At 32.0% G+C, this 288,358-nt stretch overlaps 12 protein-coding genes and 2 long non-coding RNA genes across 21 annotated transcripts in view; 8 read left to right on the top strand and 6 right to left on the bottom strand.

Moving 5' to 3' along the window:
* Window positions 1-3,727, top strand: part of LOC139492573 (uncharacterized) — an 8,323-nt gene extending 4,596 nt beyond the window's left edge. Inside the window, exons 8-12 of the mRNA XM_071280726.1 lie at window positions 130-222; window positions 1,722-1,930; window positions 2,440-2,640; window positions 2,989-3,163; window positions 3,576-3,727. Coding sequence (XP_071136827.1) covers window positions 130-222; window positions 1,722-1,930; window positions 2,440-2,640; window positions 2,989-3,163; window positions 3,576-3,727 — 830 coding nt within the window. The remainder of the gene's footprint in view (window positions 1-129; window positions 223-1,721; window positions 1,931-2,439; window positions 2,641-2,988; window positions 3,164-3,575) is intronic.
* Window positions 3,728-25,410: 21,683 nt separating this feature from the next.
* LOC139492572 (uncharacterized) lies at window positions 25,411-41,393 on the top strand. The gene is made up of 3 exons (XM_071280725.1): window positions 25,411-25,457; window positions 26,114-26,233; window positions 37,176-41,393. Exons 1-3 carry the CDS (start codon window positions 25,411-25,413, stop codon window positions 39,946-39,948), a joined length of 2,940 nt encoding a protein of 979 aa, XP_071136826.1. The 3' UTR covers window positions 39,949-41,393.
* An 8,171-nt stretch (window positions 41,394-49,564) lies between these two features.
* On the top strand, window positions 49,565-51,789 carry LOC139493361 (uncharacterized). Its single transcript, XM_071281708.1, has 2 exons — window positions 49,565-49,696; window positions 50,065-51,789. The coding sequence occupies exon 2, from the start codon at window positions 50,067-50,069 to the stop codon at window positions 51,759-51,761; it is 1,695 nt and encodes a 564-aa protein (XP_071137809.1). The 5' UTR covers window positions 49,565-49,696; window positions 50,065-50,066; the 3' UTR covers window positions 51,762-51,789.
* Window positions 51,790-54,298: 2,509 nt separating this feature from the next.
* Window positions 54,299-124,213, bottom strand: LOC139493389 (spermatogenesis-associated serine-rich protein 1-like). Of its 6 annotated transcripts, none has more exons than XM_071281759.1 (7): window positions 123,882-124,187; window positions 64,684-64,834; window positions 63,858-63,970; window positions 62,541-62,690; window positions 61,818-61,941; window positions 58,248-58,313; window positions 54,299-56,718 (listed from the first exon to the last, which is right to left on the bottom strand). In XM_071281759.1, exons 1-7 carry the CDS (start codon window positions 123,931-123,933, stop codon window positions 56,577-56,579), a joined length of 798 nt encoding a protein of 265 aa, XP_071137860.1. In that variant the 5' UTR covers window positions 123,934-124,187; the 3' UTR covers window positions 54,299-56,576. The 6 variants fall into 6 exon arrangements, with proteins under 6 accessions (XP_071137860.1, XP_071137861.1, XP_071137862.1 ...); XM_071281760.1 differs by lacking the exon at window positions 123,882-124,187 and adding an exon at window positions 66,610-66,841; XM_071281761.1 differs by lacking the exon at window positions 58,248-58,313 and having other exon boundaries at window positions 123,882-124,213.
* Window positions 69,235-82,670, top strand: LOC139492101 (slit homolog 2 protein-like). The gene is made up of 3 exons (XM_071280243.1): window positions 69,235-70,470; window positions 71,749-72,714; window positions 81,307-82,670. Exons 1-3 carry the CDS (start codon window positions 69,241-69,243, stop codon window positions 82,540-82,542), a joined length of 3,432 nt encoding a protein of 1,143 aa, XP_071136344.1. The 5' UTR covers window positions 69,235-69,240; the 3' UTR covers window positions 82,543-82,670.
* LOC139493387 (carboxypeptidase N subunit 2-like) lies at window positions 73,457-79,612 on the top strand. Of its 2 annotated transcripts, none has more exons than XM_071281757.1 (2): window positions 73,457-73,627; window positions 75,326-76,612. In XM_071281757.1, exon 2 carries the CDS (start codon window positions 75,353-75,355, stop codon window positions 76,556-76,558), a length of 1,206 nt encoding a protein of 401 aa, XP_071137858.1. In that variant the 5' UTR covers window positions 73,457-73,627; window positions 75,326-75,352; the 3' UTR covers window positions 76,559-76,612. The 2 variants fall into 2 exon arrangements, with proteins under 2 accessions (XP_071137858.1, XP_071137857.1); XM_071281756.1 differs by lacking the exon at window positions 75,326-76,612 and adding an exon at window positions 78,231-79,612 and having other exon boundaries at window positions 73,507-73,627.
* LOC139493388 (PHD finger protein 24-like) lies at window positions 92,710-123,737 on the top strand. The gene is made up of 7 exons (XM_071281758.1): window positions 92,710-93,850; window positions 113,890-114,075; window positions 114,601-114,679; window positions 117,578-117,777; window positions 119,735-119,898; window positions 121,824-121,919; window positions 122,644-123,737. Exons 1-7 carry the CDS (start codon window positions 93,524-93,526, stop codon window positions 122,798-122,800), a joined length of 1,209 nt encoding a protein of 402 aa, XP_071137859.1. The 5' UTR covers window positions 92,710-93,523; the 3' UTR covers window positions 122,801-123,737.
* A 16,937-nt stretch (window positions 124,214-141,150) lies between the features above and the next one.
* LOC139493386 (serine/threonine-protein kinase MARK2-like) lies at window positions 141,151-239,799 on the top strand. Its single transcript, XM_071281755.1, has 8 exons — window positions 141,151-142,840; window positions 147,289-147,491; window positions 148,618-148,707; window positions 151,354-151,409; window positions 224,865-224,991; window positions 235,560-235,684; window positions 236,635-237,834; window positions 238,586-239,799. Exons 1-8 carry the CDS (start codon window positions 142,694-142,696, stop codon window positions 238,879-238,881), a joined length of 2,244 nt encoding a protein of 747 aa, XP_071137856.1. The 5' UTR covers window positions 141,151-142,693; the 3' UTR covers window positions 238,882-239,799.
* LOC139493360 (uncharacterized) lies at window positions 155,804-158,169 on the bottom strand. Its single transcript, XR_011656987.1, has 2 exons — window positions 156,941-158,169; window positions 155,804-156,626 (listed from the first exon to the last, which is right to left on the bottom strand). It is a non-coding gene; the product is annotated as an uncharacterized lncRNA (long non-coding RNA).
* Window positions 170,869-177,466, bottom strand: LOC139493359 (uncharacterized). Its single transcript, XR_011656986.1, has 2 exons — window positions 177,005-177,466; window positions 170,869-175,525 (listed from the first exon to the last, which is right to left on the bottom strand). It is a non-coding gene; the product is annotated as an uncharacterized lncRNA (long non-coding RNA).
* Window positions 180,267-183,230, bottom strand: LOC139493358 (uncharacterized). The gene is made up of 2 exons (XM_071281706.1): window positions 183,090-183,230; window positions 180,267-182,705 (listed from the first exon to the last, which is right to left on the bottom strand). The coding sequence occupies exon 2, from the start codon at window positions 182,669-182,671 to the stop codon at window positions 181,514-181,516; it is 1,158 nt and encodes a 385-aa protein (XP_071137807.1). The 5' UTR covers window positions 182,672-182,705; window positions 183,090-183,230; the 3' UTR covers window positions 180,267-181,513.
* On the bottom strand, window positions 186,742-192,962 carry LOC139493357 (uncharacterized). Of its 2 annotated transcripts, none has more exons than XM_071281704.1 (2): window positions 192,713-192,962; window positions 186,742-189,161 (listed from the first exon to the last, which is right to left on the bottom strand). In XM_071281704.1, exons 1-2 carry the CDS (start codon window positions 192,861-192,863, stop codon window positions 188,176-188,178), a joined length of 1,137 nt encoding a protein of 378 aa, XP_071137805.1. In that variant the 5' UTR covers window positions 192,864-192,962; the 3' UTR covers window positions 186,742-188,175. The 2 variants fall into 2 exon arrangements, with proteins under 2 accessions (XP_071137805.1, XP_071137806.1); XM_071281705.1 differs by having other exon boundaries at window positions 186,742-189,155.
* A 5,406-nt stretch (window positions 239,800-245,205) lies between the features above and the next one.
* LOC139493356 (splicing factor YJU2-like) lies at window positions 245,206-257,837 on the top strand. Its single transcript, XM_071281703.1, has 7 exons — window positions 245,206-245,329; window positions 246,846-246,946; window positions 248,851-248,995; window positions 254,382-254,516; window positions 255,123-255,304; window positions 256,253-256,376; window positions 257,379-257,837. Exons 1-7 carry the CDS (start codon window positions 245,306-245,308, stop codon window positions 257,763-257,765), a joined length of 1,098 nt encoding a protein of 365 aa, XP_071137804.1. The 5' UTR covers window positions 245,206-245,305; the 3' UTR covers window positions 257,766-257,837.
* A 14,743-nt stretch (window positions 257,838-272,580) lies between these two features.
* On the bottom strand, window positions 272,581-275,131 carry LOC139493355 (uncharacterized). Its single transcript, XM_071281702.1, has one exon. It carries the CDS (start codon window positions 274,625-274,627, stop codon window positions 273,686-273,688), a length of 942 nt encoding a protein of 313 aa, XP_071137803.1. The 5' UTR covers window positions 274,628-275,131; the 3' UTR covers window positions 272,581-273,685.
* Window positions 275,132-288,358: the final 13,227 nt, after the last annotated feature.

Here is a 288,358-nt window from a genome sequence, read left to right as displayed (position 1 = left end):
AATGCTTTATTCTATATGTGGCCTATTAATATATTTGATTCCAGCTTCACTTATGATTCTTTGATGGCATACATCATCTAAGCCTGGTATATTAGACGACTTTTTTTGTATCAACACTTTTCATTACAGGACTAGAATTAGAAAGTGAAGATAATGACAGGAGGTCGATGGAACTTCCAGTGAATCAGTCTCAAATTGTTAAAGACGCAATTCAATTTTCTGGTAATTAAATAGGATTAATGTTATAAAAAATGTCTTCATATCTCACAAAGCTAAGGGAAATGAATGTTGTATTCCACTGCCTTTTATTTTTTGTTACTTCTGAATATAAAATTTACATAATTGTTTTCTTATCCGTTTAGTTTTATAACTTAACACAACATACACAATGATAATCAGTACCGATTCAAAGTTAATTACTTATCAATTCTTTTCTAATTGTTTTTAGATTTGAAATAATTTTTAAAACAAACCGTATTAAAATGTTTTATTTAAACATTAACCGTGGGTAACGTCGCACAAGACAATCCCGACGTTCAGCTGGAAATGTGATACTCAGAGGTGAACATGAAGGTATGTTCGACGTCACGTGTGATAGGTCCAACCAATCAAATATTGATTTCGCTATCAAAATCATCATGCAGTGTAATACTAACCTTTATTTAATATGTGACAAGCCATAGAAAACAAACCAACACATTTTCAGCACAAACACCATTGAACATTTCCCGACAAAAGCCAAGGATACAATGACATATCTTTGACACTGTTTTTAATATTCGTTTTGATATTGGCGGTTGCTTTTGTTGAAGTTAATTGTTTCTTTGTTCAATTGTTTTACACTTATAGTTGATGTGTTTTCCTCGGTTTTAATTTGTTACCCGAATTTGTTTTAGCCTAATCGAATTATGAGTATTGAAAAGCGGTATACTACTGTTAGCTTTATTTATAACCGAAGTTGAATTTGAAATTAGCACAACATATAATATCAAAGATGTGCTGACAAAAAATGACATGAAAAGTTTTGTACGGATGATTACAGACGCACGTCAAAGGTTATGTGTGTTAAAGATGCATTCAGCGTATGAAGTTGTAGAGTCCGCTTACATCAGATGAAATTTGAGTACCATACTAAATTTCCTGGTGTCCTACCTCGGTTAATTCTAATTCATTCTAATAAGTTTGTATTGTACACGGAAATATACCAAAATCTGCAAGTTAAACGTTTATTTTTATTTTATCTGAAAGTTCGTGTCTGTGTGTGTTGCATTGTCGTTTGTTTGTTGTTGCACATCAGTGTTTCTGTTGATTCGTTTTTTCCCTCTTATAGTTGATGCGTTTCCCTCAGTTTTAGTTTGTAACCCGAATTTGTTATATTATAGTTCGTTTCTGTGTGTGTTACATTTTAATGTTGTGTTTCTGTTGTGTCGTTGTTCTTCTCTTATATTTAATGCGTTTCCCTCAGTTTTAATTTGTAACCCGAATTTGTTTTTTCTCTCAACCGATTTATAAGTTTCGAACAGCGTTATACTACTGTTGCCTTTGTTTATCCATCGGTTCTGTTTTCTCTCAATCGATTTATGACTTTCGAACAGCGGTATACTACTGTTGCCTTTATTTACAATGAATTATTATTGAAAACTAAGAAAAATACATACTAGTACTTTATATTTATTTTAGAGTTAATCTAGATTAAGACTTTGAACTTTTATTTTTCTTAGGATCTACACCAATTATACTTTTGTTATTCAATGCTGGACCCTTAAATATAACTTGGATGGATGAACATCCGCGTATATGTTCCATTATGGAATGCTTTTTTCCTGCTCAAGCAACTGGTGAGGCCATTACGCAGGTGTTAACTAACAGTGGAAACAACTCCAATCCTGCTGGAAGGCTGCCATTTACGTGGTATCAGTATAGGAATCAGGTTATTAACATAATAAAACGTTCAAAAACAGATATTTACATCGTCCAAGATAATTATTAATTGATAAACATCAATTTTATATTTCAAATTTGTGGCCATCAATAGTGGCCAAGTTACTGTTTAAAAACAAAAAAAGTTTGATAGAAGGAAACAAAAAGTATTTTACTGCTAGTTATTTTCATTATTGATTTAAACCTGTTTTTACAATTCTATAAAGAACATGAAATGGTACAGTACCCTTGGAAACCCTTAGAAACCCTGTGAAATCACTTGAACGACAAACATTTATCATGATAACACATCCTAGGTATTTTCTCTCTATGTTTACATTGATGTAAATAAAATTACAAGGAATTATGAGGGAGCAAGCAAAGATGTCGAGAAACCAAGTTAAAGGTAGTGGTTTTGAAGCATTAATTGCATATATTTTCATACCTTTGTTTATAAGTACATGCTCATGAAGTTCACAACACTCAAATTATTGAATCCATGCAAATATAACATTGCAGATTCCATCAATGACAGATTATTCCATGGCCCAGAGAACCTACCGATATTTTACAGGAAAACCACTATACCCGTTCGGTTATGGATTATCATATTCCAAATTCTATTATTATAACGCATGGATGAATCCATCTATCAAAGCTGGAACTAAACAGGGAATCAGAATTGAAGTAGGAAATAGTGGCCATTATGCCGGCGATGAGGTATACATAATTATAATATACGTGTAGTATATATATTCTAAGACTTGTACTAATCCAATAGGAACATGCTCAACTAACTATATGATGATATTCTTTTTATGTTTTTCACTATAATACGTTGTTTGTTTGACTGTTTTTCCCCGGAAGAATCGAATGTTTATCCCTTTACATTTTACACCATCGTTGAAAATGTATGCAAATACAATTAGTATATCATAAAAAGACGTTAAAACAGATCAATCGTGAAATTGCAAACGCTCTTAGAAAAACTATTGAAAACCACTAGATTTATATTTCACTAGACACAACGAACAGATGTTTTCATTGATATGAGTCTTTTTGTTACAGATAGTACAGATTTACCTTAAATGGACAAACATTACACAAGAGATGCCAAATGTTCAGTTAGTGTCTTTCAAGAGAGTTCACCTGGAAGCACAACAGGTGTTGAACTTCTTGTTATTTATATCACCTGAATCTATGGCGGTGTGGGATGACAAGGAAGGATTTGTTATTGAACCAGGTAATTCTTAATTTTGATTGCTAAAGCTAAAGAAATAAAAGCAAATATTAAGATGTCGTATGCGTTTTTCATGTTCAAACAGGTGTATTAAAAGGATGTTTATTAATTTGATGCCCTTTTTATTTTACTTTCCTAATGGCACTATACTCAGATCAGAAATATATTTTTTCAGCAAACTTACGTGTCCAAAAGAAAATATGTCAAACCCTTTATGAACTGTGTTTTCTTCTGTTTTACATTTGCATATTTTCAAAACATAAATTAAACACAATGTTAGGCTGTTGACAATGTTATTCCGTTTTTTTCTCTTGAGGAAATATTTTCGAGTAGTTATGATCAATAGGTATAGGTTCAGATTATGAATATAAACATAGAAACGAGTGTTAGAGAAAATGTTTCATTTCTTTTTTAGGAAAAATACAATTATTCATAGGTGGACAGCAACCTGGACAATCGAGAGTTACATCTTCAAATATGCTTATCAGGCAGTTCACTATAGTAGACCGAAAAGTCCTCAATAAATACAGTGGGATGAAAAAGCATTCTGAGCGTATTCATTTGTGAACCAACACTTTTTTTTATAGAATATATCTTGATTTTCATAGATCTAAAAAAAAAAGCTGATAGAAATGTGGTGGCATCCTTTTTTATTTGGCTTATATGATAAACACCATTTGTGTTTTATTGGAGCTGTGTTTTTTACCTGTCATTCAATGTTCCTTTTTTATTATTGAAATGTTTTGGCTAAAACTGGGTTCAACCGATGACATCCACTTATTGTTTTTTGTTGTTGTATACAATATACTAGTATCACAACATTTTATTGGTCCATGAATAAACTCATAATCAGAAACTTCTGATACTGTGAAAACAAAGATCCATCTGATTAAAATACAGATCCTTTGTTCACGATTCCACAGTGTTGAGATCAACCCGCTTATGATTGGGTTCATATTGCTTATCTTTAGTTAGGAATAGTTTTTATAGACTCTAGTTTGACTTTTCGTCGTTTTTCCTTTTCCACTTTTTTGGTCTCTTTTCGACATATTCGGTTTATGAATAGAACTATGGTATCTTTTGACTCTTTTGTAAAAAAGAGACGAAAGATACCAGAGCGACAGTCAAACTCATAGATTGAAAATATACTGACAACGGCATTGCTAAAAATAAAAAGACAAACAGACAAATAATAGTACAGAAGACAAAACATAGAAAACTAAAGACTAAGCAACACGAACCCCACCAAAACTGGTGGTGATCTCAGGTGCTCCGGAAGGGTAAGCAAATTCTGCTCCACATGTGGCACCCATCGTGTTGGTTATGCTATTACAAATCCGATAAAAAGTCTTATTCGGATACGACATAAGGAACATATCCGATATCATCTATGAAACGGTTATTCCATAACGGTCAATCTTCCTAACACAATAAATTAATCATCATGCCTCTGTGTCCTATAGGTGATATGCATTGCCGCATTTGTCATCCGTTATGTGATTATTCAGACGGAATTATTGTGGGAGAAAGACGAAAAAAGGCGTCCGGATATTGCTTCCGTCATAAGACCGACTTCTAGTCATAGATAAGACTTCCGGTTTTAAAACTTCACATATTTTCATACTCGGAAAGAGGCCAATTATTATCGCGTTTATCTACATGTATACTATGATTATACTACTATAGTATATACAGACTTTCTATGTAATTATAGCAGTGATCGGCGTTGAAAAGAAACTTGGAATTGGTAGATAATAGCAGAGTCGGACTTAGAGGGGTTTTCAGGGGGCTCGCCCCCCTTTTTGTGGAAAAAATTGTTGATTATATAGGAAATCACTGAAGCATGACCGGAGCGGCCCCCTCTTAGGCACTCAGTGGACCCCCATTATGAATATTTCAAGATCCGCCACTGTGTTAATAGTATACAGAAGTCTTCAGACCATAATTAATTCCCGTTGTTCATGGTCTTGGAATATAGTTCCTAATAATTTTATGGGTTCATGCTTCCTAAGTATTATGTCTTCTGTTTTCTTTGAAATGCTTACTAATTAAGGGAGCATATCAGTTGCATATATATTGAAATAAGTAAAACTTGTGGAAAAAACTATTGTTGAAAGTGAAAGTGATTTGGCCAAAATGAAAGGAGTGTAGAAATTAGCCTTAGTTATTCAACAAGATTCAAATCCTACCATTGGCACGTTAATAGGGCTCTCAAAAGAACAAAAGCATTGATGGATTGTCCTAGAAGCATTTTTTTAAATAATAATAATGCCATTAATGGTCTGTATGCAGTTACATTTATTTCATGTTTGGAGTGGTGCAAAGTTTTAGATTTAATTTGATTTTTACTAACAAATGCATTGTAGCATAGGGGAGTATAATTGTTGTCTGAGGCTGGTAACGCGAAAATAATGGAATTTAACAGAAAGAAAACAAATAACTGACTTTGGAAAAAAGGTGGAGGCCTCTCGATACCTTTTCTGAAATTCTCCAGACATAAAATATTTTACAAAAGTACATCCTACAACAGTTAACAAGCTGTAAATGCCCGCGATTTCGCGCGCGTGTTCTAGTTTTCGTTTAAGTTTCAATGAAGAAAAAAAAGATTGCTGCAAGGTAGATCAAATTAATATTAAGAAATAAAAGTCTTGTCGTTTAAAAACCTGCTTTGGTCAGGTTAAAAGTATTAAGTCCTTGTTATACATTCTAAGAATGGTATATCACTATTCGTCTTTCCTTCCTTTCGTTTGTTCAACCTTCAACAGATCGTGCGTTAACTCATTTAATTTAAACACAATAATCGATTGAAAGAAGAAAGTTTCCTTCCGATTTTAATTTTTTTTGGCTTTTGTATTTCCGAGTTACGGGATTTAATCCATTTCAAATAGGTAATTTTTACCTATTGTCCGAAGTCCCACGTTAATGGACACAATGTGACTATTGTGCCGATAAAGGAAAAGCGTGCATTCTATTATTTTCTTTTTGCATTGACTCATTAACCCCATTCTCTCATCTCCTGTAAAAATCAGTCATCAAAGCTTTTTTAAAATCAATTAATGTTAGTTTGCGGATTGCAATTATTATTTGAAATGAGCATTCTAAGTCTTTCTGGTATCTTTCGTCCCTCATCTATGAGAAGAAGCATGGTGTCTACAGTAAAAAGTCAGGTTTTTGTCTAAATTAAATAAAAAGAACACAAAAAACACGTACAACGAAGGATATAACTATTCTCACCGTGTAGCATGAAATATCGCATATATTCCTACTATTGTTTGTCTGTTTTTCCTTTTCATTTCTAGCCATGGCGTTGTCAGTTTATTTTCGATTTATGAGTTTGACTGTCCCTCTGGTATCTGTCGTCCTTCTTTCCTAGTTATATATATAAAATCATATGTAAGAAAACAATAAGGTCTTTCCTCACGTAGAGGAAAGACCTTAATAAAGTTAAATGCAATCACCTTTCAAGTATTTCAACAGATGGAAAATTTTACCGTATGTACATATCGTAATTTGTTTACATAATTCATTGCATTTCTCATATGAAATATATTCTGGAGAAACTTTCAGGATAAGTTATCGATAACTGGTATTCTCTTTTAAAAAGTGTAAATGGGTTGTAGATATAGGAAGATGTGGTGTGAGTGCCAATGAGACAACTCTCCATACAAATAACAATTTAAAAAGTAAACCATTATAGGTTAAAGTACGGCCTTCAACACGGAGCCTTAGCTCACACCGAACAACAAGCTATAAAGGGCCCCAAAATTACTAGTGTAAAACCATTCAAACGGGAAAACCAACGGTCTAATCTATATAAACAAAACGAGAAACGAGAAACACGTATATATTACATAAACAAACGACAACTACTGTACATCAGATTCCTGACTTAGGACAGGTGCAAACATTTGCAGCGGGATTAAACGTTTTAATGGATCCAAACCTTCTCCCTTTTTCTGAAACAATAGCATAACATCACAACAAAGAAAAACATACGATAAAATATCAATTGGCAGACTTAACTCAAAAAAAAATGTGCATATTTTAGTTTGTAACCGGGATTTGTTTTCTCCTAATCAATTTATAACTTTTGAACATCGGCATACTACTGTTGCCTTTATCTACAATGGTTTTGGCAAAAAAACGCGTTGATTTAACAGCAATTTCTACAATTATTGACAATTTTAGATGGGTCCTCATCTGTACTCAGATAATGATATATGAAAGCAGGCAAACAAGTTATACGTTTGATTTAGGAAGTAGGTTTTTATTATATCCTATCAACATAGGTTTACCAATTTATTTTATTATCAATGACGACTCAAAGTGTCATTTTTATTCCTTCATCATGTTAATTGATGAACATCAAATTTATCACAGGTCAATGTCTGTGCAATTCATAGACCTCTCTTCGTGCATAATATCTTGAATAGAGCTAGGCGAAATATAGATAGAGCTACTATCTGGACGAATGCGTGGATTTGTTTTAGTCTTTGATGGTCAATTGATTAAGGTTTATGACCCCTTCTGTAGCCATTTTTGTACGAACTTTTCAAACTTGAATAGTATCAAAACTACAGATAAAATGAATAATAAAGATAGGCCATTTTGTACAAATACCAAGGGGAAACTTGATGCAAATCATTATTATTTACTGTTTCATTGCATTTAAAAGAAATAGAGGACTTTGCGGCAAATAAACCAAGATTTTTATAGAAAATCCACAGCCTTTAATACAGAGATTTCTGTTATAAAATTTGACACATAGACTACTCACTTGATTTTCTATGATGTTTATTGTTTACAAAAAGTTCTAAGCAACCTGTAAATTCCAAAACACCTCGTGCTGAGTCACTAAAGTCGAGCGCACCCTAAAAGGTGTACTTGCTTTGGTCCATATTTATATTTATATTTGTTTTAACCAATAACTACATCAATAAACTTGATTTAAGAAAATCAATGCTAGCACTGCATGCAATAATTCTATATCTACCAGTCACCAAATTACCAAATATGAGAGTACAAGGATAAAGGCTGTGGATTTTCTATAAAATTCCCATATGTTTAGCATTGAATCAACACATGGGTACATAATTCTTAAGCAAATATTTTGATGTGTTTAGAAAATTGTAGAATTTGATAAAGTTATGAATGACTGCACGTTTGTTTATATTCTTTAAATGCGGGGTTTCCTTCGCTGTAATAAGATTTAAAATCTAAATTTTAAATCAGTTATCGGTTGTGATCATGCCACCATGTCCGTTTTACTACTTCGTTAGTTATTAATAATATTTGGTGTTTAGTTGGATTATCGATCTTCACAAGTGATTGATTTACCTATAATCCTTTTGACGTCGACATTTGGCTTTAGCAGACGCTCTTTTTAGACCAGAAAATATCTGCAGCAATCTACACAAATCTGACACATAAGTTGTTAAAAACGTTAATTATTTTTAAAATGTTTCAAACAATATTGATCAGAGATTTGATTATATTTTATTTTGACTCGATTGTTACAATTGTCGAAGCGCCGGGGCGAAACAAAATTGTTATGCAGCAGACGGCATGGCATGGTCAGGCTTTTTCTGCGTTCTGAGAGAAATAGTTTATTTCTAAAAATTGTTTTTTGATTTTTGACATTTTGAATTAGTTTATATCTAGCAGTAGTTTATTTATTTTAATTTTTAACATTATATTGGATAAACACAGTGAACGCATCAAATATTGGAGATAGCAGAATTCCAATACTGTTTGTTTAAGGTGGATGCAAATCTAATTTCATTCCTCATCGTGCTTGAGACTCGATCGGCCACAACAGAATCGGGCAAATTATTGTGTTTCTTTTACATTGTGTTAAATCATATATGATCTGACATATATAATCAAATATTTACATAAGTTATCATAGTGTGTCTTTTTCAGTTTAAAATGTTTAGAGCTTCTAAAAGGAAAAGATTGGCGCCCAAGGGAAGAGGAGATAGCGTGGCACCGGCCGCTAAGAGAAGTGTCTTGCGTCGGAAAGTTGGAAATGTCCATGATATCAGATCAACAGAGAGTCCAGTGGTAACCAATACACTAGATACAGAAGTTATGACTATGGCTCCGGTACCCGCAACCGCTACTGGATCCATGACGCATTGAGGTAAGTGTCCTGTATTTGAAACCCCTTCTTCCTGCATTAAGACCAGTGATGACCTGGCTAGAAATATCCCTGTAAGCTTTAGACAAAAAATTATTGCTGGAGAGTATATTGACCTGGCCTTACTGTTAGTCATTTCACAAGCCTCTGCAGGGGATAAACAGAAAGTAGTTATTTCGCAGGAAGAAATTTTGATACAACCACGGCAGCAACAACAAAAAATTGACTCCATAGATACCTGGACAGACGCATATTTAGTGTATATAAGTATTTATTGTACTGCTCACCCGCATGTATTTCAAGAATTACTAAAATACATGCATAGTATTCGGTTAGGTGCTAAGCGGTGCGCACTAGGGTGGAAATCGTATGACGAACAATTTCGCATCAGAATGTCGCAGGATCCAGCTGGTTCTTGGGCCGTTGTTGACCCTGAGCTATGGCTGCTTTATATGTATCCTCCGTCTTCTAATAATACTGCACCAGTAAGCACAGGGCGCTTTAAATGTTACGCATTCAATTACCAGGGCAAATGTGTTAATCAATCATGACCCATTTTTGTTTAAGATGTTCTGATCAGCACCCACTTTTCGGTACTTATACATCTTCGGATTTCAAATGTTTGGCTTTGAGCGTTCCTGATGAAGGTAAATCCAGAAAAGCGCTTCGGACGCAATAAATTATTAAACGTGTTGTTTTATATATTTATACAGTGCCCAAGACAAAATGTTTTTTCCTAATAGGGTAGGCGGAAATGCAAGATTGCAGCATCCTAGGCCTCAATTTAGTCCGAGATTTCAGGGACGTGGTGGCAACCCAGTGCAGTATCCCATCAATACGAAATCGTATTCTGGTCAATATAGGAAGTGATTCTTTAGCAGAGTGCAGTTAAAGTTGTGGCACAATTATTTTTTTATGTTTCTATCTTAAAGAGATGTGTAAGAATTTATGACATTGTTCATATTGTTAATTTTGTATATAATTAAGATTGCATTACTTTCAGAGTCCAAACTATTGCGCCACCTATGGGATAAAGGGTTTACTCCAATAAACATAATTTAATTAAAAAAGTATCTTGGTGATTATGCAAATAGGGTGGATGCTCAGCTCCTGCTTGAGGGGTTAACTTTTGGATTAAGGTTACAATATGAAGGTCCACGTATTTCTGCTACCGCAAAAAAAAAAATTGGTGTCTGCAGAAATACACAAGTCCTAAACATTAGCAAAGTTGCACGACGAGGTCAAACTTTTTTTTAGGATTTTGGGTCCATTTTCTGAAAAATCCTATATCGACACTGCGAATTTCTCCAATTGGACTTGTTCAGAAACCAGATAATGGCTGGCGTCTCATATCTCATTTGTCTTATCCAAGTGGTGGTAGTATTAATGATTTTATACCCGAAGATTATTGTAGTGTGAAATACTCATCATTTGACAATGTTTTAAATATGATTGCAGCTCTCGGAGAGCGTAAGACAATCGGAAACATCGATATTCGCCAAGCATTTAGGCTTTTAATCATAAATCCTGCAGATTTTGATCTTATGGGTATCAAATTTCAGGATAAGTTTTACATCAATAAATGTCTACCCTTAGGAATATGTAGCTCATGTCAGCTTTTTGAACGATTTTCGACCTTTTTACACTGTGTTGTTCAGTCAAAGTCTGGTCTGGACACTTTGGATCATAATTTGGATGATTTTATATTTGCTGGACACGAGTCAAATAATAATTGTGAGTTGTTAATGGACACTTTTATTAAAGTTTGTAAGGATTTATGTGTGCCATTGGCAGACAACAAAACAGTTGGTCCTACAACAACCTTGACATGTCTTGGTCTCGAAATTGATACTTTTACTTATGTTGGTAAAAATGCCGGAAAACAAGGTAATTAAGTTAAGGACTGGTAATCAATACATGGTTGGTCTGAAAAAGATAAAATTGAAGGAACTAGAGTCAATCATTGGGCTTATATCATTTTGCTCACGTGCTATTCCGTCATCAAGGGCTTTTACTGGAAGGTTTTATGATGTAATTTCAAACCTTAAACACAGAAAGTCGTATTATTATGTAAAAATTAATCAAGAGCTGAGATCTGATGATTTAGTCTGGTTAGAGTTTTTAGAAAATTTTAATCGCGAATGTTACATTTCGGAAAGTCTCTGGTTATTAAGTGATACGCTTGAGCTGTTTACTGATAGTTCTGGAGTGCTGCTCTTGGTTGTGGGGCTTATTTGACAAGCAATGGACTCCGTTTCGATGGCCTGTCGAGTGGAGGGATAAGGAGTTCATGTCCGATATATCTTTTTTTAGAGCTGGTGCCTATATTATTGGCCATGTTAATTTGGTCCCCTCAATTTAGCAACAAGAAAATGTTATTAGGAATAGATAACCAAGCACTAGTTTTGATAATTAACAAGCGAACATCAAAATCGAAGTACGTAATGAAGTTAATTCGTCCTCTAGTATTGTTATTTATGAGAAAAAATATCCAGGTACGAGCGTTGCATATTCCAGGCGAAAGTTATGCAATTGCAGATTCTCTGTCTCGTTTCCAGGTGATCCGTTTCCGTACATTGGCCCCGGAAGCAGATCAAATTCCATCAGACGTTCCTGTGGAGTTCCACATGGTCATTTCGGAACTGAAGTAGATTTTTTAATAAACAATTCGGTAGCTCCTAGTACAGCAAAGTTGTACGCCAGGGCTTTAATTTTTTTTTAACAGTTTCAGGAAAGATATCGGTCTTGCTAATGTATGACCCGTGTCTCTGCACGACATTGTTGCTTTTATTGCATATATGTATAAATCTGGATTCGCTCATTCCACAATTAATTCGTACACATCAGGCCTAAGTTTCTACAACAAGCTAAATGATTATAAAGACTATACACAAAAGTTTATCGTCAGGAAAATGATCGATGGTGTAAAGCGTACAAGGTCGCCTCAGATGGACACTAGACTGCCTATTTCAACAGAGTTATTGGGTCGTATTTTGTCAATATCATCATGTATCTGCAGTTCTGCAGGCTATTCAAGGCGTTTTTTTCCTTGGCCTTTCATGGTCTTTTTAGGGTTGGGGAGTTGACAGTTCAAACTATGAGTGATACATGTTATTCAAATCATGCTTTAAACATGAATGATGTCGAAATTTACAAAAAATATTTAGAAATTTGGTTTCATCTAAGACCGATCAGTTTGGTAGAGGTGTAACCATACACATTCCGGAGCAATTAGACAAATGTATTTGTCCGGTGGTTTTATTGACTTGTTATTTGCGAGACAGACCAGTAGTAGAGATGCACCGCTATTTTGTCATTTTGACGGTAAACCGTTGACTAAATACCAGTTTTCTGCAATACTCAAAAAGTCAATACATGCTTTAGGTATTGATAATACTCGTTGGTCGTCTCACTCTTTCAGAATAGGTATGGCTACAGCCTGTGCCATTGAAGGGTTATCCGACAAAAAGATTAAAAGTTTAGGTCGTTGGAAATCAGGTGCATATTTGCGTTACATACGAATTCCCGTTTAATTGTTTATGTATATTGCTGTTAGTTTCAAATTCTCCTATAAGGGTTTGGATTGTTAGGTCGTCCATTATTAAGAAACCGTTTGTGGAATCAAGGCAGCACCCGGGAGGAGCTAATTTGACTTTGAATAGGTTGGGATTAAATATTTGTTGGCAAGGAACCGGTGGACTAACTCTCTCTAAGATGAAAAATCGCATTAGAATAATACTGAGATTTGAAGATCCTCCCAGCTATATTATATTGCATATTGTGGGAAATGATATAAGTAATATCAAACTAAAATTAAAATTGAGAATGGAAATGGGGAATGTGTCAAAGAGACAACAACCCGACCAAATAAAAAACAACAGCAGAAGGTCACCAACAGGTCTTCAATGTAGCGAGAAATTCCCGCACCTGGAGGCGTCCTTCAGCTGGCCCCTAAACAAATATATATACTAGTTCAGTGATAATGAACGCCGATAGGTTACTTAAATTACCAGCTTGTTAAATTTATGTCATGGTTATCAAATAAATTGCCTGAAACGACATTAATTTGGTCGCAAGTATTACCAAGATTGCAGTTGATGTATTCTACCGATGGGAATTGTATGGAGAAGTGCAGGCGTCGGTTAAACAGCTCCATTGGTGTCCACATGACAAAGCATGGAGGCTGTTACATTCGGTATCCTGACATAAAAGCTACACATGAGTTCCTAGCAGGTGATGGGGTGCATTTAACTAAGATAGGAAATGATTTTTTTCTGAATATCATCCAGGGAGCACTAGAAACAATTAGTTCTAGTAAGACGGGTGGCATTACTTTTCCAGACGACTATTATACACTTTGAATTTTGATAGTTGACTCGTTGTAAATATTATATCTGCTCATATTATGAACTTTGTAATTAGTTTAGATGAAACGTCAGCGTTACTGATTCTGTTTTATGTATAATGTAAGTAATTTCTTTCTTGTTCCTCTGTTCATTTATTAGAAATTGTTTCATTTACATTCCCTTGAAATGGCACAGCTACGCGCAGCTCCCTCCAATTTTATTGGCGGTTGACGATTCTACGAAACTTTTATCTGAGGGCTAAAATTGTCGCAGCACCGTCAATTTGAATGATTTCGCTGCGCTTAAAGAACATATTTGCAGTTTACAGACTTATTTAAATCGTATGATAGCATTAGCCTCTGATTTCTCGGGTTAATAGCTTAACTTGAACTTGCCCCTTTTCATATATGGTCTGCCACCTCGAACATATTCGGCGAGCATCATACAACATTTTCAAAGAAACATATGCATTTCTATCACTGAATTTTAGTTCATATCATATCACAAATTGCATTTCATATAATAGTACATATATCATATTTGTTAATAAATGCTGTGGCCATTTCCTACCAACTCTTATTTGTTATTTTTTATGAGCATCTAAGATAATAAAACAATTCAATAACATTTCTGTTTCTGAACATTTTGATAAGTTATTTAAATAACCCACCCATACGTTCTTCATATTACACCTTAGCCAGTGAAGTATATACGAGTATCAAATGACATAATTCGCTCTGTTGACCACAGCTGACAATGAATGAAGTATGACACCAAGGTAAAGTATTTTTTATTTGTATAAATATTCATATTCAGAGACAACCATGATAACTACACTTTTAACAACGAGTTGATTATGAAATTATCAGATACAGAAATTAAACTATAATCGTATCGAAACCCTACTTGGTTGAGATTAAAAGACAACTTCCTGTACGCAAATCTTGTGTGTAGTTTGAAAATTATATGTGATGTACGTAAAACTTTAACAAAAAGGTAAGGCAATTGACGTCTGCTTTTATTGCTATGTCAAAACTAATTAAATAATCTCATTATCATATATGATATTGTAAGCAATGCAGATGTAACATGATAAACCGAAAATAAATGCAAGTAAATAAACTCATTAAGATGAGAAAACTTATGAAGAAACGAGATACTTGTTAATTTCTGCTTTCAAACTAAAAATCAACAAGTCAAGTTTAAATTTTTTTATTAACGTCAATAATACATATGAATGAGACCATTAGGCTAAGGCCGTGTTCACACCAAACTCTGTGTACAGTAAACTTGTTTACAATTAGTTTAATGGACTGGACATTGGTTTCACATTAAATTTGTTCACATCTATACACCTTGTTAAATTACCTGTACATAAGATTTGTTCACATTTTTAAACTCTATGTCATTTAAATGTTCATTACGTAGAATCGAATGAAACGTTTTCGGACAACTTTTCTAGCAGTAAGGGAACGACCATTAGACTCTAAATAGGGGATAGAAATATTCCGAACCCCAGTTGGATAAAGAAAACCATTCTGGATCAACAGATTATAAAAAATATTCTGAATCCAGAGTTTCCCCATAACATTATAATATAGTGTTAACAGTTGAAGAAAAAAAAAATTGATTACCAGCATCGAAAAAAAAACCGGAACAAAACGTTTGCGCGGAAAAAATTCTGATTCAGATAAATAAACAAAATACCCCCCCCCCTTTTTTTAAGTTAAGTGGTTGCTTCTTAATGAAAGCCATTTTGATGATTTGCAGTAGTTTAAAGATACTAAAGATGTCTCGATTAAGCATTAGAAAACGTAGGCTGCAACAACGTGCTTACAGACGAAGAAGAAGGATTGATATATAAGGGATCACTATATTTCTATCTTTTCTGTTTATTCAAATAATATTTCTTTTTCAAGAAGTATTTGGCAAAAAGAGGGGGTAATGTTTTTTTTTTTTTTACTTTTTAAGTGTAATTTCACGGATCCGAGATACTAGACAAACAATACATTTACCTCACACTTTTTAAGTAATGCATTTATGAGTGAATCGTTGTTTGAGTAAAGACCAGTGGCAAATATTTCTGTGTAAGTCAAGTCGATTCGGAAAGACCTTAATTTTCAAATGAATTATGTGTTCGGCAATGATGCTGCTTTGAGTCTTGATAAGGGCTTACTAAAACTACGTTAAATTTTATTTCTAAGCAAAACAAATAAATATATCAAGTTTAGACAAATATTTCTGTAAAGAACTTTATAAATAATTGCTATAAATATCAATTATATTCAAAAATCGTTTCTTCCTTAAATATGCACGGTGAAACTAATGTTTTAAATGCCTAGTTGTGTGTACACTTAATCTACACAAGGATTACATCGAGTATCGACTGCATGTAGACAAAACATGATTTACACTACATGTAAACATTGAATTTTATCAATGGGAACGTAATTTTGTTTAGTTTGCGTGTGAGTTACACTTACACAACACCGAGTTTAGGTCAATGTGAACACGGCCTAAGTCTTAAATCTTTGTTTTTTAATGCTAGTCAACAGATATGTTTTGTATTTTGAATTCAAATACTATTACAATGGAGTTAAATATACACAAGATATAAAAGTATTCGATATCGAAAGTAAAAAGTCATGTAGCGTATCAGCAATGTGAATTATAATAGGTAAAGGTTTGAGTCATAATCCTGTCAATTTTGTTTATAATTTTACATCAAAATCATTCATGGGATTTTTTAAAACTCTAGTAAGTAGGAAAGATCATTGGTGTCCGCATACATTACTCTGTAAACATTTCATATGATTAGCATAACATGTGACGTGTTCAGCAATATAAGTACAAAGATCTCATTAAAATGGCAAGACAAGAAATAAATAAAAGGAAAGTGAAAAAATTATAAAAGTGAATAAATAAAGTAAAAAAGAGAATAAACAAAACTGATGTGTATCACTGTTTCCGTTTCGCTGTTCATATCCATGTTCAGATTTGATTGAGGTTTAACTTAAAGTATTTAAATTCACGTATCGCACACATTAAGATGGGAATCATATATCCTCTTGGTGTATAAAACAAAGTTGTCTAGATGTTCGACAAAACGGACTTCTACATTTTCCATGAATCTTATTATAGTTGTTTCTTATGAGATGGTAAAACGATCTATATACTTTTTGGTGAAAATGAAATTAAAACATTTTAAAGTACGGGACTTTTGAACTAACAGGTGTGTGTTTGTTTCACATGTCGCGCCGTATCTTAGAAACGATTGATGAGTATTGCTTAAAACTCAACATTAAATATTCTAAAGTCCTACTTCAAAACATGCTGTGACCACGTAAAACGTTTGCAATTATATTTAAACTGTTGATTTTTTCTACGTTCTACACTTAAATTTCCTATTCTGAATTGTATGATGTCTTTTATATACTCATTTAACCGTTCTTTCCTAAAAAGGAATTCATTAATACCAATTGCTTTTGATTATGTCATGGGAAAACTTATCATGTCAAGAATCAATTGCATCTGAACCAACCAAAACACATAAAATGATATCATCACATTTTGACCATTTTCATTAACAACATATTTGGATTGAGATTTTGACAAGCAGTCGGTATTCGAAATATGCATCCCTATTGGCCGAATTGTTTTATATTAAAGAATAAAAGAATTCATTTCGAATCTTCTGAAAGACAAAGAAAGTTTATCAACTAGATTTTCAGAAAGAGTAACTCTGTCTGATATATTCAAGTACATTTGCAACTGATGTTTAGTGTGCAATCGACACCAAATAGTCTGCTTCATATCTTAATAGTGTCCTTGATATTGACACAAATGGACGCTTAAAATGGAAGCCAAGAATTGTCAAAGATAATTAATATAAACAAAATTCTAGCGTACAAATAAAATAAGCGTTATGGTAAACAAAAAATAAAAAAGAAAACAACAAAAAAGATGAACAAAAGTTTATAGATACACTCATAATAGATACCAGGCTTGAAATTTTGTATTTGCGCCAGACGAGCGTTTCGTCTACTCGTCTACAAAAACTCATCAGTGACGCTCGAATATAAAAAGTAAAAAAGTCAAGATCAAGTACGAAATTTACAGCTAGGGCAACCATTCTTGAGATAGAGAAGACTAAGTATTTAACAAATTCAAAGTTTTGTCAACAGTTAATTTATAATCATGACCACATCACTGATAATTCATGTCAGCATAGAAATGCTGAATTTTGGGCTGGTGTTAATCTCGGGGAATAAAAAACTCCACCAGCAGTGGCATCGACCCAGTGGATGTAAATAAACTCATCATAGATATCAAGATTGTTTTTTTTATTTTCGCTAGACGAGCGTTTCTTCTACAAAAGACTCGTCAGTGACACTCGAGTAAAAAAAGTTAAAAAGGCCAAATAAAGTACGAAGTTGAAAAGCATTAAGCACCATGAATTTCTAAAAGTTTCGCCGAAAGCAAAACATTAGTCTCTAATAAAATTCATTGTTTTGTAAACAGTTTTAAAATTTTTCGCAACATAGAAAACCAAACACTAATCAAAACGAAGCCTTCCAAACTGATTGTGATACCAGGTGCCTGGGTCATATTAGAAGATCCTGCTCCACACCCGTCATATTACTTAAATAACATACATTGATAAGCTATATCAAATGATTTGGGAGCAGGCATTAGTATATTGTGTGTTGACTCTAATCTTGCCATAAGTCCTCACCAAATTCGTTAACCATCAGGTATGATAATTTTTTTTAACCATAACGCTTGACCAAATAGGATTTTTGAAACATCTTTTAATTACAAATGATAAACAACGCCTTAACTGTGTATACTAAATAAAGGCACCAGTAGTATACCGCTGTTCAAACTCATAAATCCATGGACAAAAAACAAAAATCGGGGTAACAAACTAAAACTGAGGGAAACGCATAAATATAAGAGGAGAACAACGACACAACACTACAATGTAACTAACAAAAACAGAAACGGACCAAGCATCAGACAAAATCCCACGAGAATAACAAATATAACATCAAAACCAAATACATGAATTTGGGATAGACAAGTACCGTGACACGTCTTATCGCAATGTCAATTTACACTCAAAAATAAGAGAAAACAAACGACGCAACGTTAAATTGTAACACACACAGAAACGAACTATAATATAACAATGGCCATATTCCTGACTTGGTACAGGACATTTTTAAAGGAAAACATGGTGGGTTGAACCTGGTTTTGTGGCATGCCAAACCTCGCACTTTAATGGCAATGTTAAATATAACATAGAAATGACAACATAATATTACAGGACTATAATACAAATGAATAGGAAAACGTATTAGACAAAGAAACACATGATTAATGAATAACAAAAAGCATCAGGTTTAAAATTTAATACGCCCAAAACGCGCCTCGTCCACACAAGACTCACCAGTGACGTCCAGATATAAAAGACCGAAAGCGAAAAAAAGTACAAAGTTGTACAGCACTGAAGATCAAAAGTTGAAAAAGGTTGTGTCAAATACGGCTAAGTTTTTATGCTTGGGATAAGAACATCCTTATTATTTAGAACAATTAATGCTATTGCAAACAGTAAATTTTATCAAATGAATATAACAGATATACATAATGAAACTGAAGTATTAACTCATTACATAAAACAAACACGAATACATAATGAATGACCAACACAGAATAGACACACCCGACTCAGTCCAGGCCTCAACGCAGTAAATTATGAAAATGACGTCACATACCATGGTGAAAAGGCATTACAAATTAGTCACATACGATGGTTAAAAGGCATTAAAAATTACGTCACATTTGAATATATGAAATTTCTGAAACAGCAGAAAAATTACGTCACATATGAAAAACTATATTGCAAAAGTAAGATAGAATTAGGATTGATTAAAGATTAAAATAGAACTAAATACTGATATTGCATTTAAACACAATGCATATTGCAATACTTATTAATAGCAATTAACTATAATATATATATGTGCAGTTTGTTATGAATCCAACTTCAAACGTAAATTAGCGTACAAATTATGTTGACCGAAATTAAATCTAATAAATGACGGCGGTGATTAATTTTTGTTTCCATAACACATAAATATAATAGAAAAGACGTCAACACATTTGACAAAATCCGATGAGAATTACAAATATAACATTAAACATTTAAACTAAATACATGATTTTGGAATAGACAAGTACCGTAACACGTCTTATAGTAATGCGAATTCACACTCAGCAAAACAGTCACAATCGGGAATAAGTCACGTTTGGTAATTAAAAGATTAGACGACATAATGACAAACCACAATCTAACATGTGGTAAAAATGTCCTTAGCTAATTTGGTTAAACACACATCGTATGGATCCACCAATTCGTGATGGTTTCCATAAAATTTACGAAGTGTCAATTTTAATCTGTCCTCCTCATAACTTTGTTGGAGAAGTTTCTGCGTAAGTAGCACACTCCTGTATATGAAGTCCGTATAGTGTGAACAAGCACGTGAATAACGTATCAATTCTGATATGTAAACACCATACGAAGGGGCAGATGGTATGTTACTGCTGAGAAATGGGAAATTGATAATTGGGAAGTTGAAATCGTCCCGTTTGTCATAGATTTTCGTGTGAAGTTGTCCATCTACGTCAATATTGAGGAAAAGATCAAGGTATGAAGCAGTCCTTCTAGTAATACATTACAACAGTGAAAAACAAAAGGGCATTTTTGTTTGTAACTGTGAAGGGTATATGATTACAATTTGACGCGGCCTTGAATGCAGATAAATTTATGTTTTCACTCTTGATAACTTTCTTGTTGTATTAGTATCATACGAGTCGGATTGTCGTCGATAAGGAAAAAAGTATAACAAAACTACCGACAAATAAGAAAGGTTAATTGAATAAAAACTGACAACATCAAACACTATGACTAAATGGAACAAGCTTTGACCGGCAATGATTTATGAAAGATTTTTACTTTAAGTTTTTATATCCGATTTAAAGCCCAGAAAACACAAACAATAGATTGGAATTGTCGGGTATTGTTTTCCAAGACCGCCTTGTAAGCAGCATTAGTTCAGCTCAGATGAATAAAAGGCTGACATAACATGATTATTTCCTTTTTCTTGTTTTCTTATTTTGTTATTTTGTTATCCTTTTATCTTATTTTCCTTCCTCTGTCTTCTTTTTTATATCAATTATAGATAGGTTCCATATTTTGTAGGGTTATCTGTGGAATTATTATGTTTTGTGTGTTTCTACCAGAAGAATTTATCATTTGCCAGGACTGACAGTTCAACTGGGATATAAACGTACCAAACGGTATCTGACAAGTGAGTATCTGTAACCAATCATCTTCTTATATTTTATTCCTTGTGCATTTTTGTATAAAACTTTATACGTGTATACAAAATGATACTGAATCAGTGTAGCCGTAACTAAAAACAATGTATATAAGATACCTAAACATGTGAGGTATGCACATAAAAACATATCCTAGTATATTAGTATGATAATGATACAGAATGTTGGCTTTTTGTAATATGGTTCCACTTTGTTTGTTTCTGATCAAATTTAATTGTCTTAGTAGATAAAAAATAGTTGATATGAATGAAAAATAAGCTTCGCTCCTAAATTGAATGCCTGCCAAAGATCTAGAGCTTACACCGTCTAATTTTTTTTGTTTCTACATTTTATCATTTTATAATAGTTTGTCTATGTGTTCCCAATTTAAAGCATTGTATGTATGATATGGGTAGGGGAAAAATAAATTATCCTAGTTATTTTTCCATTTATTTTTATTAAGGTTATAAAAGCTTATGTTGAATGTGTAATTCAATTTTGTGTCAAGTTCATTGTGTTTTAATAGAATTATTTCATTGTTAACCATGTAGTTTTCTGTATTTCTTACATACATTACCAGTAGTTTTAAATATATTTGTCTGGTGCTTCATTATGGCGTACTATTCTGTTCTTTTGTCTTATATAGAATCTATGTACACATTATTGCCCTAAATTCATGTTTAAAGAACAGATATTTCAGATTGTCTTTCACAAGACAGTTTCCCCATAATTATAGTTGTTTTTTATTAGAGATGTTGTCGATGTATGTTCTTCTCTTACATATTTATAAGTAATTGGTAGGGTTTACTGACCTGAGTATGATTTGATTGACCGTTGTGGAATATCGGTGTTAAAGATGACAAAAAGTAAAATAACAAAAATACTACACTCCGAGGAAAATTCAAGATAGAAATCCCTAATCATATGACAAATTCAAATGATAAAACACATCAAACAATTGGACAATAACTGTCATATCCCTAACTTGGTAAAGGCATTCTCAAATGTAGAAAATGGTGGTTTGAACCTGGTTTAATGGCACTGAACTTCTCACTTGTATGACAGTCGCATCAAATTCCGTAATATTTATAACTATGCGTGAACAAAACAGACATAAAAGGTAAAACTGTCAAAATAGGGATACAACCATCATCACCATGTCACAATCTCAATCAGAACAAAAACAAACAAATACATTACAAAGATGACCAAAAAAGGAAATATAAAATTTAACAACCACATTTTTCCTTGTTGTAACAGCATTTTTGTCCTCTTTCCTTGATTATTACATTACCAAAAACATAAGTTACTTGTCATTTGAATTTTCCTAAACTAAACAACACGACGACCCATATGTGTAACAAACATTGATTAGCTTTCCGGAACAGCTGTGTCTCACACTAGGTTTTGTGGGATTCTTGTTGCTCAAGCCTTTGTTTTAGGTAAAATTGTTGTTATTGTTATTTTTGTTTGACTTATCACGGTTTGACTTTTTTTGGAGTGTTTTTGTCTGAATGTTATTGAACTTCTGATTTTTTGACATATAGGGATCTACCTCATTTTTTAGAGGGCAAATAGTCAATAGCTTATATATACTTATATGATAACATGCATAGATATAATGCTTTTGAGATTAAGCTTAATAGCTGAATTACAGTCAGACTGTGCTTTAATTTATTACTCAGTATGAAATATAAATTAAGAGCAACGTACTTGACACAAACAAAATCTTCTACAACAAATCCATCACAATTGCAATTCGATAATTAATCAACAGTGCTGAACTATATTGGAAGGAGTTTATTGAATATTGAGATAATTATTTGTTTTCACATTTAATTTATGTGGACAGCAGCCATTGTGCAATATACGTGTTGACTTTATCATGGTCATCCACATTTGTAGAAACAACAAACTGAATTTCTTTTTTCCTAGTTGACAGTGAGCATGCATTTTTATCACTATGGAGTTAAAATCTGAATGGACCTCCCCTTTAATCATTCCTGCTTTAAATCCTTGAGTGTCTCGGTCTGACTATAGCAGCCCTGTTTAAATCATAGTACCCTTGAAAATGTCTTGGTATGAAATTAGCAGAATAATATTTAGCAAGAGAATTTCACATGTCACTAATAATTACTACGTTCCTCTTAGTAAATAACATTTAAATTTTTCTTTATATACACATGGAAAAATATATATTTCAAAACCCAACATGCGGCACTCAATATGCTAGAAAATCTGACAATAAATAGTGATTATATTAGAGGTATACGACGTATGTTATAGTGCGTGTTATGGTCCATAATACTTTGGGATAGAGATATTCAATAAAATGACATACGTATATAACTATATAAAAACACATAATGAGACTGGGGAATCTCTGTAAACATTAAAGAAGCACAATCCTACTTTAGTTTGCATAAAAACAAATCATCGGAAAGATGCAAATTAAAACTACAAATGATACACGAATCAATATAGATCTTTGCCGCATGTTCAAGTTGGAACTTTCCTTAAAGAAATTCTCACCAATATTCAATATGAGTAAGTCTTGCACACCTTTTAAAACAAAAAGTTTATTGATTAAACCGTATAGACAATATACACTAAATAATACGTATGTTATCTCGAACCAGCTATATATTTTCTGACTACTATTCGATATAGAAGCTTTTAATTTAACATAATTTGAAGGATTTGTGATATGGGTCAAGCGAAATGTGAAAAGATTTAGAAAACTAGTAACAGTCTTAAATGAAGTTATATCAATTTGAAAAGTTACTTCGTCTATTACCCCTTCCTTCATACTTTAATGCACTAGACCAATCAACGTCCAATAATGTCATAATTAGATATGTCTGCCTTGAAAGTTTCAGTTGCATTAGGCAATTTGTTTATTGATTAATGCCCCTACCCTAAATCGGTAATTTTAAGGAAATTTTGCATTTTTTGTTATTGTTTTGAATATTATAATAAATAAAGATAAACTGTAAACAGAAAAATTATTCAGCAAAGTTGGATCTTCAAATAAGTCAACATGACCAAAATGGTCAATTGACCCCTTAAAGAGCTATTGCCCTTTAAAGTCCATTTCACAATTTAAAAAAATTTTAAAAAATGTATCCGATTAAAAGCTTATCAACCAAGATTGCACCCATTGCTAAAATAAGAACATTGGGTCACATGCTGTTTATGCTTATATCTCTAAAACTACAGCGTTAACATTCAATCTAACAATATAAAAATGTTCATCAGGTTAAGACCTATCCCCCCTGGAAATTTCAGACGCATCAGAAAATCTGTTGATGAGTTGCTGATTGGTAATTTTAAGGAAGTTTTGCAGTTTTGGGTTATCTTGAATATTATGATAGATAGATATAAACTGTAAACAGCAAAAATGTTCAGAAAAGATAGATCGACAAATAAGTCAAATGACTTAAATGTTAAATTGACCCCTTTAGGAGTTACTGCCCTTCATAGCCAATTTTTAACAATTTTTCTTAAATTTTTGTTAACTTTTACAAAAATCTTCTCCTCTACAACTACTGTGACAATTTTAACCAAACTTGACCACAATCATCACAAGTATTTGTTTAACAAAATATGTCAGATGACCCCGCCTACCAACCAATATGGCTGACATGGCTAACATCATTTTTAAAAGAGAATATTTATGTCATGCATGATATGATTTCAATCATAATAGATAAATAAATAATTTCTATCACAAAAATAATCAGTAAGGCAAGATCTATTTATAATTCAAAGAAACTAAACAGACTAAAAGATCAACAATACAAGATAAAAAATGAGATTTCTGTATAATGTTGGAGAGTGAACTTAATGTTTGATAGACCTATGTGAGCGACACAGGCTCTTAAGAGGCTCTAGTTAAGATCTTTGACCATATTTTGTTTGTGTCAGAAACCTATTTTATGTCAAAAGTTTGATCATAATCCAAATTCAGACAGTGTCAATTTTATTACCCTAATACATTTAGAACAGTTATAAGAGTTGCAGTATATAAAGAATAACCATACATTGTCTCGAAATGAACATTTTATTTGCACTGGGCTCAAAACAGGATAGTAATGCACGCCAAGCCTCACTTTCTAATTGTTGCTAAGAGTAGTACACATACATTTTATATTTCGAGACAATATATTGTTATTTTAAATTTATATTAAAACATACTTAATTTGGTTAAACACCGACACACATAATATAATTGAGCTAAAAGATACAATGCATCATTTCAATTAAAGACAATAAATTAAAAACAACAGATTTTTAACTCGCTCAAGACAAATATCGTAGAATGCGAGGCATAGGTTTTACTCTCTGAGGACAGATGCGGCGAAAATATAGATCAGTGAACAATGCTATGCGGAGGCCAAGTTTGTATCCTTGATGCAATTAGCAATAGGTAAACTATATTAGGTATATGGAATATTTTCTTTGTGGTTTACATGCCTGTCTGACAGGGTTTATATGATATTGAACTCATTTTCATGGTTCATTGTTCGATCTTTATCTTTCATGTTTATGTCGGAGGAACATAAAATTCGTCTAGCATAGAATTAGGTATGCTTGTTCTGGTGACAATGTCGGCCAAGTCAACTATTTGTGGGAGTTGTAATAAGGTATGTTCAAGAGAAAAATGGCCCAATTGATCTGAATAATTTTGACTTGTATCTATTTACTGAACATGGTATATATATTTATGATTGATGAGTGATTAGAAAAATTCCTGTTTGATGCGAACTTTGAAAAAAATTAAACGGAATATATATAAGTAATAGTGTGCATCATATCCAATTTTACAAATGATATTAAGAGCTACATTTTCTTTTGGAGCTAAAAACCCTATTTGGAAAAAGGTGATCATTAATTTTGTTGGTATTTACAATTGCAGAGGACAGCCACGTCAACCGATAAAAAAAATCAACTGTAGCTCATTAATGATTTTTCTGCAAAACAGTTAAGACATCACTAAGTCCTTCAAAAATGAATCATTTGATATCAAACATGATTATAAAATGAATGATACTTATGTTATTTGTCTAATACTCTTCTTTTCAGAATGTTTCCGGGCTTTCCTCCAATCGATTTACAGATTAGTCACGTGAGAGCCACTGTAACGAGAAGTAGAAGAGAAGTAAAGGGAGGCGCTGATATTTCTGACGATCAAAACGATGAAAAGTAACTTAAAAAGAATTTTTACGTTTCGTTTCTATGCCCCATTTATGGGCATTATGTTTTCTGGTCTGTGCGTCCGTTCGGCTGTACGTTCGTTTTACCGTTCGTTCGTCCGTTCGTTCATCCGTCTGTCCCGACAGGTTAAAGTTTTGGTTAAATTTTTTGGTCTAGGTAGTTTTTGTTGAAGTTGAAGTCCAATGAACTTAAGACTTAGTACACATGTTCCCTATGATATGATCTTTCTAATTCTGATGTCAAAGAAGAGATTTTTCCCCCATTTTCACAGTCCACTGAACATAGGAAATGAAAATGCGGATGGGGCATCGGTGTACTTGGAACACATTCTTGTTAATGATATTTTAACTACATATTTTTCGAAAGGTTAACTATGTTTTACGGCTATTTTCGACCAATGTGTAGTGTAGTGTTACGACATACGGTCAAGATCGTTCATAGGAACAGTAATGTGAAGTGTAAAAAAAAACACTTTTGTGTCTGACTTCTAAAATTTAGTTATCTGAACTATGTGATGATCGTTGGCGTTTGGCTTAGCCTGCCTGTGAGGTGATAAATTATTTCAACAAAAATTTCAAAAATCGTCAACTAATAATGAAAATATTAGATATTTTTTAGATTCAAACAAGGTTGGGATTTTTCTCTAAAGAATTATTTATATGAAATAATTGCCTGTTTGACAATAATACTAATTACCATACTAATGAACAGTCAATCTTCATGAACTTGATAAGCCAACATCTTCTATTGATTTTGTATTGCTTACATAAATATGGTAACTTTAGATAAAACTTTGTAATTGTTTGAAATTGGTTGCATTTAATTGTGCTTGCTTGTGAACATTCTGAGCTACACATAGGTGTTAATACCTGTGAAATTATATATCTCTAAGAAAATCCATGTTCGATATATACAGGAGGCGTCAAGTCATTTTACCAAAATAAACAAAATCGATTGAAAGGTACGGGCGCATAAGCTAGACAACCCCGATCTAACAATCTTCATGAAATAAAAACAAAGCAAGTTATTAATGATAATAGATAATGTACCTGATCAACTTCCCAACATTCATAGTTACATTTTTTGGCAATTTGTGTGTTCACCCAACATCAGTTATTTTCATATTTGTTTGATATGGTCTGATTATGATTTATGTATTTTTCTATTTTGGAATGGTTTAAAAACAATTAAACGTTCAGTGTTTTCCCAGTTTCTAACGATTTTTAATGATTTTTTTTTATATTTTTACCCAAGATCATCATTTACCCCTTAATTGATTGAAAAAATAAACATATTTAATCCATAATTTTCCACGTAAGAAAATGTCTGTACCAAGTCAGGAATATGACTTTCCGTTTTTGAGTTTTACTCGGAGTTCATTATTTTTGTGATTTTTCTTACTAAGTATGGATTGCTGTAAATTACTATATGAATGAATGAATGAATGAATGAATGAATGAATAAATAGTTTATTAGAGTGCAACCTGAATATTTAGAAACGTCTCACGCTACTGGTGTTACTTTGGTAAAATCACGGACAAGACACATTCATCTTAATAATTTTTAAACATAAAAATTGATATCATAAAGTGTTGTATATCATTTTAAAGCTTTTAAACTTTTCTTTCAGATTATTGCAATTTTTTATATGTAACAGACTATTTTCATTAATTAAAACTCAATAAAACCTTTATTTTGCAATATGATTTCCTTGTCCCGCGTTACACTTTTAGTTTTGTGAAATTCTGAATACCGTAAAAAACATATAAATGGTATTACCAAACGATATAAAAGTTTGTCTAGAACAAGCAATTCATAATTGGGCGATGACGTAATGTCGATTTTTTTCTGTCGAAAAGACGGAAATATAAAAAAAGGGATCAAGATGATACAAATTATGTGTCCCATGCACGAAAGGTTGCCGTAATTTTTGTTAAATTGTCCCAAAAAAAAGGGAATTTCAGAGCAATCCCCATGTCGAATGTAATTCTTATACTAGTATTTTGTACAAAGATCACACTTTTGCCTCACGTAATAATCAGGAATTTTAAAAATAAATTCTTATTATTCGAGTCGAATAGCAATGTCCGACATTTTGTCCTCTTCAAAGCAAATTAAACGTAGGGTTACGTTTTCTGTTTTTTCATGATGTTCATTTAAGGTGTAATACCACCAAATCATGGTACGTCACATCCGTTTGTATACGAAAGTAGATCGAAAAAAATATTTCCTTGAATTTGACAGTTGTAGGTAATTAATCCTACATTTTATTGCAGTAAAACCATTTCTGTGTCATAAACATATGTCTTGGGTATTTCAAAACACCATTATTTTTTATTTGGGATTTCTATAGAAAATTTTGTTATCTTGAGGTTACATGGTGACTAAACCTTGTACACAGATAAAATAAGGGGAGAAATTTGATTGGTTAACTTCCAATGATGGTTATTTTCTTATATGAAATGAAATGTTATGTGAATTTTTTTCTATAGAACTGGACAGGATAAAACTTTACTCATGCCAAGTATTTCTTTATTTGAATCAAGGATAAATTCTGCACATTTTTTTGAAAAGTGCAAATTTAACAAAGACTAATAGGTGAAGGTCAATGGTGGTATTACACCTTAATACAGTGCCATTCGCTACATAAAAAAATTATAATGGATAAAAATACAAAACATTATCTCTATTTTGATATTAAATTCCCATAAATTAAATCTAATATCCGAGATATCAGATAAAACTAAAATGTCCGATACAATGTCCCAACATACGATTTTGACGTTATTTAATAAAATATACTTCTAACGTTCCGTCTAATTGTCATTATTACGGTTTTCACAGACGATTTGGAATACGGCTATTTTATTTTGTTGCTTAATAAGAAAACTTTAAAATTAATGTTTTATGTTGAAGCTCTACCGATTCATAGAGAGGTTGGGAGATATTTTCTCGGCGAACTGAAGTGTTTTCCGGACTATAATAGTCGGATCCGCTATAATACAAATTAATAGAAAAAAAACCAGCAATAATAATTGTTCCCGCTAATTCCCTTGTGCAGAACTGACATGCTATGTATGCCATAGTCCTTTCGCCTTGACATTCTGGAGTGCAAAGATTAGTGCATTTGCAGTGCATAGTTTATCCATAAAAAAGTAATCGATTGCCTTTATAATTAAAATGTATATAAAACAAATGGTTTCAATTCAAGTTACTTTTTTTATTTTTTATTTGTTAATAAAACTTAAGCTTAACATCTTTTATCTAAGAAAAAACAATTAATCCTTTACAATTTATTGTAAAAAGTCATCTGAACAACATGCATTCCAACGTTTTTATTTTGGCTTACGTCTTTGAGTGTGTAACGTTAGATGACACCAGTATCTTGCGACGTTTCATACAATATAATGTACATTGAGTATTGACATAATGATTCAGCCAGCCAAATAGGCTTATGATGCACAATATGTTTAAACTTTAAAAATTAGATCAAATAAACTTCTATTACCATTTTTATATTTTTCCTGTATGTTTTGGTGATCAATTCACGTTTTGTGAATCGCAAATTTCAACATGATGTTTTTATTTTGGAGTAGGTTCAGTAACAGCCCTTTTTGGCCCCATAATATAGCAGTTTTACAAAAATTAATATTGTTAAAATGTAATTTTTTTAATTATTTTTTGGAAAGTAGAATACTTCTTTACACAAATATAGGCTGTTTATGACAACACAATGCACATTTATCGGGTACTAGCAGCATTAAGTCATGCTAAACTACTGAAATCTTCCCAATTTTAGCATTTGAGTTAATTTGTAGACGGTTTCCGTCTTAAATGGATGTGGCCGCATGTGTGATCATTCTTAGTATTTAAATGTAAGTTGTACCAAGATGATAATACATAACATATATAAAGGTTGAGGATGAACATAGATGCGGCCACCTTCATTTTTGACATAAACTATCTGAAAAGTAACATATTAATGCATATTTGATAGATTTTTTTTATATTGAAGCTTTAATGACTAAATCCGTTTGAATCTTTCACATAACTTATTTGGATCTACCAAAGTGACACTGGGGTGTTTAAAAAATATCCAAAATCTTTCATCAAATGAACAAAATCGGTCCTTACCTACTCCTTTCGTGTTTTTAAAGAAAAACAAAAAAATTATTATTTCATTTCATAAGCGCTGAATTAACTGTTGTAAAACTCTTGGTTTGAAGGCTTATCTTCCAAAATACATGTTTTACAATCTTTCCCGAGTTCATGTAGTTTTCCCACTATTTTTGACACATTTTGATATGTTTCATCCAAAAGGCTAAGGCATCGTGGTAGACTTCTAGTATTTGCAAAGAAAGCCTTTTGGAATTCAATTGCAACTTTTTTCAAGTTAGCCAAATTGTTCATCTATTTTTACTAGACTACTGTTTAGAGGAATGTGTAGACACTTTTTGCCGTCATAATGTTCAGAGGGATCATATCTCCACTTTGATATTTCAAATATGTTCAAAAGACTACTGTTTACTCATGTGTGTTTTTGTACTTCATACTTAAATTTTATTTTTGAATTCACATGCATACTTGTACCTTTTACAGTATCTAGCAAAGCATTCCAGTTTTTAATCCATTAAAATGAGATTTTGAACATAAAAGTTGTAGGCAGTTTTTCTAGTGTTCCTATTCCAGGAAGTTCTTGAAAAACCATCTTCAAGTATTGTAGACATTTGTCGTGAAAATCATCAAAAGAATGATTAAGTTGTTTAACTCTGTTACAAACATTAAACAATCCCTTGTTTACATTCATTCACATTGATTCGGAAGATATAGTATAAACCGTAGAACTTTATTTAATAACACAACGATTGTCTTTTTGTTTCTTGGATAGGCCTGACTAGCCTTTTTCATACTATTATCAACAATCTGTTCATCAGATAAATATTTGTTAAGAACGATACCTAAAAATTTAACATATGATTTACTCTCAATTTTAATGTAACCACATTTATTCGGAAATTCATTGATATTAAAATTATAAAGTTTTCTCTTTTGTCATAATAAAATGGTTTCCTTGAAGAAAAAAGTAAAATGACAAAAATACTGAACTCCGAGGAAAATTCAAAACGGAAAGTCCCTAATCAAATGGCAAAATCAATAATAAAACACATCAAACGAATGTCAAAACAACTGTCATATTCCTGACTTGGTACTGGCATTTTCAAATGTAGGAAAACGGCTGGATTGAACCTGGTTTTATAGCGCTAAAACTCTCCCTTGTATGACAGTCGCATCAAATGCCATTATATTTATATGAAGAGACAGTGTATTATCAACAAGCCCATCTTGTCTGTTATACTAATGCTAACAAGTTGCAGGATTGCCTGCTTTGTTTGTATTAATGTTTGCTAAAGCATTATAATTAAGATTGATATCTGCAAACAATACAAGTATGTAGAGATAATGTTCAAACAGTATTTAAAACTGGTGGAATAACATTAACTATATATAAATGAAAAACAAAGAAACACAGCTTTATGTTAATAAAAACTATCTAAAAATATTTGGTTGCAGTACAAAAGTATCCGGTTAGTACCTTTGATGTTTTAAGTCTTTGCATAGATATTTACACTAGTGAAGTGATGTCTCCAAAAGATTTGATATTTTAAAATTGTACAGGGGTATTTATCAGCCTAACCTGTTCTTTAAATTGCCATGCAATTTAGCGCAGAGTAAGTAATTATGATAATGCAGGTCCCATTGACACGAATTTTTTGAAATCTTTTGTTTTCAAAATTTTGTTATTAAATAACACACATGCAGCAACGATATTATTTAACTGTTTCGGCAGTTAAAGCTAGGGATGATAATTCTAAGATTCCTTACTCTAATATGATCAAGTATAGATAATATTCATAAATAACATTTTTTTTTACCTATTTACACTAAGACAGAGAAGTTTGTCGATGCTATGTTAAGACATAGTATATTTCAAATAAAGAAAGAAATTTCAAGTTGTGTGCAAAAAGAGGGACGAAAGATACCAAAGGGACAGTCAAACTCATAAATCTAAAACAAACTGACAACGCCATGGCTAAAAATAAAAAAGACAAACAGAAAAACAATAGTACACATCACACAACATAGAAAACTAAAGAATAAACAACACGAACCCCACCAAAAACTAGGGGTGATCTCAGGTGCTCCGGAAGGGTAAGCAGATCCTGCTCCACATGTGGCACCCGTCGTGTTGCTTAAGTGATTACAAATCCGGTAAATAGTCTAATTCGGTAGGTCATATTCATGAAAGGGAAGGGGATTGTAGTTACGACGTAAGGAACATATCCGATATCATTTGTGAAACGGTTATTCCATAACGGTCAACCAACTCGTGATGGCGTCCGTAAAATTTACGAAGGGATGATTTCAACTTCACCATTTGGAACTCTTGGTTTAATAGCTTCCTTGTGAGCAGCAAACCTCTATCAAGAAAATCATGATAGGAAATGCAAGCACGGGAATATCGTATCAATTGGGAGATATATACCCCGTATGCAGGTGCTGCTGGAATGTTGCTACTTAGAAATGGAAAGTTCACAATTGGAAAGCTGAAATCATCTCTTTTGTCGTAAAGTTTTGTTTTCAACCGACCCTCATTGTCAATTTCTAGATGTAAGTCAAGATATGAAGCCGACTTAACTGTATCTGTAGTATCCTTTATCTCTAGTTCGATTGGATAGATGCGTTCCACATAGTCACCAAATTTTGAATTGTTTAGTGAAAGAACATCATCTATATAGCGGAAAGTAGAGTTAAAGGATATTGCTAACTTCTTATCTTTCTTCCTAAGAAGTTCCTGCATGAAGTCAGCCTCATAATAATAAAGAAACAAGTCGGCGAGTAGAGGGGCACAGTTTGTTCCCATTGGAATGCCGACAGTCTGTTGAAAAACACGTCCTCCGAACGTAACAAATATGTTGTCAATCAAGAAATCAAGCATCTTGATAATATCAGTTTCAGAGAATTTTTTGTTTGAATCAGAGTGATTCTTTACAAAGTAGGATTTATCCCTCCCTAAGACAAGATACTTGTATCTACGTTGGCCATTCTTTTTTATGAAGCAAAGTAATATCAACTCTTTCAATTTGTCTTTTAGTTTGGAATGTGGAATACTTGTGTACAGGGTAGAAAAGTCAAATGTTTTATGCAAGTGTATTGATCTCAATGAAATTTTAGTACAAGTTTTTATTTCACAATAAGAGGATTTGGATTGATTTTACAGAACATTGTCGTAGTTTTTTAGTAACTTGGACTCCAAAAGGGACCAAAAATGAAGCATTTCTTGGTTTGCAGACAATAACTTGAGTATTCTTATATGACGTGCTTCTTTCGCTTTGTAAACAACACCGTGATAAAATTCTCGATATATCTATACTTAGCGCAGACTCCAAGATGTACACAAATGGCTGTTTAAATATGCCTCCCACGTAAATCCATATGTAACGTAACCTATGTGTAAACGGTTGTGGATTTCGCTGTGTTAACAATTACAATTGAATAAAACCCTACAGAACATTTATTCTAATTCTGATGCATAACAAAAAGAATTTACACATAAGAGAACGGAAAAATGGACACAAAAAAAAAATTAAAGTTCCGCGAAATTCCAGTAATGATTTTTGCGCATTAACGTCATTTCAAAACATGACGTCATACGAATGAAAACGTCATACGAATGAAAACGTCAAAGCTGAAGGTTTTTCTATTGCGTTTACCTTCTAAACTCGGATACAATTGCCTTAAAATAAAGTATTGAGGTAGGTGTTGCTTGTTTTCTGTTGTATTGCATTATTCGCACATTTACCGATTTCAGCAAGTCAACATGGCGGCTCCTTTGTTACAACATGTCAACAGTGAATTTGACGGTAGCTTACGATAAAAAATGTAAATTAAGAATTGCAAATGTTGGGTTTACTGAGAAGTAAAAAAAGTAATCACATTTTTTTTCTAGCCGTTAGTTAAGAAATCATTCATGCAGGTTTATTAGATTTGTTTTACATTTATCGAACAGTGGGTAAAATAGAACAGCCACACACACGGTATTCCCATCGTCCTATTAGAATCGAAATAATTCATGGAAGCCATAGATTTGTTGTAAATTTACACATGGCCTGGCCATGGCTAACGCTCAGGATAAAATTCGAATATCACGGCCCAGGCCATGTGTAAATTTACAACAAATCTATGGCTTCCATGAATTATTTCTTAATTAGTATATGGATATCTATGAAATTGTAGCACAGTGTTCCATTTCACATGTTGAAGGTTGGTATTAATTTTAGGGGCTATTGACGCAACTTCTAAGAAATGAAGGGTAAACAAGGGGCCAATACAATTATTTTCATTGTTTCATGATTGTGCATAAGAGTATTGATCTATATGACATTAAACCCACCTTTGATAACGTAAGAAATTGTCTGTACTATGTCAGGAATATGACAGCTGTTATGCATTCGTTTGATGTGTTGAGGATTGCCGTTTTATTTACGAAATTTTCGTTTCCATTTTTTCTCTGATTTTTTTTTGTTGGTTATTTTACTCTTTGAAATTTTACAACAAGGTTTCATGCATTAAAAGGCATGTTGGGCGTATTTTCAAATTGTTTAAAAGTGTCAATAATTAACTTTCTTTAATTTTGTATATTTTTTCTTTGACACAGTATTCTAGTTGGTTAAAATTGTTTGATTTCAACAAAAATTGAAAAAAATGGGATTCTTTCATATGCTGAATATAATATTTTATTTAGAATGAGGGTCCTGTTATCAAATTAGTCCACATTAAGGTCTAAAGGGTCCAAACTTTATTATTTTCTGGCTTCGTTAAAATGCTGTTTTCAACAATGTATTTAGAATTAGAATAATGCAGCATTAAATACATAGGCCCCATTCATCCTGGGTCAGAAACTGTGTTTTATCAAAGTCTAAATTCTGAGATGCATTTCACAAGAAAAGAAATATGAAATGGAATCATAGTTGAAAATAGGTACACCATCGTAAATAATTTTAGAGATAAATTTTTTATTGATATAGTTTGAATTTCAGTGTATATTTTTAGACATTTTGAATAATAAGCAGAGGTAAGTTTAATTGGGTTTTTTTTAAAGCATGAATGCATATTTTTGAATTTGTCTTTAATTCAATTATTTTATTCCAAAACAACGTTTTTGTGTTTAAACATTTTATTACGTTATCAGTGTCACCAGCGTAGTTGAATTTAAATCTGTTTATGTTTTGTTTATACGACGACTATTTTTACTGATTGTGTTTGATTGTTAATCGGGTAGTCAAAATAAAAATCGGTTATTGATTTTGGGGATGTACGGCCGCCTGGGCGGGCTTGCGGCTGCCAAACAGTGTCCATTCATTAACATGAAAACGCTTTGGCGTATTTTCATATTTAATTATGTTGTTTTCTATAACTAAATTAAGGCAAAGTTTAATTTACACGATTTAAATTGGTCTAGTTTTTGAATGTAGAGATGTCAGAAGCAAATTGATTTTTATAATATGAATTTTACTTATTTCCCTTTAAACTGAATTGTCTATGTCATCTGGACTCTTGTTTATATTGCATTATTTCCCTTTGAACAGAAATTACAATTTTGATTTTCGGCACCATTTTGAAATACATCCATATTAATGTGTGAAAGGTCTCTTGACAAAATTAAATTTAGGTTGAGTTCATCAAACATATTTATTTTTCTTAGATATGCTTAATCTAACTGAGTAGTATTTTTATTTTCATTTCAGGCATAATATTCAAGCTAATTCGAATTGGGTTCCAAAATTACCCTTTTTTCTATTTCGTAAAGGAATGAATAATTGGCGTCTGTTTGATATTCCCTATCTGACAGTGATTAAGACTTTTGATTTTGTGCCCGTTTTCTTTCAAGCCGCTCCAAACTTAAATTAAACTTTTGTTTTATTTCTTCATTAAATAAATCATTAGTGTTCTTTGGCGTGCCCAATCGTTCAAAAATTTTGATTTTGGGCCGGGTTTTTTTAACTGGTCTATATATGGTCAACAGGGTGAAAAATAAAACCATCTCTTGTGTACTTTTATTTATCTGTTAGTCGTTTTCGTTTTTAGCCATGGCATTGTCAGTTTGTTTTCGATCTACGAGTTTTACTGTCCCTTTGGTATCTTTCGCCCCTCTTTTCAAATTGATCCACATCATACCGATTTGAATGTTCAAAACTATTATTAATATGTTAGCAGACTATGCATAACCATGAAGATTAAATGATAAAGAAAGCCTCTGCAATGCCTTAAATACTTTAACTTGAATTTCTGGCGAGTTTTAATTGAAAAAATGGCACTTTATATATTGAAGATATAATCGTTATGGTCATTTCATTGTGTCTGTGAATAACAAATAGTCCTTCTCTTAGCTAAATGTATTAAATAAACTCATCATAGATACTATGATTAAAATTTTATAAATACGCCAGACGCGCGTTTCGTTTACAAAAGACTCATCAGTGACGCTCGAATAAAAAAATGATTAAAAGGCAAAATAGAGTACGAGGTTGAAGAGCATTGAAAACTAAAAATTCCTTAAAGTTTTGACAAATACAGCTAAGGTTATCTATTCCTGAGGTGGAAAAGCCTTAAAATCATATCAACATATGTTGACTATGAGACTGACTCTAGGCAAATGGTTTATGTTTGAGGCAAAGAGGAATTGAGGATACCTTGATTTATTTACTTGAATATTTATAGTGAATATCAAGAAATATAGGGAAAATTCGAATAATTACTTTTATAAATATTTAAGATTATAAAAATATACTTTAAACGCTCACTTTCGAAGGCAATTTATGCAATTTTTAAAATTATAAGAAAATATTCATACATTATTGTTTATTTTCAGATTATTTCCATGGATACCAAACTTACCTAGGAATAAGGAGGAACTTATCTCAGCATATTCGAAATATAAGGATCATCCAGCTTTGAAAATGTCAAGTAATGCGATGAATACAAAAAGATCCCCATCGCAAGCCTTCATTTTATTATTAGGGTTAACTGGTTCTGGGAAAAGTTCAACAATCAACTATCTATTTGGAAAAAACCTCGCAACAGTTAATGATTTCTGTTCAGAACAACGTTCAACTGAGGAGTATTTTGTAAAAATGACATCTGAAGAGTGGAGAGTAAAAGAATTACGTCTTTCGTTCATTGACACTCCAGGTTTTTGTGATGACGATGGCTTAGAACAAGAAGCAAAAAATATGGCAACCATCCTCCATTTTAAAAAGAATCACAAGTTTTTACAAGACAATTTCCCAAATCTTGTATTTTTGGTAATTGACAGTACAGATAACCGAATTACCGGTAAAAGATCGAGACTAGCAAAACTGCTGTATGGAATAAAAAAATTAGAAGTAATAGACAAAAAAAATACCAACCTAGTGATCGTGTTGACTCATGTTGCAAGTCTGGGTACGGAAGTTACGGAGTTATGGAAACAAGAAGTATTAGAACTAAAGACACAAATACTATGTTTAGTATCTGGACATCTAGGTATTCGACCAAGTATAGTAGTTCAAGAAAATAAACCAAACAAATTTGGACTGAAAGAACATGGAGAATGGCATGTATTACCAAATGGACAAAATCAACCTATGGAATTGTTTCTTGCTTGTAAGAAAATTTTGAATAGTGCACACGACGAAATAGGACACGAAGCTGTAGCGATATGCTTTAGACCAGGTAATGAAACGCCAGAGAAAGGATTAACAATTTCTGAAACCGACATTAAAGAGTCAGAAGAAAAAAAGTTGTACACGTTATTAAGAGATTTTGTCATAACGGAACCAAACACCCCAATATGCAAAATGTTAAATAAATACAGAGAGCAAAACAATTCAAAAGAAATTGAAAACGCTGTTATGGTCTTAAAATACAGATTAACTGACTTAAAGATAAAACAGCCGAAAGACATTCAATGCATGTCCATAAACCGATTGAAAGCCACCGTTCATCCTGTTGAAATTTCAATAAAAATGGAAGAGATGCTAAAAGCATTGTTTGGACTAAAGTATGAAGAGTCATCTGGAATTGTATGTCCAATAGGTAAGGGCTTCAATATATTTCACGACACTGAAACACAGAAGTGTCCAGTACAGTTGACAAATAATCACGGACGACTTGGGTATCCTGGAAATACAACATTTTATGACTGTAGTAATCATGATATTATATGCGAGTCCGCCCGAAATCATGAAGAGTATAAAAAACAACGCTTGAAGGAGTTAAAATTTGGGGGCGATATCTCATCACATCTAGGGGGTTGTGAAATGAATGTACGAAGTGGTTACAATATGGAAGATAAAGAAAGAAACTCTACTGAGCAGAAGTACCACAAAGTTTCATTCCTAATTGAACACACACTACATGAAGTTGATTTGAATGATCCGTACATACCTAGTGAAGAATTTAAAGAAGCCGTTTGCGCACTTCCTTCAAAATACGATGAAAATGATAAGGATAACTTGATGAAATGGAATGCATTTTGTAACAAATGGGGAAACCATTTTATAATAGGGGTAAAACTTGGTGGTTCAATACATGGATCAGCTCTTATGCGTGGAAGTGAGACTCTTGTACAAGAAGACCGTTGTACCCATGTAATGGGTGAGTTATCAATGAGATATCATTCACTGCAGACTGGAGCATCAATAAACTTCGACAGACAATCAATGTGTTCCAGCATATCACACGAGGAAATTCACATGTCTACTACAAAACTAGAATGGAAAGGTGGCGAACTACCAAACATCAAATTGTCTCTTGAAAGTGTGAGTTCTGAAGAATTGGAAGAATGGGTAAAATCTTTACGTTACAAACCAGCACCGCTAACAAGATCACCAAAACTCTGTCCGATATATCAGTTAATAGAACAAATAGATGAGAATAAAAGTCACGAGATGCAAAAGGCAAGTAAGATAAACGCCGATATGAAAATACTCGAAAACAAAACGAGAGAATCAGTTGGAGCATCAAACAAAGCTACGAGGTGCTTTCCTTCAAATGCTTCCATAACACTTTTACATGGCGGAAAAAAGGCTTTGGAAAATGTACATATTGGAGAACAAGTTTTAAGTGTGGACAGAAATGGAAATATAACCGACGACACAATAATTGCATGGATACATAAGGTTGAAAACACAGAATCTAAATTTGTAAGAATCATTCATGATTACGGAACATTAGAGATTTCGGCGGAGCATATTATCTTTTCTGGACGTTATAAAGCAGCTTGCCATGCGAAAGCGTTGAATGTTGGTGATACGTTACACACTTTTGAACAAAGCAAAGAATGTAGGGTGTTTGTCAAATCAACTGTTCGGTCCATTGAAGAAGTAAACGGACAAGGTTTATACGCCCCATTAACATTGAACGGAAACCTTTTAGTTGATGGCGTTTTCGTCAGTTGTTACTGCTTAGTAAAGAATATACACTTTGGACGACTACAGGTTATGTCATGCCATTCCTTGGCTCACTTAGCTTTCCTTCCGTTAAGACTAGCATATAAGACGAAAATGGATATAAACGGAAAGAAGTATTCTGAAGAAACAGGAATTCATAAGTTCGCAGAATGGCTAATGAAGACTGCTATGGGTAAAAGCTTGATTTATTAACTTTTAGATTATGTGGTATGCAATATTATCAAGATTGTAAACATTATAGTATTTATATTATATATCGTAGGATTATAGTCGATGTTATTTGACATCTTAGATGTAAACATATGTGTAGATATGTATCGCCCCTTGTCTGTAATTTTGTGAATAAAGGGCATGGAATAATAACTGGTGTCTTTAAATAAGTTTATTTTCGTATCATTCATATCCGTTCTTTAAAAAAAACCGAAACTATAAAAAAAATATATACATTTATTTTCCGGTAAAAGGAAAGATGAATAGCAATGAATTTGATTAATGATAAAATTTTCAAGTAAGATCAGTTGCAAATGTCCTTTTTAGATTACATTGAAGTTACACATGGCAAGTAAGCTCCACAGTTTAGTATAATTCTTACCAATAACCTATTAACCAAAAATATATTAGCTAACAACGGTTAAAAACTGGTCTTTTAGTTATACCTTAGCTATGTTTTCACCAAGTTTGCCTATATCTGTGTTATTTTATACATATTTATATTCAAATTTTAATTGCGGTTTTATTCGTAAAAATGAAGCTCGTATTGTAACTAGTAATTTAGACTGTCTTTGTCCAAATAACTAGCTGTAAAAAGGGAAAAGTTACAGGTCATATTTAAGTTAACAAAACGATTTTGAAGAAAGTTTTGACAGAAATATTGCAAAGAATTGCTTCATTTGCAAGTTATTTTTGATATACGAAGTAGCTTCGTGTCAACCTGTTGACTTTTTTTCTTTGAACAAAGACAGTGTTCACATCGAATTTTTGAGAATGTTTTTTTTTTATTTTCCCGTATTTTACTGATGATTTGACATAGTTTTTTGGCCTTTTAGATTCAATCTTTAGTAAAAAATTTCAGTCATAAATAACTCTGGAAAATATTCTTGATTTTTTGTTTGTGATGGACAATTATATATTACGATCAATATTTAGTATCTAGAGCAACATAAAAAAACAATCCTTTTTTTTGAAAAAAAAAACATTTTCCGTATTCCGTATAATGATTAGCTGTAGCCAACTTTAAATTTACATAAACACTTGCATATCATTCATTTGTAAATCGGTATTTATAACATATTACTACTAATAAATTAATGTGGAATTTTGGTATATCAGATTTATGCGGTTTATAAGAATTATTTTAAAAGAATTAGTTCAGTATCTTATCTTAGCAATTATTTAAATAAAATATGAGACAAGGTTTGTAGTGATATCAATGTTGATTCCCCCTTTTTTTCAAATGCTATTATTTCATTCTTAGTGCAAGTAATTATGGTACCGAAACAAAGCCATAATGAGTGGCAGTGGCAACTATCATGATTTTCAAACAATAACACTCTAAGGTGTGGGTATTGATTGAAATAACCTCCACTTTAGAAAAAGTTTGGTAATTTTTATGAAAGTTTATGATGTATTGAACTTGATCAAATAACAAATAAAATAAAGTTGCTTATTTTTTGGCTGATGATTGTTTTAGTTTTTACTTTTACTATCCTTTACTTCATATATCAGCTGTAAAAGAGAAGCGAAAGATACCAGAGGGATATTCAAACTCATAAGTCGAAAATAAACTGAGAATGGTAACCAATGGGTCTTCAACAAATATCCAACACCCGAATGCATGCTTCAGCTGGCCCTTAACCATAATTGTTTATTGGTTCAGTGATAATAAACGTCACAAAAACTAAAAAGATATAAAGGAGCTAAAATTAAAATTCATCCTAGACTGACAAAGGTTAGAGGCTCCTGACTTGTAACAGGTGCAAAAATGCAGAGGTTAAACGCGCTTCGTCAGTTCTCATCCCTCCCCCTTTACCTCTAGCTAATTATGTAGAAAAAACAAATACAGAGCATTACGCATAGTAAAACTCAGTTTAAAGGAAGTCCAATGTCAGGATAGGTAACAAAAGAAACTAAGCAAAATGGCAACAATAATACTTTAACAAAGGACTACTATCAGTTACTGAGTAGCTGAAGACCTCAATTAAACTGATTGAAAGATGATTTATCTTACTCCTAAACATTTCTAGGAATATGATTGATTAAAAGCCTCCGCGTAGAAACCGTGTATATTCGATATTAGGTTAGTAGGGAGGCGAGGCTTATTTCAATACACAGTTAGTAGCGGAGTTACGACTTTGGCACTGTTTGATTGTTTAAATATATTGAAAGTTCTGTTTAAAATTGTTATATCAAGTTTGTTGATATTAAACTGTTATTGTTGACATTTGTTTTTTTGTGCAGACCAATGAAAGAAGGTCCTTAAAAATTGGACACTTGAACACTTTAATACAAAAGTAAGAAGATGTGGTATTATTGCAAATGAAACAACTCTCGTCAACAAATAAAGATAGTCGGTAAGATATTTTCGGTACATAGTGTGCTAGTGACCTTATACGATATATACGCTTCACTCTCATCCAATATGGAATTTACTGACCCCGTATATACCGTTGCCGTACTAGGTCACTATCACACTATGTAACTCATAGTATTCATCAAATAAGCGTATTCCTGACTTGGTATAGGCATTTCCCGAAGATAATAGTGAGTCAAGCCTAAGTATATAGCTATATAATGTATATAAGCTTTTTCAAGGGGATTTAAAGGTAAACGTAAAAAAAAGTCTCTCATTTTACTATAGTTCTGTTAAACCATGAAAGTATCATAAACTCATCATAGATACCAGGATTCAATTTTTTGATTACGCCAGACTCGCGGTTCGACTACAAATAAAGGCAACAGTAGTATACCGCTGTTCAAAACTCGAAAATCCATAGACAAAAAACAAAATCGGGGTAACAAATTAAAACTGAGGGAAACGCATTAAATATAAAAGGAGAACAACGACACAACATAAAAATGTAACACACACAGAAACGAACTAAGCATTAGACAAAATCCGATGAGAATAACAAATATAATATCAAAACCAGATACAAGGGATAGAAATGTACCGTGACACGTCTTCCAGTAATGTGAATTCACACTCAAACACAAGAGAAAACAAACGACACTACGGAAACACAACGTTAAAATGTAACACACACAGAAAAGAACTATAGTATAACAATGGTCATATTCCTGACTTGGTACTGGACATTTTTAAAGAAAAAAATGGTGGGTTGAACCTGGTTTTGTGGCATGCCAAAAGACTCGAAAGTGACCCTCGAATACAAAAAAAGTTAAAAGGTCAAATAAAGTACGAAGTTTAAGAGCATTGATGACTAAAGTTCCTACAAGTTGTGCCAAATACAGCTAAGGTAATATATTCCTGGGGTAGAAAAGCCTTAGTATTTCAAAAATTCAAATGTTTTTGTTAACAGTCAAATTAAAAAATGACTATATCAATGATAATTCATGTCAGCACAAAAGTGCTGACTTCTGAGCTGGTGATACCCTCGGGGAATAAAAACTCCACCAGTAGTGGCATCGACCCAGTGGTTGTAAATAAACCCATCATAGATGCCAGGATTACATTTTGTAATTACGCCACATGCGCGTTTCGTCTACAAAAGAGTCATCCGTTACGACCTTGAGAAGTCCTATGATACTGCATGGAAATATGGTATTTTAAAAGATCTATTTGATATGGGGTTCAGTTCAAAGTTTTGATTTTTCTACCCTGTATACCACATTACCTCACATTCTCATTAAGAAAAAAATCACACACCTAATTAAATGGGCATTCAAAAAATCAGAATGTGAATATATATGTTCAAACTCTTTTAGGTCATTTTTTAGTAGCAATAAACAAAAAAACTATGTTAATTGGACATGCTTTGATACTATATATGACCTTGAATATTTACTGGATAACATTTTTGTTAGCTTTGGGGATTCCGTATATCGTCAGATTATCGGAATTCCAATGGGAACTAACTGTGCACCACTTATTGCGGACCTGTTTTTTGTATTGTTATGAGTTACAATTTATGACAAAAATAAGCAAAGACCCATCGAAACAACTGATAAACAAATTTCATAATACTTTTAGATATTTGGATGATATTTTGGCTCTCAATAATGACGACTTCAGTATGTATATTAATGAAATTTATCTAGTTGAACTTACTTTAAATAAAGCTAATACTAACAATGACCACTGCCCTTTTCTCGATCTTGATATCTATATCACTAATGGAAAGCTGAATACTAAAATTTATGATAAAAGGGATGATTGTTCATTTCCCATCGTTAATTATCCGTTTTTAGATGGTGACGTTCCCTTGTCACCATCTTACGGTGTTTATATATCTCAACTTGTACGATTTGCTCGTGTATGTAACAATGTTTTAGATTTTAACGAGAGAAATTTATGTATTACTGAAAAATTATTACACCAGGGTTTTCGATATCACAAACTAGTCAAAACATTTACTAAATTTTATCATCGGTATAAAGACATCATTCGTAAATATAGCTCAACATGCAGACTTCTAATACGTTCAGGTATTTCACATCCAATTTTTTATGGTAATATTCTTTATAAAGCACAAAGGTGTCAGTATTCACCTCAGAAACTTACAAAACCTTTGAATAGACTTATTAAGAAGGAATATAATTACGATACTGTTGTCAAGTCATTAAAGATTGCATATTTTGGCGTTAATATTGAGTCAATGATAAGGTCATTGCATCGGAACTAAACACATTATTTTTTTAAAAACAGTTGTTGGCATGACACAGGTTATGTTCTTCTCATATATGTTATGATGGTATGATACTAAACCCCTAACGGGAAGGGTTGTGCCTGAAGTTCATATGATGAAATCATAATCTTTCAGTCAGTTTAATTGAGGTCTGGAGCTGGCATGTCAGTTAACTGCTAGTAGTCTGTCGTTATTTATGTATTATTATCATTTTGTTTATTTTCTTTGGTTACATCTTCTGACATCAGACTCGGATTTCTCTTGAACTGAATTTTAATGTGCGTATTGTTATGCGTTTACTTTACTACATTGGTTAGAGGTATAGGGGGAGGGTTGAGATCTCACAAACATGTTTAACCCCGCCGCATTCTTGCGCATGTCCCAAGTCAGGAGCCTCTTAGTTAGTCTTGTATTATTTTAATTTTTGTTTCTTGTGTACAATTTGGAAATTAGTATGGCGTTCATTATCACTGGACTAGTATATATTTGTTTAGGGGCCAGCTGAAGGACGCCTCCGGGTGCGGGAATTTCTCGCTACATTGAAGACCTGTTGGTGACCCTCTGCTGTTGTTTTTTATTTGGTCGGGTTGCTGTCTCTTTGACACATTCCCCATTTCCATTCTCAATTTTATTGAAAGGCAATATGCCAAATTTTATTTCTAATTTTCTCTCTAACAGACAATTTAATGTTAGAGTAAATTCGACCATGTCTGATCTGTATGATCAAGAGATGGGTGTCCCTAAGGGCAGTATTTTATCTGATACATTATTTAGTCTTAAAATCAACAGCCTTGTCTCATTTTGTTACATAAATAAGGCCGTTAGTTTTCTCGTTTGAATTGTTTTACATTGTCTTATCGGGGCCTATTATAGCTGACTATGCGGTATGGGCTTTGCTCATTGTTGAAGGCCGTACGGTGACCTATAGCTGTTAATGTCTGTGTCATTTAGGTCTTTTGTGGATAGTTGTCTCATTGGCAATCATATCACATCTTCTTTTTTATATTGTTGAAGTTTTAAAAAGTAATATTGAAGGTTCATTGTACGTTGATGATTTTTTAATATGTTACAGAGGCAAAAATATGAATAACATAGAAAGACAATTACAATTATGTCTTGGAAAAATTGAAAAATGGGCCTCGGAAAATGGTTTTAAATTTTCCACGTCAAAAACGGTCGGGATGCATTTTTGTAACAAAAGGAAATTGCATCTTAATCCATAACTCACTTTGAACAGCAACCCAATTAAAATCGTTGATGAAACCAAATTTCTTGGATTAATTTTTGATAAAAAGATAACCTTTTTATCCAATATCAAAATGTTAAAAGTATTGGATATTTTAAAAGTTGTCGGCAGTACTGACTGGGGTGCTGATCGCAACATTTTACTTAATTTATATAGATCTCTAGTTAGATCTAAACTAGATTATTGCTCTATAGTATATTGCTCTGAAAGGAAGTCCTACATACAGATTCTCGATGCTGTGCATCACCATGGTTTGCGTCTCTGTCTTGGCGCATTTAAAACCTCACCAGTTGAGAGTCTGTATGTAGAGGCTGATGAGCACTCACTCTTTAACAGACGTTTGAAGCTTGGACTTCAATATGCTGTCAAACTAAAAGCCTATTTAGATAATCCTGCCTACAACTGTGTTTTAATCCGATTTATGAAGATATTTTTGCAAAACATGAAAATAAAAATCCTCCGTTAGATATACGGTTAAAACCACATTTAGCTTCTTTTGATTTACAATCTGTTGCTCAAGTTTAAACTTGCAAATGTCCTCCATGGGAACTTCCCAAACCAAAAATGATATTTAATCTCAGTGAAAACAATAAAAAAAAAAAATCCTCTTTTAATTCAGCAACACTATGCTGAAATTAAAGCCGATTATCTAGATTTTTCAACTGTCTATACTGATGGATCAAAAGATGGTGACAGATAATAACCTTAACGGTACCAATTTTTCTGCACCAGATGCGCATTTCGACAATACATGTCTCTTCAGTGATGCTCGTGGCCAAAATATTTGAATCCAAAGCTTATATAAAAGATGAAGAGCTATAATCCAAAAGGTCCAAAAAGAATAGCCAAATCATAAAAGGAATCAGAGCTTTGCATCTGCTGCAACTCTCCGTTTGCCATCTAATGCATCCATCTTTACTGCTGCCGCAGAAGCAATAATTTTGGCTTTGAAACTTATTGCTTCTTCAGATAAATCCAAATGTATTGTATGTTCTGATTCACTTTCATGCTTACAAGCTATACAAAATGCTAAAATTAAAAACCCAACAATTCTCAAAATTTTATATGTAATGAGGAATTTAAAAATTCTTCTGAAAGAAATAATATTTCTATGGGTTCCGAGTCATGTTGGAATCCTTGGAAACACAGCTGTAGACCTTGAGGCAAAGAATGCCCTGGGTGACCCTTTATCTAACTGTGATATACCATATACTGATTTTAAATCTAATATTAGAAAATTTTGAAAAATGAATGTAGTAAAAAAGATGATAATAAATTACATGAAATTAAACCTAATTTAGGCAAACCTTTTAATAATTTTATGTGCAGAAATGATCAGTCTATTATTCCTAGATGTTGTATTGGTCATACTAGAATAACACACGAGTATCTTTTAAAAAATGAAGATGAACCACAATGTGTACCTTGCAACTGCATTTAATAATGTTCCTTTTCCAAATATTGTTGCATTTTGAAAAGAAATAGGAATTCATTATAGAATATAAAAATGTTATTATATTTAAGTCGTTTTTAATTTTTATCACGTTATCTTACTGTTGATTTTTATTTGTAAATAATCAATTTGCTTTAGTCTAGAATTTTAGTATATTGAAGGACTTTTTGTCTTATTTTAAAAATATGCTTTAAATTGTAAAAATATTCGAATTAGCTCTCGCCGCGATATAGCCTTTTTGTGCTAATGCGGCGAAAAGCAGCCAACAATCAATCAATCAATCCATTAGGTAACATGTACTTGTGCACAAAACACAGTCAAAAACGTTCTACGTATCATCATAAACGTCTCCCTGAATTTAAAATCATTTAAAAAATACATTGTAGTTGAATTTTAACATCGTATTCTCCTTATGAATCTTTCCTGACAAAAAAAGAAGAGATAACAAAAAAGTAATTTGGAAACGGTTTTGTTTTTATTTATAGATTTGCTCAAAATCGACAAAAAGAAGACACTGAGATGTAACACTATTATTTCATATGTACATTTCTCAGAACATTGAAATACATTTTTTTTAAATTACTTTGTATAACATAATAACAGTGCTGCATCTTTAACACATAAGAGATGTGTTTATAAGGCACATGGAAATATCGTCCCTCGCCTCATCTCAAAAGCTTACAAAACTTTTAATGAATGAATATAGTAACGATACTGTTGTCAGGTTATGAGAGATGACATTTTTGAGAATTGATATTGATCCTCTCATAGGGTCTTTGCATCGGAAATAAACACGTGTATTCTAAAACCAGTTGTTGGCATGATGCGGGTTATGTGCCAATCATATATATTATGATTGTTATACCCCTTATGGCAGGGCTGGTGTTTCAATCAGTTTAATTAAGGTCTGTATCTAGCTTGTCAGCAACTGCTAGTAGTCCTTTGTAAGTGTATGTATCATTGTAATTTTTCTTCGTTTCTTCAGTTACCATTCAGACATCGGACTCGAAATTCTTTTAAACGGAGTTTATTGTGAATATTGCTGTGTTTTTTATTCTGAATTGGCTAGAGGTAAAGGGTGAGGCTTGAGACCTCACGAAACATGTTTAACCCCGCCGCATATTTGTGTATGTCCAAATTCAGGAGCCTCTGACCTATGTTAGCATTCTATGTTTTTATTAAATTTTAATTCATTTTCATTTTACGTAGTTTAGTGTTACGTCAATTTTCACTCAACTAGTACACATTTTTGTTAAGGGGCTAGCTGACGCCCACCTCCGGGTGCGAGATTTTCTTGCAGCGTTGAAAACCCATTGGTAGCTTTGGTCTGATAGATTCCCCATTTTCATTATCAATTTTATGAATATTGTCGAAAACAAAAGTTATTAAAACAACTCAAGGAAGCCTAGATTATGATATATCGAACGGTTTCAGTATAATCATGTTAACACCAAGTCTAAAACTACCATTTAACATTTATAATCAGTTTTGATCAGACTGCACTCTAAATGCAGCTTGTTTGTATGTTAAGAGTATACAAGTTTCTTTGGTCCGTTAAAGATTGACATATGTTATATTTTCATTTGTAAAATATAGCTATTGAACTTCTGTCAAAAGAATAAATAACGAACAGAGAAACGACATACGCACAGGGGCGGATTCAACCCTTTTCAAAAGGGTGTCCAAACCGAAGATAAAGGGTATGGGTATGGGTTGGGGTTCTAACCATATGTCCCCTTTCAAATCATTGAGCTTCAAAATAATAGGTTTAAACCCAAGGATACCCTTGGAACCGACACTGCATGTCGATCTTTTAACACATGCCATTCAAATTAATGGCAATGCATATCCAGTCATTACATGGATTTTGATTTACATTCTCACCTCTTACTTTGTTAGCTATATCAAATAATAAATCAGTTTTAAAAATGGACTGAGATAACCGAATACTACGTGACCATTGTGATATTAATTCTATAACGTAGTCTACTATATTATAATTGCGTCATGTTTTAAGCAAAAAACAATAAAAATATTTGCATTATTATCACAAGAACCAACGTCCAACTTGTATTACGTCTAAATGATATTTAATACCTAAGGATTGATTATGGCTTATCATTAACCCTTATTTACATAAAAATGAAATATTGTTCAGGTGTGTAAATTATAAATACGTTATTTGTATACTATTATACCTTTTATATATCTACACTTGAAATCTCCTTACGTTGACGTCACTGTACAATTAAAATACAATTTGTATCGTGGTACATGTAAATACAAACATATCGGTAATTAATTTGGCACACAACTGGACTCATATTTGAATACACGGAATATTAGATAAAAGTACTTGCAGGATCTCTGTAGAAGGTAAGTAATTATAATAAATTATAATTACTTTAGCTGTGTATTATGATGTACCTGTGTCACTTCGGAACAAATGTTTAAGACGCAAAAATATGATCGAATATGTGGTTAGTGTGACATTTTTTCCATTTATAAATATTTTATACAACATATAGATTCATAATATGTTAACAAAAAAATCCACTGTTTTGAAACATTACTGTGTTAAATGAAAATGGTTGTAATAAATCATTATATATTTATATATATGTCCACATATGAACTGTTTAATAATGCAAATTTTGCTTTGTGTTGAATATCTAAATTGGTATGGGAATACTCTTTGAACTTCTAAATTTTCTATTAGCTAAAAACATTGGAATTCATTTCAGAAATGCAAGAGTCAAAGAATTGCACAGCCTGTCTAAGAGACAATGAGAAGAATAAGGCAAGTTTATGGTGCTATGATTGTTCGGAAGCATTATGCGAACCATGCGGGAAAGTCCATAGAAAATTTGCAACTCCTCATAAAGTGAATGACATTCATAAAATTTCAATAATGGACAGGACTGTTATAAAGATATGCCGTCGCCATGCCGGCCAAGAATTAAAAGCTTTCTGTAAATGTCATGGAAAGGTATTATGTCAGAAGTGTATATCTGACTTTCACAGCAAATGTAAAAATGTACAATCAATAGAAAAGGCTTCTGAGGAATTAAAGGATGGACTTGCTTTAAAAAGTTTACAAGAAAGTTTGAAACGATTGAACATACAAGCAAATGATGTCGTGTTCAAAATATCAAATCGTTCTAAACAATTGCATCAACAAAAGACCTCAATTCTCAATGAAATTTTGAAAATTCGTGAGTTAGTTAATGGAAAGTTAGATCAAATAGAGAAAGGGGTATTATGCAGATTTAGCCAACAGAATCACAAAATATCAGAAATTGAGACCAAGTTAAAAACATTACAAAGTGATTTAGATTCAAATATTGAAACAGCAGTTCACCTTAATTATAGATCTAATCAAACACATATCTTTCTAATGTTGCACCACCTCAGGCCAATACAGGATGCCAACGAAAACGACATTGCAAAAACAAATCAAGAACTTGAATCAATTCAACTTAACATGATACCAGCAAATTTTACAAGGAAATTGACAGATTTAATCTCCTCATTAGAAGGAACAGGATATACCGATCATTCCTTGCTAAACGAAACAAAATTACATGTTCATTGCAAAATATCTACAGAATTTATAACAGCAACCAAAATGCAGACACTAACGCCAACTAAAGGGTTTATATTTGGTGCATGTTGCTTTACTGAAGACAATCGAATCGTTTTAACAGAATCAAAATGGGATTCAAAATACAAACTTAGCATTTTCGATATTAAATCTGGGAAAACTGGGCGAGTTTCGATATCACTACCCGAGGAACCCAACCAGTTGTGTTCTTTTGAGAAATCGCGTGTTTTAGTCACTTGTAAGAACAAACTACCGATAGTTGTCGTTGATGTGCAATCAATCACAACAGACAGGAAATATATTCGACCATGCATTGACAGTCTGGTTGGAAAAGATACATGTCAACATAGCGAGTGTTCATTTATATTTGGAAAAGGCTTCCAGATATGGGTGTGTATCCAGTGCTGTATCAAAGGAAAAGACTCAACTTATATTTGTTCAATAAACTTTGAGGGTGAAATATTAAAATCAATTCCTTTGAAAACGGATATAAGTGATATGTGCATGAATTTTCGCAGCGATTCGTTCATCTGCACTCACAAGAACCGGAACGAAATTTCAGAGGTATCGGTTATTGGAGAAAACGCGGTATATTATAAAACCGGCGATATAAATAACAGTTGTCATATTGCAAGCGACGCGTCTGGTGGTGTATATGTTTGTGAGCCTAATACAAATACACTATGGAAACTGAGATCTGGCGAACGAAATACTGTACTGACAGAAAAGGATGGAATAGCGAGTGTTTCTCATGTAAATTTCAACAACAGAACTAATGAGCTAGCACTGACAAGTAATGGAGGGGAGTGCGTTTATGTTTACCATGTTCAAAACTGAATAAATAAAAAACCATTTTAAACAGAAATATGTATGAAGAAAGTGTAAATTTTCGGTATTTCATAAAAAAAATATACTCGGACTTCAGTATTTTTGTGATTTTACTTTTTAATATGATTTTTGAAAATATTTTTTCAATTTTATTTTAGGTTTTAGCGCAGCATCAGAACGAATTGCAACTTGCTTAAAATGCGGTTATTTCACCATACTTAAAATTATTGAGTAAATTTACAACAATTTTGTTTGTTGTTGACCAAGTGTTGATGTCGCATGTGCAAAAAAGATTGGTAGCCAGTTTTCTCACGGAATATAAGGTGTAGAAGCACTTTTATATAAATTATGTCCACCGACATACATTTATGAAAATAAAAATAAATCTTGAACGTCCACCAAAGAATACTCTATTGGATTTAATTTAATGAACTGTAACCTTGTATGTTTTATCTACAGCCATAAATTTGAGCTCTTTGTTTTATTTGGCTACAAAGTTGCATATTTACATGTACTTTTAAATGTCTTTTAAGTTAGATTGTCAAATGTTTGCATAAGTCTGATATGAAGTCACGAGTTACTAAACTGTGTTTCTCAACACATTGTATATTTGTATACCATAAATCTTACAAGCTGTGTGTTAAATAATGATAACATGATCTACGGGTATTTCTCTCTTTATGCGAATCCTCTCAATGCTCTTTGGAAGCTCCAAATAAACACCTGTGATTTTAACAAAAAATTATAAAATAGTTTTACAATAGACCCGGAAACTCCGAGGTAAATTAAAAAGGGGAAGTCCATATATTAAACACTGACAAAGTCAAACGCTATTAATCAACTAAGCATGAGCAAAATAATATAGGTAACAGTCGTTTGTTTAAATCTCATTAATCGAAAAGGAAGACAAAAAAAGTAAAAATAAAAATAGATAACGAACAATAGGAAGTTTAACGATTGTCACCTGTCAATAATCAACAAAAAAGCATGGATATTTAGAACGTGTTTAACATGTACAATCAGATAATAGTTTATTCTAAGGCCATCCATGCGTATTGCGATCACCAGATTTTTGCGAGATTGGTCACACTGAGGTCACTTTACATACAGAAAATATGTCGGAAATTGCTTCCTTGAAGGAAGCAATTTAAATAAAGTAAACTTCTTCTAAATATGAACAAATTAAAGAATTTTCTTCAGAAAAAAAGTATATGCACATAAGTTTTATAATGAAAACTATCCATAGAGTTATAAAAAACATATGCATTATTTTTTTAATTTGAGGTTTCTTATGACTTTAAAGAATATAGACCTACTATTACACGAAGATGATAAAAAAAGTTAAATCACAAAAATACTAAACTCCGAGGAAAATTTTTAATGAAAAGTCCCTAATAAAATTTTTAAACCGATTAATACCAAAAAACTGACACAAATGCCAAATTTCCCAAATTTACAAAAACTTAACTAAGATAAAACAAAAGACTGACGAGATTCTTAAACTATAGGTTATGGTTTATATCAAAATCCTCATCTTTTATGCATTTAGTGGACAAATAAAATGAATTTTAGTTATATTGATATCATTTAACCATGTCCATATGCGCATCTCATGCAGTACAAGTAGATCAATTTATATTACTTCACAACAATCTGATCTAGTCATACATTGAACAATGAAAATGGGTACAGGTTAACCATGCTAGATGGAAATGTTTACACTGAACAATATTACCAGAGGTAGTTTTCGCTCATCTTTAGTTATCTTAATTTTTTGTAATGATTAAGATTTGGTTTTGGTGTCAGGTTTGATACCAAGAAAATATTTATCTAAAATTTAGAAAAAAAGGGGGGACCATTGTCTCTCCTGTGATGCTGCTGACAGTGTTAAAGTGTAATGCTGACGTTAAAAGAGAGTTCATAATCAGTAAAATACAACTTTTTCTTTAGATGTAATTATATATTAGCTTCTGTCCAGGTTTCATAACAATCTATGAAGTTTATAATAAAAACTTGAGTTGTAGCAGGTAAGCAATTTTTACATCTACCATGCAGCCACTTTTTGTGTGCATAAAATTTGAAATATTACAAGTCATTTGTAATACCTACTTTTATAAATCATTGTATGGATTTAGATTTTTCTAAATAGAAGAATTTATTAAAACAACAATAAAGGGGTGAATTGCTTTATTAAATCCCACATCATTGATGCAGTTTTTAAACTTTTACTATTGCTATCTAAGTTCAGGTTGAAATCAAATATATCCATATACAAACTATTCTAGGGGTATGGGTTTTGAATATTGCTAGAGGTCATACTGTGACCAATAGTTGCTAACCTCCTACATCATTGGATCTTTGCTAGAATTGTCTCATTTGCAATCATACTAACTCTTCTTCATTTCATATATAAATACGATAACTAGCCACATCAGTCATAGACAAATAAATCAAGCTCAAAACAATTGCCATCTAAAATTTCTAAGATAGTCCAACTTACTTAATTTCCAGACTGAGTCATTTGTTATTATTATTCAAAACAAGAATTTTCTGATTTTTTTAAAATTTTAATAAAGAATAAAATGATTGAAGCCATATGATAATAAGCCATAAGATACATAATAAAAATACATTGTCAAAGATAGTGACAAATATTCAAGCAAAATTGTTTTAAAGAAAAGAATTTAGTGACCTATGTCAGTTAAAGAAGTATCCACATTTTTCTAACAAATTCCTTCAATTTTTATCAATTTGATAGAAATATTTAGGAATATATATAATGTCATCAACAAAATGTTTTTCTGATAAATGTTATTAACTTTCTTTCATTTGAACTTAAACAAACATAAGTTTTAAGTTGAGTGGAGCCAGTTCAGGCTTTTAACTTCAATATCGATAAAAAAAATATATTTATGAAAATTATCAGTGAAAGTTACTTTCCAAAAGCATACAAACAAACTACATTGTAAAGAATGGTATAATATATCACAGATTCTTATATATAAATAACAGCATAGTTTAAAATTATAAAATATAGGTTGATAATATTTATTTAAAACAACAACACAAACATGTAAATATATCACATCTATGTAAACATGACACAAAAAAAACAACATTTCTAAATTAAAACAAACTGATTTGAAATGCATAATTCTCACAAATTGTAAATTTTGATAATATTGAGCTCTATCTTTATAGCAAACCCTGTAACATACATCATTATAAAATATATCACATACAAGCTTTAATACTGATGATTATAAAAAAGATATTGCATAATAAAAGCAGATATTATAAAATCAAATAAGTTATTCAACACACAAGATTTTAAATCATATTCTATAGAGCATTCTGACAGAATAAATTAGGATTTGTTTTTTCTCAGAATTCAAACTGAAGTAATATTTTCGATTATAAAAAAGAAAAAAATAGATATAAGATTGTAATATCAATATTCAAATACTGATAACGTTAACAAAACATCAATTGTCATGAAACATATAACATTGATTTCTTCAGAAACATAACATTTATTTCACATACTGATGTCACTTTATAAAAATCCATATGTCTCAGGCTTCATATTAAAATATCTTGTTTGATCATATGTTTCTTTTTCCAGAATGAAAAAAAAATAAAAAAAATTGGTTTTTGAACTTCATTAACGAATATATTAGAAATAAGTACAATTTAAAGACCATTTGTGATTACTGTGTCAATATGAAAACCATGGTGCATTGTTGAAGGTAACTATTATTTGTATGTAAAAAACTGGTCTGAAAAATGTTTAAGCTAGTATGGCCAAATACTCAAATCCAAGTCATCTAGGGAAGACAGAACCTTGTCTTTTTCTTTTCCTAATTTGTAATATTTCAATAACAAACACGAAATTCCATATTTGAACAAAAATAATATTTTATCACAACATAAAGTTCATTCTCTTGGTGTAGACAGATTTTCTGTTTCAAAACAACATCTACATATCTCAATATAAACTGTGTAAAACATTTATCACAAAATTGAATCAATCATACATGGCATATATCTTATATAAACACATAAATATCGTATATAATTATATAAATAATTGAGCAAATCATAGAAGTAAATTTGTATTTTATGAATACAAGGATAATGTTACTATTGTGCATTTTGGTATTAAAATCTGTGAGCTATAAAATATAAAGATTCAAACAGAAATTTTAAAATAGAAAGGAATTTTCATGAAAAGGACAATTTAGAATAGGTATAACGTTTCAAAAGGGCAGTATTCAAAAGGATAGCAGATGGAAGATATTTGAAGGTTACACAGAAACTGACAACATATACTATGCCACTGTCATTGTGAGCACTAATTTGACACTAACAACCAAAATCTATGTGAGAATTAGTTTATAGTTCTTTGAAAAAAACATGAATTACCTTACTTATAGATATATGGCAGTATTCTATCATGAAAAAAGTCTATATATGAAATCATTTCGTAAATAATTTTACATACATCTTAGTTGGCATTTTAAAATTTGAAAAAAGAAATACTGATAGTCTAAAGCAAAATGCATTGCACCAAATGATTTATTAGATTTGATTAAGAAAAACATGTAGAAAGAATTTTCTATTTCTTTTCAAGCTTTGAGGAAATATATAATCAATGTAGCATAAGCATTTCATTCAATATCAAAAATACAATATTATTTCATGATGCCATGTAAGTAAGAAAAATATCTAATAGGATGTCATAATACTGATAGGAAAACTATGGCAGAACATTGCTATATGAATGGCAGCCAAAACAGATGACATGGCAGTGGTAGCACATCATTACTTTTTGGTGGCAGCAGCCACTTCCTCGTTATGTTGTATAATGTTCAGTGGTGTGGCAGGTTTCCATACGTCTAAGTTTTTCACTACATTGATTTCATTTTCTTTCTGTTTTCTTTTCTCTACTTCTCTAAACGTGTCTCTATATAAAAAATTAAACTAGTTAGTAAAAGCTTTCTGATTACAATTACTTTGCAATTTTTATGTACTGGTGTTTATAGTTTTTCCTTACTTTATTCTAAATAAAAAATGCATCAGAAATGGTTATTAAAATTTAATTTTGAAAGAAATATATATTTTTAAAAAATACAAATAAGGTTAATAAACAGATTTGTTAATTATCCAAAACAACATTTAACTTGTTAACACAGTCATATCATCATGAGACACACAGATATGTAATTATATATTGGATATATTAATAATATAAATCTTTGTAAACATTCCTTAATGGATATCAATTTGCTATGTCAATATTTTATTTCCAAGCTCATGTTGATGCAAACAGCATAACAAAAATACTCAAAAGACAATGTGGTTCTGTTGTTTGTTAAATGGGACAAACTATCATCTTTAGCAACTGTGAAAAGGCATTGTAAAGCAACATTAAGTTCTGCAGAAAAGATACCATGAACATAAAAGGGGCAGATAACTCAATTTTCATATTTTTGGGTCCCCCCCCCCCCAATAATTTGGCAGTTATCCTGTAATGTTAAGATATGCCCAATTAAACATTCAGGTAATAAAAACCAAAGTGTGAAGTGTAAAATAATTTGAATAAGTTGGACAAAAGTATTGAATAAAAGCTTTTACAATTCTTTCTGCATTAAAATCAAACTAAAATTATGACTATTAATTGTAAAATGTATAGCTTAATTTAACTTGAATTATTGCAATATAAATTAATTCTTATAGTTGCATTTAGATACAGTATAATTAACTAATCTGATTAAAACAAAAGTTACTGTTGGAAGTGATATATAATAAAGAAAAGAAGTATGTTTATGCCGACATTATAAATGCTCCCCACTGTCTGAGTACCTTCAGCGTCCTGGTAAAAATTGGTTTTAACTTTTGTGCCTTAACTTTTTGGGCTACAATAATAGAAATTTAACATAATTGAACAATTAGCATAATCCTATCAAATGGTACTATTTGTCTGAGATCTTTGCCTTGAGTTCTGTTTTCAAATAGAGATACATTATATGATCACAAGCATGAGTGTGCTTGTACAAAATAAACAATCACTATACACTACCAATAGAAATGAGTCTCTAGAACAATATTTATATACTGTAAACTTCTATAAACCATGCAGATGTCGATCATGCTATAATAATACACTGAAGAACAAAAGTTTCACAAAGAAGTAAGAAGTTAAGTAGTCAAAAGTTAGATGAAAAATATATGTTACATTCACCAAGATTTTAAAATTTCTTATTTTTCAAAAAAGAGCATAGCAAAGTAAGAAAATGCAGTATTCAAATTGCCACCAGTTCGAAAACCCCAGTGGCCTTAGGAAAAAGACTGTTAACATAAATAAATTGTATATCAAGAGGAACATGCAATAAAGAATCACAGTAAAAAAAACAAAGTATAACATGTGAAAGAGGTAATGTGCATGCTAAAAGATTATACTACAAATTCATGCTAATAAGAAAGATATTGTACCTTTTGACGGATGGTAAAGGCTGGAGGGGTACGAATGTATCTACTTGTTTTTTGCCAAAATTAGCACTGCAACAAACACACAACACATGGTAAGCAATATAATACACACATACACAAGGTTAAATTGGGAATGTTGTTTGGTATACCAGGAATTTATCATTTTTAACATATGTAGACACACCTTTCATTGAGTAAATGAGCAGAATGGCTTATATTTTTCTGATAGTAAAATTGCTCTTCAAAAGTTTTCTTCTAATTACAAAGAGCACAGTACAATTAAATCATTATTAGAAGCAGATGGACTTACAGCCTTTCTAATACAGATCCAAGTTATTTTGTTGAACTTGGAATTTTGTGTTACTTGTCTTCAATAATTTAACTATTCAGGTGTCAATAAATTCCTGGTATACCAAAAGGAGACTGAAATACAACTGGTATTAATATGTTTATAACATTCAACACAAGGATAAAACACATATATAAGTATCTTCTACATAGGGATCAGTGTTAGGAATTCTCTTATACTTGACATTGTTTTTATTTTTTCAAAATAACATTTTGTTTTAAAATATCATTAATGAAACATTTTTCAATAATTGTAAACATTCATTAATTTTTACTTCTGTAAAGCATTAATTATTTGATGGGACAGTTAAAACAATTTCAGAAGCAAAACTGAGAGTGCTAACACAAATTATTTTTCACAGATATTATAAAAAGTAAAATATTAAAAATAATGATCTCTAAGGAATATTCAAATCCAAAGGTCCCTTATCAAACAGTTGGCCTGTTATATTGATGTTGGTTTTGTAGCTATCATTAGACCTAATTAATTAGTATCTATTAACTTCATTTTAAATAAAATCTAATATCTAATTAAAAAAAAGTTCAAATTATCAGAAATAAATTCAATTGGAAATAAATAAATTTTAAAATCAGTGAACCTTCATCCCCCAAAAGATAAGAAAAAAGAATGAATCTATTTACAATAGAATTTTTCAAAGAAGCAACCATATCTCCAAAAACATTCTATAAACCATCAAAGACTAACAATATTAATTATAAATGACCCCCTTTCCTATAAATGTAGTTCTCTACAGGAACTTACTGGTCATGTATGTGGACAATAGATGGCCACGGTTTATTCCACCTATATATTCTACAAAGTCAATCAAAGCAGTATTTTATATTTCATTTGTATAAATAAAATGTGTCTTCATTCTATTTTTTTTTATTAAAAATGCTAGATGAGGCATGACTTTTTTTTTTATTACATTCCAGACAAATTCTTTCTGAGGGAGAAAAGGAAAATTGATGTTTTTACATGATTAATTCTTTACAAAATAAATAAATGGAGAAGGTGTCCATGGGACGGGACAATGCTCAGGCTATATATAAAATATAAAAGGACATATAAACTAAAGAAGAGTAAAAATTAAATCACTCAAAATCAAACTAGATATCAATTTTGTGGTAATGAGCATTGTGTATAAGTTTCATTACCTTTGGTTGAGGCCAATTTCTGTTAGAGAAGAGGAACCATATGGGACTTACATACTGATTTACAGACAGACAAGGGTAACACTTATAGCCCATACTCTGTTAGAGAAGAGGAACCATATGGGACTTACATACTGATTTACAGACAGACAAGGGTAACACTTGTAGCCTATACTCTGTTAGAGAAGAGGAACCATATGGGACTTACATACTGATTTACAGACAGACAAGGGTAACACTTATAGCCCATACTCTGTTAGAGAAGAGGAACCATATGGGACTTACATACTGATTTACAGACAGACAAGGGTAACACTTGTAGCCTATACTCTGTTAGAGAAGAGGAACCATATGGGACTTACATACTGATTTACAGACAGACAAGGGTGACACTTATAGCCCATACTCTGTTAGAGAACAGGAACCATATGGGACTTACATACTGATTTACAGACAGACAAGGGTAACACTTATAGCCCATACTCTGTTAGAGAACAGGAACCATATGGGACTTACATACTGATTTACAGACAGACAAGGGTAACACTTATAGCCCATACTCTGTTAGAGAACAGGAACCATATGGGACTTACATACTGATTTACAGACAGACAAGGGTAACACTTATAGCCCATACTCTGTTAGAGAACAGGAACCATATGGGACTTACATACTGATTTACAGACAGACAAGGGTAACACTTATAGCCCATACTCTGTTAGAGAACAGGAACCATATGGGACTTACATACTGATTTACAGACAGACAAGGGTAACACTTATAGCCCATACTCTGTTAGAGAACAGGAACCATATGGGACTTACATACTGATTTACAGACAGACAAGGGTAACACTTATAGCCCATACTCTGTTAGAGAACAGGAACCATATGGGACTTACATACTGATTTACAGACAGACAAGGGTAACACTTATAGCCCATACTCTGTTAGAGAACAGGAACCATATGGGACTTACATACTGATTTACAGACAGACAAGGGTAACACTTATAGCCCATACTCTGCGACAGGGGCATACAAATTGGTCTTTGTGATATACTTTTTTTTGCAGTTGATGAAGCTAATAATTTCATTACTATTTCTATTAAAAGGCCACAAAAATCAAACCCTTTAAAATGTGGGTACTATATATAGCAAAAATGGGAAATCTAGTGACAAAATATTACCTCCCCTGTAAACACAGAAATTTTACTCTTTTCTCTGTGTGTCTCTTTTTAGCAGGGATGCTATTAATAATAAATTCACATTAAAATGCTCTGGTAAAAAGTAACAATAAAATAAGATTAAAATAAAACTAAACATTCATATAATTATGTTATCATTTTATTTTTGAACCTGAACAGATGACTTTTTTTTATCTAATATTCACGAAATGACCACATTTAACAAATAATTTCTTTAAATTGTAGGATTGTTGATCAGAAATAACTTTTGATCAGTATTATCACCCACATTGTTTTATTATTATTATTTTTTACTTCATCATATAAGAGTGAATTTTCTATTGTTTTCCCTCATCTGTTTACCCACTGGTTATATACATTGTAAGAGTTTACAGAGGTTTAATAATTAAAACAATAATGCTATGAATGTATAAATATAGGCAAAGAATGTTAAACTGAAAACATTTTCAATCAAACTTTATTATGTTTTAGTCAAAAGATGTCATTTATAGGATTAAATGAACCGATTTTAAGTGAGGTCACCAACTGCCTATTATATATTTCATAATATTGTGAATTCATTAGACAAGGGAAGTATATCCTTTACAAAAGGATAAGAACTGGGATGACTAATGTTACAACACACAGAAGACACAAACAAATGTATGTTAATTCACAGATTGTAACTACCTGACAGTGCTACAAAAATAAAATGTATAGAATGATAGTTATCTCCCTTATTGCACCTGAACTCTTTTCACAAAAAAAATTGGATTGTTTTCACAGATTTATTAACTGTCCCCATTGAAACCTTATTATGTTTACCTATAACTGACATAGAAGTACTTGTACAACAAAGATAAATATATATGAATAAATAATTACCCAAACTGAGGCAGTGGAAGTGAAGATCCCACTCGATGGAAGCCAGAACTATATTCTGGAGCTTGATAATTCTTGTCTCCCTCAGAGGCATAGGGTAAACCATTCCTCTTATCTATGGTTACTTCTGTAAATAAAAAAAACAAACACATGAATTTTTCTCAAGAAGATGGTATTTTACTGACATAGTTTTATTTAAGTCATTATAAGTAACATATAGTAAAAGAATGTACTGACAAATTTATCCCTCAAGTTTTCAAGACATTCAACTTTTTTTAAAGCCTCTATTCTCACAACCACATAACATTTTGATTTTTGATAATCAGGTCAAAATACTCAATTTCATAAAGAAATTATTGTGTTATTAGTATTATTTCATTTGGCACCTCACATGAAAATTTACACAGTTATGTCATATTTTCCCCATGATTTATAACATTTTAAAGCATATTTGACTTTGTGTCAAACCCTTCCCTAACCTATTCAGTGTTGCAGCTTAAAAATTACCCCTACCAAATGTCGAACAAACTTCATTTCAACTTAATAAAAAAAAGATTTGGTGTAATTGCCAATGAGACAACTCTTCACAAGTGACCAAATGACACAGAAATTAACATCTATAGGTCACATATGGTCTTCAACAATGAGCAAAGCCCATACTGCATAGTACAAATGTAAGCTAAAAAAGCCCTGATATGACAAAGTTGCATTATCTAATAGTATTACCCCTTCTGCCTTTACCATATAACATTTTATGTGTTATTTCATCAGAGGAAGTGTCTGTTGCTCTATGAACACCATTAAATGTACATTTCATCCCTTTACTGGACAGTCCAGGGTCTAATAGCCACTCATTATCTGACCTCCTGTAAGTAACTGAAATATACACAAACATTTACTCATTATATCTACAGGGAATGAATATCAGATGTAACATACATGTACAACAACCGTTTTTAGGCCCTATGATTTTAAGTTTGATATGTGTTTTAAGGTTGCTGTCTCATTGAAGCATACTCCAAACCTCTTTTATTCATGTACTTACATCAGATCACTTATTTGTATTGTGGATTTGTTATTATTTGTAGGATACAAATCTTCGTAATTTTGTTGGTATAAACCAGACCATGCATTTTCAAAAATGTTTTATGAAGAATAGATATATGAAAATTAGTACTTTCAATAGTTTTATACAGATCATAGACTAGATGAATATAAATTCGGAAGATCTACATTTGTTAATTTGAGTTGTTCAGTTGCTGTCTAACATGTCTTATATAATCGTTTTTATAAACACAGAAATTACCAATCAATTCAGTTATTTTAAGAAATGTATGAGGATATAATATTTCCCATAGAGTGAGTGCAGTAATTCTTGTACAAAATACAGGTACTTCAGCTTGCAAATAACACCAATATTGTTAGTTACACAAAGTGCTAATTTTTTTTTCTTTTTTAAAGTTTTGTCATGTCATACACATGTAGAGTTAACTGCTAATACATGTAGTTTGTTGTTATTTATGTTTTATTGTCATTTTGTTTATTTTCTTTTGTTACATCTTCTGACATCGGACTACTGTTGAACTGAATTTTAATGTAGGTATTGACTCTGTTATGCGTTTACTTTTCTACATTGGCTAGAGGTCGAGGGGGAGGGTTGAGATCTAATAAACGTGTTTAACCCCGCTGCAATTTTGCACCTGTCCCAAGTCAGGAGCCTCTGGCCTTTGTTAGTCTTGTATGATTTTTAATTTTAGTTTCTTGTGTATAATTCGGAGTTTAGTATGACGTCCATTATCACTGAACTAAAATACATGTTTTTAAGGAGCCAGCTGAAGGACGCCTCTGTGTGCGGGAGTTTCTCACTACATTGAAGACCAATTGGTGGCCTTCGGCTGTTGTCTGCTCTATGGTCGGGTGGTTGTCGCTTTGACACATTCCCCATTTCCTTTCTCAATTTTATCTTTTGTAAATATCATCCATTGATTGTAGATTATACTTTTATACATGTTATATATATATATCAGACCACTGAGTACTTACATGGGTATGGTCTCATAGCTTTCCAGTTCTCAGGGAAGATCTCTGCTGCTGGGTATTTTGGGTTCTGAGGATGATCTATATATTTAAGTTTGGAAGACCAATCTGGACCAGCTCTGTTTGTGATTAATAAAACATAGGTGTAAACTCATCAAATTATTTGTAAACGCTGCATGTAGTATACAAGACATACATGTGTACATAGTTGTTATGTATTCCAATTTAATGGACTTCAATAGATGATTTGTATCAAATTTTTTTAAATTAAATACTACTTCATAAAATACATACAATGTAAATGCAACTGTATCTGTCTTCATAGCTATCATGTTTTATGCTATGCTTAACCCAAACTGAATTTAATTAAAGTAATTCATGAACAAATTTGTATATATAATACAGGTTTGTTTCTGACAATAAAACTGGATTTTAATCAAATAATAAAGTAAATGTAATCAGATGAAAAGTTTCACATTATTGAAAAGTTTTTCATCATCAAGATGAAAATCAATGTAGCCCTACGGGTTAACCATCTACATATAATGACATTATATCAAGATGTTTGTGTGTGTGTTTTGCATTGTCGTTTGTTTCTTGTTGCACTTCAGTGTTTTGTTGTGTTGTTGTTTTCTCTTATACATTTGTAGATGGTGTGTTTCCCTCTGTACATGTTTAAGTTTGTAACTGGGATTTGTTTTCTCTCAAACGGTTTATGACTTTTGAACAGCAACATACTACTGTTGCCTCCATTTGAACCAAAAAAAACTGCCAAGGACAAAATGTGTCTGAAATAAATAAGAATAATTAGATGGTACAAGATATAACTTACTCTGAATATTGAACCTGTACATTTTGGTTGTGTGGTGTCCATTCATCATAGAATCCATACCCGTGTGGTATATATCGTCTACCTCTAGGTTTATATGGTCCATAATCAGTACAAATATTCTGTAGCTGTGGGTAGTGTCGCTTTTCACGTTCTGCAATAAAAAAAAATCAACATGTTTAAGATCTGTATAATTTATGGTTACTATTTAACTGTACATACACTGCATATTTATAAACACAGCCTTATTTACATGTTTTTCTAAGAAAAGGTAATGATCTTTTAATTACAAATCAAAATAATCTGACTGTAATTCTGGTAAGACTGTTTTAACGTTTTATACATGCATCATGCATGCATGGTGTACGTGAATGATGTCTATAAATACGTGTTAATTCTTTTATTGTAAACACTGTTTGGTGACTAAAACAATCCGCACATATTAAAATGACCTTAAGAGCTATGTATTCGCAGCTACATTTGTACTTCTTATCTAACACTGCATTGTTTGCCTCCCCCCCTTTATTTTTAAAATCATGGATCTGCATCTCCTATATTGTCTATATACATCTGGCTATATTGTCGGTAAAAAGCTCAATTGAACTGGTGTCACGTTTTTGATTTGTGTACCATGTACATTCTAAATGAAGATTATTTGTTTATTATTTTTTATACCTGGAGAAATTTCAGCTGGATCAGCTGATTAATTAATATTAATATATATATTATATGGACTTGAGGTCATACTGCTTTCAAAAACAGACATTAGTAATATTACAATATATTTTGTGAAACTTTTAAAACGTATTCAACATTTACCGGACCGTTCAGCAAATGCTGCAGTTCTACTATTAATTGGACAAATTCCTATTGAAGCAGAAATCCACAAAAGAATCCTTGGTATTTTTAGAAACATTATTGATAATGATAACTCTGTCGAACGTGACTTAGCATTCCGTCAACTTGCAATGAAAACCGAGTCATCAAACAGCTGGTTTCGTAAAGTAGTTACAATTACAGAATTATATGATCTGCCGTCACCTCATGATCTACTTGTCAACCCTCCTTCAAAGTCAAAATGGAAAAAACTGGTTAACTCCTTAGTAAACTACTACTGGATAACTAAACTAAAATCTGAAGCGTCAGAAAAATCATCTTTAAACCTTTTAAACTATACTGATGCTGAATTTGGAAGCATTCATTCTATTTGGAATACTTGTGGATCTGAACCTTACTCTACCTTACGTGCCTGTATCAAATCTAAGTTAGCATGTAACACTTATACTCTACAATGTGATAAGTCTAAATTTAGTAAACGACAAATTAGTGCAATCTGTCCGCTATGTGGAACTGAGGATGAGAATCGGTTACATTTTATCTTGAGATGCAGTAGATTAAATAATGTGAGAAACAGTTTTATACAGAGTCTAAAAACTTTTATTAAAGATGTTGTAACTACTAAACTTTATGATGAACTATTTAGTTCCGAAATCAACACTTTACAGTTAATTATCGACTGCAGTGTATTTCATTTTCTGTCCAGAGGCGATGTTTTTAAAGTGGAATGTATTACTAGAGGACTATGTTTTAAGTTACATCAGGTACGATCGAATTTATTGAGGTAGTCCTAATAAATCAATATCAAACAGCTTAATGAATAAGTGTGCAAATGTGACAATTGATAATTTGAAATGGAGCAACGAACTTTTTAGAGTCCAATGACTTGCGCTCCAGTTTCGGTCATGTATATATTCATGGGATGTATTCATTCTCGTGTGTAAATAGAGGTGGTGGTTAATGTGTATAAACAATCAATACTAGTGCATTGGATTAACTGATAATATATATACGTATGATATTCACACTGAAAAGTGGGTCGTCTGATATAGGCGGAACAGTACAGACTAAAGTAAAGTAAATTAATTTTACCTTTCTTTCCCGGTCTTCCAATTTCTGTTGTTACGTGCAACATTTTGTATCGTTTTTACTTAAACGTTTGAACCTAAATATTGACTCTCGTTACATATTGATTTTACTTATAATTAATTCGTGTTCTTTTGTAAACATGTAAACAAATGTTTAAACACCGCCATGTGCCGGAAAGGAAGCCGTGACCTTGGTGATTTACACGCATGAACAGGTACTTTCACTCACGACATCTGACGGACGTTTCACTCTTAATTGATATCAGGAAAAGTAACTCTAAATAAAAAACCTTTCAAAAATATAGGTTTTATCAAGGATTTGTATAGTAAGACTCTTGATATACAAATAATTGGTTCTAATAGTCCAAGGTTTTAAAATCAACATATTCCGAAACTAGCTGAAACATGTTTTTTCAGAAGCTTTTAATATAAACTAGTATTAATTCGTTGACAGCACGCAATAATATTTTTGTTAGACAGATAAATCATGAATAATAAAATTGCACGTATGTCTGTTGTTTTTGTTACTGTATTTTTAATGTATAAAATGGGACCAATGCAATACATTCATTGTTTAAGTTAAGTCCAATAATAGTGTCCCCCTCCTCTAGATTATGTTTAATATTATCATCAGGGCACCCTGATTGTGATTGATTTTTCTTTAAATAAAATATGTTTAAGCATTATGTCTATCTGGTTTCATACGCTAATGCCCAAGTTATATTGAGAATTAAACATGTTAAAAGGCAATAATTAGCTACAAAAACATAAACCTCCCTCATTATTGACAATTTAGAAACAAAAAGATGGATAAAAGTAATACAAAGGGAAAACTTGAATACCAGAAATGTGCTAATTTGATATAAAAACGACGAATTAATATACATATTTTTGAATAAACCCACCGCTTTAAATGTGTTACCCGTTAACCGTTTAACGTTTTTTTTTTTAAATTAACGCCTCTGAAATTTTTGTTCAATGTCTATTTAATGAACAACGCTGATTGATAATACTTGATTTAGTGACATCTATAATAAAAATATGTAAGATTTCGATGTTTTTCCCATCAAGTTACCCCTACTTGATCGATGTAAGAAGATGTGGTATGAGTGCCAATGCGACAACCCTCAATCCAAAACACAAATTGTAAAAGTAAGCCACGAAGGCTCATGAAATCGAAATAAAGTTATTAAAATTAAGTATAATGTATTTCTAAATAAGAATTATGTGATTATGAATTGTAAAAAAATCTCACTTTGTTCCTTTAAATTATAACATTCTGAAATAATCATGGCGAAAAACTGTTGGTTGCAGTCATAAAATTTCCCGCGACAGAACAAGTATTACATTGACATTTGCTATCCACAACTGAAAATGCAGCCCCCTCTGCTCGGCCATTTATCTCTAACATGAAACTCAACAATAGCGTCCTTGTAAGAAAAAATTGAACCCTAGTTATGAAGCCAAGAAAAACAGTTTCATTGGCAGCTACACGCAGCTATTTTAAATATTTGTATAAAGGAAACCCGGAAAAAAAAATATCCATAAATTAAAACAACACGTTAACAATTTCATGTCCCAGAAGCGCTTTTCTCGATTCATCTTCCATGAGCAGGAACACTCAAAGCCGAATATTTGAAAACCAAGAATGTATAATAACTTAATAGAGAACAAAGATCAAGATTGTTTTCATTGCCTTGAGTGTTACTCATTTTATAAAGGAAGATTTGTCAATAAGAACTCCAATATCGAGCATAATCATCAAAATAATGAATTGTGAATTTTAGAGCCAAGTCCATGGTTTCAAAAAGGGTAAAGAAAAACTGACTTCCACTCTGCAGTGATCGCAACTTATGAAGACAAATTTTCCTTTACCCCTTCCCCCCGCCCAAAAAAAAATTAAAAATTAAAAATTCGAAATACAAAAATATTATTGTCTAACATATTTCCAAAAAGAAAAAAAGCACACCTAAATCTTCCCATGGATTTCCGCTCAAGTTTAAAATTAAATCTTTAATGGTACATCTCACGTTGTAAAATTAAGAACTTTATCTATAATATAACGGGATAATCAGAGAGATAAGACATTCAACGAAATAAAAGTGTAAAAACAAGGTTCGTAAGTATAAATATACATAGAAATCAAACATTTTAGTTGATAAAATACGCTTGTTGTCACAAAAGACCCTTTGCGTTGCTTCAGATTTTTCAAGCTAAGGAGGGATGTCAATCTCATCAAATCTACATTTATAAAAGTACCAAAACCGAGAAACCTTTGCACAGAGACTAAGTCATCTATGACACATCTTTGATAGTCTTTTTAGATTTCGAGACGATTTATAAAAATGAATGTATTGCATAGATGTTTAAATCTGTAATTATATATTTTAAGACACTGCAGTTCGACATTTTAATAATGCACCTAAAATCCGTATTGAAAATTAGAATGGCAGCTTCCTTGGATCTATCTATCAGAGTATATATTTTCATATACACTAATAAAATTGAGAATGGAAATGGGAAATTTGTCAACACAACGAGAAATTCCCGCACCCGGACTTATAAAAAATAGTATTGCCAAATGTAAAAGCAATTTTTCTCTCATGTTATTATAATATGTTGCAGAAACTTGAAAATGTGCAAAATACCTACAAGAATGAACACAGTATTGAAGCAGACTGCAGTAATTTTAGTTCTCCTGTGTCTACAGTACAGCTTATCTGATCCCTGTCCGTCACCGTGCTGGTGTTTATATAATAATACAACTGTTGTGTGTAACCTAACAGGGATAACAGCAATACCAAAAGGTTTACCAAGAAATACGATAGCATTGCTTCTTAGGTCCAACAAAATCTCTCACATACCAAAGACCGCATTTGATGGACTATACCAGCTTAGTTACATAGACATGACAAGAAATAAATTACAAGATAATAGCATTGACAGAGGAGCATTTAATTTGTCAAGCATAGACATGATAGACTTGTCAGCAAATCTCTTTACCTCAATTCCACAAGAACTTCCACCAAAACTTTTAACATTGAATTTCTACAACAACCCCATTTCGACACTTGAGACCAATAGTTTCGTACATGCAACGTCCATACAATACCTTAACATGCTTGCAAATCAAATAGACACGGTCGAGGAACATGCATTTGATCCATTGATTAATGTTCGAGTGATCGACTTAAGTTCAAACAGTCTTAACGACAGCAGTTTAAGTCCAAAAGCGTTCTCCAACAATGTGAAGCTAAATGAATTGAGTTTAAACTATAATCAGATACAAGCTATTCCAGATACATCCTATCTTCCAAGTTCTTTACAGAAATTAAATATATATGGCAACAAGATAACAACGATACCGTCATATGCATTCAAATCATTGTCGAACCTAACAAACTTGGCAGTAGCACAGGGAACCATTAACTCTATTGAAGACAACGCATTTGTTGGCTTAGACAATCTAAGGTTCCTAGATTTAACTCAAGGACACCTGTCAGGTAAAATAACAAATTTAACATTTAATGGTCTGGCTTCACTGCAAGGCTTGTCACTAGACATAAATAACGTTTCTAAAATTGAAGCAGGAGCTTTTTACCCTATGAAAAATCTACAAGAACTTGGACTTACCGAGAATAAATTGATGACAATAGAACCTGCAGTACTGGATACAACATTTATTCAAAAATTATCGGCAGTTTATATTTACGGAAATCCATGGACATGTGACTGTCATTTAAGATGGCTGAGGGAGAAAATGGACAATGCTTCTTACAAAGTAGGCTCTCCTAGTCTTACTGACTGTGCAGAGCCTGCCGATGTCGCGGGAAAGACATGGGCGGATCTTAAACCAAGTGATTTTGTTTGTAAATAAAACAGAAAATACAACGAATTCTTGTTTATTATCATGGTTATTAGTTAAAATAGAAAATTAGAAATACTTCTAACAAAAATACTAGCTCTCTGCAACAATTTCAAAGACTTCATAAATATACAAGTATCATAATCACTATTATTAAGATATGGCAAAAGGTCTAGCTCTGGTTTGATGAATTTGTGATATATGAACTAATAAAGGCTTTGTGTATATAACTTAGATATGAGTATATATTTATAACAAGAGTGCTTGACAAATAAAGATAAAAGTATATGATATACACATCTATTTTGACTGAAGTTTACAATGTAAGTATACATATTAAGCTACGATATCACATCACAACATCACCGACTTGATTCTAAAAGACAATTTATAAATTTGAGACCACACCCTAAAGACAAGCGTCTGTGAATGTTCTTTTTATGAAATCGGTTTACCTTGTAACATAATATTTCAAGATTAGTTTATACATAGAGCATAACGTACTTTTTTAGAAGGCACAAATGTCTTCTTTGTAATTTCATATTAAAATAATTGTATTGATATCAAAATGAATACTATGACTTTAAAAAACGTGTTTTATCAAATACGCTCGGTACCACAATGTGAGAAATTTAAAAACGTTAGAAAGTACAACCAGCAGTAATGATTTAAATAAGTCTTTATCAAGTTTCTGTTTATCCCCAAAATACAAAAACACATAGATTGAAAACAACCAAGACTTCAAGAGCAATTAATATACCTTGTAAACCTTTTAAAGATCGCAAAAGCTTGAAGCCAAATATCTCATTTGTAAATTCCTGCAGATACAATTATGCTTCAACTTTAAACCTATTTTATGATGCCGTCAAGTAAAACCCTTAAACCAATTTATGATATCTATACTTCTGCTGTAAGGAAAAAAAAAAAAAAAAAAAACCCGACACGCGGTCAAAACTGTGAAAGTTCAATGTTGCCTTAAGAGACAAAATAAGTTATTTTCAAAGTTAAATTTATTTCAGCACACTTGAACGGCCAATAATGACAGTTATTATGTTTCTCCTGTACTTTCATCTGATGTTATTCACGATGATCTCCTTAGCAGATGAATGTCCTTCTCCTTGCACATGTCAAACCGAAAATACTGAAGTGTATTGTAATGGGACAGGGCTTACTGAAATTCCAAAGAATTTACCAATAACGACAATTTCTTTATATCTGGGATCGAATCAGATAAATGTAGTACCAACAAATTCATTTAGCGGATTGATTCATCTTCAGTCACTTGATCTTACAGATAACCAGTTTAAAGAAGGTAGTATACAAGATGGCGCACTTGACTTGCCTAGCGTTGCCAATTTGGATTTATCGATTAACGATTTCACTTCAATTCCACAAGTACTACCTCCCAAACTAATTGGATTTGCGATAGCTTATAACCCAATTGAAACATTGACTGCCTCAAGTTTTGTTAAATACCCTTCTATTCAGTATCTAACCGTAAGTAATACAAATCTAAGCAAGATTGAAGAACACGCATTTGATCCACTTACTGGTGCCATAAACATTGCCATTAGCTTTAACCAGTTAGAGGACGGAAGCATACCTCTAACAGCCTTTTTCAAAAATCAGAATCTGACGTATTTATCTTTGAGATACAACAATATTAAAACATTTCCAAACATGACATATTTTCCTGCATCTTTGCAAAATTTTGATTTCGTTGGAAATCCCATAACTGTCATTCCGTCATATGGTTTCCGACATCTTCCGAACATCCAAGTTATTGAGATTCGGGATAGTCCTCTTTCTACTCTTGCTGATTACGCATTTTTTGGATTAACAAAAGTAACAATTATAAATTTCATGGACAATCAAATTTCATCCACAATTACTAATTATACATTAGATGGACTAACTGCATTAAAAACAATATACCTTACCGACAATAAGATAAGTAAAATAGAAACAGGAGCATTTTATTCCTTGACCAGCATCCAAGATTTATGGTTGAGTGATAACAAGCTTAGTACCCTCGACCCTGGAGTCCTCGATACCAAATTTATGCCACGTTTGTCTTCAGTATTCATGGATTTTAATCCATGGATTTGTGACTGTCACTTGAAATGGTTGAGGGAGAAGATGGACAATGCAACATACACTATAATGTATCCACATATTATTGTTTGCAGTGGACCACCCAAAGTTGCCGGAAAAGCATGGGATGTCTTGAAACCGGAGGACTTTGTATGCGAAAATTAACAGATGCTTCACTAACAAGTTATTTGAAAAATAATTCATTAACGCAGGTGGAAATAGCGTTTTTGATTTTCATATATTATTTATGAAATAAAACATTAAAAAAATTATATGAAGTCAGTAAATAATAAAGAAAAATTTGTAAGATTTCCAAATAAAGCTTATTTAAATTGTTCACATTGTTTATGGTATTTTGTTAAGAAATACCTGGATACAAACGATATTTTCTACAGTATAAAACATGAATTTGACATAGTTGTTGATGAGGAACGAACAGTAAACACGATATTCTACAGGTTTTCAATGATGAGAAAATTCCCAAATAATATAACAAAAATATGAAAGCTATCAAAGCAAAAATAAAAAACGAAATACTAACAAACGGAGGAATAAAGATTTTTAACGACACAATTTAGAATTATACACTGAACAATTTTCCGTGAACATCTCTTGGGCGTATGTATCAGGATTTGGAGTTACAAAAGTTAAACCATCGCATCACAGAAAAGACATGATTAATTGTCGAAATGTACATCTGATGCAATACACATGTTCTTAAGTTATTACGAAAAAAAACCTACGGAATACAAAATTGGGATCGGCACATGTAGAACATCTTCATTAGTACACTTATGATCAGCATTCCGGGACGTATCAAGTTTGACGAATAAGCTTTATTTACTGTTAAAATAGTGCGTGCTATATATGAGGTATACAACTATTTATAATTGTAACATATCAACTCCAACTGAGCGAAAAAGCGTTCTACGCTCGGTTCTACGTGTGGAAAGGTTCTATATAATTATTGACTTATTGTATACTGTAAAGAGATAAGATAGATGTATCGTACAAGGCTGTCAAAACTGGTTCAGTTGTAGATACGAAGAACTTAATCTTTTCTGTAAGTAGAAACTTATTTTTGAAGCGTTGCTAACGTTTGCGAATATTGTTTTTCAAGGTAATATACAATTTATACAGTGAGTCAATATATATGCTGAATACCCCATTTCAGTGCCCACAATATTTTGGAAGATAAGAACATAAGTAAATCGTTTGAGAGAATAAAAACAAAATATACCGGAATTATCTACGATCTACATTGCCAGAGGGATTTGACATCAACACAGTTACATAATCTATGAACTGTAATTATGCAGTCAAAATGTATCACTTAAATCAGATCAGCTCTGGCTACTGAGTATATGGTACCATCGGTTTATGTACAGTCACCCGCAGCGATTTCGAACCAACGCTAGCTGAGAGTCTAATTAGGTCAGCTCTGGCTATTGGATGGATGGTACCCTAGTTTTTCCATAGTCCACCATCACCGACATCGACCACATGCAATATCTTGAACGGATGAGGCCAGCGGTTGCTACTGGATGAATGATGCCCAAGGTTTCTCATCGTCCACCTGCCAGCAGCGGTATCGATCTAGTACAAGCTCTTGGTTAGGTCAACATTGTCTACTGGATGTATGGTTCCCTCGGTATTTTGACAGTCCACATCAGCGGTACAAACGGAGGAGTTAGTATTATACGTAAGATGTTGTTTTGATTTGGGTAGATGAAAACGTATGCACAAACGCAGACGACATTATGACATATTATAAATGTTTTATTTGGAGTTTCATTAGAATGGAAATAACAATGTTGCAATTTTAGCTCCGACGGCTTCAATATGGGACTTGATGTAGCAAATACCCGTTTAGTGGCTCCGCAAACACGTCGACAGTAAAATTAATTCGCGACCATCGAATAACCAATTGATTCACTCGAAACTTAACATACAATACAAGTATCTCATAAATCGCATTACCCACAAATTATAAGGGGTGGGGGGGGGGGTGGGGTCATCTACATGTCCCCATTCAAATGCATTGATCGTCAAAAAAGGGGGATCAAACCCCCAAAACCACCCGGATGAATACCACTGGGATGTCCATACCAGAGGCACAAACCAATTGTAATTATATCATTTATCTGGAAGCTATTCTGATGGACCAGAATGCTTATTGAAAAATAACGTTCCACGAGAGATCGACGCCAGAGGCTAAAATATATGGGCATCGGAATTTCCTAATCATACAAGAGAGGAAATAAAATCCCCCAACACAAATGAGTATAGTTAAAGCTAATGAACCAGGGTAATGGACTAGGGGGTGATACTGTACATTTAATTCTCGAATAAACTAATCGAAGATAACAGGTTGAAAGTTTGCACCAAACGCACGGTTCACCAACAAAAGACTAATCAGTGACGCTCAAATAAGAAAATAAAAAAGATCAAAATAAATACGAAGTCGAAAAGCATTGAAAACACAAAATTACAAAGGTTTTACCAAACACAAAAATGCTTAAGTAATCTATATCGGGGGTAGAAATTCCTTAGTATTTTTATTTTTGTTTTGTTTTATTTTATAAACAGTTTATTTATGATTATAACAATATCAATAATAATTCATATCAACTTAGAAGTGCTGACTACTGAGTTGGCAATAAGGTTTACATATATTCGAAAAGAACATCAATTTTATTTGAACGGATATCACTACATACTTATTGTAGTGTAATTGATATCACAATTTCATTTCTTACAGGTTCCTAACTACTAACACATTTTAAAGATGGTATTTATCAAAAAAGAAATATTTCTGTGCCTTCTGATATCGACGACTATAATAGCAGACAAATGTCCACAACCGTGCACCTGCTTTGGTATTACTGTCACATGTACCGGCAAAGGAATAACCGAAGTGCCTAATGATTTACCAAAAGAAACAATGAATCTAAATCTTAACTTCAACCAAATCAGTCATATACCCAAAACTGCTTTTCAGGGGTTATATCAACTTAAAAATCTTCAACTTAGTGGAAACCAATTGAATGAAAACAGTATAGAAAATGATACCTTGAATATATCTACTATAGAGACCCTTGATTTGTCATCTAACTTGTTCACGTTAATACCACGAGAACTCCCGCCTAATTTGTTGAGATTGACCATCTTCTATAATCATATAACTAGACTAAAAGTAAACGATTTCGTGAATTCTACGTCCATCATTTATTTGTATGTAAATGACAACCTCATATCGTTTATCGAGGAACATACATTCGATCCTTTATCCAGTGTTACAGAAATAAGCTTGAGTGGTAATAGGTTACTAGATGGCAGCATTAGTAGAAGCATATTTATGAAAAATATCAAGATGACACATTTAGATATAAGTATCAACAGACTTAGAACCCTTCCGGATATGTCATATTTTCCATCTTCGTTGACATTCCTTAGTATCCTTGGAAACAATATTACCGTGATTCCATCAAACTCTTTCAAGAGGCTAACAAATCTCACACACCTGTTATTATGGGAAGGTGCCTACACAAAATTAGAGGATAATGCATTCAACGGATTGGACAATCTGTATGAACTAGACATTGCAGAAGACAACGTGTCAATAGTAACAAATATGACATTCAATGGTCTGGAGTCATTAGATACATTATGGTTGTCTGGTAATCATATCAGCAACATTCAAAATGGAACATTTAGTTCGTTAAAAAACCTCAGAATATTTTGGTTAGACTTCAATAAACTTGCGTCATTGGAACCTGAAGTGCTAGATACCCAGTTTTTACCACATCTGGTAGCTGTGTCTATCACTGGTAACCCATGGATGTGTGACTGCCATCTGAAATGGTTACGTGAAATTATGGACAAAGGTCCGTTTAGAATCCCAGATTCACATCTTGTTATTTGTGATGGACCTGCTAAGCTAGCTGGAAAGGCATGGGACGATATTAAACCTAGCGACTTTGTTTGCAAATAGAATAAAACTGTTGACTAAACATTTTATTTTGATTAAAAAAAGATATAGATGTGACTAATAGTATAAATTAATACACCTGACTGTTAAATGATTACTCAATAGGTGTTTAGGACAACACTATGTAAGTGTTATTCTGTAGTTAAATCCTTCATTATGTAGACAGTTTTATGTACATTATTTATTTACCTAATATAGTATTAAACGGACAACAGTACTCTTTATAAAAAATATCGTCGTTCCTAGCATGGATTCTGGACTAGGTTAGGGATAGTGTTGGCGCCTTCAAACTAGTTTAACCTCGCCACATTCCATATGTGCCTGTCCAAAGTCAAGAGCCTTTTATTCAGTGGTTGTCGTTTGTTCTAGTTGCTCTAATTTATTTTTTGTTCCTTGTTATGTTTGATCATGTGTACACGTAGTGCCTTTTCACCACTATCCCAGGTTAGGGGAGGGTATGCACCAACAAACAAGTTTAACACCATCACATTCTATATGCACCTATAGCAAGTCAGAAGCCTGTTATTCATTCTTATTTTGCTGTGTAACATGTTTGTTTTTTGTTCATCATTTGTATATAGAGTAGACTGTTAGCTTCCCTGTTTGAATTGTTTAAAATTTGCCATTTTTGGGACTGAGTATGCGGTTTTGGCTTTTACCATAATTCAATAACACAACGAAGGGATGCATAAGTACCGAGCCACGTCCAATAAATATAACCAAAATAGACTAAACAGTAAAAGTAGTAATAAGACAAACGAAAGGACACTTTAACACGTTATTAAGATGATAAACAACGTAAGTACCCAGTATTTACACTTCAATACCATCGTGTATTATTTGGAAAGTTGATACCGAATATTTATCAACAATGTCCTTGTATCTTCCGATGAACTTATACTTTATTTATCTGTATTGTGGAAAACAACGAAACTATTTGAAGGTGTTAATAAGAACCAAAATACCTATATGTGACTTTTGAAAGATTACCCAATGAAACAACGCTAAATCAATTAAAGTAAGTTTGTTTTATATCATCAATAACTTTAAAAATGATTATCTATTTTGATTTATGTATTCATACCAAGTTTTTGCATTATTTGTCGTGCATTATTTGTTGATGAAAGATAGTTTAAAAAAATCAATCGGAACAAATCTGATAGCATAAGAGAAACTTTTGGTAACGACTTTTTAATTTGTAAATTAAACTGCTTCGAAATATTTTTCTTCTGAGAGACAGTTGTGAATAATGATTTCTACGCAATATATGTAAGTCAACTTGAACGGGATTGTGATAATGACAACTTCACCAAATCCATGGTCATCCGTAACATAAATATTCCATACCGATCCACCAAAGCATGATGGCCTGCTTTTATTATTATCGGAAAGATGGCATTATCTACACCACCAAGAACCCTTAGTTCAATAGCTTTCATTTAAATACGTTATCTATCATGGAGATAATGAACCCCTATGAATTATCGTTTTTACTAACTAGGAAATATAAACTTTATATGTAAACATTGTTGACTGATTGTAATAAGATAAATATTTGAATTTGAAATATATGAAAGTATGAATTTTTTACTTATTGTTTGGTATCATGTGGAGAGTTGTTTCATTGTCAATCATTCCACATCTTCTTATTTTTTTTATATGATTTCCTTTCTAGGTATACAGAATGATGATGTTGCCTGGTTCCTTACTTGTCATGGTTTTCATATTAGTGCCCGACTTTGTATTGTTACAAAACTGTCCACCACCTTGTGAATGTATCTCCACAACTGTTTACTGCAATATGACCGGTATCACCAATGTTCCAAGTGATTTACCTAAAAACACTGAGACTCTATATATTGGAAATAATCCGATAAAATTTGTCGCAAAAACCGCATTCGTTGGTCTAGATAAATTAGCTTGGCTCGATTTCTCAGGAAATAATTTTAAAGAAAGTAGCATCGAAAAGGGAGCATTGAATATACCGAGTCTTCTTGTGTTAGATTTGACTCAGAATTCCTTTATAACAATACCACAGGAACTGCCACCTAACCTAATCAGGATATACTTGTATTATAACCCAATAACAACGTTGAAAGCAACAAGTTTTGTCAATCATTCTACGATCCAATTTCTGTACTTAGATAACACACAACTTAACAAAATTGAAGATCATGCATTTGATCCGCTTGTGAATGCTGTAGAAATTGATCTTGCGTTCAACAAATTAGTCGATGGAAGTTTTGGTCCAATGACTTTTGTCAAGAATCAGAAGTTAATAAATTTGGGATTCAGATTCAACAATTTGAAGACAATTCCTGACACTTCTAATTTTCCAGTTTCGCTTCAAAGTTTGGATTTCGTTGGTAATAAAATAAAAATCATTCCAGCTTATGCCTTCCGAACCCTCACAAACTTAACTTCAATGGCTTTCTGGCAAGGGGAGATAAACGATATCGAAAACAATGCATTTTATGGTTTGCATAAACTATCATACTTAGACATGATGCAAGACCATGTTTCTTCTATTACAAATTTAACATTTAACGGTCTTACTGGTTTACAGAATGTGTTCCTGGATTTGAATAATATAAGTAAAATAGAACCTGGAGCGTTTCAATCTACCAGAAGCATTCAACAGTTGTGGTTGGGTTCCAACAAACTAACATCACTTGTACCAGAAGTTCTCAACAAAACATTTGTTCCACAATTATCTGCTCTTTTCATCGACGACAATCCTTGGATTTGTGACTGTCATCTGAGATGGTTACGACAGAAAATGGACGATGAACCTAATGTTATTCAGGATCCACATCTTATAGTGTGTAGTGGACCTCCAAAAGTGACCGGAAAGGCTTGGGATAGCTTACAACCAAACGACTTCGTTTGTGCTGATCGCAAAATTAACACTTCAACAGTCTGAGCAATTTAAAATCAGCAAACGTTTGTTTTTTCTTTGATTTCTTTAAATGATCTTAAATAAGAAGTTACATAAATTAATCTAGTTATTCAGACAAAATTAGTATACCCACAGGTAATAATAAAATTGAAAATCAATTTTATGTCATTATTTTTAAGCATGAAAGGTAACTTTCTCAAACGCATCACACATTAATTAAAGTAGTAACATCAAGACGTGTATGTAGTTTTGAAGATTTTTAATCTTACAAAGTTGTGCCTACTGTTTCGTAAAGGTTATGCTAGAATTTCTTTTGAATAGAACCTTGCAAAGGATTAAGTACTGTCTGCCTTATATACGATGAAAAACATTTCATGATTAATCGTGAAAATAAAAGAAATTCAGTTTATAATAAGATTTGAGCAAAAATAAAATAACAATTTAAAAAAAAAAATCCGGTTAGCAAACTAAAACCGTGAAAAACCTAAGTAAAACTACTGAATAAGTATAATTCTGTAACAGCATATACCGCATGAGGATATAACCTAGTACGAACGGGAACGTCGAAAGAGTAAGCATATCCTACATTAAACGGAACATCCGTCATACTATCCACAGTCATCACTAAGTGGTAAGTAGCTTAATCAGGGAAGTACTAAGGTAAGATAGACGAAAGATGATACGTCTGGTCCATTACATACATAATTTGCTAAGAAAAAATGTGAATTAATAAAACAAGGAAAAAATGCATGATATAGTTGAGCATACTGACATGAACCTTTCTATCAGAATTCGGAACGCTAGCTGTGATGCGGGGGTATAATTTGTTTATGACAAATATATCGTGTATACATATAAAACTGTGGGAATGCTTGTGTGTTAGTCGAATGTTATCTATATTTGTGATTGTTTAATCACTTCAAATACTATACGAAGTAAGATGAAAATTTATTAACCTTGAAGAATTACTTATAGTTATCTATCAGTTGTAAGGTTAATAGTGTGACCTTAGGACAATCGGTATCATTATTATCCCGATATACCAGAATTTGTCCTATATATAACCCAGTCAACTGTCTAAGGTAAGCAAAATATTGGATCAAAGCGAATGCGGATAAATAGGTTAACAGTCTCAAATCTTTGATAATTAATTAATGTAAGCAAAAAGCAAAAAATAAAATACTAGTAACCAAAACATTGATCTCCAAGGAAAATTCAAAACGTAAATTTTCTTATCAAATGGCAAAATCAGAAGCTCACACGCATCAAACAAATGGATAACAACTGTCATAATTCCGATTTTTACAGCCTTTTTCCTATGGAGAAAATGGTGAATTGAACCTTGCACTTATATGACAATAGAATAAAATTCCATTATATTATCAACGATGTGTGAACAAAACAAACAGACATAACAGGTAAAAATGTCAAAAATATGCATTCAGCAGTCAACATTGTTTTATAATCTAAATCACCATAACCAAAAACAATTATGTAACACAAAAGAATAAAATTAATAAAAAGGCATATAAACAAAGCACATTAGCAAAAACGAAATACAAGAATACAAAACTTTTCCAAAGCACAATGACACAATAACGTGATGTATAAGAACCGACCCACGTCAAATGGATATTACCAAAAGTAGACCTAAACAGTAAAAGTAATAATTTACCAAGACAAATAAAGGCATACTAAAACAATTAATTCAGTACTTTGTTTTCTTCATCAAATATATGTTTTAAAACCATTTCTTGTATTTTATTGATAGTATACTGATAAACAGTTTACTATAAGTCAGTCAACTTCATTTCGACTTGATTTACATATTTCAAGATTTTTAAAATTTTAGTTCAGAACCAAAATAACCATGATGAACTCTATGTTTACATGTGTGGTGATATCATTAATGAGGTTGACGTTTACCATAGCAGACGACTGTCCTTCTCCTTGTGATTGCCGTGATGATAATACTATAGTTTTCTGTAATAGTACTGGAATATCAGAGGTTCCAAAAGATTTACCTGAAAACACAGTGACTTTAAATCTTGGATATAACAACATCAAATCGATACCAAAAGATGCATTCAAGGGTCTTAAACTACTACAGAATCTAGAGTTGGGTGGTAACCAGTTCACAGAAACCAGTTTTCTGAATGGCGCCCTAAACATATCAAGCATTCAAACTTTGGATCTATCAGGTGGATCATATATGACAATACCACAAGGTTTACCCCCAAACTTTACTACATTGTATTTCTTCGATAATCCAATAACAACTTTAACAGCCAATAGTTTTGTCAATGCACCTTCAATTGAATACCTCGAACTTAGATACAACCAACTCAAAACAATTGAAGACCACGCCTTTGATCCGTTGGTCAATGCTTCTGAAATTGATATCAGTTTTAACAAACTGGTAGATGGCAGTTTTTCTCCATTATCTTTTGTAAAGAATCAGAAGTTATTGAATTTAGAATTCAGATTTAATGCTCTAAAGACGTTCCCAAATACAACACATTTCCCAAGATCTTTACAGCATTTTGATGTGGTTGGAAATCAAATAAAAGTAATTCCTGCTTATGCGCTGCGAACATTGACCAATCTACAAACAATAGAAGTATGGAATGGCGCTATTACAACAGTCGAGGACAACGCATTTTATGGACTTAATCAGCTAACAATTTTGGATTTCATGGAAGATCACGTCTCGTCGGTTTTAACAAATCTCACCTTTAATGGACTCACTGCATTGAAACAACTATTCTTTGATTCAAATCAAGTAAGTAAAATTGAAGTTGGAACGTTTCATGGAATGACGGCTATTCAGGAACTCTGGTTCAGTTCGAACAATTTAACAACACTTGAAGAGGGAGTATTTGATTTGAAATACAACAAAAATCTATCTGTAATTTATTTAGACTTTAACCCTTGGATTTGTGACTGTCATATAAGATGGCTCCGACAAATGATAGATGATCATCCAGACTTGATACAGGATACCGGGCTTTCCGTTTGCAAAGGACCACCACCAGTTGCCGGCATGTCATGGGATGTGCTCTCACCAAAGGATTTCGTTTGCAAATAACGTGTTGAGTTGAAATCAGCGTAGTATTACATATAAATTTCATTTCAATATCAGCCTTCAAAGCATAAAATCTACACATTTATCTTCAACTAGCACTATTTGTATCCTTCATATAGATTAGAAACAATGAAATCAATTTAAGTGTAGACCGAACTTATTTTATTTTTCCTTCAATAGTTGAATCTGAATTGTCGTTCTTTAAACTGGATCCAATATTATACTGCTTTTAGTATGGTATAAATGTGAAAAATCATAAACGGAACAAAGTTTGCTACTGTATGCTTCGACATTTAAATTGACACCTTCAGAAGCACATAACATGTACCATCTTATTAAATATGATTTTATTTTATTGGTAACTTCGTACATTACGCAACAGATACAATAACGTTGCCGTACTATAAATCAACCATTGCATATAACAGACATTCAAAAGACTACTTCATATCGAGTTATTTTTCTTGAACTTCCATTCAGTTAGATACACCCGTCGTATGACGATTACATATTTCATTTGTTAAATAACGCTCATTCATACTCTTTTTCAACGGACCCCATCAACAGGCGCGTGTCCTAAACCGAAGAAAACTGAGCAAGGGACAACTGATATCGACGTAAGCAAGTTTTATGTTAAATAGCACAAATGTGATAATCGGAACGATGTGTCTGTGTGACAAGTCCTAAAATACATGTTTTGCCGTCGTAGATCGCAGTGTACGAGAGAAGTCGTCCGATCTATAAATTTACTGTTTATGTGATGCTTACAAGAAAGTAGTAGAAAAGCATAAGACGCCTTCACAATCAAAAACCTTTCGTCCAGCGTTTGTGTTCATGCGATACCGTTAATATACTTTTTGGGTTGTGCATATGCAAAATCGAATTGGTTTTTTTACCGGTTAGCTACTGTTATCGCCTATTTTAGATAAACACGTAAAATTAAGGGGTGGTATACAATACGACCACAAAAGTGATATAACAACACTATCATGCAATCAGATTTGAAACATGTGTTTCCCTGCCGATTGAGACTATTGTTGTCATCTTTATGCAATATTTGTAATGGATTTCCAATTCAAGTAACTATAACGTTGTATGTCGTTGTAATTAAGAACACGTGATAAGGTTTTGTTGTCAATATAATGATTTTAAATTATCGAAATTTCTCGTAAGATTTTTTTGTGAAATGAATCGCTGGAGTATACAGCTGGATATATTTCTTAATTATAAATCCGATATATCCACAATCTCGACAGTTATTTCTATAATTTGTAATATTGTCATCTTATTACTAATGCAATTTGATCTTATGGTCAGTTTTTACTTCAGAAATCAATCATTTATTAAAGAAAAACACTATCCACTGTGACAATTATTTATCTCATATAGGATCAAGAGGAAACTCATTTGAAAAAAAACTAGGACGTTGATCTGAAAAAAAATATCATCAAAGCTATTACTACCAAAATATACATGTATAACGCCGAATGCGCGTTCCGTCTATCTGACCTATGAGTGACATCCGAATCAAAATTAACAAAAGGCTACACACCGTACGAAGTGGAAGAGCATTTAGGATTCAAAACAAAAAAAAAGTTTTGTCGAATATAATTAGTGTCATCTATATCTCGGGAAGAACATCGTTAGTATTTTGATCAATTAGTCGATTTATTTATAAATATGACCAAATCAGTAATATGTCATGTATATACAGAAGTTCTGATTACTGGGCTGGTAAGTTTGATTTACATTGTTTAAAAAAAAAGTTATATTACGGTTTTCATGTTGGCGTTTTGTAGCAGTTCAGTGTTTCTGTTGTTCCGTGGTTTTCCTCTTATAGTTGATGTGTTTTGGTTTGTCACCCAGATTTGTTTCAGACAGTCGATTTATGACTGCAGAACAACGGAATACTTCTATTGCCTTTATTTACAAATATGTTTTTTTTATAACCTTAAACAGATGCAAATGTGCAAAAAAGGGAAAAAAGAAGAACAATAATTAATTTTGAGATTTTTCATTTTAAGAAGTACGTTTTTATACGTATATGCTTTTATATTACTGTGAAATAAGAAGATGTGGTATGCTTCCCAATGAGACTCCCTTCAAAAGATCAAATGACACATACATTAACAACTATAGGTTATAGTACGGCCTCCGACAATTCGTAACACCCATACCGCATAGTAAGTTATAAAAAGGCCGAGGTATAACATTTTAAAACTATCCAAACGAGAAAGCTAACGGCATGATCTATGAACAAAAAACAAATACGGTATACAGCCACAAACGACAACGTCTGAACCACAGGTTCCTGACTTGGGACAGGCACTTAAAGAATGTAACGGGTTAAACTTGTTTGAAGGCGTGTCAACCATGTAACCTAGGACTGTTGTGGTGTAACTGTACAGCTATGAACAAATTGACAGATTGAAGATATATTTTTTTTTCACCAGTAGAAATCGCAATATTTTGACAGCCTCAGTTCTCAATCGAAAGTTTGAATCAAAGAATTCTTGGATTTAACAAAATCAAAGTGGTAAGATTCGATGAAAATTGACTGAACCTCTTTATTATAGCAATGCGGTTATAATAATGTAATTTCAGAAAAAAAACCCACACAAATTAAAACAGAAAAGGAGTAAAATTCAATGAGACGTCAACGTATAATAAAATTTTAAATGGACATGACAATTGAAAGACAACAGCCATAAAATGAACACACTCGAAAGCATGCTTAAATAAACACCTCAAACACTTTATTCGAGTAATTAAAATACTCTTTTGTTTTAAATACATGTAAACTGTTTCATAATTATTGCTTTGGTTATTGTGGAAGATATTTATTACTTAAAACATGATTTTTAAAATTCTTCAGACAGTAAACGTCACTAGGGAAACACAGAAATAAATCAGACATCAGTGATGAAACAAATCAAAATACCTGCCATATTAATTACTGACGAATTAAATTCCATTTCATGATAAAACAATTGAACCTAAAATCAGTCTAATATAGACCCTCACATTGTTATTCATAATCTTATGATATATATTATGAGTTTCACTTGTATGTGCCATTGATTAAATGCTTTATTCAGTTGATGGTCTTCATGGTCAAATTAACGGTCTGATATATCCAAATCAACGGTCTGATATGTCCAAATTAAGAAAACTGAACTACTATTTTGTTAACATGAACTAATAAAAGATAATTGTCCATTGACCAATATACATCAAAAGTGTGTTAAATTCTGTTTTCTACATCAAATTAATTAGGGTTTGTTTCATCACACTGCAGTTACTTATTTACCAACTTTTTAAAAATACTTTCTTACCTTTCTTTCTTTCTTTCTTTCTTTCTTTCTTTCTTTTATTTATTCATTTCTCTTCTCTTTGATACGTTCACAATAAATTTATAAGATTTGATGGATATGAATTGAAAATCAAATTATTCAACTATAATTATACATATCATTTCTTAAAAGGCAAAGTTTACCGTATAATCTTGGTACCTTTGATAACTATTTACCGTAGACGTTTCATATATTTTCTTGAATTTTTGCAATTATTCATTTGGTCTCCAATTTAAAGACTTAATATCGCTCGAAAAAAAAAATTGAAAACAACACGTTAAATAATTTATTGCGTCCGAAGCCCTTTTCTGGATTTACCTTTATTAGGAACGCTCAAAGCCAAACATTTAAAATCCGAAGATGTATAAGTACCGAAACTTTTAAGAGCTATAGTATATGTCAAACATACCTAACATAAATAGCTAAATTCATCGAAAGTCAACTTTGCCTGAGGGAGTTGAAACCTTAGTTTCTTAATAATTTCCGAATTTATAAACGGACGATTTTAGTAAAGTTTACACGTGTTGTGTGCATTGTAAGAGATACCATTCGTCAATAATTTAATAGCATTTTGTTCGTCTCGCATAAGCGTGTTTGCCACGTGGGATCGTTCCCCAGCCGGGACTAATTAACGACTTGAACATGGCATTTGCTACTAAACCGCAGGCTTATAATTTGATTCGCCAGAAGCGCATTTCGTCTACTTAAAACTAACCAGTGACGGTCAGATCTAAATAGTTAGAAAGCCAAACAAGTATAAAATTGAAGAGCATTGAGGACCCAAAATTCCAAAAAGTTGTGCCATATTAGACTAAGGTAAGTTATGCCTGTGATAAAAAAAAATCTCTAGTATTTTGGATAATTCATAATTTTTGCAAACAGATAATTTATAAAAATGACCATATCATTAACATGCATATGTTGCCACTTTAATAAGCATATACTATTTTCTTCTCGATGTTAAACACATAACTTTACCAGTAAAATGTTGAACAATATTGTTCATTTATGTCCTCTGAATCTAAAAATATACAGAGAGATATAACGCCAAATCTGCTTATTAAAGTACTAAGGAAATAGTGTTGCATCATACAAATGATAAAATCAAAGTATCTTTTTTGTACGTTCCTAAATATCAGCTTAAAAAGTACTGATTGATCCAAAACAAAAATATCAGTTCATTTATTGTTAAGAAATTCCATAATTACAAATAAGAGTAAACAATGGATGCGGAATTAGAGCTACCAAAACGTTTTCTTTGTTCTTACAAATCAATAATGTCGTTATTAATAATTTTCATATTCATTTGTTTCATTTTGCGATGCTTAAAACTAAATTAATGTTTCATTAAGGAAATTAAAATACACATGTAGCATATATGTTATCATGAAATTATGTGACATTTCAAAAACGTATACAAAACAAAATGTGTATCCTCTTTTTCAAATCAAGATCGCAATTGGATGTCGAAATTAAAAAGATAACTAGTATCTTATACAAAAATGTTCCCAAACTAGCTAAAAAACAGATTTAATCCACCATTTTCTACATACATGTAAGAAAATTCCTGTACCAAGTCAAAATTATGACAATTTTTATTCATTCGTTTGATGTGTTCGAGCTTTTGACTTTGCCAGTTGATTACGGAGTTTCCGTTTTAAATTTTCCTCTGAGTTCGGTATGTTTGCTATCTTACTTTGCTCATCGTGAAAAACTTAAAAAAAATCTAAAATTCTATCAAATAACACTAATTGAATGCTCATAATTATTATCAATCAATTCTGTAACTTAACTGATATTCTTTACAGAAATATTACTCACTCAAAATGCTCAAACGGTTCAGACCGAGTGCATGGAAACGATCGATCACTATTAAATACAAGAAGAAGCTCTAATTGTTCTTTGTAACATTACCCTCAGATTATAAGTCGTGATTCTACATTCATTTGAAGAGATTTCATGCACGTGTTTTGTGAAGAACAACAAGAAGCTATCGCTATTATCCGTCTTCCTTCTCTGCTGTATTTGTGACATTTTTACCTATAATGTCTGTTTGTTTTGTACACAAATCGTCGTCAATATAACGGAATTTGATGCGACTTTCATAAAAGTGAGAGGTTAAGCTAGCTATAAAACCAGGTTCAATCAACCATTTTCTAATAAGAAAGTACCTGTAACAAGTCAGGAATATGACAGTTGTTATCCATTTGTTTGATGTTTTTGAGCTTTTGATTTTCATTTGTATAACAATCGCTCAAAATGTCATAATATTGCCAACGATGTGTGGACTAACCAAACAGACATAATAGGTAACACTGTCAAAAATAGGGGTACATCAGTCAATAGTGTTAATATTAATCACTATAAAAACAAGCAAATATGTAAAAAAACATTTACCATTGCACAATAACAAAATGACGGAATGTATAAGTACAGAACCACGTCATATGTAAAGAAGACATATAGATAAAGCATATTAGCAAAATTGAAAGACAATCACGGAATGTATATAAACTGATTTAGTTTCATATACGAAGTATGAAATATCAAATGATGAAGTTAAATTTTCACATGGTACGAAATAATACAGCATTATTTCATATTGCACGAAATGGAAAAGTATTTTTTCCATATTTGTATTCTCTCAATCGATTTATGTCTTTCGAACAGCGGTATGCTACTGTTGTCTTTATTTCCATGTGATACAAAATGGTAAATATTGTTTTCCATATGGTAAGAAATGGTTTATGATCAGTATGGTTCGAAATGGCAAATTCATGGCACGAAATGGTTATTTTGGGTACGGAAGGGCAATTGTAAGAATTGGTAATGGTACGAAATGACTAGCTACCATCTGCTTTTAATGAATAATTCAAAATCGACTCCATTAAACTTAAACTAAAGAACGTCTCGTCCGTTACACCAACACATAACAACAACAGTGCAGATTGGTTTAGAACAAATATAAACGATACTGGATAAATTCGAATTTTTAAATGTGAACTTTTAATTTGATGTTGGTGTATAAACTATACCGTAAACGACTTTTTCAAATAGACTTTATATCTAACAAGTTAAAAGATATTCTGGATTCTTCTATTTATCATTTGCCTTTAACTTTTTTTTTGTAATTTATTGATTGAGCTTTTCATAAATAGGTCTTGAGTTCATCTTTTTGTTTTTAAAATTGGTCTGTCTTAACTTGAAGTTAAATATAGTATTACGACAAAAGATACTGCTTTTTGAAATCTGAAATCACAAACTTTACTTTGTGTACGGTGAATTATTAACATGATATTGTCAATGTTACCACTTTATAACATCCTACAGATTAGGCTCTCATTATTCATTTGAGCGACATCTGCTACTACATGACCATGTATGGACAATTCTTTTTAGATATCTATAGTTACATAACATGCATGCCTCATTGTAATTCGTAATTTTGATTGAACAACGATTGCTAAGGAATTCCCAATTAATGCAACATTAAAATACTGCAAAAAAGTAAAATAATAAAAATACCAAACTCCAAAGGAAATTCAAAACGGAAAGTTCCTATTGAAATGGAATCATCAAAAGCTGAAAGACATCAAACGAATTCAAGCGCTTGCAATGGGGTCTGGATGTGCGTCCCTCAATTCTCTATTCTTTAATTAGTATAGCCATTTTTCTTTATTCACTGTATATTTTGTACCTTTGATTTTGCCCATCACTCTCGATTCTTCATATTTCTACACTATTATTTTTATTCTTTATTTCCTTGGCTAATTTTTGCTATTTTTCTTTTTTTGGGGGGCCTAATAATCGCTAAATTCTTTCTTTTTGGTTCAATATTCTGTAATATTGAGTACATTGTCCTCTGTAAACCCCATACATATTCACTCCCATGATGCTCAACGTCACCACGTTGCACAAGAAAATAAAAGAAAAGGTCATATTGTTATGTTTGTATCATGTAGCATGTTTGTTGCATACCACAATACTTTAAAGAGTTGAATGTTTCTTTTAATAATTTTATAGACAGTTTATCTTCTATCTTTCATACTTTTCAGTTTATAAATCTGTATATCATACATATGAGTTGATGGCAAAGAACAGAGCAATCAACACGAATATTCACAAACAATTGTATCATTTCGATAAAATGTTTTTGCTACCAAGAAAATTGTTCAAATATATACGTTATTTTTCGAAGACTAGCTATTATATCCATGGTGTATTGACAACAGCAGATGGCTTATTCATACACGTTTAATCCCGAATAATAATTTTTACTCCATCATTTGTACTTAATTAATGTATTCCAAGTCAAGAATATGGCAGTTGGTATCAAATAGTCAGTTTCTATGTATGTTGGCGTTTGTTTTATTTTGTAGTAGTTCAGTGATTCTGTCATTCCGTTGTTTCCTATTACAGTTTAAATCTATAATTATCAAAGGTACGTACCATGCTAATATATTGATACGCCAGACGCACGTTTCGTCTACATAAGAATCATCAGTGACACTCAGACCACAACAAGTATAAAAGTTTATTGATGTGTTTCCACGGTTTTAGTTCGTTATCCGGATTTGTTCTTGTTAAATTAATGTATGACTATTGAACAACGGTTTACTACTGTTGCCTTTATTTGACATTTAGACTTTTTTGTCCATCTATGATTTCTGAAAATCCCATTTTATTTCTTTGCTCCACTCTTGACTGCATTAAATAATGGTAAACGAGAATAATCAACGACCTGAATTATGGCCACACAATAACAGTGTTTTAAAACAGCAACAAGAGATAACCATCGATTTTCATACTCCTGACTTTGGACATACCCGTGGAGAATGTTTCGAGGATTAACATGTTTTGGACGCTCACTTAGCAAAAAATATATATCTGTACCGGTATATATGCATTGAAGGCACTAAATCTGGATTCTATCTAACGGGAGAGAGAAACACATATAAACGATGTGGGGGAGCTGCTGTTCTCAAATGTATTTGTGCATGACATACTGTTTTCCAGTGAGTCCCAATGAATAATGCTCTTAACAAACAAAGAGTTCTTATATGAGTCTACAGATGGTATCCTTTCACTTTAAGTTGACCTATATAATATATTTTACTGTAAACTAAGCTCGGATAAGACCCTCACCCGACGAGGAAATTGAATACCGTAAGTACGGTAGTGTTACACTCGCTCAACATACAATAAACTGTGAAATTCAGTGTTAGACTCATGATAGCGACACGAAGGACAAAACAAATATGAATAAGATAGTTCAAACTATGTTAGCGTTCATTCCAATATATATATATAAATGTCTAAGAATATAACTAAAACACACTAATTGATACATTAAAAAGTTCTATTAGATGTTAAATAGAAATACGCAATATTTCGCTAAACAAATTAGCTTCATCAGGCGTGTGCATCTCTCAAGGTGAAATCGGATGCATGACAGAAAAATATTTTTGTAGCGTAATCTATACAAGATTTGAGGGATGGGTGTAACATATTAATTCGGTCATAAAATATGTTTGTAGCTACAACTACATGAAGTTGGAATAAAAGTTTAACACATTTATAGATGTTCGATTAATTGTATGAATTTTTATAAATTAATTTGTATGATTTCAAGATAACTATGGTTTTGATTTGCTTTGAAATCTTTTTTCGTCTCTCTCATTGAGTCCATCAGGTTCAAGAGTTCGTAACTGGTGCATCCAAAATCTCTCTCTTTTTTGTCTTCCTTGTGTATCCCAATTTTGATTTTTCTCAATGATTTGAAATGTGATGTTTTCAAAATCAATGCGGAAGGGGCAATTGTAAGTGCTGCAAAGTCGCCAATATAGAAACCCAGTTCATCAGCACAGTCACAAAGAAAAATTACAACATATTTATAACATCAAATTGCAAAACGCAAAATTGCATTTATGTTCTAACGTGTGGAACTTGCAAATTACAATATGTTGGTGAAACAGAAACCCCATTTAACATCCGACTAAATAACCATCGGTCATTTTATACAAAAGAAAGGAACTGCCCAATTACAAGACACCTTTTAAGAGCAGGACATGATTTTGAAAACATCACATTTCAAATCATTGAGAAAAATCAAAATTGGGATACACAAGGAAGACAAAAAAGAGAGAGATTTTGGATGCACCAGTTACGAACTCTTGAACCTGATGGACTCAATGAGAGAGACGAAAAAAGATTTCAAAGCAAATCAAAACCATAGTTATCTTGAAATCATACAAATTAATTTATAAAAATTCATACAATTAATCGAACATCTATAAATGTGTTAAACTTTTATTCCAACTTCATGTAGTTGTAGCTACAAACATATTTTATGACCGAATTAATATGTTACACCCATCCCTCAAATCTTGTATAGATTACGCTACAAAAATATTTTTCTGTCATGCATCCGATTTCACCTTGAGAGATGCACACGCCTGATGAAGCTAATTTGTTTAGCGAAATATTGCGTATTTCTATTTAACATCTAATAGAACTTTTTAATGTATCAATTAGTGTGTTTTAGTTATATTCTTAGACATTTATATAATTTTAATTCAGTAACTGTATCAGTTTATTTTCACAAACTGATCCACGCTTAATTAGATTGAATGTTGATTGTTGCTATTTTTAGACATTATATATATATATATATATATATGTATACTTTTTTAAGATTCATGCGTAATATTTAAGAAAATGTAATTATTTTTTAATTCAATTATAGCGTGTCAAAGTTGATTGATTTTCAAAATCTGATGAAAATGTGTGACACCACTTCACTCTAACCTGACCTAAATAAGATACATTCATTTGTACCAGTAACTACGAAATGAAGTTAACTCTAAGCTCGCTAAATTCCATTTTGCAGAGCTGCATTTCAGTTAAGTTTTAAATTATAACATTCTTAATTACAGTGTCATCTCGATTCTAATTGAATTGGCGGTTCTATAAATAACGTAGGGATCTGGAGAATTCGATAACTTCAGTCAACTCTCACATAGTCTTGGATAGATAACTATTCTTTTGGATAAACGCAAAGAAAGTGTTTAAATCTCTCTGTAAGCAGGAAAGATCTTGGTGGTATATTCTTAATTAATATTAATCTTTTGATAGTGGAAATGAATGAATGAATGTATACAAGACCAGATTTATTGAGATTTTCCATATTTTGATTTGTTTACGTGGGGTGAACAATAAATACACTGCTTTGATATTATAGAAATGTTTTCATCTTAATCACGGAAACATTTAAATTTTCTATCAAATTAAATTCGAATAGCTGTTTGTATAACTATTTAAAAATAATTTTGACATAGAAAACGGAAATTATATTATCACATTTAAAGATACTCAATTAAGTAGTAATTCAATAGAATACAAAGACCTTTCTGACAATGTTTTCATGACTTTAGCAGTTGATTGTATTGGTTAAAAATATGTATATAATACTGACAGAATTCAACCTATTGATCTGTATATCGTGACTGGGAAAACAACGGAGAGAGACAGTGTTCGTTTTGAAAGCGGAAGGTTTGTAGGAGGAGATTATGTGAAGCGTGTCGTCAAATCACGTGTGATTATAACTTTTTAGATACTATGTTGCATTAAATATGGGTACAGGAGTTTCAAGAGAAGATGAAGAAAAACAAACAAATCTCAGGGTCAAAGTTCAAGCAGTGACAGCATTTGAATCAGCTGGACGTAAACACAGAGAAAAAAGAAAATCTCCACTGGATAAGCGTAAAACAAAACAGAATGGAAAGAGTGAAGGAAGTAAACAATCTGGATGGGATCGTGCAAGAGAGAAAAGTTTATCAAAGTTACACGTAAAGGATACGTCTTTAAGACTCAGTGATTTCAATAAGATTACACGTAAAACTCAATTAGATGAGGAGGATATTAAACCAGTTGACATTCCATATATAACATCAGAAAAGGTATGCATCTTATACTTTATCATACATGTATACTATTCTATTTCGAATTATATCTTTCTTCTTTTCTCTGTTTTGGTATATTAAAGCATATGCTGTTGTCACTTAAGGGATTCCCATCAAATATATAACTATGATTTGCCAGGCAGATCAGAACTTCCTTATTTCTCGATTTCGCATGAAAGTGGAAGGAGAAAACGCGAAAACGCGAAAGGCGAAATGGCCGCATCCGGCCACCATATTATAGGGCACATTATGGAGTGTATCTTGTACATCTCTCCTTTCAAGTCTTTATTATAAAAATGAATAACAATAAATAAATAATTATTAATATACATTGCAACTTCAAAAGAATAGTTTGGTATACAATGAATGTATAAAACGTGTTACCTACACATCCTTTCATTTCTATTATCTACATGTATATTATTTGTTACCATTTTAAGATAAAAATCAATCCAAGTTCAATTTAGGTTATTACTTCCCGTTAAAAGTTTCATTCCCGGAATTTGATATGTTGTCTATCTTTAGAATCAAATTCTTTTCAATATTAAATGCTGACTACTTCCTTAAAACACAATGATACAATGATCTTCCATGTCTTTAAAATGTCTCTTGTAATTAGAAAGAGTTATTTCGTTCCTTGACCTTTGAAATGTTTGCTTTAAATCACTGAATTGGTGTAATCTTCCAAAAGCATGCAAGACCTGGATACGCCGTTGAGCTAACAACAAGACATTTCCTATATTAAGACAAGTCACACGGAGTAATCCGATTGTAAATGTTTCTAATATTGGTCTTAAAATGCTGTTATTGTTTTATTGACTTTTCGAGAGGATTTTAAGATACAGCGGATTTTGTTCTGAAATGATTCTTATGTTTCCTCTTGTGTATGATATACTTTAATCCTGGCTTCTCGACTAAACACATGTCCTAATCGTTATGATCGTTGTACAATGGTCTCAATATCACGAACTTAATACCAGTACAAAAAGATGATGAACCAAATCCTTTCTTTTCCAAAGTCAGATTTAGATGAAAAATGATACGGTATCAAATATTAAGAGATATGTATGTATCATGACAGTTTCACCTAGATTAATAAAAACTTCTGTAATTTGAACTTATTGCTTATGGATCACGATTTGTTACACACTGCGAGATAAATATCTTATATCAGAATCCTCCAAAACAGACTTAGGTACTTTCTATGAACATTTGTTTCAATGTAATATTAAAAATTGTAAAATATATAAACAAATATGGAGCACACCATATGACCAGACTGTCAAAATAAGTTGCGAATGACTAGACTCGTCAGATCGGTACGAAAAAAGTCTTAAGATAAAAAGATACAGAGTACTCACAGTTTTAGAATAAGCCATATAGTACCAGTCTTACTTAGAGTACTCACAGTTTTAGAATAAGCCATATAGTACCAGTCTTAGAGTATTCACAGTTACTGACCGTTAGTTCAAGGCCAATAACAACTAATAAATAAATCATTTTCTCCCAGATTGAAACGTTTAATAACGGACCAATATATTCTAATCATAATCATAGTAAACAAATCTATAATGTCCAACAGCTGACCTAGGAAATAATAGTTCATAAAGGACAAACAACAGCAAAGGTGATTGTTTTTAATTGGATGTCAATATGAGCATCTGCAAGAGCTTTGATTAATACCTGTCCAAACATAAGCAGAATTATGTTTAATTTGTTTGGATGCTAAAACTTTGTATATTCTTTTTCAAATTTATTTTAATTCGACTTTATTCCGAAATACCAAAGAAATTGGTATATTTCTACTAAAATGTACTAATACCGCTTGATTTTACAAATATGTTATTGTTATGAACTAATGTTAATATTAAATATCTTTTAACTTCTCGCGTACCATTGAAAAATATTGTGATTATATTTTATTTACATATTTGTCCGAGACAACAGTAGTTGCTACCGCAATCCAGTGACAATTAACTGTACACACACTGACAGGTTCAAGATTATTCACAATTATATAGGAATTTAAATCTTTATATATTGTTTGGATAACCTTTGGATAAGTACTTTCAGGTTTTAGAAATATAAGTTACTTAAGGAAAGGTTAACGTATGGAAAGACATTTACTAAAAGTTTCGAGAGATAAATATTTTAATGGCCGAGGAGTTGTGAAAAGTGAGATAAATGGTATATAGTAACCTAGAGTAATTTATCTTCAAAGAAACACCCGTGATGGAATATAATTTGAGGTGCAAATATATATATTTATCATATACTTAGACTTAATAACATATAAATTTTATCGTATGATAATAGCGTTAAATTGACGTAAATTCCATATTTTTCGAATTGGTGCTTAGCGGGCTGATATGAAAAGTTTATCACATGCTTCGATTGTTATCACATGCCTTTCCGTAACGTTATCACATGGCATTCCGGTAATACTCGGCCAATTCCGGAAAATACACCTCAATGCTACGTTTTCAGTGAAAAACATTACAAGTAGTGTACAAAACAATTTTTTGAATACTGGAAAGTATATTGTTTAAAATAATAAAAAAATAAGAATGAAAAAAAAATAAAAAAATTATTTAATATAAATGCATTTTTTGAGTTTTTCTGAAACATAATTTAGAAAGTTTCTTTAAAAAGTTGACTTTTCCAAACAATGATCATTATGTATATTGTTGAATTATTTTTTTGTCGATTCGTCCATATTAAAATGTTTTTTTTTTACTCTCTTTGTTGAGGCATATGATAGAAAGATTTCATATTGAATGTATCAAATTTTGGGCCCGACGGCCGTGAACTTTTTTACTCTTTAAACTTCGGGAACCACGTAAAAGGATCAATATATGAATCTGTTATTTTTCTCTACTGTTGAAGCATATGATAAAAAGATCATAACATGTCATTGTTCATATCGCATGTATTATCAGCCCTCGGTCAATATCAGCCCTCGAGCCATGCGGCTCTTGGGCTGATATTGAACCTAGGGCTGATAGTACATGCGATATGAAAAATGCCATGTAATATTCTGATAATATACAATCATGTACATGTACACTTATGTATAAATTATTATGAAACAAAAGTTTAAAAATGTCATACCACAAAAACTTGACTTACAAAAACCTCATTATCTTGCATGTGCTAAAGTTTTATTATTAATAAGACATAAGTTTTTTTAAAGCATTTCTGTAATAATAGAATAAAATGTAAGTAATCACGGTTGTAAATACCCCTAATAGCTGAAACCTTTTCTATAGTATATTGACTCAAAAGTAGGACCAACTAATACATGCAAGGCCCTAGATTAAATATATGTTTCATATTTTAAATAAGGATGCGCAAACTCGTAACAATTATACAATACATTAAAATGTTATAGGAAGGGAGGAAGGAAATACCAGCTTTTATGCTTTGACCTTTGACCTTGAACTGTACTAACAATGCTGAGTTATATATACTTCTAATCTACATGAATTGATGACATTACAAACTGTTTCTTGTGAATAGAAATAAACCACGCGTCTCCTCTTGTTCACAAAGGTATTTGGTAATGAAGACTCTGTGCAATTGTCATTGAAATAAGATAATATCAAAAGCAAAGTCTCTTTTTGTAGATTGTTTATTTCTATTCACAAGGAAGAGTTTGTAATGTCATCAATACATTCAAATCAAAATCATTTAAAAAATAACCGGAAATCTTTTTGAAATCAAATTAGAAGTTACAGTTTGAAAAAAATTAATCTCCCTTTTGTACATTTAAAAACTTTCTTCCCCGGGTGATGTCTAGTCACTGATTTAAGATCAGTTGCAAATTGAAAGTTTGGACGGACGTGAACGAACGGAAGAACATTAGACTTAACGATCCCCTGCACTAAGCATGGATATGATAAGGATAAACCTAAATAGTAAAGTTATACTTGAATACCATCTGCCATATAGGAGAAAACATAAAATTTTGAATGAAGTCTAAGTGAAATGCTACTGCTTTTTTTTTTGTATTCAGAAGAGTGTATAGAAATACCCACTTCAGAAATTAACTTGAAATCGTTAACATAATCATCTTAAAAGTATCACAAACTTCATTCTTCATCGATATAATAGATTTTGAGCGGTAATAAACCACTGTTAAAATTGATTAATTGGCACAAAATGCAAATGTAATTTCTAGATTCACTCAAAACCTCGTTAGTATGTTTTTATCTTCGTTTCATGGGCGAAAACTTAATTCATTTCTTATCATTACAAACCTTTACAAGGAAATTTGCTAAATATTTCATTAATGAAAATAATTTGATTTTTTTTCTTGACTTTTTCTGGATATGACCACTGAACTATATATCCCGAAGAACGAGTCCAAAAAATACAAAACAGACAGGACTTCAATTCTGAGTTGTGATACACTTCTTCATCACGAATTTATATTTCGTATCAATTGTGTTCAGTTCCGTATTTTGCTTTATTGGGTTTGCTTCCCTTTAAAAATTTCATCTGTGTTTATATGTTTTTTATCAACTATAGTACCGTCCATTCTGAATTACCCCTTTACGTGTCGTTTAAAGATTGTACCTGTATTTGTGGGCTAAATATCGATTCAGTAAAATTTTGATGAACTCTTAATTCTTAGGAATTTCTCAGTTTTTATTAGAAGTACTATGAACGTTGCACAACATACGATAGTACATTCTTTCACTATTAATACTTTTTGTGAAAGTAATACAATTTAAAAATTCAGTGACCGATATCAGAATGTAAGGAGACATGATTCCATTTTCACTAGGTCGAGTGTTTCTAGCTTTTCAAACATTTTCTCAACTTACTTATAGTTCTTTATGTAAACCTATAAATTGTGTCCTTTCTGAAGCTTATGTTATAGAATTTGTTGTTTTATCTTTGATTTATTTTGTTACATTTATTTCACTTAACAGCGTAAACAGTTAATGAATGATAGATATCAGTAGGGGGAGTAATAGATACAAAGAACACCGTTACATCTCAATAGTAGCTGTCTAACTTGAAGAACTTGTCATTTGGTATAAAATTGACACCATCTGTATATGTTTGAAGATACTATGAGTATTTCTACTTTACTTTTGTTCATTGAGTCGTTGGGTTGGTTTTTTATTGACGTAAATTTCACATCTCATTTTCTTAACTTGATATTCGTGACTTCATAAATTTGATACCGCTCGGGAATTTATTTATAAAACTAACACCGTATATTTTTACCATCATAATCCCTAATTAGAACACAAATTAAATGATAACTCTATTTCAATATCTGGAATACGATAAGAGATAAACAGACTAAGCCATTGTAGGTTGGTTTGAGTGAAGTTGACATTAAATCTTGATTGATTTCACACACAAATAGAAAAGTTAATAATTTGAATTGTATCAATACTATCTGATAGTATTATATGTTATTTAAAAGATTTAATCTCAAACTAAACATCATATTAGAAAGAAACTATATTTGTTTTCAGTTTAAATAGCCATTCATCACGCTATTTCTGTATTCTCTGACAAATGTATCAGATTTTAAACACTACAAAAATCCAATGTCATATTCATAAAGAAAAGGTTGTGTTGTTGTGCCAATAATTACTGGAGAATGCTTTGTATGTTTATGTTTCTCTGTATGTTACAGATAAGCATATTTCTAATTACACAAAAGTTCTATTAAAAAACAATGACACAAAATTACAATGATAGGGGTAATGAGAAAATAAATGAAAAAAAACACGTTGTCATATAAAAGAAACAGATATGAAATAACTACATACAGTGGAGATCACTTCTAACCTCTCATTAGAACTGTCAGAATATTCTGTCATAGAACTGTTCTAACCTGTCCTAGAACAGTTCTACCTAGAACAGTTCTACCCTAGAACTGTTCTAAGTAGAACTGTCAGAATCAGTTCTAGGTAGAACTGACTAAATCAGTTCTAGGTAGAACTGTCAGGATCAGTTCTAGGGTAGAACTGTCAGGATCAGTTCTAGGTAGAACTGTCCAAATCACTTCTAACCGTAGAACTGTCAGCAGAACTGACTAAATCAGTCAGGACTGTAGAACAGTTCTAAATGACGTCACTGCAATAAGGACACTTTAGAATTTAGAAGAAATAAATCACTTCCAATTACTTTGCTATATATTAAAAAGCAGATTTTCTATATTTTTTACTGATCAAACGACTTTTATTACGTTACATGTAAAAATATCGAAGTGTGAATAGATGGTTACCCAACTCATCGGAGAAATATTTTTATAAGATTGCATACGGAAACATCATTGTTTACGTTTCTTCGTTGACTTCCCCGTTTTTAACAGTCTCTTACTAAATAAAACTCTGCATTTAATTCATGGAATTTTAATCGTATTACGATAAATTTACCTTGTTTGCCTTGGATTTACATTCATTTAAGATTCTGTTTTGACAGAGACATGTATTGTACAGTGGATGAATTATGGGATATTAATGAAAAAAGTGTTGTACAACGTAAAAAAACTATATATATATACATTTGCACCATCTCGTCAATTTAGCCAGACTTATCCATAAAGATTATAAATGATATCTGGGAGTCTGCAACTCAGAAAAATATACTGGATCTGAACATGAATGAAACATTTGCCCTAGGAAGTTCGGCTACAAACAAAATCATGCATGTTTCTTTGCCTTCTTCAAATTATATTAACAGTATACTATTCCAAGAACAATGAAGAAGAGAACTTCCCATACATGTACTTTTTATTTTATTTTTTAAATAAAGTATATGAATCAGTCATGTGAGTGTTGGATGATGCCATTAAATAGTTTTGTTTAAAAAAAAAACCATCACAAACTACTGACTTAAACATGTTCAAAAGTCACCCTAGCATGTTTAATGATGGTTCATTATTATGGATACAGAGAGGAAATAATGGCATGCTAAATTCTTAGATATGGTATAAATACACCTTGTCGCTATTTGTCTGCCATTACTGGATATCACACAGGTTCCCGTACAATATTGACGTCATAAAACAAAATATCTGACGCCACAATGGAAAAGTCATTGTTGTATGCTTCAAAAGTTCAAGAGGCCGGGTCAGCCAGGATTAGCGATAAGGTGTATTGTGTTTCAAAGTTGGTGTCATTTTTATCATACGATCCGTCCTCACATAGAAATAATATTGGTTTACCATGTTTACAATGAGGCCATATACATGTATTACATGTACATGATTAAGTGTAAATAAGTTCAGTTTTGGTTGATGCGGTCAAATAATTTTGTTAAAACAACTCTCACTCAGTCTGATATATCGAAACCACTGAAATTTGTTTACAATTCAATATTTGGAATAAAAAGAGGACTTGTTGATATTCTAAATTGATGTGGAAATTTTTTTGTAGCCAATGTGTTCCACTATTCATTGATATTGCTGTCATTTGAATTATACAATCCATCGTAATATGTATTACTATAAGTGATTTAGTATGCGGCTATATATATATTAAGATTTACATAACAAAGAGTAATTATGGTCAGTTTTGGTTGATGCTGTCACATATGGTCAGTTTTGGTTGATGCTGTCAAATATTGTCAGTTTTGGTTGATGCGGACAAATAATTTTGTTATATTCATGAGTCAGTCTGAGATATCAAAACTACTGAAATTAGTTTACGATTCAAAATTTTGATGAAAAAGAGGACATGCTGGCACTATAAACTGATGTGAGCATAATTCTATTTTCCAATATTGCTTTCATTTATATTAAACAATCCATCCTGATATAAAAATATATGTGATTTACTTTGCGGCTATTAAGATTGACATCATATACATAATAAAGTGCAAATATGGTCAGTTTTGGTTGATGCGGACAAATTATTTTGTTATACCAGTCAGTCTGAGGTATGAAAACTACTGATATTTGTTTATGATGCAATATTTTGAATAAAAAGAGGACATGCTGGAATTCTAAATTGATGCAAATGAAATTAGGTAGCATTGTGTTCCAATATTTCTATCATTTGTATTTTCATGATTTTACAATCCATCCTTACATAAAAATATTACAGATTTACTATGCGACTATAAGAGTTACATAAAAAAAAGCAAATATGGTCAGTTTTGGTTGATGCGGTCAAATATGGTCAGTTTTGGTTGATGCGGTCAAATATGGTCAGTTTTGGTTGAGGCTGTCAAGTATGGTCAGTTTTGATTGATGCAGAAAAATAATTTTGTTACATGATTACATGTTACTGTCAGTCTGAGGTATGAAAACTACTGATATTTGTTTCTGATGCGATATTTTGAAAAAAAATAGGAAATGCTGGCACTCTCAATTGATGCGAGAAAAAAAAGATTTACATAAAAAAAAAAGCAAATATGGTAAGTTTTGGTTGAAACGGTCAAAAGATTTTATTATACGACTCAGTCTGAAGTATGAAAACTACTGATATTTGTTTACGATTCAATGTTTTGAATAAAAAGAGGACATGCTCATTGACAGATCAAGGGGTGGGGGGGTTTCAGGAGTTGGAACCCCCTTTTTTTGACGATCAATGCATTTGAATGGGAACATATAGTTGGAACCCCCCCGCCCCCCCCCTTTTTAAAATGGCTGGATCTGTTTCTGATGCGATATTTTGAATAAAAATAGGAAATGCTGGCACTCTCAATTGATGCGAGAAAAAAAAGATTTACATAAAAAAAAAGCAAATATGGTAAGTTTTGGTTGAAACAGTCAAAAGATTTTATTATACGACTCAGTCTGAAGTATGAAGACTACTGATATTTGTTTACGATTCAAAATTTTGAATAAAAAGAGGACATGCTCATTGGCAGATCAAGGGGGGGGGGGGGGGGTTCAGGAGTTGTAACCCCCTTTTTTTGACGATCAATGCATTTGAATGGGAACATATAGTTGGAACCCCCCCCCCCTTTTTAAAATGGCTGGATCTGCCCCTGCATGCTGGCACTATAAATTGATGCGAACAAAATTGTTTTCCAATATTGCTGTAACTTGTGATCACTTGTATAGTACAGTCCCTCTTGACCTAAAATTAAAACTGAAGTACTGTGCAGCTATATAGATTTGCAGAAAGAAAGAGCAAATAATGTCAGTTCAGATTGATGTGGTCAAGGACGTATATCTAATAACGTATATCTAATATACGTCCTTGATGTGGTCAAAAGATTTTTGTTAAACAGGTCCGTCCGAGGTATGAAAACTACTCGTAAACAAATATTACATTTGGTTAATGAGGTCAGCTAATTTTGTTATGTGATAACGAGCCATCCTGACTCCCAGAATAACAAATGTAAAACAATTCAACGGCCTAATTTATGTACAAAAAATGAAAGAAAAACAAATATTTTATGTTACACATCAACAAAAGAAAATCACTGAATTACGGGCTCCTGACTTGGAACAGGCACATACATGCAGAATATGGCGGGGTTAAACATGTTCTCTTGCCGATTATAAATCTGAAATAAAACCGGCAAAATAGCAAAACTCTATATAATATTAATCGCTATTTTGCCGAAGCTTTTATATTCAGACAAATATTTCTTAAAACTTATAAATCAATTCTAGCCGTAGAATTTATAAATCAATTTTAGCCGTAGAATTTATAAATTAATTCTGGCCGTAGAATTTATAAATCAATTCTAGCCGTAGAATTTGAAATCAATTCTAACCGTAGAACTGTTCTAGAAGTAGAACTGACCAGTTCTAGCTAGAACTGTCTAAAACTGTTCTAGGGTAGAACTGTCAGGATCAGTTCTAGCTAGAACTGTCCAAATCAGTTCTAGGTAGAACTGACCAAATCAGTTCTAGCTAGAACAGTTCTAACCTAGAACTGACTAAAAGGTGTCAGGCTGACAGTTCTACATACTGTTCTAGAACAGTTCTCCTGACAGATTCTGACAGAATTTATGAGAGGTTAGAACTGATCTCCACTGTAGGTTGTTAGTTCTGTTTGTTCTGCTTTTGTTCTGTTTTTATTTTGATTTGTTTGGTTTCTTCCTCACATGAGTTCATATAAGTAAAACGGTAATATTTGAAAATAACATATTGATGTTCATACCTATCAATCAAATTTATATTTATTATTTTGAAATGAAATATTATATGTCAATAACAACCAATTGGGGAATAAATTGACTCGAAATTACATATATATATATATATATACGAAGCTATGGTCAGGTTACAATACAATTTAGCAAACAACTTGTCAGAGGTTTCATTTTGAACATAAATATAATTGTATAAAACTCCTTTGTTCTTCGGGGGATCTTAAACGATGCATGTCTTCATTTTCGTTCTTTGTTTGACAAATTATTGGTAAAAATCATAACAATAACTCTTTTCAATACTTAAAATCGTCAAATAAAATTTCTGTAATTTTAACAACTTGAATTTAAATCAATTCCATATACTTTCAGAAACTTTTAAACTCCGTGTTGTTAAGTTATCAAGGATATAATTACATCAATTAGATGACGCAGAGAAGACGTATATACTTTATGATCTTAATATAACTATTAAAAGTTGTAAGTGCCTATAATTGTATTCCTATAAGTATAAAATGTGTATTTTCCAATGACTAATGAATATGTAAACAGTAAAATAACATTTTATGATATAAATGGCGATATATTTACACCACAATTCACCATGGGAGCAAGCTTTAACTACTGGCTCTGTATCATCTTTCAGAATTATGACTTTGATTTTAATATTAATTACAATAGTCTTCCTTTCAGAAATGATAAGACAGATTGATTAATTTGCGCTAAACGTCTTGTGGTAAATTCTTCAAGTATAAAAAGACAGTTGAAAATGATACCTTTTAGTAAACTTGACTATAATTCCCAAGCAACTAATCTCAATCATTCCTATAATTCCCAAGCAACTAATCTCAATCATTCCTTTAATTCCCAAACAACTAATCTCAATCATTCCTATAATTCCCAAACAACTAATCTCAATCATTCCTTTAATTCCCAAGCAACTAATCTCAATCATTCCTTTAATTCCCAAGCAACTAATCTCAATCATTCCTATAATTCCCAAGCAACTAATCTCAATCATTCCTTTAATTCCCAAACAACTAATCTCAATCATTCCTTTAATTCCCAAGCAACTAATCTCAATCATTCCTTTAATTCCCAAGCAACTAATCTCAATCATTCCTTTAATTCCCAAGCAACTAATCTCAATCATTCCTTTAATTCCCAAGCAACTAATCTCAATCATTCCTTTAATTCCCAAGCAACTAATCATTCCTTTAATTCCCAAGCAACTAATCTCAATCATTCCTTTAATTCCCAAGCAACTAATCTCAATCATTTCTTTAATTCCCAAGCAACTAATCTCAATCATTCCTTTAATTCCCAAACAACTAATCTCAATCATTCCTTTAATTCCCAAGCAACTAATCTCAATCATTCCTTTAATTCCCAAGCAACTAATCTCAATCATTCCTTTAATTCCCAAGCAACTAATCTCAATCATTCCTGTAATTCCCAAACAACTAATCTCAATCATTCCTTTAATTCGCAAACAACTAATCTCAATCATTCCTTTAATTCCCAAGCAACTAATTTCAATCATTCCTATAATTCTCAAGCAACTAATCTCAATCATTCCTATAATTCCAAAGATACGTTCACAAAATTCTTCTGTATACATTGTCAGTGTAGCTACATTGTCAGGGTAGCTATATAAACATTAAACGATTTGTGTTCCAACCAAGAAGTCAGAATGTATGTTGTTGCTCCTTAGCATGTGGGAGCCATGTTTCATTACCGTATATGTTCTATTGTGCAAATGCTTTAAATACTCTTCGTGCAACCTATTGTAAAATCTTTATGAGATGTTACTAGATACTTATATAAACATTTATTGTTAAGTTGAGATTATTGCTTCTTTTCATCTTAATATAATAAAGATAAAAAAAAACAAATTATTTCCCGCCATCTTTATGTTCGTTTGTACTTAACTTGGAGCAAGATAATGTGTCTGTCTTATATTGGTTTATGGAATATTATTGTTTCCATTATCTACATGACATTGTATAACTTCTGAGCACTCGATATTGATATTTCTTGGTAATGTAATAATTGGAAGATTTATATGTCTAAAGTTTTGAAAAACCTCTTTTACTTAGCAAGCGGCTTTTTATAGTGAACGTTTTGTCAGTTTATCCACACGTGCGTTTATTTCGTGTGTCAGTCGTTTCATTTGATCCAAGTGTCACCCCTAAACCAAAGACTTGATTTCAATGAAACTTTCACCGATAATTTAGTATCTATGTATCTGATGGCATGCTTTATCTTCATTATATTTTTATTAAAATAAATAGTTATTGGTTGATTAATCAATCATGAAGTAATTATCGCAGTTATAAAATTAAAGCGCCTCAAACTTATATTTTGTTTATGTAATATCAAGTACAAACATTTATTGATGAGTCAATGTTTCGTAAACATTTGAATAAAAATAAAATACAATTTTGTCTGTTCAATATGTTACATGATTGATTAGGTCTCGAGAGATAGAACGTGGCTCAAGGTCGTGTTATATGTTCATTATTAGGTTTTATGTTTATGTAACATTTATACATTTATAACTCTATCATATTATATGACAACCTTGTAATTCGATATGTAATGAAGTATATAGAAAAAGGAGCCAAACACTGCACGAACATATAGATGGAAGCGACTGATGTTGTGTAAAACAAGATATACCGACAATGTAATAACATATAGATGGAAGCGACTGATGTTGTGTAAAACAAGATATACCGACAATGTAATAACATATAGATGGAAGCGACTGATGTTGTGTAAAACAAGATATACCGACAATGTAATAACATATTTGGGATAACATATTATTGCAACGCATGCTTCAATCGGGGAAGATCATGTGTATCTTTTCTTCTTTTTTATCTTAATAATTTTCGGGTTGTTATAGACAAAATATGGTCATCTTTTTACAAATGGGCAAGCATGGGTATATGATTCTTCCTTCTGTCACTTTCCCTTTCTTTATTAGTAACATATTCTATCAGTCGATGTCTAATTCGATTTTGATCTACTTGCCAATTACTACTGGATAAATACTTTTTGGTAGTCGCTTAGCCGTAGAAGTTTTTTGTTACATCGTCGGTATGCCTTGTTTTAATCTGTTAGGAGTTCATGCTTACACGATTATTTGACTTCGATGTTTTTGTTTATATAAAAAAGAAGATGTGGTATGATTGCCAATGAGACAACGCTCCACAAGAGACCAGAATGACACAGTGATTAACAACTGTAGGTCACCGTACGGCCTTCAACAATGAACAACTGTAGGTCACCGTACGGCCTTCAACAATGAGCATTGACTAGTTTTTCATTTGACATACATACAATTCCGCCAAGCGAAACGTTTTTTTTTATATTAATAATTATGTGTATTTTTTTTTACAAATAGGATAGGAACAAATAAATGCTTGTTATAACATTAGAACCTATTAGCATGATGCCAGTTATGAGTCATTCGATAACGTTAACTATTTTTTTAACTGAAACTTAGACGACTTCCATAATTTGAATTTATCTTTCAATTCGGTTTCGGTATTGAGTGCACTTACATGGCAACGCTGTTATAGTCTGCAATCAAACATGAACACACACCTACCATCAGATATGAAAATACACGAAATGAGCAGCTCTTCATTATCATGCTTACCGTTTGGAACTTTTACAAAATGCAGATAAAGTTGCAGTAGCGACAACCTTTTCTGCATTACTAAACAAATTTTAAGACATACGCATGTATATGCTCTACATTAATGAGCCTTAAGACAACAACCAACCAGCATATTTAATGGGTATAAAATTAAATGGATTCGACGAAACTATTTTTTGTCAAGTTCATTCGTTGAACACAGATTTTCGTAAAATAAGTTAATCATATAAGTATCTTCCTGCTTTTAACCTATTTTATCTAAAGCACGTGCAAACCTCTCATTCAACCCTTAACGATATCCTTCCTGCATTGTAAGTAATTATATCATTTGACACACTTTGACAAAGGCCTTTAAGTAATTCTTTGAATCAATCAAATAGCCGTTACGAATTATGCAAAGACAGAAAAATGAAAAACCTTTTTTGATTCGAATTATTATTTCATAAGGCAGTAAATACTTTTTTTCATTCACGTTCAAAACTAATGAAATCACCTAGCAATGATATAGTTTTAACCTTAACTTTGACACAGAGCAATTTAATTTCAAAAGGATGCTATTCCAGTTTTTGTAAATGTATTGAAAGTCCGATCTTCGTTTGGAATACTTTATGATCTACATTAAAATCTTGTTGGAAAGCCCAACAAAAAGATACCTATAGTAGATCAATAGCAGACTAAATCTAATACAATTCGTCAAACCATAAACATCATGGTCTATCATGTATAACATTCCAGCAGACACATACCCTTTATTGATTATTGTTTATGGTAATAGACACTAATTACATTTGATTTGGTTACATCTCACCAGATAACATTAGGTGCAGCAATTGCAGTTTGTTTTAGTGGTGGTATGGGATCCTCTTTCCTAACCCTTTATCATTCAATAGACGTTGTGTAACTCATTAAAGTTATTTTTACCGTTTTCATCCTAATATAGACCTATTTCTGTGTTGACGGCCATAGTTCTGTTCCTACTCAATGTTTCAGCAGTATCAGTTATATCAAATCAGTTAATGTAACTCAGAATACTAAACAAGTTAACAAATCTAAAAGATATATCTGTGATGTATAGCTAGTTTTAAGTAAAAATCTTTTTTTATTTTATTTGGTCAATTTGTTGCCATGATTTTGAAGAGACAGCTCGACCAAATAGCAAAAAAAACAGCTCATTGCCACCAAAGGGTCTTCACCAAAGCAAGATAAACACAAGATCATAACTCATACTGTACAGTAAGCTATCAAGTGTCTCAGAAAACACAAGATCATAACTCATACTGTACAGTAAGCTATCAAGTGTCTCAGAAAACACAAGATCATAACTCATACTGTACAGTAAGCTATCAAGTGTCTCAGAAAACACAAGATCATAACTCATACTGTACAGTAAGCTATCAAGTGTCTCAGGAAACACAAGATCATAACTCATACTGTACAGTAAGCTATCAAGTGTCTCAGGAAACACAAGATCATAACTCATATTGTACAGTAAGCTATCAAGTGTCTCAGAAAACACAAGATCATAACTCATACTGTACAGTAAGCTATCAAGTGTCTCAGGAAACACAAGATCATAACTCATACTGTACAGTAAGCTATCAAGTGTCTCAGGAAACACAAGATCATAACTCATACTGTACAGTAAGCTATCAAGTGTCTCAGAAAACACAAGATCATAACTCATACTGTACAGTAAGCTATGTACAGTAAGCTATCAAGTGTCTCAGGAAACAAAATGCGAAACAACAAAACAGGGTCATCATACAAAAATAACAATTATGACAATTAACCAACTACATCCACTTGACCACAAGCTTTGGACAGGTATAGAAAAAATGCGACTGGTTTAACATATTTGTATACATTTAACAATTGAAGTTTGTCTTAATTGGCATCACTACATACGGGTTTTTGGAGATTACAAAGATCTAACAAATGGTCTACGATGCATATTCTGCTTAAACTTATAAAAATTAAAAAATGTACTCTAGTCACAGAACTGGATTTATATCAATTGTCAGAAAACACTCTTTCAATTAATTTTGTGCGTGTCGTGATTCATTTCTGAAAATGAAAGATAAATTTTCGAACTATGAAAATAATGAGTTCGCATCCTACTTTGTAATATTACTTCCCAAGTCAGGTTTTTTTTTATACCATTATATTATGTCATAAACCAATCAATTCGGTAACACAAGGAAAAAACTACTATAACTAATAAACTTCAATGCAATTAACATAGTTTCAACAGTATTATTAAAAATTGAGAATGAAATATGTCAAAGAGACAACAACCCGACCAAAGAGCAGATTACAAACAGCCAAAGGCACCGAATTAGAATTTAAAAAATGGGAAATTTAACATCGTGAATTAAAATATCAGCACTATTGCTCCCCTTGAATCTAATAAGTAAGAAGAAATACATTAGAGGCTGTCAAAGCTCTGCCTTAAAATCGTATTCCCGAAACTAACAGAAAGGATCGAGATACGAATGTCTAAGAAACTCAACCTTGTATTTTGTAATCTCAATTCTTTTTCATAAGTCAATTATGACTTTGAGTAAACATTGAAGGTTATTGTTGTAGTAATGCGAAAATCTAATAAGTTAGAGCCAAGTGTTGTGTTGAGGTAAATGTTCTCTTTTGTGCTTCAATGTTTTGCCTGTACGCTTTTAGGAGATTACTTGTATTCAATTCCTAATTGTATAGGGGAATTTATTAATGTCTATCATTTGACCAAGTTGGACATAGATGTATATTTTGCGCGGACAGAGGTCAAGAATAATACAACCTTTTGAAGTATAACTATTATAATTAAGGTTGTGTATCGATGTTGCAGACATTCATCAAGCACTGGCTTAATAAAAATTCTACATCTATGAGTTATTTTAATTTACTTCTGTCAACAAAGCTATATCACAAATCATATATCGTTAGTCATTTGTTAATATGTATTTCTTATCTTAGCAACTTTTTCAAGGCAACGTTATTCTTCAATGTGAATGCAATTATGGGAACAACTTCTCAAAACCAAATATAGCTATCAAAATGGAAAGAGCATGGAAACGGGAAATATATCAAAAGAGACAACAACCCGACCAAAGAGCAAAAAAAAAAAAAAAAAACAGCTAGAAAATCCTGCAACCAAAGTCGGGAGTAAACTCATGTCTCTTTTCAAAAACATCTTTTACAAATGATCATCTGTGGGTTTTAAAATGACGAAAATGTTATAAATAATCAGTTTCTGTAATGTAATTTGATAGAATTCATCTATAGAATTAGGCACAAAACCGCAATTATGTTTGACGACAGAGATTCCGAAGTAGGCAAAATACAAACAATTGATAGTAAATAATTTGTTTGAGAGCTGTGATCTTTTCTGGAATAGAATCTCGAGAGGTCGAGTACAAAATACGACGTCAGCAATTATATTTTGTTTTTTGTTATTTGATTGAATTAAACCATTTCAATTAATATTTTATAGTTTGTCTCTCTATATTGTGATGTTACACAATTGTTTCAAGTTAGGGTGAAGGTTGGTACCTATTAAAACGTTGTATCCCGCTGCATTTGTTTGCACCTGTCCTAAGTCAGGAGCCTTTTCAGATTGCTTTTAAATGACCTTTATTTCGTGCCTTTATTTCGAGTGGACATGTTTGCCTTTTCGTCGTTTTTCATAGTTTGTCATAGTATTGTCGACTTTCTTCAACTAAGATATGTTATTGTCCTTTTAATAACTTTTCAGTAAAGTAAAGTACATTGTACCCATACAGATTCAGCATGTCAAGTATCAACATTATGGCTGTTTTTCAGTTACAGTAAAACACTAATAACATAACCGAAAATAGCTGTGTTTTAAATCCCGGAAACCTCAAGCACATTGAGTGAAATTTATCTGGTAGTCGTTGTATTAAAGGGATTTTAACGGCTACTTTTTTTGATTAAACATTCAATAATGAACATTACTGACATTAAGTATAGGTTTGATAAATTGGATTGTAAAAAATCAAGATGTTTAATGCAGTGAGGTCCCTTCGTGGCAGTATACGTTAAATTCAAACCACATTTCATTTTAAAAGATCTATTTATACACCAGCAGTTTGATTTTGTTAAAGTTTGATGTCAGTAAAATAGATTAAAAAGTATTAATTACGCATTTAATGAAGTTATTCGCATGGCAAAGTAGTCCATTACTTTCGTATATGACGCGGGTAATTTCCTAATTCAAGATGTCCTTGACATTGTAAATTATGTTCTGAAATGTATTTTATGCCTATTCTATTGAGTAAATGCTGTCACGTTCACCATTTTCATTCTAACTTTTATTCCATACTTTGTTCATACTATTGATAATTGAAGATAATGATGTCTTATTCCTTGAACTATTGATTCATCATCGCCAATGTTATTGTTTTCGGTAATTTAATCATCGATATTTCGACTCACTAGTATTGTCATTCTTGCATTCTTCACCCAGGTTTTTCATACCCTACTTTCTAAACCAGAAGTTATATAGTGATAGCGGAGTCTGTGAATTGGTTTGTTTGTCCGTTCGACCTTATGTACAAGTTTTGTATCCGCATTTGAACTACCTATTTTTAACCTCAATTCGATTTAGATTTCAAGTTTTCCAAGAAAGCCATAGCTTTATTTTGTCATTCATGTATGTGAAGGTTGGGTGTGGGGAAGGGGGTGTAGTTTGTGGGCTTTAATTCTCACAACGCCTATAGCTACGTACTATTTCAGGTTACGGCAAAATATTTACATGTGAATCTAGTAGTCCTACATGATACATGTACATGGCTAAAAGATATGATAAACTTTTGAGTTCTGGACCTTTGAAGTTAAATAATTTTGATATCAACAAATGTATAATTCTATGAACTAGATGGACAATATTCAATTTCTCAAAGGTCAATGTCCATTAACAATCTCTGTAGAATAATCGACATGGAAACATAGTTTTTACCTCAAGCAAGTGCTATCAAAACTTAAAAAGATTATTTATATTCCAGTTATCTGGGAGTTTCGAGATCAAAATTTTTTATTTTGGAACTGACGTAAAACATCTGTATTCAGTTTAACTTTCCTTAACATTTACACACATTAACGACCAATCATTCAACTTTGGGGCACGGGAAATCAATCACAGGAACAAGATTTTCTAAGAACATTGATTTCTTTTACCCAAATCTATACGTACACCAACTTTATTCACCTCCCTTTGAAAAAACAACTTTTTTTCTGAGATATTGCAAATAAACGTTTTTTTAATGCACGTCCCACAAAACAGAAGTCCCGCACTAACAATATCTCTTTTTTAACATGAAGCAAAATTACTTATTACAATACAATAGTCTTATAATAATAGAAATGTTTTTCTATCAGTACCAAATAAAACTTTAACTGTCTTAATGTAGTAATCCGTAAGTGAAAGATGAATGCTTACTGAAATAGCTGTTCATCTTACGAAGGATTACAGAAATAAAATAGTGATGTATGTACAGCGGTACACATTTATCAAAATAAAACAATCCCAGGAAAAACGGGAAACGCTAAGTTCGTCTGCTTTAACCTTCACAATGTTGTCAATGACCTTTTGTTAAAGCAGTGTTGACCATTTACGGTGCAACTAAATAGAGACACATTAATTTATCTAATAGAATAGAATAACAAATGAGAATTCTAAGAAAACAGAACACAGCAGTAGTTTCATAAATCATCCAGTCACATTGGAAGACGTGTACCCGTGAGGAATGATTAAATTCATTTATGCAATATTGTATATGTTTTTCGCCAGCAGACGACAGGTTCAAAACATCAATCTTTATTATTACTAATTCCCGCGTGAACTGCAGCAACACTTAAGCGAATTCCTATATCGTCTATATGATGTAATATTACATAAAATCACGCAATTTTCATCTTTAATCTAAGAAAAAAAAGTAATATTGTCTAAAAGAGAATACGTATTTATAAAATGATCAAACATTGTTAGATTCTGTCCAATAATTACCATGGCGTTATTGTTTTGGTATGGAAATGAAGGCGGAGAAAACAATTCGGTGAATTAAGAACATGTTATTAGTAGTATTTTCTGCATCTTTTCGGGAAATGCACTATTTGTGCAATAATCAAGTTAGAAATAATTAATTAACTTCTAGTGAGAAAAAAATTCAAACAAAAAGTAAACAAAAAAATAAGATATAAAAAAAATATTTAGAGATCAGACAATATTGCCGTAAACAGCTTGAATAAAACAATGATCTATGATATATCTTTTCAGGTACAACCGGAGGAACTCTGTCATGTATGCAGCGTCTATACCGGTCGTGAGACGTACCCTTGTCGTATATGCTACAAAGTTTACCACGAAGGCTGTCTGAGGAAACTAGGACAGTGCAAAGATCCTGCCTCCTCGGCTTTGTTAAAACGAGCCGTGAAACCTGTTGGATGGAGCTGTCATAAATGTGTAAGTAAGATATGCCCAGTGTTGTCAGTTGTATGCTCATACTGCCTACAGTACAAGTGTAAGTTATCTTAAATTGAAATAGCAAAAGTACCGAATTCAAATGAAAATTTAAAACGTAAAGTCCCTTATTCAACTTATCAAATGGCGAAATCAAAATCTAAAACACACCAAGCGAATGGAAGAGATGACTTCAACTTTGCCAAAAAGAACCATTCCTTCCGTAAGAAGCGACCAACGAAATTACAGAAACTGGGAGAACCCATATGCAGTTACTACTGGAAACGGAAAGTTCAGAATAGAAAATCGAAGAGATAATTTTTGTTGTAAAATTTAGTTCTCAGCCAATTCTCATCTGTCATTTGATAGACGAATGTCAGAATTACATTAAATTCAGTTTAAAGGGAATTCAGCATTGGCTTCATACTTTAGAATTAGTGAGCACGTTGTTGAAATATCATAAAATCGCGACCACAGTTGCCCAATATTTAAAATGATCGTAATAATTATCTCTCAATGTTTTGACAGGACAACCTGAGTAATGTTTTAACAGAAGAAGAAATGTGTAATTTAATGGCAATGTTTGAACGACACGAAGTCATGCGAGGTAAGCATGTATAACATATTCCATGTAGAACGTAATTATATTATTACTTTTACTGTCCTTGAACAATGGACTAGACCCAACACTATAATTGCTGCACTTCAGCAGAAAACGATTTTAACGAAATTCCAGATATAATTATTGCAGTGTTTATTTTGGATGAGATATTTGAACTGTCTTTTTTTCTATTTCGTATACAAGGAACAATAATGTATATAAAACGTTAGGTACATCATCACTATACCTAACCTTATTGGCTGACTAATCTCGTTTACATGCTTTTGACTTGGGACTGGAAAATTAAGAATGTGGCAGGGTTAAACATGTGTGTGTGTGTGTGTGTGTGTGTGATGGCTCAACCTTCCATTAAATTATGATAGTGATGTAACAAGACATAATACGATCAAACGAAAATATCATTGGAAAGGACGCCACTCCACAAATCGTAGCTAGGCATAAAACAAAGAGCAGAAAGACAACAGACACATTTGAATTACGTATCTAAGAGTACTCACATTTACTAAAATCTAGTTCAAACTGATAAACAAATCCTGCTTTCCATCTAAACTATCAATCATATCGCATCTAATGCATTTAGTGTAAAGACACCAATTGCAGTCGGTGAAAAACATGATCAATGTGCAATTCAAAAATATAAGTATCGATAGGATATAGGATCGTAAGTATTTATAACTATAAGTATCGATAGGATATAGGATCGTAAGTATTCATAACTATAAGTATCGATAGGATATAGGATCGTAAGTATTCATAACTATAAGTATCGATAGGATATAGATTCGTAAGTATTCATAACTATAAGTATTGATAGGATATAGGATCGTAAGTATTCATAACTATAAAAATACAAGTTATGCTTTACCATATATGCACAACAAAATCAATGTAACGAAAATATAATATTCAAAGATTTTTGTACATATTTTGTACATATTTTGACTATTTTTAAATATAAGTTTATGATAAATTGAGAATGGAAATGGGAATGGGTCAAAGAGACAACAACCCGACCAAAGAGCAAAACACAACCAATGGGTCTCAATGGGTCTCAATACAGCTAGAAAATCCCGCACCCGAAGGCGTGCTTCTGCTGGCCCATAAACAAACATACTAGTTCAGTGATAATGGACGTTATACTAAACTCCGAAATGTATAAAAGAAACTAAAATTGAAATGTATGCAAAACTAACAAAGGACAGAGATTCTTGGCTTGGGATAGGCGCAAAAAATGCGGCGGGGTATTCCTGTTTTTTGTTGTTTTTTTTTTTTTTTTATCTCAACCCTACCCCTATACCTCTAGCCAATGTAGAAACTGGTTCGATAATTTAACATTGATCGTTTCTTATTCTACGTGCTATATAAATAACATCACCGTTAAAATTAGGATGTGATATTCCGTTTGTAATGAGTTTATAACCAAACCAGATATTCGTACCTCTGAAAGCATTTCATTGGTGGATGTAATAAAAATAAAATGGAGCGTTGTTGGATAGTGTATGGGAAGCATAGAAACAGGCCTAGGTCAGATTGGTAAATACCAAAAATAATTAAGAAGACACTACGGTGTAACACTTGCAACGAACACAAGCATATTCAAAGTGACAGTGGAGAGCCGTATATAACTAGTATAACAATATCATCTCATCATGTTTGAAAATATGTACAGCGTGAAACAGATGAAAATCAGAAATTTTAAAATTAATTTTGTAATTGTCCTAGAATTAAATACAGAAAATATGTAGGAATTATGAAAAATACAAGATTTATTATCAAAGGCAAGAAATGATAAAACAGGGACAAAGAAGACAATCATTCATTCATTGATCTATAACAAAATCGATGACAATAATTTATTTCCCAGTAAAATTAGATAGTAATAAATAGTGTACTGTCAGTCAAACATTTTAAAATGTCTGCGCTACCGACATTCTTACCAAGGAAAGATGTACAGTATGAAGATTCATGGTCATAGCGTTATTATTGTTTGAACACAAAACCCACGAGTTTGGTTAATCCAGAAATGTGAATTCATTAATTTGATGCCAGAACTGTAGCATCGTTTATACGAATTACTTTCGCCGTTTATATTCTTCGGAGAATGTACTTCAAAGGGTAATCTTGTACGAACGATCGTTTTTTAGGACGAGAAATAATTCAGGCAGAAATGAAATATTTTCTGTTGCCGGTAATGGCATCATTCCTTACTAATATAACTAAAATGGGAAATAAAGGCATGCATATCATGGGAATGGTTTTGACTTTCTGACATTGCACACCTCTAGCATAGTATTTATTTGTTACGCAATTAGAAATCTGCCATAGGATATTGTTTATGATAAATTTCAGTACCGAACCACGGTAATCGTTACCATCTAACCGACTGTACAGTGCTTCAACAATATAACCACGGTAATCGTTACCATCTAACCGACTGTACAGTGCTTCAACAATATAACCACGGTAATCGTTACCATCTAACCGACTGTACAGTGCTTCAACAATACAACCACGGTAATCGTTACCATCTAACCGACTGTACAGTGCTTCAACAATATATTTGTTCATCTTATTTATGTTTTCTTTAGAAGACATGAGACAATTATACACTAGAGACATAAGGACAAGGACGCACACATTTAGGTAACCGTACGGCCTTTGACAATGCACAAAACCGAAGTGGTTTTAAAATTTATTTCAGGAATATTCCTTTTGCGTTTAAAGGGGGCTTACATTCATCAAGAGAAAAAATCGGACTGCTCCCATCGTATTAGTCAACACTAAATGTCAGATATATAATTAGTTTTACACCTACTCTTTGTAGATCAAACACCTCTCAAATTTCAATATAAAGTTATCATGGACTTTAATTGATATTTTCAGATTCCAGTATATCATTAGAGGATTATTTAGATTTTCGAAAAAGAGTGTATAACGAACTGACTAATTCTGAAATGGAACGAGATCAGATTCAAGAAGAAACTAGGACATACCATCGGGTAGATAAAGATAGCACTGGGTCCATCACGTGGTGGGAGTTCCTTAATTTTGAAACAACACGAATATTACAACAAAGACATAAAGTAAGTACAGCTTTAATTGTACAAGTAAATTTGTCCGTGGTAATACGACAGAATATTGAATTAATTAACATCTTCATTAGGAAACGTTAGTTTCACATGCATATAGTGGAAGATAGGTTACATAGTAGTTCAATAGGGACATATACTATACAATTATGGCCCGTTGAAGAGGTGAATATCCAAAATTGTCAACACGAGAAGGTTATTTTAATGAGGGCGCAGCCCGAAGTGAAATAACTTTTAAGGGTTGACAATTTTGGATATTCATCGACTCTAAGGGGCCACAATTGTTTTATTATACCGAACTAACATTGGAAAGGCCTTTCGAACACTTCTTTGGACTTTACACAACAGTCAACACAAACACACAAGCTGAAAATACCTTTAACGGCTTTGTGTTCTTGAATACCTCGAATGTACAACAAAGGTAGAATCTTTTTGTAAAATATTGATGGCCCTGAAAAGGACCGTTTATAAGAGACACGGCTGCTGGCACTCTTTTCACGACCACTGCCTTATTTCCATTTCTCTCGGTGGGCTTCCAGTGTAACGTGAACGCTGCCATTTTGTTTATTTACGTCTGTGACGTCATTTTCATGGGAGGTAACTCAAGTACAAATCAACAAACTGAAAAGGTTATTCACCGGTGAATAATAGGGTTATTCACCGCTGGTGCAAATTTTTAGGGTTATTCGTCCTTCCTTGCAATTGAATGAAAAACAACAGAATTATTCCATGTCACGTGATAACGTTTCACCCAATAGAATTGTTTAAAATATATGTAAGGTATAATAAATACTAATATATCGTCGATATTAACAGTGGGACAAGAAGAAGTATAAAACATTAAGGAGGGCCAAATTGTCATATATAAAGAATATTTTTATAACCACTAAGATAACCTTAAATCTTTAAAAGGGCGTGTGGTTACCAGTCTTATTTCAAGGACTATAAGCTTGCTTTCTGTGACCTTGTTAATGTAGTTCTCTTCGTGAGTGCAATGACTTAAACGGGTTTGTCATTTAGACAGGCAATCAAAATTAAGCCTACCAAGATAGATCATAAGATATGTTATCAGACGAAAATACACTTTAATGTTTGAATACAATATAAATATATGATTAGTGCCTATTTTAAGGAATAATTTCAGCACTTATTGTCTTTCATTGGCAATAAATATTGATTCCTAACGTCTGAGAAGATTTCACATTATGGAATATAACAGAAGGTGTCAATGTACATCGTAAATCATTGATATGTTCATCCAATAGATACCTGATAATTAGTTTCGGAGAACATAAAAGTACAAAATTGAGCAAAGCGTTAGGTGGTGGTGACATCATATTATGACGTAGCCTTTGTATAATTCACAAATTCAAATAAAATTAAGTGATTTTTGGGAACCATTTTGTACATGTTTCATTTAAATTTAGGACTAGAACCTCGAAATTATAGCCCTATTGCTTTCTATGTTAAACTCTTGAATTTCAAACATTCATAGCTATTTTGTTACTCGTTTAGATAAAGTAATTTTATGCCAAGACTATATGTTATCCTTGCTTGTGCTGAAAAATTAGAAAATCTTTTTTAAATTGCTTAATTGAAGATACTGATTCAATGAAGGTTGGTAGGAAAACAGACACTGATCTGAGGAACGAACAACATGTGTTTCAATTTCATATATTTTTTAAATCATTCAAAAGAAACTTTCAGCACTGATTCTACAGTAGTCCTTATTCTTAAGGCTTTCATTTGACCTAAAAACAAAATAAACAAACATTTTACTTATTTAGCTTTGTAAAGGAACTAGTTCGTTTAAAATAAGTAATACCTTCTTATGGTCTTCAGACCGAAATCGAGTTAGTGGTTTCGTTATGTATATTTACGATTTTTTTCATATTTGCTTTGTATATATGCTTTTCATAATATAACTTGAAACATGTTTTTGGAATTTCAGAACTCATTGCTACATTTACTACACAAACGCGAGATAGAACTAGCTAGACGACTATTCCAGATTTATGACGAGGCACATGATGGCGTAATATCAGAGCACAACGCACGAAAGGCCATAGCAACATGGTATACATTATTTCTTGAACCAGACGAAACACTACATGGGTAAGATGGTATTTCAAATAGCAGGATATGTTATTTTACATTTTTAACTTTAGATAAACACATTTTGATTGTTTCTTGATTAATAACATATTTGTTATGTTTGTTAGATGGTTTTTTTCAACAAACTATCGGCATTCCAATGAAATCAACTGTGTCCCTTTTCTTGCATACTAGTTCCTTTATTGTTATAAAGCTGACTTCATACAGAAACATCTTAGAAAAAAGAAAGTAGCAGTATCCTTTAACTTTACTTTTCGCTATAAAGATGATTCTAAATTTGGTGACTATGTTGAACGCATCTTCCCATCGAACTTGCGACAAAGGATATAACAGATACAGTTCAGTCTGCCTCATATCTTGACTTATATCTAAACATAGACAACGAGGGTTGGTTGAAAACAAAACTTTACGACAAAAGTGATGATTTCTACTTCCCAATTATGAACTTTCTAGTTATATGTAGCAACATCCCAGCAGTGCCTATTTAAGGAGTAGCTATATGTCCCAATTGCTACTGTCCTGCTACGATATTCCAGGGCTTGTATTACTTATCATGATTTCCTTGATTGATAATTGCTGCTAAGAATGAAGCTAGCTATTAAACCAACAGTTCCCAAAGGTTGAAGTTGAAATAATCCCTTCGTAAATTTTACTAACGCCATTATGAGATTAATATTTCGGTAATTCTATTGATTAGGCATATATTCATTCCTCTCGAGCTGAAGCGAATATACGGCCATGAATATATTGTAAAAATCAAGATAATAAAAAACATTCAACTTTCATATTAAATAGTACACTACTTTAATTGGGTACTTGCAAATTGTAAAAGATGCTTCATATTTTTCATCCATACAAAAAATACTTTGGGTAGATATTACATCCAACACCGGCCATAAGTGACAAGTCTCAATAGACTGGGTAGATATTACATCCAACACCGGCCATAAGTGACAAGTCTCAATAGACTGGGTAGATATTACATCCAACACTGGCCATAAGTGACAAGTCTCAATAGACTGGGTAGATATTACATCCAACACCGGCCATAAGTGACAAGTCTCAATAGACTGGGTAGATATTACATCCAACACCGGCCATAAGTGACAAGTCTCAATAGACTGGGTAGATATTACATCCAACACCGGCCATAAGTGACAAGTCTCAATAGACTGGGTAGATATTACATCCAACACCGGCCATAAGTGACAAGTCTCAATAGACTGGGTAGATATTACATCCAACACCGGCCATAAGTGACAAGTCTCAATAGACTGGGTATATATTACATCCAACACCGGCCATAAGTGACAAGTCTCAATAGACTGGGTAGATATTACATCCAACACCGGCCATAAGTGACAAGTCTCAATAGACTGGGTAGATATTACATATCCAACACCGGCCATAAGTGACAAGTCTCAATAGACTGGGTAGATATTACATCCAACACCGGCCATAAGTGACAAGTCTCAATAGACTGGGTAGATATTACATCCAACACCGGCCATAAGTGACAAGTCTCAAAAGACTGGGTAGATGTTACATCCAACACCGGCCATAAGTGACAAGTCTCAATACTTTGGGTAGATATTACATCCAACACCGGCCATAATTAAGTGACACGTCTCAATAGACTGCAAGTGAAAGACTATTCGGTGTATAAAGTTATATAATTTACATGTCTGCGAAATTATTAATGTCTGAATACTAATATGCTGATTTTTCCCCGTCCAGACCCTACAAATACGTTTTTTTTTCAGATAAGGTGACAGAGTCTTGAATTTATTTACAACATTTTATATTTGAATCACTAACAGAGATTTATTAATTTGCTAAAGACGTTTAACAAGGAATACATGTGCACTTTAAATCGGAAGTAAACGGTCGAATAATCATTTTTAATTTAAAAATTTTAATTTTAGATATGCAATAATGTCACAAGTAAAAACAGAAGATATAGGCAAGGTGATTACAGAAAATCTAACGTTTACTATGGACGAAGAAACCAGCAGCGAAAGGTATCTTTTAAACCGGATTATTTATAGAATTAACATCAAGTAAATTTGAAAAAGTAAAGCCTGATAAAAAGAAAAAAAACGTAATATTTAGCTAAATTGATCATGTCATAGAGGCATGCAAACCCTACAATATGCTATACTTTCAATGAATTTAATACATTCCGTCACAATCATGACAACCCGCATATGATATTAAGTTGCTTTAACCACTAAAATTGTATATTACATGTACTCCCTGGTACATGCTTAACAAGCTCACAATCACTTTTCGTATATAACTGATAGAACAACAGACGATTTAAGAGTTTACGTTAAGTACGTATCCACTAACTAGGTCGTCCATTTATTGCAACATTATATAATTAAGATTTAAGATCAATTGCATTGAGAGGATACGGCTAGACGGAACAATGCAAGACCAATCTACATGAGTCTGGAGACAATTCACATCCTGATATAACCATTTAAAACATGATAGATATAATACTTGAGTACTTTTATCATATCCGTTGTCAATTTTCTGACATTGATAAGCAACAATTTGTTCATAGCTTTGAATACGAAAACGAATGAAAAACGACAGATCAATTCTGATAGTTTGTCCCTTCACATTTGACATAATATTACCACCTTCTTTTCTTTTCATTTCATAATAAGCAATAATTATAGACATCTACTCCATATATTCCATCAAACATTTTCATCAAGTTATTTATTTTTTCAGGACAATGTCATGGAACGATTACCTATTGGAGTTAGCAATATACATTATAGCGGCACGTTCGAATCTAAGCCCAGTGCCAGTAGAAGGTTCCGAATGGACTAAATCTGTAGTTGTGTCAACAGAAATGGATTGTGATCTTAAACGGACTTCATTATGATATTCATTCCTCTTGACAATACTGTAACATTGAAGGTTACACTAAAACATTCCATGATGCCAAGACTGTTGCAGTATTTTAACTTTTATGCAATATTTAACACTATGAAAACATTAATATATGAGAAAGAAAATGACAGATCCAGCTTATATATCGATTAGAATATCTAATATATTTTAAAAGTATTTATTGTTGGTATCAGTAGGGATGTTATCGAGTATTCGATTACTCGAGTATCGTTCGGTAGAACCGAGTATCGAATATCAAATTAATATTGGACTTCCTGGTAGGACAGTGTCCCTGTTTTCATAAAACTGATTCTCCAGTGAAGCAAAACGGATGATTTAACAGTAATCACTGAATAATTGTTATTCTACATTGCCGTTGAGAAATGCTTCCGAAAATGTCATTTTTGACATAAGAACTGAGTAGCGAGATGTTTCGTTAAAAGTGGTGAGCTACACACCAGAACAGCTTTTCTGGGCCGCGACTGTCGGCTCAGTGTGACTTTTGTCATTCCCGAAATATTGGTAACGTACTGACTCATTGTTACACTGTTTGTTTTCCCGGTTTTAAGATATATTACTTAACAAGTTTTCGAGTATCGCTAGGTAAAACCAACGAGTACTGGATTAGTAATTCTTCACCGAGTTGACATCCTTAATGTTTACAATGATAAAGGAAATATCCCTTTCACTTTCTTTTGTGACTATTTGTAAATTCCAAACGTTTATTATTTTTAAACTGGTACGGATATTAAATAACTGCATATATACATGCTAGCAATGTACAATTCTTCTTCATGCAGTGCAAGCAATTAGTTTGAAAAGAAAGAGTTATGCAGAATTACAAATCCTGGTACAGATTTCAGTTTAAACCCGTTTGTCTTATTTGTTATGAGTAGTTGTACAAACAATTAATAAATATGCAAGATATATTGTCACTTTATGAATACAGAATGTAAACCTAATGGCGAAACTACATGCATTGTCTACAAAATAAAAGTAGCAACAATACGTATCATTAACAAACATAACAGTGGTTACAAACAGAAATACAAATAAAATCTTGCGCTACTTACCAAAGAAATCTGCGCTAGCGCTGGTACTTCTGGTCAACACAAGCGATGTCATCCTCTCTTTTCATTGAAGAGTAAAGCCTTTGTACAATATATTCCACTTTATCAGAATAGTATCATCGAACAATTCAAAACTGAAAACATGATGAAAGTTTATCAATAGATTTAACAACTAATCACTAAGGAACATTTTCTATAACTAAAATGTCCCATTAAAGTTTGTGAAATCTTATTGTCACTTTATCAACTGTAACTAAAGCAGTGCAAACATGGAAGCATTTTCATGTTTACAAAGTAAATATCTATATTGTTTTATGAAGCGTGTAACTAGTTATATTTGGGTAGCACTGTATCAATGTGATCAAGTTTAAATATGTTATGTCTATCTGAATAAACCCACAAAAAGGCCATCGACATCTATTGTCTTTATAACAAATATTATCTAATAAATCTATCTGAAAGAACATCTCTAGACCGTGTAAATTTAAAATTCGACCATACTCGTTCATCTCTATATTTTATACTGCAGTGTTGTTTCTTTAATATTCTGTCACCGAAATATGTTAATAAATTTTGTACAGAAATGATATTATCTACTATTATATCGCAGTCTGTTTATTTTCATTTCCACTATAACGTCAATGCCAGTTTATTGTAAATCATCATACAACACCGCAGCTTGTTCATTGTAATTCCCAAAACGACGTCAGTTCATTTTCATTTCCACTTTAAAAAATAAATTAGTTCATTTTAATATCTTTTATAAAACCGAAATTAGATATAAATATATATCTATATGATCATAGAAAAGGCTTCAGACGGACAATATCTATGAAGTGTTATTATTAAAGTTATGATAAACATAAGAATGTACGCGTCATCTGAAAGCACATTTACAGAACACTGATACATTACTACTGTAACAATGGAAACAATACACGAAACAAAAACGCTACATGCACACGAAACCGAAATGCAACGAAGCAAGTCTTTAACGATGAGTGCATAGATACACTAGGTACGATCTTCAATGCTGTGCAAATCAAAACCGCACGGTAGGCTATTAAAAGCTAATAAGAAAGTAAGAAACTATTCAAAAGAGATATATTAGGTCACATTTAAAAACAATATAATAAAATTAACGGTACCAATTTTCTTGCACCAGATGCGCATTTCGACAATATATGTCTCTTCAGTGATGCTCGTGGCCAAAATATTTGAAATCCAAAGCTTATATAAAAGATGAAGAGCTATAATCCAAAAGGTCCAAAAAGTATAGCCAAATCCGTGAAAGGAATCAGAGCTTTGCACGAGGGAGATACATTCCTTAATTTATAAATGAACTGAGGGCTAATGTATATTTTGATGTTGTAATTTATACAAATCTGTACTACTTTTAATATTTCGTAGTTAAAGGGAAACAACTGGAAACAAATCAGTTGCACGAATACTCATTAAACATATGAAAGAGATTAACAAATTATAGAAATAATATACATGTTTGTCTTAAAGTTCAATCTTTGAAAAAAGTACATATTTGAACGTCTGATTTTATTTTTATATCTTTCATCTGATTGAAAACTGATATTCATCTTTGTCAAAAAAGGTGGAAAAAACACCAAACAGTCTTTTGACTGATGAGACAAGATTGGTTTTGGTCTCGTAAACTTGAAAACCATAAGGATACAACACCATTTCTTGCATTGCGTTTCAGCTGTTCTCAATTATAATATCAAATAAATAAACACATCACATATACCAGGATTGAAATTTTGTATTTGTGCAAGACACGCGTTTTGTCTACAAAAGACTCACCAGTGACGCTCAAATCCAAAAAGTTAAGAACGCTAAATAAAATACGAAGTTGAAGAGCATTGAGGACCAAAATGTTTTGACGAATACAACTAAGGTAATCTATTCCTGAGGTAGAAAATCCAATGTAAGTTAGTATTTCAATGAGGCAAAGTTTGGTAAACAGTTAATGTATAATTATTAAAGACCAAATTAATGATAATTCTGAAGTGCTTAATCCTGGGCAGGTGATACCCTCGGGGATCAAAAACTCCACCCGCATTGGCATCCACCAAGTGGTTATAGATAAACTCATCATAAATACGAGGATTGAAATTTTTTATTTGCGCAAACAGAGTCTTCCATGAAGAGAATATGGGGATACAAAAGTGTAACAAAAGTACCAAAACCTAAAGATAAATAAGGGGAAGTCCATAACAAATGACAAAATCAAGCGTTATAAACCACCGGAACAAATAAAAAAAAAACTGTCATATGTCTGACTTGGTACAAGTGTAAATTAAGACAACATTTATTGTTGAACCGATGTTCAAATCTCTAATATCAAATATTACAGGTGTGTCAACAGGGCGAGCGTCTCATGATATGTATGCATCACCCACCATGAGACTCAACACTCAGGTCAAAATGTCAAAATCGGAACTAGTACGCACTCGGTAAAGTAAAGGATCAGATAACTATTCCGGTGTACAAAGACATAAGACCGCACACACATATCACTAATTTGTTGATACACATCGTTATGCATGGTCATCAACCAAAAAATAGCGGTGACCGTGGAACGTAATAAGTGTCGATTATATTCGGCTTAGCTCATACATCTGTTGAGAAGCAGTATTTATGTTAGCAATAAACCCTGTTTATAAAGTGTGCACATGCATAAAAATCACAAAAATCCCGAACTCCTAGGAAAATTCAAAACGGAAAGTCCTTAACCAAATGTCAAAATCAAGAGCCGAAACACATTAAACAAATTGCCATATTATGACTTAGTACAGGGATTTTCTTATGGTTTTATAGCTAGCTAAACCTCTCACTTGTATGCATGAGCGTATCTTATAAATTGAGATTTGTAAACGACATTCGATGATTCAGAGGTAGTGTTGCTGCTGAGAAATCTAAGAAGTGGTCAAAATATAAAGCAGACATTCTAGTAGTGGTCATGGTAATATTCTTCTTTTTTTTTTAACTACATAATAATTTTATTCATGAAATATTGCGTGTTACATAAATCATCAAGATTCCAAGCTTCTCTTGACGTACCCTGTACGTTACAATCCACTGACTACCGGGAATAATCAGCTGATTAAATTAATTGACATACATTTTGTTTACAAAACTTTACATTAACAATATAAAAAAATTATTCATTGATTATGTTTCTTTTAATTGAAGGTAACAATGGATTTGTTGTCCATGGTTGTATTCTTAGTTTAAACAATTTTTATTTAGAAAATTATCGCATAACATTATTATACATTTGAAAGAAACAAGCAAAGTTTTTACAAATCTGTCTCCAATGGTATTCTTAATCACACATTAACTAAAATGTATCACATGCAAACAAACTCATCATAGATACAAGGATTGCAATGTGGTGTTTGCGCCAGACGGGGACTCATCAGTGATGTTCAAATATAAAAAAGAGTTTTTAAAAAAGCCAAATAAAGTTGAAGAGCATTGAGGACCAAACTTCCTAAACGTTTTGCCAAATGCAACTATGGTAATCTTTTCCTGAGGTAGTAGAGCCTTGATGTTTCAAAAATTCTAAGTTTTGTAAACAATTAACAATCATTCACTGAGTTATTGAGTTACACAGACCATATTCTTTATATCTGAACGACACTTTTTATTTTTGTATTTGATGAGGTTTGGTGTTAACTTTCTTTCACATGACTGCGGAAATAAGTTGACCTGTTTGGATGCACAATTATCATCCGTTAGAATATCATATATCTTTTGAAATAACTATTCATACAAATTCAACACATAGAAGTTGTTGATCAATAGTCCAGCATTTTGATATCGTCTTACTCTACGATGTATTTATTGATGTGGTTTATCACTAAGTAAGATTTTCAAAGACCTGGAATACGGAATCTGTATCAAAAGTTCTGTTAATTGAGAGGATGCAATAGATCTTTTAATTAGACATGGAGAATAGCAGTGTAAAGCTTAATTAAATCAAACATTTGGATACAAATTCAGGATTGTTAAAGTTGTTATGGAAGATTATCGGAGTAGATCGTTAAAAAATGTATGAATTCACATCTAACGGACACCGTTGGTTGAATATCACAATATTTTTTGAATCCATATATTACTGTAGAAAGAATGGTTGTAAGCATTTAGATAGATGTTTCGTCTAACAAATGACATGGCTAAATATCGGTCTATATACGGATTTTTGAATTCATGTATTCAGTATAAAAATAGTAGACTTCAATCATCTCCAGTAGTCCAATAGAAAAGGCCGGATTTATGTTGTTTGTTTTATTCTGCTTTCTCGTGAATGATATAAGGACTTTTTTTATTTTGAGTTCTTAGGTTTAATTTGAGATTCAAAATAAGAATTCAAAATAAAGGCAACAGTAGTTGGAAGGCGCCTCTGAATAAATAATTGAACAGGTGTGTTCAATTGATTTAAGTGTCAAGTTTTGGTTCATCATTATCCATATTTTGGCATAGTCCTCAACTGCATCTATCAATAGCCTGACGCCAGACGTTCTTATAGTTGAAAGGTAAATTCGGTATGTCGGGCTATTTGCTAATAACTTTTCATGTTTTTCATTGTTTCCAATGCCAAGGCTCCTTTTTAGCTCACTTGGCCCGAAGGGCCAAGTGAGATTTTCTCATCCCTTTGCGTCCGGCGTCCGTCGTCGTCGTCGTCAACTTTTACAAAAAAAAATTCCGCTAAAACTACTGAGCCAAATTAAACCAAACTTGGCCACAATCATCATTGGGGTATCTAGTTTAAAAAAAATGTGTCCGGTGCCCCAACCAACCAACCAAGGTGGCCGCCATGGCTAAAAAATGTAGATATTTGCTTATATCTCTGAAACCAAAGCTTCAGACAAATCTGACGGGGGGGGGGGGGGGTAATTGTTTATCAGGTTAAGTAAACTGTGAACAGCAATAATGTTCAGTAAAGTAAGATCTACAAATAAGTCAACATGATCAAAATGGTCAGTTGACCCCTTAAGGAGTTATTGTCCTTTATAGTCAATTTTCAACAATTTTTCGTAAATTTTTGTAATCTTTTACAAAAATCTTCTTCTTTGAAACTACTGAGTCAAATTTAACCAAACTTGTCCACAATCGTCATTAGGTATGTAGTTTTCAAAATGTGTCCGTTGACCCAGCCAGCCAACCAAGATGGCCGCCATGGCTAAAAATAGAACATAGGGGTTAATTATAGATTTTGGCTTATAATTACTCTGAAACCAAAGCTTTAAAAGCAATCTGAAATGGGTTAAAATTGTTTATCAAGTCAAGATCTATCTGCCCTAAAATTTTCAGATGAATCGGACAACCCGTTGTTGGGTTGCTTCCCTTTATTGGAAATTTTAAGGAAATTTTGCCGTTTTTGATTATTATCTTAAATATTATTATAGATAGAGATAAACTGTAAACAGCAATAAAAGAGGGACGAAAGATACCAAAGGGACAGTCAAACTCATAAATCTAAAACAAACTGACAACGCCATGGCTAAAAATGAAAAAGACAAACAGAAAAACAATAGTACACATGACACAACATAGAAAACTAAAGAATAAACAACACGAACCCCAGCAAAAACTAGGAGTGATATCAGGTGCTCCGGAAGGGTAAGCAGATCCTGCTCCAGATGTGGCACCCGTCGTGTTGCTTATGTGAATACAAATCCGGTAAATAGTCTAATTCGGTAGGTCACATTCATGAAAGGGAAGGGGATTGCAGTTACGACGTAAGGAACATATCCGATATCATTTGTGAAACGGTTATTCCATAACGGGCAACCAACTCGTGATGGCGTCCGTAAAATTTACGAAGGGATGATTTCAACTTCACCATTTGGAACTCTTGGTTTAATAGCTTCCTTGTGAGCAGTAACCCTCAAGAAAATCATGATAGGAAATGCAAGCACGGGAATATCGTATCAATTGGGAGATTTATACCCCGTATGCAGGTGCTGCTGGAATGTTGCTACTTAGAAATGGAAAGTTCACAATTGGAAAGCTGAAATCATCTCTTTTGTTGTAAAGTTTTGTTTTCAACCGACCCTCATTGTCAATTTCTAGATGTAAGTCAAGATATGAAGCCGACTTAACTGTATCTGTAGTATCCTTTATCTCCAACTCGATGGGATAGATGCGTTCCACATAGTCACCAAATTTTGAATTCTTTAGTGAAAGAACGTCATCTATATAGCGGAAAGTAGAGTTAAAGGATATTGCTAACTTCTTATCTTTCTTCCTAAGAAGTTCCTGCATGAAGTCAGCCTCATAATAATAAAGAAACAAGTCGGCAAGTAGAGGGGCACAGTTTGTTCCCATTGGGATGCCGACAGTCTGTTGAAAAACACGTCCTCCGAACGTTACAAATATGTTGTCAATCAAGAAATCAAGCATCTTGATAATATCGGTTTCAGAGAATTTTTTGTTTGAATCAATAACGTTCAGCAAAGAAAGATCTACAACAAAGTCAACATAAGCAAAATTGTCGGTTGACGCCTTCAGGAGTTATTGCCCTTTAAAGTCTATTTTTGTCAACTTTTCGTAAATTATTGTTATCTTGTACAAAAATCTTCTCCTCTGAAACTACTAAAACAAATTTAACCAAAGTTGTCCACAATCATCATTATGGTATCTAGTTTTAAAAATGTGTCCAATGACCCTGCCTGCGAACTAAGATGGTCGACTTAAAGCAAATCTGCTGAGATAAATTTGTTCGTTAGGTCAAAGTCTATCTGCCCTGAAATTTTCAGAGCAATCAGGCAACTCGTTGTAGGGTTGCTGCCCGAGAATTGGTAATTTTAAGAAAATTTTGCAGCTTTTGGTTATTATCTGGAATATTATTATAGATAGAGATAGACTGTAAACAGCAATAATGTACAGCAAAGTAAGACCTACAAATAAGTCAAATGATCAAAGAGGTCAATTGATTCCTTTAGGAGTTATTGCCCTTTATAGTCAATTTTTAACAATTTTCATAAATTTTGTGAATTTTGTAAAAAAAAAATCGTTTATGATATGCACATAGACCAAGGTGAGCGACACAGGCTCTTTAGAACCTCTAGTTCTAATACCATCGGGACAATATGTGTATAGGATGGATGTACATGAATGATAGAGGCTCGAATTTACATGATCCCTGATGACAAAGGTCTGTAATAACCTCTTGTGGTTGACAATATGAGATACAATCGGTTCAAAGTAGGTATATAAAATGACAGGTGTGACTTTGACATTTTGTTTTCTGCACAGATTTTTGGGGAAATACTACTAATATTGATAGCATGCAACCCCTTATTAACGAAATGTACTTTAGAAAGGACGTGTTCCATCATCTCTGGAAGTATTTTCACGGATTGAATATCCTGTGATTACCAATGTCCATGTATAGGCAATACAAACAATCTGTACCTACCAGAATTTTATGTCTTAGACCAATAGCATGATCATTATCTTCGACAAGAAAATGCTTAATATGCAAGTTATATGAAGAGTTTTATATAAACCGTTATGAACTAATGTTTAGAAATATGTTTAGACATATAATCCTTAAAATATAAAATAAAGATGTATATGTTTTCAATATCTAAATAGCTAGTTTTACTATAATTGCTTAAACATAGACATTTTATCACAGAAAATCCTTTGTTTTATCCAAATCTTCGGCTTAACCATTGCATTTTTGTGAGATCTGTTTTTCCACACATAAAGAGGAAAAAATGTGAAATTCACCTTGAACCTTACAAAGTTATTGTGAAACTGCCTATTCTAGAGGTGGCGTGAATCAGATGTGGATACTTAAAAATTCCAAAGATCTTTTAGAGTACATACAATCTAACTCTCTTTCATCTTGTAACAGTATTAAAACATTTGACTTTTCTACTCTTTACACAAGTATTCCACATTCCAAACTAAAAGACAAATTGAAAGAGTTGGTATTACTTTGCTTCATAAAAAAGAATGGCCAACGTAGATACAAGTATCTTGTCTCAGGGAGGGATAAATCATACTTTGTAAAGAATCACTCTGATTCAAACAAAAAATTCTCCGAAACCGATATTATCAAGATGCTTGATTTCTTGATTGACAACATATTTGTAACGTTCGGAGGACGTGTTTTTCAACAGACTGTCGGCATCCCAATGGGAACAAACTGTGCCCCTCTACTTGCCGACTTGTTTCTTTATTATTATGAGACTGACTTCATGCAGGAACTTCTTAGGAAAAAAGATAGGAGTTAGCAATATCCTCTAACTCTACTTTCCGCTATATAGATGACGTTCTTTCACTAAACAATTCACAATTTGGTGACTATGTGGAACGCATCTATCCCATCGAATTGGAGATAAAGGATACTACAGATACAGTTAAGTCGGCTTCATATCTTGACTTACATCTAGAAATTGACAATGAGGGTCGGTTGAAAACAAAACTTTACGACAAAAGAGATGATTTCAACTTTCCAATTGTGAACTTTCCATTTCTAAGTAGCAACATTCCAGCAGCACCCGCATACGGGGTATAAATCTCCCAAATGATACGATATTCCCGTGCTTGCATTTCCTATCATGATTTTCTTGATAGAGGGTTACTGCTCACAAGGAAGATATTAAACCAAGAGTTCCAAATAGTGAAGTTGAAATCATCCCTTCGTAAATTTTACGGACGCCATCACGAGTTGGTTGACCGTTATGGAGTAACTGTTTCAAAAATGATATCGGATATGTTCCTTACGTCGTAACTACAATCCCCTTCCCTTTCATGAATGTGACCTACCGAATTAGACTATTTACCGGATTTGTAATCACATAAGCAACACGACGGGTGCCACATGTGGAGCAGGATCTGCTTACCCTTCCGGAGCACCTGAGATCACCCCTAGTTTTTGGAGGGGTTCGTGTTGTTTATTCTTTAGTTTTCTATGTTGTGTCATGTGTTCTATTGTTTTTCTGTTTGTCTTTTTCATTTTAGCCAATTGCGTTGTCAGTTTGTTTTAGATTTATGAGTTTGACTGTCCCTTTGGTATCTTTCGTCCCTCTTTTACAGATGGAAACTAACAAGACTCGGGGCCAAAAAATATTAAAGGAATGACTGTGTAATATTTTTTCTGTCTATGAAGAAATAACATAAAAAAATGTGGAGCATACTAAATAACCTGCCTTGCAGGTCATTTCTATGTGTGCACCACATTTTTTATGTAATTTCGAATAGACAGAAAAAATATTCCGGTCATTCATTATAAATTAATTCTAAATTTCATTTTAAGCCGAATTAAATGATGAAAAAAAAAACGCAGATGACAATCTTATGTAGATGAGATGATAGACAAAACACCAACAGCCAATCTAAAGACGTGTTTCACCTATTTTTTGTCATGATTTTGTCGGTCTCACTTACACTTATTAATTTGAATTCCCCTTTGGTAACTTCTTTTACATTCAATCTCATAAGGCGCATAATTGTCTTAGCATATAGGTATTGAAACGAACTCTAGTGATCTAATACTAGTTATCAAGACTAGCAGGACATATAATCTTTCATTTATAAATCACCCCCCCCCCCTCCCCGGAAAAAACCCCCCACAAAAACAACAACAAACAAAGTCAAATGCTTCCCTATTACAAACAGCAGAAAAACCATACAGATATATATCTCACAATTAGACTAACATTCGATTTTTTCATCCGATAACAAAAAGAATGATTTCAGACGTTTTAAAATAATAATAAATCCAACGTCAGGCTCATAAGTATTTTAACATTTTATGAACGTTATTAATATGTATCAGTTTGTATTTTTTTCAGTTCATTGCTTACCTTTAAAAGAAATTGTATCTTAATGGAGATATCTAAAGCAATAAACAGAGCATGAACACTCGACGGATACTTGATTTATTTAGATATTATGTTTCAAATTCATTGCATTCTTATTTAGTATTGTACATACATTACAAAATTGAACTTCATTATGAAGCAATACATACATGAATAGATAAATAAATAAATAAGGAGTTTGAAAAAACATATCAGTGATAACTTTAGGACGGCTGAATTGAAATGCTTTGAATCCTTCAAAGCTTAGAAATGGAAAGCCTATTAAGATCTCGGACACTATATATTTTCTTCCAATTGTTAAAAGTAATCCAAAGTGATTGTCCTTGTTTTATGATCTTAATCACAGCAGATACATCAACTTGCCTTGCATTGCGATCGAATCTTCCACATTTTTCCTCATTGTATGTTCTTATACATGCAAGACGAACTCGTTTATCATTGTTAACAGAATGTTCCAGATTTATAGAAAGTTGAACAAGATATGAACCCGGTTGCAAAATCCTTATTTGTCTTGTTGTGGTATCGTACGAAACTTGCTTCGAATCCTGACTCTGTACAATCCATGGCAGTTTATCACAAGTAGCATTGTTCTTGGAACATTGAAGTTTGTTTAAGTAGTATTTACCAATCAGACCAGTGCCATCGCCACTGCGATAGTAATATGTTAGAATGTAAACAACACACGTCAGACATCCAATAGTCAAACACAGATTTGTTATATTCACCACTTTGCAAGTATCCTGTCGAAATGGACCCTTCAGCTGAAATTGTTGTCTTGCAATTTTAATATCCTTTGAGGATTGTCTTTTATGCTTTTTAGTGAAATCTGCAGCCGTCGGTAAATGTGGCATTAACATGTTCATTTCTTCACACATTGGAAGCACTGTGCAATTACTGCCTGCATGATGTGAACCTTGTTCAGTTTGAACACTTACTGAAATTGCTGATGTAAGCATAGATTCCATCATCTCATCGAGTTTATTTGCCTACATTTAGTATAATGCGTACGGACCAAAAAATTCCTCTCTTATAGTAAATATTTTGGTACTAAAAATAGAAAGATCAGATGATCTTCTAAAAATAAACATCAAGGACCTAGATTTGACCAGGTATGAAACTGTATATTTTGTTTTTTACCCCTGGCTGCGGAATTTTTATTCGTTAATGTGTACTTAAGTTTAAATTGATGTCGTTATTAGGCATGATTGAACAAGGATGTATTGCAATCCTCCCTTTTGAGCAACATACAATAGCTCCTTGTTTTTCTTCAAATGAACGTCTTGGGGTGTATGCTATATTTACATAAAACTGTTATCATTTTTTAGCAACAAGTTCAGGTTTCAGCATTTCAACCAGAAAAATACCAAATAGCATACCGATTCATATTGCCATACAAAAGCATTGATAATAAAGGAATCAATTTGATGACAGAAAAATTGGTGCAATAAAGATTTATTTTCAAATCCATAACCGCAAAACATCTTCTAAGAGTTGTACTGCATCTGTAATGTTTGAGATAATGAGACTGTTCTTGTTTTTGTTTAATCAAAACCAAATGTTCTTTTCAGATCAAGAAAAAAAAGTAAATGTTTATTTGTTGTTTATATGTAAATCAGATGTAATTCTTCCATATTTTCGGAGATTACCCCCTTATATATGGCCGCTTAGACAGTATTGGTGCATCTAGAGAAAATGAGGTCATGCAAGGACGTAAACTAGTAACTAATATACGTCCTTGGGTCATGTAACTCGGATTTGTTTTCTCTCATTCGATTTATGACTTTTGAAAAGTGATATGCTACTGTTGCCTATTATTATTTACCTAACATAGATATACTGGTATATAGATATACATGTTAGAAACACACATTATTGTCTCTTTAGATATTTTTTTACACGCAGCGCTATTTAGAACTTATGTAATAGTTTTTTCGCAATGAACTGATTTGAGTGACTATCGTAAATTTAAACCAATAACAGGACTTTCGAACATTCGACTTACAATTATAACATATTTGGGATGATAGGAAGAAAAAAGGGAAATTCTAAATACGTCATTAAGGATTAAATATACACGAAAGACCCTTCAGGGTTAATGTTTGACTATCTAATAAGTAAATATACATTAAAAGTCACCCTTTTACGTATGCATTATCTCAACATCTGTTTCACACTTTGTCATGGATAGGTTTAGTGACTTCATCAACATCCCACAATAAAAAAATATTTTAAAACGACAAAAAATATATACATATTGTCAGAATAGCATAAGTTCGAATCCCGGCGAGGGAAGAACAAGATAATTGCTGATATTAAGAGTAATTATGAATACAATATGTAATTTCAGCCGTCGCGTTGTATCACCTTCATTGCCGATTCAATGGACGGATCGATCTGTTGTTGAGTTGTCACTTCTACTTAGAATGATTAATACAATTCAAAAGGATAATTTGTTTTTTTTAATCTATTCACATTATTACCAAAAATCTTACCATATGTGTAACCGGTTTATGTCTTTTTGATTGTCCCTTTACTTAAAACGAAAGAGCTGCCATGTCTCAAGTCGCTCCCCGAAGTCTGCAATTTATATAAATTTATTGAATATAAAATAAATGCACATTTGTACCCATGTGGGTTGAAGGCATACATAAATCAACATAGTAATTTTACAATACATAATACAGAAAAAAACCAACAAAAGAACCAAACATTATATACATATATGTATCTATCATGCAGTTGTTGAGTCCACCCTCCTCAGTGACCATGCATGACTTTTCAACAAATGAAGCAGTATACTGCATAATTGACGGACAATAAAGACATAAAACCAATTTATCCAAATTATCCAAATTATCTATATCAGAATAGATATTTTTAACTTTTTGCAAAAATTCAAATATCAAATCTTTATTTTTTGTACATGTAAATAAAAAATGCTCTTCATCATCTATTTTATTTAGACAACAATGTTGACATAAACGTTCTTCTCTTTTTATATTTTAGTATCTACCCCTTTCAATTTCCAAAATATGGTCACTCACCCTTAATTTAGTGAATTTTTTCCTTATTTCAAAGTTATTCTCTTTAAGTAAATAAAGCTCAGTTTCATATTTCTTTTTGAATATACTATAGATAAATAATTTATTATTTTCTGTTAAAGAATTTAATTTTATATATATGAAACTTTTGAATTGGGGATATGTTTCGAAGTACATTTTCAATGAAGTAGTACACATTTTTAGTTAGGGACTAGCTGTAGTCCGCGTCCGGGTGCGGGATTTTTCTCGCTGTTTTGCAGACCCATTTGTGGCCTTCTGTTGTTTTCTACCCTTTGATCGAGTAATTGTCTCTCTGACACATATATATTACTTTACCATTATGTTCTTAATGGTCAGATGACAATTATTCAAATTAAGTATTTGATTTAGATATTTGCAATGTTCCTATTTTATGAAGGATATGGGCTGGGTTTTTTTTATACTTGAAGACTAAGTTGACTATTTTTATACCATTGAAGTTTAATTTAATTTAAAGTATAGGGTCTAAATGCGCTTTTGTCTTTAAACCCTTTACGTTTTACCTCTAATTTCAACTTTATAAATTTATTAAAAAAAGAAATCAGCCCTACATGTTGGTTGATGGACTAGTATAATGTACTATTACTCTGAACTTGATAATGAAAAGGTAATAAACAAAATAGGACAGAGGTGATGTTGACGATGTGTATTTTACCTATGATAATGAGGAATTTATTTGATCTCGTATACAGTATATTTTACCTATAATTGTTAACGTGACTTCATATCACTCATATCCACATTTGCTTTAAAGTACATCCTAAACACAGGATCTTCCGACTTAAATTATCAATTTTAAATTCTTGATTCTTTGAATTTCACATCCTTAAATGACAAAATATTTATAAATGGTTACCGTGGGTACTGTGACGAGGACAGGACAAGCAAAGTGTTTGATGTTGATTCCTCCTAAGCGGTCAGGGAGGCGGAACAAAATATAAGACTTCGAAATAATGCAAAGTTCTGTGATGCAAAGAATGTAAACAAGTACAGTAGATAGATGCGGGTTATAATTTTTGCGCATACATGTATATTTTTTGTTTAGAGGGAAAATCCAAAGTTGGTTAATCTGTATCAAGTATGGACTGGTGTAAATATCTCGGATAACCATCCCGGAATCAGCCCGGATCGGATTTCATTATGTACGCAAGGTTTATAGATTAAAAAAAGCGACAAAATTACTAAAAAGTGTAACGTCGTGGCGTTACCACATTGCCACATGATGTGTGTTACCGTTAAAGTCCACAATTCCTTTAAAGTCCACAACACCGCTTAAATTCACAATGAATTGCTGTTTATTATTTTAACATCTCATCAAAAGAGCAAAAAAAAAAGACAACTAAAGATTCTAATTATTTTCATATCTTTAAAGTGGCATACACGTACAGGGCACCGAACGGGACTCTTGTGGTTTTGTACTCGATATTCAATTTTGTACGGACAAAAGTGAGTTTTGTTGAACAAAAATGAGATTAGTTTAACAAAATTTGTAGTATAAAATTATCTTTCAGTGGACAAAAGTTACCTTTGTCATGACAAAAATTCATTTTTGTATTACAGACTTGACTTTTGTTACCTAATTTGAAAATTGGGCGACAAAAGTCAATTTTGTATGCAAATTAGTTTAGTTTGGATTCTGTGTAATTTGCATACAAAATTTACTTTTGTTACACAAAATTTACTTTTGTTACACAAAATTTACTTTTGTGAGACAAAATTGACTCTTTGTCTTCACAAAATTGAATCTTGTCTCTCTCAATTGACTTTTGTGTTTTAATTTCCATATCAGGTAACACAAGTCAATTTTGTATGCAAATAAGTTGTATGCAAATAAGTTTATATTTGCATACCTTTTTGACAAAATTGACTTTTGTCATGACAAAAATGAATTTTGTCTACAAAAATGAGTTTTGTCATCACAAAATTGAAGTTCTCATAAAACAAGTCTGTATCACATAGTTTTGTAAGACAAAAATGATTTTGTTGTGACAGAATTGAATTTTGTACAAAACCACAAGAGTCACATTCGGCGCCCCGTAACACGTGCATGTATAAGTTGCATGAATGAAACTTGAATTTTGAATGAAATCAATGGTCGTTGTCAAAGACATTGTCAAATGTTTGTTATATGGACCCACAAAAAAAAGCAAAAAACAATAAAGGCTAGAAGACAAAAACAGTGGCTTCACATTTTGACTTTTAAGAGCTTTTGTCAGTGATTGTTGAAAATATCACACGAAGACTGAGCAACAATTTCTAAGGCTACTATCTGTATGAAGAAATGGGTTTGCAATGGGAAAAGTGAAACTAATCGATTTTTTAAAACAAAATGACAAAATGTCAAATGGTCTACAGTCTCAAGACCAAGTACAAGACTTCATTTGTACTTTAATATGAATCTACGAAAATCTCATGAATTTGTGATTCATCAAGCAGGAGGCATACATAAAAGAAGTTCCCTTCAAGACATCCAATTTTCATAATGGAGACACTAATTGTAACAAAAGGGTTTAAGTTATAAATAATAAAGATCATTGCATTTTGTTTTATCAAAATTTTGTAATAAGTTATTGACATACGAAGATGTTTGAATGATAAATAAACAACATTTCACAAATCGATAGGAATGTTATTAGATCTCCAAAATATACAACCTCTGGAGACATTTTGTTCTTTATTTCAGGCTGCCATTCTTACATAACAGAATACACCTTATCGATATTTGCCCGCCATTACTGGACACCACAAACTTTTCTGTAAATTTTTTACGTCATAATAGAAAATATCTGAAGCCACAATGGAAAAGTGATTGTTGTAAGACGTCAAAAGTTCAAGCGGGACAGATTCTTTGGTCAAGCGGGACAGATTTCGAAATAGCGATAAGGTGTAATGAAACCTAGTGTTCAGTTTATAAATTATAATTTTACTTAAAACTTAGTTGCAAATATTATAACATATAGTTGACTTTGTGTTATTTAAACAACACCTTGTATTCAAAGCTTTTTTGTGATGATTGTGTATAATATAGATTTTTTTTTATTGACAATGAGAACACTATCAGTCAGGGACAAAAAGGAGAAGCTGCAAACAACTATAGGTCACCGTAAGGATTTCAATAATGTGAAAAGAACATACTACAATAATTACATTAGATGTATGTTTCATTTTAATATTTTATTCTGATTGGCTAACTGCACATCTCGTGTTATTCTGTAAGCAGTTACATTGCTCAATACAACTTTGCATTCATGATAACACGTGCTCCAACAATAAAGTGCACAGGTGAATTAAATAATAAAATATATAAAATTCGTGTTTTCATAATCATAGCTAAAAAATATAATTATAAGTATTGAATGCTTCTTTTTGTAACTTTATAGGGCTGTAAAAGCGTTGACCGTGCGTATATTTTTAGAATGGAGCGCTTCCGCGCTTCATACAAAATGTACTTCGGTCAACGCTTTTACAACCCAATAAATTTACAAAAAGAAGCATTCAATTCTTAAAATGTAAGCTTTAAAGACTACGAAATATCAAAATTGAAACCATTGACATAATTTATGACAGTAAATCACAATGTGAGTTTTCGCCAACAACCATTACTCGGGACAGTGTTTTCAGAGCACAAAATAAGAACAAATTGGGAAAATCAATCGATCGTCAGATCAACACGAAGCACAACACAACTGATTGATTGAAATCTATCTTATCTTGAGAAAAATCAACGTCAATGTTTAATACATGTTTTGAATAAAATATGCATAACAAAAAAGTTAATGATCTAGTTATGCAGTCGCTCATTTTATATTGTTATAAACTGACCTCTAGTTTAGTTATCAACGAAATCCAGCAATTCCTCGTGACATGAGAAAATAGAAAATTAAGTTCCTCATCTACTACCATTACAAAAAGGGATTAAAACTAACAACTAGACCGAACTTTAATGCGGACCAGAACGTTAAAATCTGACTTTAAGCATCTTTAAAGCAATTTGTGTCAAAAATATAAACAGCATGCTATAATTATAATTGAAAAAAAAAAAAATGCGAAAACCTCGAGACGTTTAATAATATTTCATTTCACAAAGAGTAAAACATGCAGTTTGAGTTATTGAAGTGGCTTAATTATTACTTAAAATTAAATACCAAATATTATATTCTTCTCCTTAGCTCGCCAATTGTATACTTTGTGTAGTATCAATGAAAGTAGCATAAAACTTTACAATCAAATTATGAATAATTATTTTTGTAAAAGATTGTTTCCTCTATAACCACTTTAACAAGATAAAGACGAGATTTAACGAGATTTAAAATTTTATCAGATATGCAAATATTAATAGAAAAATGTTTAACAGTATCGTTGAACCTTACAAAGAAGGTCTATGGCAGTATTACAAAAGTTAAGATGTAGTGGTTATAACGATATAATTCACACTATGGTATCAGCCATTCTGCATCACTGGTTCCCTAAAAACTGTATCAACTCTTGTATTAAATGTTGTGTGGGTATATTACAAGGGATCATTTAAACTGAGACAGGGGGTATTAATTATATCGCAGTTTTAATTCTGATTGATCAAACAGGGATTATAACTGTCTATATTCGTTCTGACTAGGATAAAGAATACATTAAAGCCAATAGCAGTTTTTTTAAGGCACGGAATACATTCCTACGAACACCAAGAAAACAAGGATTTGAAGTACAATGTTTGGATGTTCAGTGGACTTATGTATTATACCAAGACTAGATAAGTCAGATACTTTTTATTGTGTGATATGTTTATGTCAATAATATGTTAAACACAAAAGATAATAAAGACAAAAGGCATTTCATATGAAAATATATGGAATATTGCGTTCAAAAGGTCAAATATTAGCAAGTATTTGGTTAGTGCATTTATGACAGCATTCCATCCACGTGGTAAAATTGAGTTTTAGTTTACGGGAAACAAGCAACCAAGGTCATCTTTGTTTTAGGATTACTGTTTTACATTTTACGTCTTTACAGTTGAACCTTACGAGGAATACATCAGCTAGCCTTGCATGCTCGGAATGAATTTTCAAGGCTGAATGTTGGAGATGGATTTTTAGGAATACTGTATTCTTTATGGTAAAGATTGACCTAGTAGTGTTTGCTAACAATTAGTAATACTAATCTATTGAAAGTGCACGAATAAAAACGTTTGAACTTCCGACAATTAGGAACAAAAGGGGACAAAAATAGTAAATATCGTATATATTACATTATATTGATATTTTTATATGGTAAAAGCATCTGAACAACTTAATTTCCTTTCATAATAAGTTGCCATTGATCTGTGTGAACTAATAAAGTCTGTTACTATCTTAATTACAAGTTAAGCTGCTTTTTTGATTCGGACCATTAAAATGAGTAACCCGTCAAAGAATATTTAATCTTGCTTTCATTTTCAACAACATAGCAAGGATCATCGTTAGGATCAATGATATACCGTCAAATTATTTTATTTTATTTTGACACAAATGGTGAACTATTAAATAACACGTCTCAATAAATGTCGACGTTTGTGTTCTTTAGATGTGTCTTACTGTGCATTTAATAATTCTACTACCGGTGCTTGGGACTTCTACGGATATAAAACATCACATTATATTGTCAAGCATAAAGCACACTCTTATTCTGAAATAAAAGAAATTATAATTTCTAAAGTTCAAATCAAGGTTATGGAATTTCATATTCTAAAGGATGAATATTGTGAGTTAAAAAAAACCTTCAAGATTATGGCATAATATTTAATTATATATCTATGTATGATTGCATGTGATTTATTGGAAATATGTCGCGAAGTGATAGAATTACATAATTTACCGTTAAAAGCCTTTTGAATTGTTGTACAATGGAGAGTTTAGAAAAGGTTACAGATGAAAACTTTGTCCCTACCGATAAGAAGAAAAAAGTGGGCAGTTATATATTAGGTCGGACAATTGGAGAAGGATCATTTGCTAAAGTTCGTCAAGGATTTCATATAATAGCCAAAGAAAAGGTAGGTTAGAATGACTAAAGTCAAGTTGTGATGAATATGTTTACATGCATTTTATATCATATTTGCTAAGTCAATCACAACTTCAAGTTACGATGAAAAGAATTGAAATTTAAATGCTTTAAACCAATATGTCAAGTAAAAATTAAACAATTTTATGCATAGATCAAGGTATTAAAGTCAAATTTCCAATCAAGTAGTAATACTGTTATAAATTTCACAACTACGGCCTCAATAAAATAAAGTAAGGGTCTCTTGCAGAACTGAAATATTAGAAAACTGCTCTTAATTGTTAGAATACAAAAGTGAAATTTAAGCATGAACTGTGTACCCTTCCAGAGCATCCAAGAAACTGAATTTGATTGAACTTATTTACTGAATATTTAATTCTCAGTGTCTTACTATAATGATTGCGGTTTCTTTTTTTATCTGTGTTTTTTCGTCAACTGCAGAATGGACAGAAGAAGTACTTTCTGTAGTCAAGAAACATTTTATCTGAAGTTGTCTGTTGAAGACCCTATTTGTATCTGTAGATGTCGGTCGCAGAGCCTCTTTTAATATCTCTAGATGTCTGTTGAAGAGCCTCTTTATTCTGTAGATGTCTGTTGTAGACCGTCTTTATATCTGTAGATGTCTGTTGTCGACCCTCTTTATATCCGTAGATGTCTGTTGAAGAGCCTCTTTATATCGGTAGATATCTGTTAAAGACGCTCTGTATATCTGTAGAAATCTGTTTTAGACCCTCTTTTTATCTATAGATGTCTGTTGTAGACCCTCTTTATATCTGTAGATGTCTGATGTCTGTTGAAGACGCTCTTTATATCTGTAGATGTCTGTTGAAGACACTTTTTATATCTGTAGATGTCTGTTTAAATGCTCTTTCCATCTGTATAATTATGTCCATTGAAGACCCTCTGTATATCTGTAGATGTCTGTTGTCGACCCTCTTTATATCTGTAGATGTCTGTTTAAGACGCTCTGTATATCTGTAGAAATCTGTTGTAGACCCTCTTTATATCTGTAGATGTCTGTAACAGTTGAAGAGACTCTTTATACCTGTTGATGTCTGTTGAAGACGCTCTTTATATCGGTAGATGTCTGTTGAAGACGCTCTGTATATCTGTAGAAATCTGTTTTAGACCCTCTTTATATCTGTAGATGTCTGTTGCAGAGCCTCTTTATATCTGTAGATATCTGTTGAAGACGCTCCTTATATCGGTAGATGTCTGTTGAAGACGCTCTGTATATCTGTAGAAATCTGTTTTAGATCTTCTTTATATCTGTAGATGTCTGTTGAAGAGCCTCTTTATATCTGTAGATGTCTGTTGAAGACGCTCTTTATATCGGTAGATGTCTGTTGAAGACGCTCTGTATATCTGTAGAAATGTGTTTTAGACCCACTTTTTATCTGTAGATGTCTGTTGTAGACCCTCTTGATATCTGTAGATGTCAGATGTTTGTTGAAGACAATTTCTATATCTAGATGTCTGTTGAAAAGCCTCTTTACATCTGTATATGTCCGTTGAAGACCCTCTGTATATCTGTAGATGTCTGTAGAGGACCCACTTTATATCTGTTGATGTCTATAGAGGACCCACTTTATATCTGTATATGTCTGTTGCAGACCCTCTTTATATCTGTAGATGTCTTTTGCAGACCCTCTTTATATCTGTAGATGTCAGATGTCTGTTGAAGACGCTCTTTATATCTGTAGATGTCTGTTGAAAAGCCTCTTTATATCTGTAGATGTCTGTTGAAAAGCCTCTGTATATCTGTATATGTCCGTTGAAGACCCTCCGTATATCTGTAGATGTTTGTTGCAGACCCTCTTTACATCTGTAGATGTCTGTTGAAGACCCTTTGTATATATGAAGATGTCTGTTGAATATAATATTTATATCGGTAAATGCCTGTTCAAGACAATATTTATATCGGAAAATGCCTGTTCAAGACAGTATTTTTATCGGTAAATATCTGTTCAAGACAATATTTATATCGGTTAATGTCTTTAAATATGATGTCTTGGTTTCTAGCGATAACTTTTCATATCATTCGACTCAACTAAGAAAGTAAATTATCAGTCAGCAAGATCAAAGGAAAATTTCGTAAAATAGCGATAATAACATTTATAAGTTGCCCTCCCAAAAATGTTATTTTTCGACTTTTGATAGAATAATGTCAAACTACCGATGTTTTTTTTTATTGTTTTATTATCATAGAAAAATATAAAATATTCCAATTTGAAACATGACAGATAAATTGAACCTGTATGCTTTACAAATTTAGCATGTGAACGTCATTGGCTTCAGTGTTTTGCTCGGACAAACCAATTGCCAATTCATTTTTGAAATTACTGCAGTTGTGTCTGCTGGAGCATTGTCTATAGTATGAACGGTCATATATTATTGTTGTGGTTCATAACGAGGGGAAAACAGCATGCAAGACAGTAACATAGTATTGATGTCGCATATCCGGGTTGTGAAACGTAGTTGATTGATGAATGAAAGCCGTTTTCTTTCGAGATTCTAGCTGTTTATACTAATAATATGTTTTAATACAATGTTTAAGATTACAGTTCTGGGATGTAGATATTTTTGTTTGTCTTTTGGATTGTTTGCAATACAGATATTTTCATAAGAATCCACCAGTCACTTGTATAACAATATACAATTATGGCCTGCTGACGAGGTGAATATCCAAATATGTCAACCAGAGCAAGGGTTATTCCACGAGGGCTTTATTCCGAGGTTAGGCTTTTCTTATAGGTGTCGATAACGACTTGTTTTGGTATATTGGAGGTATATATACAAGGAGGTTATACCCATTGAAACAAGAGAAACATTCATTTAAGGTGAAGCATTTGAAAAAAGTGAGAAGGGCAAACTAGAAAACGTTAAAAGTAGAAAATTCACGAATATAAAATAGAAGATGTGGTATGATTGCCAATGAGACAACTCTCCACTAGAGACCAAATGATACAGAAATTATCAACTACAGGTCATTGTAAGGCCTTCAACAGTGAGCAAAGTCAATACTACATAGTCAGCTAAAAAAGGCCCCGACATGACAAATGTAAAAAAACAATTCAAACGAGAAATGCATTTACCATATCTGTTGCTCCATAAGGTGAACAACCACCTGTTCCTCCCTTAAAACCTGAATACTATATATAAAAAAAGAAGAGTTATCTTCTTCTGATAATTTGTTTTATAGAAAACAAGCTGAAAGGATGAAAGTACTAATACATGATATGTTAGAAATTTAAAATGAAGTTATACGCACATCATGCACTATTTGTTTTCATAACGTTTTAAATAAGTAATATATAAATTACATGTTCTATGCTTTTATCTATATGCTGTAAGCACAAAGGTCTAACAACATATGTAATTCGAAACAAAACATTAAATACACGAAGGCTAAAAAGTTTCACAGGATATTAATATATCGCAATTACCAATTATCAGTAGTTCAAATCTAACAACTCTATATTCAGACAACATACATTATAAGTTGACTTATACGATAGACGTTAGATTATAGACATTGTTAAATGATTTTTAATTAAAAGGTCGGGTAAATTCATTTGTAGTCATATTAATTAAATTCGTATTAAATGTGTATCAATGCATCGAGAAAAATATCTTTCTGATCAGATTGCGATAAAATAAGATTAATTTATTATAACTGACAACATAAATATGTGATTTCTGTAGAGATTGTATTTTACAAGAAAGTGGGCCGAACTTATTTACCAATAAGTATTTTATTTTATAAGATGATTTGAATGAAAGTATTTGGAAATGAAATTAAAGTGAAGATGCGATAACGCGAATATATCTGACCACTGTGTCTTTCAAACACATCTTCTTATATATAGTTTCATTCATTAATGAACTTCTTTGGTAGGGCCATACAATTAACTTTATTTCAATTTCTCTAAATATTATGATCATGACAATGTAATGTTACTACTCCAGCAGACGGTTCATCTTAGACAAATTAGGCATATCTATTTTGGGTGTTATCCTCCAAAAAGTTTTTTTACAATGGACTTTCCAAACTACTGGTTATAAAATCAGTTCCCGTCAAGTATCAGTATATTTTCTTAAGCATCATTTGAACTGTCTTTTCTGTATTTAGAATCTGTGCAAACATTTGTAAATGTGCCACTGCTTAAAGAATCCATTCTAAATCCAGCAGTCAACAGGAAATTGTCAGAATGTTCGTTTTCTGTAAATGTAGTAGCAGTGTAAGTCCTTTAAATTTGTCTTCAGGAAACAAGAACTTTTTATATCTATATTAATTTATTTGCCATTTATGTATTGTTCACTATTATTTTGAATTAATGTTCCATCTTTTTTTTTATCTGACCTTATTGATTTCTTTACCTTGTGCAAGTGTCAATTATTGTGAAATGTATAACTCTTTATATTTTTTGGCATATGCAGGTTGCAGTAAAAGTAGTTCCAAAGAAGGCATTGCTGGCGAAAGAATCCGTTCGTAGAAATGTGCGTAGAGAAGCAATCGTTTTACAAAAGATACAACATCCCAATATAGTACGGATGTACGAAGTGATGGAAACAGAAAACGGTTATTACTTAGTGCTGGAATCCGTAGAGGGTGGTGAATTCATCAAGTATTTATGTATGAAGTAAGTAATACAATAATGGTTCAATATTTCTTCGTATATAATGTTAAACACAAATGATGTAAAATTATGTTTTCAGATACTTTGATAGGTATATCATCAAACAAGGCGTGGTTGATATAGATAAGAAAATGTGGTATGTCAATTATGTATCAAAGTACGGTCTTCAAAACAGAGTTTTGGCTCACACTGAACAGGCCCAAATTGAGTCCTGACTAGTGTTATTTGTGAGAGCACAACCCTTACATACATGGAATTGATGTAGCAGTGCAACACTTAGCCTTACGAAAGATTATTTAATTATTGAATTGTATCAATTATGTTATATTTAAAACGGAATTTATAAAAATGAGATGTGTTATAATTGCCAATGAGGAAACTCTTCACAAGAGACAAATTGATAGAGAAATTAGAACACTTCATTCGAGACAAATTAACGGCATTGTTTATGTACAAAATAATGAACGAAAAGCAAATGTGTTACATAGAAAGAAACGACAACCATGAGATATAGGCTGCTGATTTTGGACAGGCACATCAGAATGTGAAAGGGTTAAACTAATTTGAAGGCACCAAGTCTCCCACTAATCTGGGGCAGTGCTGTAACAGTACACCGAAACTATAAAAAATCAGTTGAAAAGGGCTTAACTCATCACATGGATACAAAGCAGAAACACAACTTACAAAAACACAGAGTGGATGTGGCAGGGTATTTATGTATCTCTACATTGTTACCTATGATAAAGATAAACCGTCAAGAGTCTTTGGAGGGTTGCAACATCATTGGTTAAATATGCGCTTGAAAAATGTATATAGCTTCTGGACTTGACACACGCACAAAAAAAAATCGTTAACCATATTAAAAATTAACTTAATAATCAATAATCTAGTAACATTACACATCATAAAATCACATTATATAATCAAATCAAATTTATAGAATCATAGTAACCATTTATATCTACAGACGTATCACGCAGGGTTTTCTTTTTCTTTTACTTCTCAATATAAATCTGTTATAAAGTATACAGAAACAAACTACTACTAGATAATTATATGTATCTATTCAATCAAACGTGATGATGATTTGAAATCCGGGTTAATTTGACAGTATTGTAATAATTTGTAGAAAGTTTTTGCCTGAGTTTGAGTGTAGAAAGTTTGCTCGACAACTAGTATCTGCTGTTGACCACTTGCATCGATCCAATATTGTTCACAGGTTAGTTACTCGCACGTGTACTTAATAATATTAAATCAATCAAATGTTGTCTACGGGATAGTAACCCGCACGTGTACTTAATATCAAATCAAATATTGTCTATTTATAGGTTAGACAATACTTGGTCATGTTTTATGAAGATTTAAGCCCAAGGCGAAGCCGAGGGCTTAAATCTTCATAAAACATGACCAAGTATTGTCTGACCAATTTAGAACATATTCACACTTTCGAGTGACCTTACAAAATTAGCTTTCCCATTGTAATATTCAAACCTTAATAAGAGTTCACTTTTTATGATTAACCAAATGTAAAACATAGGTAATCATCATTTCAATGGATGGAATGAAATAGCACTGACATAGTTTGTGATGATAAATGGATAAATTGTTTTTCTTCTGCTTCAGGTAAAATTTAATACTTATATATCTTGAGATTTTTTTATTTTAAAAAGCAACACAATGTTATATAAATCCCCTTTTTGATTTTTTTTTATAAATATAAAACTCTGTATAAGCATTTAAATCCAGACCATTCAGTGTTAAATGCTTACTTTTTTATTGATAACTTTATATGTATTAATGTGTCTCCAAAAAAAAATCCTTTGCTTTCTATATCAGCAGTCTGGAATTGTTTTCTTGAAAGAAAAAAAAATCCCTCAAATGCCCGGTATATAATAAATAAATATTATTTTACCTACATCCTTACCCCCATATTGTTTTTGTTTATTCTATATATGTGTACCATAAGAAAAATTATAAAAATTTGTAAAATTCAAAATGTTTTGTTTTAACCTTTGCTCTTTCATCTTTAATCAGTAGGCTCTTTTCCCAGGGAAAATGCCTCAGGGGATTGTACACTTCATTAGTGCAGTTATTAAGAGTTCACTTTCATAATTAACTGACAATGAAAAGTCATTCATGTATAGCATTTCATAGTGCATGGAAAACCATGTACTATGAAAATTAGAGGGGGAAAAAACTGACTTTTCATTGGACGAGAAGGGGTGAGTATGTTCTAAAGGTTAATAACATATACATATCATAATATTAAAGGAAAGTTCTACCCTTAAATCAAATCAATATGAACTTATTTCATAAAATTAATCCGTGAATAAATTATTCCGGTTCTTTATGACAATTCAGTATCTCTACTGAACTCTGGGTCGTGTTTTATATGTATTTTTCTTATTAATACGAGTGAATTAAATTGTATGTTTGATAAGGGACTTTCCGATTTGATTTTCCTCTGAGTTCAGTATTTTGTGATTTTACTTTTTCATAATAGATCATATTTTTATAGTGATTAATCATAGTAAAATAACGCAATGATGAGATGTACAAGTACAGAGCCACGTCATATATGTATCGAAGAAACACAAAAAGACAGATAGACAAAAAGACATATAGACAAAAAGACATATAGACAAAAAGACATATAGACAAAACACATAAGCAAAATTGAAAGACAATAATACGAGAAATTATCATAGAACAATATCACAATGACGGGATGTAAAAGTACCGATCTACGTCAAATGGATACCAATAAAAACAAACTGCACTGCTACTTTTGCATACATGTAGGTACTATATCTGTACTTAAAATCTGTAGTACTGGAAAATTACTTTTAATATTTTGTACTAATTCTTTACTTTAAAATTATTGTAATATTTAAGTACCCTGTATTTTACAGTACTTGATTTGAAAATAAAATTTTGGTACATAAAAAATACCAACAGTGATCACTATATTTCATGTTTGAAAATCATAACTTTAAGAGATTTGAAGTAGACTAACTTTCAGAATGCTGAGAATGTAACGAAGTAACCAAAAATCTGCAGTACTTAAATTTCAAGTACAAATCAAGTACTGTAGGATACAGGTACCTAAATATTACAATAAATTTAAAGTAACAATAGAGTACTGAATATTAAAAGACGATTTCCAGTACTACCGCTTTTTGGATAAGAAATAGTACCCATGCAAAAGTAGCTGTGTAAACAGTAAAAGTAATATTCATAAAGACAAATAAAAGAATAGAATAACGATAACCAACGTCAATACCCAGAATCTATACTTCAAGACCATCGTGTATTATTTGTGAAGTTGATACGGAATATTTATCAACAAGGTCTTGGTACCTCCGATAAATCTTTGTTTTTGTTAAAGAAAAATGACGAGACGTTCTTTGACATACCCCAGGTTCATCAACTTTCTGCTCCGACACTGGTGACGTTTATAAAGAGTAGGATCTGCAAAATCCTGAATACCGAATAAGTAAGGAAATGTATTTCCCATATGCAGGTGAAGTTAGTATATTGCTACTAAGGTGGGGGAAATTGATAATTTCAAAATTTAAAAGTTTTTAAACGTCTCGTTTGCCATAGATTCTGGTACTGAAATGACCGTGTATGTCAAGTTCGAGGTATAGCTCTAAAAATGGGTCGGAGGAAGACATGTCTGTTTTTTCTGTAATTTCTTTTTTTTTTGGGGGACAACATATCAATGAAATTCAGTCAGAAAAGTTTGGATTGTTATTTCAAAGAATTATATTAACAGTTACATTTTTTTACTTGATAAGAGGTATATATACTTGCATGTCAGTATTTATATTTATTTTGAGGTTTACACTATTTTCTATTTTAGAGACTTGAAATTAGAAAATTTCTTACTTGACAAAGATCTCAATCTGAAGATAATTGGTGAGTAGAACTTTTAATTGTACTTATTTCTATTGATTTACTTTACTTGTCTTTTTCAGTTCGGGCGTATTGTTGTGTGTGTTTTACTATTCCCTGACCTAGATAATGGTTGTTTTAATATTCCCTGACCTAGATAATGATTGTTTTACTATTTCCTGACCTAGATAATGGTTGTTTTAATATTATGCTATCACTAGCAGATAATAACTAATCAAAATGAAAATCTGAATTGATCATTCCTGTTTTGATAAAAAGATGTCATACATTTCATCCTGGTTTTTGTTTCCTGCATGTATTTAGGTCTGAAAGCCTATGTAATGAACTGATAATCCACAGACGAACATGTCAATCTACAGGATCAGATACTTCTTGGATCCGAGACAGTGAATTAATTTGCGAGGCTCCTTATTTACAATTAGTAAAGAAACAGCATATAACAATTTTCAAGATTTAACTTGATTCAAGCATCATGCATTGTATCAAAAGATCATCAATGTTGTTGATAACGATACGAAAAAAGAATTTGTAATGAGATATATATATACTCATTACAGATTTTCATCTTTGTCGTATCTGTATCGTGTATTATATCAAAGTATTTTGAGTGGATCTTTTTTCAAATTGAGTTATCTCTCCTTAAACTGTAGTGTAATTCTTATGTGCAGAAAGACCAAGTTTAAGAAAAATATTAAAAAAACGTAATCAAAATCCCCGACAGAGGGAGAAAAGCTCTAGATAACAAATTAAACAAGGAAAAAAAAGAAAGAAAACTGATAAAAAAAATCAAAAAAAAAATCGTAATTATATATACATGTATTTTTCCTTTTTTCATTTCCATTCTCAATTCTATATATGTAAATGGAGTTTGCAAAACCATCATTGAACGACAAAGTCGTTAAAAATACCATGTCATATACATGTATATTAATATATGTAAATTATATGATGGTCTTAAAATCTGCGAAACGGTATACATACATATACAATGAGCATTCAAAATAATAGTGGGCAATTGAATAATAAGTTTATAAAACCAACAGTAAAGAGGATATTGAATTAAAGGTTACTTATCCCAAATTCATGTATTTGGCTTTGATGTTATATTTGTTATTCTCAAAGGATTTTGTCTAATGCTTAGTCCGGTTCTGTGTTTGTGTGTGTGTGTGTTACATTTTAATGTTGTGTCGTTGTACTCTTATATTTAATGCGTTTCCCTCAGTTTTAATTTGTTACCCCGATTTTGTTTTTTGTCCATGGATTTATGAGTTTTTAACAGCGGTATACTACTGTTGCCTACATTTTACAGGCAACATTTGATAGGAAAGGACTTCTTTTGACTGTTGCCACAACATAATTTAAGAATTCTCGTATCATCCACATAACTTTTGATCTGTTTTTCGTTTTTGGCATGTCATGTCAATTTATTTTCAACCAATGAGTTTGAATGTATCCGTGTTTTTTTTCGCCTCACTGTTTGCTTGGATTATCCCTCCTTATTGTGACCAAGAGATGACGTTTTGTTATCATTACGCTGGTGCTCTTGTGGAGAACCAACACATAAAATTTTTATGTTACTCGATTTGAGCATCAAGATATGTTCAATATATCATAGTCAAGAACTACAATGTATACAGAATATTCTCACACTTTGGATGTCTATGCCTATTTACAAATTGTCTTTGCTAATGATGTATAATTCAGATCATGTTTGCAAAGAAAAGATAAAGATTATTTAGAATTTGAGTTATCACCCTTCTAACAGATGTTTTAAGTGATGAGAGGCGATTATTATAGTGCAATACCATAAATCTGAAGTTATTTGTTAAAACACTTTGGAAATTAATTTACTGATGGTATACGAAAGAAAAAGGAACTCCGAGGAAAATTCATACCTTAATCAAATAGCAAAATCAAAAGCTCAAACATATCAAACGAATGAATCACAATTGTCCTATTTCTGAATAAAAGTATACAATGAACCGTTAAGACGATAAACAACGTCAGTACATATAATATATTTTTCAAGACTATCGTGTATTATTTGTGTAGTTGATATAGAACATTTATCAACAAGGTCTTGGTATCTTCAGATGAACGTTTGAAGAATAAAAGACGTTCCTTGACATACCCTAGCTTATTCAATTTCTGCTCAGTCACTGGTGACGTTTCGAAGTCTGAGTAGGTGCTTCAAGCTCTTGAATACCAAATCAGCTGGGAAGTTGGTATGCACTATTATGCACTTATAGTACGATCTCTGTCCTGAGTGCTCTAGCGTTTGTTTTAACTGCATTCCTGTCACATAGTGTTGTAATTTTAGTGATATTTATAGCATTGCCATATACATATGAGCAAGATGTACGGCTAGCCATAAAACCTGCTTCAACACACCATTTAATGTCTTGAATCAATTCAGGAATTTGTTATCTGTAGTCCTGTTAAATGTATGATGACGTTTGTTTTGTTGAAGCTCAGTTCTTCTATTGTTTTCCACTTATAGTTGATGTATTTTTTTTCGGTTTTGCTTTGTTACCCGGATTTGTTTTACTTAATCGAATTATGACTACTGAACAGCGGTATACTACTGACACCATTAGTTATGGTTAAACTATGATTTTTAAAGTTTTTTTGGTCATATGCCTTCGTAAATTAACTGTAACATGAGAAGATTCAATATCCAGAAATATGGCACCGACTGGCATCCTTTATGTATCAAAATTTTTCTGAGCAATTGGCAGTTTCAGAATCTAAACAATAATGGGTAATTTCATTGTTCGTACACCAAAATCAAAATAACGTTACGTCATTGGTTGAATTTCCATTGTTAAAAACGTTTAAATCAATCACAACGTTTTGGTGTACGCTTTTGAAAATATTACCCAGTATTTTTAGTGCAGTTTTCAATAAAGTCATGATGAATACCAGGATTGAAATTTTGTATTAGAGCCAGACGCGCGTTTCGTCTACAAAAGACTAATCAATCCGGTTTTTATCGTTGTCTAGTCTAAAGACTGAAACATGTACTCATTTATTTATTAACAAGTAATTCAAAACTATGTAAGTAGTACACCTCTTTAGTAAAACGTATTTATGAAATTTATATTTGCACTATAACTTTTTACTCTTGATTATTATCTTCAGCAACACCTTGAACCACTAAATTGATTCTATCTTCTTTTGAATATTTATAAATCACAAACAAATAGTTGCTATTAATGCAAAACATCTCTCTACTGAACGGACAATTTTCAGGTAATATTCCTTGAAAAGCAGCGAATTGGTTTGTAAGTGCCTTTCCTCCAATAAGACAATGCTGTATTTTGATATTTCGACTGTTTTTGTCGATACGATATTACAGTAGCGAGGTGAATTAAAGTATTGTAAACTTGTTTGCATCAGAACATTTAATGCATCGCGTTTCAATGTAATCATACATATTAAAACATGAACATGTATCCACAATACAATGTACCTTCTCCGGTTTGTTGGTGTTTCGTAAGATTCATTTCCTTTCGGAATTTAGGTCATCAATGCAATCTAACTTAGAACGTACAAATCATTTCCAATAATGAATATAGATGTATTTGACAACAACTTTCGGAATTTAGGTCATCAATGCTCTTGATCTTAGTACTTCATATGGCTTTTTAAAAATATTGTTCAAGAGTCACCGATGAGTATTTTATTAGTGTTACGCAACTCAACGTAAACATCAAGCCTGGTATCTATGATGAGTTTACGTAGATGTCGAATTAGAGTTTGACTGCGTTAATTGATTTAGTCAGATAAATTTGTAGTTGCATGTGGTTTATTAGTTTTCGATTGAAAGGCTACTCTGCAAAAGTTCAACGTTTCGAACTTATTACTTATGCTGATCAATTTTGGTACATTATTACAATATATATCATTTGGTTTTAATATAGAAATTGAAGATTTTGAATCCTGAAGTTTTCTTTAGATATACCGTATTCGAGATATTCCTCTTTTAATTGATTTACATCGTATATTTAAAACGAGATAATTCATTTTTACGGCTTATGTCTTTCTTTTTGTTAATATCTGTAACTGTTTTTGACGAATGTTAACCCAGAAAAGAGTATAAAATTATGACACCCAAAATGTACCTTGTGTTATATTTCTTGATAACGCAATAGTGTTATTTTGATCATGTTTGATTTTGTTTGGGTTTATTAAATATATTCAAAACACACACGTTACCCCGCTTTCTTTATTAGCTTATGGTAACAGTATATTCTCAAGTGTTTAACAATGATGTGTAACATGAGCATGTATGAGACATATTTTAAATCCGATTTAAACTTAAGGTCAAATAGTTTAAATGTCTGTTTGTATCATAATTTGTTACCAGTTGGTTAATAAGGACTCCAATACAAAAACTGTTTTGAACTATTTATTTGTTAGCACCAAGATAATACACAATGTTGTATTTGCATTAATTAAAAACAAATCATTTTGAAACATTACATTAGATAAACAATTATGATGATGATATCGACATAAACAGCTAAATAAAAATGTAAAAAACACTACTTTTATTGCTGCATCGCTTCACTCCAGCTAAATGGGTAATTAGCTCGAGGTCATAAACAATTTAAACGTCTTCAAAACTCAAATACTATGATGAGGCTTTTTGATTGACTTATAAATAATAAGCTAACAAAACATAAAGAGCAATATTACGTTTGATAAACAACTATCTCCTTTTAATGAAGGTTAAAAAACATAGTAATATCGAACAAGCAATAAAATATATATAAAAAAACTACTTTTATTGCTGAATCTTAAACGTCTTCAAAACTCAAATATAATATTGTGATTAAGTTATGCGATATGAAAAGTGTCAAAGAATTCTGGACATTGCTTAATGAAGTTTAATATTCATAAAAATAGGTCTCATCATCATTACAAATGTTAAATATTGCGACATAACGTTGATTCATAAGAAAACCTATCTTTTTTGTAATGTATTCTTGATAGACTTTTAACAACATTCTGTAATCATGGTAATATAATAGTAAAACCTGTCTTTACCTCCAATCATTGAAATACAGCAGTGTTTATCGATTTAAAAGGAACTAGGAGATCAAATTTTAACCACATTATTTGCAGTTTCAGTTTAAAAATAAATACCCACCAGTGGTATGAGATTTATTCCACCATAAAAAAAAATCGTTCTACATTCAACTCATTAAGATCTACCTGATAACTTATGAATTTATTCAAAAAGCGTTTTAAAATCTGGGACATATATCTAAAATATTTTGTAAATTCCGCTGTTCCTACAATTCTGCATGCAATATGTCCCTTTAGAATTTTATATATCAACGACATCTGCAATATGATTTGATTTTTCTACAGTAATTAAAAGTAGATTAATTAAGGACTTATTGGAGCCAGAAATTGATCGAAAAGTTAGCCCCCCTGTAAAGTACCTTATAAAACAAAATTGTTTCAGACTTATTTTCGTTATAAAAAAATAGCAAATGTTTTATTTTTCTTTTCATACGCATAACCTTTGTACATTTGATGCATATTTGTCTAAAGAGTTTTAAACATGTAAAGTTTCGTATGTAAGTTCATTCTTCTATTTGATTGCCAGCCATTTAATCCAGTATAATAAAGATGACATTTTAAGTAACAAATAGAGCATGAACACTCCATTGAGACTTTTATCTAGCTATTATATGTCAAGTTGGTTTATTCATAGTGAACATTTTTATAAATTACAAAATTACAACTCTTTATGAAGCCATAGATAAACATAAGACAAACATATATACATAAATAGATAAATAAAAGAAACAACAAAACGACGCACCCGTTTTAAAGCTGTATCTCGCATACTGTACAGTTATGCCTTTTCTTAATCTCGTATCTTACTGTGTAGTATTCTTAACTGCTAAATGCAGAAAGATGAACGACTTTGAATTCTTGATTAGGTTTCCTCTCAGAGCTTAGAGATGGAGAGCATATTTAATTCTTTGATACTGTATATTTTGTTCCAATTGTTAAAAGTAATCCAAAGTGATTGTCCTTGTTTAAGTATCTTAATCACAACAGATACATCAACCTGCCTTGCACTGCGATCGAATCGTCCACATTTCTCCTCATCGTGAGTTTTTATACATGCAAAACGAACTTGGTTGTCATTGTTGTCAGAGAGATCTAGATTTAAAGAAAGTTGAACAAAATATGAACCAGGTTGCAAAATCCGTAATTTTCTTGTTTTGGTATCGTAAGAAACTTGCGTTGAATCCTGGCTCTTTATAATCCACGGCATCCTATCACAGGTAGCATTGTTCTTGGAACATTGAAGCTTATTTAAGTGGTATTTACCAACCAAACCAGTGCCATCGCCAATGCGATAGTAATATGTTAGAATGTAAACAACACATGTCAGACATCCAATAGTCAAACACAGATTGGTTATATTTACAGCTTTGCATGAATCCTGATAATGTTTTCTGGCTATTTTTATATCCTTCGACGACTGTCTGTTATGCTTTTTAGAAAAATCTGCATTTGTCGTCAGTATATGTGGCATTAGCATGCTCATTTCGTCGCAAATAGGAACTACTATGTTCTTACTGCCGGTATTAAGTGAACCCTGTTCGGTTTGAACGCTAACTGAAATTGCTGGTGTTATAATAGACTTCATCATCTCGTCGGTTGTGTTTGCCTACATCTAACATTATGCAGACCAAAATAAAACGCCCACTCTTATAGTTGATATTTTGGAACTAAAAATAGAAATCAGACGATTTTCTAAAAATAAAAAATAAGGACAAAGATTCAACTATTAAGTTATAATTATGTCCCTTGCAGTAGTTTACCTACCTTGATACTTTATATATGATTGTTATTAAATCGGTGTTATAAGCAGGTGCGCTTGATCGGGCACGGAATTAAATTCCCCTATTCATAAATTTTGGCATAGAGTTTTAGTAGGCCATTGTAGAGCCTATGTGTTAGAAACATACAGTAAATATGCTACGTCGATTGTCAAGGATCTAACCTATATTCTGAAATACCAGTTCGTGTTTGTGCTGAAATATGCATAAATATTTACAGAAAATAACCAAGGCTCCAATGTTTAGGAAGTAAAAATAAAGCTTCCTAAACAACACAATGATTTGCAAATGTACTTTGGTGCTGACATGATTATACTTTCCCTATATTCTCGATTCAAGAATCTAGAAATGTTAAAGAAACTAAGATTCCAACTCGCCCAGTCAAAACGATATGCACGTTATAATTATTTAATGATACTTCCAAAGAGTAGCATTTGGTCAATGCAGCTTATGTTTCTGAGGATATAGTCAGTGCTTCTGTATTGAAATAATTGGTAACAAACGTTTCTTAAATTCTCTTTTGCGCCGAGGTTAAAATGTTTTGTGATATCTCAAATCTTCCCTGTACCTCTAGCCAAAACTCAGTGTAGAGGAGTCCAATGTTAGAATAAGGTCACAAAACTAAACCGAGGCAAACGCGTCAGCTATAACAGATAACCAAAGGAACAACAGAAATACAAATAACTCATCAGTGCTGCAAACGAGCTATCCTGATGTATGTGATATATGATATAGTTTAGATGTTTCATCCCCGGCCGCAATTCAAAAATTTCTGAAGTTATGACATGCTCCTGGTACATTTAAATATCAATTTTTATAGAGGGCATTGCAAATATTTGTCGTTTACAATATTTTGTTTGAAGAGTTAGCCAAATACATATATACATGTACATGTAAATGTACAATAATTCAATTAATTAAAACAATCTTATTATTAATAATGAAATAAAATAAATTGAAAAATCAAAAATACTTTTTGTCATGGTTTTTATTTAATGGTATACAATTTCACAGTTTCATGGACTCATAGTAGCAAAACAGTTTATTTGTCATTTGACAATGAACTACGAAAATAAAGGATAGACAAAAAAGGGAAAAATAGATACTGAACTCAAAGGAAGATTCAAAAGGAAAGTCCATTAGCAAGTGGCAAAGTTAAAAACTAAAACACAATCAAACAAATGAGCATTTCCCAAATTAAAAAAAAGTGGTCAGATCCATTCATATCTTCATAGTTATCAAATTTTACCAGGATTATAATTAAGTACGCCAGACGCGCGTTTCGTCTACATAAGACTCATCAGTGAAGCTCATATCAAAATAGTTATAAAGCCAAACAAATACAAAGTTGAAAAGTATTGAGGATCCAAAATTCCAAAAAGTTGTGCCAAATACACTAAAAAATTAGTGTTATCAGCTGACAAAATATTTCCGTCATATAGACCATTACAACGCTACAAAATAATCTCTCATTTATATTTTGGCATGTGAGATGTTGAATATTTGCTATTTAGTAAGGGCAGTTGAACAAAAATAGATCCAGCCATTTTTTTTTTAATGTAAAATGACATAATATTAAACATTTGAGTTATTGCTTTTGACCTTGTATCTTATAAAATTGAGAATGGAAATGGGGAATGTGCCAAAGAGACAACAACCCGACCATAGAAAAAAACACAACAGCAGAATGTCCCCAACAGGTCTTCAATGTAGCGAGAAATTCCCGCACCCGGAGGCGTCCTTCAACTGGCCCCTAAACAAATATATACTAGTTCAGTGATAATGAACGCCATACTAATTTCCAAATTGTACACAAGAAACTAAAATTAAAATAGTACAAGACTAACAAAGGCCAGAGGCTCCTGACTTGGGACAGGCGCAAAAATGCGGCGGGGTTAAACATGTTTGTGAGATCTCAACCCTCCCCCTATACCTCTAGCCAATGTAGAAAAGAAAACGCATAACAATACGCACATTAAAATTCAGTTCAAGAAAAGTCCGAGTCTGATGTAAGAATATGTAACCGAAGAAAATGAACAAAATGACAATAATACATAAATAACAACAGACTACTAGCAATTAACTCACATGCCAGCTCCAGACTTCAATTAAACTGATTGAAAGATTATGATTTCATCATATGAATATCAGGTTTAATCCTTCCCGTTAGGGGTTTAGTATCATACCATCATAACATATATGAGAAGAACATAACCCGTGTCATGCCAACAACTTGGTTTTTAATAAATGTGTTTAGTTCCGATTTCCGATGCACAGACCCTATGAGTGAATCAATATTAACGCCAAAATATGCAATCTTTAATGACCTGACAACAGTATCGTAACTATATCCCTTCTTAATAAGTCTATTCAAAGGTTTTGTTAGTTTTTGAGGTGAATACTGACACCTTTGTGCTTTCTAAAGAATATTTCCATAAAAAATGAATGTGAAATACCTGAACGTATAAGAAGTCTGCATGTTGAGCTATATATACGAATGATGTCCTTATACCGATGATAAAATTTAGTAAATGTTTTGACTAGTTTGTGATATCGAAAACCCTGGTGTAATAATTTTTCAGTAATACATCACTTTCTCTCGTTAAAATCTAAAACATTGTTACATACATGAGCGAATCGTACAAGTTGAGATATATAAACACTGTAAGATGGTGACAAGGGAACGTCACCATCTAAACATGGATAATTAACGATAGGAAATGAAAAATCATCTCTTTTATCATAAATTTTAGTATTCAGCTTTCCGTTAGTGATATAGATATCAAGATCGAGGAAAAGGCAGTGGTCATTGTTAGTATTAGCTTTATTTAAAGTAATTTCAACAGGATAAATTTCTTTAATATACATACTGAAGTCGTCATTATTGAGAGCCAAAATATCATCCAAATATCTAAAAGTATTATTAAATTTGTTTATCAGATGTTGTTTCGATGGGTCTTTGCTTATTTTTGTCATAAATTGTAACTCATAGCAATACAAAAACAGGTCCGCAATAAGTGGTGCACAGTTAGTCCCCATTGGAATTCCGATAATCTGACGATATACGGAATCCCAAAAGCGAACAATAATGTTATCTAGTAAAAAACTGTGCTTGTTTATGACAATAAGGAGTTTCTGAAAATATTTAATTTCTCTCAAATCAAGACAAATTAATCAATATGATTTTCAATTTCAAATATGAGTAAGTAGCTCATTGATTCGTCTATCTTTTAATACATCCTCTGTCTTTATATATATAAATGTCGAATCAGTTGCATAATAAAAAAGTATACTATTACGATCTATTACCTCAAATAGGTTATTTGTGTTAGCATGAACTTTTTTAATTCAAGTTTTGTTATTCATTTAAAAAGGATTGCCAAAGGCTACGTATTATGCTCCTTTTTTTTTATTAAGATTCCCCTGATTTTTATCAATAGGAAAACATGGTGCATCAACCTAATTTCTTTATCTTAATTGTAGTTATGGTATTGCAATAATATTTGGAAAAATCAAAAAATAGTTTTTCAAGGGGAATTTGACGTTTAAGATAAATATTTTATTGATTCTGGGAATTGAATAATTTTGTTATTATTAGATTCGTTAATAGTTTGAAAATGTTCTTGATGTATGTTGCATAGTAACATGCAATTGATACCATCTTAACCTTTACAACTGCTATTTATAATTGAGCTAAAATATGAATCATAGTTACAACTTTACTAACAGTATCGATGTCCTTACATATCCTTATTTATTTATTTACTTCAGTTTGTTTACTTTTTTTGCTAACACCTATCATAACAACAATAAACTTTCTGCACAATCCCTTGTCGTATTTATTTATGTTTATAAACAACGGAATTCCCCAAAGGCTAAAAATAGATTTTGACTGAAGTGTTAAAATATGGAAATTAGGATATCAAATATCAGTTGAATATGATACCATTTGTTAAATGTATACTTCCTGGTACGTTTTACCTACTTACACGTCCCTAGCTTTCAAATGTACAAGTTTGAGAGTTCTGGATAAATGTTGATATAGAAGAATGTGACCTCGAACTTACGAATATTATTTTATGATTCCCTTGGTGCATAATTAAAATAACCATGTTAACATAGGTAAACAGAAATACATTCATTATATTTCTGGAATCATCTGTTAATCTGTTTTGATGCAAAGGCATTTTTTGTCTTATTTTAGATTCTTTAACATCATTTTCAACCCCTTGTTAGGGGACGACCATTTGATATTCTGGGGGGGGGATAGGGCAGGAGGATTTTGAAAATAAATAAATCAGCCTTGATAATCACAAAAATAAATGGTTTCTTCTGTAGTAGTTTGCAAATAAATTACCTGACTTGCAATGTATTGGAAATAAATAACTCATCAGGTCTAATCGAAAGTATGAGATGGCACCAGATTCTTCATGAGGTCATCTTTTTTTCCCAAAAAAATCGTGAAACACTTCCCAATTTTTTAATAATAAAAGTATAAAAATCATTTAAATATACTTGAAATGTCTGAAAATTGGTTTCATTTAACTTGAGGTAAATTGTCTCAAGAAACTTTACCTCACTTTTATTTTAACAGGGCTGTAACTACATTGAGGCAAATGCCTCGTGTAGGAAATTTCAAAACCAAACGCTTGTCTCTATATCAAATTGTGTTCAAGGCGAGTGCCTTGCAAGAAGCAAGTTCTATTTTCCCTCAGACGTAGCCGTGATTTTTCGGGATAAATGTTTTTTATTTATTTGTCTTTTGTTCATTGATTGCCCTTCTGTATTCTGTTAGTGTTGCATTCCTTTCGTAATCTAGTAATTTTGTTATGAACTTGATAAAAAAAAATCCAGCAGCAACAGACTTAACTATGTGAATTCGATTTTTACTTTGTCTGACATCCACATTGGTCTTTTGATGTTGTCCCTAGAAACTTAAGTCTTACAATGAATTGATACATTTTTCTTTGAGACAAAGATATTGCCAACAAATTATTAAAACAAAACTTGCAGATTATGAAAGGGTCTCTTGAAAACCCAGAAAGCAGGATTTTGCATCATTTGTTCTATAGGTTCTTTTGCCTTCAGTGGCTGCAAAACCCTTAAAAAAGTTTTCATCGCTCAGCTCGACGAAATATGTTTGCCAAAACTTTTAAAAGAGGCAAGTTACAACCAAACTTTAATATTATGTATATATGCAATACATGTATATGCAGTTTGGAATATAAAAGATTCATTTCTGCAGAGGATGATTTTTAAATCTGATTAAATGGTACATAATAACTTGCCTATACATATATTATTGATATTAAACAAATCATTTGAAAATGGTATGTTTTCTAATATAATAAATATAGTTGTGAAAATAAATAATCAGTCCCTTGCTTTAATGAAAATGAAAAATCTTGCATCAATAGTGCAGAAAATGAATAATCTGTCCTCTTAATTTACAAAAATAAATAGCCGATCAAAAACAAATCCACCTGCATTTTATTTTAGTAAAAGGGCGTAACATTGAGCAAACAATACCATAGATACAATAAAAATCACGCGTTGAGAAAAAAAACCAATTAAACAATGACCAAACAAAATACAAATCAGAAAAAAACAACGAATAAACAAAAAAATCGTCTTCAAACAACATATATATGTTGAAAATTAAGACGGAGCGAAACGAACGCCATGCAAAACAAGTAGTAATATCGAGTGGTCTTAAATTGTATAGAGGTTCAGCTTCGCATATGAGGTCCGTAGTGCTGTTGATGATAAGAAAATATTCAGTGATGTTACAATTGAAGAAATTGGAACTAAGCGTTACTACAACAATTGACCATAATATACGTTACTATTTTCGACACAGGTACTCCTTAACTGATAAAGTAACAGCAAACACTTTTGTATTAAAATTCATGGTCCGGATATTATATTCATCGATGAAATCATTGTGGGAATCCCCGAATTATGTTTTTTCTTCAACTTGTAAATAAAACCCTTGTATTATTGGCAATCTACAGGAGGTATATATTCAAATTAACCTGTATACCACTTTATATATATTATATATTATATTATTTTTGAATGGCAATTTTTGTGTACACAATGTTTGTTGTTTACCCCACTTAGGAAGCTATCTATTAAAATCACACATGAAAAATGTATTTACATTATACTGTTGACCTGTAACAACCAATAAAGCTTTCAATAAAATTTAAATACTACTTTACGAATTTAATAATTTATCGGTTGAGGTCATAATCCAGTACAATATCCTGCATTGACATTATTTTAAAAAGACTCCATTTTAGATATCATACATTTAACAGCTATTTTATTATATCAAAGCAATAACTTGTTTTAAGCAAACATTAAGGATTGGGCTGTTTCCCACACACAATCCTTACAACTGACAATGCTAGGATAAAATTTATCTACTGACTTATCATTGCAAGTTCATAAAAAAAAATCTAAACTGGTTTGTTTTGAATTTCTCAGCACAATAATAAAAACAAGCACGAGAAATGTCAATAGCAGTATGTAGGCTGTATGCATCATTTTGCTCATGATGTGTTGTCCCTTCACATTGTGGTGGCATCTAAACAATTAACGTTTTACTTATATTATTCTTGTATAGACTATCTATAATACTAAAATTACGAGGTCCAATTTGTCAGCCGTCATCACGTAAAAACGACGAATCAAAGAATTCAACTTTATATATAACTAATATAGTACAATGGTGTAGATTAAAAATTACACCACTCTAGGCCCTTTTGTTTTCCACGTAATTAATATTGCCAATAATTAAGAAGTTCCGGGTCGAGTCCGATACCGATGCCAATAGTATATTCACCTGTTACCTATTACCTTATATGTACGTTCCGCATCTGACAGGCGCACCAACAAACGGTGTATTCATGATTAATATGCTATATACACGGGTCATAATCACAGGGTTGACACTAATAAATTGTCAAATTGTTACCTATTGTAGTATTGTAATTAGTAATACTTTCTAAGATAACAATACGAATACTAAAAATCTGGACTAAAAATAAGGCGTATAGGTACAGTTTTCAATTTGTTAGCGGGCATGACGTAAAACAGTGAATCAAAGAATTCAACTTTATTTATAACTAATATAGGACAATGCTGTTGATTAAAAAATACTCCATTCCAGGACCTTTTGTTTTCCAAATAATTAATATTACCAATAATTGATAAGTTCCAGTTTGACGGGTTCAAACAGAAAGATTTGAAAGCAGAGAAAACTGTGTATCTTATAATCGGCATGACTTTATCAGATGACAATACTAATACTAAAATAAGGCTTGCGCATAGTTATATACTTCAATTCAGTCACAGACCCGCGATATCATGGATGTGTTCTAGTTTAGTATATTCTTATGATGGATTTACATGCATTTTAATAATATACAAAACAGAATACATTTAAATAATTATATTTTTACTGGAAAATTTTACCATCAATGTCGGAATTTAGGGTCCCTAAGTGATCTTAAACTTCATGCGTTATAAGCCTTTTTACATTTTGTTTATTTGAGAGTCACTGATATGTCTTTTGTAGACGAACTGAGCGTCTTGTGTACAGAATTTCAAACCTGATATCTATGATGATTACAAATAAATGTGTGTATGATTTATCATACTGATAATAGAGGCGAAAGGTACAAAAGATAAGTTCAAACTCATCGGTCGAAAATAAACTTACAATGTCATGTCAAAACAAGAAAAGAAAGATACCATCAACACCATACAAACAAAACACAACACAAAAACTAAGGACCGACCAACAAGAACCCACCATACACCCAAGTTGAGTTTGTTTTTTCCATTGATTTTTGATGAGATAAAAAGAAGGAATGTAACAAATGGAAAATCAAAATGCATAGGTCGAGTAGAAAATGAGTAAAAACATGGTGAAACGGAAAATGGATTAAAGGCTTCCAAAAACAACATTCTAAAACAAAAAATACAATAGGAAAATATGAAAAAGATTGATCAACTGGAAGCCTACTGAGACTGGAGCTCCGACTTATCCGTTCTCCTCGAATATGTAAGCTTGGTTTGTAGGGGTATGACGTTACCATAATGGAATGAACCAGATCCAGTAAAATATTTCGGGTTGAAGTTATGTAACATATATCTACTAAAATCTTTACATTGCATGATTTAATAATGATGAGTTTCCCTCGGTTTAAGTTTATAACCCAGATTTGTTATCTCAATCGAATTTGGAATTTATGACGTTTTCCTAAAATAATTAAACAATATATTACAGTGTTATTTGAGCATAACTGATTGAACATTTCCATTGAAAATTAACCTTGTCTTTTCGTTTCAGTTGTTTAAAATTTTGTTCATTGATGAAGGCTGCATTATGGCTTATAGTTACTACAGTTGTCTCATTGGCAATCAGGGGACATTTTATTTTTATATTAAATTTACATTTTTGTTGGTCTTGATAATAACAATTATAACTAAGTATTACTTTGATTGCTGAATCTGCGAAATTTCCTAAATTAATAAGTATCGTTAGGATTTTTATTCCCAATAAAAAAAAAAGACCCGTATGTATCGTTAGGATCGGTATTCCTAATTAAATGGTATATGTTTTGTTAGGACTTGCGTTCCTGATAAAAAAAAGACCCGTATGTATTATTAGGACTTGCATTTTCGCTTCACATTTCTAAGTACTTTTGGGTCGAAGTCTAATGTCTTAAACGTACTAGTTAAGATCTTTGTGACAGATTATTTTAAGACTGTGAAATTCTCTGTTTACTGCGAATTTCCTTGGAATTGGTGTTCAAAATATGTCTTGTATTTTTTATGTGTTTTACACTTAATGTTTTTATCAAATCACTTTGTTCAGATGAATTGACTTAAAAAGAGGGCACAAAAGCAACATAATATATATTGTAAACATTACCGTGCCAGCTACCTTATAAACATCGCAACCGTGAACTGTGCATATAATAACAATAAACGAAGATATGGGTTAAAACTATCAAATACACGTCGTGACATCCGGATTGTTGTGTATAATATCTTATTTACATTCCATTCATTCTATTACAAAATAAATATATCTATTAGAAAGGGAAATCTTTAGGTAATTTTTTTCTGTATGGCACTTGAGGCTTTAACTTTTATGTACCAGTTTTGATATTGTTAAAATAAAAAATAGAACCTTCTATCTTTTCTAATCTGCTTGAAAGTGGCGTTACTCTTTTCAATGCAATCAAATGCTATTTACAATTTTATAGAAAAAAAGTTGGACAACATTTAGAAATTATTGTTTAAAAATACTTAATTTTGTTTTAGGCTCAACAGTAGTCGTTCATCTTCGTACTGGAAATATTCGATTCGCAACTATTTTTTATTAAAATGAAACGTTATATTTCGCTTTCAATCTAAAACCACTTTTTTTATTTATTTGAACAGGTGAGTCGAAAATGTGTTGCATAATTTTATATAAGCTACAATTTGAATATTTGAAAGCCTTCACATCAGAGAAGCTTTAACACACATACAAATAACACAAATGTCGTTAATCTGAATACATGTATACTTTCAAAGCTATCAGTCATTGTCGATTTTAATACATGTATACTTTCAAAGCTATCAGTTATTGTCAATTTAATACATGTATACTTTCAAAGCTATCAGTCTTTGTAAGTTTTAGACAACTATCTTTTCCGAACCAATCATGTAGGCAGATTAGTATGCCGGCATTATATTGTCAAATTGTGAGTCATATCTTGTGTTATCCTACTGTCATCGACATGAATGGAAACATGCAATTAAGATGTATTATTACAAGACGATTGTTGACTTTACGTTAATAAATTAGATTACTTACTTACAAAGGAGGTAACATAAAAAAAATAACGAACGGAAAGACAAATTTAAAACAGCAAATTGGGTGATGCGACTACTGGTGGACGTTTCGTCTCCGAGGTTATTAGTAGCCCAGTAGTCAGCACTTCGGTGTTGACATGAATATCAATTATATGGTCATTTGTATAAACTTTCTGTTTGCAAAAGTATAAATTATCCGAAATACTAAGGATTTTTTTTTATCCCAGGCATATATAGCCTTAGCCATTTTTGGCGCAACGTTTTGAATTTTTGGTCATCAATGCTCTTTAACTTTATACTTGTTTGGTTTTCTAACTATATTGTGTTGAGCGTGACTGATGAGTCTTATATAGACGTTACATGCGTCTGGCATATAAAGTTATACGCCTGGTACCTTTGAAAACTCTTGGTAAAGGCATATCCTTCTGTTTGAAATGGTATATTAAACCTAGTTTTATAGCTGGCTAAACCTTTTACCTTTAAAAGAATAACACATATAGTGTTTCCTTTCCATAAAACTACCTGCACTTTATCGCTGTCCTTTTAGGTAACTATTGGCGCTGATACATCGGCAATTTTTCCAACGTTAAATTTAATTGAAACTCGCATGAATTTCACATGAAAAATTTCACTTGAGATTCACATCAAACGAGCTTTCAATTTTGCTTTTATTTAACCTTGTAAAATTAACATTTTGAATGGATCCATAGTGCTGATGTCATTCGAGTTAGCATATATAGTAGAATTATAAAAACAAGAAGATTTGATATATTTTCCGATGAGACACCTCTCAACAGGAGACCAAAGGATGCAGAAATTAGCCAGTATTAACTATTGTACGACGATCAGCAATGAGCAAAACCCATACTGCATAGTCAGATTTAAGTTGCAAATCAATTCAAACGAGAAAACTAACTGCCTAATTTATTTACAAAATAATTAAATAATATACAGTAGCAACCGACGACCACTGAATTACAGGCTCATGATTTCAACTCTTGAAATCGTTTTTCCTTTAACAAATATTTTAAGGATAACCTTATTCACGAATTGGCATTTAAAGAAAGATAACTGTTGAAACTAATACAACTACCACACCAACGACTACGGCTACGATTAACAGTTAGATCATATAGATTATAAAAGTATGTCGACTAATATGTTATTCTTCACCAGTCGTTTCTAAAGAATTAAATTATTTTCATCGCTTTTTCCCCCGTTACAATTCCTCTCGTCCTCACCGTTTATTTTCAGAAGACGTGTTGATTTTTCTCAAGGACTTCTGAACACTGGCAATATGTATATGATTTAAAACATTACCATTATCAAATAAAGTCTGTACCATTTTTTGGTATATTATTTTTATGGCTTGCGATTTCTCTCAAAGAGAATGCAGAGATTTCAATGTATAAAGTCGATGCTTCAATTGTAGTTGTTAAACGTTGTTTTGCATCGAGGTGTGGTTTCGTGCTCAATACATCCTGCGACTGGTAGAGCTTGCTTATATTCGAACTATTACGTACCTTCGTTCAACTCTGTCATATGAAACGCGAGAAGCATTAAAATCCATGTTTTTAGGATTCTTCATAACAGGTTTTAACATTTCAGTTTGTGTTTCAAAATATATAAACAATGTTGGATAATTTCTGTGAACGAATTAAAGTTCTTAGTCGAATTTAAAAAGGAATTTTTAAATTACATTTACTCCCGATGAAAGCAAGTTGGAGAACTTGTCAGTCGTGTTTTATGACAACCTAGTATGAAATTAAATAGCAACACAGTTACTATATAGTACGTCAGTCTCCTTTCCTCCTTTCACAGAAATAGGGTAAAAGCAATTGAAAATTTGGATTTAGATAAGAAGACTTATAATATTATTGGGATATAGAACAATATCTTTTATCTCGGAACAGAAAAATAAAAAAATATTTCTGATAATTTGGTATAAAGAACAATTAACAATAGATACATGAATTTTTATTGCATCCGAAACTGGATTTTAACTGTGTAATCTAAAGAAAAAAACATAAAGTTTAAATGCCTACCAAACGTGAATAATAATTTTTTTCTTCTTTTTTTTAACTAAAACCTAAGTTGCAATTCTTTTATTGCAAAATTTGCATTCACATATTTGTTTGGTGGTACTGGTTAATGTGTAAAAATACTATAAGTCACAAGTAAACGGATATCACATTGTATATTTCATGAAGGATACGGCTTACCTATATGTAAAATTGAGAATAGAAATGGGGAATGGGTCAAAGCGACAACAATCCGATCATAGAGCAGACAACAGCCGAAGGTCACCAATGGGTCCTTAATGTAGCGAGAAACTTCTGCACCCGGAGGCGTCCTCCAGCTGGTCCCTAAAAAAATATGTATAATAGTTCAGTGATAATGGACATCATACTCAACTCCGAATTATACACAAGAAACTAAAATTAAAAATCATACAAGACTAACAAATGCCACAGGCTCTTGACTTGGGACAGGCGCAAAATAGACGTGTTCGTTTTAAATGTTATAACCTTGTTGTGTGGATTAAAAGATGAATATACTTTGTTTTACACTTTATTGCTCTTTGATCTGGTGGTTTCACATTTGTGTTTGTCACCAAAGCAAGTTCTTTAATACGTATGTACAATTTGCCATTCCGGGCGTTTAACAACACACACAATCATATAAGAAAAGTAATTAATAAATTCAGAACATTGATTTTAGGCACACTGTTTATTGTATATAAACATACAATTGTGCATTTACACCAGTACGAATATGTTAATTTAAAGTTATTAGAGCAAAAATGAAGTGTATTTATCTTAATATACAAAGTGTTGAGTTTCGACCTTGCTAACAATCATTCCAAAAAGTAAAATAACAAAAATACCGAATTCCGAGGTCAATTCAAAACGAAAATTCCGTGATCAAACGGTAAAATAAACTGCTCTTACATATCAAACGAATGGAAAACAACCGTCATATTCCCGACTTAGTACAGGCTCTTTCTTATGTATAAAAAGGTGGATTAAACCTAGTCTTATAGCTACCTAAACCTCTCACATATATGACAATCGTATAAAATTCTACTATATTGACAACGATGTGTAAACAAAACAAACAGACATAATAGGTGAAAATGTCATAAATAGGGTACAGTATACGAAGTCATCATTGTGTCATAATATAAATCACTTTTAAAACAAACAAATTTCTAACCAAGAAACATAAAAAGGCATATATACACAAAATACTCTAGCACAATAAAAGAAATTAATTCTAAAATTTACAATAGCACCAATAAAACAATGAATTGATTTATAAGTACAGAGCGACGTCAAGTGGATATCATCAAAACTTGACAAAACACATAATTACTATTCATTAAGACAAATAAAAGATCCAACTTCATTTAAAACACATACTATCAAACATAGTAAGTATCCCACAAGAAATTCAAAAGTTTACACAAATTATTTGTATATTTAAATAATGGGATGAGTATTTTAATCAATTTTATTATAATTATCACGACCTTGAAGAATCCAGGACACATCTCTGTTGATTGCACTAAGTACCATTAATAAATCACAAGACATTCAAAAGTTCTGATTCGAAAAAGACTTGAGTGTATACGAATACAGGGATAAACAGTGAGACTCTGTAGCCTTCTTCGCGACACATTCTTATGGGGTTAGCACACATAATACCCAGTATGGATATTATTCTTTGTATAGAACACATTTGTTATTTTTTAATAATTGGATTTATTTTCTTGCGGTAAAAAAACTCCATCCTTTCGGGACACATCCCCATTTATGGTGGGCAGCTATATTATAAAGTATTACAAATACCCTTCGAGTATCTCAAAACTTCTGACAGAAGGAGAGGGTTTTTTATATAAAAAAAACATCTTCCCGATTTTTTTGCACGCTCATATAAACAGACAACTGCCTCTCATCCCTTATCTATGTTTTGTTTCCGTTTTTCATATAGGTCAATAAAAAAAAGGGATACTCGAAGGACTTGTAGGCGTTGACACATTGAATGTACAATAGCAAAGGTCAATTGGTTTTTTAATAATGGCCATCGAAAATTTTCATTTGGATCTATATATACATTGCTATGTGCTTATTCATCAGTATTAGCTTAATGATAGAATTTAAAGATTAACGGTTTCCTTCCCATAAAATGCAGTTATCTTTTGATCGTATCTCGAGTCCTCGTATTTCCGAGTAGAAAACATGAATATATTTATCTTCGATCAACATTTTGTAAAAAGATCACAGAAAACGACATGCGTCCAGTTTTCAGTATGAAGGCCAATTGGGTATAAGATGATCACATTCTTACAAAATTGTCCTTTGTGGAAACAGCTTTATAAGCATTTCAACAGTACAAATATTAGATATGCAATAATATTTGGACTTTCATTTGAATATAAAATAAGGGTAACTACATCCAGTATCATTCTAATTAAGGACATTTCAAATATGTCGCGGACTTATAAAATATATAACCAAGTTTAATAACATCAATGTGATTTGTTAAAAGGAGTTAACCTTCCATTTTTTGGAAATATTCAAATGAATAATTTGACTTTCGTTAAATTTTTGTAAATCAAATGCGCTGAAAAATTCGGATAAAACCCAATTGTATTAGGAAGTTTATTTAACGTTAACATCAACAGTATGCGATATTTGATAGGTTAGAGTGTGGTCGTCATGTGCTGCAAAAATTGGCAAACCCATTTTTCGTGATAAGACAATATTTTATTTGAGTCTCACCTCTTATAGAACATTTAATTAATATTACAATTTCAAATATAAAACAAGAGCCACTTTAAAAAGAGTTATGAGAGACTATAAATATGGTATTTACATTTACATATATAAACAAGTCTAGATTGAAAACTACGTTCAAACCTATGTTTGCGTTGGATAAAAACCGCAATGTTTATACGTGTGCATGTAAAACATATTTCGTTGTAGAAGGGTCAGCACAAACAACAATTTCCGAAAAGTATATATATATACAAATGTAAACATAAAATATAAAACATAAAACATATTAAAAGTACACAAATTTATAGAATATAATACACATTTTTTTTAGTAAAATATCATAGCAGATTTTGGCAGTATAATAGTAAACATTTTCATCACTAAAAAAAAATACAAATTTATCTTCATCTGACATGTTATTAAAATCATGACAAAAAGGATTTACATGACTAAACAATAAAGCACGAAAATCTGCATATAGTGAACATTCAAATTACATGTTTCTCATCTTCAATGGTATCATCATTACAATTAAAACATATTTTTTCATCAATAGGTAAGTTCTGATACCGGCCCGTTTCAATTTTTAGGGGTGACCACCACAGAGAAATTTTGCAAAAGCACTTCTATATTTCCCTGCAATGGTTTTACAAATATAATTTTCTACCTTAAATTCTGTTTTTAGTAATTTATAAGAACATAGTTTGGCATATTCATTCAAAACCAACTTATTATGCCATTCAGTTTTATACAAATCAATTATAGCTAAGCATTCTATATCCTTAATTACATTTTTAGTTAACAATATATCACAATTACAATATAATCATGCAATGTTTTTATATTGCGTAAACTACCATCATTTTTTTGAAAAATGTCTGAAGAAAAGTTTTAATAACATCGAATAAGCTAACATTTCGATAGTTAAGACGCTTCAATAAACATGTACGTTATTTTAGTGCCAAACAGCTTAATACATGTAAGCTCTTCAAAAAACTAGCGACATTTGTTAATTTACCAAACTACCTATGTACCTTTTTTGGACAAATTCTACGGGCAGATTGATTGCCGGTAATTTCATTATTGGTCTTATATCTTGGTATATCGTGTGTTGTTATTTTGACTTACACATACAAAATATATACATACATCACAAAAACATAAAAAAACATAAATAGATATTAAAGCCATTCTTAAAAGAATTATGAAAGACAAAAAGTAAAATATCATAAAAAACCCTGTGTCCTGTGTAAAAAAACTAGACACTTAAAACGTCTTTTACTGTCTATAATAGATTTTCAGGTTCTGTCATATTTGTATATAAAATTCACGTTTAGGCACCTCTTAACAAAAGACACGATTCGAAAACATGCTAAAATTCTTATCTTCACTGTTAATGTATTCAGAAAGTTTGTTCCTAAAATCGTCATAAAGCGGACATTCAAGTAGAACATGTTTCTCAGTATCCATCTTACTATCGTAAATAGTGCAACGCTGTTCTTGCATTGATAAGTGTTCGTAGCGCCTGGTTTCACTTCGTATAGGCGCAACCTTCACCGGAATTGTGAATACGGTCTGGGTTGACGTTATATCAGAAAAAAAAATTATTTGGTAATAACGAGACGATTGTTAGCTTTGTTTTTATAAATTTGATTGATTCCCATCACACTAACCCATATCTTGTCTCCTTCCAATAGAGGAAAAACACTTTTGATAGAAACAGTACATGCTGTATTTGGGAGTTACCTTTGACGTTTACATTGGGAATCATATCGGTTGGTTTTAAGGCAAATTAGTGATGTGTTCCTTATTGATTCGTTTAATGCCATTCCCTTTATATTTGGTATGTCGATATTTAAAGACAAGTACAGTTCATATGTTCCATTAAGATTAATATTAATGATGTCCCTTTCTACGCTTATAAACTTATTTCGATTTTCTGCTAACCATGTAATATTAACATATTGATTTGAATGCACAGTGTTGGTGTCATCCCAGTTAACATATAAAGTAGAAGTCTTGATATTGTTTGTCTTTCCACTGGAAGTATTTTTAGTGAGATCTAATTCACGATTTCGTATACAAAGAAAGATTACTACTGAAACCAATGCTGGAATTGCGACTACCATGACTATGGATATGACAATAAGTTGTTTACAGGTCATAGAAATCACACGAATAGGTCAAACATTATGTTTTTCTTTACCTCTGCCTTTATCAAGAAGTAGTTCCTCAGTTCCATCGCCCCTTTTCGCAGTTGATATTTCCTCTCGTCGGCTATGTTTGTTAGCATCTTCGGCAGATGTATCATTTTTTTTCTCGTACTTGTGAACACTTGCAATATGTACATGATTTGAATTACATTTTTCTAATACAGTATTGTTGCTCTTTGGTATATTACTGTTAAAACCTGTACTTTCTGTCGAAAAGTGTTCAGAAGGTTCAATATATGAATTTGAATCGTCATTTATAGATGATGGGCGTTGTTTTGGATCGATGTTTGGTTTCGTGCACAATAGTGCCTGTCTACTTGAAAGAGTGTTTGCCTTTGCTAGTTTGTCCCTTCGTTCGTCATTGTCAACTGAAACTGGAGAATCATTTAGTTACAAATCAAAAGTTGTTCCGAGGAATTTAAATTACAGGTTTTATTACGTAATGTGAGTCTAGTATTGTTTTTTTGTGTTAAACTTGGTGCTACAAAAGTTATATAAAGACTAAACTGCAAAAAAAAAGGTTTTTTTCTGGAAAAAAACCATAATATCGGACGAATCAAAGTTATAAGTCAAAATAAGAACGAAACTTTGTTATTACACTTAATCTCGTAGAAGAGATTTATTTGTTTGTTAAGACGCTTTAGAATTTTTAAAATATATAAACAAACATAAATTATGTTTGGCTTTGAGCGTTCCTGTTGGAGGTAAATCTAGAAAAGCACTTCGGACGCATGAAATTACTAAACTGTTGCTTTCATTTTTTATGGATGTTATGGTATTGTCATGATTTTGATTTAAAATAACCAATTGAAATAATAAAAAATGTATGTTATAACTAAACTTAAACTAAAATTGCACATTGGTCTTGCATAAATGTTATTAAAATACCATTATTTGACTTTCAAAACTTTACATTTCTGTCCACTGAGGGACCCGATGCAGGTAAATCACACGGGATGAGCTATACCGTTTGATACGTAACCATAACAGTTATATTCCTCTAAGGACCATGCCATGTCATGAAATCTCATCTCTTTTATATGGCAATTATTTTTTAATAGGATTGTATAATCTAACTGCTTTTGAATGAACATTTACAAGATTTCAGGGGACCTGTGACTGGCCTAGTGCTACAAACCATTCGTGGATACTCAACCACACTATTTTTTTTCTGATGGTAACAAATAAATATTTTCACAATTAATGTCAGTGAACCAACATTTGTGGTTTTTTTTGTAATCAAAAGACGTTCTTTGATATTTTTTCATATTTGTCTGTGGGAGTTTAACATGAAAAATTAAGATAAACTCTCTAAGAAATAAATCAATAACATTCTATCTAAGCATCAGCTTTTGATTAAACAATGTTTTAGCTTGCTCTAAATTTATTTGCAAACAGTAAATGTTGTATTAAACAGTAATACATATAGATCAGTACGAAGTCAGATCTTGAAAAAAAAATCATGAAATAATATCCCATCGATTGTACTGATCTTAATTTCCAAATTGAATCAAGATTATAAACTTGACCTTGCTGAGAGATATTGTAATCGTTTGGCGACTCAATGTTTGCATATTGGTATTTATTAAACTGTTTCAGAATTTGAAGTTGATTTCATGATCATATTTGGAACATGTTCACTTGTGGTTAACACAATATTTCAAAGTTAAACAAATATCCTTCGAGGATTTCAAAATTTCGGAATCAAACACATAATTCAGATAAAGTTTCTTCTCAAGCCTTTTTCACGTGTTTATAATTTGAAAAATATTTGCATTTTCCTTCATATAAGTTTTGTGTTTTTTTTTTTTTTTTTAGATTTTTGTAATAATAATAATAATGATAATTCTCACCTTGTAATAGGAAATCGTCTTGAAATGCACAGTTTTCCACATTATTTCCAAAATACTTTGGTCCAGCTGCGTGATCAGTTTGCTGACCACGTAATGAAAGGTTTTGGTCAAAACATTTATTCTCTTCTTGACCTGTTGGCTTCGAAGGCATTTTTGTACTAAAACAATCAAGCTCGATACGCATCTATCATTGTGAAACGTTGAAAATTTCCTTCAGCATATGCGTCACTATTTATAGTTATATGTAAAATTCAAATTTAAATTTGTCATTGAACGGAAGTTTATTATGCAACAGTATACATGGTATACTTATAACAACAATCCGTAAAATAACAATAATTAAACTAATTTCAACGAATGTGTACAATTATAAGAAATGGTTTCTTTAACCTCTGTAAAAGAGGGACGAAAGATACCAAAGGGACAGTCAAACTCATAAATCTAAAATAAACTGACTGTAAATGTTATTTATACATTTTAACTTATCCCATTTCTATATTTATTTCGATAAAAACACCTTTTCTATGTTTGAATCAATCACACCATTTTATTATTCTTCCTAATTTCTTTAACCTTGATGTTTTAGTGAGTCATGCAAGTAGTTGTACTTTATTATCTTTTATCGTTTTAAATATGAATAACAGATATACAGGGAGTCAAGGTATTTGCTCCCACAGGCTCTTTATAACTAAATAATGTATTTTTCTGACGTTTCAATCACGTTTCAACCTCGTTCTGAAATTATTTTAAAAAAAACATGTGATACAAATGGAATATATCAATGAATTTAAAAAGAGTCATAATTAAACTTAATTCTGTGAAAAATTGTGTGTTTGCAATAAGTAGTTTTTCAGTAATCTTTCAAACTCAAGTCAGTCTTTATGCATTTTGTTCTTAAGGACATACGATACAGTTTTGATCCCGTATTTAAATTGTGCATGTAGGCTTTATTTTACCTGATTAAATCAAATATGTAATAAAAAAATTACCTCATGTGCTACTTTTTGAGTAAACTGAGGTTCAAACTTAAGATATTTCCTCAAAAAACGGATTTGAGGACGTATGGTTCCTTTCGATAGAAATACATAACTTTTTTTGTTTTAAAAGATATTCACGAGCTGTTTTTTGTTAAATTATTTGTTATTTATGTGTTATATAAATATTGCATAAACTTGTATATATTCTTTTATTTATTACTTTATTAGTTGTTACTTTATCATATGGTACAAATATCAACCAAATTAAAAAAAACAATTTGGTTTTGCCCGAGTACCATTTGAAAAAACTCCAAATTATCTCCCTTTGGTGCAAAAATTGCCATTTTGGAACAAAATGAAATATCTTTTTTAACTCATCGGTGACCTATATTTTTTATTATTATTTTCGATTAAGCTGTACTTGAACTAAATTATTGTAAAACCGAAGCGATTTCTGTAATTCAGTTCTTTTTTTTAGTCCGATATTACCTCTATTTCTCCTATTAGTTTAACAGACAAAAAGTTCCTTTACAAATGCTTATATTGGTGATTTTGAATCTGTTCAAAGTTTTGATTTTTCTATCCTGTATACCACATTGCCTCACATTCTCATTAAGAAAAAAATCACACACCTAATTAAATGGGCATTTAAAAAGTCAGAATGTGAATATATATTTTCAAACTCTTTTTAGGTCATTTTTTAGTAGCAATAAACAAAAAAAACTATGTCAATTGGATATGCTTTGATACTATAAATGCCCTTGAATTTTTACTAGATAACATTTTTGTTCGCTTTGGAAATTCCATATATCGTCAGGTTATCGGAATTCCAATGGGGACTAACTTTGCACCACTTATTGCGGACCTGTTTTTGTATTGCTATAAGTTACAATTTATGACAAAAATCAAAAAGATCCATCGAAACAACATCTGATAAACAAATTTAATAATACTTTTAGATATTTGGATAATATTTTGGCTCTCAATAATGACGACTTCAGTATGTATACTAAAGAAATTTTTTCCTGTTGAACTTACTTTAAATAAAGCTAATACTAACAATGACCACTGCCCTTTCCTCGATCTTGATATCTATATCACTAACGGAAAGCTTAATACTAAAATTTATGATAAAAGAGATGATTTTTCATTTCATAATCCATTTTTAGATGGTGACGTTCCATTGTCACCATCTTACGGAGTTTATATATCTCAACTTGTACGATTCGCTCGTGTATATAACAATGTTTTAGATTGTAACGAGAGAAATTTATGTATTACTTAAAAATTATTACACCAGGGTTTTCGATATCACAAACTAGTCAAAACATTTACTAAATTTCATCATCGGTATAAGGACATCATTCGTAAATATAGCTCAACATGCAGACCTCTTATACGTTCAGGTATTTCACATCCAATTTTTTATGGAAATATTCTTTATAAAGCACAAAAATGTCAGTATTAACCTCAGAAACTAACAAAACCTTTAAATAGACTTATTAAGAAGGGATATAGTTACGATATTGTTGTCAGGTCATTAAATATTGCATATTTTGGCGTAAATATTGATTCACTTATAGGGTGTTTGCATCGGAACTAAACATATTTATTCAAAAACCAGTTGTTGGCATAACGCGGGTTATGTTCTTCTCATATATGTTATGATGGTATGATACTAAACCCCTAACGGGAAGGATTAAACCTGATATTCATATGATGAATTCATAATTTTTCAATCAGTTTAATTGAGGTCTGGAGCTGGCATGTCAGTTAATTGCTAGTAGTCTGTTGTTATTTATGTATTATTGTCATTTTGTTTATTTTCTTCGGTTACATATTCTTACATCAGACTCGGACTTTTCTTGAACTGAAATTTAAATGTACGTATTGTTATGCGTTTACTTTTCTTCATTGGCTAGATATATAGGGGGAGGATTGAGATCTCATAAACATGTTTAACCCCGCCGCCTTTTTGCGCCTGTCCCAAGTCAGGAGCCTCTGGCCTTTGCTAGTCTTGTATTATTTTTTGATTTTAGTTTCTTGTGTACAATTTGGAAATTAGTATGGCGTTCATTATCACTGAACTAGTATATATTTGTTTAGGGGCCGGCTGAGGGACGCCTCCTGGTGCGGGAGTTTCTCGCATTGACGACCTGTTAGTGACCTTCTGCTGTTGTTTTTTCTATGGACGGGTTGTTGTCTCTTTGACACATTCCCCATTTACATTCTCAAATGTATGCTTCTTTCGAAGGCAGATGGTGAGCTTAAATGAACGATGACCACATTTTGTTAATTTTATTTTTCTATATCCTATATATATATAAAAAAAATGATTGAGCCCCCTTAAAACAGAGAAAAATAACAAATTTACATAATTTACAACATGGTATACATGGTATATTTGACATGAAAAAGTATCAAAATATGACTAAACTTTCTTACATTAACACCTACCTGTATTTTTATGTTAAATTTATTTAGATTGGTCCACTCAGGATTAGAAAGAAAGTTTAATTCTAGATAATTAGGAGGATGTGATGTTCTGAAGGACTTGTGTCAACTATTATTTTTGACGACAAACTAAATAAATGAAACTATTATTCCAACTCCTTTCTTTTATTTCACCAAAAATATCAATTAAAGAATACTGAACATTATGTCAGATACTTTTATTATCAGAATGACAGAAGGTCCATGGGAGTATTTATAATGGCAACTGTTGATTGTCTGTTGACACAAAATATCATTGATATTATAAATTTCGGTCCGTTTTCTGATTATAGATTGTTGAATTATTGTAAACGATAAGGATTTTCGATTGGACATGTATGCATATTATTTGCTGTTCTATTTGTTATTTTCATCACTCGCTTACGGATCAGATAAAGTATTGATATGGCGTACATGCGTATTTCTTTTTGGTTAGTTTTACATATTATTAACATAATACATGTTTGGATTATCATTTGCCAATAAGACTCTTCCGGAAATGTTTTTCACACAACACATTTATAAAACAACAGCTTACTATTCATGTAAATTGTCAAGCGTCAAGAAGCAGTAGACTCAAATTAAAAAAAAAGTTTTGATTCCCTTTATTTCATTTTGTAGTTGGACAAACTATAGTAAACAAAGTATTTTCAATGATTTTTTTTTATATAATATAGTACTAATATATAGGTTCTTAAAGGCTTTACAATTAATCTAAGGGCTATATCAATGTCTTAAAAATAATTTTATGTACACAAATTTCGATTACTGTATCAAATCTACGTTCAATTCAACGTAAATGTGAAGCAGTTTGGTCTTTCAGATATACATTAAGTTCACGTTCTCCACAAGCCACAATGTGTGTGGCGTGGTAGCGATCTCAAACTTGAACACTTAATTTACCGTAGCTAATTATTGTATCTCTTGTGCTTTGAAATGTCGAGCTCTTTGGTTTAATTTAATATCATGCCACTTTTAGTTGTATGTCGACCAAATAGCAATGACGCCGTTTACTTTCAATATGAAAAGTTGACTTCTTTCACCCAAAGCCACCTAAATATTGTGTGATAACTAATTTAGTACCTATTCGTTGTACTTGGTTTATACCAAGAACGCTTAACCATATCCGGTCTCCCTTCATTAAAGGTACAATTACCGGACCCAATGTTACCGGGACTGATGTATAAGGTGGTAGATTAGTTCTTTGACATGTATTCACTTCATCCACAGTGTACCTGCTCATATTGATACATAAAAGTGAACGAAATCTATCCTTCTCTGGCACTTTAGACGATATTTTATCACTGACGCTTGACGTGTCTAAATTGATTGTCGCTACAATGTGGAAGGTTCCATTCTGTTTTACCATGACTGTTTCTCCATAAGCTCTGAGAAACGAATCATTTTTATTTTGCCACGTAATATTTACACTTGCCTTTTTGCTAACTAACTGATGAGCAGTTCGGTTAATATTAAAAGTTGCTGATTGGATAAAAAGTCCATCTGTAATTTGAGGTCCACATGTAGTTTGAGGTTCACATGCAGATGGTCTCAAAAAGACATAGACACTCCAAACCATTGAAGGAACCATTAAGAATGATATTAGTAACAATGTAACAATTAATAAAACTCTAGCATGGTTATAGTTGTTTATTGTAGAGTTATTGGATTTGTTATCTACTGATTCTGTCATTTCAGTATGTTTGCATGAATGGGTACTATTTACATCATTAGATATTGATTTGTTTTCTGTATGTTCTTTTGTATCATAATTATTTTGATCAACGGTAACATTTTCTATTGGTATGTGTCCATAAGAATTCCGCGATCGTTCACTACTTTCCTGCAAATTATTCGTTAGTAAACGAATTTTCTTGGTGCCACTTGGATTACACGAAGATTCACATTTCAAATTGTTATGAAAGTCGCTTATCTCTTGTCTCTGCTCTTCTTTCAATAAAAGTAATTCCTCTTCAGATGAAGTCCTACCTTCATTACATTCTGATTTACACCTCGACTTCCGTTCATTGACCAAACCATATGTGTGTACGTCGTGTTGGTCGATAACTTTCTGTATATTAAGGCTCAGACGTTTTTTTGATAGAGATGATAGACTTCCTATTAATGGCCAAGAAAATGTATTCCCCGTTTTTATTTTCACAAAATCTTTATTGTTTTCAGTAGGCCAGCTTTCCATTTTTATTTTTCTCAAACCTTAATTGTGGCAATCTCTACAACACAATGATATAAGACACATAATCATTCGTTCAATATAAATGTTTCATCATAATCGTCAGTAGCAGCAGCAGCATTTTGATAAGCAACAAGAAAAATTACAAGATTATCGTTAATATATATTTTTTCGGCCGGACATGCTAATAGCATCTTAATTATACTTTCTATTATGAGCTTTTGAGTAAGCATGTTTTAACACAATGCTGTAGTCCTTGAAATATGGACGTACTAAAAAAAGATGTAGGGAAAAAATGAAACAAAAAATTAAGAGCTTTATTAATTACATATTTTCGAAAAATTAAGTAATATGTATTTATAGTTTTTCCTGACAGGTAAATAGTTTTAATTTTGATCCAGTCGTCTTAAAATATCGAACTTACTTGTTCATGTTGTTCCTTGTATCCTTTTCAGTAATTCAGCATTATATTTCTGATTGTAGCAGTGGCTCAAATGAACGGACACTTAGTGAGGAACATATTTCGAAATACATGTACCAATATACATAAATAGACTGAAAATCCACCTCTTATTTTTAGAACGCTCGTAACTATTTATTGCTTGTCGAACCGAAGAGAGGTTAAAAAAAAAGTTATACTCGAAATCCCTGACCCGAAAAAAACTATTGTTTGCGCACATTATGCGTTTAAAATAAATTTTGAAGATATATCTTTGAAGATGTGTACTTACTATTTTGTTAAGGAAATATTTGGTCTTTTTCTTCCATCAAAGTGAAAGGTGAATTTCAATACAAATGCTTCTGCATACTAAAATACAAACGATTGGGAACAATATCATGAATAGGTAACTTGCCTAATTGAGCAAAATCCAGACAAACAATGCTTTTGATAGAAATGAACCAAGTTCAATGCTCTATTTAGAGTTGAAATTCAAATATTTGTAATGACCCGTAGGCTGAAAAAACCCACCATACGATGCCTTGTAATCAATGTATAAAAAACTTTGATATTGCTGGATCGATAAGATGTTCCAATCAACCTCCTTCTAAGACTTTTCTTATTAGTTTATTTTATAATAATCTTTTCATATGTTGTACCAAGTCAGGAATATGACAGTTCTTGTCCATTCGTTTTTGATGTGTTTTGTCATTTCATTTTGCCATGTGATTAGTGACTTTCCGAATTGACTTTCCTCTGAGTGAGGTATTTTTGTGATTTTACTTTTTGCTAGGCAGCCTTACCTATTTTCGTGTTTTTCGCCATAATTATTATTTTTTTCTTCTCAATTGTGCGCACATCTTGCATTTCATTATACAAATGATTTATTTTCACTCAGTTTTCTATTGGAAATTTTTTTCAGTTCTTAGAACATGTGAAATGGAAGTTTATTCATTGTCCATCCCCCGTCTGACAGTTGACCTCTTTGAATGTTAGCGCATGTCACAGGGCAAAAATTAGGGTAGAACTTGTCGTTAATAATTATCGCTGTTCGTGTCTTTGATAAACGAAACCGAAAGTTGTATAATACATATCAGTCGTATCTTGAGTCACACATATATTGTGATGTCATACTTGGTTTATATAAAAGAGTGCAAGTCCCATTCATTTACATTTCAAAAATTTCCGGTTATTAATAAATAAGAAATAAGCTTTATTTACATCGTCTTGGTTTATAAAAGTAGCACATAACAAGCTTTTTTGAACTTATAATCGACATAATGATAGAACACAATAACAAATACACCGTTGTAAATATATGTTTCATGGTCTAACTGGGATTGTTGCTACTCCAAGTTTTATTAATTGTGATACAAAAAAAAATGTTTACGTGTATGTTGATAAATTGTTTTGACAAGGAACAATACTTCGATCTTAACCAACACATGAAAACACACTGTCTTGCAAATTCTTTTAGTCTGCAATTGTCTTGTTCTATGAAATTGTAACCGTGACCCTCCGCTCCTATTAATGAACGCTGCCATATACGAGACATTTTTACAGTTAGTACTATTTAACTTGTGTGTATGATATATTCAAGTGGATGATGACTTCTAGGTTAATTGGGACATACGATGTAGTGGTCCAACCATTTGATACAATTTCCACTTGCTAACTTAGTTTGCAATATAAATAAAAAGATGCAACAAGTGTGGATGCTACGACCGTACTGCGCATATCAAAATTGTAGTAGAATAAGATGAGATTTTTTATAAGCAAATACAGTAGCGCACTGTAGAAAAACATGCATTTCCGTTCATTTTTTACATAAATAAAACCGTCATTTCGGGGCCTTTTATAGCTGACTATGCGGTATGGGCTTTGCTCATTGTTGAAGGCCATTCGGTGACTTATAGTTGTTAATTTCTGTGTCATTTTGTTTCTATCAAAAGCATTGTTTGTCTCTTGTGGAGAGTTGTCTCATTGGAAATCATACCACATATTTTACTTAGGAAACCGTTTTGTTCCTTTCATTGACAATCTAACAGTTCATTATGTTTACCAATTTCATCAGTTATGTGAAGTTTCAACTATATAAAAAAAAATCAAACTGTATTTGAAAATATACTAAAATCTGACAATTAATAAAAGTCTCAATGAAAAAAAGACATAACTATTGAGCGAGAAAAAAAGAAAATTCAAAAAATCATTTCATCAATCCCCACAATAATATAAAGTTTGAAGAAAATCAATCCAGGAATCTTGGATATTAAAATTTTCGTTTAATGTAACAATTGAAGATTAGAAACTCTGGAAATCAAAAAATGCTCAAAGGGAGCTTCCTTTCTTCAATCCCCGAAATGATGTAAGATTTGGAATGACACTAAGAGTCACCATTTATAACTAGAGGCTTATAGCCTCAACATTTTATACATATGTTCTATTTTCATCATGTCGGCCATCTTGGTTGGACGGCGAGATCCTTTAAGATTGGGGCTAAGTTTGGGTAAATATTGCCCAGTAGTTTCGGAGGAGAAGATTGTTGTAAAAGTTAACGAAGCCGGACGACAGACACCAAGTGATGAGAAAAGCTCACCTTGCCCCCCCCCCCCCCCCCCCCCAAAAAAAAAAATAATCTCAAATTCCAGTTTTGTGTTAATCTTAACGTTACTAGAACACCCCGCGAAATTTCGGGCATTTAGAGCTTGGTTTAAAGTATGAAGGATCAGTTTTAATAGAAAATTTCAAAAGAGGTATCAAAAGCCTTCTCCCTTTTTCCAAAGTCCGTTATTTGTTTCCTTTCTATTCAATTCCAATATTTTCGTATTTCTGGCCTCAGACAACAAATCTTTCCACTCGCTACATTGCATTTTTTTTTTAGTAAAAGTCAAATTAAATTTGCACCGCTTGATCCGCTTCAAACATGAAATAAATGTAACCGCTTATAGACCATTATTATTCTAATAAAATATGATTATAGGAAAAGTGCGTTTTCTTTGAAAGCCATATTAACATGCCAATGGTAGGAATCATGAATAAATGGATACAGCTTATTTCTTTTCTACTTTCATTTACATCAAATCGCTTCTGTCACTTTCAACAATACATTTATTCCACGTTTTACTTATTTTAATATATATGCAACCGATATGACCCCTTAAATAGTAAACATTTCAAAGAAACCAGAAGACATAATACTTAGTAAGCATTGTCCCATATAGTAATTAAGAACTATATTCCAAGACCACGAACAAAGGGAATTAATTGTTGTATGAAGCCTTCTGTATATAACACTATGAACATACGTAAAGTATATTTGCTATTATCTATAAATTCCAAGTTTCTTCTCCACGGCGATCACTGCTATAATTACATAGAGAGTCTCTATATAGTATAGTAGTATAATTATAGTATACATGTAGATGAACTCGAAAATAATTGTCCTCTCTCCGAGTTCCTATGAAAATCATGTGCAAGTTTAAAACCGGAAGTATTGTCAATGACTTAAAAGTCGGCCTGATGACGGAAACAATATCAGGACGCCTTTTTTCCGTTTTCTCCCAAAGTAACTCAATTTGAATAATCATAAGAATAGATGACATATGTGCGACTATGCATGGTACCTATAGGACACAGAGACATGATGATTAATCTATTGTGGAAGGAAAAGAAGCGACACATAAAATGAGGTCTTCTCGTTTAATAGTATAGATAAGATAATTCGTCAAAGCGAGTTTCAGTTACTAGTATCGTACAAAGTGTTAACGTGCAAACGGATTGGCGGACAGACATTTTGAATATAAAAATTATTTAATAATTTTGGCTGATGATGTCGGTACCTCAGTCTTTATATGTTGGTAGCGTGCGCATAAGTAGCCAGTGACTAGATATTGTCACGATTTTGGAGGTAAACTTCATGTTTATGATACTATGTTATAGTCTGAAGACTTTAATTATAACGGTCTATTGATCCCACTGCTCAGACGGCTTAAGTTTTTATGGTTTTTGGTTCAATCTGTCAATGTGTTTTAGCTATCAATGCTTAGAAGTTCTCCCGAGTGCGTCATCATCAATCTATGCCATGTGATATATAAATAGAATCAGCTTCTTCGCAAGCTGTTTGAACTAAGGAATGCAAACGAGACAACTCTCCGCCATAAACTAAGAGTGACCGTACGACCTTCAACAACTAACAAAACCCATTGCGCATGGCAGCCTGATTCCGTTTTTAATTGTTCAATCTCAGCAATGTTTAAACGGTAATGTTTAATATTGATTTTGGTATGGATGAGGATCCAAAGAGATTTTTCACGAACAAATTATCAGTCACAGTGAGACCTTCAACATGGAGCCAAAAAATTATCACTTCACTGTAAGTTCCTTATGTGTATTGCTTTACTATGTTTATTGCTTTACAATAGTGAGGTAGTTTTCAGCGTCAGTCCTGTAGAGATAATTTACTCCCAACAAGCTGATCCAGATAAAGTCCCCCTGAGATAATTCCTTTACATCAAGTATTGAGACGGTCATGGCTGTATTCTCTACCATGATTTGTTTCTTGCATATTTCTCTGTAGCGGTTATATCTTACACAAATCAATGAACTAAAACAATGACGAACAATCGAGTCATGGCGGGTACTTCTGGTTTGTAAGTTAAATGTAAGATGCACTGTATATATTCCACTGCTTTGTATGTATAATTTTGCACCATTCTCTTCCAATGCAATAAATGTCTCGTCGGGTTGAACCCATGTTAAATTCAAAATCTGCGATGCATCAACGATTTACATGTGTTCCAATCATTACATACTTTATGTACCTTTTCCAGACAAATCCCACAGGCAGATTTTTTTGCCAGAATTGTCACTATTCGTATTATACCTCGTGTTGTTCTAATGACGTTAACATGGATGGAAACTGCAATATTAGTTGACTAAATGCAGCTTTTTGTTAGCTGCTGCAAAATATTTGTTTTCAATTTAGTTGATGTTTTAGCTGTACATGTATAACCAGGTTCATTGCTGTCTAAATGCATAACGTCGAAAACTCGGTGAAAAGATAATCAGTTATTTATATATATTTGGTAATAACGAGACGATTGTTAGCTTTGCTTTTATAAATTTGATTCATGCCCATCACACTAACCCATACCTTGTCTCCTTCCCATAGAGGAAAAACACCTTTGATAGAAACAGTACATGCTGTATTTGGGAGTGACCTTTGACGCTGACATTGGTTCTCATATCGGTTAGTTTTAAGGCAAATAAGTGAAATGTATCTCAATGATACGTTTGGTGCATTTCCCCTTAACCTTGGTATGTCGATATTTAAAGACAAGTACAACCCATATGTTCCATTATGGTTGATATTAATGATATCCTTTTTTACATCTATAAATTTGTTTTGCTCTACTGGACACCATGTTATATTAACATTTTGTTTTGTCACAGTTTTGATGTTACTCCAGTTAACATGCAATGTTAAACTTTTGAAGTCATTTGATCGTTCACCTAAAGTATTTTCTTTTATATGTCCTTGCAATGTTTTAATCTGTATAAAAAGTACGATAACTGCTATAACTAAGGCTGGGCATATAATAGCAATGCTTCCAACCACAACAACCAGTTTGGTACAGATTGTTGAAATACTACGATGAGGTCGGTTGTTTTTATTTGTTCCTTTCTCAAGAAGTCCATTGGTTTCAATGCTCTTTTCCTCAGTTTGATTTTCCTCTCGTTCAATGTGTTTATTTGAAACGACATTATCTACTTCTTCCTCTGATTTGTAAACACTGCCAATGTGTATAGGATTTAAACCAGAGCAATTGGTTGATATAGCTTTATCTCTTTTGGATGTACAACACGTAGGACTTGCATTTTTAGCCAAAATTTGTCCTGTAGTTTCAATACTTGAAATAGCTCCGACAATCGTGTCGAATGAGGGTTCAACTTGATTAATATTGCTGTTTGAGTTTGTGCTCAATCTCGACTGTTCATTTGGATAATGTGTTTCTGTTCGAAATGATTCATTCATTCGCTCGACTCTATCATCTACAACTATAGAATATTGCAAATCAAAGGTTGATTTGGGGATATTCATCTTAATTTAAATGTATGTGGAGCTATCTGGTTTGTTAATCGATATTCGATATTGAATATCCAACCGGCTGCTAGCAGTCGCTTCGATATTCAAATTTTAATAGTTCAAAATTATTTTAAAAAATTGAAATATTTGATAACTTTAAAAGCATGATTTTCATAGTTTAGAGGAGTGAAAAGACACGTAGGAAATCATTTTGTGATCCCTTCAAGCTGTTGTAAATTCTCGTTGTCCTCGAATATAAACCCTTTGTCAGTTGCATATTTGTCTTTATTTAATATGAATATTCCTTAATAACACGACATCAAAGATGGATCAAAGATGTAATTTTACATGTAACATATAATACAAAAAAAAGCACCAATCACTCTAAAAACATTTAAAAATAGAAATAGAAATATTTATGGAAAGCCCCCCAAAAAGAAATATACAGTGAGAACTTACCGGAGACCGCCTTCATGACGGTGAGACCCCCCCCCCCCCCCACCGGTATCTCAATGTCCATAGAATTCGACTGATTCATAGTATATATAAAGGTTGTATGAAAAGGATTTTCCAGAATATTGTCATCTTTAATATCTACGTAGGCCTTAGATTGTCACTTTTCAGCTAACAATTGTCAAAATTTCAGGACAAAGGGCACGGGGCAATATTGAGACCACCTTGATCCCTGTCTTTCCAATACTTTGCAGACAGCAGGTTAATAAGTAGATACCAATTTGACATAAAGGAATTTGGATACACTTTCTGTCTTCAATGGCTAAGGAGGGCCCAAAGTGTCAGTTTGATATTCAAAATATATATAAACACCTCTTTCCTATTCGGGACACACCTTTTCCTGGATGGGCAACTCTATTTCCAAGTATTAAAAATATCCATCGAGGCTTTCGAATCGAATAGATACGACAGAGAGGTTCTTGTAATAAAAACACCTTCCAATTACTTTATTACGTACATATAAACACATATGTTTATTTGCAACTTTCTCTTTGAATATATTTAGGTCTTTCCACTCTTTCCACTTTTCCGTGGAAAGACCTATTGCTTTGCTTTTGATTATAAGGTCTTTCCACTTTTCCGTGGAAAGACCAATTGATTTATTTCTGATTATATTTTTATTTATTTTTTTCTTCCGCCTAATTTTTTTACTTCGTTGTTTGGTTGTTTCTCAGTATGTCGCTTAGATATTTGGTAAATGATATCGAATAGCTAATACACTTTTTGAAACTGACTCTGCATAACCGAATACCCTTTTCTGTCAGTTATCTCTCCGGATACTGATTTTCTTGTTTTTTTCTAAAATTTCGTAACTGTATAAGAAACCGACAAATTTATTTTCAAATTGCTCGTAATATCTTCAGGATGTTTCGTTTAATTTTGATCGAAGCCGTATAGAGATTCCATATGAGAGGTATTACACCTTTCGTATTTGATATAGGTGAAATGTATCTGTAACTGGAGAGCCATAATTGTTAAAGGCCTAAGGTGTTTTGATTTGATGTCCTTAGTCCATAAAAAATGAAAATGAGGTCAAGGTCATGTTCAAAATTTTTATCTTGGCTTGTTATCACTATTTTTCAGAAGAAAGACATCGACAATTTTGTTTACAGAATTTTTAGTTGCGACATGATGTAATACATAAATTTGAGTTGATGAAAGAGTTAGGAGACATTTAATTGGAGTTTTCTCCCCTATTATATCTAAAATTACACCTATGATGATATAACTCATTTATCTTATATAATTTAGACCTAGGGTCTTTCGAATTTAGGTCCTTGGTGAATGAATAGTTTGATTTAACGTCCTAGATTTTGACCTTTGCTTTTTCCCTTAATGTATACATGATAAAGCCATGGGGTTTTTGGCATTAGGTTGCAAGCCATTTGACTTTGGAAAATCCCAACCTGAAGTGAGCTTCTGAAAACCGGAATTAGCTATTTTTTTGTACTAAATTAATGTAAAGTATATAGAACCATATATTTTTGAAATAAGTGTCAAGTAAACTATCAACAATACCGGCAGTAACATTTTTCAAACCGGAAGTAAAAAATTATCTCCCTTATTTATTTATTTGTGTATGGAAACCATATATTTTTGGAATCAGCGTACAATAAGCTGTCATTGAACGCTAGATATGGCATTAAAAAACAAATTTTAATATTTTCATATCAAAATAGATCCTTACTGGTGGAAATACCTTCAATTGTTTTCTGAACAATTGGTTTTTAATATTTTTTTAATTTCTTCTGCCAATTTTTTTTCCCTTCGCTGTTTTAATGTTTTAATGTTTTGCAAGATGTCAGTTAGATATTCAGAATATGATATTGTACAGTTTGAACGCTTTTGAAACTAAACTTGCGTAACCGAATACTTTTCCATGTAAGAGTTATCCCCCCCTCCCGAACACTGTTTTTCTAAAACGTTTTTTCCAAATTGCTCATTATATCCTCAGGATGTTTCGTTTAATTTTGACCCGAAGCCGTATAAAGGTTCCATATGAGAGTTATAAATCCTTTTGTATTTGATATAAGTGAAAGGTATTTGTAACTGGAATACCATAAGTGACATAGGCCTAGGGTCTTTTGATTTGAGGTCCTTGGTCCAAAAAAATGAGGTCATGGTCATGTTTAAAATTTTAATTTTGGCTTGTTATCACTTATTTCCAGAAATCTTATAAGATATCGACAAAATATTTTCACAGAATTGTTAGTTGCGAAATGTCGTAACACGTAATTTGTTTGAAAGGGTAATTAGTCATTTAATGGGAGTTTCTTTTTATATCTTATATAAGTCGTATGGTTATATTACTCATTAACAATGTATAGTAGAATCCTAGAGTCTATTGATTTGAGACCCTTGTTTTATGACCTAGAAATTGAGGTAAAGGTCGAAGCTTGATTTGACGTTCTATATTTTGACCTTTGTTTTAACTCTTAATGCATGCATAAAGCTATTGGAATTTGTGCTTTAAGTTGTAAGTCATGTGAGTCGTGCCAAGGGCGGATCCAGCCATTTTAAAAAGGGGGGTTCCAACTATATGCTTCCATTCAAATGCATTGATCGTCCACAAAAAAGGGGAGGTACACAACCCCCGGACCCCCCCCCCCCCCCCCCCCCATGGATCAGCTAATTTATGACCTTGAAGAAATCAACTGGAAATGACCTATTGTAAACCGAAAGTAGCCATTTTTGTACTTTTGTACTTATTTATTGTAAAAATACATTGAACCATATATTTTTGGAATCAGTGTCAAGTAAACTATCACATGAGACCAAAATTAACATTTTTAAATCGGAAGTAACAAATTATCTCCCTTATTTCAAACAAAATGTGTAGAAACCATATATTTTTTTAATCAAGGTACAATAAGTTATCATTTTGGCACTGAAAATTAAATTTCTAACCGCGTATTATTATTTTTAACATCAAAATATAGGGAATCGGGTGAAAAGACCTTCAATTAATTTTAAATTTGTTTTAGTTACATTTTATAACGATAATTCTCACCTTGTAATTGGAAATCGTCTTGAAATGCACAATTTTCCACATTCACTTCCAAACCATGTGTTAATGTAGCTTGATCAGTATGTTGTTCACGTAATGAAAGGTGTTTGTCAAAATGTGTATCTGCTTCTTGATCTGTTGGCGTTGAAGGCATTTTTGTTGAAAAACATTTTGAATGTGCATTAAATGTGACAACCGAAAATTCCCTGTTAAGAATGACTCTTTAAATAGTGACATGTAAGAGTTAAATTTAAACTTTCGTGTGACGGAAGATAATTATTAAGAATACTACGACAACAACGGAAATAATAATAATTAAAACTATATACCAAAAATATGTATACTGATGCTGAAAAACGGATTAATTTCACTTCTGTTAATTTTACTTAGATATCATTTTTTCCCTTTTTATGTCAGTAATACACATGTTCTATATTTAATTCAGTAAATACACCTTTTCTATATTTAATTAAGTCACACCTTTTAACCAAGATTTACTTTTAAGATAGTTGATTTTTAAATCTTATTGCTACATCGTTAAAAACAGATTTATTTAACACTTCAATTGCAATCGAAATTAACTCTAGTTTGAAATAAGTATCTTATTTTATACGATTATTTGTATAAGTTCTTTTTGTGTTCCACAATTTTACAAAATTATTACAAAAAAATGTTGCCTAACTGACTTGGAAAAAGTTGAGCTATAATTCCAAATATAAATATGCAGCTGTTTAAAAATCACTTTATGTAATGTATGGATGAATACTGGCATTCAATATTATTAGTAAACATGTTTTTGTTACACATATAAGTACATTGTATCATACAGTAAACCATCTTTCATAATTTTTTTTAATTCTAAACCAATATTTCAGCATTTATTATACACCTGAAAAATATAAAGTAAATCTATAAAAGAGGGACGAAAGATACCAAAGGGACAGTCAAACTCATAAAGCTAAAACAAACTGACAACGCCATGGCTAAAAATGAAAAAGACAAACAGAAAAACAATAGTACACATGACACAACATAGAAAACTAAAGAATAAACAACACGAACCCCACCAAAAATTAGGGGTGATCTCAGGTGCTCCGGAAGGGTAAGCAGATCCTGCTCCACATGTGGCACCTATCGTGTTGCTTATGTGATTACAAATCCGGTAAATAGTCTAATTCGGTTGGACACATTCATGAAAGGGAAGGGGATTGTAGTTACGACGTAAGGAACATATCCGATATCATTTGTGAAACGGTTATTCCATAACGGTCAACCAACTCGTGATGGCGTCCGTAAAATTTTCGAAGGGATGATTTCAACCTCACAATTTGGAACTCTTGGTTTAATAGCTTCCTTGTGAGCAGTAACCCTCTATCAAGAAAATCATGATAGGAAATGCAAGCACGGGAATATCGTATCAATTGGGAGATATATACCCCGTATGCAGGTGCTGCTGGAATGTTGCTACTTAGAAATGGAAAGTTCACAATTGGAAAGCTGAAATCATCTCTTATTGTCGTAAAGTTTTGTTTTCAACCGACCCTCATTGTCAATTTCTAGATGTAAGTCAAGATATGAAGCCGACTTAACTGTATCTGTAGTATCCTTTATCTCCAATTCGATGGGATAGATGCGTTCCACATAGTCACCAAATTTTGAATTGTTTAGTTAAAGAACGTCATCTATATAGAGGAAAGTAGAGTTAAAGGATATTGCTAACTTCTTATCTTTCTTCCTAAGAAGTTCCTGCATGAGGTCAGCCTCATAATAATAAAGAAAAAAGTCAGCAAGTAGAGGGGCACAGTTTGTTGTATAACGCTCTCCTAGCACAGCTAAGTTAGAAGACTTTTTGTTTATTTCATATCTTGAATTGGATTTATCTAAAAAAGATCAATTATATAAATGTGCTGTAAATCACTTTCTTTCTGCCAGAGCTAGTTTTAAACATGCCTATAATGTCACTGGGTATTAAATGGGTTTTATTGTATGGTCATATATATATGTAATAGAGTAGAAATACTTGGATTGGAAGATGATAAAGATCTTTGCAAAATGATTGAATACAGCTTTTAGTGAATTTTTGTATAATTCTTCCTTTCCTTGCTTAAAACACGAAAACAAAATGTCTTGCAATTTTCTGTTTCTAAATTGTAACCATGACCCTACCCATTTAAAATAAGACCTTTTATGGGGCATTTAGTCCTGTTCAATTTGTATGACATATTAATGTTAATGAAGGGGAGTTGGAGACATAGTGATCTAACCCTTTGACACAGTTTCCACATGTTCATTTATCACTGCAATGCATGTACAAAGAAACAGTTGCGCCCATATTGTGCATATTAATAATATTGTAGCAATAATAAAATGGGATATTTCATAGCCCTTAAGCAAAAGCAAATAAAATGGCTCTGTAGAAAAACATGCTCCAGAATACCGTTTTTTTCTCTCAGTCTTAATAGTTCGTTATGTTCACCATTTCATCAGTTAATATGTAAAGTTTCCACTATACCAAAAAAAAAAGCAAACTCAAGCTTTGTTTATATATATGAAAAGATACTAAAGTCCGACAATTAAAATCTCATTAATCGACCTTGAGCGAGAAACAAGGAAATTAAAAAAAATCAAACAGTGGGCTTCTTTTCATTAATCCCCACATTAATATAAAGTTTGAAGGAAGTCATTCATAAATAATAATTTTTAAAACTACTCATTCAAAACAGCAACCCAACAACAGGTTGTCTTGATTCGTCTGTTAATTTCAGGGAGGATATATCTCAACCTGATAAACATTTAACCCCTATGTTCTATTTTTATCATGTCGACCATCTTGGTTGTCGGGCGAGATCATAGGACACCTTTTTAAAACAAGATATCTTAATATAATGATGATTGGGACTAAGTTTGGGTATATTTGGCCTATTAGTTTCAGTGGTTTATGTTTTTGTAAAAGTTAACGACTTAGGACGCCGACGGACTACGTACGCCTTGAGTGATGAGAAAAGCTCACTTGGCCCTTTTGCCCCCCTTTTGCCCAGATAAGCTAAAAATCTCTAATTCCATTGTGGTTTGAATTTTAAAGTTTTACGATAATTAGTCAAAGCGAGTTTCAGTTACTAGTATCGTACAAAGTGTTATTTTTTGCTGATAATGTCGGTACCTTATTCCTTGTGTGTAGCGTCCGCATAAGTAACTAAGTAACCGGTGGCTAGATATTACCACGATTTTCGAGGTAAACTTTCTGTTTAGCATATTATGTTATAGTCTGAAGACTGCTTAGACGGCTTAAGTTTATGTGGTTTTTGGTTCAATCTGTCAAAGTGATTTAGCTATCAATGCTTGTGTGTTCTCCGGAGTCTGTTATCATCCACATATGCTGTAATTGTACTTATTTTCGCTGTGTATTTATTTTCACAAATTTCGCGGTTGGTTTATTTTCGCGAAAATAAATACACGCGAATCTAAATCAAACCTTTCAACTGAAAGGCAATAATTATAAAACTGCAAAAATAAATACAGGCGAACGTGTTTGAAATACACAATTCGCGAAAATAAGTACCCGCGAAAAAAAACCAAGTACAGTATATATATAAAGTGCCTAGAAAATCAACCTATCGATGTTAGAGTAGATTTGATTCGAAACTTCCTCCCCGGCGCCGGGGCTGGAACCTGTACTTTATTTTCTAACTTCTACGACAACACCGCCCAGCATTGCGCAGAGACCTTACTCCCTCCTCTAACTCTAGCTTATAAAAATTAGCTTTCGTTTCGGGAGGTGTTACCTTCTTGTAGGAATTAAACAAGGATCTCTGATACAATACACGAAGTATTTATTTTTAGTGTACAGAAATGACTGGTCGACAGAGTCGCGCAGGAAAGATTTAGGATAAGAAAGTTAAGGACAGTTTCCCAAGTGGACATAAATGAAAAAAACATAGAATGAGTCACTCATTTTCCTGTCATCACTTGTTACCAGTAACTCCAGCTTCCTGACTGGCTTTACAGTTTGAAGATTTTTTTAAAATTACCAGTTTAAATTACAGGGCTCCATATATTTGGGATGGATGTATAAGTACGTAGCCACGTTCAATTATTTCACCTTATTAAATAAAACTCATTTTTCTAATCATTATTAAATTGCTATTCTTTTGGGAGGCTTAAATATGAAGGTTCTGTTGCAATTGCCCTACCGTTGTAAAATTTGAAATGTTAATATACCGGCTTGAGTCGGTTGGGGCATTTTTTGGGTTTTTTTATGTGGGGACTGCTCTCCATGCTGTTATAACATCTCAACTGTCACAACCTTTGGAAATTTAGAGTGGTCCCTGTTCACTTCGCAAATAACTATTTTTATTTGGCATATCTTTGTTATCTTTGCGCCGTGTTTGGAAATTTTAAAATTGTACCAACGTCTGTGATGTCCGCTTAAATTGTATAAACTTTAATTAGTTTGAATATATTGACATGATTCATTTGACATCGTGCTAGTACCGAAGAAGGATATCTGTTATCCGAAATATCTAATATTTGTTCATTTTATAGTTATTTAATGGTGATGTTGTACCCTTTTAGACTTGTTATATAAACATATATTATTAGTTACATAGTGTGCTAGTGACCTAATACGGTATATATGGGGTCAGTAAATTCCATATGAGATGAGAGCGAAGCTAATATGGAATATAAAGGGACGGAACTCCACTACTAACCGTGTGTGAAATAAGCCCCACCTCCCTACTAACCTAATATCAAATATACACGGTCTTCACGCGGAGGCTTTTAACCAATCACATTCTGAGAAATGTATAAGAGGGGCCACGGTAAGATAAATATATATACAACTCGTGTAAAATTCAACCCAACAATGTTAGATTTATATACATATATATTATAGAATCAGCTTCTTAACAAGCCGTTTGAACTAGATATTGCAAACGAGACAACTCTCCGCCATAAACTAAGAGTGACCGTACGACCTTGAATAATTATCAAAACCCATTGCGCATGGCAGCCTGATTCCGTTTTTAATTGCTCAATCTCAGCAATGTTGAATACTGATTTTTCACGAACAAATCATCAGATACAAAATTCCGGAAGGGTTTCCAATCTTGGAGTAAAATAAACAGTGACCTGAATAATTCGTTTTTTCAATGTTAAACATAATGCAAGTACAGCCTGCAGATCATGCAGGTGTTTATGCTCTCTTTTTGGTAGAGGTCGGGTTTTGCAACATTATTCAATAGTATTTATTATAACAGAAAAACAAAGACATGGAGTATCCCTCCGTGACACAAAATCAGTACATACTCAACAACAAAAAAACACAAAAAAGCGAACTTCAGTGATAAGGGCTTCTATTGGTGCTCTTTATCTCATTCACAGTGAGACCTTCAACACGGAGCCAAAGTACTCTCACTTCACAGCAAGTGCATCATGTTTATTGCTTGATAATAGTGAGATAGTTTCCAGCGTCAGTCCTGTAGAGATAGTTTACTCCTAACATGCTGATCCAGATAAAGTCCCCCTGAGATAATTCCTTTACATCAAGTATTGAGACGGTCATGGCTGTATTCTCTACCATGATTTGTTTCTTGCATATTTCTCTGTAGCGGTTATATCTCATACATATCAATGAACTGAAACGCTGACGAACAGTCGAGTCTTGTCGGGTACTTCTGGTTTGTAAGTTAAATGTAAGATGCACTGTATATATTCCACTGCTTTGTATGTATAATTTTGCACCATTCTCTTCCAATGCAATGAATGTTTCGTGGGGTTGAACCCATGTTAAATTCAAAATCTGCGATGCATTAACACTTTTAATGTGTTTCCATCTGATATGAAGAGATACTGTTTGAATTGTTGGTAATGGTAATACATGTACACGTTGAGCCATAGGATTTATGTCATTCGAGCAGTTCAACTCATGATGATTGTCATGGGGATGATTGTGTTCTCTCGGCAAAAAGAAATACAGTATTATAACGGTGACAACACATATTATGAACGTGATAACATACGGTGTATATTTCTTAACATTTTGAAAACATAAACATGTACAACACGATTTGTTTTTCTTATTTGAACATTCATTAATCACATTGTTTGTTTCATTGTCTGTACTTTCAACTCCAACATCACCATTATTACTAACATTAATCAAACAATCACATTTTTGTTTCGTTTGACTTTGAAATAGATGATTAGTGTTTACCTCGTGTTGTGTCCCTTGATCCTGCCGTGGTGGTAATGGTGAAATGTTACTTTGCTTACCAGGAAGGTTTACGGTACTTGGTGGTTTTGTATCACATGTGTCTTGTTCAGATAAGAGATGAGTTTCCTCGTCATGAGACGATGTGTCTGTATCGATATGTGACGAGGTACTCGTATGCGAAATGTTATCAGCTGTTAAATTTGTAAAGTTGTCGTCCAAAGGAACGGTATTTCCATGCCTTTTCTGTTTCGACTTTTGGATATCAATCATGTTTTCTTCTTCGTCATTTTTGATTTGTTTGCATGTTTGGTCAGTCACACATTGATTGCTAATAGATCCGTTCATTTCTGTATCCATTGTGAATTACAAATACGAACTAACATGTATGTCAATATATAATTACGATTCTGATGTCCTTCTTCATTTTACACATATAACAGCGAGTACATTATAATAACATACTAGTAATATTGCGAAATTATTTCGTAGTTGTCTTAAATATCTTTCTACGTAAGTTTCTATTTATAGATAAGAAAATTTCTAGTTTAAAATAGTCTTTAAAAAATTTGGGTGTCTTCCGTATGTATAAATAAACCATACGCTGCTATTTAAAATGTCTCTTTGTGTTTGATTATTTTTTTACCTTCTCTTCGGAAAAGCTGTTGAGATGTTCTTTTTGTTATATAGGTTTGTGCATATTTAAACGGGTTAACGAGTTTTGAACATCAGTAAAGTATAATATTGGCTTGTAAAATACACATTTTAAATCTTAAATGAAACTACTTAATTTGTGTAAAACTTTGAGTTAAAATTTGGATATGATTGTTATTATTTTTATGAATGCATGTGCATGTTTTGCCTGTCTGTTGTAGATGCAGAGTGTTATTGTTTTGTGAGTTTTTTATTGTCCTGTTAATAAAGTGTTTTCAACATTTTCATTTGAATGTTTTATTCGACTTTACTTACTCCGAAATTATTGAAATCTGAAAGGAGGTACAAATCGGCATCATAAATAATATGAAATATTTTTCTTTCCATTTTGTAAGGCAATGATATATGATTAAACTGTTATATAACATCAAGTTGACTTCGACATCTTGCATCAGTAAACAGTTAACAAAATAACAGTAAATGTTGTTAAAGTTTGATGAGTAATTTTACAGCTGATAGTTATTACGAGCATACAGTATTATGCCTTTTCTGGTAATCACTTATTGGATTAAGAAATATTTTTGAATGACTTTTATCGACATGTCTTTCACTGTCTGGGTCAATAGAATTCGAAGTTGATGTGAAAAATAATGTACTTGTTTCGCAAATGTAGTTACTATAGTATATTAAGGTTCCAAATCATTATACCTTTAAATAATATGATAACATTAATTATAATTTTATACTTCGATCTTCGAGTGTGTTAACTTCTATTATTATCTGCATCGCAAACGGCGAAAAAAGGCGAAAACAGGCGAAAACAGGCGAAAACAGGCGAAAACAGGTCTACTCACCTCTTTCAACAAAGTTTTCAAAAGGGGATGATTTATGTTTAGTCTGTAGCTTGATAATAATGAATGCAATTTATACATTTGTCGTGCAGCAACTTCCTGTTTGTGGATAGTTTGAATTTTTACGTGATCTTAAGTACTGATTTTTGTTTGTTTCATTGCTTTATTGTATATTTGTAAATTTTTATCTGATTCATTTTATCACATATTTGTTACGAAAACATTAGATTTTGCATATATAATAACCACAAAATAGTTTTACTCATTTTTGCATATAGTGCAAAACCCAACGTTTTCGTAACAAATATGTGATAATCTATAATTATACTCACTTTACGAGTTAGTGTAGTGAAAACTAATAGGGTTACCCTATTTGATTAAAAAAAAGATCATGAGTATTACAATTTTCAATATTTATAACTACAAAATAAATCGGTGTTTTTTCGGCAATGATATGGTTTAGAAAATAAAGCGTAAAGTATTTAAAAGTAGCCCTACTCTGACACAAAACAGTGCGTTTGATGTCATGTTTTACTTCAACTAACCAATATCAATTTTACAAGCTAACTAGATCCTGTGTTACGTAGTTTGCAATGTATCGATAATGAATAAAAATTGATTTGATTTGGTTTGAACCAACAAATTTGCAGAAATGAAACCTTTTGTGAAAAAGATATACACCGTATCTGTAGACCATTATGAGTCAAAATCTATTTGTCTGTGAGTTTGCATTAAAAATTTAGTATAAGTGCGCACCATAGCATACTTATATAAGATTTCCAGAAAACTAGGGGTTATTTAGTAGAACTTGGCTTCCGAAAGGCAGCTCTTTCTTACAAGACTTTAAACATGGGTTAAAAATGGCTTGTAGAAAGATGATACACGTTCAATTCATGAGATATCTGGTTTCTTTGAAGTTAAACTTGAGATAGAATATTAAGATGGGAAAGTTGCAAATTTTTGTTAGTAGATAAAGATTTTGAATTTGTGGTCTAACACCTGAAAATTAATGACGATCCGATGTAAAACGTATGTTAGAAAAAATATAGAGTTATCTTTCTTTGTGTATAAAATTTTTAATGTTGCCCTGTTCATGATACGTTACTTCGGTGGAAATTCATAAGTACGGTTTCTGAAAGAAATCTGCTGTGACACATAAGGCCACCAAGATGCTACTGTAAAATTTGAAATCTTATCAATCCCTTGGCTCACATTTCTAGCATTCATGAACATAGTAATATGCACATAGGAAAACAAATCACAAGAAAACTAGGTTAATGGGAGACTTATTTCAATCATATGTTGCTACTGCAAATGTAATTGATCATTTGTTGAATGCAGTAGTCACAGCTGGGAAGCATTATAATAGAATATAAAAAAGTTTTCTTTGACCCAAGATATTGAATATTGTTGTCAGTTATATTTTCTACATAAAAAGGAAGCATGCAACTACCTTTAATGGAAGTGCCTTTCTTTAAACTTCATGTAAAGATGTTTAAGATTCGTTAAATAAGAAGAATTAGTTGTTTATACTTTGACAATTAACAATGATAGATTTCAAATTTGTTCCAAAATATTTCCCCCAATATCCCTCTCTCTCTCTTAAAAAAGATCTCTCAGCACTGGCTCCATTTAGGTTGTGTTACATTACTGTTATCGTATCTAAGAAAGGTAAATTTTTATATAAGTAGATTTGTAACAAGAATAAACTATTTTAAATTGTTCAGTTTTACATTATTCAAAAACAAAATAACAGGTAGGGTCTGAAAGGAATATATCTCCCTCGTGTAAAGCTCTGATTCCTTACCCTGCTTTGGTTATATTTGTTTTTCCTTTTTGGATTATAACACTTCATCCTTTTAATAATCTTTTGATGTTCAAATATTTCGGCCTTGAGCATAATTAACTGAAGAGACATTGATTATCGAAATGCGCATTTGGTGCAGGAAAATTGGTACCTTGTATGCTATAACATGGAACCAATACACTTGTCCATGAAGTCTAGAAACACAAAAACAAGTAACTCATATTAATTCAAGAACTTTCATATATAGAAATAAAATGGAAGAATTATTAGCGAGTTCCGATTTAACTTTTGGTTCACCTTTCTAAAAAAATCGTCCCCCATTTTAGAAGTTTTTTTTTCATCGAATATTTTAGAGGTATAATTGATGAGTTAATATTCTCAAATACATTTTAGGTGGCAGTTGAGAAATGCTATGACTAATCTGTTATTTATACAATTATCTCAGAAAAAATGTCATAAACTTTATACCGAATTTGTACAATGTATTGATTTCCGGAAAACTTATCAATGTTTGAAGAAAAAAATATAAAAATGGAGTCGCTATCCCGATGACAAGTATTCATATACGATAATTTTACATGTCCGTCTCCCGGAAAATGGTACAGAATTTTAGATGTGCCCATTAGCGAACTCATCAGAGGTATTTGCGAATGGCGTTGAAATGACAAGCGGGTGTAATTATAATCCCAACACTAACCTGGAGACAAGTTAGTACCCTTCTGATAACGGACAGACAAACGGACTTGTCATAACATATACCCATATTGCATCTGTGTTACATTGGGTAAGAAAATGAATTACTTGCTGAAGAACGGTCCGATGTGAAAACGTATATATTAGAAACATTAGAGTTATCTTTCTTTTTGTATAAAATATTTTCCTGTTCATATTAAGAAAGAACGGATTCTGAAGCCGGATGAACTTTATTTTTAAGTCGTTTTACCGACTTTAGCTAACTCGTTTTAACGACTTTACTTACTTGTAAAAACGATTTAGCTTTTATATCTTAGTCGTTATAGCATTTTAGATAACTCGTAAGACGAGGCTACTGTGATCCTTGGAATTTTATCATTTAGAGCAAAATCCATTGGCTCGCATAGCTAGCTAGCATTATGGTAGACGGTAGCATGCAATCATTTTTATGTTTAAATTGATAGATTGTTTATTGATTGATTGATCCAAGTCCACAATAAAATCGTGTAATAGATTTTTAAAGTGAGTAAACTTTAAAAAGGGTAAAACAAGGCGAATGTATAAGGGTACCATGTTTTCCTAACAGTGTAAACAAGGCGAATGTATAAGGATGTCATGTTTGCCTAAACTTGTAAATGAGGCGTATTTATTAGGATACCTTTCTTGCCTATCCATGTAAACGAGACAAATGTATTAAGAAAACATATTTGCTTACCCATGTAAACAAGGAGTATGTATAAAGATAGCATGTCGGTTACAGTCAAACTGATGCTCAAGTCAGATGAAATTGTCTTACATTCCATGTTATCTATATATATCAAGTCAATACGTAATTAGAAATTGGTATATACTTTTAATTGAAAAAAAATTGTATGAAATAAGAGAAGTCAATTTTAATTAATCTTTAAAGAATCGTTTTTGCTGGGAATTGTTTTCACAGAAAAAAGTAGATTTTTTCTTCACAATGCATGCTTAATTCATCTAGAAATTATGAACTTATATGTTGTAAAAATTTTCATCAAATACAAATCATATTTACCACTATGATTATATAAAGTATTATTATATATAATCTCAATTTTATAACCACCTATCTCATTTAACACTTATTTGCATATCCGACTGTTCAGCTTTGTTTGGAATCCTCGTTTTTTCTTTTTCCTTATTTGTCTTCTTCTTTTCTCATTTTCAGCACTGGTTCTGATGTATTTTCTATAACGTCTCCAAGTTCCTTGATATTTTCTGTACATCTTTCTGTTATCCACACCGTTCTTCAAGTCTTCTATTGCATTTATTAAATCGTTTCTTCGACCACGATTGATTCTTCTGCTACATCCAAATTCTTCATAAATGTCGCTCCCAACAACACAAAAATTAATCAAATCTGTAACATACTTCTTCGATACCTTATAGAATTTGCATCTCGTTCGGAAACAATTGATGAAATATTTTTTCGATTCGTTTGCCTTGAAAACAAAAAATACTCTCAGTACCTTGCCTTTGTTGTGTTTACTAAGTATCATATATTCTCCTTTTCTGTAAAACGCATTTCTTAGTTTCAGGACATCTTTAAAAGTATACCCTGGTATATTAAATAAAACTTTTCTATATCTTCCTTTACGTACTTCGTTAGATGTATCCAGTTCAAAACTATCAATAATGAAATCGGTCGGTCTTATTTTATAGCTTGGTTTCATCGTTCTCTTGTAACTTGAATCTCTATAACGTCTACCTTTCACGAGTTATGCAAAGTCATGCGCCTTTGTACCCCTGACTACAGTTACCATCTTGATCTGAAACGTAATAAAGGAATTTCTGACGTCACAGTTTGCATAACGTGATTGCTCGACTGTTGTATGCTTTTACGTCCAGGGTCAAATATTTCACACATATATGACGGCCAATATATTCACAATACCGTGTGGTGTCAGAAAAATATCGAATAGAAACTTTTATCATTCATGTTTTTCTATGCCACAGTCTTACGTCATGGCCATTGACAACAATTTTGAATTTTATGAAGTATAATTTCTAAACTGTGAGCGTTAAATATTAAAATGAATCCAAATGTGTATGTAGAGACTAGGATCCTCTCAACATATCATATTCTTTACGTTTATACCAATATATTTTTAAACAGGATAAATTGGTGACATGCCGAAAGTCAGCGTTTTACCCCGGACACTAACACCACATGTATATCTACATGCCGCCATCATATTGATGACTGCATACAAATGGTCGTATAACACCCCACATCAAAACACAAATAGAATGGCAGTGATACATTGTGTTTTAATATTTTGTATAGTAATTTTGATAGGATGTTCTTTGGTGTGGTGTCTACTATCAACAATGTAAAACAAACCATTTGTCTTGAAAAGAAATTGATTTTAGAAATGCTAGTTGGTTGCTTAACGTCCAGCAGCAAATATGTCATGCATGTTAAGCTAGGTTCACACTGCCGATCAGATCAACTCGATGATTCCGATTGCCTAAATTTCCACGACCAAGCTCAACCAAATTCTTGATCGGGACTATTTACGACTTCTATACCCGACCGCCATCCGACTGTACACGACCTTAACTCGACCATTCACGACTCCTTAATGATTCCATCACGACTCCATCCCGACAACAAAATGAATACGTATTCGTTAATTCCGATCAATTTACGATCTTTACACGATCTTTACTCGACTAGTTAGACCAAATCAACAATTCACGATCTCAGCTTAGTCTGGACCAGACCAGATCGACCTGATCGTATATGGGTCGTAGGGATAATCGGGAATTGGTCGGGTATGCACATTTTTAATATAAAAACGTTCGATTTTTTTTTTATTCCCCGCCGCTTCGGAGTGGGCATTTAGCGTTTCCCTTGTCCGTCCGTACGCAGAAAAAAATCCAAAAAGAGAGCAAAGATGTCACATATTTTCCCAAAATTTGACCCAAAGTAGAATTCAATCCCCTGGAGTGATACCTTTTCTCAAACAGTTTACAACTTTACATATATCTACCAAGAGATCAAGAGTGCATTTCTTTCTAACTAAAGTTTGGTAAACGTTCAATTCAATTCAATTCAATTCAAAGTTTTATTTAGAGTCGATATTCAATAAACTACATAACACAAGCTCTAGTGAGCTTTTCAAATCGACTTAATAACAAAATACAATACACACACACACAATACAATACACACATACAAAAGTCATGAAAACAACACAATTTTAAACATATAATGCATAGTAAGATACCATAATGACATATATAAGTTAAAAGCATATAGTACACTTAAAACATAGCACAAGTTAATAATAAGATTGCACAAATCAAATAGTCACACAGAAAATAAAACAGGTATAAACACTATATGCATGCACTGCACTGGCATGAGCTGTTACTTGGATCCCATGTTTGTACCAATTTTTTGAATTGGTCGAAAGATGTTTCCACTCGACAATGGTTCGGTAGCTCATTCCAGATTTGTGCAGCATTATAGCGAAACGATCTTAAGCCATATTTAGTAGTTCGAACTCTTGGGAGTACTGCTGTTTCCTGTGATCTTAAATCATACTTGTTAATTTTTATATCAATCAAATCATGAAGGTAGTTCGGACTTTTTTGGTGAATTATTTTAAATGTTTCTATTGAAATTGTTTTTATTCTTCTTATTTTTAAAGATGGTAATTTAGATTTTTCTAGCAATTTTTCGTAAGGAATATCATAATCTTCATAAATGAATCTTAGAGCTCTTTCTTGAATTTTTTCCATTTTAAAATATTTTTTTTCACTACAGTAGTGCCAAATTACTGGACAATAGTTAAAGTTCGAAAGTATGAATGAGTAGTATGCTGTTAACCTACCTAGCCTGTTTAAATATTTACCCATACGTTTTAGAATATTTAATTGTCTTGATGCCTTTTTACATATTTCAGAAATATGATTGTTAAAATTTAAGTCCGAATCTATAGTTATTCCAAGAAGTTTAACATTTTTTTCACTAGAAATTTTATTTCCATTTAAATTAAATATCAAATTATGTTTATTTGTTTTTTCCCAATGGCTATAGCCTGGAATTTGTCAGGATTAGCCTTCATTAAATTTATAGAAAACCAGTTTGTTAGATTTAAACTATCAGTTTCTAAACTTTCAACAACTTTATCTAAATTATGATCACTGTATGATACAGTGTTGTCATCAGCATAATTATAAATGGTGCTTTTTTGTACAAAATGAAATATGTCATATATGAAAAAGAATTGACCCTTGTGGTACGCCTTTAAACATACGATCCCATTCGCTGTAAGAACTTCCAATTTTAATTCGTTGTTTCCGGTTTTCTAAATAACTTTTTAATAATTTTAGAGAATTTTTAGACAGACCGTAAGCTTCTAATTTAAGTAAAGGTAAATCATGAGGAAAACAATCAAATGCTTTAGATAGATCCATCAAAATTGCAGCAATAAATTTGTTCTCGTCCAGAGCTTTTTTCCAGTCTTCTATCAGTTTGGCAACCAAAACCTGACCTAAATGCCGAAAGAAGAGGATGAAAATGTTTATTTAAGAATAACAAACGTTGTGTGCCGTTTGCTATAGTTTGTGAAACGTTACAGAAGTAGAAACAAATGCATCGTTTGTTAGAGGGGATTGACATTTTGAGTAATTTTAGACAATGTTTTGAGTTATGACAAACACGAACACGTTTAGATAATTGATTTAATGTTAAAGTAAGAAAGAAATGCATCGTTTGAACTATCAAACGACAAACGACAAACTGTAAACGCATTTGCAGCGAGTGTATAGTTTGTCAAAGTTTATGCAAACTTTGCAAAAGTATGTTAGAAACGAATGATTAAAACGTGTGCTCGCTGAACAGTTTGTATCGTTATTCTTGGACAGAAATTCGCACCAAATAAAAAATATTTGTCTTTCGTCTCATTTTTGTGTGAAATTAGTATAATACGTCAAAAAGTTCGAATGAACTAAAAATTTACTGTTAGGTGACCTATAGTTGTTGTTGATGATAATTTCTGTGTCATTTGGTGTTCTGTGAGGAGGTCTCATTGGCAATTGTACCACATCTTCTTTTTTTACGCTACAAACATTTCTGAACAGTCAAACGGAAAATACGGACAGACAAAACAGAAAATAGCCCATAAAACAGGTAAAATATAATCTTGATGTTCTTATTTATAAACCAACTTTGAAAGATATCAACTTATAAGCAGTCTAACAATGATTATTATTGCACAATTACTTTAATATTTGAAAAATCCGCCGGTACCAAAATTGCAGGATTTTCTTCTCTTTCGGGACATCTGAGATCAACCCAGGTTTTATTGGGTTACGTGTTGCTAAGTTTTTAGTTTTCTATGTTATGAGCACTGCTGTTTGTCTTCTCGTCGGTTACCGTTTCTGCTATGGCTGTGTCGGTTTGTTTTCGACCTTTGAGTTTGATTGTTCTTTTGGTGTCTTTTGTCTCTCTTTTAAAATGTTACCTCTCCTTGCAAAAGTAAAGACACGTACAGTACATGGAGGAATTTTTGTACAGTTAAAAATAATGTTGCCAATATATTTTTGCGGAATAACTCTAGAACGGTAAAAGTGACACCATCAACATTCAAACTTGATCTGTATTTTGTTGCAATAAGCATTGTGTATAAGTTTCATAAAAGTTCATAATACTTGAATGAGGCAGACTAAAGTTAGAGAATGGAAATGAAAAATTATGCAATGTTTATGTTTACAAAGGGGTATAACTCAGGAACAATAAGTTGACGGCACCTAATTTCAAACTTGATCTGAATTATGTGGTAAGAGACATTGGTAAAAGTTTCATAAAATTGTGTTGAGGCAAACTAAAGTAAGAGACCGGAAACAAACAAAAAATCAGCAATTTTCACCATTTGTAAAGGTCCATTTATATAACTCTAGAATGGTTAAAGTGACATCACCAATATTCAAACTTAATCCGTGTTTTGTGGTAAATGGCGGTTATACGGACGGAAGTACGGACATATATACACCCGATTTGTCCATATCTCCTGCAATGTTTTTTTTATATTAGCTATATGTCATGTAGTGATCATGTACAATAATATGTTTGAATTGGTTTTGTTCACTGTTGAAGTCCGTATTAACGGTGACTAATTATAGTTGTCAACTTATATGTTCATTTGTATCTGGTGGAGAGTTTTCTCATTCGCAATCATACCACATTTTCTTATTTTTATAATCAAAATTGAAAATGGCACATTGACATAAATAAAATTTACTAATATTAAGGCAAATTACAAACATAAGAATATGTGTTCAGTGCAATATAATATTACGATACGATATGGTCAAAGATATAGGTGATGATTTTACCTTATCGCCAGAAAATATGTGTTTTTGTCTTTGGGAGCTGAAAACAAATACTGGCACTTCAAATGGTTTAAACAGTTTTTACTTGTGAATAATTTAAATGGTACAATTTAAAAAACATATTGTAAAGATTTGACTACCGACCAGGATATCCGGATTTACATGTCTGTGTTATGTATTTCAAAGCAATATATTTATAAAAAGAATAAAAGTGTTTACTCCCCAATTACATAAGAAAACAGTATGTAGATAATAAACTTTGAGTTTTCCTTTTATGTCGTTTTATATTTAAATCCTCAGTACATATATAGAAAATAGTAGTGTTTCGTCTCTATGTTTGCATACTAAGACGAAGGAAGTTAACTTTGGTGCGTTGTGATTGGGTGAATGAGTATAATACTTTTTTCCACACATAGAAATATCTTATTAGAAAATATTTAAAGTGTTTTGATTGTTGATAAAAATAATGCCAATGACACCGGTTTGTTAGAGACAACATAGGAAGATGACCATGAATATATATAGCTGCTACTTTCTCATCATTTGGTCTTGGATGGAGAGTTGCCTTATACATGTTATATGCAATAATACCACAGTGTCTTAATTTTATACTGCCATTTGAATTATATTTCTAAAATTTGTCCTCAAGTGTGAAGAAATCACACCGAAAAATACAACTTTTAGAACTACATGTATACCAGAGGAAGGAACATAATCAAGTAATTTGTTGAATTAAATGTTTGGAACTGTCTATCTGTTTAAACCGCTAGTTCTTGTAGATAAGGAAAATGTTTAAATAAGAAGACGAAGAACGAGTGACAATAAGTTTAAATGAAGTGGATCTAAACAATTGTTGGTCACCTTAGGCCCTTCAACCATTAGAAAAACCCATAAAGTAAGCTGTGAATAAGGCTCCAGCACACAAAACGTGAAGCAATTCAAACAAGGGTTAAGACATAAACATATACTAAATTTATATGACGGACATTAACCAAAACAACCCTTGATTTACAGGTTCATAACTTGGGACAGGCACATATAGAATATGGCATGGTTAAACACGACTGTGTGTGACCGCTCTCGTTTTCCTTAAGCTAAGACAGCGGTGTAACAGCACAAAATAATGACTTATCATTCGGCACACACACTAAACAACGGACATAACACGGTCTTGTAGTTCTTGCAGCTACTGAAAGCTAGCTTTTGTATGTTTGAATAAATTTATAATAAAGACTATATATACATGTACATACCTTGAAAATTAGAAAAATAAAAAACACAAATGAACAGTAACATAATTTAATATTTTAACGAGTATTTGAAAACAAACATTTAACAATTACTGAGATCCTGAGTTAGTGAAGACGAACAATTGTCAGAATGTTATGTAGAGCACTGGTATAGATACAATTTGTCTTGGATAAAACTGTCACTTTAATTGTATCATACGATTCCAGATGGACAACTTCTTGTAGATGTATCGGTACAGCCATGCCTGCGGGAATCTTCATTCTTTGACAATTGTCATTCCTGTTATATCTAATGCATGGTATTATTGTCACTAGATCACCACTGGGAAACGAATGAGTGTCAGCACTTAAAGTCACTTGTACATAGTAATCACCACTCTCTAATACTGAAATGGAATTGTTTGATTTGTTATAACTATAAATTGTTTTCAAAGGTCTACTACCTTTGTGCTGTTTCCATGGTAATACTTTATCAGTAGCGGGCTCAAATTCGTCCACATCAAGTTCATATTTGGCCACAGACGACCTAACTCTCGACGGTTCATTCCGATGTTCATATACAAGCGGCGCCGCCGTAGCTCCAAAGTTACTTAACTCCTGGTTTTGATTGGCATAGTTCGTATTACTAAGTATAGAAAAAGTCAAATAAGATAAAGACGCTATCACCGAAACACAGAATATCACAGCAAATGACAAAGTCAAACAAAAACAACGTTTTGATGTCTTCTTTCTCTTTCTTATTTCTTTGTCATCCGAATAGTCTCTGTATGCAATGCATGTACATTGCGAGCACGAAAATGATACTATAAAGTCTTTGGTATCCCTATCCTCGTCCATAATGAATTTCTTTTTCTCGCCGGGTTCACAAGAACTATCTTCTTTGAATTTCGATGATTTTTTGGTACTTTCACAATTCTCATTGTTATTTGTATCCTCAGTCGTGGGATCGTAATTATCACATTTGCATACTGTGTTATCCTGACCTTTTGTTTCCACGCCTTTTTCCATGGTCTTATTCAAAGTCGTAGATTCTTCTTCTACTGGACTTGGCATTTTGTTCATTTGGACTGACGGAAAACTGCCAACTAATCTCTTTAATATACCATACGTGTGGGTTTTCATAAGTTTTATTTTTAGATCATTACGCCTTTGTGATTTCGGGTCACAATTTCTCGGTAACAAGTGTATACATATCGGTAGTTATTCGCTACGCGTATTTTCCAATAGGTTTTACCTATATTGTATATTTTTTACAAATGGTATTTAAATCTTGTTTATTATTTATTAGATATATATATATATACACACATGTAGCATTATTTATGAATTTGACAAAAAAATAAACAAATATAGCCTATAGCGTGTTAAATAATCTATTGTATGATATACTGCAGTAACACTTGTTATCACATTTGACTGACACAACAAGGTCAGGAACGTCCGCTCCTTTATCTAAAATACATCTTACGAAATTTCATTCATGAATTTATATATATATATTCACAGGTAATGGTATTTTATCAGCGTATACATGAGTACAAGTTTATTAATGAAAAATTTCGTTGTCTTTTAGTACAAATAAATTAAATAAATTTTGCAATTCTAAAAAGATCTAAAAAGTGTAAGAATAAAATAACTAGAGGCTCCAAAGAGCCTGTGTCGCTCACCTTGGTCTATGCGAATATTAAACAAAGGAAGCAGATGTATTCATGACAAAATTGTGTTTTGGTGATGGTGATGTGTAGGTACATCTTACTTTACTGAACATTCTTGCTGCATGCTTTCAATCATCTCTATCTATAATGAACTTGGCCCAGTAGTTTCAGTGGAAAATATGTTGGTAAAAATTTACAAATTTTATGAAAATGGTAAAAAATTGACTATAAAGGACAATAACTCCTTAGGGGTCAATTGACCATATTTCGGCCATGTTGATTTATTTGTAAATCTTAAAACTTTGCTACCAGCAGCCCACTAACTGAATGTCCGATTTATCTGAAAATTTCAGGGCAGATAGATCTTGATCTGATAAACAATTTTACCCCAAATCAGATTTTCACTAAATGCTTTGGTTTTTGAGTTATAAGCCAAAAACTGCATTTTACCCCTATGTTCTATTTTTAACCGTGGCGGCCAGGTCAACGGACAAATTTTTTAAATAAGATACCCCCAAGTTGATTGTGGCCAAGTTTGGATTAATTGGCCCAGTAGTTTCAGAGGAGAAGATTTTTGTAAAAGATTACTAAGATTTACGAAAAATGGTTAAAAAATGACTATAAAGGGCAATAACTCCTAAAGGGGTCAACTGACCATTTAGGTCATGTTGACTTATTTGTAAATCTTACTTTGCTGAACATTATTGCTGTTTACAGTTTATCTCTATCTATGATAATATTCAAGATAATAATAACCAAAAACAGCAAAATTTCCTAAAAAAATTAACAACTCAGGGGCAGCAACCCAACAACGGGTTGTCCGATTCATCTGAAAATTTCAGGGCAGATAGATCTTGACATGAGAATTATTTTACCCATATCAGATTTGCTCTAAATGCTTTGATTTTTGAGTTATAAGCCAAGAACTGCATTTAACCCCCTATGTTCTATTTGTAACCGTGGCGGCCATCTTGGTTGGATGGCCAGGTCACCGGACACAATTTTTAAAACTAAATACCCCAAAGATGATTGTGGCCAAGTTTGGATTAATTTGGCCCAGTAGTTTCAGAGGAGAAGATTTTTGTAAAAGTTAACAGACGACGCCGGACGACGGACGCAAAGTGATGGGAAAAGCTCACTTGGCCCTTTGGGCCAGGTGAGCTAAAAATAGGGATCAATACAAAAAGTTTTGTCTGCAGATAAACTAGCCCCTCAATATTCTACCCAGGGAATTTACAAAATATTGTTACCCTTCATATCTAGGACTACCCTCCTCTCTTTCTCCGACCGGTTTACGAATAAGTATTTATAAATTATAATGCTTCAATGAGAATAGAGCTTTACAATAGAGCAGACAGTGATTGTCTTTACCTCGGGCCGTTCACTCTATAGTGGGTGTAACATTAATTTGACGTAAAGGATGATATATCTTTGATAATTCGAGATAAGTAAATATAATAATTTACCACCATCCAACGTGAATAATCAGCTATTTTTAATTTCGGCTCCGTGACATTTCATAAAACAAATGTTACTTTTAATTCAAATTTCATGAGGACTTTTTTGACTGAGTTATTAATAGCATGATCATTGATATAATTATTATAAAATTAAGGAATTACATGGATAGTTACCCCACGAAACACGTGGTGTATTTGATTTATAATGTTTTAGATGGATAAACGGCAATGTCTAAAATTAAACTTTTATGAATTCTTTATTTAAACAATTACACGTGATATTTGAAGACGATTTGATATTTTATTTAACATTTGCATATTTAAGTTCTCTCTGAATTAGTTATTAAGCTGGCCCACACCGGTATTTTATTTAACATTTGCATGTTGCAGATTTCTGTGAATTAATTATTAAGCTGGCCCACACCGGTATTTTATTTAACATTTGCATGTTGTAGATTTCTGTGAATTAATTATTAAGCTGGCACACTAAGGTATTGATATTGCTTCGTCCTTGGTACAGTTATGAACTTTAGGAATTTGATCGACTAACCAGGAAGACATCCAATTTAATAAATGCACATGCTTAAAAACCGACCATTCAAGACCCTCTAGGTCTTTTAAAAAAATCCTCATCATCTTCCGTTCTGCAGAAACAATCTAATGTATATCCTCTGTTTTTTATTATTGTTTATGGTAATCTTATTATAAAACATTCAAATACAACTTTGTGACTTGTTTACATGCATATTTACAAAATTCCCATAACTGATATGATGGTTTTATTCTCTTCAATGTATGGAATATACGTAATCTAAAAGTCAGCAGCACTCAAATGCGACACAACTTTTAGCGATATATATAGATAATTTAAATTGTGTATGATTTCAATTAAAAATATTTAAAAAGTATTCAGTGTTCCAGTATTTTTACGTTAACATTGCATTGTATGTATTCTGATATTTATGAATAGTTGATGTGACTAGAAAAAATAACAAAATTAAAAATGCATTGACTAAAAAAAATGTTCACAATTGAATTATTTCATTACGTTGAAGATTCCCTGCATGGATTGGCTGAAATGAGCTTGATAATTTAACTATTTAGCTAATTTCCTAATATCTTATTTAAAATGTGTGACGATTTTCAGTACCTACGTCAGTCTTTGAGTTTCGAAATAATTTTTAGGATTAACATTTTTTTGCCCTTTCCATCTGAATAGTAAAGGATCATTAAATACAATAATTGAGTAATTTATCGGTTGATGCCGTCAACATACTAAGTTGCTTTCGTAGCAGCGTGGGAGGTATTTTAAAGAGCCATTTTTTTAGTATAAGTCCGGAAAATATATTAACGAATTGATAAACGCAATCACTTGCTATCTATTGCATTTTGCTATTAGTACATCAGAAAATAATTACCCTTCCAGTGCATCTGTATTCACATGATTTCTGTTATGTTTTGTGCATTTGTATAAATTTATGCATGCCAACACTTTATTTTTTATATGGCCTCCATTAACTGATAGGTTTTGATTTCCCCACCCCGTATGAGACATTGTTTTAGTTTAAATGAGAAAGACGAAAAAAAAGTAATTGGTTAATAATTATACAAGATTTTGTTATAGAGCTATAACTAATTATGCCTTTCAAAATATGACTTTCCGTTTTAAATTTTCCTTGGAGTTCATTATATTTATTATTTGTATTCCATTGTATTTTTGCTTTATTATTTTCATGATAATTACACAAAATATTGCTTACTTTTCAACCAAAGCAATTTGGGAATTCTTTTAAATGGTGAAAGATGATCAAACTTGCCATTTGTATACTCTATCAACTTTTCATCCGTATTTCAAAGAAGACATGTTTTACTTCACAAAATACGCTATCTAAATATGGTAATTGTTATGTAACAATAGGGTGACTAACTACGTGCCTTTACTGTTATATCGGATATGACGAAGATGAAAAGTCCATTCACACAATTTAAGTATGTGGGAGTAATAAAAAGGTCCTGATTTTTCTGTAAACCAGTCTTTTAATATTAAATTTTTTATTTTTTTTTAAATTTGAGTAAACATTAACATATGCTGTTTCAAACTCCAGTTCTACTCATTCTTTTTCTCGATAGAAGTTTCTGGATATATTAATTTGTAGCTTTACATAAATGATTACAGACTTGGTTGCAGAATTCAAATTCGTTGGTTATTCACATGTTCCACTGTTTGATGGCAGCAAAATTAGCAACAACAACAAAAAACATGATATCAAATTGAAAAGCTTCGGCAAAACTAGCAAAAAACTAAAGAAGAATAAACGATATGTGCTTGGCCCAGGTCGGAATTATTTTCGATGTTTGCAGATTTCTCTCCATGATTTTAATTTATCTTTTAAAAATATGTGTTCTATATCAGTTGGACATGTGGTTATCTTGTTTAAATCTATCAATACCACTTCAGAAATTTATTATAGCTTAAGTACTTGTTGTAATTTTTTTTTAAATTTTAATATCTTTATTTATTTTACCTCATTTGTGATGGATCTAGGGACAGGAATATGATAACCTTAATATATATTTTTATGTACCTCGACACGGGAGCATTGGTTTAATTTTTCATGTTGCTAGAGTAAGGAGTATGATAACATTTAGTATTATTTCTAAAATTGAAATATGCCTTCATATGGTTTCCTGTTGGTCCACATTTTATGTTGCTAGAGACCTTACTCTGTTAACCTGTGGGTCTGAATTGTGTTATGGAGTAGAACTTTTTATAATCATTCAGTCTAATTTGTGAGATGGGTATATATTTTAATATAATCTTTGGGTCTAATTTGTGATATGGCTAGATACCTTATCTTTGCATCTATTCTATCATTACTATGATATTTTGGTTTTGTTTGTAATGTTGCAATGTCGACATATGTAATTATTCGAAGTTGATAGTAACAAACACCGAGAAAGGGATATCAAGCCTAAGGAATAAACTCTTTGGCTAAATACGTTTTTATTCCACCTAAGTAGCTATTAAGTTTTGTCTATTATATAAGTGCAAAACAGATGACTTTTCAGTTATAACCATGTCTCGGAACCATGTACTTAATTTTATAGAAACTTCATCTTTTCAATTAATGATACTTCAAGTGTAACGTGAATCCATTATTCCGGCACATTAGTATGAATATATATATATATATATCATCATATATACTGTGTACGCACTATGTACTCTAATCAATAAGTGATTCGTGATCTACATGTATTGTTAAATAGGTCACAAAATATTTGACTGTTCTCCGGGTTTTCCAAAATTTTAACTGGTTTCTAGACTAATTAACATATATATGCGAAGTTATTTATGATTTAACAATTAGTTCCCTCAATTTGCTTGGTTTAAATCACATGGTAAAATATAATGTTTGCTGTTTGAAAAATATGCATAGTCAGCATTTTCATCGAACAATCAGCTATATACATTGTTGCATGCTAAACAAATTGGATTGACGTATGAGTACCTAGTCCTGTTAGTATTTTGTATAATTATAAGGAACAAGAGAGTTATAATGAATGAGAGATAGTTTTCTTAACCTTCCTATATCTTCAATTTATATTCATGCAGCCGATGAATACTCTTAGTACATCTTGCACTTCGCCCATCCATGACTTTACAACTTTTCCATATAACGGACGTTGCTGTTTACCAGAACCTAATTTATCTCTAACCGTAGATGTACACATGCTACACCGTATTATAATGTGGTATACTGTAAGAACAGAACTCTCAGTGTCAGTCGGGTTTTTATCGGGAAATATACTGAATAGCTTTGTTACGTTACATGTAAGCTTATTGTAATTTTTATTAATAATTATGTTCTAATGTTTCATTGCAAGCACTGTTAGAAACGTATTCTACCTGAAATTACTTATAATGAAGTTTAGTAGGGAATTTATACCTGTAGTATCGTAACATATATAATAATTGATGAATAACAGAACACTATCTTTTGATTGATTTGAATCCATCATTTTAATAATTACATTTCTTCACGTTGTGTGCATAGTAATGTTAAAATGGAACATTTACTTTTAGAATATTTAAGTTTGCACTTAGTAAGACAAACAAAATTGCATTTTTATATCACTAGAACAACAGAGACACATTGTTTACCGCCGTCAAAAACCATGTATTTTTTGTTTGAAAATTCAAATGTATTGAACTTCTTTTATACCAAAGATAGTAGAATCATAAATAGTAAAAGAAACCATCAAATTGGTTTTTAGATTTTTAACCTAATCTTAGATTACAAATTTAAAAACAACATCCTATTACATGTACGAAGGTTTATAGTTACAAATGTCATAATATTCATGCTAAATTGCAAAAGTTTTAAATGTATATAAAAGGTACTTTTTCTAAACTTAATAACCCTTTAAATTATATCTCCAAAATAAATCACTTGGAATATCCCATTTTTCAAGGACGACGGATGATTGATGATGTTCAAAGCCATGAAGTTTGAATTGATGGTTCAATGCCTATAGAAAATATTGATCAGGTATTTTTTCTAGTTCATTTTTAGACGTCTGATGCCTAGTGGATAGTTGAAACGTGGCAATCATACCACATCTTCTTATTTTAAACTGGAGAAAGTTTTAAAAAAAATAGGTATACTTTCTTAAAAAAAAAAGTGTTTTCTGATGAAGCTATGTCCTATGTTTAATTTTTGGTTCATTCCATATTTTGAACTGGAAATTGTCTGTGTCATTTGTTCTCTTGTTGATAGTCTCATAACAACCATACCACATTTACTTATTTTATTAGACTGATGATCGATGGCTTGTTGTTATATGTATAACATTAAGGGGTAATATCAATTGCATTTCAGGTATTCTGATCCCTCTTTCAGATACTTTTTGATTCAATTAATTGCTTCCCGAATTCCTTATACCACACACATGGAAGACCCTGTTTTGGTCGAACGAACTCCAAGTATAGATATGAAGTAAACGTTACTAAAAACATTTAAAACCAACCAAATTGACGATTTGCATTAAAAAAAAAAAACAGATTATCCCGCTCTCTTTGTGCTTCTATTTTTTTCCTCGAATGAAGCAGAAAAATTCTGATTTGAAATTTAAAACCTATAAAAATGTCAACAATGAAAACAAGATAGATAAGTGATTCGCAAAGGAACTGCATATCACACAAATAAGAGGATGTTGTTAAACGATTACCTGCATGACTTAAGAATATTTTGTTTCTGCTTCAGATTCGTCAAGTAGTGATTTCATTGCATTTACAAAACAGTCTGTATGGTATTTACATATGGTTAATTTTACAATATACTTTATAAGTATAAATAAAGGCAACAGTAATATACCGCTGTTCGAAATTCATAAATTGATTGAGAAAAAAAAAACAAATCCGGATTACAAACTAAAACTGAGGGAAATGCATTAAATATAAGAGATTTACGACACAACAGAAACACAACATTAAAATGTAACAAACACAGAAACGAACTATAATATAACAATGGCCATTTTTCTGACTTGGTACAGGACATTTTAAGAAAAAAATGGTGGGTTGAACCTGGTTTTGTGACATGCCAAACCTCCCGCTTTAATGGCAATGTAAAATTTAACATTAAACTGACACCAGATATGTAATAAATATCAAAATTACATAGATATACACGTCTGAATTCTGGTTTAACTGCATGTAAATGTACCTTTCGGAACGAATGATATTGTTTGCATCTTGCCTGGCATTTTTTATTCTTTCAGGAACTTCTTTGGTAGCTATATATATTATAATGTAAGATTAATGTTTGCATGTTATGGTATTCCAGAATATCATTGATAGTCGCATAAATACATTTATGTAACATTGTAAATTAGTTTTGTACAGTTATTTATACGACCAGAACTTAGACATAAAAAGATTATGCTTTTCCTATTAGTAGTCATCTTTATTTTAAAAAAAATAGTCATAACTTTAAAGTTTTAAAACATTTAAAATAATTGCAAAGGAATTTTTAAACAAACATAAAGAATGCTGAACTTGAATCTTTTAAATGACCTTGACACAAATGTACTAATATTGGAATCGATTCAATAAGGCGAATATCTTTAAATGTAAGATTTATTTTTAGATATTTGAATTTGACCAAGTTAATGATTCTATAGAATTCCGAAATGATTTGTATACGTTTATTATTGCGATTTGTCATTTTGGACTAAAATGCGATTTTAAATTTTAGCGATATTGAGAAAAATCCTGTGTAATTCATATGAAAAATTTCAAAATGCGAGTTTAAATTATTGCGATTACAATCCTGTCGCATTTTTCGCAAAAATAAAAACATCGCAATTGTCTACATTGCAAAGATGATGATCAAAATGATTTCGTTACTAAGTTATATGGTCACATTTAAGAATAAGAAACATTTGGTCTACAATAAAATGTGAACATGTGTGCATCATTTAAAACCACATTATTCAATATGCACTCTCATTATTTGAAAATTCATACGTACAACGTATAAAAAACTACAAAACTAAATAATAGAAGTGTCTGACTGCGTGGATGTGTGCAATTTAGTATTTCAAAATGAACAATGTTGACGTATGTAATACCATTTATTTATGTGATATACTAATATTCATTAATTGGAAACATCCAATAATTACATAATTTGCATAATATAGGATGATAAGAAAATTTTACATTTTCAATACTGTTAATGTATTAACTGAAGAAGACCGGTATAATATGTTCTTGTTCGTAAACGAAATCCAGAAAGTGTCTCCTGTAGACAGATAGTGAATTTCCTGTATATATATCGGAATGTCTATATTTTCTGTCAACACGACTCGGTTACATCTCTCATGCTTCCCACTACCATAACGTATGCATACCAATGATTTTGTCAACTTTCGTGTTACATATGTTCCAACATTAAGCGACAAACTTATAGAATATAGACCTGGTTTTCTTACAGAAAATGTATTATTCCGATTGTTAAAATCAACTAATATATTATCCTTAGTTATCCACTTTGCTCCATTTAAAGAGGCGCTTTTATCCTCAAAACGACTGTCATGAAAATCAAGTTCAAAAGTAACACTGCTAAAATGATCCTTCTTATTGTCAGTTAATTGAGATGCATTGCTCAACTGAAAGTCAGTGCTCGACTGAACATTTTTATCATTTTGCAGTATATGTTTATACACAATATACCATATAAATGTAGGTATTGCCAGTGCTGCTACTATCACAACCACTATCGATATTTTGTACAAATGTTTCCGCTTAATACTACGTTTTTCTATCTTCTTTTGACTTTGACCCACTTCGCTTTGAAGTTGTTTGCAATAAATATCTTCGCAATCTCCTGTTAAATCTATGCAGTTGCTAGGTTTAGAATTGCTGTATAGTTTTTCACAATGAATGTTCATGACATTTTCAACTGTATCTTTCGAAGGTTTTTTTTTTGTAAGCTATCATGGTTCTGTTCGGTTTATGACCACCATGATTTTCAATCTGTTGGCAATTGCACTTGTTACCAATGCCGGAAGAACTAAAGTTATCTTCATAACCATTTGTTGATTTTGTTTCATCTTCATTTAACGTTTCATTTTCAATGTAAAACTGCTGACAGTGTTTAGAAACTGTCATGTCGATGTCTTGCCTGTGAATATGACCTTCTAGTGTGCCAGCCATTTGTAGTTCTCTGGATTTAACAATATATTGAAATTATGATTTACCTTTAAAATGTTTATCTTATGTTTCAATGTTAGACTAGTTGTGCACTATTTGAAATTAAATATGTTTAGATCTCCTGAGATCAGGTTAATTTGTCATCTTTATCTTTAGGATCACGCCAATAATGAAAAAAATAAGTAAGTTTTCTTTTAAATAGACAGTGTGGCTTTTCATTTTTTGCTAGGTTTAGAATTGCTGTATAGTTTTTCACAATGAATGTTCATGACATTTTCAACTGTATCTTTCGAAGGTTTTTTTTTTGTAAGCTATCATGGTTCTGTTCGGTTTATGACCACCATGATTTTCAATCTGTTGGCAATTGCACTTGTTACCAATGCCGGAAGAACTAAAGTTATCTTCATAACCATTTGTTGATTTTGTTTCATCTTCATTTAACGTTTCATTTTCAATGTAAAACTGCTGACAGTGTTTAGAAACTGTCATGTCGATGTCTTGCCTGTGAATATGACCTTCTAGTGTGCCAGCCATTTGTAGTTCTCTGGATTTAACAATATATTGAAATTATGATTTACCTTTAAAATGTTTATCTTATGTTTCAATGTTAGACTAGTTGTGCACTATTTGAAATTAAATATGTTTAGATCTCCTGAGATCAGGTTAATTTGTCATCTTTATCTTTAGGATCACGCCAATAATGAAAAAAATAAGTAAGTTTTCTTTTAAATAGACAGTGTGGCTTTTCATTTTATCTTAAAATGGACAAATCCTTATACATAACGAAACGTATTGTTCTTCTTGTGTAAGTAGGCACGTATTACGTCTATATCTCCTAAAAGATTGCATTGTAAAACCGACACTCTTAATAGATTTAGTAGGAAGAAGATACTTATAAAATAATATCCAATTATACTATTGTTAGTTTTAGTGAAAAGGACCAAAGTTCATTAACGAATGACATGCAGTTTTATGATTCACTTCCTGCATTCCCTTGGGCTATTTATCTTGTAGAATACCCTTGTCGAACAGACGTGTCAGGAACTTCTAAAATTAGTTCTTGTCAGGGATAATGCTAAATTTGAACAACCTTCTATTTTGAATATATCGGGATGTTTATACAGTATGCCTTGAATAAATATTTACTCTACACATGCAAATACATTTTGTAGAACTTCCTGGATTGCACATAAGCAAACAGATGCATATAACTGATTATAGTGAAAAGGAATACGTTCGATTATTTTTGTTACTTTTACGGTGACGAAAACATTGAAGCATATTTGATTTTTTCTACGTACAACTGAAACAAGATGAAGGAAAATGAATGTCAAATAATCAAAAGAACAATTGTCCGTGTACCTCGACAAGGTATTCTAATAATATACGGTATGCAAATGCATACCTTATTTGAAGAGGGCTTCAATTTTTCATTTAAAACTTTTCATTTTAAGCAACAACTTTATAACAACACATGCGTATAGAGTATATTCAAGTTTATACGATATTCAGAGATAAACGTACTATTTTCTTAAATGTTAAGAATCATTATTAAACCATTGTGGGTCCCTGAAAATTCATAAGTAAAATCACAAAAATACTGAACTCAGAGTAAAATTCCAAAAGGAAAATTTAAAATCAAATGGCTAAATTAAAAGCTCAAACTCATCAATCGACAAACGATAAAAACTGACTTGGAACAGGCATTTTCTTAGAAAAATGGTGGATTTAACCTGATGTTATAGCCAGTTACACCTCACAATTGTATGACAGTCGCACAGTCTTCAGACATTTACACATTCATATTATCTTAACATAATGTGTACAGTTACACATTCATAAACGAAATAATGCATCAATGCTAAGTATACTGTAAGGAATAATATCATAAATGAATTTAGTAAAAATCCACTCAAAAAGAATGGTCCGTGATACTGTTCATCCACTTCAAATAGATATCCCTATTTTGAGATATTTACCGCGTTTCAAAGCCCTCGCTTTAATATGACTGGTTACTCCAGTTCAAACTTATCCAGAGGCGGATTTAGGGAAGGGGGCAGGGGCGGGCCCCCCTTTTTGGGAAAAAATTTGGTTGCTTATATAGGGAATCATTGAAGCGTGAATGGAGCGGGCCCCCTCTTAGGTCAGTCAGTGGGCCCCCACTTATGTAAATTTCTGGATCCGCCACTATTATCCATCAATAAACAAAACAAAACATCGCCATTAAAAACTAGAGGTACTACAAGCAGTGCGAATAACATTATACCCCGCATATTTCAAAGTCCAAGACCTAATAAGGGAAACCCGTAATATATTTCGAACAATCAATGCATAGTATAACATAGTCAAAGAAAGTTTCATTAAGTAGTACTTATGATCAGGGGCTTAGATGAAAATGATAGACATGTGTAGTTTGGTGTGAAATTCAGAGTGAAAGTCCAAAACATCTCAAAGTTAATCTAAAACATCATTCGGATAAAGAATGAAATAAGAGGTGTTCAATCAAACAAAAGGATAAACGATCGAACAGAATGACTGATTCTCTCATCATTACATACCACACTACAAGAAAAGCGTGGATATAAAAGAAGACTAAATCAGCGATGTTTCACCAAAACTGCTTAAAACAGCGAATTGTTAACTAAAAATAATTTTAACTTAATAGATTAATGAAAAATTGTAAATAAAACAAATGTTAATGTTCAGATTATGGAATTTGAAATAAAAAATAGGCACATCAACGTTTTGGTTTTTTGAATCCATGGATGAAACTAATACAATTTAAGGAAACCTGACCCCACTCTTTGGTCACACATTGCATCTTGAATCTTGAAAAATACAATCAATTTAGTAGTTATTCTTGTAATTCATATGGATTGATGCAAATACTGTACTTTTTATTAGTATTTTGTGGTAAACTATTTACATAATGCATCCTGGTATCTATGATGAGTTTATTTGAAACTGATATATTCAAAGATGACATAATGAAATAATTGAAATATTCCATTTTGATGTTGTATTGATTGTCTGATCGCACTAAGATTTTAATGTTAAAGTCATACATTGTTTTCTTGACGACTTCATAGCATAATTCCTTAATATATAATCTCTGTAATGTATATTGATTTTCGGAGTAGCTGTCTAATGATTTCGCCTCTATCAATTTATATAGAAACATATCTGCATTAGCAATTCAATGCGACATTCGTCCTGAATATGTAGAACAATAATACAAGTTGAGAATAAATCAATCGTCATAGCTTACGGTAGAATTTATGGTTGTGGAGTTACAATGTAAGATTAAACAAAACAATGTAAGATTGAACAAAACAATGTAAAATTGAACAACACAATGTAAGATTAAACAAAGGAACATCGGAAAGCAGTCTTCTTAGTACTATGTAGACACAATAACAATTACCTGGATGTGATATATTGTATCTACTAGACGTACTTTCTATTATAATTTTCTTTTCTTTCAGACTTTGGTCTGAGTAATGTTTTCTATGGTGACTCCTCCTTGGTAACACAGTGTGGTTCACCAGCATACGCAGCACCAGAGATATTCAGTAATCAGAAGTATGGACCAGCAGTGGATATCTGGAGTGTGTATGTATCTTTGCTTCATTTACTTTTTATTGTCTCAATTGTAAAAGAGAAAAGATGAGGGGTACACCATATAACATGCCCCCCTAAAAAAAAGATTTTTGGTCACTGTATTTATTTATTATCTTTCAATTTGCTTCTATCCTTTTTTCTATAATTTATCTATATGCCTTTTAGTGTTGACTTGTTATATGTCTATATGCCTTTAAGTGTTTCTCTGTTATAATGACGTGGCTCTGTACTTATACATCCCTTCATTGTGTTATTGTGCCATGGTAAATGTTTGATTATAAACTTGTTACGTAATTTTATATACCTATCATAAAAATACTGAACTCTGATGAAAAATCAAATTGGAAATGTTTGCTAATCAAATGGCAAAATCAAAAGCTAATACACATCAAACGAATGACAACAACTGTCATACTCCGGACTTGTTACATACTTTTACATATTCATTCAGACAAATAAAAAAATACTATAACTCGGTATTAAGATGATCAACAATGTCAGTACTAAATATATATACTTTAAGACCATCGTGTATTATTTGTGAAGTTTATACGGGATATTTATCACCAAGATATTGGTACCTTCCGATGAAATTTTTAAGAGAAAGGACAAGACGTTCTTTGACATACTCCTGGTTCATTAACTTTCGGCTCAGACACTGGTGACGTTTTACACAGTCTGAGTATGAGCTGCAAGCTCTTGATTACGGAATAGTAAGTGCGCCTTTCAAGTTAACCTTCGATGATAATTGGAATTTTGCCTTTTTTAATGTCATACAGCCATAAAAAGAGGATGGGATTTTGGATGGGTAAAATAAGACATTATCGTGTTAATCTGTGGTTGTTCATCTATTCCATACGGGTAAATGAAACCCAACTCTGGTGCCTTGATCTTGGTATGGTAAGCTGACACGTCCGAACAACATTATTGCATCGTATATTTGTCATGAACGGATTAGTCCAAATAACCACTCTAAGGAATCGTCAGCATGTGAAATCAATAGAAAAATAAATTTAATTTTTTTTTGGAGCACCCCACCATTTGATATGTCTTAGGGAACCAAAAGGTCGGAAGAATCTGTCGGTGCGAGCTGATGTGTCTAAACCTATTTCATATGCCACTGTGTGGTGACAAACAATCTATAAAACCACCTTCAAGAACTACAAAATATTTTGCAATGTTTATATCAGCAAATTACGAATTTTGTTTTCATTTTGGAATGATCGGTTTGTTGCCTTCAATATGTGGGTGAGTCAAAATAGCCATTCACCAAATGCCTGACTGACCACAGGAGTTAAATTACTAAGAATCCACTCTTTCAGTTAGTTTAGCTATTTTTTCCCAGTCAGCTATGCAACACCTCCAAGTTAGCTAACACTTAATCATCGAAATGTCATCAATAGGACGAACAAGCAGTTTTCGTTCAAGATTGTGTTCATAAATCAATATATATTTACACAAAATTTTGGGATGTATAAGTGAATAGCCACGTCTTTTTGTTTAGTGTTTGATAAAAGAAATTTCATTAAAGCAGTCAATTTGTTGATCCGAAATATTTGTCAATACCTCATTATCTTTTATTACGTGACCTGTTTGGAAATCATGTATAGAACAAAATAGACCAATATCATATTCAAATATCAACACGAAGTCTTCAAATCTTTAACATTCTTTTTAATAATAGACCAGAGTAATGAGAAAATTGTCCCAAAATTTCCCTTCACAATATATATCACATAAAAATAAATATACGTGATGAATAACAAATGTCACAAATTTATACAAATCTAGGTCGGTGACATTTTTCCTTGAGAGGTATAACCTTGCAATTGAATACGAAAACTCACATATCCTATCGTATTGAAGGTATACATTCTTGCGCATTGTGGTACATTTTGTATCAGGAAGTGCAGCATGTATAAATAGATCTGAACCAATAGGATCTCTACATTACAGCCTAGTTTCTTGTTATTACGTAATCAAATAGTTTTTACATACATCTTAAAATAGAACTTTTCAGAATTGAACGCACAAGAATGATATTTCATGAATAAAGAAATTTGGCAATATATTTGAAGCATGTACTTATTTTGAGAACCCCTGTTTATATTTTATTTTATTTTAAGTTAAAATTTGAGGTTAATAGAGAGGTCAAAGGTATCAAAGTCTCTTTGGTAACTTGATTGTCGAAAATTAACTGAAAACGCCTGGCAAAAAAGAAATAAGATCAAACAACAAACAACAAACAACAGTATGCAACACACAATATAGAATATTGAAAACTAAGGAACACGAACCCCAACAAAACCAGGAGTGATCTCTGGTACTCTGGAAGTGTAATAAAAAAAAATCAATATTTGAAGACAATTTTTGACCTTATTATTAGAGTTCGACTAAACTGATTTACAATGTATTTCCGTTTGTATACAATTCTTCGTGCCAGTCTGGTATGATACCAATTCACAGGTAATCTTTATTTTTATGGTAATTGTCAAATATCAATAATACAACGTGACAGTTACAAATGTAATTTGAAAAATCGATAAAAGGCCAAGAACCTATTAGTTATTATAATTATCAGTATTGCACTATTTTGACCGTTTTGCACCTTTTATTGGTACCACATCTGAAAATTTGCTGTGCACTTTGACAATAAGAAGTGCATTCAAAAAGCTGCTGTACAAGATAGCTTAACAATTGCTTTAATAGTCAATTGTAAAATAATGCAGTAGTGATAGACGGTTACAGGATCTATTCTAAATTATAAAATGATAGATTGGATCAGAAAGTCTTATCGTTCGAAAATTCATATCCTGGTCGTTGTATGTTTTTTGTGAACTTGATCTGAACTCAGATAGTAATACACAAGCAGAAATAAGCTAATACGGCTTATCATCTGGATAGTAATTAGATTTAAGAACATGTAATATGAGTGCCAGTGAGACTACTCTCCATTCATGTCTAAATATGTAACAGTAAACCATTATTGGTCAAATGACGGTCTTCAACACGGAGCATTGGCCACTTCATCATTGAAGAAAATATCGGTTCCCTGATAAATTTAATAAACATGTCATTCGACTAAAACATATCGAGTACATATGAAGAGTAATGAAAAGCTTTATTGTTCTAAATGTTTTTTTTTTTAGGTTAACTCATTTTGATTTAAATAAAATATCAAAGGATAAAACAAATCGAATGAAATACAATATAAAAGTTTGTTTTATGACGATGCGTTATGATAAACACAATTTTATAATGGGCTACTGAAAGATGTTCGTTGTTTCGCTGCGGTTTGCATGTGTTGTCGATTATCATATTATTTTTGTGTGCATCTCTCTGTGATCAGTGTCTTGCGTGTGTTTGTGGTATTTTTCTGTCACGTAGCGTTGTCATTTTATATAAGCTATATGTTTCAACATTGTAAATTAAGCGGGTGGTTTGGCTAGATATTAAATCAAGTTCAGCCGGCATTTTTTTCTTCAAATGTCCTCGACCAAGTCAGGAATAGGACAGTTGTTATTAAATAGTGTGTGTCTATGTAATTTGGCGTTTGTTTTTTGTTGCATTTTAGTGTTCCTGTTTTTGCTTTGCTTTTCTCCTATAATTGATGTGTTCCCTGCGGTTTTAGTTTGTAGCCCGGATATATTTATCTTTCAATCGATTTTTGACTTTTGAACACCGCTATACTACTGTTGCCGCTATCCATCACACAATTCTTGGCAATAGTACTGCGACATAAGACAGCTGGCTGCTTAAATTTTTTAAAGCAATTGTTTTGGTATGTTTGGTCTTTTTTTCTTTCTCTCTATTTTTCATGCTTTTTAAAAGATGTATTTTAAATAATAAATGTGATTTATATCTGAGTTGTTTACTCCCTGAATAATGCTTTCGTCCTGATATGAGTCTTTGTACATTGCTCTAAACTTTACAAATTAAATGGATTGTTACAGTTTCAAAATGTCAATTTGAATTGACGAGACATTTGTCTACTTTTAAACGATAAGCTTTTAATGAAAATTTCCAGTGGGTGCACAGATAAAGGGCCGGTCACTTGATAAAAAATCACATTTTCAAATTTGAGGCACCTTTAATATATATATTTCAAGAATCATTGTTTCCATTGAATGGACCCCTGGACATGCTGATATACAAGGTAATGAACTAGCAGACCAACTAGATAAAAAAGCAGCACAGGAGGCAGAAAAAAAAAAGCATTCCAATTTTTACAAAACAAGAGATAAAAAATGGAACAAAAGACAGTGTAATGTTAAAATGGCAAAACCAATGGGACACCATTGATAAAGGAAGAAGATATTATTCCTTTCAACAAAATGTAAAAATTACACTTCCAAAAGACAAACCGTCAACTGAAATATATCGGATAGCTACTAGTTTAAGAACAGGATATTGTAATTTAAACTCGTACAAATCAATGATATGCCCAGCACTCATCGACAAATGCAGCTGTGGACAAATAGAAAAAGTTGACCATTATCTACTGTATTGTGAGAATTATGATAAAGCTAGAGAGAAACTCCGCTCTGCACTCTACTTCATAACATCAAAACTAACAATTGAATCAGAAATATTATTAGCAACAACAGAAAATGAAAATTACAAACATCACATAGAAGATATTCAACATTTGTTAGGGGTCTTTATTAAAGATACTGGAAGGTTCACAAAATAAATTGTTAAGGTTTTATAAGGGTTAATTGGTTATTCATTTATTCTATTTTTTAATTTTAATTCATTTTTTTTTTAATTTTAATTAATTATTTATTTATTTATTTTTCTCTGCAGTGCCACATAAATACAAAGGTACTAATGAGTTGTATACAATAGCGACATAAAATTACCAGAGTGATCGAAAATACAAAGAGATTAGAGTGTCAAGTTGACACTTCTAAAGACTAAAGACTACCAAAGCATAAAAAGTAACCAACAAAAAAACGAACGAAATTAATCAAGAATTTACAAAACACAACATAGAAAAATAATTAATCGGCAATACGAACCCTAAAATAAATCAGGGAGTGTCTCAGGTGCTCCAAAAGGGTACAATATTGCTTTTTCATTAATATTTTCGGATCATTTTTGAACTTAAAACATAAAAGTCGTCTTAATTGATTAACAGTATATATTTCCGTGTGTATACCATTCTATGTGCCGGTGGAATATGTAACCAAGTTACGGCAATTTATACTAATATGGTCAGTATAAAATATCATCAACACGCAGCTGTAATACTTCATTAAAAAAAATCGACAAAAGGTCAAGAGCGTACAAGTATTATTTAATTATCGTAAATGAAAAATGTCCGTTTAACACCTACTAATACTGGCTATTGGTATTATTGGTAACATATATAAAAATGTATATGCACTTTAGCAAAACCCATTGTATTGGCAATGAAGTTCAGAATTGCATGTAAAAACCTGCCCTACAAGATAACTTAACAATTGCAATCTGGATCTTATTGTAAATGCAGTAGTAATGGACGACAATAGGATGTGTTTGGAATAGGACATACAAGCTAAGAAAATAATGTAAAAAAGAAAGTCTGACCTACAAAACGGAACAATATCTTAACATCCTGTTCGTGATATTTTTAAAAATTTGAACTGAACTCAGTTAATATCACAACGACTTAAAACAGAAAGCTTTCAACACAGTCTATCTTCTGTATAGTAATGCTTTACTCCTATCGTTCTTCGGCGAAGGACATTAAGAGATCCTAATAAAATAAACGAAAATATCATTCGACTCGAAATAAAACGTTTGGCAGTATTTTCTACATTTTAAAATGCCTGTACCAAGTCAGGAATATGACAGTTGTTGTTCATTCGTTTGATGTGTTTTGTCCTTTTGCCTTTGATTAGGGACTTTCCGTTTTGAATTTTCCTCGGGGTTCAGTATTTTTGTGATTTTACTTTTTATTTGAAGAATTACGTGTAAAACTTGATACTGTAGGGTTCCTTACAGACACTACGCAAATGTTGACCTGTAAGATAAGTTAGCTCATTTGTTGTGATGTGGCATTTTCGTTTCATTGACGAAATATGATTTTAATCCGAATTTTACGTTATTTTAGTTATATTAAAACAAATCTTAAAGATCAAAAATGAAATTTCATCTAGTATGCCTAATACTAAGAGTAATTCTAAATATTGTTTTGGGTCTTTTGAAGTTAACCTAATCCTGTTCATTAGAATTTAAATTCAAAATTCAAAAACGATTTAAATGAGATGCTGTAATAGAATTATTGTAGATTTTATAATAATGCTTTGAATTGACTGTTCTGATAATCACATTTTCCAAATGAGATTTTTGAACATTTTCGGCAACCAAACTGCAACAAAAGAGCGATGGCTGGCTGCTTTAATGCTTAAAAGCAGCTTTAAAAAAATATCCTTTCATTTGTAATGCCTCTTTTTTTTTTTTTTTTAAAGAATTGTTCAACAATGCTTAAAGCGACTTATATCACGGTTAAGGGGACTAAATCAATTCTTTATTTAATATAGAATTTCGCTATATTTTTCTATAAATGAACTTTATCTTACACTTAATAGAAAAATTAAATAAAAAAATGGGGTCACCGTTCATTTACGCTCACAATCTGCCATCGAAAGAAGCATTCATTTTTGTTAATGTCCTTTTTAGCTCACCTGACCTGAAAGGTCAAGTGAGCTTTTCTCATCACTTGGCGTCCGTCGTCCGGCGTCCGGCGTCCGTCGTCCGTCGTCTGTAAACTTTTACAAAAATCTTCTCCTCTGAAACTTTAGGGCCAAACTTAACCAAACTTGGCCACAATCATCCTTGGGGTATTTAGTTTTAAAAATGTGTCCGGTGACCTGGCCATCAAACCAAGATGGCCGCCATGGCTAAAAATAGAACACAGGGGTAAAATGTATATTTTGGCTTATATCTTTGAAACCAAAGCATTTAGAGCAAATCTGACAAGTGGTAAAATTGTTGATCAGGTCAAGACCTATCTGCCCTGAAATTTTCAGACGATTCGGACAACCTGTTGATGGGTTGCTGCCCCTGAATTGGTAATTTTAAGTAAATTTTGCAGCTTTTGGTTATTATTTTGAATACTATTATAGAGAGAGATAAACTGTAAACAGCAATAATGTTCAGCCAAGTAAGAACTACAAATAAGTCAACATGACCAAAATTGTCAGTCAACCTCTTAAGGAGTTATTATTGTCCTTTATAGTCAATTTTTAACAACTTTTCGTCATTTTTTGTAACTTGTACAAAAATCTTCTTCTCTGAAACTACTTAACCAAATTTAACTAAACTTGGCCACAATCATCATTGTGGTATATAGTGTAACAAATGTGTCCGATGACCCTGCCTTCCAAACAAAATGGCCGACATGGCTAAAATTAGAACATAGTGGTAAAATGCTGTTTTTGCTATATATCTTTACAACTAAGACATTTAGAACAAATCTTTCAAGATTTAAATGTCCATCAGAATAAGAAATATCCCCTCACAAATTTTCAGATGAATCCCACAACCCGTTGTTGGGTTGCTGCCCTAAAATTGGTAATTTAAAGGAAATTTTTCAGTTTTTGGTTATTATCGTGAATACCATTATATTTAGAGATAAACTGTAAACAGCAATAATGTTCAGCAAAGTAAGATCTACAAATAAGTCAACATGACCAAAATTGTCAGAGGAACCCTTAAGGAGTAATTGCCCTTTATAGTCAATTTTTAACAACTTTTCGTCTTTTTGTAACTTGTACAAAAGTCTTCTTTTCTAAAACTAGGCCAAATTAAACCAAACTTGGCCACAATCATTACTAGGGTATCTATTTAAAAAAGGTGTCTAATGACCCCGCCTACCAACCAAGATGGCCGACATCAGTAACTACAGTAGCAGGTAAGCGACACAGGCCCTTGAGAGCCTCTAGTTTCTGATGAACAAATAGGAGAAATAGAGGTAAGATCGAAATAAAAAAAGAACTAAATTACAGAAATCGCTTAGATTTTACAATTATTTAGTTTATGTACAGCTTATTCGAAAACAACAATAAAAAATATAGGTCACCGATGAGTTAAAAAAGATATTTCAATTTTAATGCCAAAAAATGGCATTTTTGCACCATAGGGAGATAATTTGGAGATTTTTCAATGATATCTACATTTTAAAAGTCACCTGGGGCCAAAGATTTTTGTACCATAAGATAAAGTAACAACTACTAAAGGTAATGAATACAATTTATAATGAAAAATAAATATTTAATTTTTTTCTGAAAATTTTATACCCGCGAGCCTCCTTAATATCTCTGAACACTGATTTGGGGTTCAAATTTATTCACAATTTAAGATTTGCTTATTCGATGGCCTGTTTTAAATTTAATCTGCTTCAAATTATCGAAGCATGAATCTACTGAAAATCGTCAGCTTAAATTCATGTTTAGCATTCGTTTATTCCAGTGTACATGTAAGGGACTTGTAACTTGATCGTAAATCACGTGTTAAAATGTCAAGTATCATTTTGTATACTTTTTATATTTACTCGACCAAAGTACATTTTGGGAAATAGTTGACTAACATGTGCAATTTACACTTGTTTACACCACAACGGAAGTACAGCGGAAACAGATATAGATACGTTTGTACTATAAATGATATAGTCATGACATACTATATCTACTATGTCCTTGTTTTAGCATTCACCCACGTACTAAAAAACAATTAAACATCTGATTTTATTACACAATTAGAATCCCGGGTACTTTTTCGTGAACTTGATCGCCAAACATAGGTAAAAACGTGTTTGGTTTAATCTTTAAGTTTCTAACTTCATTTCTAAATCATATCAACTACATTTTACATGTATCGGTAGAATAGCAAAATATAAATATAAAATACCCGGTAATAAAATGGATACTGTAGAACGGGATAACCAAGGTGAAAGGCTGGAAATTTCGACTATCACTAGAAAATGTTTTAAATGTTCCTGAGGATAGGGACAGACATTTATAACTTTTGGACCTTCCAGAGAGCTGTTGAAAGAGTTATATAACACAAAGAGAATGCGATTCTCTTCTTACGTTAGGGTTCCGATTCTGATCAGACGTGGCTGATTACTAGCATGTATATGCATTCGGCCAACCCAAACAGTTCCACCGAGGAATTACGACTTTTATTTGTAGTTGATATTTTTTGCATAGGTTGTGGTGTTGAAAGAACGAATTAATTAACGATGAACAAAGTCTATTTTTGTTTACAGCCTTTGAAACATCTTTGTCCTATTCAAATATATGCCAACACGTAATGAAAATAAATTGAATAAAATTGTTTTTTATTTGTTAAAAACGCATTAGATAACAATATATAAAACATACCAACAGAAATAACATAATAAAATACAATAAAAAAAATAATATAACATAGTAACATAAAATACAAAACATTACAACATCAACATCAACAAAATTATTTTCTGTCGGTTTAAGAGGACTACAGTTGCATGTACATAAAATACACAATTGAGACATTGTCTAGAAAACTAGTAGCATGTGACAAACTATTCAAACATTAGTTCACACCTTACAAATATATATGTAAGTGTTAAAAATTAAATGTTTAATAAGAAGATACTTAAAACTAAAGAAAACAAATAATGCGCATAAAAAAATATAAGGGCTTATGCGGTATGATTTACTTTTATACGAATCATTTAGAAGTATACCTTACTTGGGTCCTATGAAATTAAATCTTTTACAATTATGGTACGTATTAGATTTTGTTAACAGTGATTTTATTGGATTTAAGTGCATTTAGATTATAGTCCACAGACATGTGATCATTTCCGTAATTAAGCGTGTAATATGTATTGTAAAGTTACACTGTACATTATGTTAAGTTAGTAGAGGCGTCCGAATTAGCGATTTAAGCTGTTGGAAGCAATGCTAGTATTTTGGTTTCGGACATAACATAGAACAAGAAGGATTTTAACAACTATTAGTGTAATTATTAAAGCAATCAAGTGTTATAAATCGTATACAACAAAAGTGAAAACCGTCAAAACTAATCCTGACTTTCATTGTTATACAAGAAAAACTATTATATCAAAATTTGACGAGTATTTTGTCAAGCTATATCAAATTCGGTTCGCACGGAGCGCCATAAACTGACATGAGTCAACCACTGAAGGACTGTAGCTCTTGATCCTTTATACGTACAAATCAACAATATCGAGTTTGGCTTACATCTGGTCATCAGTAACATCATATTAGAATTTGGAAATTTTGGTATGAATGGTTCTCGAATTATTCAACTGAAGCAAAAGGCCACCGCTCTCCTGTCATTCTACCCCAAAGTTATTTTTTTGGTCTCAGAACCTAGCTAAAATCAATTAATCTCTAACGTTTTAAGCTGAAAACATTTGACCGAGTCTTTTCCCCAAGAATCAGGTTTGCTTCTTGTATATCATAATTCAAAAAATAGAAATAACTTGATATGCATTTATTCTTAACTTTTTCAGCACTGTAATTAAGTTTAAATCAATGTAACTTTGTTTATGTTTACAGTGGAGTTTGTCTATATGCTATGCTGGTAGGAGCCTTGCCATTTATTCCTGATTCACCGAACAATCTATCTCAGCTCCATAGCTTACTATTGAAAGGTTGTGAGATACCAGACGGGTTATCACAAGGTATAATAATTATATATATATTTAATTAAATATAACGAGTTAATCCTTTTTCTTCTATTGGGTAGACTTTAATTAAAGTGAAACCTAATATTGTAAATTATATCTTAAGATTTGTAATGGCATACTGCTCGAATCAATGAAGTGGTCAAATTTGTTTAATAGACCATCATCAAAACATAGACACGAGACACAGGAAGGACAAAACGTGCATATGTACCTTATTTTCCTTTTTACTGGACTAGAAACATAACGAGATATTGTCCTGTCGACGACGAAAAGCTGTCTGAATATTAATTCTATTCTGAGTTTATGTTTCCAAAAAGTGCTTCGTGCAATGTGAGTAAATTGTAAATGCTATTATTTGCATTGAATATATTATACAAAGCATGAACTAACGTTAATCTTTGACTACCTCTGGACACGACTGATTTCTTTTATTGAGATTATATAGGATTTTAATGTTAATAAACTATACCAGTATGTGATAAAAGAACAATTGTGGTATTTAAATCAAACATATTCAAACTTTAAATTATTAGCATGAAATGATAATGCATTATTCCTACATTTAGTCTATTATAATAGACCCGAGCTCCCGTCATCCATGTAAATATTCATCTAGTATGTACAATACATCTGCAACGTGACTTTGACATTCGAGACCTGTTGAGTATGGAATCGTAGATAATATTGAATATTAATTGATCTTTATGGAAATTAAATCATTGCTGGACAAATATGTTTTAATTATTCTGATAACCCTTTGACAGGCTAAGTAGTAATGTTGAAGTTATTTATCATTGTGGACAGGTGAAACATTAGAAAATATTTAATACTATACTGTTAATTTTACTGGATTATTTTATATTTTATAAAGTTACGTGGACTACTTTTGCATTTGTTTTGGTATGATTTTGTGATTGTTTTATGAATTGTGTTCTTTACTTCAGAATGTGCCGATATTCTAACGCGAATGCTCACAGCAGACGACCGGAAGCGGATAAAAATGGACGCACTCATGATACATCCTTGGTTATTGGACAGTCACGATCTTCCGGTGCAAAAATATCCAACTGTTTCACAACTTGGACCATTGGTACCTCAGAGTGCTGTCATGAATTACATGACAAAAATGTTCAATTTCCACGAAAGTGATATTATTTTTTCGCTTCATGAAAGGAAAGTGAATTCTGTTGCCGCAACCTATCATCTTATTCACAAACGCTTTGAAGCAGGACTCCATTTGATTGGACTAGGAATGGATCCTTCTTTTCCTCAAAGGAAAAGTCATACTTTTACGTCATTTCCGTTATCATTTCCAGGTCAGGAGACATCGATTCCTAGATCTAATGGATACGTTAAAGAAACTGTTGACAAAGGTTTGTCAAATCAGGGGTTTCAACCCTCATCGTATAAAAACTACCTGCAGTTTTTAAAAGATGCAAAAACTAAACCTTTGATACTTTCAAAACAAGGAGAAAATGTTATTTTAAGAAAGAAAGGACCAAGAATGGCTGTGTCACAACAATATAAAACAAATTCAAACAAAAGTTCGGATCAAAAACATCCAGCTAAGGATTTCATGTTATCTTGCCAACCTAAACAAGCTGTATATGAATGGTCAGCAGACGGCGTTGTCAGCTATGACACACCAGAAGTACCCAAAAATATTCCTATTATTAAGAAAAATATTTATGAACGATTTCAACATGTAAATGGACAATCGGCGAGTACAAATATTGATACACCTCCACCCCCTCCAAACACATCACTTGGCGGAAGAGCCAAAACTGAAATAGAACTAAACAATGTTTTGCAAGAAAGGGAAATGACTGTCCCTAAAACCTCGCCTGCGGGTCCCCGTCCAGGATCTGTGAAAACACCATATAGATACTCATTACGTACACTAACAGAACCACAGTCACACGAGGAGTTAGAACAAGCATCAAGTTTCCTGAGTGATCCATACCCGGAGGAGTTATGGGGTATGACAGGGAAAAGTCGGCAGAGATTAGTACGTGGTGCAGCACTGACATTATCTAGAACCAAAACAATCTACGCAAACTCAATTTCCTCACAGAAAATGCTCACTCCTAGAGATGCAATGACGACATTAGATGACATTAAATATGCAAAAATTGTTGGCAGAGGTACACACCTTTATTAATACTTATATGCGAAATATAAAGTGCAATCTGATAACTGCAAGTACTTCAAAGCTCATTTTGCGAGTTCCAAGATGAATGTGTGTGTTTCATAAAATAAACGAAATTCCCTGGCTATGTTAAGGTAAATGAGGGTTTCTAAACAAAACCAATCACTGTATAAATTAAATGAACAGTTTCAACTTCCAGTGAAAAATGTTACATGCAAAACATATTATGAACAATAATTTGTATCTGATTGACACGCTATATTGGTTTTGTTGTTGTTTTTCGCACAAATACGTGTAACACAAGGTAACAGTCCATGGGAGTAGTACAAGTGATTAAAAAATATTGTTAAAATGTGGATAAGGAGCTATCACATTGATCGTTTCGGAACAATTAGAATTTTTTACATACCTTTACATATCAAGTAAAAAAACTTAATTATTTTTAACAGAAGAAACACAACGAATTTGAACAAATTACGATACATTAGAAACTGACTTCTTAATAATAAGTGATATATTCGCAATTCAAATAAAATGTACCATAATAATTGTAAAGCGTCCTTCAAAATAAAGAAGAAAAAAAAATAAAGAAAGAAATGACATCAAAACAACATGTGAAAGAATTAAGCTATAACTGTAGTGCAAACAGATCTACAAAGCAAGCAAAGTTTATATTGTATATGAATAGCTTACAATAGTTTGTCAAATATTTACCATTTATTCATGTGTGTTTTATATTATTTCAGGGAGGGTTTTGCTTGACAAATCGACTACGAAAATGTTGAGTAGTGGTATCTCAGATTACACGAAACCAAAAACAGCAGGTCTGGTTCGACAGAGACTTCCGGAGGTGCCTTCCTCTGCATTATCACGTGCTAAATCGGATCTGGGTATCTATGGACACAATAACAATTCTAAGACATCACCAGAACCATCAGAATATGTCCATAATGAGAAATCTCCTTCACCAGTAGAATTTATTATTGCAGAGGATGAAGCACCCATGATGCGCATACGAATCACAACGTGTGCTAAGTCATAATTGCAGGCACAGTGTTTCTTTTGTATCATATTCTTTCATATTTAAAACAAGAAATGAAGCTTGTCTTATACATGTAAAACCTTAAATTCATCTATGAGCTAGTTTCTTTCTTAAAATAGTTATACACTGATCGGTTCTAAATTATAATTTTTATGACATGGGCAGTTTTCAATTTGACGAGTACTAAAATATATATTTCGTTATCTATTTTTAAAGTGTAATGTGACTTGCGGGCGTGTCATGTGATCATGGGGCAGCCGATAATTTGAATCTTTATCATTTTATGTACGTGATACTTCAATAATGAAGTTTAATAAAAAAAAAAAAAACTAGTCGTGCATTGTCATAATTTAAGGTTATAAGTAGAACATGATCATGCTGAATTTCTAATTTGATGTAATTTATTTCTACACGTTCCGTTTGCTCTGTTGTGATGATCAAAGTGTCAATTAATAGTGTTTAATAATATTTCATAGTAATAACATGTTATCGATAGATTTCACAACATTAGCTATCTATGATGAAATTTACCGCTCAAAATTACACAAATGTCCCCTTAAGGAGGACTTAATCTTAATTTTAATTGATTCTTTTTTGGTATGATCTTACCTAAATTATACAGATGCAAAAGGTCTATATTACTTGTACATTATAATAAAACAAGATTAAAAGAATTGTTGCCTTATAATAGTGTTACGTCGTCTTTGTATTTTTTCGATTTGAATTATTTTTCTAATGATTGTTTACAGATCACATTTCTGTTTTTATAAAAATCATAAACCTCTACATTACAAGTTTTTGATATACATGTATATAAATGAAATTGAATCATGTGTGACATATGAATATCGCATTGTCAATAAACATTGTGTATATTTTGTAATTCAACTTTTAAAAACATAAATTTTTTTAAATGTCCCTTGTGTCTGTGTTCCGGGAATTTCCCAATGAATTAATATACACGCTAACTATTTATTAAGTATTATTCATCTAACATTTAAGATATATAATGCAGGGGAATACCATAAATATAAAAGCTGATAAGTATTCATCACATTCGAACACAAATTTATTCATTATCCTTTCAAAACGTCATTCTCTTTACAACATGTATTTAGAAACCACTGTTACCAGAACCCGCATTCAAATCAATACAAGGTTACATCTATCATTTCGGATATTGCAAGGCACAGACTTTTCAAACCAGCACATTGGAAAAATCAAAAAGATCTCCTTTACCAACAAAGGTCTCGATGCCTTCAACGTAGGCAATATTCTTTATCTTGAATCAGTTCAATCGAAAATTCAATCCTTTTTAAAAGATCAGTTTGTACCTATCATGTCATACCTATATCAAACCATTTGCAACTAACATTTTCAATTACAAACACATGTTGTAGGATCTCATTATTGACGATTAAAAGTTTGAACTACTTAATTGCATTTGTACTAGTTTCCCATTCATATATAATAAGGCTGTCCATGTTTTTACTGATTCCCTCAACATTGTCAACAACACTTCATGCGCAATGTGTTTTCCAAATATGGTCTGAAATATGGAAATGCTTAATCGATCAATTGGAAAACTTCAAAATACTGATTGCTTCAGTCACAGATAATGCTGGGCAATGGGTTAAAGGCGAGAAATGATACATAGATACTCTTTGAAATGAATTAAGGCAGTGAGGTCGTAAATACAAATCATAATTAAGAAAATGATTGCGTCTAGATCTATCAACACCCATGTTACAACAATCTTTAAAGACCCAAATGTTGACAAAGACGTATTCTATATCCATGACAAATATTATGTTGTCCCTGCAAAAAAAGCCCAAAAATAACATCATGTTTGTGTGTAAATCACATTTTATATACTGCTTGGTATACAATAAACTCATCATAGATACCAGGACTTAATTTTGTATATACGCAAGACGCGCGTTTCGTCTACAAAAGACTCATCAGTGACGCTCGAATCCAAAAAAGTATAAAAGGCCAAATAAAGTACGAAGTTGAAGAGCATTAAGGACCAAAATTCCTGAAAGTTTTGCCAAATACAGCTAAGGTAATCTATGTCTGAGGTAGAAAAGCTTTAGTATTTCAAAAATTCAAAATTTTGTAAACAGTTTTAAAATTTATAAATATAACCATATCAATGATAAATCATGACAGCAAATTTGGTATTGACAATTCATTTGGAAACTCAACATCTACCCTTATGACACTTACTAAAGGAGACATTCAGGATAATCATAGGTATGTTCTATGTTCCTTTGAAATTTCAACAGAAGATGAAGAACTGTTTAAGTCTGCAGCTGAAATCCCAATCAAGCAGAATTATCCCAAATTTTCATTCATCCCGGTTGACATTAGAACCTATCTGAAAGGCAAAAAATATTTGTTCATTGGCGTTCAGAAATACGCCTATCAATCTGAATAGGAATACTTCCTGTTATATGTAGAGAAGTCTTAGAGACAAGAATCCCTATATATATATATACTATTCCTTTAGTGAGTATAGCTTTAATATCTGTTACCGAAATACTTATTGTAACTGTTCGAATTGGTGATGTCAATTGAAAAACAGTTGCGTAATTACCGGTAATATATTTATGTTCACAATCACTCCCCAGTCAAACAAAAATATTAACTTATGTACAGGTGATATCCATACCAGTCATACCAAAGTCGAAGGTATGCATGTTCCTGTAAAAGTCTCAAAGCTCATACGTCGACAACATTGACAAATACGTTCAATAGCAAATTCATCTATCAAGGAAATCAGGATACGCTCTTGGATATATTATCAGCTGTGAGAGAGATACATACTACATATACAGGTGCTGCTGGAAGCTTTCTATATATAAATAAAAGGACTTAAAATCATCCAATTAGGTGTCAGGTTTTGTTCTCAACTGACCCTGATTAGTCAATTTCTACATGTAAGTTTTTTGTCAATTGGGAGTAGATTTCGCCTTAACAGCTTCTGTGGTATTCTTTATCTAAAGTTCATTCATGTGATACTAGAAGTCACCATTTAAAATATTTATTTAGAAGACATCATCAATTTAGCAAAATTGAAAGTGTAAAAATAATGCTAGCTTATAATTTCTTTCCCTGAAAAGTTCCTCGTTTTCAAATGAATAGAGAAACAAGACGGCAAAAAATCTTAAGGCACAGTAGGTTCTTATTGGAAATCGTGTTTTTTTAAACCCGTCCTTCAAACGTAACAAGTATGTCGTGCATAGAAAAACTAACTTTGTGATGTCAATTCGACATTTTATTTGTTTGAATCCGTGTGGTTTATTTTGTTTGCAAACTATGATTTATATCCTGCTAACACAAGACATTTTCTTCAACTTTGACCATTCTTTCAAAAGAAGCAAATAAGAACTAATTGTTTCAATACGTCTTTTCGTTTCAAATGGTAAAAGCAGCGTAAATAATAGAGAGGTCAAATGTGTGTACTACTACAAGTTAAAATATTTGGATTATACGAACTCTAACAAAGCTTTGGAAATTTTCAGTATCACTATTTGATTTCCATTATGGCATAAGTGACATCAACCCAGTGGTTGTGAATAAACTTATCAAAGGTACCAGGAAAGATGTTTCTTGGAGTACTTGGCATACCCAGAAGAATAAAGTTGCTTGTAAGGACACTTATGTTATGTTAATGGATAGCCACTTCTTTATCTTTGGTTGAATATGAAACAGAAATAAGAATGTAAACAGACCATTAAATCGTGAGTGTAAATAAACTCGTCATAGATACCACGATTGAAATTTTGTATTTACGCCAGACTCGCGTTTCGTCTTCAAATGACTCATCAGTGGCACACGAATAAACAAAAAGTTAATTAAAAAGGTCAAATAAAGTACGAAATTGAGCATTTAGGACTTCCTGAAAGTTTTTTTCAAATACAGCTAAGGTAATATATTCCTGAGGAAGTAAAGCCTTAGTATTTCAAGGAATAAAAGCGTTTTAAACAGTTTTTATACTAGCTTATAGGCTGGTGATACTCTCGGAGAATAAAAACTCAAACAACAGAAGCATCGACTGATTTTTTGGGGGGAACATATGAACAAGAAGATAGGCATGCATGTATGACGTGTGTGCTTATTGCTAAACCCAATGTTGTCAAACGTTAAGTGTTTTATCAGTAAAGGTAATAACAGTTAAATGTGTGAAGGTCCATGTTCCCCCTAATGTGTTTGAAGTGCCAAAGAAAAAACCCAACTTATTTGCCAATTTTTTTTTTTTTTAAATAGGACAAATATTGTGAAACAGTTATCATCCAAACATTTTGAAATATAATGAATAATTGCCAAGTTCTGTGCTTGTTTGAATTTGGAATAATTCAATAAAATTCATTGTTGATTATTTTCATTTTTTTTTTAACTAAGTTGCTATCATAGATAAAACTACTCCGGTGTTCAAAGCTTTCAGTTGTTGTTTTTTTTAAATTTCATTCTATAGAATAATTTCAGGCATTTTGTTGAATGCCTTTCAATTTTTACAGTCATTTTGTAAAAATGCCTAGAAAAATTAGTCATTCTGTATGCCTAAATTTAATTAGTAATGCCAGTAACATATACAATGAATATTTTGTGTGTTTTTGTTATCAATTATAAGTGACTTTTTAAAAGAGAGAAAAATATTTAAAAAAAATCCATCATCTACTTCTACTACTTCTACCGGTTAGTGACCACCGTCATCATTTTGACTATTCTGTCACTTTACAGTAGGGTGTGCGCAAAAATAATGTTGATTAAAATATCAAACAAAAACAAAAAGGTGCAATACAAATATTTAACAGTGGGGATTAAAAACAAGAGCTTTTGATTGATTTGTTTGTCAGGAGCCTCTTGAACGATTCAAGGCTGCTGACAGATGTAACTGAGGAGGGTAAGGCATTCCAATCCCTAATGGTCCTCGGGTAGAAAGACTCTTTCCTTGCTGATGTGTTACATTGTGGGATCTGAAAAGAGTTTGTGCCCACATTTCTTGAGATCATGTCCGGCGGGATGAGTTTGTGGCTTGCTGAAACGTTGACCTCTTGATTGTTGATCTTATACAGCATTGAAAGACGGTGCGCTTTTCCTTCTACCTTCAAGTGGTGTCCACTTTAGTTGTTCCAACATATCTGTAACGGAAGATATGTTACTGTACCGGTTTGTTACATATCTGGCTGATCTCCTTTGTACCATTTCTAACTTGTGTTTATCTTTTTGAAGGTATGGATCCCACAGAGAGCTGGTATACTCGACTGTTGGTCTAAAGAGGGAGATGTAGGCCTTTTCTTTGATATCGCTGTTAGAGATATTGAGGTTTCTTTTGAGAAATCCGATGGTTTTATTTGCCTTCTGTTCGTTGTTACTGATAGTACCTGACATTTATCTGGATGGAATTTCATCATCCATTTTTCTTCCCAGACAGCCAACTTGTCTAAATCTTCCTGGGGGTATTATTATCCGATGCAAGACGTAACGGCCATACTACCATGACGGCCATAGGGTGAAACGGCCATACCCCGAAAAGATGAAACGGCCATAGTACAAAAACGGCCATACTTTGTAAAGACGTATCGTCCGTGGTTTTTTTTTTTAATGTTATAGATGAATTATTTTGATACTTATAGATGGTTATTATAACTTTTAAATAAACTATACTGTTTTTACATTATTTTTCATCTTAATTTTTGTTATATCATTTGTTTACTCATTATATATTTACGTAAATGAATGTGTTTAATCTAATAAAATATTAAAATATCATATTGTTTTCTAAATGATTGTTTGATATCTTGCGTATAGCAAATAGAACGAATTGAACAAATATTAATGACTTTATCCGAATGGGAGATTAATTTCTGTCATAATTAAAACAATGAGTTAAGTTTTGAAATATAAAACAAGGTAATCATCTGATGTTACTGTGATGTAGGCAATGGTGTCATCTGCAAATAGCCAGTGATACGAATCTTATAATTACTGAATTTTATTAAATCAATATGTAAATTTTATTAGGAGACTCTCAAATGACTTTGGATAATGTAAAGCAAGCATTTTATCATGGGCATTTTTGTTCAGTTATAAAATACACTGAATACCACAATGCAAATTCATATCTTTTTACCTTCCTCTAAAATGATACTGCCAACATTCACAATATGAATATTCTGCTAAACTGCACATAATTAAAATGACGAAAAACACATCTAATTGCTTTGTGTTTTTGTTTTATTTTTAAATTTAAAAATTTTAAAATGTAAAAATGTGCCCAAGTTAGTATCCGGATGTTGGCACATATCAGGTCCGTAACTGACTTGATATTAACTACCCTTTGTTATTTCCGGATACAAACTACGTTTGATATTTTTAATTTTACAGATTTTATCACCGTTTTATAGAAAGCCTAAAGATGTCGGAAAGAAAAGTTTTAAACGTATGTATATTTTATCATATAGAATAATAGAAAATGCTGAGAATATAGAGTTCACAGCCGTTTTCGTCATGAAAAATTGAATCCCTCGCCATTTCGTCCATTTGTCTTTGGTTTAATTTGTTGATAAAAAATAAAGCTGTCAGTGTCAAGGCGAAGCTATCTGATAGCTTAAACTGTTGACCAGATGTGCATTTCTCCTTTTGTAAATAAATAGATAAATAAATAGATAGCTTTATAGTCTACAAACATTCAACAAGGAGATAACATAAGCTCTAATGAGCTTTTAACTCGCATGCCTTTTTTTGTGCTCTTTATAATTTATTAAAGCTTTGATATAATAATTATATATTGGCAGTTAGCATACTACTACCTGGAAGCATAAACCAGCATTCACATTCTTCACATTGATTTAATTAAATTGTATTGAAATCAAATAAACTAATATCATAAACATTAGACTATATCAAGATCCGATACACTCTCTGACCAGTCTCACCAATTAGCAACAAGAAGAATTTTAGCAACAAGAAGCGTCAAGAAATGACAAGAACACTATTAAGCGTCAAGAAAATAATTTAGTGACAAGAAATTCAATATTCTATCAGAAAATATAAATTATAAAAAGAAGTCAATTTCTATAGTGGGTCTCATTGGGGTCTAAGCGTGAATAAATTGGAAATCATTGAAATCAAACAAGAGAAAAACGTAACTTAACAGCAAATTTTTACATCATTTTTTTATGTGTATGGCCTCATTTGACAATCATGTTAATGAAAATACTGACGGTCAAACTATATAAAAAAAAACGAGAAACACACATAAATTACATAAACAAACGACAACTACTGTACATCAGATTCCTGACTTAGGACAGTTTAGATGGAACGGAAGACCAGTTTTCCCAAATGACCTGTTTATGTTATTAGTGAATGCATAGTTTTCATGAAATCAGGTAAACTAGGACCAGAGACAACCTGGACCAAGACAATAACTTATTGACCAAATGAGCCTGTGTGCCTGTTGAATGATGCCCAATAACAATAGATTATTTATACAAAACAGTATTCATACATTTAATTGATTAATTTTTTTGAGGGGTTCATATTTTTTTTTTCAAGTTTCAAGAAGGAATCTTAAATTGCACAGTACTGAACAATAGATTTTAAAGATCTTTGACCACATTTATTTTATGTTGAAACCTAAATGTACATGTATATAATGTCAAAATTTTTATCATTATCCAAATTCAGAGAGTATCAAGCTTGAATATAATGTGTCCAGACTTGCCCCAACTGATCAGGGTTAGACATCTGCATTCATATCAGGCTGCACTCAGCAAAGCATTATATTCAATAAAGGTTTTTGGACATACATGTACATTGTTTAAGCTGACCATTGAATGTATTTTAGTTGATTAGGTGGTTGGGTTGCTGTCTGATTGACCATGTTGACATACATGTATACTCCAAATCTTCTTTTACTTGATGCAACATTCATGATTATTTTTCTGTTTTAGAAATACTATCCAGCAGATTTTGATCCAAACAATATTCCTAAGATGAAGAGAGAGAAAAATAGACCTTTCAACATACGTTTAATGGCACCATGTAACATGAGGTAACAAGTATAGACATCTTAAAGATACATATACATGAAAATGATGTCATGTTGAAGGTCATACTTTGACCTATATTGGTTTACTTTTATAAATTAATACCTGGATGAAGAGTTGTCTCATTGGCACTCATACCACATCTTCTTATACCAATTAAATACCATTGGTACCAGGTGGCCTTTCGCTGTTATCTGCTCTTTGGTCGTTTGTTGTCTCTTCGACATAATCGCCAAACTATTCTCAATTTTATTATTGTTAATGAACTAAACAAATATATGAGGCACAAGTTTGAGAACTTATCAGTCATAGTAATGTATTCTCAAAGACATGTTATATAAAGATATGCATTATAAGCATGATAAGACATTATTACAAAGGTGATAATTGTACAGTGAAACCGAACCCTGATAAAACCGAATTTCAGTTTAAACCGAACAATTTTCAAAGTCCCACACAATTTCCCTATCAATTTGCGTTAATTTAACTTGAAAAAACGAAGCCTGTCAACACCGAATTCCGAACGCTTATTAAAGGCTCTTTAGTAAATTTGTATTTAAACACTACCTGTCAAAATCGGTCGATAGCAATCGAAACAAAAAAGTATTTTTAATTACTTGCATGATTTAATTAAACAAACACAGGATGACCCCAAAGGTATTTGAGGTTAAATCAATTAATGAGTTGTTATTTCAAACTAATTAGCATGTTTGTGTCCATGCATTCAGTGATCAAATGATTTTTTTGTTAAGAAACGTTAAACTGCACCGATCGCCAAAAATGACAAGAAATGAACTTTCCCCGAGATCACTCAAATGCACGTTACTCAACAATCTCTGACGCAAATAATTACGGCCACAAAATCTAAATTTTAAAGCCATTTACTGGATTAAGAAGTCATGCAACACAACAAGTTCAATGGCTTTCGAATCATGTTAATTGTTTACGGGATGTCGGATTCCCTTTAGAAGCCCTATATATAATTCAGATGCTCCTGTACATGTAGATTTCCGTTAGCTATTTAGCAATGATAAAGTCCGAGATTAAACTGGACCCCTGCTGCTGTTTCACTCTTATATCTTGTGGCGAAGTATCAATCAGCGGGGGCCAGTTTAGTATGAAAACTCGTGTGTACAGATATTAATTGAAAATGACGACCTCAATTCAACTTCGGCATTGTAATTTGACAGAGACTTGGAATCTGAATTGGTCAGTAAATTAAGCAAAATCGCTCCAATTCGGACATCATTGAACGATTTATAGTTTCACAACGACGGGCGTGTTTGACAGAGTGGCGTTTGGTTTATTTAAAAAAAAAATGTACAAAAAATGTAGCAATACGTATACGTTCATCTTCATCTACTTATATTTTTACATTTACATCAAAATCAACACAAAAATAAATTGTGGTCTGTTGTGTCACTTATTATCCCTTGTCAGTAAGTGCCAAAATAATTTGAATGTCAACTTCCGTTTACCTCTACAATCCGAACACCTGTGAAAACCGAACAAAACGGAAAGTCCAGTGGGTGTTCGGTTTGGACAGGTTTCACTGTACTTTTTGAACTAACACCTAAAACATTGTACAATACAAACATTGTTAATGAAAAACAGAAGTGAAAAAAAGTTAATTTCCAAACTTCCCTCAAGCATTGTGTGCCAAGAAACATATTCTAGATAGTTATTTGAAGCCTTCATCAATATTCATGTATGGAAATAGATAAAAAGAAAAAGAAATTTGTAATAGAAACAAACATAAATCACAGATCAAAATGTTGTTAGATACATTGTACATTGTAATACAGATCTTCCTATTTTCTATATATTATCTGTATACATAAATGGTAGGAAATTTAGTATCATAAAAAAACACTACTAACATGACTAATGTTTGTGTTTTTATTTCCAGGTGTGATACATGTGGTGTGTACATTTACAAAGGAAAGAAATTTAATTCCAGAAAAGAGGATGTAGAGGATGAGACCTTCCTTGGTCTGAGAATATTCAGGTTTTATATCAAATGTCCTAGTTGTGTATCAGAAATTGCTTTTAAGGTACTTATTGATGAACAAATTTAACTTTTTCTCCACATACATGTAAAAATTTAACATGTTTGAAAGTTTAGATCTGCAAATAAGAAATAAAATTATATTCTAAATATTCACCTCAAACGCATATAAAGTATTTATAAAATAAGAACAAACACTTGTTACATAGGAATAGCTCGCCAGCATGTGCAACTTACTGTTAAATTTTATTAAAACAAAATATTGAGTCCCGATGTCATGATATCGGCAACACCGCTGCGTAGTACACGACAGCCTACAAAATAGAAAAACAAAATCAGAAATCATATATACATATAAATATTAATAATCAAACAAACAATGTCCTACTGATAGTATAAATATCTATCTATCTATGCATGAAAACATTTCAAAAATACAAGCATCTTAATCCGGGTGGGGGGGGGGAGGGGGTTCTTTACCTAAACTAAGCTGCCTTACTGAACGGTATACGAGCTTCGAATGACCATATATCTAAAATTACTTAAACAAGACAGCTATTCACGCTTTAAAATTCCCGTGCTATTTACATAACAAATATCATACTCAATATATTTACGCAATGCAACAAATATTGACCAATCCGAAATATCATATATTTAAAACACAAACTTGTTTATCCAATATAAACACCAATAGATGACCACTATGCGGACACACAATCACGTGTGATTGTTTACATAATAGAAAACATGTGTATGCTCAACTTTAATAAATACATTTATGCAGCTTTTTTGATTGAACTATTTTGTCATCCAGAAGTTCAGAACAGGACTACATGTTCAGGGGTATTACTTATTCAAGTAATTTTTATTTACTTGAAGAAGTAAAAAAAATATACACATACTGTATAAGTAAACTTGTAGGACACTTATACAAGTGAATTTTATTTACTCTTATAGGTAAAAAATAATTGGCTTAGTTATGTCCCTAAGACATTCATAATTTTTTACTTGTATAACTAAAAAAGTCATCCTTTCTTCTTTTCTTGAATTCTTAAGAATTTTTTGCTCTAATAGAATTTTAAATTGTGTACCCTTTGCAGATGTCTTTACTTATTATTTAAGTGTAATTTCATGGACAATGAAAATCCCATTTGCCTGTTTTCTTCAGAACACAACACTGCTCATTTACAAGCCCAAAGGAGCAATTTTTGAAGGCCTTGCACAAATACATAATGTCATAAGACCTTTGCTCAATCAGTTTCTTTGTTGAATTAATGAGGTGAAACATTGAACTTTAATAAAAAAAAATAATTAGCAAACCTGGGAAAAATCATTTAAGGTGGTATGGGTGTCTTCCTCCATCTTGGATTGTAAAAAACAGAGAATCAAAGGTCCAGATTTTCCATCAAGTTAGCAAAATTTGATGCAGGAATGCAAATGTTTAATGTACATTTTTCTTAAAAAGTACCAATTTATAAGAATATAACTTCTAAATATTGATATTTTTGCAAATGTTAATTATTTTTGGTTGTTTTTATTATTTTTAAAAATTGGCATTTTAAGGGGAGGTAACTCTAAAAAGTGCATTTTCTGAAGGATTCTGTATGGAATTTTCCTATTTTGTATTTTAGCCGAAAAAAACGTACGGTGACCCTATCTTTTCATTTGATATTCTCAAAGCAGTGTCTGAAAGCTGTCTTTTCCTGAAGTATTTAACAATTCTATCATTTTGTTTAGTTTCTAATCACAAAATGGTGTTTTTTCCTGTATAATCCATACAAAATGTGTCATTTTGTCCCGTCCTGTAGCTTGAGAAAATGCGCGGTGACCTATCATTTTTATTATATTTTTCAACATGTATCAATAGATACAACGTTTTGGCAAAGTATGAACAAATTCTATCATTTTTATTTTAGACTCCCATACCACCTTAAGGCATGTTTTACATCTGAAAACTTGAGGATATTTGTGGGATTGTAAGAAAAATTTACTTATACAAGTAAATTTTTGAGAAAATTAAGGGGAGATTATTCAAACATTATTATTTTTACTAATATGTGTATATTTTTTTTTACTTCTTCAAGTTAATTGAAAATAACTTGTACAAGTAGTACCCCTGACTGTATGTTATGTATTAAAAAATTGTAATTTTTTGTCTTCCCATTTTTTTTTGTGATTATCTGTTTTAGGCTTAACGTGATGCCATGTACAATGTACATGATGTACGAAGTTATGAAAAATATGATTAAGGATGGATTCTTTTGACGTTTCAGTCTCGTTGAAATCTAGTTCTGGAATTATTTCCAAAACATCATGAACATGTGATACAAGTGGAAAATATCAATGAACTTAAAAAATATTATAATCAAATTTAACTCTGTGAAAAAAATATGTATTTACAATGAGTAGATTTTGAGTAATTAATTTTTCAAATTTTATTACCAATCAAGTCTGACAGTCTTTTTAGGCAAAATTTTGAGAAAATGGGTGAGGGATACAATAATTTTACCAGAAACATGTTCATTCCATATTACTTTTTTCTTTTCAAACTTCTTAGATATGTACTATTTCAATCATTTATAACAAAAAAGTTGAGATAATATGCATTTTGTTCTAAAAACAGAGAAAATCACAAATTTAAAAAATTGACAGCATGGTAAATTTGACACAGAAAAGCATAAAAATATGATAAAACTTTCTTATATTAACACCTACCTATAGTTTTTGTTAGTTAAATTTATTCAGATTCGTCCACTTCATCTTTAGTGAAAGTATTTAAAGAAAAAAGTTTAATTGTGGAATGAAATTTTTTTCACCAAAAATAGGTAAAAATGGATGAAAAATCAGAAAATCATCAAAATTGGGTACTTTGAAAGGGCTGTAGCAAATCAGGAAGTGCACCACCGTATGATTTTTAAAGCAATTGCTTTTATGCCGTCGCGTATGGCCATCTTTGTGACCCAGATCAGAGACTCCGCCCAGATCAAGCCATAGTATTTTGTTAAACAGGCTCCTGGTCAGTCATTCTTTAACACCTATGTATGTTTTCTAATGCAATACATAGCTTGAAACTTTAAAAAAAAGTTATTGGATTTAAGAAGTTTCAGAATATGTTCTTGTAGATGTATTTTTGTATTTAAAGGGTCAACCGTTTGACTATCAAATAACATAGAAGTCCGAGTGAAAAAAGGTACATTTTTATAAATGCGATTCCGTTTTCCGCCGTTCGTACGATGTTTCAACAAAATATGGATTCATTTCAGTTGTTGATTTAGCATTGAAAATTTAACTGAATTATCTCCTAATAAATACGGTTTTTTATGTTTAATTTGTGTTTCTTTAAGAGGTCAGGTGCTCTTGTTCATTCATAAAATTATCGTTCATTCATACATTTATCGTAAAATCAAAATCACTACACAGGTTAATGCGTAGTGTCAAATTATTACCTGTAATCTAAAAATAGACAAACTTTATTTGCGCAAATAATTTAGCGGAACGAAACCCTTGTTGAAAACACATAATAATAAGTTCGTTTTCCTTTTCTGTCAAAACTCCGTAATATTTATCGATCACTTTACTAATGAAATGGACCCGTCCAAACGTAGTAGATGCCAAGTCGGTCCAGATGAAGAGATATTTACAATTTGGAATTTTCTAGTTTATTAATACATAGATTGAAAAAAAGTACGTCTTTTTAAATATCATGATCAAAACTGGGTTTGCATAACAAATGTCAGATGAAACCATTATCCTCGTCTTTTCAGTGAACAAGTCTACTACGTTTGTTGACACTCGACGGTACACCGTGTTAGCAATTTTATTTCACATGTTTTCGAAATATTGAAGATCATTTTTCGCAATGTTTCCTGAAAATTGATAAATATCAAAGCAACGTAGAGCTGTTTGTTCTTGTTCGTATAATAAAATTGAGAATGGAAATGGGGAATTTGTCAAAGAGACAACAACCCGACCATAGAAAAACATACAACAGCAGAATTAAGGTCACCAACAGGTCTTCAATGCAGCGAAAAATTCCCGCACCCGGAGGCGTCCTTCAGCTGGCCCCTAAACAATATATATACTAGTTCAGTGATAACGATTTAATGTCATGTTTGTCTGTGATGACCCCCCTTGTCGGGATTGCATGAGAATTGTAGTTTTCTCGTACCCACATGCACTTGTTTCTATCCATAGGAAGGTCGACTATCCATATAAAACGTGCTCGTACCGCATCAGTGGCGGATCCAGGGGGGGGGGGGGGGGGGTTCCGGGGGTGCGCACCCCCCCTTTATTTTTGCCGATCAATGCATTTGTATCGGGACATATGTTTTGCACCCCCCTGCACCCCCCCCTCCCCTTTTGCCCTGGGTTAGCACCCCCCCTTTCGAAAATTCCTGCATCCGCCCCTGCGCATCAGAAGGACACATATCAACTGAGCAATAATGTTTGGAACTTAGTTTTAAAAATGATGACAAAGTAACATTATGAAAATATTTTTATTAAGCTGAAATATACATTTATTCTTTACATGTTTATGTCTTGTAAGATATTTTATTTCTTTCCCGTTTTTTAACATTTGCGTCTGGAAAGTTGAAATGTTTTAACTTAATCATTTGTGTTAATGGTTAAATATAAATTAATAATGAAAATTGTTAAAATTAAATCAATAAAGGAAATTATTGCCAAGGAAGTTACAAACACTACCAGGGGATAATCCATGATGATTTCTTTTTGAGTTATATGTTTCAGCAATCAGCACAATGTATATTTGACCCCAACTTTAGCCTGGTAAACGTGTTGTCTCCTTGTGAAATATAAAACATATTAAAAATGACTTTCTGCTAAAGTCTTTTATTTATATAAAGTTAAAACCTTCTTACTTTTAACTAGACAACACTCATGTCAGGTTTAATTCTTGTATATATGTGGATGAAAAATAAAAGTCCCCAAACATTAACATGGCAGCAATTGCTTTTACAGCCTTTAAGGCTTTGATTTCTTCACCAATTACTTTTTTTACAGTCTTATAAACCCCAAAATCAGGTTAAGATACAAAGTTGAATTCTAGAAATTTTTGGTTATCCGAGGTGTACATCCTTAAATCACTTATACGTCCATCAGTATCACCAGCTCAGTACTTTTGACTGTCAAGAAAAGATGATACTTTTTAATTTGAATTTGATGTTATGAAACTTAGGAAACCATTTGAAATTAAGGAATGTTCATGTATCTCTCTCAGACATTTCTCTTATTCCTAATGGGTTCTGATTTTACTATTTGTCTTTTTTTTTTTTCAGTTTGTTAATGTTAGCGATAATATAAAATATTTTGAGCTCATACCTCATACATGTACATGCATTATTGATTAAAGACAAATTAGAAATATAGTAAAGTTTGTATTTACAAAAGTATCTCTTATTTTACTTTAGACAGATTTAAAAAACACAGACTATGTACTAGAAGCTGGAGCTACAAGGTTATTTGAGGCTGAGAAATTGGCAAAACAAATGGCAGAGAAAGAACAACTAGAAAAAGAACAGGAGGAATTAAATAATCCAATGAAAGTAAGTCATAGTGTCACTATGTGTAGAAAATAATGTAACTGCATAGTACCGTAATTGTAACAAGAAATATTAAATATTAAACTAAATCGAGACTCATAGTACATTTAGTATTTTAGTTTTTTTTTATAGATAAATAAAAATAAATAAAAAGACTGTGCTGAAGGATTTTTTAAAGATTCTAATTTTGAGAGCAAATCCAGTATTTATTGAAGACTTCACACAAACTTTTCACCAACATATCATTTACCTTATTTGCTAACTTATATCATGAAAAACTGCAATATTTTTTTTTTATTAAAAATGTGTTAGACATTGTAACTTACATTACTTATAATTCCGTTAAAAATCACTAAAAAAGACAAACTGTAGAAGCCATATATGTATAAAACTAGACTTCAATGAACACAATATTTTAATGATGACTTAAAATAAATCCCACCTACTCTTATAAATTTTGACTAAAATAAACTTTTGGGCTGAAAAAAAAAACAACAGACAAGACAGGAAAACCAAAAACAATATCTTTTATTTTAAAATTTAACTGTATATGGGAGACAACTCAAAAAGAAATTGATTGTTTTTTAAAGATGTGATTGTAAATTTTAGTTATTAGAAAACCGAACAAAAGCCAGCAGAAATGAGATAGAAACAATTGATGCCTTAGAAGAAATAAGAGATATGAACTCAAGGAAAGCTGCTGTAGATCATGCCAAGGTCATAGAGATGCATTTGGAGTACGAAAAACAGCTACAGAAATTACAAGACGAGGAGGAAGAAAAAGAAATTAGGTAATTGATTTGTTCTATGTTAATAATTATTTAATAGTGGTAATCATTCTTAAATATTATGAGATTTAATTTTATAGTTTGCACAAGTATTTTGTAACATTTATAACTAGAACTTGGTTCCTAATACAAAACTTTATAATTTGTAGTACTGAATAGTAACAAAACTATTTGTCAATTTTATCCTAAGGAAGTTAGCTACAAATAGGAATTTTTGAAAGAGTTTTCTTGAAACGCATCATACTGCAAACTGTATAGCTATTTCAATTTACTTACAGTTTGAAAATATGAAACCTCAATTATAGTCAGATAATGATCATTATTGCACTTCACTGTTTTCATCATATTTATATAGAAATGAAATAAATGACATCAAAGAATATTTGATTAAAATGGTTGAAATTTAGTAGAAATATTTCAACATTGGATGCTGCTACAGAAACTAAATCATAATCTCGTAATTGCTGCAAGTGAGGGTACGTGTGATCAATTTTTGACCTTTTCAGTAACAAGTATCTCCTATAAATTTGATTTAGTGATGTTTAATAAGCCAGTCCTGTCTTTTGTTACTATTGTTGCTTCAAAGAGCAGATAAAATTTATCCTTTTTTATGATATTTTTTAAAAATACTATAAATTCAGAAATTCTTGCAAGCATTTATTATTGCTATTTTGTCATTTAAGACTAAAATGCAATTTAAAATTTTTGCAAAATGAATGAGAAGAATTCTGGTTAGTTTTTCCTAAAAAAAGTAAAATGCGAGTTTAAATTATTGCGTTTATAACCAAGTCGCCTTTTTTTGCAATAACATAAACATCGCAATAATTTCTGAATTAACATCATTAATGTTTGTGTATTACATGTATTATGTTTTCAGATCTATATTTGGTGAAAAGGATGGTCTGGCTGTGAAGAGATTACAGTATTAATGTTTGTGTGTTATGTTTACAGATCTATATTTGGTGAAAAGGATGGTCTGGCTGTGAAGAGATTACAGGAGGATTCTGACAGTGACGAGGACAAACCTAAAACTAAAAAACTAGCAACAGAAAAACCAACAGATATTCTATCACAGGTAAACATAGAAAAACACATCATAATAATAGATTTCATAATGATAGATGAATAATTTAAGGTTTGAACAACTTTTTGGATAAAACAAGTGATGAATTTTAAAACAAAATCACTCCGTGTGAATAATGGAAAACATATTGATGAAATTAATATTTTACAGCTCTCACATGTCTCATGTTTGAATTTTTATTAATTCTTTGTTTTTTTTGCTGAACTAAGTTGCTTTGAAATGACAGTGAAAGGGACCAACATGGTGGTCTATGTCAAGTATGTGGGGACTGACACAATATAAATAAAGATAGTCAATATTAACTCTTTTGGCTAAAATTTAGGGGTCAAGTCCGTTATAAAGAAGCCTGAGCTACACTTGCCTGTGATAGAGCAGATTGTTACCCAGAGAAAACATTGTCAACCGTGGCAAAGCCAATGTTGACATTGCTTTTTCGAAGGGTACCAATCTGCTTTTATCGAGGGGTACCAATCTGCTTTATCACCCTCTCAGTTGTGTTATTCAATTTATTATACTGAATGTCCTATCGTTATGATTATTATTTCTTCTACAGATGAATTGTATTTAAAAGTATGTTCTGTGACGTTCTGTACATAACAACATTACAGGTATTAGAAAAATCAACAATTGAAGCAAAATGTTTTTATTTTTTATTTTGACAGTCAAATAATAAAATCTGAGCCAAAACGTAGAAATTCATTGTCCTTTGCATTGTCGACTTTTGATTGGTCTGGACGAGAGGGTAACATTAAAAAATATTGTCACCGCTCAGCCATGTGATAGAGTAAATTAACACCCTCGTAATACGGCATTTTTACGTACATGTAATAATGTTTCTTGTATGCATGATGCCTATGTAGGAGTAGTGTTATAAATACAATCAATCTTAACCATTATTGAAAATAAGAATATTCAAAAATTATAATTCTATTCTTTCAGTTACCTGTTATTGTTTATGTTTGTCACTGTAACAACAAAACAAATATTTTTCAGAGTTCATCAGTTATACAGCATAAGACAGAAAAGAAACCAGAATCCTGGGAGAAAAGTGTGGGGGGATTTAACAGCAAGAAATCATTAAAAGGACTAGTTGTTAGAAAGAAAGCTACAACTGTAACCTCTAAACCAAGTGACAATCAGTCTGAAAATAGCAATAATAGTGAACACAAAAATAGTCAAGAGACCGAAAAGAAAGTAGCTTTACCTACGTGGCAGAAAATTTGTCAGACTCAATCAAATGGAGAACCTGTTACTGTTAATGGGACAGTTACAGCATTAAACAATAGTGATGTTAGTGCAACAAATACAATAGTCAAACCATCAGGACTTGGACTCTTAGGAAATTATTCAGATTCTGATAGCAGTGATGAATCAAATTAATTCATTTTATGTTTGCCTTGCCAATTCATACAATACATATTTTCAAATAATAAAAAGAAATGTCATAGTAAATTAACACTTATTTCCATAAGTTATAGGTAGACAAATAAGATGTGGTATGATTTCCAATGAGACAACTCTCAACCAGAGACCAAATGACATAAAAGTTAACAACTATAGGTCACTGTATGGCCTTTAACAGTGAGCAACACCTATACCACATAGTCAGCTATAAAAGGTCAAGAAATGACAATGTAAAACAATCCAAACAAGAAAACTACTGAATTGATTATGTACAAAATAATGAATAAAATTTGAAAAAAATTATATTACAGACTTCTGACTTGGGACAGACACACAGAATTTGGTTCCTTTAAACTAGTTTTGGGGTGACAAAAATCCAATAACATGGGACAGTGGTGTAACAGTACAACTTAAGGGCATACGATACAGTTATAGGGGAGATAATGACGTTGCTTACGTAAAATGTTATTTTCGCAACGTCAAACTGTGACATATCTGGAAAAGATGCATTTCTTGACTGATTTTTATCATTCAAACTGATTTAATTTGAAAAAAGTGCATGAACCCCCATTTTTTAAAACCACATTTTGTTTCATTTTGCAGGGAGATTATGTGCACCAAATTTTATAAAACTGTAAATTTTTTTTATGTTGATAAATATACAGCAAAAGATTACGTTTTTTTCTCAATTCATGACCATTTGATAAATATGCGTTGTTTCTGAATAAAAAATGCATAAGTTTTTAGAATACTTATAAAATACAGAAACTACAAATTATATAACAAAAACAATTTATGTTTATCTTTTAAAACAAAAAAGTTGTGGCTTTCTTTCAATGATAAAATACGGCCACAAATCAGAATTTTTAGCAATTATACAAAATTTCGACCTCATTTAACTCGAAAAGTAGCACATGAAGATATATTTTTTATAACACATTTGATTTAATCAGGCAAAAAATAGTCGAATGAAAATTTTCATCAAACTGTAAATACAGGATCAAAACTGTATCGTATGCCCTAAAGAACGAACAATAAAAATCAGTTGAAATAGGCATTAAGCAACGAACAATCATTGAAAAGGGCTTAATTCATAAAATTGATTCAAAGCAGAAATACATCTAACAAAACAAGACCATACATGGTAATGTACTTTTATATATACATTCCAGCAACAAAAAAGACAATAAGTACATATACAGATCTGAGAGTTGTGACAGTTACCATGGTTACAGACAGCTAGTTGTAAGCCAATAACAACTAATAAAAAAATCATACATCCAAGACTAAAATATTAGCTTATTTTAGAGTAAAATTAATAGATTTAGGTGGTTTATCATCTGTTTTGGGTAAAGATAGCAGTGTGCAATCAAATCTCTAAGGTCACAGATAGGTGGCTGGTACTACACAACATCAATCTTCTCTTTCCTAAGTTTATGAGTACACACATTAAAGTGCAGTGAGGTGACCATTGTGTTTAGTCTTTCAATGTCCAATATATACAATCAGTTCTTTCATAACACAGACTTCATGTGAATTTGATGTAAAAAAAAAAGGAGGTTATTTTAATGTGAGTTTCACATATATAAGCTTGTTTGAAGGGAAATTTACCTGTTTATAACAATAAATGTTAAGACAACAGTTTTGTTAAAAGTTGCAGGTAATAGAGATCTATCATATGTTCAGTCTATGGTCAAAGGGAGATAAGTTACATCAAAATATTTTATTTACAAGAAATCCAGTATATTTAGTTCACAATTTTTAAAATATGAGAGAAATCTTTACCTACTCATTTCTCACAGACCATTTGATTAAATGAGAGCAATATTTACCTGCAATGTGCTCACAGGCACTTTGATTTGACAATTTTATTCTACAGTGACACTACAGTACAGGGTTCATTATGAGCCACCATTACCTGACTGTTCTTCCTGATATGAAAATTAGATACAAGGGTAAAACTGTATCTAACTTTCAATTATTTTTTTTAAACTGATTCTTCTAAACTTTAGGGACGTAAGCCCTCTCATAATTCGGGTTATAAACCTATAAAAATAATTATAAAAGGAAATACAAGAGTGCAATTAAACAATTGCAAGGAATCTAAATCCTGAGCATGCCTACTCCTTCAGCAACTACTGCACTGGTGAACAATCATCAAGTCTCGGATTGAGAAACATTTCTCTCATGTTAGTGATGTTGCTATTAAAATCATACTGTTTGAGTGTGTTCGCTCATAATATCAGTGTATTTGATGTAATTGAAAAACAAAGAAAGATATGTCTATCATTGGGTCAATTCAAGACTATTCTGGTTTCAAATTAACAAACTGCTGCAAGCAAAATTATTTTAACACTATAAATTATATTGCCCAAAATGTGCAATTTCACAAATGTCTTTTTGATGATGCTCACAGAAAAATATATTTTAATATAAAAACCTATTAATACACTGAACAGCTTTTGTTTCCAAATTTTATGCTATCAAAAACTATTTATTTTGAACTTTCCTAACATTTTGTATAGCACAACAGGAATTCTATTCCAAAAACTTGGTTTGTGTGCAGTGAAACCAGAATCATAGTTTCTTTTCTGGAGATCTACCTTATGTTTTTGAAAAGATTGGCACCACTATATAGTTCCATTTCTTAAGAATCATAAGTCATCATTCTGGTTGAATTTTATAAATATTGAGTGGGAAATATTTCTGTTAAATTTATTTGGGAATTTGAAGCTTTTATCATAGTTGTGGCAAGTCCTAGATTCGTGTTTAATAAGTGAATTTGACTCCTGTTAGTAGATAATAAACAGAAGACACTTAATCAAAATATTCAGGTATATAAGAAGGTTATAAAAATCTTTGATTACATCAATAAGACGATATAGTCTCAATTGGTCATTGACTTAGGTATAGTATTTAAGTCTAGTATATAAAACTAACTAATAAATTATTAGTTAATAATCTCCACTACCACTTGATCATGACTGAAGTAAGTATGGACATGTGAAAGATGAAATACAAGACAGAGAAATATATAGCCATAATTTGTTTTTAAAGGTTAGCAGATGAAAGTATTTACATTCATCATTAAATTTTTAAATCAAATACAATGTATGTGAAGATCTCTACAATGACTGTATTGTAGATATGATTATAACATTTTAAATTGTCAACCTAAAAATTGTATGCTATCATTATCAATTAACCACAGAATAGAATAAATGAAATTATAAGATTTAAATGTTCACGAACTAATCAGAAGTAACGAAATACTTGACCCGTAGATTGTCATTCATCGAACAGTAGTCCTTATACAGGATTTTAAAACTGGGAATGACGGTTCACAAAATAAATGATGCTCAACAGAGAAGCATTATTCTTAATCCGAGTTTCGACGAACCCACATAAATACAGCATTTTTAACGAGGAACCTCTTTTGAAATGTTTTGCCATTTTTTGGGCCCCAAAGTTCCAGGTATGGTTATTTTAAGGGGATTACCATTTTTTCTTAACATGCCAAAATATTCAGTTCTAAAAACCATTTACTATCCAATCCCCGAACATCAAATAGCCACCTTTAAGGGGTATATGATACATAAGTAGATAGTTAAGAAACCACAAACCTTTATGCTGTTTCAAATATTTGATTAATGTAATGAGAGATGTATATGATAAGCACCCACTGTAAATTAGAATTTAGGAACAATGAGATGTCATCAAATATTCGCAGGAACTAGAAAACTTAAAAAAATATCGATACTCAACAGAACCTCCAGAAACAGTTTGAGATTGGTTTATATTAATAGCCTGAAATAGACAATCACTGTATTTAGAATTTACAAAAAATACAACGGATCTGAATTATGTTAAAAAGAAAAGAAAACAGAAATAAACCAACAACAACCATTGCAGGAATTGATTTTTTTTACTAGAGACAAGTGATGGGATAAACCATACACGTGAGACAGTGATCCTCCTCCTAACCTTTAACACATTATACAATGCATATGGAAATTAAGCATCATTCTAAATATCATTTCAATTTGGTCTTACAGATCATCTTTATTTGTAAAACACATATTTTGGTAGGGTTGTTTTTCTTTACGATCTTTAGTGAAAACTTTTCAACACGTTATTTCCATTTTGGTCAATAAACCAATCTTTTCAAATGGTAGATATATTCAACTTTACAACGCAATCATGAACATTTTCTTTAACCAATTACATGATTTTTTAAGCAAACTTGTAAAACCGAAATAAATTGTTAAAGATCAAATCATTACCACCATTTCTAGCTTTACCTGATTATTTCGTTATGTTTCTTCTTTTGTTAATAATAAGTAAGTGCTTTTGTGAGAAATCAAAGGACACTTTAGTGCAAAGCTTTGCTCAATCAAAAACCTGTGTTCATGTTTGTTCGATAACATTGTACATTTTTATACTTATATATATACTTTTTAAGTATGCCATTTTAAACAAATTAATTAGTTTTTCAAGTAACTTGCATCAAATATGAATATTGAGTAATTAAATTTGAAAGTAAATTGATACTACATATTAAATAGAAATCATTACATTCATCAAAAAAAAAATTGAAAACAATACGTCTAATAATTTAATGCGTCCGAAGCGCTTTTCTGGATTTACCTTCATCAGGAACTCTCAAAGCCAAACATTGGAAATCCGAGGATGTTTAAGTACAAAAACCGTTGAAGAGCTATATGTCAAAAATACCTAAAATAAATAGCCAAATTCATCTAATGTCAACTTTGCCCGAGGGAGTTGAAACCTTGATTCAATTTATGGTATATATGGGGTTTTCTCTAAAAACAAAATGAATATATACTGGTAATTTTGGATATGAGCGTCACTGATGAGTCGTATGTAGACGAAACGCGCGTCTGGCGTACTAAATTATAATCCTGGTACCTTTGATAACTATTTGCAGAGATAAAGAAGTACCTAACTGTGAAATAAACATAAACATAAGATATAGGTTACATTCTGTAGTCAATAGCAAACTTAAAGCAGTTAAGAACCATAAAAAAATAACAATTATAACTATGTGTCAAGCAAAACTGAAACAAATAGAGATACAACATTTTTGGTGTATATAATGGGGATGGAAGTACCCAAAACATATTTGTTACGTTCGGAGGACGTGTTTTTCAACAGACTGTCGGCATTCCAATGGGAACAAATTGTACCCCTCTTCTTGCCGACTTGTTTCTTTATTATTATGAGGCTGACTTCATACAGGAACTTCTTAGGAAGAAAGATAAGAAGTTAGCAATACCCTTTAACTCTACTTTCCGCTATATAGATGATGTTCTTTCACTAAATAATTCAAAATTTGGTGACTATTTTGAACGCATCTAGCCCATCGAACTAGAGATGACGGATACTACAGATACAGTTAAGTTGACATCTTGAAATTGACAATGAGGGTCGGTTGAAAACAAAACTTTACGACAAAAGAGATGATTCAGCTTTCCAATTGTGAACTTTCAATTCCTAAATAGCAACATTCCAGCAGCACCTGCATACGGGGTATATATCTCCCAATTGATACGATATTCCCGTGCTTGCAATTTCTATAATGATTATCTTGATAGAGGATTGCTCCTCACAAGGAAGCTATCAAACCAATATTTCCAAAATGGAAAAGTTGAAATCATCCCTTCGTCAATTTTACGGACGACATCACGAGTTGGTTGACCGTTATGGAATAACCGTTTCACAAATGATATCGGATATGTTCCTAACGTCGTAACTACAACCCCTTCCCTTTCATGAATGTGACCTACCGAATTAGACTATTTACCAGATTTGTTATCACATAAGCAACACGACGGGTGCCACATGTGGAGAAGGATCTGCTTGCCCTTACCTGCAAATATTCGTGCATGTTTTGAAGGGTAAAACAAATTTAGAATAGATACAATAGCTAGGTCATGTAAACGAGAGGCTAAAGATACCAAAGGGGCTCATAAGTCGAAAATAAATTGACAACATCATGACTCAAACAGAAAAGTCAAAATGAAAAACAACAGTACACAAAACACAATAAAGAAAACTAAAAACTGAGCAACACGAGCCCACTCAAAAAATGGGGGGTAATAGAGGCCGTCGTAGATGAGGTTCATGAACATTTTGAGTTTTGCAAATAAATCAGGCCGTTAGTTTCTCATCTGAATTGATTTATATTTGTCATTACGGCTTGCTATACAGTTTAAATTTGCCCATTGTTGAAGGCCGACGGGACCTTTAGTTGCGAAAAATTTACCTCATTTGGTCTCTGGTTGATAGTTTATTCATAGGGAATCATACCACATATTTTTTTTTATTGAATAGAGACAGCTACTTATTTATAGTGAATTGGGAAACAAGTTTTGCAACTTATCTTAATCCCTTTCCATTTTGCGTGTGCGAGTGCTGCCTTGTAGCGGCATTAGACTACTCTGTTTCAAAATCTACATGGGTGTCTTTAACGTGCAAAAGATATGGCTCTCTCTTAACACGGGTCAGCCATTTATCGTCCCTTCCGACGGACTATCATCGTTTCCTCAAGACCTTTTTGTTTGAATAAGAGCGTTCTGTTTTCACGTTACAAGTTGTCTATTCTTGCCAGAATATGTTTGTTTCTGCATTGAACGAAGGATCACAAAGATCTGCTTGGCTACTAACAATCAAAGTCACTCTCTATAGTTTTAAAACATTTGACTTCTCTACTCTTGATTTAATCGCAAATGGAATTTATTTATACATTAAATAACAACAATGCATGTCTCTATGACGTTGGCATATGAGCTGAATTAAGTCAGGTTTCCAATTAACACTTGATTCAGTGATCAAGGGAAAAGTACTTAAAATAAAAGATTTAATACACTTGACATATTTTGCTTTTGAAGTTTATGCTACTTTCCTAATATTCTAATAGCACACGACAACTTCTATTCCAAAAATTGGAGTTAATATGTTAGTTGTTCCAAGTACAAGACTCTTGTTTGACAAGTTTAAAATTCGACTCCTGTCAGTAGATAATAAACAGACGACAATTAATCAAAATATCAAGCTGTATCAGGAAGGTTATACAAATCTTTGATAGCACCAATAAGACGATATAAGTCTCAAGTGACCATTGACTTTGGTAGAATATGTAAGCCTTACATATACAACTAACTAATAAATCAAGATTCAATATTATCCACTACCACTCAATCATGACTTTACTAAGAATAGGTATGTGTTAGAGGAAATTCAAGACAGAAAAATATATAGCCATAATTTGTTTTTAAAGGTTAGCAGTTGAAAGTATTTACATTTATCATTAAATTTTTAAATCAAATACAATGTTTAATAAGATCTTTCAATGGCTGCATTGTAGATTTGAAATGGTCAAACTAACAATGGTATGTTATCAATTAACCACAGAATAGAATATATAAAATTAAATGTTCATTCAAATGTCTATCGAACTAATCAGAAGTAACGAAATACTTGACCTTAGATTGTCATTCATTGAATAGCAGTCCATATACAGGATTTTAACTAAAAATGACAGTCACAAAATGATTGAAGCTCAACAGAGAATCACGATTATAAATCTGAGTTTCAAAGAACAAGGAGATAAGAACCCACACAAATACAGTATTTTTAATGAAGAACCTCATTTATAATGTTTGGAAATTTTTTTTGGCCACAAAATGTCAGGCATGGTAAATCTAGACTATGGGGATTACAATTTTTTCTTACCATGCCAGAATATTCATTTCTAAAAGCCTATACTATCCAATCTCCGAATAGCAAATAGTCGCCCTTGAGTGGTATATAATACATTATTTCATTGTGGTTGAGAATAAGATTCTCTTATTGGATAATAAAAGTCACATGACATTCATTATTCTTCAGTAATAAATTCCATCGGTCATTAACAGAACAAAACGGACCAGAAAACCGGTCGTTAACGAACATTTAAATGATAATGACCGGTGGGGCGTGGTTTCCGTCTGATAATGACCGTTGGGGCGTGGTTTCCGTCTGATAATAACCGTTGGGGCGTGGTTTCTCTGTTTAGAGAGATGTACCTTTTATGTTCCTATTTTAATATTATATTTAAGTTGTTGAAATGTTTATTATATGTTTTTGTTAGTTATAAAATTAAAGAGAACTTAATTAAGTATTTATATACTTAAAAATTGCACTAAAATGAATGGGAGTATTACTACGACTGGTCTTCACTCTTTTCCATAGAAATCGTACAACCACTTGAGTTCGATTTAGGCATTTTGAATTAATGAGAATTTTCCAAAACATGGTTTCTCAATGAAATAAACATAATAGTTCTTGAAAAACTCGTCATTATCGTGATACATGGACTCCCCGTAGGACACTGGTATTGACTGCGACAGCGATAATGACCTCGCCTTCGGCTCAGTCATTATCACTATCTTAGTCAATACCACTGTCCTGTGAGCAGTCCATATATCACGATAATGACCAGTTTTTCAAGAACTATTATATAATTATAAGCAGACATTACAGAAACCGCAAGTCTTTATTATGTCTCACATATTTTATTAATGTAATGAGGAATGTATATGATAAGTACTATCAATAGAATTTAAGGAACAATCCAATGTCATCAACTATTCGCAGGAACTAAAAAAATATATTAATACATAACAGAACCTCCAGAAACAGTCTCTAGAACAGTCGGAATAGTATACACATAACTTTGCTATAAGCCCGATGTATTGTTTCAATATAAAAAAAAAGGAAGATTGTACGAATGCCAATGAAACAATACCAATCAGGCACCAAATGACAGAGGTAGATATACGTTAACACGACGAAATTATTAGCAGCTATAGGTAACGACATCACCATCAACAATGAGCAAAACAAATACCGTATTGTAAGCTATAAAAGTCCCAACATTAAATAATATAACAGTTCAAGACATTAAAAAAAATACAACGGATCTGAGGTATGTACAAAACAAACGAAAACAGAAATGAAACAACAACAACCACTGAATTAAAGGCTTTTGACCAGAGACAAGCACAGATAAAGTATGTAACTGAGTGCTCTTTCCCCTTACCTTTAACTCGCTATAAATTGCATATGGACATTAAGCATCATTCTAGCTATCATTTGAATTTGATCTTTTAGATCTGCTGTATATGTAAAATACATATTTCGATAGGGTTGCTTTTCTTTAAGAACTTTACATATTATTTCCATTTTGGTCAATGATATTTTTTTTTATCAAAATGGGGGAGGGGTGGCAGGAGCTTTTTTGGGACATCGGGTGTTTTTATGCTCGGGATTTCAGGATTAATCCTTTCGGGATCCGGGAATTCTTTTTTTGAATTTCGGGATGCGGGGATTTAAGTTTCTTTAAATTTGGGATCTCAGGATTTCATGTTTTTAAGCCCAGGATTTCTAGATCAGGACCCCTCCGATCCCCTCTAGATGCGTACAATTTAACAAACAAGGCAATCGTGTTCCTTTTATTTAACCAATCATATTGAAAAATGTTCATAGTTAATAAAAAAAAAAAAATCGTTGTGTGATATAAAATCATTTTTTATTAGATTTCCTGATTAACTCATGTTTCCTTTTCGAATGTGCGTTTGTGTACAATCAGAAAACGTCACAGTTTTATTGTAAACCTATATACTCAATCAAAGATTTGTGTTCATGTTTGTTCGATAACATTGCACAGGCAACATACTTTTTAAGTATGCCATTTAAAACAAATTAATTGGTTTTTCAAGTACAAATTTAACTAACATCAAATATGAATATCAGTAATTTAATTTGAAAGTATATTGATACTACATATTAGATATTACATTTATCAAATAACAGCGATTCAATTTTATAGATCCTTGATACGCAATAAAGCTAAATACTATTAGGGTCATAAAGATATTAACAGACTCACTAATTTCTTTGAATGTATTTTGTTTGTATAACATCACAAGTATTACCATTAATTTGAATTACATCAGTATATTGAATATATTGTGTCATGCTATCTTGAAGTGAATCAGTGTCGTAGCTTGGCCCTTATTTCAAATGAGGTAAGCGATGTCAGGATGAGGGGCAGGAATTTCGACTGCGACTTGACAAACAGGGCATACGTAGACAAGGCTGGGAATATTGGCTTCTTACAGGTTATTTGTAGAATCCTGAATGAGTTGTTGTAAGTGTTCTTTAACGTGGCTCTCTAAATACAAGAAGTGATGGGTTCATATTCTCATTCTGACGGGACTCTGGTACGTATTTATACATCAATCAAAACACAAACAGACACCTCTTAAGCATATATTTAACTGCTAAAGTAGAAACCTACAAAGATCATAATTCTGTACCAAAGTCTTCTATTCTAACTTATTCATCAACAGTGAGAAGTATTACAAAACTATATACGATATACGGACAAAATAATATCAGAAGGAAAAACAGATAATTCCAAACAACAAATGAAAAGATATGAGAGTAAAACTTATGTAAGGGTACTGTGTGTTGACACTTAATTGTACTTCACAATTCAAACAAACCTTAACACTTAGTGCTCGTCTCTAAGGAGACTGACGGTATGTCAAGTGAAGAACCTCTAGTCTCTGTAAGTCGTATGTATGAGTTTTCTTTTAATTCAGGTCCATTTATATGTTTCGGAGTTTAGTTTGGTATCCATTTCGCTGAATTATAGTATACCATTTCGCTGAATTATAGTATACATTATTGTTAAGGGGCCAGCTGAAGAACGCTCAAGGTGACAGATTTTCTCCAATCGTTGAAAACAAAAATATAATGAAATTATTCAACTAAATCGACACTTAAAAGCTATTTAAAAGTGAAACAGAAAAAAATAGATTTTAGAAATTTTACTTAATCTATGAATAGAGAATTATTGATCTATGATTATTGATCAATTTGTATTGTTTAAATGATTCAATTTGTTTATCCTCTTAAAGGTCATTCTATTAGATGGACAAACTCTAATGTTAATCATTTTAGTAAACATGTGTAATATGCAAGTTTGCATATTTGTATTTGTTCAAATCTGTTTGGATAGTTGATATTTTTCAAAATTCGAGTTTCAAGCAAGGATTGCTAATTATTAAGTTGTAAATTGTATAAAGTTGATGCATATCATTTTTACTGTTTATAATCATTCACATATATGGTTCTAGCTACGCCTTAAAAGAGTTCAAAAATATTTTTGCATAAAACACATGACATGGGTAAAATTTCTTTGTTCTTACTGTGCTATAATCTGAATAATGCACAGCAAAGGTGTGCATTTTAAATACCTCAGATATACTGCACAGTTCAAATCTATTCTTACCTTTAGGGGCGTTTCCTGGATTTTCGACCCCCCCCTCCCCTCCAAAAAAACCAAACTAATCCGCCATCTGACTTGAAGTTACAAAAAAGTTGAAATTAAACACTTTGTAAGCACATCATAGTTTCAAAATAAGAAAAAAAAAATGATGGATTGATCGTTAATGTTTTAACGTCACTTTTATGCGCCACATTTCGACTATTTCGTGGGGCCCAGTTTTTATTGGTAGAGGGAGCCGGAGTGCCGGAGAAAACCACACACATTTGATAGGAAAACTGACAGTCCTAATCAATTAATATTGGAGTCAAAAACCCCATCACGGGCGGAGTTTGCCCTCAAACCCTCAGTGTTGACTGTCTAGCAATTACTGTATTAGAACTACTCTTGGCAAACGAGGCCCCTCATGAAAAAAAGGTTTCTCCTTCCTTTTATATTATCTAAACTGGGACATGAAATATTTTATTTTATTTTGTGTACACAGTGTAAATCTTTAATCAGTGTTTCAAAGGTAGAACAGATGATAACTATTGTTTGTAGTTTCTGCCAAAAAAGAAATCAAGTACTTAAGAATATTCAAATACATGAAATCTGATTTGAATAAGTTTTAAACTCAATGAATTTCATTACGATTCAGTTTTGGCATATTTATTCCTATAAAGGGACTATTTGGGTATCGAATTTAAATTTGGGGTCGGGGAGGGGGAAGAGTTGTGTCATTGGCACTCACACCACATCTTCCTATATCTATGTAGAGACAAATGCACACGCGATATCCCAGTCAGGTGTTAAAAAGAATACAGCAGATTTCGAGAGTACTGCATCTGAAACCCAACATAAATATATGCCGAAAAAAAGAAAACGAGAGTCATCAGATATTTTGACCCACGTGGATGTATTCTCGAACGGAGCTTATCCATTTTTTGAGGTTAGTGGGCCGCATTAGCGTCTACGTCATTCTAGTATTACCATATTGACATTTCCTTTTGGTAAATTATTTTGATAATTATAATTACTTTATATATCGAATATGTGTCTGTTGTACTGCCTTATCTACTTGACGCAAAATCAACCTAAAACTGATCCAAATTACAACGAAGTAAATATTTAATCATACATTTTTAAGTTACTTTTCAATAAGTAATACCTTAATCTGTCTTCAAACATATCCGAGAAATACGGCCAACATACAGCGGAAATAATATCACAATACATAACCAATCTTATCTTAAAGTTACTTTTTAAAATAATTATATAGGTAAATGAAGTAACACGATTTTTGTTTCGACACATTTTGACTGGTTGCTTACTAGCTTGCTTGTTTGTTTGTTTATAAAAAAAGAAGATGTGGTATGATTGTCAATGAGACAACTGTCCACAAAAGACCAACATGACACAGAAATAAACAACTATAGGTCATCGGCCTTCAACAATGAGCATAGCCCATACCGCATAGTCAGCTATAAAAGGCTCCGAAATGACAATGTAAAACAATTCAAACGAAAAAACTAACGGCCTTATTTATTTGCTTGCTTGCTTGTTTGCTTGCATGCTTGGTTGATGACTACTTAGACGTCGATCCGTATTTATTACATACCTAGTAAGATTATTTCAACCTACTAACATATCCTATATGTACATATTATTCAGTGCCACACAGTTTTTACTCTCGCAAGCCTGTGACTGTCATAAAAACAGCAAAAACAGATTCTAAATGTTTATTTTTAACCCGATCCCCCTGCACTCGAATTGGTCACGCTATCGTAAGATACTTTTCAGGTAACTAAGGCCGCATTTCTTTCTAACCAACATTTTGTAAACGTTGTGTCGCGTTTGTTGTTGTTTTCTAAACGCTACAAAAATAGAAACAAATACATCGTTTAATAAGTCTTTACTGACCCTGTTTGAACTTTCAATAATGCATGCACATGCTGTTGGTAAACAGACTTTTTACAAACGTAGAAACAAATACTTTGTTTAATAAGATTGAAGTAAGAAACAAATGTAGCGTTTGTACTAACAAACGACAAACTGCAGACGCATTTTTATCGTTTGCATTTATGTAAACTTTGCAAACGTATGTTTGAAAGAAATGATCAAAACATGTGCGCGCTTAGCCGTTTGCATCGTTTGTGTTAGAAAGAAATGCACCCTAAGTTTACGTATTTTAAATGTAACCATTTCAATGATACATTGCAAATAAATTGTCAGTAGATCAAGTAAATTAAAATATCCAAATTAGGAATATCTATTATATGGACAATTAAAGGTATTTAAAATGATCGTTATTTGGAGTTTTCTTTTCTACTGTACTTGATCACTAATCGAGATAGACTAGGATTATAATTTTAATGACCGTTCAGGGAATAATACTCTGTAACCAAAATGTTGTCCTTACCACTGATTGAATAAATTGTACCTTTTTGTATTTTTTTGTCCTTTAATTGGAAAGAACATTTTGATTAAAAAGAATTTTAAAAGTGTTTAAGTATAAGTGCTAACTTAAAAGTCTGGTCTTACATTTTTTACTTGTGGTTTTCTTTACCCTGCGAACTCTGTCCTTTGATAAATGTTTTGACAGGAAATTGTGTTTTGATTTTTAATTCCAATTACATGTTTAATATCCTTTTTGAAGGTGTTGATCAAAAGAAAATACAGGATTAGAATTAAAGTAAACTTAACAACTTAATGCAAAAAGGAAAGCATTGAGCTACATTTTGTAAATAGTCTGGCTAAAAAAAGCTAGCAAGTACTCAAAAGAGTATACCTCTTTTACACAAAAGAGTATACCTCTTTTGAGAGAATTTTTACATTAGATAATTGTATAAGAGACAATAATCTGTCTGAAAAAATGACAAAACAATTTAAAATATTATTCTCTTCAAAATAAACAAGCACGCATCAATTTCACCTGAATCTCACTTTGCTCACGTGAAACTCACATGATAATTTTTATGTGAATTTCATGGTGAACTGAGATTCATATGAACCCAACATGAAATTCTTTCACGTAAACTTTATAAAAAGATAGTATTTAGATGATATTTGAAGAACTTTATTTTCAAATTCACGTCAATTTCACGTAAACAGAAATCATGCGATTTTCACGTGATTTTCACACGAGATTCGCCTGAAACCTCACATGCACTCATTTTGCGTGAATTTTACGTATAAGCTCTTTTGAGGTAAATTAACGTGAATTTCACGGTAACAGAAATAATGTGATTTTCAGGTAAAATGAAGACGTTAGTTATCTCGTTTGACTTGTTTAACATTATTATTTCGGGGCCTTTTATAGAATATAATGGGTTTTGCTCATTGTTGAAGGTCGCACGGTGACTTATAATGGTAACATCTACTTCATTTTATTTGTCTGAAGTAAATTCAAGCTTGTCTAGTTTTTTTTTTTTTTTATCAAAGAGCAACAAACAAAAGTTGACATGTAACTGACTTATATCATGTTTTAAATAATAAGGGTATTGACCATAAAATAAAATGATACAAAGATATTAAAAATAAAAATGAATTATGCCTATTATGTCAAAAATATGTCAGAGTGGGATAAGGAAAACAATTGTATGTAGAAAGGATATCAGGCCTAAGCACAGATAATCATTGTTAAATATTTAAAAGAACGATCTTTAATCAATTCAATATTACCTACAAAGTTGAAAATCACAAACTAAAATACCATACATTCATAATTCTAGTTAAACCAATTTAGTATAGTGGTATTTCATTTAATTAATACTTTATCTTGTAGAATTTTATTACAGTTGCCTAGAATGGTAATCAAAATTTATTTATTTTCAAAACAGTGTACCAAAATTATCTATTTCAAAACTTGTTGCTATAATAGTCTTTGCGACTGATATAAGCCTTTCCGTTTATAAATACATGTAATACATGTATGAAATTAAATTATTCTTTTGACAAAGTTTTCATCAAATATGAGTATGAAAGGATATTAAAATTGAATCGAAGTGAATTGCATGGCCATACGTAATATGCCTACAAATGGCGGTGTTAAACAATGTTATTTATAACATGTATAAGACATGTATGCCAGTTGAATGCAAATGACGTCGGTTATGATCAAACATTGTTGTATAACATTTTGATAAATGAGCAACTGATGTATTAAACCTTTGTAAAAAATTTCTAAGATGAAACTTCACTAAATACACATTTGTTATGTAGAAATTTGGATAACACTGCAAATACGTGAATGTTGGAATTCAAACAAAAGCATTAACAAGTTAAACTTTCAGATATTTATGAGAACACGAATAAATTCACAACTTACTTTACAAAACGGAGATAAAATATTATAAAACAAAATTCTATATTTCTAAAGAATATTTTTCGATGTATGTACTACATGTATGAATGAAAAACCGCACAAATAATTGAAGGAAGCCACAGTTAGTAACCCTGATACGAGAAACATTTTCCTTTATATATAAAAATGATATCAAACAGATCTTAGAATTCAACAAATCGTCGTCAAACTTTAATATAAAAAATGTATTTTTTTTCTTCATTTTTTGAAAAGTTTTGTAGCCAGCTGAGCTTGCTTTATTCTTTCATTATCCACAAATAGTTTTACAGAACGAGACACTGGGTGCTTTTTATTGAATTCCTCCTGTGTCCTACAGAATGCTTTAATCCTGTCTTGAATTCCAGACTTTGGTACTAAAGTACTTGACGAATGATTTCGGCTGACGCCAGAGTATTTAGAACTATGAAGCATTTCTACTACACCAGGCAGATCACTGCAATATTTTGTTTCCACTAGATTGATAAAGTTCTTTATTTGAGCGTCAGAAAATAAGCACACTGTATGATGTGTGTTTGTTACATCAAAGTTAGTTTTCATCTCTATTTCATATTGTTTAATTATTCTCTGGATCCTCTCACATGTTCCACACAATTTGTCATTTTTACATTCATTATGAACGGACGCTTGCTTATTGAAAACCGGTCTTTCTAAATCACGTGATGGCATAGTGGCTGGCAAAGATTTCGGCCGTGATCGTGGCGAGATAGTATTCCCAGCACTGTTTCCATTTGCTGTATTACCATTTTGCAAAACACGTGCAGATCTGATTCTGAAACGGCGTTGATGCTGATTATACTGTTTTTCAAACATAGTTCGTTGCTTTTCAAAGTGTGTTCTTAATGTTTCCAGTCGGCTTTCTTCCGTTTTATTCAATTTTCTGGCTTTTGTTTCATTTTCTGTTTGACCAGCAACCATTGGGATACCAACATTTCGTTTTGTCTTTTCAAATTCGAATTCTGGTATTTCCGATGAATAAACCCCATCCTCGTTGTCATCAGAAATTAACTGCTCTTTTGAAGGTAAATCTCCCGTAGAACAACTAAGACTTGGTAGTGATATCAATAGTTTAGCTATATCCGCCTCGCTGTGAGAATGCTGAAATGATACTTCTTTCGATGAAGTTTTCTTACGAAATGCCATTGTTACCACAAATAAAAGCTGATCAAGTATTCAGAAGATTATGTGCGTTGAAAACTATAATGATAAGCTAACTATTTAGAAAAACGATTTGAGAAAATGCACATACTATTTTACTTGTACTACAAAATCCAAAAAATCTCAAAAATATAAGTCAATGAAATCGACAATAGCAAACACTGCACATTCCATAATTTACAAAATCCTCACAAATATATAAGGTAAACTTTGGTCAGTTTTCTCTGGATGTCATCGTCATAATTTGTTTATTTTACGAATATCCGAACCATAGATAACAGGACTAAACTTTTCAACACTGACGATTTAAGCTCAAACCTCAACAGATTTAAAGCACATAGTAAACTGTCAATCATAGAGAAACGCATAAAAATTATAGTATTGTATAGCTAATATGAAAGGTAGTCGCGTTTAACTTTAAAAACGTTATTGGTTTTAAATCAATCTGGAAACTTTTAATAAGCTCCTATCGTGCCTTTCAACGACAAGTAATCAATTTATCAAAATAGAATAAGACTAGAATAAACATATTGAAGTCTCATATCGATATTTAAAACTATTGAAGATTAAGATTTAACATTTTTCGACTAAAAAGTATACTTTAGGATATATTGATCAAAATTTATGACACGAACCTATGTTTCGATGCAATATACTTGAATTACTGACAGTATTTTTTAAATAGATGGTTTCATAAATATATAGGTTTTTGTAAGGAAATTATACATATCAAATATATTCGTTTTTATATAGAATCCACAGCAAGCATGCAGATAACATCTCAAATATTTAATATGTTTAAATGTCATAAAAGTGGTGTATTGAAATGTAGTCATCTGTATGTAAAATGTTTTTTGTCAGAAGAGAAATAACACTGTGAGGGTATGATCGTACAAAATTGGATTAGAGACGACGTGGTGAAGGTTAATATGGTCGGTTAACGTTCAATGTGAGGTCTCAAAGTTTTCGATTAGAAAATATGATGAAAAATGACTGTGTAATGGTAAATGTTAAAATCTTATTAACGTTTTCTCGTAAATGTAAAAATTCATTAAAGTTTTCTCGTAAATTTCCTTTAGATCATGGATTGTAATGGACGTACTATGTTTGACAATACATATAGTTACTATATTATTCCGGTTTAGGTCATACATTATGTGAAAAGATTTGTCAATCATCGGTAACTGAACTATGGAATCTCAATCAAAATGTTGGACACTCTGACTTCCTGCTGTGATTTCCTAGAGCAAAGCATTTTAAGTATAAGAACACTTGTTTAATATTGCTATAGTCCGATATCGAAAGGCATCTGACATGACAATGCAAAATAGATCAAATGAGAAGCCATGCATATTTTAGACGAGATCGAACGGATTGGTCAAAATATACAGTCAACATAAATTGAAAAAGAGTTACGGATGCAAATTATGCCTTGCAAAAATCCATCTCTCAAATAGTCTTCTTTAAACTTCTTTAAACATGGCTGCGATTTTAACCACCCGATAAAACCGTTGAACGAATAACCCCAAAATGATCTTCGTACTGGACGGTTACGACATATTGTGACTACGTTACTATGTTCTTATATGAATGTAAGGAGAATTAAAAGCGTTCACAAGATCAGTTTAGCCTGTTTATTTAGTCAGTGCCACGAATAGATTACATTGGCATCGGTATTTTAATGAATCAGTTTTAATTGAGGTAGTAATATATAAAATATAACGGCGTATACATGGTTATATAAATGTGCAAACATTATTTATCCTGGAAAATTGGAATAATAGCGCAACATACGAACAATTTGTAGAAATCTTTTTGAAATGACTTGACACATTAGATTGATACGAGCCATGCAAAGATACAGCTAACAAAAATCCCCAAAGCAACTAACATAATAGATAGATACCCAGTGCCGATGAAAGAGTACTCAACTTTACCGAAAAATTACCGCTAGTTCAAAGAAACGAATAATTGTTTCCCCAGACTATCATTTCAGCTTTTTGTATAATACTCGAATCGTGTAAACACTGTTGATTTATTCAGTTTTCGCGTGATTGATATTCAAGAGATCACATTAATCATATCTTGAAATCTCCAACCGTAAGTATCTTTTTGGTTGCCATTGGTAAATAATTATTATAGTTAAAGAAGAGAGTCGAAAGATATCAATGGAACATTCAAACTCATAAGTCAAAATAAACCGACAACGCCATTATTAAAAACAAAAAGACAAACAAACACACAAACAAACAAACAACAGTACACACAACACCACATATAAAAGGTAAAGACTAAACATCACGAACTCCATAAATAACTTGGGGTACACTCAGGTGCTCTGGAGCAGCATATGTTCAAAATACGACACCCGTCGTGTTACTTCCTATAGAAAACGTTGATACAACCAAGGGATAAGAGATTGGTTATCAAAAAGTAATAATTAAACCATTCGTAGGTTTAATCCTGAAACTTGACAGATTCTGGAAATTTGAAATCAAAACACGATATCAATAAAAATTGATAGACAAGACAGTAACCGACCGGGATAAACAACACAAAACAAATATACTTAAATTTATTCGTTTGGAATACAGTAAAAAATATGATGTTCAATAGTTATCGTAAGTTGATGTGGTTCATAAGTGTTTTCTCGCTTATCATTTAGGTCAGACCGTTGGTTTTCATGCCTCCTTGACACTCGTACCACATTTTCTTATATCTAAATATATTTAAAAAAAAGAAGGAAAATGCACACTGTACAACATGAACAACATTTAAAACAAATCCAAGAGCAACACGAACCCCTATAAAACAAAACCAGAAGTGATTTCAGGTGTTCTGGATGGGTGAACAGAACCTGTTCTAAATGTGGCACCCGTCGACTCAACTTCAGATCCAGCATAATAACTTAGGATGTGTTTTTCTTTTTTGAATCTCGGTATATGTATATTACCTTAGCCGTATTTGGCACAACTTTTTGGAATTTTGGGGCCCCAATGCTCGTCAACTTTGTACTTGCTTGGCTTTATTACTATTTATCTGAGCGTCACTGATGAGTCTCATGTAGATGAAATGCGCGTCTGGTGTATTTAATTATAATCCTGGTATCTTTGATAACAATGTAATGTTTAATTCTCACTGAATTTTAGAATTTTGTATTTATTGCCTTTTAAAGCCTCAATGTGTAATTTGTTCTTTTCAATGTTTGTTTTTATTTTGTTGATCTCAGTGTGTTTTTACTTAATACCATTGTGTATTTCTCTGTCAAAAATTGGCTTAACCATATGTTTGACGAGAACGGCTCCCAACAGCTTACCATAAAAAAATTCCCCTGTTCGTATACACCATATCCGTAGCAAATTGCTTTCTTTTATCCTTCACATCATATTTGGTGCAAAAAGATATTTCCCTGCACGAGGGGATGTGCAAACTCACAGACTGATACCAATATTGTTTTGTGTAAAGAAAATGAATGTATCCAATTAGTGACAAAACATAATACTAGCATTTTGGATGTTTCATCTGAAGACAATGTGCAATAAATGCGTGACTTTGAGCCAGAATTTTACCATCCTTAGCAATAGACTTATCATGACATTGAAAAATGACACCTCATGTTTACCTCATGTGAAAGAAATGTATGATTTCGATCTCTGTGTGTTACTTAAATTATTTCATTTTGTAGACTTGTGTTCGTCATCAAAAGTTTTGAGCTGAACATATTAAATTGTTGAGAGAAATAAGCATAAAAGCCTGCATAGAACAGCAAACACGTTTGAAAATAACCGTACCTTAGAGATCTACAATCATAACGTAGGTACAATTATATAATTCATGAATTGTTCAGTAAATAAAGTCAATGGCGAGGTTTCTACTGAGCGGTTGTCTCAAAGGGTTATCAAAATGTTTGACGAACACGGATTTTGTTTGTTAAATGTTCAAAAACTAAAGACAAAAAAATACTTTGATTTTAAAGAGTTATCTCCATTACTTGTTATGCAACAACTTTAAAGTATTTCTTATCAATCAAAACTTAGCTATCTTAGGTGACGGTCGACACACAAGACAAATTATAAATAATAAAATCGAACGATTAATTCATAAGGACAAACTGTTTTATAATATAATAACTATCATGTGATCTTAAACTTTGACTTTCTTTTTTTCTCAATTTATAAAAGTGAAAACCCTGGTCTTAACTGAAAATTTGATATAAAGGTTAGATATTTGGTGTGGGATTGAAAATAAAACATAAGTCAATGTGTTGCATACTACTACATATGACGTAAGAGCCTTGGATAACCGTAATAATGTATTCTCACTGCTCATCTTTTTGTAAAAACAATGGAACGATATTCAACTTCCATACAAATGAGGTTTAGCAAGATATAAAACCAGGTTAAGTCCACCATTTTATTCGGAAAATGCCTATGCAAACTTCGGAACTTAACGGATGTTTTGCATTTGGTCCGTTTTAAAAAAAATAAAAACTTCACGTTTGAATTTGTAAATTACCCTTTTTTAATTTACGTTGAAGTTCAGTGTTTTATGATATATTTTTGGTATTAGATTTGAAGTTTTGGCGTTTGAATAACAATTCTATTTTTTGTATTAATTATAATAAAATATTTGTATAATCAAGATAAATAAGGAAATTGAGTACAATGAAAAAAAGAACAACTAAAGTATTTTTCAATTTGGAAAGAAAACATGACATAGAAACTGTTACATGGCATAGACCATGTTAAGAAAACCGTATGCAATTGAAATTGTATACATTAAAACAGTCCTTGCGGTTTGTAGTGTTTTTTTAATACTGTTCTGTAACATTTAGAAGTGAAGCCATTTTTTCATCACTGGCCTTTGTCCGAATGTATCGTCTGTAACGTTTCCAAGTTCCTTTATACTTGTCGAACATTTCGTTTTCATTTTTCCCTTCCTTCTCGTCTCTGATTGCATTTACTAGATCGTTCCTTCTGCCACAATTTATTCGGTTCTTGGATCCAAACTCTTCAAATTCATTGCTCCAGTTACTGCAGAAATGTAAGATTTCGTTTATGTCTTTTACAGAATCATCCAATAATTCGATTCTAGTTGAGAAAGTGTTCATAAGATAATGTCTCCATTTGTTTACCAGGAAGACAAAAAATACTCGTAAAAATCTGCCGTGATAACCTATAAACATATACTCTCCCTTTTCGCGAAACATTCTTTTGAGCAAAAAAATATCTTTGGCTGTATACTCCGGCATGACAAATAAAAACTTTCTTTTTCTTGTATCACGCATGTACCCACTTTTGAATGCGAAGTCATCCATCTTTACTTCCGAAGTATAAACAATTTTGAAATTTGTACGTGAAGGTCTATTGGGTATATCTTTTTTTATTTTGAATTTGAGACCAATCAGAGATATGCACTGTGTTTATAAACAACAGATAAACGATACATGCTGACCTATTTGATGAATTTAGAAATGACGTTATCAATTCAATTTTTTGTCATACTATCGCTATGATTTTTTGGAAATGTTATCATATCGGAACAGCTAGTAATCTACACTATATTAGTTTATTTACAGTATTGGTTGCTCATTTGTATGATTCAGAATGAAACGGTTATGGATAAGACATATATTAAATCGAAGTTCGAGCTCTTTACAAATACAAAGGAAAGAAAATAAACTCTTCAAAGATACCATGATTGAAATCATTTTGTATTTTCACCAGATGCGCTTTTCGTCTACCAAAGACTCATCAGTGACGATTGAATAAAAAAATGTTAAAAAGGCCAAATAAAGTACAAAGTTGAAGAGCATTGAGGACCAAAAATTCATAAATGTTTTGCCAAACACAGCTAAGGTAATCTATTCCTGAGGTAGAAAAGCCTGAGTATTTCAAAAATTCAAAGTTTTGTTAACAATCAATTTATAAATATGAACATATCAATGATAACTCAATCAACACATAAGTACTGACTACTGGGCTGGTGATACCCTTGGGGAATTAAAACTCCACCAGCAGTGGCATCGACCAAGTGGTTGTAAATAAACTCATCATAGATTTCAGGACTCAAATTTTATATTTACGCCAGACGAGGGTTTTGTCTACAAAAGACTCATCAGTGACGCTCGAATCAAAATTTTTTAAAAAGGCCATATAAAGTACGAAGTCTAAGAGCATTGAGGACAAAAAGGTAATCTATTCCTGAGGTAGAAAAGCTTTAGTATTTCAAAAATTCAAAGTTTTGTGAACAGTTAATTTATAATTATGAACATATCAATGAAAACTCAAGTCAACACAGAAGTGCTGACTACTGGGCTGGTGATACCCTCGGGGTATTAAGACTCCACCAACAGTGGTATCGACCCAGTGGTTGTAAATAAACTCATCATAGATATCAGGACTAAAATTTGTACTTATGCCAGACGTGCTTTTCGTACTCAAAAGACTCATCAGTGACGTTTGAATAAAAAAATGTTAAAAAGGCAAAATAAAGTACGAATTTGAAGAGCTCTGCGGACCAAACATTCCTAAAAGTTTTGCCAAATATACTTTAGGCCCATGCCTTATAGTCAGCTAAAAGGCTAAAAGGCCCCGAAATGACAATGTAAATCAATTCAAACGAGAAAACTAACGGCCTAATTGATGTACAAAATGAAAAACAAATATGTAACACATAAACAAACGACAGCCACTGAATTACAGGCTCCTGACTTGGGACAGGCACATACATACAGAATGTGGCGGGATTAACAAGTTGTTAATTGTTCGGGAGATTCGTTAGTTCATCCAAACTGATAAAATCTAGTGTTACTGATGGATCTTGTATAAGTTGTAATTCCTGGTATAACAATAAAAAAAATCTTTAACTAAATATCAAAATGTAATATATATCTATGCGCAAAACTGAGTAATTTTGACATTGTGAATGATAATGGCAGCGCAATATGTAGTAAAAAAATATGATCAGCATGTTGTAAAACACATTTTCACACCAAACAAAATTAGTGTCTTTTTATTCAACGTCAGAACCAACATATCAAAACAAATATAAAGGTATACTAAGTTGCTATGGAACCTCTGTTAATTGTATCAAATGATTAGCTCAATTTTTATTTGAGTGATATAACAAAACAAAAAAGAACAAATAAGTTCGAAAAAGGAATGTCTGAACATATTTTTAAATGAAAACGCTAATACTCAATACCATGTTAAAGAAGGATGACTGGAAATTTACATATTATGTAGACCTCTCGTGTTAATGTCCGCATAGAGTTGTAATCTTAGAGCCCTTTTTACGAACAAAATAACACTACAGAGGTCACAACATACTTAAAACTACGTAGCATTTTCCAATATGTGGCAATTCTATTGTAAGCACATGTATCGAATTGAATTTATTTTTATTAATTTTTTTTCACACATTTTGTGGCGTTGATTCATTCATTAGACGCACAGTTTGTAGTATCCTGGTGTCCTGTCATGAATTCATGCGAGGTTGCAATTATGTGGTTTGCATGTTGTAATGTGCTATTATATTATCTATTTATGTATTTCTCTGTGCTGACTGTTCTTGCATTTGTTTGTACTGTATTTCTGTCATGTAGTGTTATCATGTAAGCGGTATTGTTAAAATTGCCATATACGCATACGGTTCGGCTAGCCATAAAACCAGATTCAACCATTTTCCCGAAAATTTCCTGTATCAAGTCAGGTCAGGAACATGGCAGTTGTTAGGGAAGAGTTCGTTTTTACTATGTCTGTTGGCGTTTGTTTTTGTTGCAGTTCAGTGTTTCTTTCCTTTCGTTGTTTTCCTTTAATAGTTGACGAGTTTCTTTCTGATTTGTGTTTGCTTAATCGACTTATGACTATTTAACAATGATATTCTATGGTATACTACTAATGTCTTTATTTTTCATTAAATTTGCTATGGAAAATACCTTTAATGATTTTTTTGTACATGTTTATGAAAAAAGGAGTCATATACATGTTGTGTTTTATTTTGAAAAAAACCCAGTAATCATCAGACGAATTAAGACGATTAAGACATGTTAAATCAAAACCAAACTAAATATTAGCGAAATACACCTATTAACATTCAAGGTCGTACATATGCCGATACTGGTTTTCTTTTATCGATATCATAAGTTGAGTCCTTTTGAAAAGAATTTTATAGTTTGATCGTATGCTGTGGGTTAGGAAATATAAGACGCATGAAAACATGTTTAACCACGCCACATGCTTGATCGAAGTCAGAAGCGTGTAGTGTTTTGGTCGATGTACACAATATTTGTTCGTTTATTTGTTTTGTTCATAGATTTGAACATATGTATTCCCGCTTCAATGGTTTTACTTTATTTTCGGACCCTTTATTGTTTACTGTGTGGTATGAAGTTTGATCAGTATCTCTGGTGGAGATTTGTCACATTGGTAATCGTATCATAACCTTTTTATTTTTGTATTAGATCGGATTTCATTGTCTCTTCAGAATGTGTATGATGCTGTGATTGATCTTATGGTTAAATATGGTCAAATATTTATAACGTATGAGCAAGAAAGGACAGGGTAAGCTTAAAATAGTCCAAAATCAATCAAAGTTACTGCATTCAATGGTGTACAAAAAGCTTAGCTTTTACTTTAAGTAAAGGATCGGATATCGTTTAACAGCTATATTTAAAGATGGAGACAATTAACACAATTGATAAAACTATACTATCATTGTAGAAGTAGTGGTTGTATTGCAATTAAATGGCATATCTATTAGATCATCGTATACGTACATGCACGCAACACTTTTTCGAATAGCGCTGACTAGATTCACTTTATAAATGGTTAGCTGTGGGTTTTTTTCCTTTTTTTCATAAGCCTGGTTAATTTGATGAATTTATTTACAGTCTTTCCTCGCGTTCTATTATTGTGAGAAGTCATATTCTGCATCTAAATGCATAACAATTTGTAGGTAAAGTTTCCATTGTATACATATCTATAGAAAGGAAACACCCGTCCACCGAAAGCTTTATTATATTAGAGTCTAAGTGGTTGAGTGTTCTAGCGCGTCGAGAGTTGTGCATGGCAATTTAGTACCTCAATATTTAAGTAGCATGAGTTCGAATCCCGGCCTGGAAAGAATGAAACTTGCCTCCGCAAACGTACATATCTAACAATGTTGGGCTGTTATTTAGACAAAATATTTATTTAATAGACTGTGTGTTCAGCCTTGCATCACCACCATTGTTGGGCAGTTATTTAGACGATTTATATATATATAGGTTGCTTTGTTAATACGGATGTTTTTATGTCTTCTGAATGCCATGACTGTTGGTGAGGAAGATACTTTTTTAAAATTGTCAGGTCCAGGTTAGGGGAGGGTTGGGATCCCGCTGATAAAATATATATATATATAATTCCTACAAGAAGGTAACGAAAGCTGATTTTGTATCGGTGAGATCCCAACCCTCCCCTAACCTGGACCTGACTCCAATTTAAAAAAAAAGATTTTCCTCACCACCAGTCATGGACTTCAGAAGACATATTGCAAAGCTGTCAATACAAGTAGTACATTCATTTTCTCCGTCACTAAACAAAGTTATACCATCTACTCATATTCCAATTGTAAAACGGTGAACTTTATTTATGTACAAATGTATTAACATGTAACTTGTGGCATTCATTGTGTGGGAGAAACAATGGACCAATTCGATATTCGGCTCAAAATTAAACCGATCGTTCACGGTACAAAAACAACAAAAACTGTCCTCTCACAAGACATCTTCGCTCAATTAATCATCCTTTTGATAATGTTACTTTCCAAATAATAGAAGTCAACACCGAGTGGGACACCACGGCGAGAAGGAGAAGAAAAAACGTTTGGATGTACCAGCTCCACACTTTAGAACCTGATGGTCTTAACGAAAGAGACGAGAAAAGATACAGGAAAGATAAAGAATAATTTAAAATTATCCTCCTTTTTATCTTGTTTGTTGGACAATGGATGTTGCAAATTTCAACCTACAGTTTTGTAAATAATCTTGAATATTCATCCAAATGTGTATTATCTATAAGGCAGCTAAATTGGTGTGCAACATGAACATTAAGTTGCAAAAGTCTCTTATCATATACATCCGATTTTACCTGGATAAAGCTAGTTGGTATATACATATATGTATATAGGTTTACGGTACTCAGTATTTGGGTCCCTTGACTGATAAACAGTTATTAAAGTTATTTTCTAACACATTTGGCAAAGAGCTTCTATTAACACAACCAAATTCACCAGGTATAACATGCCAAATTGCCAGAGTGTAAATGAATATTCTTGCTATAAAAAGCTTTTCCAAAGCGAAGACCACAACAGCCAGAGTTTAATATCCCAGCTTTTCGTCAGATGTACTGATGAAAAGTCACTCAATCTCATTTATCTTTATTTTTCCTTATTTTTACTACAGGTTGTCATGTGACCCTGATTTTAGTTACGGGTAACTGGTTTGTTTCCTGAATTTAGTTACAGGTCATAAAATTGCATTCTTGTAGTATGTGTCTTTACAGTGCTTTCGGCTATTTCATTATTCAAATTATTCAAATGAACTTAGTATTTGAGATACATAGCCTGGTCACCCCTTGTCACTAAATAATTGTGACGGCTAACTCTGAGTGTTAGATCTCCATGTATTTAATAGATCCAAACCGAATATATATATATTACAGAACAAGCAACAACTGTAATGTAGGGTTGTTATATGTAAATTTTCAGGACAGAAAACTGCACAAAATATGTACAAATTAGAAAAAATGAGTTATATATATTAAAGCGTATCATTTCAGATGATGAAACAATTTTTTACAAATTATTTTGATATATATATATTTGTTAACAGAAGTGTATGTCAATAACACAAAATGAGCAAAAAGGAAGCATAACCGAACTCGGTATATATATATTCAGTGTTCTGGTGGTATCAATTAAATAATCAAAGTATACCATGTATAAATAGAATATCGACACAGGTAGAGATGTTGACTTTTATGTTTACGACCGTGTTATTTTGTCATAGAATACACAGTATTGGAATATATTTTTAAGTATCTCTTTTTAAATGTTTGAACCTGAGAATTGTATGCAAAAATCATAAAGATCGAGCAAAGAAGGACAACTTAGTTTCTCATTGAGAGTTTTCTTCAGGGAATATCTTATGGCGAAAGATATGATTGCGACTATGATCCTTTTATTATTGTTAAAGTGTGACGCATGTACATAACATTTTTCTTCTTCTCTGAAACTAGTTGCAAAGTAGCAAGTTGATAATGTCACATATGCTCTAATCACTGATATATTGAACCGTTTCAAAATCCATATTGACATCATGTTAGCAATTTTGGAAAGTTTTCATGCTTTAGGTTGCAGATAACTCAATGAACGAGATGAATTGTATGCTAAAATTTGAATTTTGTGACGTTGCAGGTACACGTTAACAAATGATGACAAAGTCCAATCAAATTTTCATTATATAATTCAAATTTAAAACACTTTTTTCATCAATCTTTCATTATTGATTCATAATTAAATAAGATATATCACATTCCATCGTCTTAACAGAAAGATAAAACATTCTCCCGCAGTCGAGATAGAATCGTTAGACTCCCATAACCTCTTAGTCAAGATGGGAAGCTAGAACTTCTTTAAATAATTAGAAATAACCGTAAAATCTAATTCCGTAATCTGCACAGAAATAAAAAATCTTATAAAGTTAATAAAGCTACACAAACTGGTGGTACATTGTAAACACCTATAACATAGTCATGGCAGAAATGCAAAACCATATCTCTTATTGAATGCTTATGTATAACAGACGAGGAAGTAAAGCTTCAAAGTGGTCTACCTGTAAAGGATCCATGCTACCGATTAAAATAATTGAAATCTATTATTTGTGTGTTTCTCTATCCTATGTGTTCTCCCATTTAATTGTATTGTAGTCCAGTCATGTAATGTTGTCATTTTAATGTTATATTTAACATTGAAATAAAAACGGGAGGTTTGGCTAGCCACAAAACCAGGTTCAACCTATTATTTTTTTTTCTAAAAAATGTCCTGTACCAAGTCAGGAAAATGGCAATTGTTATCGTAGTTTGTTTTTGTGAGTGTTGTATTGTCGTTTTTGTTTATTTGTGTAAAACTATTTCTCTGTCATGTATGTTCTTCCATTTATTTGTATTGTAGCCCTGTCATGTAATGTTGTCATTTTAGTGTTATATTTAAAATTGCCATACAAGCAGGAGGTTTGGCTAGCCAAAAAGCCAGGTTCAATCCACCATTTGTTTCTTAAAATGTCCAGTACGAAGTCAGGAAAATGGCCATTGTTCTATTATAGTTTCTTTGTGTGTTACATTTTAGTGTTGTGTTTCTGTTTTGTCGTAGTTCTCCTCTTATATTTGATGTAGTTTAAGATTGTAACCAAGATTTGTCTTTTTTCTCAATCGATTTATGAATTTCGAACACCGGTATACTAATGTTACCTTTATTTACCCTGTACTGTAGTGTCAGTGAATACTAATATTGTTAAATAAAAATGTCTGTGAGCATTGAGAAGGTAAAAATCAGTATTATTTTGAATCATGAACTTAGTACGCAGCTTTGCATTCAGAAATACATTTATTAGCCGATGTTTTGAAGTGATTTATCTACGTCGACCAAATGTTGACCAGAAATACATAGTATATATATATATGAAACTGCTATCTTAAACAGTGTGTTAATACACATACCGCTTTTTGCAAATTGACTATTTAAGAATTGTATGGCGCACGTAATGTTGATGCGCCAGTATTGCTAAAGGACAAACATTTTTGAAGCGAAAACAAACCAATTATCTCAAGCATGGTCAAGCAAATGATCGATTCGGCTACATAATTCAGTTGATAGATATCATGATTTGCTATATATAAATCATTTTCTTCAAAAGATATGTAAATATGACTCCAAGCTTAAGTACGAACAAAAGGAATTCTTTTTTCCAAATATTTATGAAGTGATTTTAAACTTTTAAATTTTCAAAAGTTAACAATAAAAAACATCAAACTTTTTTTCATACTTTATGATATTAATTTATAGGATTGATTTGCATATAAAACAGATTCAATTTATAATCGATTAAAAAAATTATGACAAAACGAAGATCACAACAACCAGAGTATAATACCATTTATTTTTGGGAACACGCAGTCGCCCAGTATTTCTTTTTCAGTTTTTTTCCCCTGATTTAAAGCTACAGGTCGCTTTTTGTTCCTGGTTTAAAGCTACAGGTCACTTTTTGTTCGTGGTTTAAAGCTACAGGTCGCTTTTGTTTCTGATTTGAAGCTACAGGTCGCTTTTTTTCCTGATTTCAAGCTACAGGTCGCTTTCATTTTTAGAGCATCAACGTTTTCTTATGTATTCTGTACATTTTTGGGATACCACGAAGTAGCCTCACGACCCTCGTGTTAGTTTTGTATTGTTAACTTTGGCTGTTCGATCTCCATGTTTCTATATATTTAAATAGAATAAATACTTCCAAAAATACAACAAAAATAGAGAGATGATGTGTGATATTTAAATACATAGACAGGAAACTGCAAATACATGTATATCTTGGCAAGACATTCTTACATAATATTTAAGTATTGAACTTTAGGTAACGTAGGTAAATTTGGCAAACTATTTTTTATTTTTTATTTTTTATTTGTA

The sequence above is a fragment of the Mytilus edulis genome, chromosome 10 (genome assembly GCF_963676685.1).
Source record: "Mytilus edulis chromosome 10, xbMytEdul2.2, whole genome shotgun sequence".
In the NCBI taxonomy this organism is placed as follows: Eukaryota; Metazoa; Mollusca; class Bivalvia; order Mytilida; family Mytilidae; genus Mytilus; species Mytilus edulis.
Note: the sequence above shows the minus strand (reverse complement) of the source record. Positions and strands in the feature narration are given on the sequence as shown.

What these genes read in the sequence shown, in the direction of transcription:
- LOC139493361 (XM_071281708.1), top strand. Translation starts at nt 50,067, where the DNA reads ATGCAAGAGTCAAAGAATTGCACAGCCTGTCTAAGAGACAATGAGAAG.
- LOC139493387 (XM_071281756.1), top strand. Translation starts at nt 78,240, where the DNA reads ATGATGATGTTGCCTGGTTCCTTACTTGTCATGGTTTTCATATTAGTG.
- LOC139493357 (XM_071281704.1), bottom strand. Translation starts at nt 192,863, where the DNA reads ATGCCTTCAACGCCAACAGATCAAGAAGCAGATACACATTTTGACAAA. An exon ending in AGACGATTTCCAATTACAAG is followed by an intron (nt 189,162 to 192,712) that starts GTGAGAATTATC and finishes AATATTCTATAG; the next exon opens with TTGTAGATGATAGAGTCGAG.
- LOC139493388 (XM_071281758.1), top strand. Translation starts at nt 93,524, where the DNA reads ATGGGTACAGGAGTTTCAAGAGAAGATGAAGAAAAACAAACAAATCTC. An exon ending in GATGGAGCTGTCATAAATGT is followed by an intron (nt 114,076 to 114,600) that starts GTAAGTAAGATA and finishes ATGTTTTGACAG; the next exon opens with GACAACCTGAGTAATGTTTT. An exon ending in ACGACACGAAGTCATGCGAG is followed by an intron (nt 114,680 to 117,577) that starts GTAAGCATGTAT and finishes TGATATTTTCAG; the next exon opens with ATTCCAGTATATCATTAGAG.
- LOC139493389 (XM_071281759.1), bottom strand. Translation starts at nt 123,933, where the DNA reads ATGACATCGCTTGTGTTGACCAGAAGTACCAGCGCTAGCGCAGATTTC. An exon ending in ATATGGTAAAGGCAGAAGGG is followed by an intron (nt 61,942 to 62,540) that starts GTAATACTATTA and finishes TTTTATTTACAG; the next exon opens with AAGTAACCATAGATAAGAGG. An exon ending in CCTTTACCATCCGTCAAAAG is followed by an intron (nt 56,719 to 58,247) that starts GTACAATATCTT and finishes TTTTTTATATAG; the next exon opens with AGACACGTTTAGAGAAGTAG.
- LOC139492572 (XM_071280725.1), top strand. Translation starts at nt 25,411, where the DNA reads ATGCTATGCGGAGGCCAAGTTTGTATCCTTGATGCAATTAGCAATAG. An exon ending in CTTGATGCAATTAGCAATAG is followed by an intron (nt 25,458 to 26,113) that starts GTAAACTATATT and finishes TCTTCTTTTCAG; the next exon opens with AATGTTTCCGGGCTTTCCTC. An exon ending in GACGATCAAAACGATGAAAA is followed by an intron (nt 26,234 to 37,175) that starts GTAACTTAAAAA and finishes GTTTATTTTCAG; the next exon opens with ATTATTTCCATGGATACCAA.
- LOC139493356 (XM_071281703.1), top strand. Translation starts at nt 245,306, where the DNA reads ATGTCGGAAAGAAAAGTTTTAAAC. An exon ending in CGGAAAGAAAAGTTTTAAAC is followed by an intron (nt 245,330 to 246,845) that starts GTATGTATATTT and finishes TTTCTGTTTTAG; the next exon opens with AAATACTATCCAGCAGATTT. An exon ending in CAACAGATATTCTATCACAG is followed by an intron (nt 256,377 to 257,378) that starts GTAAACATAGAA and finishes AATATTTTTCAG; the next exon opens with AGTTCATCAGTTATACAGCA.
- LOC139493386 (XM_071281755.1), top strand. Translation starts at nt 142,694, where the DNA reads ATGGAGAGTTTAGAAAAGGTTACAGATGAAAACTTTGTCCCTACCGAT. An exon ending in ATATAATAGCCAAAGAAAAG is followed by an intron (nt 142,841 to 147,288) that starts GTAGGTTAGAAT and finishes TGGCATATGCAG; the next exon opens with GTTGCAGTAAAAGTAGTTCC. An exon ending in TGCAAAAATTGTTGGCAGAG is followed by an intron (nt 237,835 to 238,585) that starts GTACACACCTTT and finishes ATATTATTTCAG; the next exon opens with GGAGGGTTTTGCTTGACAAA.
- LOC139493358 (XM_071281706.1), bottom strand. Translation starts at nt 182,671, where the DNA reads ATGGAAAGCTGGCCTACTGAAAACAATAAAGATTTTGTGAAAATAAAA.
- LOC139492101 (XM_071280243.1), top strand. Translation starts at nt 69,241, where the DNA reads ATGTGCAAAATACCTACAAGAATGAACACAGTATTGAAGCAGACTGCA. An exon ending in ATCTTAAACCAAGTGATTTT is followed by an intron (nt 70,471 to 71,748) that starts GTTTGTAAATAA and finishes ATTCATCTTCAG; the next exon opens with TCACTTGATCTTACAGATAA. An exon ending in TCTTGAAACCGGAGGACTTT is followed by an intron (nt 72,715 to 81,306) that starts GTATGCGAAAAT and finishes TTAAAATTTTAG; the next exon opens with TTCAGAACCAAAATAACCAT.
- LOC139493355 (XM_071281702.1), bottom strand. Translation starts at nt 274,627, where the DNA reads ATGGCATTTCGTAAGAAAACTTCATCGAAAGAAGTATCATTTCAGCAT.